Source organism: Camelus dromedarius, chromosome 3, assembly GCF_036321535.1.
Source record: "Camelus dromedarius isolate mCamDro1 chromosome 3, mCamDro1.pat, whole genome shotgun sequence".
NCBI lineage: Eukaryota > Metazoa > Chordata > Mammalia > Artiodactyla > Camelidae > Camelus > Camelus dromedarius.
The window spans coordinates 98749338-98982495 of NC_087438.1; the positions used below are offsets into that span (position 1 = coordinate 98749338).

The window sequence follows — 233158 nt, forward strand, 5'->3', positions numbered from 1 at the left end:
AACAAAACAGCACATGTGATAGAATAGAAAGCACACTGAATCTCCAGTGAAGTATTCCTGCCAAAAATGTTTAAACTCAAACAAGCCTTTAGACTTTCAAGGAGTGGAAGTCCTGAAACCCAGGAGCCTTCCTACCTAGTTCTTGGTGGTAAGAGAGCAGAATCAACCCGGAGGAAAAACGCCTGCATATAGAGCAAGGCTCTTATCATCGTGCATCAGCTTTGACTCCAAACGGCAAAGTGAAGTGGAAAGGCAAGTGTAAAAGAGAAGGAGAGAATAGAAAAATAAAGAGCAGTGTGCTAAAATCCTTAAATCCATTACAGAAGACAGTCATGGCACCACAACAGCCTCTGAGCCCAGAACTGAAGACTAACCCTGCTGTGAGGCCTCTTCACGACTAAATGAGCACCTGAGTCCGAGAAGATTCCCATGACTGGTGCCAAGGAGATAGGGGAGGACTTTTGTGGGCAATATCTCCAAAAACCTAGATCAGGAACGCAGAGTGTGGAGAAGAGTTTTCCATTCTTCTAAAGGCAGAAGGGACCCTTTGCTCCCAATGCACACCCAAAAAGCCATTTGTAAATCAATCAGCAAAGAAGTTAAATGGAAGGATGCCCTGATTAATGTCTGCTGAGAGTCCAGGTTGCTGAGGAGGACCCAGTGAAACTGATTTAGGCTGGTGCAGAAATTCTCACTATATAGACAGTTAATCTGGCTTCCCTGTAGCAGAAATAATACTCTTTCTGGGGACAATTTTTTCCCTTACAGAATGTGCAGGATTGTTAACAGATCTCAATTTTCTACAAAACTACTTACCCACCTGTGAAATTTTTCATCTCAAGGTGCAGACTAAAGCCAGCAATGCCCAATGTTGTGAACTAGTTTTGAAAAAGCCATGATATCTGCTGCAACAAACAGAACATCAGAACAATGACCTCCACCAACCTTAAAGAGGTAGGGACACCAGAAGAGTCTAGTCTGCCTTTTAAACATCACGGACATCATTCACAAGGGGCCTGTATTTAAGTGCTGGTATTAGGAGGGAGCTAAAAACACCATGGATGGTGGAGTTCAAAAGGCAGGCCGCAGATTTGGATGATAATTCCAACACTAAAATAATTTGCTTTCTAAAAAGATTCTCAGAGAAGATGTCTCGACCATTCCATATGAACCTGGAGAGATCAGACACCAGAGAGTCACAGACTTTGAAAACAGGGATTTTCAAAGCTCAGATTTAGGCATCAGAAATATGGATTTGATCAATTTAAATCTTAGAAATAAATACCATCTGCATTCTGCTTTAATCCAGGCCTGCTTGAATGAAGCCCCACTAAGTAGCTGCTGACTGTTTATGTATGTAATATATAACTTAAATGTATAAATAAAGTAAAGTAGAAAATTGTTTTCTTTTAAAGAAAAAATAAATGGAAGACCAGGTATTGCTCTGGAGCTTACCTGGCATAAGACTGAGCATCCTTTCCCACAAATGTCTGCCGCAGCCCCCATTTGTCAACATCTCATTACCCTGACCCTCTTGCCTCTGGCAACATGGCTAGAGTTACCACAAAGGCATCACAAATAGCAAAAAGATGAAGGAATTAGAGATTCCATGTCAGTTTTACATTCTGCCAGCAATGATAGACACACTTGCTATGGAATATTAAGATTGGGAGCCAGCCTGTTTTCAGCTTTACAGGCTGCTTAAGAACACTTCTTAATGAGAGAAGCTCTACTGGTCTGGATCAGCAAGGAATGATGAGGCTTACTTTAATGATGACAAGAATGACCATGGGGTCAAAGAACAGGTGCTCATCACAGGTCTGTGGGGATCAGATGAACTGCGGTTTTTTGGTTTTGGTTTTTGTCAGTGCCTATATACATACATATAGCATAGTTTAATAAAATGGCTTTTCTTATGTTTGATTTATAAAGTCATATCCTATATGTAGTCATCAATAAAATTCACTGATGGCCAGTACCAAAGTTAGAGGGTTCCAACTCTGTAAAAAAAAAAAAAAATGACAAGGAGTTATGGACCCTGTGGTAAACTTCAGGATGGATCAGCCCTAACATTAATCACTGTGGACTGCAAGCAGTAAGTTCTGTCTAGTTCTGTCTGAGAGGAGAGGGTTTCATCCACTAGTAATGTCACTTGATCATCACCAGCGAACAAAACATTCTCTTGGCTTTGGCACCCTCTGTTCCCTGGGTTTCTGACTGGTGAAGACAGGGAGGACAGTGAATGATCTAAAGTGGGTCAACATCCCCTAAATGGGCCAACAGTACATCACAGAATCCAACCCGGGGCCAGGACCCAGAGACTGGAAGCTAAGAACTGTTGTGAGCTACATGGGTCTTCATCAAAGCATAGCACAGCCCCATCCCTCACTTCTTCCTCAGTCTAAACTTCAGCAGAGAGGAAGCTCTTTGGGAGAGGAGAGGAAGGAAACTTGGTACAATAAGGGCCAGGATACGTCCCAAAGGCTTAATGCTCTAGGCCACACTAAACTAAGAGTGTGGAATATGAGCCCACTTTGAAAATGAACAGCATAATTTTAAGAATAGAGGATCCTGGAGAAATTCAGGATGCCTCATCTGAAACTTTAACTCAAGAATGTGGAAGCAACACCAGTATGCAGGTATATTCTCTTTAAAATCTAGATGGGAAAAAAGATGAAATCTTGCCATTTGCAACATCACGGATGGACCTTGAGGGTATTATGGTAAGTGAAGTAAGTCAGATGGAGAAAGACAAATACCGTATTATTTCACTCATCTGGAATATGAAAAACAAACAAAAACCAAAATAAATGAACAAACCCAACCCAAACAAAACAAGCATGTAGTTACAGAGAACAGAGTTGTGGCTATCAGAGGAGAGGGATGGGAAGAGGGCAAAGTGGATGAAGGGGCTCAACTCTATGGTGATGGATGAAAAATATATTTTTGGTGGTGAGCACATTATAGGGTATACAGTAGAAAAATAATGTATAGATGAAACAATGTTACATCAATAAAAAATAAACACTGTAGATGCAAAAAAAATCAAGATGGGTATTTTGGTTTTCACACACACAAAAACTTTTTAAAAACTTTTAATTGGCTAGTATAGTGCACATGTTAAGCAGAGTTTTAAAGAGACCCTACATCTTGAATGGATTAAGCAATCATTTATAACCATCTTCATGAATCATAGTTAATTGTTTTCACGGGGACATGAGATTAAATATGGAACCAAACTGTGATTTACTCACAACACATAATCAACCAAACTGCAGGCACATGTGCAGATTTATGCAAAAGTCCCGGTACAACTATATTTACCCTTTGAGATTAAGTACATAGTACCCACTCACTCTGATATCCCACTAAACATAAGAGCAACTTTTCTATTTCAATACAATTATAGGCAGAAACTATATGACATAAAATAGAAGTGTTTCCATAAAGTTTAAGATTTAGAGTATAAGAAGAGAAGACAAAAACAAAATTTCCATGAAGTCAAAAATAATTCCGCATTGGTCCGGTGCTCCATGAAACCCTGAGATAAACTATAGTCCTCAAAGATGTGTACTTGGATCAGAGTTCACCAAGACACTTCAGTATGCTTCACAGTGGCTCATCATCATCTTCCTGCTGTATTCATAAGCCAAAAACAGTGACCCATTGGCAGGGAACGCTCGAACCAAAGTAGCTTTCAGTCCAGAATATAAGGCTGCTACTCCTTCATTTTTCACAACACTTACAAGAGTTCTGATAAATCCTGCCTGTTTTCCAAACATGGAAAGAACCTGAATTCTGGATTTGATACAATCCACGGGGTATATGACAAGCCAAAGACAAATTCCAGCAATACCACCACTTAACATCAAGGGAACAGGGCCAAGTTCATCTTTGGATCCTCCTGAAGCAAAAAATGATCGGCTCAGTTCATACCCACCGAAGAAGAAGAAGTAGCCCGGTACTTCTTGAAGTAGAGTGCTCGAAAGTCCACGGTAGAAGCCCAAGGGTCCATCCTTTCTAAGGATACTCTTCACGACGGACCAGACTGTATTATGGCTTTTTGCTATCCTCCCTGACATCTCCATCTCGTGCATGGTCTGCAGCCGGCACTTCACAAGCTCAGTGGGGCACAGGGCCAGCGCGGCAAACGCGGAGGCGAAGGAACCCGCGGCCGCAGTCTGCAGATCACTCAGCTTTGCCTGCTTGTCCAATCCAACCACTTTACTCACAAACTGCTGGCAGAAGCCGTAGCACATAAAGAGGACGGAGTTCTCTGCGACGTAGGCCATCAGCGCTGGGCCCGTCCCCTTGTAGAAGCCCCGCAAGCCCACTTGGGAGTACGTCTTCAAGCAGCAGTCGATGAGGCCCTTGTACAGGCCAGGGAACGTCTGCATCTTCACTTTCATGGTGTCGAAGGGCTGCCCGGTCAGGACGCAGGCTGTGCCCCCGAGGGCCCCCGCGGTGAGGTCGATGGCGGCTTGGATGGCAGGATTGGACTCCATGTTCGCCCACTGATCTGCTGGTCCCCGGGAAAGGCCACTCTCTGCAGCCTAACACGGGCGTCTTATGTCCCGACGCCCACTCTGGACTCTCTCCCCCGCGGGAGAAGCCGCTTAACCCCAGACTAGGCCGCCCTCCGCGCGCCCTGAAATAACCCCCTGCGGACCGCCTTGCGCGCGCCTTTCCACGCGCCCCGCGGCCCCCGCCCCGCCCCGCCCGCCGCCTGCCGGGCGCCGCCCGCCATCCCCGCGCCCCCGGCCGGGGCGCAGACTAGGTAAACATTTTTAATGGACTACAATCCAGCGATTGAAAGCTGTTCGATAAATTCTTGCGATTTCGGCGGGAACCGCTAGGCGCCGCTACTCACCGGCTTTCCTATTCGGCCTGCCCCTCCACCGCCCGCATTTCCTACTCGGTAAATCAAACTGGGCGGGGGCTGGGGGGAGGGGTGCTCCCGTTTGACCGTGACTGGGGTCAAAGGGTCAACCTCAGAAACAGGTTTTAAATAGGGAAAACAAACAAACTACTGGGGGGAGAGGGGAGCGGTTTACATGAGAATACGTGGCTCCTTTGAATCAGAAAACCCTTAATCCTTTCCCGAGAGGAATGGCGGCTCAGCAAAGGTGCCGGCCCGCCGCGCCCCTCTGGGTCTCGCCCTTTGCTCGCCTAGCGACGCTGGCTGAGGCCCGAGGCCGGCAGATCCGCTACTCGGTGCCTACGGAGCTAGAGAAAGGCTGTTTCGTGGCAACGCGCCTAGGATCTGAGCCTAGATCCTGCGAGCTGGTGGGACGCAGAGTCCCCATCATTTCCAGAGGTAGGACAAGGCCTTGTACCATCGGGTTGGAAAACGTATCTATATAGAGCTAAGAAACTTGATAGAAGAGAGCTGTGTGGCTCCAGAGCTGTTCGCGCCGCTTCATGGTTCTTGTTGAGGAGCCATACAGCTTTATGCAGCAGCAATTCTGGAAAGCAATGACCATAGGCCTAGTAGGCAAGATGTGGTTTGGGGCATCATTGTGGGTACCGCTGTAGCCTACCTCCACCTTTTTCTCCCAGATCCTTATAATTCCAGCTTTGGAACGAATTTTCTTAAGGTTTACATTCTAAGCTCTAGGCGGTATTTTACCTTGGGGGTAAAAACAAAATGGGGAAGTTGTCAGGTGTGCTGAAATGATTCTTCCATTCAGGAAGCTTTCCTTGTCTGATTCTTTGGCTCCCAGTTAACATTTTAAAGTGTGGCACCCAAAAGCAGATTGTGCATGGATAGTTTGTCAATAGGTAGACTTTAGTGTAGTGGTAGACAGTGACCAGGCCTTTGTTTAGAGAATACCCGAATGTCAGTATTTGGATTTCTTTTCTCTGGGCTCACATGGTTTCTTCAGAGAATAATCTTACAGTCTTGACTCTGTTTGTGTGTGTTTGGGGGTGATGTATGCCTTGGGTACTGATTTAATGAGACCAAAATAGGGTAAGAGGGGTGACATCCTGCAGTAAAGAAAACATATTTTCACATAACCCCCTTGTTTAATGTTATACATCCCAGCCTTCATCTGGACCTGCTTTCTCTGAGTTTGAGCCTTTGGTTCAATTTATCCAGAAAATAAACTTTCCATCTGTGGGATGGGTAAGTAAGAGTTACCTGGCTTCCTCGAGTGACATAGGGATCCTGCACATCCAGCTGTGAACACACTTTAATGAATCCTGTTTCCAGCCCCACTTCCGTCTTCCTTGGAAACTTTGCCTACAAAAATTGTCTCACAGTTTCTATATCAAGTGGGTGTGTCTCTCTCTCTCTTTCATATACCCCCTTACAGACATTTAGCATGTAACTTTCTGTGATTTCTCAATTATCATTTCTTCATCTGCTTTGCCCTTCTGAAAACAGGTTGACATTTCTCATTCACTGTTGTCTCATTTCCTATTCTTTGTCCTTGGGGCTTACTATGTTATATTGGCAGGCTTTTTGATAGAGAAAAGAGATATGTGAGAACAATGCACCATTTTAAACTAGAAAAAAAATGTTAAATTCTTCGTATCATATTTGAGGGATTTTTTAAAATGTTTTGGTATCACCCTCAGGAAAGTCAATAAGGGAAAATCATATTTTAATACTTACTATGGAGGTCCTATCAAGTTTTCTAGAGGAGCATTCAGTTTTAACTACTGTCAATTAATTACATATGGTTCATTGTTAATTTTTTAAAAACACACACAAGAGATACTTTTGTATTAAGTTCATATATGTATGTTTTGGAGAAACCAAACTAATAATCAAGGCCAGGTAGGGCATTAATAGGGAAATGGTCTTTACCTTCATTGAATTGTCGGACATAGTTGCACAAATAGTGACAGAAAGAGATTGAGTTCCGTAAAGTGTATTTAAACAGCTGGACTTGGAGAGAACACACTTCAGCAAATACTGTAACACTGCCCAAGACACTGGGCAGTCATAAGCATCTGAAACCATTTTTTCCCGATTCTAACTAACCAAAATTATGCTTCTGTTTTGAATTTAAGCACATGTCCTCCCAAGCATACGTGGAAAATAATGGCAAAGAAACTTTCAACTTTTCAGTGAAGACCACCACCCTTGACTAGATGTGAACACCCACATCACATGTTCCCTAGCAATTAGATTGAGTGGCCAGGTAGGATTACCAGAGAAAGTGAGGTTTGAGCTGAGGCCTGAATAACAAAAAGCTAGCCATGAGAGGATATAGAGACTGTTCAGGAAAAGGGAACTGTAAATGCTAAATAAAGCTCTGTAGTGAGAAAGAACTGGGCATTTGAAGTACAGAAAGGCCAGTATAGCTGATGTTTGGTGGGCAGTCTTCCTAGTCTGTTTTCACACAGAATTCTTACTGGATAATAAGATAAGCAAGAGGTCAAGACACAGTCCTTCAAAGACATGAATTGTCACTATTTGTCCAAATTTCTCATCTCAAATAAACATTTGCTCTCCAAATTCAAAATGTCAGGCTTTATGACATTTCGAACTGAACACAAAGATCCCACTTACCTAATCTATGGATATAATGCAAAATGGAAGCCAGACTGATGTGCTTATTGCAGCATTCTGTGTAATAGCAAATTTAAAATGGAACAATGTAAGTGACCAGCAATAGGGGAGTGGATAAAATCAAGGGAAAAAAAAATCTGTATCACGAAAAATAGCAGGAAGTCTCTATGTGCTGATATGGAAGGATACTCGTAATAAATTTTTGAGTGATAAAAGTTTTAGAATAGTATCTATAACAATATATATTTTTTGCTTTACAAGACTATATATATGTATACAATTAATTGTACACCAAGTAAAGGCCTGGACCAATACATCTCAAAAAGTTACCCTGGAAAGTTGGTGTGAAAGGGACAACTTTACTTTGTATTTTTTGCAAAATTTTTGCATTACTTAAAATTTTTCAGTTACTCTTCTAATTCCTGTATGTTAAAACACTAATTAAAGAAAATTCAGCTGTTCATCAACTCAAAAATACTGAAAACTGCAGCCCAACTGAACATCATACTCATCAGGCAAGGGAGCTGGGAAAAGTCTTTTTTGCTAACTCTGGATTTACCTAAAGAGAAATGAATCCCAATCTTCTTCAGTTAACCTTTTCTCTTTTGAAGTTTATTGTAACAGATATTTACTCTTCATTATGGAGGTTTTAATATTAGTGCAAAGCCAAGCCATAAATAAATCAAAAGCAATAAAGCTACAGTAGTAAACCAACTCAATTTACTTATTCTGCAGATGAATTTGAAGCAAACTCTGCTTCTGTCATTTATAAACTCTGATTTAGAATAATTAATCTGAAATCAACCACATGTAAAACACAGTTATTTATACACTTTTCTACCACTTTGATCACTCTTTAATTCAAGTAATTATTTAACCCCTATTATGTAAAGACTCTAGTATAATAGTTTACTTTTATTCCAGGAATTGTTCTAAGACCTTTATATGTTATCAACTCAATAGCCAACAACTCAAGAGCCCTCAGGTAGGTAATACTATCACCTCCATTTTAGAGATGAGCAAATTGAGGCAGATTAATTTACTTGCCCAAGATCACTCATCTAATAGGTCACTAAACTAGGATGGAAACCCAGGCAATACATCTCTTGACCTTGTGATTTTAATCTCTTTACCATTCTTTAGTAAGTTTAGTGACTAACGAGGTAAAGTGCCTAATCTCAGTGAATTTACAGCCTAGTGAGGACATGAACAACAGGTAATTTACAGTCTAGTAAGATAGGTGCATTACAGAGTTTTTAATCCCAGTACACTATTATAGAGGAAGAGGAGTAATTAAATTCCTTGAAAAATGTAAATAAGCTTAGTGTGTAATGAAAATAGTGAAAGGATGTGGTGAGATCAGGCTGAAACAAAATTTAGGATAGGTTAAGAGGTTCTGTATTTCCTAACCTCCAAATGGAGCAGGTGGATTGGAAACATAATGCAAGATGACATCTCTCAATTTCTTTGCCCCTGCTGTGTTCCTCTTCTTAAAACCTAGCGTAACAGCTTCTTTTCCTACAAAACAGAATCCAACTGGTCAGTCCATTAAACCCCACCAAGAAACCACCTCAGAAGAGGATCTGATACCCACTACCCTTAAAAGAACAAGACTCATTATGAGGTGAAAATTACTTGCTTTTATTTATTGTGTTAAACAACCTTATAAATGATTTGCAATGCTAAATGTAGAAAATTGCTTTGAATAGCTGGGAAAATAGCTACAGCATGGGAAAGCATATGCAAACAAGCTCCCCCGCCCCCAGACTAGGCTCTTACTCATCTCAAATGGCATCACACAGGAACAACAGCAGCTTCTGGTAAATGGACAAACAGTAACAAAGTCCTCTAGTGAAGCTGCGATTAATTACTAAGTTGAACTGTTCACTCCGCTAATTCTACAACTTTCCTACATTTGTCTATACATTCCTACTTTCTACAGGGCAAACACCTAGCAAAGTGGTTCTGAAAGACAAATGAGATAGAAATTCACATTTGTCTACTATACAAATAGAACAGAATGCAATGAAGGAAATGCGAACTACTGCAGAGATATACTATCTAGTCCAGGCAATGAAACAAAAATTTTTCTTTCAAGGCTGACCCCTCTCAGGAATGAAATTAAGTATCAAAGCTCTCCTCACTTCTCTAGGAGTGATTCTAGCTCTTCTTGCAGAGAGCTGAGCTGCTCCTTTTCTCGGTCTTCCTTTTGTTTCAGTTCATCTAGCACAGCCTGAAATCTGTTCTTGAGAGCCAGGTTTTCCACTTTCATGATGAGATCCTCCTGTCGCTTTGCCCTGTCCTGGGTCTCCTGGAGCTTGCCTTTCATGTTATCAATCTGTTTCTGGATTCCCATAACCAGCTGATTGGTTCCCTCGTTTTCTTGGTGCTGTTCATCTGATTCATTTAGCTTGTCCTGTAGCTGTCTTTCCAGATCTTCCTCAGTGTCGATGATGTTTATATCTTCTTCATCTTGATGCTGCGTCTCATCTTCATCTTCGCTGCTGCTGCTGAGGTCATTGAATATCTCCCGAAGCTCATCATGTTCTAATGAGTCATGGCCCTGCCTGTGGCCAGACATTCCTGGAGAAGCGATATCAAGGCCCTGATTTTCTGTTTCTTTTGTTTCATCTTCAGCAATTATTTCCCAACGAGTACTGACAGCTTCAGCATCTGTGCTCAGCAACCGCTTCACTTCTTTTTCCACATCTGGAGATTCAATATACTTCTTCTTTGCTGTCTTCCGGAACCTTCTCTTTCGGACATTTTTTAGAGGCAGAGTAATTCCATGGTTCCATACAAATTTTTTCTCTTTGTCCTTATCCTTTTTCTTGCTTGCTTTGGGATCAGCAGTAGCAACTGGTTCCTCCACAGGAGGATAGAGATCACCATCAACTGTAGAGACAAGCATCTGACAGATATCAGCTGTCTTGTAAAAGGTTTTCTTATCAATGGTTTTCAAACTTTCCATAACACACGGCAGATCCACCAGTTTTGAGGCCAGTGGGACCCGATCCACTCTGACGATTCCATGACGCCCATCAGGGTGTAATTCAATTGTCAGTCTGTCCTTCAGGTTGACATGGCCAGACTGTACTGCTCGCCTCACAGTAGAGGCATACTCTGGAGGAAGGCGTAAGATAAACTGGCTCTCCAGTTCATGAGGAGCATCATCTTTGCTCTTACTCATCTTTATTTCTTGGTGACTCACTTCTCTAATAACCACTTGTTGCACTAAAAAGTTCCACCTATTTCAACAGAAAGACCAGTTCGCTATGAATTGAAATTTTAATTACAAACAGTTCTAAGTACAACAGCAGCTAAGCGTCTATTTTAAATTAAGCCCCAAGTCTTTCTAAGTATGCTGTGGCTGAATAGCAGTCGTTACTGACACGTTGCCTTACTCAATTAAGTCCATTTAAATCTTAGCTGCAATGCCAAGTTCCAACCTCTAGATGCCGCTGCAGGACAACGCAGAGAGCTAGCCAGCAGGAAAGCAAATGGCGGCTGCTACGGAATGATTTTCGGCACACAAAGCTAAGGCCCAGCAGACACTCCCAATCCACAACTCTCCCGGAACAAAGATATTCAAAAAGCGGGGCGTAGTGAGCTCTCTTCGCCTCGGGTACTTACAATCCAGTGACGATTATAAATCCAGTTTCTCCGGACAGGAGCGAGCAGAAGCCACTCCGGAGCAAGGCGGCCCGTGGCCGAGCGTCTCCTTCTTGATTCCTTTGTTCTTTCCGGCTCGCGGCAATCAGGAGCGATTCGCTACTAATTATTAGTGAAACAGCTCAGGACAGGCAACACGAAATCTCGCTGATATCCGCAGCTTCGAGAGCCAGATTCTGCAGCTCCTCAGCTGCGCAGCTCGGCAGCTCAGCAGACCTCCGTCCGGAGCTGCAGACCCAGCGGAGAATAAAACGCTACGCAACCGGAGGCGGCTATGAGTGACAGCACAACTCGGGCGGAAGTGCGCACTGCCCCGGCGCGCGCAGGCGCAACGCACAATTACGCTATCCAGCGTGACTTGTCTCGCGAGAAGTTGGCTTTACGCGATGAAGATGATACTCTCGTGAAGAACGTTGGTTTGGAAATATTTAGAGAAAACAATACCAAGAAAGACATAGATTCTCCGGCCCGCCCCCGCTAAGCCAGAACTTTTAGCGGATCGCCATGAAGCCGGATAGCTCCTTGGCTTCCGGGTGATTGCCGGAGATAGGGAGTCCGTGAGGAAAGCGTCCTTTTCCTGGAAACATCTGGATGCTCCCCGGGCTGTATCCAATTTGGAGCCGAACTAAGAATTTATAACTAACCATGCTGTGGATTTTAAAACACCCAAATCAGTGGAGTGAGGACTTGCTGTCCACTATGTAGTTCTAAGTCTGTGTGTGCTGGTTATGGAAATGTTCGTAGGAGGCCTATGACTAGGGGTCTGTTTCTGTTTTGAAGGCCCTCAGAAGGAACAAGGATGATTCCTCTTTTTAATGTATTCGACGTAGATGTAAATGGTAACAGAGAAGTAAGTGTTCTTCTGGAGGCCCATGTTCGTTTAGGACAGTTATCTGAAAGACGAATGGTCTGATTAGAGTATAATTCAAATATTACTCCCTGTCAGTCATTTGCCAGTAATTTTTAAATTAGTTTGGAATTTTTAAAATTCCACCTCTACTGTTTTGAGAACTGTTTTCTGCTTGCCTCTTGTATGGGTGGTCAGTTATTCATCAACATGTATTTATAGCATTTTAGCCTAACTATGTAACAGTTTCCACTTCTTCCTATTCATTTCCATTTATTTTTTAATAGGATCAGTTTGGTAGAGCATCAAGGTCATTTAAAATTTAATTTCTGTCCTCTAAAATATTAACACCTGCATCTAAGTTTAAGAGAACTCACTAAAAATGTGATTAACATCTACAAAATTAACTGTATTTCTTTATGTACTTGTCTCCCTTGCTCTAGGTTGGAAGCTCCATGATAATCAGGAATGTAATATTTTGTTCATCTGGTCCTGGTGCCTAGTATCAAAACATGGGAGATAAAAAAAATAGTTGCTAATTGAATGAAAGAATTGATCCATCCAGAAAAAATATATATAAATATAGCCCAAATTCTTTAATAATTTGTGAGAGAAAATATATTCCAAGTCACATTAAAATGAGATACAGCAACTTTATATACATTTCCTCTCCAGTCAGGGACAGTGCCAATTATCATGAGGGGAGAAGTTTGCAAAAAGTGTGTGTGTGAATGTGTTGCCTTTGCTTTTAGTAGACTGTGAGACTATGTATGATGGGGGGGATTTAAATGGCTTGGCACCAGTCTGATTTTTTTTTTATGTTAAGTCTGAGGAAAAATTAAGCTCTTCCACATAATTGTACTTTAGTTCTTTGTTCTGTAATGTGTTGAAGAATGTTAGCTGATGTATTTCCAGGATTCTCTCTTTCCTCTTTTTGAAGATGAAATTTTCCCCCTGTACTTATCCCTTCATTGTACCAGATTTTACGCATTTCATAGATATGAGTTTAACATGCTAGCCTCTGCATAATCCTTTTTTGTGATTATAAAATTTGAGGCCCAGCTTATACAAGAAGGTTATCCATATATTGCTTTGCATTTTAATTGCCTATGAGTTTTATGATGTTCAAATATCTTTGTCACAGAAAATAACCTGAGATAAATTCTATGCAATTCTGATTTGCCAAAATTATGATATATTTTAGTTAGTAAGCCTTTAAGTAGAAGATTGTCAGGAATAATTAAAAGGATCAACTGTAGTTTCCCCTGAAGTATCTACCTCCTTCAATCCTGAAACATATTTTCTCCTTTTGAGTTTGACACGTTTTCTGAAGGCTATTTTTTTGCAGGGTAATTACATTGATCCTAAAGCTAAGAGCTCTGCCAGGTCACCATTACCTTAATGTCTGTTGATACATGCACTTGTGTGTGTGTGTGTGTGTGTGTGTGTGTGTGTGTGTGTGTTTATGTTTATCAAATCCATTTGACATACAGAAACACTTTGAGTTGATGAAAGAATTACACTCCTGTGATTGTTCCATGGAATATCTGTGATACTAGTGAACCAAAGATTTGGGGGTAGCAGTAAATTCTCCAGAGTAGTAACAAGGCTCAGAAGGCTTCCTACCTATGATAAAGGAGTAGCACTATCAAGCTAATGCTATATGATTGAAAATTCCCTTTAATAAACTTCCAAGTTCCTTATACTGTGGGTGTTAAAAAATTATGGGTTATGGGAGAAGCCTTGCTTGTATCTTGGAGATAGAAAATTAAATTATAGGAGTGAGGAAATAGCAAATACCCTTATATATTGCTCTAGTAGTATATAAACAGTGAAAAGCACGTTAGCCAAAATGTTGCAGTCTCTTGTATTAAGTGTGATGCTTTCTATAGAAAAAAGACCAACCTGATTTACACTGGTTTAAACAATAAGAAAATGTTTTTGAAAACCAGGTAGTCTTGAGCAACTCTGTTCAACAGAGATATAATATGACCCATAGATGAAAGCCACATTATTAAATTATTTAATATTAAATTATCTAGTAGCTGCATTAAAATGGCAAAAGGAAACACATGAAATTAATTTCGGTAGCATTTTATTTAGCCTAATTATCAAAAATATTTCAACATAGAATCAATGTAGAAATTGTTAATGGTATGTTTTACATTCTAATTTTGTACTAAATCTTCAAAATCTGGTGTGTATTTTACACTGAAACACATTTCATTTTGGACTAGTCACATTTCACGTTCTCAGTGGCCATGTGTGGCTGGCTGATGGTTACTGTATTGAACAGTGCAGTTCTAGAAACATGGCTGCCTCTAGGCATGATAGAATCATGGCCTGGCACAAATTGTTTTAACTTCCTGATTTTAGAGAATGAACATTTATTTATACTTGTTATTCTTTCAGCTTTTCCCTCATCTTGTAAACTTCGAGAGTCTATGGTCATAAGAAATCTGACAGAAGTAACTGGGGAACTTCCTTTCTTGGCCGTGGTAAGTTCAGAGAGTGTCTCTCCCTAACCAGAATCTGTCTTTCAACTTGATTGGTCTAACTAAGACTATACACCTATCCCTGGCTCAATAGTAGTCACCAGGGGAATACCCTAAGCCTATGATTTTCAAAATGGTGGGGAGGAGAAGACATTTGATGATGCCTGGAGACATTTTGATTGTCGCAACTGTGGGGGTGGTATCTACTGGCATCTAGTGGGTAGAGGCCAGGGATGCTGCCAGATATCCTATAATGCACAGAGCATCCCCTCCACAACTAAGTTATCGGGCTCAAAATATTACCAGGGTTGAGAAACCTTGCCCTAAGCTCAGTTTTTAAATTATTAATTGTTTTAAGCCAGTATTCCTCACTAAACACTGACAAGAGGAGTGAGATCACCACTATTGGTTTAGTATCAGACCCTACTACAGCTATGAATGGGTTCACCTTCCCCTTAGGTATGTGGAGAGTGGACCCACTACACTAAAAAGAAAGTGTTAGAAGAGATGAAAGGGCATGGGCAACTGTCTTAGTCTTTTTGGGCTGCTGTAACAGTACCATAAACTGAGTGGCTTATAAACAACAGAAATTAATTTTTCAGCTCTGGAGGCTGAGAAGTCTGAGATAAAGGCACTGACAGCTGTGGCGTCTGGTGAGCGCAGGCTTCCTGGTTCGTAGATGGTAGTCTTTTTTGCTGTAATCTCACGTGGTGGAAGGGATGAGGGAGCTCTCTGCAGCCCCTTTTACGTGATGACTCCACCTTGATGACCTAATCACTTCTCACGAGCCCTACCTTTAAATACCATCACATTGATTAAGTTTCAACATGTGAATTTTGGGGGACATAAATAGTCAGTCTGTAGAGGTAACCGATGGTATACAAGAAATAGCTGATTATTGGGGGGATTTTAATAGTATGTATGTAACTCCAAAAAAGATACAAATGGCCAGTAAGCCCATGAAAAGATGTTCAACATTATTAATCATTGGGGAAATGCAAATGAAAGCAACAATGAGTTGCCACCTTACACCCATTAGGATGACTACTCTCCAAAAAAAGGAAAGTGACAAATATTGGTGTTATATGGAATAATGAAACCCTTGTGCACTGTTGGTGGGAGTGTAAAACGGTTCAGCCACTGTGAAAAACAGTCAGTGTTTCCTCAGAAAAATTAAAGAGAATTACCATGTGATCCAGCAATTCCACTTCTGGGTATATTTCCCAAAGAATTAAAAGCAGTGTCTCAAGGAGATTCTTGTATACCCATGTTTAGCAGCGTTGTTCACAGTAGCTAAAAGTTAGATGCACCCCAAGTGTGCATCAACCAGTGAAGGCATAAGCAAAATGTGGCATGTGTACATATGATGAACTAATTCCTCAGCCTTAAAAAGGAAGGAAATTCCTTTTTTTCTTTTGAGATATGATTGACCTACAACACTATGTTAGTTACAGGTATACACATAGTCTTTTTCTATACATTAGAAAATGATCACCACAGTATCTCTAGTTACCATCTGTCACCATTCAAAGTTACTACAATATTGTTGACTATATTCCCCATGCTATACACCCTTGTGACTCGTTTATTTTGTAATTGGAAATTTTTAATATCCCTCACCTTTTTCACTCATCCTCTCACCCCTCTCCCTTCTGGCACCCACTTGTTTGGTCTCTGTATCTGTGAATCTGTTTTTGTTTCGTTATATTTGTTCATTTGTTTTGCTTTTGTAGATTCCATATGTAAGTGAAATCATACAGTGTTCGTCTTTTTCTGTTAGACTTATTTCACTTAGCATAATAATACCCTCTAGGTCCATTCATATTGTGGCAAATGGCAAGATTTCATTCTCTTTCATGGCTGTGTAAATGTACAATACATCTTATCCATTCATTTATTGATGGACACTTAGGTTGCTTCTGTATCTTGGCTATTGTAAATAATGTTGCAGTGGACATAGGGGTGCACATATCTTTTTGAATTAGTGTTTTCATTTTCTTCAGAAACATACCCAGAAGTGAAATTGCTGGATCTTGTGGTAGTTCTATTTTTAATTTTTTGAGGAACCTCCATACTATTTTAAAAAGGAAGAAAATTATGACATATGCTGCAATATAGATGAACCTTGAGGATATTATGTTATGTAAAATAAGCCAACTACAAAAAAGGCAAATACTGTATGACTCTGCTTACATGAGGTATTTAGAGTGGTCAGAATCATAGAGACAGCTAGTAGACAGTGTTTGCCAAGGGCTGGAGAGAGGGGAGAATGAGGAGTAACCATTTTATGGGTATACATTTCAGTTTTACAAGATAAAAAGAGTTCTGGTGATGGATGATTGAGATAGTTGCACAATGTTATAAATGTGTTTAATACCACTTAACTGTACACTTAAAAATGGCTAAGTTGGTAAATTTTATGTTATGTGTATTTTATCACAATAAAAACAGAAAAAAAGTATATTTGTCTTTTAACAGTATGGATAGGTGGGTAGGAGTGGGTTGGAGGTGGCAATAGTTCAGTGGTAGAGCTCGTGTTTAGCATGCACGAGGTCCTGTGTTCAAAAAAAATTTTTTTTAAGAAAAGGAAGCTTCAGTAGTATTCTTCAAAAGGAAATGTCAAGAGGGAAATTCTGTCAGAATGTTTAAGTGGATGTCAATTTTAATAAATTAAAATTTTGATTTAAATTTTGTAGAAAGAGCATTTTATTCATATTTTGTCAAAAAGAAATAGAGACTTGTAGCCTTTGTACTAAACCAACCAGTATTGTAAAGGAAGTCCAAGGAATAAAGCAAATCCAGTCTCCTGTGAGGACCTTCAGAAATAACAGGCGGTAGATATTGCCCTGGACCTCTGGGTGCCGCTGTCGGCCAGTCCGTGGCTAGAGTGAAACAAAGGAATCCACTGGCGTTTCTGACGCAGCGATCCCTGATCCCCGCAGACTTTTGAGAAACCCATCAGGAAGGGACTCTGCACACCGTCTCTCCCGGAATCTTTTCCAAATATATAGGTCTGGCAACTCAGGGTGAGCCGCTGCCTTGTCTTTCCAGTGCACTTTGGTATCCCGGCAGCAACCGCAGCGAGATGTATTCAGACCTACGAAGCAGCATCAAGAAGACACAGAAAGAGGTCCTCCCACTGGGAAGGGCGCGAGAGTGCAGGAAGCACTGTTTTCCTTCCTGCTGTCAGTGTTCACTCGAGTGAACTGCGAAGTAGATGCGCTGCAAGATTCCCGATTCTGGAAGAGGTAACCAAGGACTTAAAAGTGGGCAATTTTGCTAAAGATCTACATCTCGGTGACCAGAACCATGGGTGAGTGCTGAGAAGCCTGTCTTTACCGCCAGCAAAGAGAGCAGGGAGGAACAAGACAATGACAGGATAGATCTAGCTGGTAGGCCAAAGGAAGTCCCTAGACTCCCTGAACCTGAAAACTTTACTGGAAATCCTATAAATGCCTTTCATATAAATGTATTTTTATCCTGGATATAAATAACATAAGGCTTTTAGTGCGGCCATTTTGTTTTGAAAATTCTGGGGAAACATCTTAATAGGAGCAAAGTTTACTCCTAAACTGCAGTAGATATGGATGGTGCAAATAATTCTCTACAAATTTATGAGATTAGTTTCAATTAACCATTTCCCCCACTGCCAGAAGTAGAAGAGAGCACAAGGGCAGTAAATATCCTGGTTATTAGAGAAATTGGGACTGGAGGAGCAGAGCTGCCACCACTTAGTGGTGGGAAGGAAGCAGAACAGCTCAGAGAATGAAACGGATCTTGGATGCCAGAGCCAACCCTCCCATACTGAACCACAAAGAGTACAGCAGAGTCTGCCTTCTGGAGGACGTGCCTTCCACCTCCTTGTCTACATTCTTCAGGTGATCCCTTCTGACGTAGATGATACCCCTAAGGTAGAGTTCTCCTGTACTTCCCACACAGTCCCACAGGATATACAGAATATATCCTATAATAGCAAGCACCATCTTTGATTTTGAAGAGTGACAGTTACATCGTAGCCTCTTCTACGGTGTAGAAGAGGACAGGAGACAGTTAAGGGCCCAATCCTGGTTGAAATGGAGGTTGGGAACCATAATGCAGTGCAGGTGACTTTCAACTGAGTGTCTAGTCCTATTAGAGATCAGAACTGTGGTTGCACTTACCAGAACAACAGGACTCAAGAGACTTGCTTAAAGGGATAAGTGAAAGATATTGTAAAGAGTAACAAACACACAGCCAACAATTCATCTCTAACAATTACTGTGGAATTCTTTGTAAGCTACTGACAGATGGAATTCTAAACTGGAAGCAGAATCAGAATTTCCATGTCACCGACAAGAACAAGCTGTCCCTCTCCTCTGATGCATCATGCATCGGCCTGCATACAACCCAGATTAACAAAAATGCTCTAGTTTTCCAACAGGCCTACTATAGTCCTGGAGACCAGGAACACTCACCAAGAGCCTCCGTTGCACATGTTAGTGCTTCCACCTTGAACTTGGAGCCCTGAGTGCCTCTTCTTTCTTCCTGACCAGCAACCTGGGTGCTGTTGTCCAACGTGTCACTGAGTGCAGAGCACAACAGTGCTTACCGCAGCCTACCTTTGAGCAGACTCTGCAACCATGACCAGGGTTCGACTGGGCTTGGTGTCATCCTGAGCCTGCCTGTAATGGTGGACTACCACTGTGAAAATGGCGCAGAAGATGCTATGCTGGCAGTTGCACCTGGAAGTTGTGTCGCTCTTCCATGGGCACCATATACTGTGCAGCCTGGTCGCCAAGGTGGGTACTGAGTGGGGTGCAATGCCTGACTGTCCTATCAGGTGCTTCAGACCACCTGCTCTGATTCTTCAACCTGAGGATACACAAGAATGGGATGCACGCTGTGGCACTGCAGGTGACAGACGCAGCTCTCTGGGGCTTGCTGGTTACCATGCTCAGTGACGACAGTCATCACGCTGCAGCTGGTCTTTGCCTGTGGTTTGCAGGAGTTGCAGTCTTACCTCAGCAACCATCTGGCACCTGCCACCAGAGCTACAGTTTTACTTGGTCTCTGTGCTCTTCCTCCTGGCAGTGATTCTGGTCATCACCTGGTCGGTGCCTGTGATGTTCCTCCAGCCCTGCTTTCAGCCTGGTCCGTGGACCAAGGCTGGATTTGTAGTTGCTTCCATTTCAGGAAGAGATTTCCCTATTCCTACAGTCTATATGTGGCTTCAGATATTGCAGTCTTTAATTTCTTCATGGTAACTCAGAAACATCTTTCAACTGGATGTTTTCTGTAGTGCCAACAGTGAAGCCGTAAATATTACATTGGGTTCAAATGTATATGTGTGAGTTTTAACACTTTATTTCATAAATATCCTGATGTAAGCAGTCATGATCGGTTTTGGTTGGATTTGGGGGTGCAGGGGGAGCTCTACAAGTTTACTTGCTAGTTTCTATGTGTATTTTGATTTGTTTCATTGGCCCAGAAAATTCCTTTGGGCCAAACTTTGTGCCTATTAATGCATGTTCTGAAAAGTTATGTTTCCTACTAAAGAATTCTTTCCTTGCAACATTGAGGGAGGTTCACTGCATCTTTAAGTGTCTGCTCTTTGGCTCCATTATACTTGTCTTTGAGAAGCTGAGAAAATATAGATTTGGTTATACAGGAACACATATTCTCTTTCCAAAAACTGTTCTCTGGCCTTCAATTGTTTCCTTTCTTTCTTTCATCATTTTCCAGACCCTTCTCACTCACGTGCCCATGGGTTGGCTGCCAATATCTCGTTCAGTTTGTTCCTGAAAAATGTCAGCCTCTGGAATGCAAAGATCATTCTTCCCTAACTTTTGGGTTAAGATAAATAAATCACACTAGGCTGAGACATGTTAGTAACTGTTTACTAATTTTGCAATGCGTAAAAGAAGGAAAGCAATCTAGTTTTTACATCTTGATTTTTTTAAACTTTTAAAATATCTTTTGGGGGGAGGTAATTGTGTTCATTTATATATGTGTGTGTGTGTGTGTGTGTGTATTTAATGGAGGTGCTGGGGATTGAACCCAGGACCCTGTGCATGCTAAGCATGCACTTTATCACTAAGCTATACCCTCCCCTCCTCAAAATCTTCCTACTTTAGAAAACCAATTTATCTTGGAGAAAATATTAAGTGTGAATGTAGGAGAATACATATATTATCCTAATATAGGCTGGCTAAAAATAAAGATGTGGCCTTTTTCTTGTCAGTTTTGAAAAATAATATCACCACCTCTTGTGTCTCTTAAATATAAAATCTAAATTAGATATTCATGTCACATTTTCCTAAGGAAATTCCAAGAGCTCAGTGTTATTTTATGCAAAATATATTACTTTCAGCTGAATTAAAGGTCTTTTAAAAGTCCATATTAAAGACATTTTAAGCTCCATATTACAGAGATACTTCAGTAAAAGGATGGGGTAAAACATGTCTTTCAGAATTCCAAGGTTTCTGATAAATATTCGAAGCACTGTGGATAGGAAATGGGACAGTCCAATTTTTAAAAAATCTTTCTTGGACTCTAAAAGTTTATTTTTCCCTTCAGTTTTTTTCATCATCCTGTCAGAGGGCAGTTGCTCATCTATATGGCCTGGGAAATTATCAAGTGGTCAAGATACATTACAGAGGAAGGGAGAGATGATTTTGTCCCCTTTGTGATGTTTCCTGAAAAGCAAACAGGGAAAGCAGATAGTTTGGGAATATTGGGATTCTACTGTGTGTTGCAATTTAGCAATATGTAGATATAATTAATTAATTGAACGTACTAATTTTTCTTTTTCGTAGTTACATTGTGTAATGCTTAACTATTTCCTTGATAATAAATTAAGACCCTGTTAATGAGAAAGGAAAGTTCAAGTATTATCTAGGAGTGCAGTAAAAGGTTAGGACTCTGGGTGTCGCTGTTCACCAGTCTGGAAGAGAAAGGCAGCGCACACCCACCCCGCGAGGCGGAAAAACTTAGAACCTCCATCACCGCCAGATTGAAAACAGCCTCCCTTAGGCTGCCCAGATTCTACTTCTGGACCACTTCCTGCTCTGAATTGTCCTGAAAATTAGGTCAATTTAGGTTTAGAAGAGCAGAGAAACAGTACCCTTTGCGCTGGCCTGGAAGAAAACTATGAAGCAAAGAGCAATGGCGATTCGAGTGAAGCTGCTCGGCTGCAGCAGGCTGATTCTGCTGTTCCTTTTTCGGGGGCTGTTTCTGGAAGCCTATGCTGGAAAGGTCTGCTACTCGGTGCCAGAAGAGACAGAAAAAGGTTTCTTCGTGGGCAACATCTCCAAAGACCTGGAGCTGGAGCCCCGGGAGCTGGCGGAGCGGGGAGCCCGCATCATCTCCAGAGGTAGGACGCAGCTCTTTGCTCTGAATCCGCAAAGCGGCAGCTTGGTCACTGTGGGCAGGATAGACCGAGAGGAGCTCTGCGCGCAGAGCGCACGGTGTCTGGTGAGTTTTAACATCTTGGTAGAGGATAAAATGAAGCTTTTCCCTGTTGAAGTGGAAATAATTGATATTAATGACAACACTCCCCAATTTCAGTTAGAGGAAGTGGAATTTAAAATGAATGAAATAACCACTCCAGGTACCAGGATCCCTCTGCCTTTTGGGCAAGACCTTGATGTGGATATGAATTCACTCCAGAGCTACGAGCTCAGCTCCAACCCTCATTTCTCCCTGGATGTACAACAAGGACCTGATGGGTCCCAGCAGCCAGAGATGGTGCTGCAGAGTCCCCTAGATAGAGAAAAAGAAGCTGTCCACCACCTCCTTCTCACTGCTTTCGATGGGGGCAACCCAGTCCGTTCAGGAACCCTCCGAATTCGAGTTCAAGTAGTGGATGCAAATGACAACCCTCCAGCGTTCACTCAAGCACAGTACCACACAAGTGTCCCTGAGAATGTGTCGCTGGGCACTCCGCTGGTCACAGTAAAAGCTACCGACCCAGATGAAGGAGCCAATGGGGAAGTAACATATTCATTTCACAACATAGACCACAAAGTGGCGCAAATATTTCACTTGGATTCTTACACAGGAGAAATATCAAATAAAACACCTCTGGATTTCGAAGAATACATGATTTATCCAATGGAAATTCAAGCTCAGGATGGTGCAGGCCTCATGGCCAGAACTAAGGTGCTGATCAAAGTTCTGGACATAAATGATAATGCTCCAGAGGTGACCATCACCTCTGTTATCACTGCACTCCCAGAAAACTTTCCTCCTGGGGCCATAATTGCTCTTATCAGTGTGCATGATCAGGACTCCGGAGACAATGGTCACACTACCTGTTCCATTCCTGAAAATCTACCCTTTAAACTAGAAAAGTTAGATGATAGTTATTATCGTTTAGTGACAGAAAGAACAATGGATAGAGAACTTACCTCCAGGTACAACATCACAGTAACAGCAACAGATCAGGGAATCCCGACTTTATCTACTGAAACACACATTTCACTGGAAGTGACAGATATCAACGACAATGCCCCTGTCTTCCTCCAGGACTCCTACTCCACCTACATTCCAGAAAACAACCCCAGAGGTGCTTCCATCTTCTCTGTGACAGCCCATGATGCTGACAGCAATGAGAATGCAATAATCACTTATTCCTTGGCGGAGGACACCATCCAGGGGGTGCCTCTATCCTCCTATGTCTCCATCAGCTCAGACACCGGCGTCCTTTATGCATTGCGATCCTTCGACTATGAGCGGTTCCGGGACCTGAAACTGAAAGTGATGGCGCGTGACAGCGGGGACCCGCCACTCAGCAGCAACGTGTCACTGGGCATATTCGTGCTGGACCAGAATGACAATGCCCCTGAAATTCTGTATCCCGCCCTGCCTACGGACGGTTCCACGGGCGTGGAGCTGGCTCCCCGCTCCGCAGAGCCCGGCTACCTGGTGACCAAGGTGGTAGCGGTGGACAGAGACTCAGGCCAGAACGCCTGGCTGTCCTACCGCCTGCTCAAGGCCAGCGAGCCAGGGCTCTTCGCGGTGGGGCTGCACACGGGCGAGGTGCGCACAGCGCGGGCCCTGCTGGACAGAGATGCGCTCAAGCAGAGCCTGGTGGTGGCGGTGCAGGACCATGGGCAGCCCCCTCTCTCTGCCACTGTCACGCTCACAGTAGCTGTAGCTGACAGCATCCCAGACGTCCTGGCCGACCTGGGCAGCATCAAGCCCTCCACCGACCCTGACAACTCAAGTCTCACGCTGTACCTGGTGGTGGCGGTCGCCACGGTCTCCTGCATCTTTCTCGCCTTTGTCATCGTGCTGCTGGCTCTCAGGCTGAGGCGCTGGCACACGTCGCGCGTGCTGCAGGCTTCAGGAGGCGGACTGGCGAGCGTACCCGCCTCTCAGTTCGTGGGCGTGGACGGGGTGCGGGCTTTCCTGCAGACCTACTCCCACGAGGTGTCGCTCACCGCGGACTCGCGGAAGAGTCACGTGATCTTCCCGCAGCCCAACTACCCGGACACGCTCATCAGCCAGGAGAGCTGTGAGAAAAAGGATTTTCTATCAGCACCCCAATGTTTACTTGAAGACAAAAAGGAAACATTTTCTCAGGTAAACTTTTTGTAGTAAGTTTATCTAGATAAAAATAATTTCTGCGTTTACTTACTTGCTTTCACTCTTTACTGCTAATAGTTCTCTACATCCCGTATGTCTTTGTAGACGTCGATTTACAAATCTTGGGAAATCACTATCAAGTGTTTATATCCAAGTATATTAATAGTTGTTCTTTCATTGAAAAGGAGATTGTAATTAATCATAATGTAGGTGTAATGTGGCATGAAGAGTTGTGGGAAAAGCACCACATCAGAAACAAGGAGATTTGGCTTTTAACATTTTCTTGCTTACCACTGGCCAAATAATTTTATTTTTCTGGGTTTACCATTCTCTTATCTGGCAAGGATTGAGTTTGACTAGAAAAAGTCCACCAGTATTTATGTGACTAATACTGTTCTCAAATATCCGTAAGTTATAAAGATCGCCTAATTAGTTCCTAACTTTAATGTAGATGTCATCTGTTGGAGTGCTGTTTTATTTGGGGCATTTGAAGAGGTAAAGACTGTGTAAGGTAGTATTTTAAGTTGTGTTAATATAAATTATGGGAATCTAGGTAATCTACAGATTTAAGCCATTGTTGAGTATCTAAGCCCTTTGTTTAGTCATTTATTTTGATATATTTTATGCATGCTCAAGAAGACATCAAATGTTTAAGTAACTTATGAAATGAAGTAATAAAATGAGTGACAGAAAATCTACCATGCAACTTGAGAAAAAGTTTGAAGCCTCCTGACTTGTATATTGTGCCTGTAATGTTGATGACTAACAAAATCAAGTACATATTACGTTTTAATGTGTGTTAGCTCTTTGTAAGAAATGCATCATAGGGGAATCCTTGCTTTGATATACTTACTCTCCTCCAGTAAATTAAAGAGATATATAAAATATAAAAAGAAGAAAGCAGAAGCATAGTAAGGTACAAATAAAAAATAAATATCTAAATGGACTGAAGATGGGACAAAGTGGTGAGCCAGGCTAAAGCTAAAGTAGGAATTCTAGTCTTGAACTTAGATGAAGGCATTGTAGGTCACAAGATTGTTCCAGCAGTGTAATAGGGACAAAGGTCTGCAGGCTAAACAAGGGACCTGAGCCAGGCTTACTCCTAGGATCCAAAATAAGCAATTAAGGCCCCTCACCTGGTAAAAGAAAAAAGGCGGTGGAGGGGGGAGAGGAATCAAAAAATGTTGCCTACCTGTTCCTATGATAACTTTTTGCAAGCTACAAACCAAGGGAGTGAGGTGAACACCATACTGTCTTCAGAAAATGCACACTAAGTCTCTCAGACTTGAGTTGTGATATTCCAAATACCACTCTTGCATACCATTAAGTGCCATTAGAAGTCCTAGTTATGGCCTGGGACCTGGGGATTTCTGGAACTTACTGTTACTAATGAGAATTTTCTGTCAACAAATTGTCATTATTTTTTAGGTAATCTTTGTTTTCTCTGATGGCTTTTTAAAAATTTCCCTCATTCTTGCTGTATGTCTAAGTTCGGGTTTTTATTTTTACTTTTATTTTCTGTTTAGTAGCAAGAGTATACTCTTAATAACATGGTGTTATAATTTAAAATCTTCTCAGCTCTTATAATTTAAAACTTTACTTCTGTGGATGTATTAATGAACTTTTTACCTATTAAACACTGAGATTACTAACTTGGATGATTTTTAAAATCCGTCTATTCTGCTGACAAGATACATGCTTAAAACACAATTATACTGGAAAATTGAAAGTAAAGTTATAGATGGATAGATGTACACACACACAACCCACACACAAGAAAGCAGTCATGTCAATATTACTATAACACCAAAGTAGTGTTTAAGGCAACAGCATTAATGGTCATTTTTTTTTAACGAACTGATTATAGTTGTAATTGAACAGACAACCAAAAAGATATAAAAATTATGAACTTCTATCACCAAACAATATACTTTGAAAATAATACCAGGACATTTTAACACAGTTCTGTAAGAAATAACACACCCCACAGGCAGAAGATTACTAGGTACCCAGAAGACTTGAACAGCAGAATCTATAAGCTTGATCTGATAGATCTGTATAGAATCCTATACACAACAAATATATAGAAGAGCCATTTTATATGAAAATATGGGAAATCTACAGTAGTTTACTGCATAGTCATCACACACAAAAAAAGGCAGAGCTAGTTTCAAAGTACCAATAATATACATGCCATATAACATGTACTTAAATCACAAAGCTGGCTAGCGGGGAAAATAGGGATTAGTAAAAGGGTACAAACTTTCAGCTGTAAGAGGAATAAGAGTAAAGCCTGAGGACCTCATGTATAATGTAGAGACTATGGTTGATAACACTGTGCTGTATAAAAGAAATTTGCTTAGAGTTTTAATGCTCTCTCACACACACACAAAGGTAAATATGTGAGGTGATGGATATATTAATTAGCTCAGTAGGAGGAATCCTTTCACAATGTGTACACATCAAATCATCATGTTGTGTACTTCAAATATTTTACAATTTTATTTTTCAATTATACTTCAGTAAAGCTGGAAAAATCACAAAGGAAACATTTAAAAATAATAAAAAGAAACAAAAAGGTTTAGACATTTAAATCTACACCCCTAAATTACTCTTAGTTCTTAGTTCTTCTTTTTCGACAGCTCTTAAAAAATCACAATGAAATAAAAATATATTAAAATTAATCAATTAAAAATAAAAATCATAATGGAAATAAAAACTACAAAAATTATTTATGAAAATTGTGGAATGGAGCTAAAAGAGTATTTAAGGGTAAATTTATAGACAGCTGTAATAATTTCAAAAAACAAATGATTAAAAATAAGTGAGTTTAACTTCCCACTCAAGAAACAAGGCAAAAATATATATCAGCATAAACTTAAACAAAATAATAGGAAAAGTAATGAAGAATATAAATTATTGAAATGCAAACAAGGAAGAATTTGATGGTGAAACAGCGGAAGCTGACACCAGTGGAAGAAAATGAAAATTCTGTCCAGTCCAGTGCTGGGACTAATACAGGCTAGGCAGATGGCATAAAATTCATTTTAAAGATCCTAAAAGAAAACCCAGAATTCTGATTAAAGACAAAGACCTAGGGGCAGGAGTAGAGGGGAGACAAAGACCTGGAAAAGGGGAAAGAGAAGGAAAAGCAAGTGGCAAGTAAGACTGGGAAAAACTGAAACAACTTAATATGAGTAAAGAAGCATGAGTGGGAAATAATATACAGAATAAAACCAGATGTCAAAGAAAAAGAAACAGAAATCTTCACAGAGCTGCAGTAAAGGCTACCAAGAAGTTATTTGATGAGACTCAAAAGCATCAAAACAATGTTGATGAAAGGTTTTTAAAAAACAGACTAGAAGCTCTACTAGAAAACAGGGTGCATTGATACCAGTTGTTGCCAATAAATATTCCATCATTGTTCTCAGAGGAGTGGATTAAAGTTAGAAAAAGTTCAATGGGGAAGAAGCCAAAAGGTTAAAAAAAAAAAACTGAAATAAGACTGGAAGTGTGCAATGTCACTCAAGAATGTTGATTCAAAATCTAAAGATATTATCAAATCCTATCTACTATATATTTAATATTTATCATTTATAGCTTATGACTAAGTAGAGTTTATTACAGGGATGCAAGGATATTTCATTATAAGAAAATCTAATAATGTAAAACTCCATTTTGAGAGAGTAAAGATAAAAGGCCATATATTCATCTCAACAGAAACATAATAAAGCTCTTGAGAACATTCAACCCATGATTAAAACCTTTTAGCAAACTGGGAATTGAAGGAAACCTTAACCGGATAAAGAGTATCTATCAAAAACTCATAGAACTACCCAAAGCAATCTACCAACTCAGTGCAATCCTTGTCAAAATCCCAGTGCCCTTTTTTTTTTGTAGAAATAGAAAAAAGTCCATCCTAAAATTCATAGTATCAAAGGACCTCAAATAGCCAAAACAATCTTGAAAAAGAAGAACAAAGAACAAACCACCTTCTGTTTCCTAGATGTTCCATGCTGCCTCTCACCTCCAAGCACTTGTACTGAGGTTCTAGAACACTACTCCAGCCTCTTTCTTGATCCAGTCATACATACCCTTTAGGATCCAGTTTCAATCTTGTCCTGGAAAAGGCTTTCCTGACCCCTAATTCTAGGCTGGATAACCTTCCTATGTATTCTCCCATTACCCATGTTTGCAACAACCCTAACAGTTATGATGCTCTGTTGAAGTACTCTATTTACTTTCCTGTGTCCTCTCCTATCCTGTAAGCTTCCTGAGAACAGGGACTGTGTTCATCAGGCTCACCATTTCTATCTCCAGCATCAGTCAGGCAAAGTGTCAGGCACATGATAGTTACCCAATTAAGTGATAATTCAATAATTTATATACAGGTTGTGAAGTTTAACGCTAAGCCATCAAGCACTGAAATTCAAAATATGTAACATTAGAAGATAATATGGCTAATGTTTTAAAATTGGCCTTATTGTCTCTGAGTATAAAATAAGAGACTGAAGACGTTTGGAGTAAGGGTAGAGGCTGCCTTGATTAATGCCTCCAGCGTTCAATAATACTTTCCTAGCAACTACTATCAAAGTTGCATTCATTTACACCATTCTTGTTCATTCTGAGAAAAAGACTCCTGGCTTGAAAGAGTTGCTTCTAAGGTACCATAGAACTGTAAGATTCTTCAAAGCAGCTTGAAAGTCACAGCGGGTAACAAGAAATAACTTGGGTTTGCCTGAGAGCGTGCAGAAATTATTTAGGCCTCTGAGCGTCGCTGTTGACCACCTAAGAAGTAAGCCTGCGAGCCATCCAATCCAAACATTACGGCCCCCAAAACACAAAGGGCTGGGCATTTGGCCGGCAAGCTTCCGGGAGGCAAAGAAATTCAGTCCAGCAGCCCATTAGTTCTCTCCACAGTGACCTGGGTCTCGTCAATGCTAGTCACCTCAGACCCTGAAGAATAAAGATTGGAATCCTGCACTGGGTGCTGGAAGTTGCCTGGGAGAAAAGATTGCAGCTGAAGAAATGGCGGCTCTGCTCAAGTTGCCAAACCGCGGAAGGCTTGTCCTGCTGTGCCTTCTTTTGGCGGCCCTGTGGGAGGCTGGAGATGGGCAGATGCGCTATTCTGTGCCAGAAGAGCTCGAAAAAGACTCTTTCGTGGGAAATATCGCTAAAGACTTGGGTTTGGATCCCCAGGACTTGACGGAGCGCGGAGTCCGCATCGTCTCCAGAGGTAGGACGCAGCTCTTTGCTCTGAACCCGCGAAGCGGCAGCTTGGTTACCGCGGGGAGGATAGACCGGGAGGAGCTCTGTGCGCAGAGCGCTCGGTGTTTGGTGAACTTTAACATACTCCTGGAAGATAAACTGAGTATTTATTCAGTAGAGGTGGAAATAACAGATATTAACGATAATGCCCCTCGCTTTGGAGTAGAGGAACTGGAGCTAAAAATCAGTGAAACGACTACGCCAGGATTCCGCATCCCTCTTAAGAGCGCTCACGATGCGGATGTAGGAGAGAACACCCTCCAAAAGTACGAACTTAATTCAAATGACCACTTCTCCCTGGACGTGCGAAGAGGAATGGATGGGAACAAGTACCCGGAGCTGGTGCTGGAACGCTCCCTTGACCGTGAGGAAGAGGCCGTACACCACCTCATTCTTGTGGCTTTGGACGGGGGCGACCCTATCAGATCTGGCACCTCCCGCATCCGCGTGGTGGTCCAGGATGTAAACGACAATGCGCCTGTCTTTACACAGCCAGAGTACCGTGTAAGTGTTCCAGAGAATATGCCTGTAGGCACCCAGATACTCAAAGTGACCGCCACTGATGCAGATGAGGGGTACAACGCCCAAGTGGCATATTTTCTGGAGAAAAACCCTGAAGAAACCTCAGAGATATTTGAGCTTAAATCAACATCTGGAGGAATAACAATCACAAAAAGTCTAGATTATGAGGATGCCAAATTCCATGAAATTGATATTGAAGCTCAGGATGGCCCAGGCCTTTTGAGCAGAACGAAGGTCATTGTTACAGTTCTGGATGTGAATGACAATGCCCCAGAATTTTACATGACCTCTGCTACCAGCTCAGTTCCTGAAGACTCTCCTCCAGGAACCATAATTGCACTTTTCAATGTACATGACAGAGACTCTGGGCAGAATGCTTTTATCACATGTTCACTCCCAGAGAACCTTCCTTTCAAGTTAGAAAGGTCAGTGGACAATTACCACCGACTGGTTACAACCAGAGTCCTTGACAGGGAACAATTTTCCTCTTATAACATCACTGTGACTGCTAAAGATGGAGGGAACCCATCTCTGTCCACAGATGCTCACATTTTGCTGCAGGTGGCAGACATCAACGATAACCCGCCCACCTTTCCCCACACATCCTATTCTGCCTACATTCCTGAAAACAACCTCAGAGGCGCCTCCATCTTTTCCATGATGGCCTATGATCCAGACAGCGATGACAATGCCCATGTAACTTATAACTTGGCTGAGGACACCCTTCAGGGGGCACCTCTCTCCTCCTACATCTCCATCAACTCTGACACCGGTGTCCTCTATGCTCTGCGTTCCTTTGACTATGAGCAGTTCCGTGAACTGCAGCTGTATGTGACAGCACGGGACAGCGGGAACCCACCACTGAGCAGTAATGTGTCTCTGAGCCTATTCGTGCTGGACCAGAATGACAATGCACCAGAAATTCTGTACCCCGCCCTCCCTACAGATGGTTCCACTGGCGTGGAGCTGGCACCCCGCTCTGCAGAGCCTGGCTATCTGGTGACCAAGGTGGTGGCAGTGGACAGAGACTCAGGCCAGAATGCCTGGCTCTCCTACCACCTACTCAAGGCCAGCGAGCCAGGGCTCTTCGCGGTGGGGCTGCACACGGGCGAGGTGCGCACAGCACGGGCCCTGCTGGACAGAGATGCGCTCAAGCAGAGCCTGGTGGTGGCGGTCCAGGATCATGGGCAGCCCCCTCTCTCTGCCACTGTCACGCTCACAGTAGCTGTAGCTGACAGCATCCCAGATGTCCTGGCCGACCTGGGCAGTCTCGAGGTCCCCGCACACCCAGAGGCTTCGGACGTCACGTTGTACCTGGTGGTGGCGGTGGCGTCAGTCTCCTGCATCTTCCTGGCCTTTGTCATCGTGCTGCTGGCTCTCAGGCTGAGGCGCTGGCAAACATCGCGTCTGCTTCAGGCTTCAGGAGGCAGACTGGCAGGCGTACCCGCCTCTCAGTTCGTGGGCGTGGACGGGGTGCGGGCTTTCCTGCAGACCTATTCCCACGAGGTGTCGCTCACCGCGGACTCGCGAAAGAGTCACGTGATCTTCCCGCAGCCCAACTATGCGGACACGCTCATCAGCCAGGAGAGCTGTGGGAAAAAGGATTTTCTTTCAGACCCTCAAGTTCTACCTGAAGATAAAGAAGAAACACTTTCTCAGGTAAATTCTCATCGCAATATACCTGTGAGCTGTTTTTCTAAAATAAATACATTTGCTTAATCATTTAGCTGTCTCCACAATTTACCAGATCTCTTCTATTTCTCATATTTCTTTATGGATATATTCAATTTTTAGGAAATTATTTCCGATGAATTATCTCTCAGTGGTTCTAAGTGTTCACACCCTGTAACAAGGAAGGGGGGCCTAGAATCATTGTGTAATGAGTATAAATGAGGAGTTAGTAGGCAAAGTTGATATATGGGTTATGGAAAGAGCACTACCTTAGGAACTGGGGTATCTGGTTCTCATGCTTTCTTTCTCATCCCTGAGCAAATCGTCGCATCCACCAGGATCAACAGTTCTTTTTTTCTTAGAAATATGAAGGTTGAATTTTATGTTTACTCAAATGCCTTCCTTCTTTAAAATTTAAGGCTGTTATGTTTTATATTTAAATTTGTTAATGAATAATGAAATACTTTAGTTGGTTATTTTCTTCTAACTCATTCTTAATAGTTTTCTTTCAGTTTGGCAGTGAGATTCTTTATTTTTCTCAATTTGTATGATCTTCCCTATTAAAAGATGCGAATTTAGAAATACGTATGCTTCACCATGTTTCAGGAAGGTATGTCATGTAATGTCTTTTTAGTTAAAAATCTCTTTAACCTCTAAAGTAGCTCTGTGTTCCTTTAAGAAGTGATTGAGTTCTCATTTGCTCTATAATAAATGGGTAGTATAATAGTAAACATGTTTCTCTTTGCTGTTACTTTTTACTTTTCTCATACGTGGAAACCATGTTGCCGTTTTATCTTTAAAAATAATACATATCCTTAAGGGATTCAGAAGCCACATCAAATAATTGCCCATGAAGATCCTTCTTATACATCTCTCTTAAATTTTCCTACTCACAGCAGCTGTTAAATATATTTCCAGTTTCTCAACCAACATCAGTCCCCCTCATAACTGCAGTTTTCCTTCCCCATTCCTTTTCTCATGTTGGGTTTTAGTGTGTTAGTTATATATTTAATAACAGAGAACAAGGAATACACTAATATTCTATGTAACTGGGATCATTTTTAATTTTTGATTTGCAAATAATCATGTACTGACTCAGTTGTGTTTATAATGATATTATGATCACTTAAAGTGCTGTGATTCTTTATTGTTTAAGGGCGTCTGGGGGGAAATTGATCTGAGACAATGTATTCCATTGTGTTATTACTATTACATAATTTTATTTGAGATGAAGTTGGAACTCACTGAGAATAATACATCATAAATCTTTATGTGTAAATAAATAAAAAAGGGTAAGTTGAGGGAAACTGAAGACAGAGTTCCTTCTAGTGTGTAAGTAACTTCACAAGAATAAATGCCTTATGCATAGGTATATAATGCATCATGATTGAAATGACATATATTTCTATTTCTGTGCTTGAAGAGGAAAATGAATACAGGAAAAGGGTTTCTGGAATATAAAACATTTATCTCTACTACTTTCAGTTTTGGTCCTTAAAAACATCTTCACAGTCTAGATTTAGGCCAAGTGGACTACTTTCAGTAACCTGAAGTTCTGTGATTTCTCTCTCACAGCCAGGCCTTATCCCTGACCCACTCCTCTCATGTTTCTTGGGAAAGCCTTTGCTAACCTCCAAGGCCAGGTTGGAGGCCTTCTCATTTCCCTTGGCTTCTCCCATTATCGTGGTTATCTCAATGCACTATAATACCTTGTTTGCTTTTATATCCTTATAATTCTGTGAAGGAAGTGGCTGTGTTCATATCATTCACCTTAAATCCCCAGGTATTGTCAGACACTCAATTGCATGTTTGTTTAATGGTTAAATAGAAAATATTGAAACTAAGATGTCAGGCTATCAAAGACAGACTTCAAGAGGCATTACATATAAATATGACTTACACTTCTGTGCGGTTCTTCAACTTTGAATATTTCAAAACAGCAACTTTAGCATGTTTGAAACAATATTGGTGGCGTTAATGTTAGTGCATGGCTTCCCAAGGAAGATATCTTGAAGTCACATCGTTTAACACATAGCGATTCAATTATGTGAAATAAACACCGATCCCATTACCTCTGATAAAAAGGATTTCAGGAGCGGGTAAACTTAAAAAGTACTGACTTGGGTTTGTCTGAGAGGGTGCAGTAAACGGTTAGGCCTCTGAGCGTCGCTGTTCACCACTCAAGGAGGAAAACGCCGCTTAAGACCCAGTCCATTTTCTTGTTTCCAAAGAGCAAAGAACCAGGAAAATACATTCAGAAGATCCGGGGCTGCTCCAGAGCTCACCCTCTTAGTCCGCCAGCTCTGTGACCTATAAATTAGGCCCATGAAAGGCTTAGGGCCTTGAGAAAATAAGATTGGAGTCCGTCGTGGAAAATTGGAACCCAATTCAGAGAAAATAATTCACCAAAAGGGAAATGACCAGTCATCCGAGATTCAGAAACGGCAGAGGACTGGCCCTGCTGTGCGCGCTTCTGGGGACGCTGTGCAAGACCGGATGCGGGCAGATCCGCTACTCGGTGCTAGAGGAGCTGGACAAAGGCTCCTTCGTGGGCAACATCGCCAAGGACCTGGGGCTGGAGCCCAGGGAGCTGGTGGAGCGCGGAGTCCGCATCGTCTCCAGAGGTAGGACGCAGCTCTTTACTCTGAATCCGCGAAGCGGCAGCTTGGTCACCGCGGGCAGGATAGACCGGGAGGAGCTCTGCGCTCAGAGCGCGCGGTGTGTAGTAAAATTTAATATCCTGGTTGAAGACAAACTGAAAATTTTTGAAATAGAAATAGAAATTGAAGACATTAATGACAATGCTCCTGATTTTCTAACAGAGGAATTAGAAATAAAAATTCCTGAACTAACGGCTCCTGGAACTCGATTTTCACTTAAGACTGCATTTGACCCAGATGTGGGCATGAACTCTCTGCAGAACTATCAGCTCAGCCCCAGTGACTACTTTTCCCTGGTTGTGAAGAGTGTCTCTGATGGAGCCAAGTACCCAGAGCTAGTGCTGGAGCAGGCTCTGGACCGAGAGGAAAAGAAAGTTCACCAGCTTGTCCTTATTGCTTCTGATGGTGGTGATCCTGTCCACTCTAGCAATTTGTGCATTCAGGTGGTAGTTCTGGATGCAAATGACAATCCACCAGTATTTACTCAGCCTGAGTATCAAGTAAGTGTTCAGGAGAACTTGCCGGTGGGCACCCGGCTGCTCACAGTGAATGCCACCGACCCTGATGAGGGATTCAATGCTCAAGTGTCCTATATACTAGATAAAATGCCTGGGAAAATCGCTCAAATTTTTGATCTCAACTCAGTGACTGGAGATTTATCAATATTAAAAAGTCTTGATTATGAGGATGCCATGTCCTATGAAATTAAAATTGAAGCACAAGATGGACCAGGTCTCCTTTCAAGAGCTAAGATTCTGGTCACAGTTCTGGATGTGAATGACAATGCTCCAGAAGTTACAATCACTTCTCTCACAGGATCAGTCCCAGAAGAGGCTACCGCTGGATGGGAAATTGCCCTTATCAATGTGCATGACCGGGATTCTGAGCAAAATGGCCAAGTCACCATTTTTGTTTTGGGAAATATGCCATTTCATTTAGAAAAATCAGTAAACCAGTATTACCGCTTAGTGACAGCAAGACCCCTGGACCGTGAACAGGTGTCTGAATATAACATCACTCTGAGAGCTACAGATGGGGGAAGTCCGCCACTGTCCACGGACACTCACATTACCTTGCATGTGGCAGACATCAATGACAATCCACCTACCTTCACTCATGCCTCCTATTCTGCCTACATTCCTGAAAACAATCAGAGGGGAGCCTCTATCTTCTCTGTGACCGCCCACGACCCTGACAGCATTGAGAATGCCCAAATCACCTACACTCTGACTGAGGATACCATCCAGGGGGTGCCTGTCTCCACCTATGTCTCTATCAACTCCGACACTGGAGTCCTGTATGCCTTGCATTCCTTTGACTATGAGCAGGTTAGAGACCTGCAGCTACTGGTGACAGCCAGTGACAGTGGGAACCCTCCACTCAGCAGCAATGTGTCTCTGACTCTCTTTGTGATGGACCAGAATGACAATGCACCTGAAATCCTGTACCCTGCTCTCCCTACTGACGGTTCCACGGGTGTGGAGCTGGCACCCCGTTCCGCAGAGCCTGGCTACCTGGTGACCAAGGTGGTGGCGGTGGACAGAGATTCAGGCCAGAATGCCTGGCTGTCCTACCGTCTACTCAAGGCCAGCGAGCCAGGGCTCTTCGCGGTGGGGCTGCACACGGGCGAGGTGCGCACAGCGCGGGCCCTGCTGGACAGAGATGCGCTCAAGCAGAGCCTGGTGGTGGCGGTCCAGGACCATGGGCAGCCCCCTCTCTCTGCCACCGTCACGCTCACGGTGGCCGTGGCTGACAGCATCCCAGATGTCCTGGCCGACCTGGGCAGCCTGGAAGTCCCGCGGGACTCTGATGCTTCAGATCTCACGCTGTACCTGGTGGTGGCGGTGGCTTCGGTCTCTTGTGTCTTCCTGGCCTTTGTCATCGTGCTGCTGGCGCTCAGGCTGAGGCGCTGGCACACGTCGCGCGTGCTGCAGGCTTCAGGAGGCGGACTGGCGGGCGTACCCGCCTCTCAGTTTGTGGGCGTGGACGGGGTGCGGGCTTTCCTGCAGACCTATTCCCACGAGGTGTCGCTCACCGCGGACTCGCGGAAGAGTCACGTGATCTTCCCACAGCCCAACTATGCGGACACGCTCATCAGCCAGGAGAGCTGCGAGAAAAGCGAGCCTCTCTTGATATCTCAAGATTTACTTGAAATGAAAGGAGACCCGAAGCAACTTCAGGTGAGTTTGTTTCTTTCTTTGAATATCATGAAAAACAATTATGCCAGTGTGGTTATTATAAAGCTTTAATGCTCGTTTATTTGAAAAAAAAAAAAAGCAATGTGGTAGTCATTAGTTCTGTTTAAGTATGTGTTCCTTTTATCTTCTGGAATTATGGTGGGGCTGCACCTCCTGGCCTGGTAAGGCTGATGGGCCTATTAAATAGTTCTGACCTATACATTGTGAATGAAAATGTATGAGTCTCTTCCTGGAGGAAGCTCTAGTTGCCACTGTGAGAATTGTCAGACCCCTGACTGACTCTTTGAAATTGTGACTGAGCCTTCTACTTGGGTCCTTGAATAACTGCCATGAGAAAAGAGTCTTGGTTGACCCAGCATTGATCTGTATACCTGCCATGCGTAGGCCTTTTTCATTTTAAGTTCCTGTAATGAAGTTTATCACTTCAGCCTACCTAGCCTATCCTGATATACATATATGGTATCTTAGGCTCTTATAATGTGATTCTTAACTCCTTATAAGCCAGACTGAATTCTCTTCAACCTGATGACATAAAAATGATAGGGTAAAAAAACATAGAGGTTGGTCAAATTCTTTTATCTAGCATGTAGTCTCTATTATGTATACTTAAAGTGTGTGTGTGTGTGTGTGTGTGTATTCATATGGATTTCAGCCTTTTGTCTGAACATGGGAAGCTCAATTGCCTAAACTGTTCTGAGCCTTGGAGTGGCATTCCTTCTTCTTTGAGAAGGATTTTGAAATGTAAGGAGATATGTCTCAGCCTCTGTTAGAGATTTCCAGGCCAGCCACTTCAACAATACTTTCTTGGGCTGGAAATTGTTGGCCCATTTTGAAATTTATGAAATTACATTCACCCATAAAGATGCAACAGAGAGTCATCCAAAATTAAGCAAAAATATATTTCATTAGATCTCAAACAGAGGAACACATCTCTCCCTCAATATATTAGGAAGAGGTACATTCAAAAATGTGGGACAACAGGGCCTGAGCAAAATAACTGAAAGCAGAGAAGTGTGTATTCTCATTCAAACATGCAAATGCATCACAGAAAAAAAGCATGTTACCATTGGAATAATTTTTAAGGAAAAATCTTTACAATATTAATATAAATTTCCTTGTAATGAGAAAAAATTTTAAATGGCTAGTGCCAGGGGAACTTTAGACATTCAAAGATAATTTTCTAAGGATTCCATATAAAACGTAGCTACATATCTATACATTGTGAAAATGCACAGAGTACAATGGCATCTAGATGGATATAGAATACGGATAATAAGGAGTCTCAGACATCCCATTTTTGCTAAAAAGATTTTTTTAAATGATGGGCAAAAATTCATTACAATAGAAAGGAAGGAGGGTTTTTAGTAAAAGGAACAGAAAGTATAAAGTTATGAAGTTGGGACAACAAGGGAAGGATGTCGTAGGAAAACATAATAGTCTGTCTTGACTGGAGTATAAGATGAGTATGGATTAGCACTGCAAAATAATAGACTAAATTGTTGAGTTGGTGTCTAATTTGGTAGTGCATTTGAAATAAAAGTATTTGTTTTAGTTACCCAAGATCAGTTCAGGGATTACAGGTAAGTTTCAAAATGAAGTGTCTAAGAAGTCTCAATGCCTCTCCAGGATTTACCAGTGATCAACTCAAACTCACTTTGTCTAATAATGGTATAAACAGACTGGAGCTCAGAATTGGCACTAAGGAATATTGTGTATACATTCATATAGTAAAGCACTGGTTTCATAAAAGTAAATATAGCTTACACAAGATTCAGTTTTATAAAAGCATGTGTGTGTGTCCAAATACTAGACTGGTGTCTCTAACAAAATATAAGTTTCCTTTATACTTAGTGGGAAGATTATCTATGTTTTAAAATAATAAGCAATACATTAAAATAAGTCTAGGGCTTGGACTAACTCTTTTTTTGCAAAGATTAGATCTAATCTAATTGGTTACATCTGCGCTAGTCATGCCAGTGTTTATACATTGAAATCACTGAAGATACTTTTGCCCCCAAAACTGAAAAAAAAAATTGTATGACTTACAAAAAATCTTTAATGAAAAGAGAAGAATATAAAATAATGGCAACACCTATAAGATGATAAAAAAAACTAGAAAATATCAAACTAAATGGTAAGTTTGAATAGTTTGTTCTTTCCAACAAGTAAAAAGACAAGATATATAGATTCAAGAGCTTATACTTTGAGAAATTGTTGGGCTATATGCAGTTTTCCCAGAAAACCTCTGGGCGCCGCTGTTGACCAGAGGGAAGATAAGGGTTCTCAGTTCTGCAGAAGAAACGGGCAGTGTTTTTCTGCCTTGTCCTGTCCTGTGCATATCAGAACGCAGACTCGGCTCCTGTGCACCCTAAAGCGCCTAACAGTCAAGTCCTACCCTCAAATCACAGAAGTCCAGGGTGCTGTCATTGATTTTTTAAACATCCCAGAGACATCTTGAAGATCAGCTTTCCAGAGAATTCAAGAAATGCTAAGGAGCTTCAGAAAAGCTGAAACAATGAAAACTCAGGTACTCTTTCTCTTCGTGCTGTCTTTGTTGTGTGGGGCCATCTCTCAGCAGATCCAGTACTCTATTCCAGAGGAGCTGGCCAAGGGCTCAAGGGTGGGGAACCTGGCCAAGGATCTGAGGCTTAGCGTCAAGGAGTTGCCAGCTCGAAAACTGCGGATTAGTGCAGAGGATTTTTTCAACGTGAGTACAGAGAGTGGGGATTTGTTAGTGAATGGTAGGATAGATCGAGAGAAGATTTGTGGGAGGAAATCAGAGTGTGCACTAGAATTTGAAATGGTCACTGAAAACCCAATGAATATTTTCCATGTGATTGTTGCAATTCAAGACATTAACGACAATGCACCATGGTTCATTGCAAAAGGCATTGACTTGGAAATCTGTGAGTCAGCCTTACCAGGGGTAAAATTCCCTCTGGATTCTGCACAAGATGCAGATGTAAAAAGTAACTCACTGAAGATATATACCATCAACCCCAATGATTACTTCTCTCTGTCAACGAAGGAAAGTCCCGATGGAAGTAAATACCCAGAATTACTGCTGGAAAAACCTCTGGACAGAGAACAGCAGAACTATCACCACTTAACCCTAACTGCTGTGGATGGTGGGGACCCTCCTCTAAGCGGCACTACCCAGATCCGGATACAGGTTACCGATGCCAATGATAATGCTCCAGTGTTCAGTCAGGACACATACAGGGTTAGCCTCCAAGAAAATGTGTCCCGGGGAACTTCCGTGCTGCAGGTAATGGCCACTGACCAGGATGAGGGCATTAATGCAGAAATCACCTATGCCTTCCTCAATGCCCCAACAAGTACCAGCCTCCTCTTCATTCTCAATCCAAATACTGGTGAAATCACAACCAATGGTACCTTGGACTTTGAAGAGACAAGCATATATACGTTGGGTATAGAAGCCAAGGATGGAGGGGTACACACAGCTCACTGTAATGTTCACATTGAAATTGTTGATGAGAATGACAATGCCCCAGAGGTGACATTCGTGTCCCTCTCTAGCCAGATTCCTGAGGACTCAGACCTTGGAACCGTAATAGCACTCATTAAAGTGCGAGACCAGGATTCTGGGCAAAATGGCCTGGTGACATGCTATATTCAAGAAGAAGTCCCCTTCAAATTAGAATCCACCTCCAAGAATTATTACAAGCTGGTGATTGACGGTGCCCTAGACCGGGAGCACAGAGCAGAGTACAATGTCACCATCACAGCCACCGACAAGGGCAAACCTCCCCTATCATCTAGTACGAGCGTCACCCTACACATTGGCGACGTCAATGACAACGCTCCGGTTTTCCACCAGGCCTCCTACGTCGTCCACGTGGCAGAAAACAACCCTCCTGGAGCCTCCATCGCCCAAGTCAGCGCCTCTGACCCTGACCTGGGGCCCAACGGCCACGTCTCCTACTCCATCGTGGCCAGCGACCTGGAGCCGCGCGCGCTGTCGTCCTACGTGTCCGTGAGCGCGCAGAGCGGCGTGCTGTTCGCGCAGCGCGCCTTCGACCACGAGCAGCTGCGCGCCTTCGAGCTGACGCTGCAGGCCCGCGACCACGGCTCGCCCGCGCTCAGCGCCAACGTGAGCCTGCGCGTGCTGGTGGGCGACCGCAACGACAACGCGCCGCGGGTGCTGTACCCGGCGCTGGGGCCCGACGGCTCTGCGCTCTTCGACACGGTGCCGCGCGCCGCGCAGCCCGGCTACCTGGTCACCAAGGTGGTGGCGGTGGACGCCGACTCTGGGCACAACGCCTGGCTGTCCTACCACGTGCTGCAGGCCAGCGAGCCCGGGCTCTTCAGCCTGGGGCTGCGCACGGGCGAGGTGCGCACGGCGCGGGCCTTGGGCGACAGGGACGCGGCCCGCCAGCACCTGCTGGTCGCAGTGCGCGATGGGGGACAGCCGCCCCTCTCGGCCACCGCCACGCTGCTCCTGGTGTTCGCGGACAGCCTGCAGGAGGCGCTGCCTGACCTCAGTGACCGCCCAGAGCCCTCTGACCCCCAGGCTGAGCTGCAATTCTACCTGGTAGTGGCCTTGGCCTTGATGTCCGTGCTCTTCCTCCTCGCGGTGATTCTGATGATCGCACTGCGCCTGCGACGCTCCTTCCCTGCTGTCTGGAGCTGCTTTAAGCCTGGTCTCGGTTCCAAGTCTGGACCGAGAGTTTCCTGCAACTATGAGGGAACATTGCCCTATTCCTACAATCTGTGCGTTGCCTCACATTCAGCAAATACCAAATTTAATTTTCACAACGTGGCCCCGGAAACGGGTCCTCCAAAGGATCTCCTAGATGAAGATCCTTCTATGGATGTATGTGCCAGTAATGAAGACTCCCAAATCGCTTATGATTCCTCTTTTCCTTATCACGTGAGTTTTTGCAGACTTACTTAAATTTTATACTACTGTGTTTTATTCTCAATAGTGCATGATTAGTTTTGGTCCTTGTTCGTTTTTCTAGTGATGGTAGTGGGAGAGGGAGGTGTATTGGATTGTTGGGGATTGGTTCCTTGATTGCTCAGTAGTCTTGGCAGTTATCTAATTACTATTTCATAGTTGGTACTGTTGGCATTTCTGTATGGTTAACCAATCTTGCTAAAAAAAGCATTTTCTTTTATGTCACCACCCTTAGTTATAGGGCAATATTACTTAGTTGATGTGTAATACTCTTTTTTTTCAAGTTTTACTCTTTATAACTGTATTGAGTTGTTTCTGCCTAAGTTAAAGTTTCTGTTCATCTTCATCAAATACATTCTAGTTGTTTATCTTTTTCCGTGATGTGCATTTTAAATATAGCTTTCCAATGATTAAGTCTCTTCATTCTGTTTTGCCTTATCACATGTAGCAAAGACTGCCAGGTTTTACATTTGAATGACTAATTTTGGGTCTTTATTACCACTTCATAATCTGTCAAGAATAGTTTTCTTCAACCTCAATGGCTGTCAATGAATGGATGGATAAACAAAATTTGGTGTGTCCATATAATGGACTATTGTTCATCCAAAAAAAGGCATGAAGGTCTGATACATGCAACAACATTGATGGAAACATTATGAAGGCAGACACAAAATGCTTCATATTATGTGACTGCATTTGTGTGAAACACCCAGAATACATACATCCTATTACAGATGCATAGTGACAGAATAAAGGTTAGTGTTTGCCAAGGGCTGAGGGGAGAGGAGAAAGAAAAAAAAAAGACTAGTTTTCTTGACCATTTTAAAATAATTGATTTTATACCCTTTCTACTTTGTCACTATTATAATAAGGAATGTAATGAATGTTTTTTGGGAAAATATAATGAACATTTTTGTATATGGAACCTTTTCCATATTTCTTGGGACTAGATTTCTGAGAAGTGAGTCAGTTTTTTCAAAACATTTTATTTTACTTCCCAATTCCCAGCAGTTTGTGAGTCCTTTAAGGATTGTGAAAAATACCTCTAATCTACTCTTCAAAGTCTGAGAATTTAAAAACTGAATGGTTAATGGATTCTTTTTTGTCTGGTCAAACTTTATGAGTGATTTCTAGAAACTAATTATATGAGTAATAATATAGAGAACGGGTACTTGCTGCTTTATCTCAAGTTTTCTCAGATTAGTAAATTACTCTAGTCATGAATAAGAAAACTTTGAAAAATGCAATGATAATATACAGATAGTTACTGAAATAATTCCTTGTACTGGTTATTTCTAACATTGCAACTAAGGCAAACTTATAAATAGTAGTAAAACAATACTTTATGGATGTGTCCTAATGTGGAAAGGATCACTGAAACCTTGTCTGCTCTTTGCAGTGCTTCAGTTTACCTTTTCTGTCTTCTCAACTTTTTTATTTTTAGGATCAGTTATTCACCCATTGTTTTAGGCTTTGCTGCTGCATTCATTAAACACTGAAAATTATTTCAGTGGATACTCTATGAAAGGTGCTGTTCTAGAGTTTGAGGACTCACTGTGAACATGATAATCACAGATATAACTTGTGGCCTAAAATCTTCTTAAATAAGATTAATGAGCAAATGGCCTTCCCAAACCTATTACCACATTTTGCCAAGTCCATCTGCACAGGAGACTAACTCTCAAACAGTAGATATTTTCTTACAAGGGAATTGAAAAGTTGCCACAGATTCTAAAGGGCCAATCCATGTGAGAAAACTTTTTTCTGCATAGGTTGTGACGGGACTCCCGACCTCTAACTTCCTGGACATTGTCTTTCATCTATTCTTTCATTCTTCAAGTATAGCCTTGCTCCTGGGAGGGATAAATATGTCCGTTATACAATACACTGTATTGAAATTGGGCTATGAGAAAAAAATAATGCAAAAACTTAAAAGAGGTAGGAAAAATTCTTACCAAAAAACACTTGTCTCTGAAAAAAAATTATAAGGCTCATTGTACAGGAAGCTTTAGATAATTTCTGGATTTTCATTGCAAATAAAACATCAGGTTTGGACCTCTATTATTTGGGGAAAACAGAATAGGGAAAAGAAATGTGTATACAAGTGATGGTTTATTTACCAAGAATAGATTGCAATAACAGGTTAGGACTCTGAGTGTCGCTGTTCACCAATCGGGGGAAAAAAAGAATCAGGAATTTAATCCGAACCACAAGATTTCTGCATAACAAAGCACTGGCTCTGAGGCTTTAGAAAGCTTCAGACTGGACCCCGAGAACTCCAACATCCAACGGTGAAAGACGTTATCTTTGACCCCGAAGATCCTGGAGATCCTCAGGCCTCCACCAAGGGAACACCGGAGCGCAAGCTATTCCGCCGCGGGGCTATAATGGCGGCTCCTCCTCATCGCGCAGACTGCAGCCGGCTGATCGGGATCTGCGTTCTCTTGGGGGTCCTGTGGACAATCCGGGCCGAACAGATCCGCTACTCGGTGCTTGAGGAGCTGGAGAAAGGCTCCTTCGTGGGCAACATCGCCAAAGACCTAGGGCTGCAACCCTGGGAGCTGGCGGAGCGCGGAGTCCGCATCGTCTCCAGAGGTAGGACGCAGCTCTTTGCTCTGCACCCGCGAAGCGGTAGCTTGGTCACCGAGGGCAGGATAGACCGAGAGGAGCTCTGTGACAGATCTCCAAAGTGTGTAGTAAACCTGGAGATTCTCCTAGAGGACAAAGTGAAGATTTTTGGAGTAGAAGTGGAAATAATCGATGTTAATGATAACGCGCCCAACTTTGGGATGGAACAAAGGGAAATAAAAGTCGCTGAAAGTGAAAATCCTGGGACAAGATTTCCCCTTCCTGAAGCTTTTGACCCGGATATAGGGATAAACTCCCTTCAGGGTTACCAGCTCAGCTCGAATGTTCACTTCTCCTTGGATGTGCAAAGCGGAGTAGACGGAATTAAGTACCCTGAGCTGGTGTTGGAGCGCACCCTGGACCGCGAGGAAGAGGCCGTTCACCACCTCGTTCTCACCGCCTTCGACGGAGGCGACCAGGCTCACTCTGGCACTGCCAGAATTCAAGTAACACTTGTGGACACTAACGACAATGCTCCCGTATTCACTCAGCCCGAGTACCACGTGAGTGTGCGGGAGAACGTGCCAGTGGGCTCCTGGCTACTCACCGTAAAAGCCACTGATCCAGATGAAGGAGCCAATGGAGAAGTGACATATTCTTTCCGGAAAGTAAGAGATAAAATATCCCAGCTGTTCCAGTTGAATTCTCTGACTGGGGATATAACAATACTGGGGGATTTGGATTATGAGGACTCTGGATTCTATGATATAGATGTAGAAGCCCACGATGGGCCTGGTCTCCGAGCCAGAAGTAAGGTACTGGTGACAATTCTGGATGTAAATGACAATGCTCCAGAAGTCACAGTTACATCTCTGATCAGCTCTATCCAAGAAACTTCTTCCCCAGGCACGGTAATTGCACTTTTCAATGTGCTTGACAGTGATTCAGGAGAGAATGGCCTTGTCACATGTTCTATTCCAGATAATCTGCCATTCACACTTGAAAAGACCTTTGGAAATTATCATCGGTTGTTGACACACAGAACTCTGGATAGGGAAGAGGTCTCAGAATATAACATCACAATAACTGCCACTGACCATGGAACTCCACCATTGTCTACAGAAACGCGTATCTCCCTGAAAGTGACAGACATCAATGACAACCCGCCTGTCTTCCCGCATGCTTCCTACTCTGCCTACATTCTGGAAAACAACCCCACGGGAGCCTCCATCTTCTCTGTGATTGCCCACGATCCTGACAGTAATGAGAATTCAAGGGTCACCTACTCTCTGGCTGAGGACACACTGCAGGGGGCACCTCTCTCCTCCTATGTCTCCATCAACTCTGATACCGGTGTATTGTATGCCCTGCGCTCCTTTGACTATGAGCAGGTTAGAGACCTGCAGCTACTGGTGACAGCCAGTGACAGTGGGAACCCTCCACTCAGCAGCAACGTGTCTCTGACCCTCTTTGTGATGGACCAGAATGACAACACACCTGAGATTCTTTACCCTGCCCTCCCCACTGACGGGTCCACCGGTGTGGAGTTGGCACCCCGCTCCGCAGAGCCCGGCTACCTGGTGACCAAGGTGGTGGCGGTGGACAGAGACTCAGGCCAGAACGCCTGGCTGTCCTACCGCCTGCTCAAGGCCAGCGAGCCAGGGCTCTTCACGGTGGGGCTGCACACGGGCGAGGTGCGCACAGCGCGGGCCCTGCTGGACAGAGATGCGCTCAAGCAGAGCTTGGTGGTGGCGGTCCAAGACCACGGCCAGCCCCCTCTCTCTGCCACTGTCACACTCACGGTGGCCGTGGCTGACAGCATCCCTGATGTACTGACTGATCTGGGCAGCCTCAAGCCCTCAGGGGACCCTGACACCTCGGACCTGACGCTGTACCTGGTGGTGGCGGTGGCTGCAGTCTCCTGCGTCTTCCTTGCTTTTGTCATCGTTCTACTAGCTCTCAGACTGCGTCGCTGGCACTCGTCACGTATGCTCCAGGCTTTGGGCAGGGGGTTGGCCGACGTGCCGGGTTCTCAGTTTGTGGGCGTGGACGGGGTGCGGGCTTTCCTGCAGACCTATTCCCACGAGGTGTCGCTCACCGCGGATTCGCGGAAGAGTCACGTGATCTTCCCGCAGCCCAACTATGCGGACACGCTCATCAGCCAGGAGAGCTGTGAGAAAAGTGAGCCTCTTCTGATACCCCAAGATTTACTTGAAACAAAAGGAGGCCCCAGTCTTCATCAGGTGAGTCAAAACTTGACACACTGAAACGTAGGCAGAGAGCTGCATAAATGTCTCCAATTATATGATACATAATAAGTCAAATAAAGGCACTTCTATTTTTAGTGTTGTGTTGCTTTAAAGTGGAGAGGCAGACGATAATGATCAATAATGACCAATAACCGTTACTACACCTAAAAGTTATTTGTTTATTAGTTATCCTTTGTAATCCTCATTCAGTTATAGTTTCAGTAGCAATGTCTTAATTTTATACTTCTAGCCATCTTCTTTAAAGCCATTTCCTTTAGGCATTACTGAAAGAATAGAGTTAGAACTATGAAATAGGAGGCAATTGTATAAATTCATATTAACACATTCTCCGTTATGAAGTTTTTGTTGGATCTGGATTGGGTATGTTGAAATTCTTTTTACACCCTAATTTACTTTACCTGAAGTTCTCTTTCCTTTGGAACAAGTATTTTCCATTATGACCAAGTAGCAATTTATAAATATTGGGGAATATGTTTAACTTTTAGACACAACTTTAACAGAGATAGTATCTCAATTGGATTGGTATATTTCAAATATTGTGTTGTTGGAGTTTGTAAGATGCACCAGCAGTGACTATGTGTGATCCCTTTGGTGTGCTTCTGAGATTACCAAAAATATTGCCCATTTTTTTCATTTATATTTAGTAGGTTGCAGGAGTAATTTTAATAATTTCTAAATTACCTATGATGGAACCACTGTAAGACCCTTTTAGATTTCTAAGGAAAACGTAACTTTAAAAAATCTCTCCTTTTTCATCATGGGAGCCTCTAATAAAGGTTGGGTGACTGTGATTCCCAACTAATATGATTTATGCTACTTAGTAGGTCTCATCCCTGTTCCCTCAAATTGCTCTCAGGTATCTCTGTCACTGTTTGACTCTGGGATGATCTGATTTGGGGAAAATATTTATGACTGTCTAGGACTATGCAAGTTGGTGACCTTTGGATATCTGGAAACCATAGCAATAAATTGTGGACTATGCCTCAGTTCAACTTAAGGAGTTTGAGTTTGTAAATGCTTTTACCTTCATAAGAAATTTTGGTGCAATACATAGAATAAGACAAGAATGTGGTATGATACAACTAGCTGGCAATGGGAGAGGTAAGAGGAAATAATAAATGACTATTGGGAGACAAATCATATCTGAGATTATCTAAAATATAATTTGGGAATATCAATTGTCCTGAAACTGTGATGGACATATTTGGATGCTGGCATTAGGTATACATTCCAGAATCAGAGTGATACATCTATTTTAAATTCCTAGGACAGCAGTAGATAATTTATAACCAAATATCACATGGAAATATATTTTTGTTAGAGTAGGCACTGGGTTTCTTTAAAAAATAATATTTCTGGTTAAATAAATTATTATGCAATCATACACAGGGCTGCTGCATAGCTATAAGAAATAAGTGGGAAATCTCTTTATGTACTGATAGAAAATTATCTTCAAGATATAATGAGTGAAAAAAGCAAGATGCAGAACATGGTATATCGTATGCTTCCAGTTATGTGTAAAACTGGGGGAGAACATTTATAAAAACCTGCTGAACCATACAAAACATACCCACAGTAAATGTAACACTAATTTCTCCTGGGAGAAATGTGTTGTTGAAAGCAGAGAGGGAGAACCTATAGAATACACAATATGTACCTTTTCAATTTGAAACTGTATAAATGTATACCTACTTAAAAACAAATAAATACTCTTTATAAATCAAAAAAAAGAAGGAAAAAACAGTCCTTTGCAAAACATTTAGAAGACATTACTGCAGTTTCCCGAAAAAACCTCTGGGCGTCGCTGTAGGTCAAAAGAAGGGAGAGAAGATAATGAGAGGCACATTGGAGGGTAACTTCCTGCTTAAACAAGCCACTCAGAAGAGGCCAGTACAGGTTTGGATACAGAAAACAAAATCAGGAAAAGTGATCTGACCCCGGATTTTGCCATCCACGGACAGCTTATTTCTCCTCCCGTCCAAGGAGCAGAGCAGCAATGAAGGGAGACCAAGAACAGAGGATGAAGCCAAGCGCGGAGAGGAACAGCCCAGCACTGTGGCCGCAGGTATTGTTGCCCTTCCTACTGTCTTTGTTCCGCGGGGCTCTCCCGGAGGAAATTCGCTATTCAATTCCCGAGGAGCTGGCCAAGAATTCGGTGGTAGGACACCTCGCCAAGGATCTGGGGCTTAGTATTAGGGACTTGCCGGCTCGGAGGCTAAGGATTAGCGCGGAGAAGGAATATTTCACTGTAAATCCTGAGAGTGGTGACTTACTTGTGAGTGAGAGGATAGACCGAGAGCAAATTTGTGGGAAGAAGCTTCTGTGCATTTTGGATTTTGATACTGTTGCTGAAAACCCACTAAGTATTTTCCATGTAGCAGTAATAGTGCAAGATATAAATGACAACACTCCACTATTCAAACAGAGTAAGATTAATTTAAAAATTGTAGAATCTACTAAGCCAGGTAAAACATTTCCGCTAGATCCGGCGCTGGATTCGGATGCTGGTCCTAATTCACTACAAAGATATCACCTTAATGACAATGAGTACTTTGATCTCACAGAGAAACAGACTCCAGATGGACGTAAATATCCCGAGTTGATTTTAAAACATTCCCTGGACAGAGAAGAGCAGAATTTTCATCAGCTGGTCCTGACAGCTGTGGACGGTGGGGACCCACCCCAAAGTGGCACCACTCAGATCCAAATCCAAGTCACAGATGCGAACGATAATCCCCCAGTGTTCACCCAGGATGTGTACAGGGTCAGCCTGCGGGAGGGCGTGCCCCGGGGCTTTTCAGTACTTCGAGTGACAGCCACTGACCAGGATGAGGGCGGAAATGCTGAGATCACCTACTCCTTTCATAATGTGGATGAACAAGTGGAACAATTTTTTAACTTAGACAAAAGAACAGGAGAAATCACGACAAAGGATGATTTTGATTTTGAAATTGCTAATAGTTACACTCTCGGTATAGAAGCAAAAGATTCTGGAGACCTAGCAGCCCATTGCAGTGTCCAAGTCGAAATTCTCGATGAGAACGATTGTACACCTGAAGTTATTGTGACTTCAGTATTTACTCCCCTACCAGAGAATTCACCACCAGGAACAGTGATCGCCTTGATAAAAACGAGAGATAGAGACTCTGGAGAAAATGGAGAAGTTTACTGCCAAATATTGGGAAAGACCGAGTTTATGCTGAAATCTTACTCGAAGAACTATTACAAGCTAGTGACAGACAGGGCGCTGGACCGAGAGGAGATTTCAGAATACAACGTCACTATAATGGCCACCGACAGAGGTAGGCCGCCCCTCTCATCTAATAAAAGCATCACGCTGCACATCGCAGATGTAAACGACAACGCTCCGGTTTTCCACCAGGCCTCCTACGTCGTCCACGTGGCAGAAAACAACCCGCCTGGCGCCTCCATCGCCCAAGTCAGCGCCTCAGATCCCGACCTGGGGCCCAACGGCCACGTCTCCTACTCCATCGTGGCCAGCGACCTGGAGCCGCGCGCGCTGTCGTCCTACGTGTCCGTGAGCGCGCAGAGCGGCGTGCTGTTCGCGCAGCGCGCCTTCGACCACGAGCAGCTGCGCGCCTTCGAGCTGACGCTGCAGGCCCGCGACCACGGCTCGCCCGCGCTCAGCGCCAACGTGAGCCTGCGCGTGCTGGTGGGCGACCGCAACGACAACGCGCCGCGGGTGCTGTACCCGGCGCTGGGGCCCGACGGCTCTGCGCTCTTCGACACGGTGCCGCGCGCCGCGCAGCCCGGCTACCTGGTCACCAAGGTGGTGGCGGTGGACGCCGACTCTGGGCACAACGCCTGGCTGTCCTACCACGTGCTGCAGGCCAGCGAGCCCGGGCTCTTCAGCCTGGGGCTGCGCACGGGCGAGGTGCGCACGGCGCGGGCCTTGGGCGACAGGGACGCGGCCCGCCAGCGCCTGCTGGTCGCAGTGCGCGATGGGGGACAGCCGCCCCTCTCGGCCACCGCCACGCTGCTCCTGGTGTTCGCGGACAGCCTGCAGGAGGCGCTGCCTGACCTCAGTGACCGCCCAGAGCCCTCTGACCCCCAAGGTGAGCTGCAGTTTTACCTGGTAGTGGCCTTGGCCTTAATCTCCGTGCTCTTCCTCCTTGCGGTGATTCTAGCGGTCGCCCTACACCTGCGGCGCTCCTCCAGCTCCACTGCCTGGGGCTGCTTTAAGCCTGGTCTCGGTTCCAAGTCTGGACCTGGGGTTCTGCCCAGTTACAGTGAGGGAACATTGCCCTATTCTTACAATCTGTGCGTTGCCTCACAATCAGCTAAGACAGAATTTAATTTTCTCAACGTGACCCCAGAAGTGGTTCCCCCTCGGGATCTCCTCTGCGAAGATACCTCTTGGGTGCCAAGTACTAATCATGGAGACGCTGGGGTCACATTTACCTCAGATACTATTTTAAAGGTGAGCTTTAATTGAATTCACTTATTTTACCTTGGGTTTCAATGTTTCTTAACAAATCACTTTGGTAGAGGTCTCCAATTCATGTTTTATTGTCTTGTGGGTAGAATTTAGGCAGTTTTCTGTGTTAAGCATCTTAATTTTATCTAACCAAATCTTTGACATAGGTTTTCTATCTGATAGTGAGATTTATTTATCCATAAGTACAAGCGTTTTTACATAAGATATTTCTTCTTCCTTATCTTTTCACATTCCTTCCTCTGGAAGTTTATTACTGTTGAGACCATAAGCTATTCCTTTCTCCTTCAGGGTCTTTATATTAGTTTTATTAATTTTACTTTCAGTTTCTCTTAGAATTGTCGTACTTAAGAGTGAAAGAGATCTCCTCATCTCATTAGTTTGGGGTAACTAGGAACCAAAGAAAGGAAGGATTTTACCCAGTGTCATGGCCTGTCAACAGCAGAGTACATGTAGGACTGACATCAAAACCAGAACTCTAAAGTGTCTTTACAGGCTAAGTGTCTTGGGATCCCAGATCTATTATAAAAGGTTGTGCACAGTTTGAGGTCTGCAGTGTCTGCTATTAGAAGTATGTTTAATAAATGGGAGAAATTTTTCTCTCATTCACAATAACAAATTGTTCTTGTGAAAAATTGTACATTGAGGAAACTTATGCAAATTATTCTCACCTTGTTTACTTAAAACTATTTTTTGAATTTTCTAAAAATAGGTTAAAATAGCTTCATTTTCTTTCTCTTCCTGTTGAGGTATCATTAAGTAAAAATTGCTTCTCTCATGTAATGGATGCTCTGAAATGTCCATTTTTCAGTCATGAGGTATTTCTTTTTCTGTTGCTATATAAAGGTGATAACATTAAATATCTGTCAACATAGAAAGGTCACTCACTGCCTGCTGGTTGATAAGTATCTGGACTTGTTTTTCTGCATGGGTGATGAACTAAAGCCCTTTCTGCCACAGTCACTATGCTGATTTCCCCCAGGTGGCTGTAAGTGTAAAACATCTAACTCTAATTTATACATGGTAATAGGAAAATATAACTAATGCATGATTGATCCAACTCAAACTCTCAGTCTCATATGATGTAGCTGCCATATTCTTAGTGTGAAAATCTTGAAACTTTCTTGAAGATCTCACAAGTAACAAAAAGTTTTTTAAAAGTCCCCTTTATTTTTCTGCATATGATAGCTAATACAATTTGCATAATTCAACAGTCCTTTTTGCAAAGGTCTATTGAAAGCTAGGCTTGTTTCCTTGGCATTTTTTATGTACAAAAGGGCATGTTTTCATAAATATATCCTAATAAAAAGATGAAATCTTAAAACCTACAAAAGAATTTTAATGTCCTGATTAAATGGACTCAATATAGATAAGAGGTAAATAAAGGACAGGCTCAATGGCACATTAAATAAAACTTTTCTGAAGACGTAAAAAAGAATCTAATAATTATATTAATCTCAAAAGCTTACAGAAGTCTTCTACTATTTGAAAATTAAATCTTAATTAAATATAAACAATGTCACATGGTAATATATTAAAGATACAGTTATTAGAAATAAAATATAGTTAAACATTTATGAAATGGAAACAGAATTGGTGTAGTAACTGGTTAGGACTCTGAGCGTCGCTGTTCACTAAAGTGGAAAAGAAGCTGCCGCTGATGCGACCAGACTCTCAGCTCCTTCCGCACTAAACAAGCTCCGCGGACCAGATAAGCTCCTGGGAAAAGCCGCCCACCCGCGCCCCTTTCCCATTTCCACAAGGGACTGTGTTTCCTTTGACTTTAGAGAAATAAGGAAACAGCAGACTGGAACCAGGGCGAAGAGAAAACTGGTCGGAGCGAGGCAATGGCGGATCCACTGAGGGGTTGGGGCTGCAGAGAGCAGTTCCTGCTCTTCATGCTTCTGGGGACGCTGTCGGAGGCCGGGGCCGGGCAGATCCGCTACTCGGTGCCAGAGGAGCTGGACAAAGGCTCTTTCGTAGGCAACATCGCCAAGGATCTCGGGCTGGAGTCCCGCGAGCTGACGAATCGGGGAGTCCGCATCGTCTCCAGAGGTAGGACGCAGCTCTTTGCTCTGAACCCGCGAAGCGGCAGCTTGGTCACCGCGGGGAGGATAGACCGGGAGGAACTCTGCGCGCAAAGCGTGCAGTGTCTGGTGAGTTTTAATATCTTGGTTGAGAATAAAATGAAAATCTATGGAGTAGAAGTAGAAATAATCGATATTAATGATAACTTCCCTCGTTTCCGAGATGAGGAAGTAAAAGTAAAGGTTAATGAAAATGCGGCTATGGGAACGCGGTTAGTACTTCCCTTCGCTCGAGATGCGGATGTGGGTGTGAACTCCCTCCAGAATTACCAGCTCAGCTCCAATATGCACTTCTCTCTGGATGAGAAAAGCGCAACAGATGGACAAAAATTTCCAGAGCTAGTGCTGGAACAGCCCTTGGACCGCGAGAAAGTAGCTGTTCACGACCTTCTACTCACAGCTTTAGACGGCGGAGACCCTGTACTCTCTGGTACCACGCGCATCCGCGTGATGGTCCTCGACGCAAACGATAATGCTCCTCTGTTCACTCAATCCGAATACAGAGTGAGTGTTCCAGAGAATACACCTGTCGGTACTCGGCTGCTCACACTAACCGCCACGGATCCAGATGAAGGAATAAATGGGAAATTGACCTACTCTTTTCGCAATGAAGAAGACAAAATTTCAGAGACTTTCCAACTTGATTCCAACCTCGGTGAAATCTCAACTGTGCAATCACTGGATTATGAAGAATCCAGATTCTATCTCATAGAAGTGGAAGCTCAGGATGGAGGTGCTCTTCTTGCCAGCGCTAAGGTACTGATCACAGTACAGGATGTGAATGACAATGTGCCTGAAGTGATCCTCACCTCTCTTGCCAGTTCTGTCTCTGAAGACTGTATTCCTGGAACCATAATTGCGCTGTTCAGTGTGCATGATGGTGATTCTGGAGAGAATGGAGAGATTGCATGTTCTATTCCCAAGAACTTGCCCTTTAAATTGGAAAAGTCAGTTGATAATTATTACCACTTACTGACAACGAGAGCCCTGGATAGAGAAGAGATCTCAGATTATAACATCACAGTAACTGTCACTGACTGTGGAAACCCACCTTTGTCTACAGAAAACCACATCTTCCTGAAAGTGGCAGACATCAATGACAACCCTCCCATTTTCCCTCACACTTCATACTACACCTACATCCCAGAAAACAACCCCAGAGGCATCTCGATCTTCTCTGTGAACGCGCACGACCCCGACAGTGGCAACAATGCCCAGGTCACTTACTCTCTGGCTGAGGACAAATTTCAGGGAACCCCTCTATCATCTTATGTTTCCATCAATTCCGACACCGGAGTCCTGTATGCCCTCCGCTCTTTTGACTATGAGCAGGTTAGAGAACTGCAGCTGTGGGTGATGGCCAGCGACAATGGAGACCCTCCACTTAGCAACAACGTGTCTCTGATCCTCTTCGTGATGGACCAGAATGACAATGCTCCCGAAATCCTGTATCCGGCCCTCCCCACTGACGGTTCCACGGGTGTGGAGTTGGCACCCCGCTCCGCAGAGCCTGGCTACCTGGTGACCAAGGTGGTGGCGGTGGACAGAGACTCAGGACAGAACGCCTGGCTGTCCTACCGCCTGCTCAAGGCCAGCGAGCCAGGGCTCTTCGCGGTGGGGCTGCACACGGGCGAGGTGCGCACAGCGCGGGCCCTGCTGGACAGAGATGCGCTCAAGCAGAGCCTGGTGGTGGCGGTGCAGGACCATGGGCAGCCCCCTCTCTCTGCCACTGTCACACTCACGGTGGCCGTGGCTGACAGCATCCCAGACGTCCTGGCTGACTTGGACAGCCTCGAACCCTCCGCCAACCGTGACGACTCGGGCCTGACGCTTTACCTGGTGGTGGCGGTGGCCGCGGTCTCCTGCGTCTTCCTGGCCTTTGTCATTGCGTTGCTGGCCCTCAGGCTGAGGCGCTGGCACACGTCTCGCGTGTTCCAGGCTTCGAAAGGCCGTTTGGCAGGCGTGGCTGCCTCTCAGTTTGTGGGCGTGGACGGGGTGCGGGCTTTCCTGCAGACCTATTCCCACGAGGTGTCGCTCACCGCGGACTCGCGGAAGAGTCACGTGATCTTCCCGCAGCCCAACTATGCGGACACGCTCATCAGCCAGGAGAGCTGCGAGAAAAGCGAGCCTCTCCTGATATCTGAGAAGATAAACGCAAAGGAAGAAGAGCTAGGAGTTGTTCAGGTGAGTTTTCTTTTTTCACTGCGGATGTTTGGAGCATTTTTTTCACTTGTTTCCATCATTTTTCTGCCACATTCAAAATCGGTCAATTGCTTGAACGGTGAATCGTTATTTGCTTTATTTACAGATAAACTTGATTTAATATGATAATTGTTACTTTCTCCATTTGTTTTCAAATTATCTTTTGGGCTTAATGCCTTTTTTTCTATAATACGTGGTTATTTTAGAAACTCTAGCTGATATCCATAGACTTAAGTGAAAGAAGTATTTTAAAGGAAGGTGATTATACATAATCACTTTACCCAAAGACTTTCTTATACTAGAACTGTTACGTTAATAGAAGAGTTGTTTGACTAGTCCAAATTATTAGATGTAATGTTCTCTTTTGACTACTTGCTTGAACACCAATAGCAAATATGTTTCAGAAAAAATATTGTGCAGCATTGGTATTTTAGTAAACCTGCTGTTTAGAAAACCTGCTGTTTTCATAAAGATAGTAAATAATTTACAGCACTTGCATAAATCAGTGGAAGAGTATAGAAAACTTCTGCGTGATCAATATCAGGAGAACAGATTAAATTTATAGTAATGATAATGTCTGTGGCATTCTGTAGTCTGGAAAGTTTGGGTTCAACCATCTAATTATTGTACATGCGTATTTGTTTAGAGAAGAAATCAGTGAGATGTAGCCTTAGAATAAATTCTGTGATGCAATTTAAAATCTTCAAATAATTAGATACTGCTTCACTCATTAACTACGAATATGCCATACACTTGTCATCTTCTGGTTACACATAACTCCTTAACTTTTCAGAATCAGTATCTTCTTGAATGCTTGCATTTCTGCAAGTGTAGGTACAATTCTGCTTTATTGCAAGAGTTAAAAATTTGTATTTGGAAAATCAATTGGTGAAATGAAATTTATATTTAAGGCAGGACAAGAAAAATTAAAGATAAAACTATCTTTCTGTTTGTTTGGGTCTCCTCCCTCCCTCCCTAATGTGCAGTGCACATCTGCATTACACATTAACCAGAGCTCCTCAAAGATGGGAATTCCCTCTGGACTGTTTACAGCTAAACTGTTACCTATCTTTGAATCAATATCTTTTCTTTCTTCTGATGCTAGCAATGTAACTTCTTAAAAGAATAGTGTTCTTTCCCAACTAGGTAGGGGGTCATGGTGACTTGCTGCTCATTTTCTATGTGCTTACTTGGACTATATATCCATGGTGAACTTTATGCAAAATATCAATATATCATTTTGATGTACAACCTTTTGTCTCAAAATGTACGTGACTGTGCCTTCAACTTCTAACAGGCAGAACAGTTCTCAGAGCTTTCTGAAGCTGCCTCCCAGGTTATAATCCTGTTTGGCTCAAATAAAATTCCCCTTTGTCTTCTTAACTTGATAGTTAATTGAATTTTCACTGACACAACTTAAAAATGGTTTTGAAATTCTATGTTATTTCTCAAATTATTTAAAAAATTATGCTCATCTTAAATTAATAGATTTTTCTTATTAAATGCTGGTCTGTGGGTCTCAAATTTCATGAATATGTGTTGTGTAATGTAATAACCATGTACCCTATTCATTTTTACATATAATTTACTAAAGATGATTTTCAGATCCTTCTTTTAAAAAGATTTTTCAGTCTTTCAAATTTTGTACTTTCAACAACTTGAGCATCAGCTGCGAAGTATGAATAAGTGGGGAAATGGCAATAAAATATTTTTAATGGGATAGTAGGCTGCATTTCTCAACCACATGAAAGGGTTATTGATACATTTGGGAACCTAGGACCACTTGATGTTTTAGAAATTTATTTGAAAGGGATCTAATTATATTTATATATGGGCAACTCTGACCTCAACATAAAGTTTGCAGACTCACTGAATAGTGAATTCATCCAAAGAGTAACAGGAGAATCTGTATGATAGATACTGATATCATTCACTCCTATGTGAAAACTCACTTTTCCATTATTTTTTAAAGAAAAGATTAATGTGTAGTTTTGGGTATGCGTTCTGGGTTAACTTTTTCATGCAATAGGAAAAATACCTTCTATACCTCTATAGACTTCAATAAACTTTACGTAATAAACTTTATGTAATAAAATGCTTGATATATGCACTGTAAATATATATGCTATATATGATATACTCTTAAATATTTGAATCTTTTGTTTCATATATGTTGTGAAAAGATAGCTTTCCTTTACCAATAACTGAAGTGTTCACACAGTGGTTTAAAAAAAGGCACTTAGTAATATTTTGGAGCAAAGTGTTAAGTCAGTAGTGTTTTTTACATTTGTATAAAGTAGAAAGGCCAATGAGTTTCTGTCTAGAATCCTGGATAAATGAGCAGTTTAAGATGCTCTAGTGTTATTCTACTATAAGATGAATTCAGCATTGTTCCACAGCTTCCAAGTTTTTGAATGACAATATATTATGCAGGTTAAGAAACAATTTCTCAATGAAGATTTCTAGTTTGAAAATGGAGTTAAAACTCTAAGAGGCAGGGGGTGGAGGGTAGCTAAGTGGTAGAGCACATGCTTAGCATGCACAAGATCCTGGGTTCAATCCCCAGTACCTCCATTAAAAAAAAAACTCTTTGATGTCTATCAGAAACAGAAATTGGCATGCATATTGGCAAGGGAAGAGTGTCAATAATAGACTCAAGAGGATCAGATGTAAGCAGGGGATCAAGGAAAAGTGGAAAACATAGATGACTTTCTTTGAGATGTATCTTTATGAGGATTCATACTTCACCACCAAAATCCAAGTAACTCACCATTGCTAAGCTACTTGATAAGAAACAGTACAATTAAAGACAATGGTAATGTAGCATGGAAAAATTAAATTAGTGGAATAGTTTTAAAATTATAGTCATGTAATTAAAACTAGACAATTGGATCAAGACTACAATGAAGTATCACCTCACACCAGTCAGAATGGACATCATTTAAAAGTCCACAAATGATAAATGCTGGAGACATTTGGAGAAAAGGAAAACCTCTTACACTGTTGGCGGAAATGTAGTTTGGTGTAGCGCTTATGGAAAACAGTATGGAGAGTCCTCAAGAGAGTAAAAACAGACTTGCCATACGATCCAGCAACCCCACTCCTGGGTGTGTATCTGGAGGAAACTCTAATTCAAAAAGATACATGCACCCAATGTTCATAGCAGCGCTATTTACAATAGACAAGACCTGGAAGCAACCTAAATGTTCATTGACAGATGACTGAATAAAGAAGTTGTGGTATATATATTTACAATGGAATACTACTCAGCCATAAAAGAGAATAAAATAATGCCATTTGCAGCAACATGGATGGACCTGAAGATCATCATACTAAGTGAAGTAAGCAAGAAAGAGAAAAAAAATACCATATGATATTACTTATATGTGGCATCTTTAAAAAAGAACAAATGAACTTATTTACAAAACAGGAACACACTCACAGATACAGAAAATAAACATATGTTTATCAGGGGGGAAGGGTGGGTGCAGGGATAAATTGAGAGTTTGGGATTTGCAGATACTAACTACTATATATAAAATATATAAACAACAAGGTCCTACTGTATAGCATAGGAAACTATACTCAATATCTTGTAGTAGCCTATAATGAAAAAGAATATGAAAAGGAATATATATGTGTATAAGTGAATCACTATGCTGTACACCAGAAACTAACACAGCATTGTAAACCGACTATATCTCAGAAAAAAAAATTGACACTTGGAAACTAAGGAAAAGAGAATGTCTTGCTTCTTACCATACTTTTATCTTATAAGGATAACCAATCTCCTTGCCATCAATAAATTATTTGGAGGAGATTATAAAAATAAGATAGAAGAAAGTGACACGTAGGATAAAACTAAAAGCTATGAAATTGATCACTTTTATAAGTTAGAATAAAAGCAAATAGAGTGAAATAACAATATACATCAAGCAGATATTTCAAGAATCTTCATATTACACTTTCTGCCACTCGCAATACTATCTTTCATTTGTATCACTTTCTATATATTATTTTATTTGGTCCTCAATTCTACTAACGCACGCAGGGAGAATGTTATTATGACCACTGGCTGAAAATGGAAACTAAAAGCACAATGCCAATAAACATCTTCAGCAAGATACCTCTGGCTTTGAGGAGTAAAAATCACTTTATTTAGATGGATAAAGTTCAAGTTCAAAGAAGTGGCAGCGAGAACGAAGATATAGAAAGTATTTAAAATATAAAAATCCTTGTAAAATGGGAAGAATGAGTATCTGTACCAGGACAGTAGAATTGTCTTCTAGCTGGCTCTATATTTGAAGCTGATTTAGTAATCACTAATGCAGTTCTGCAGCCGAGGCGCGGGGTGCCGCTGTTGGCTAGTACTGGAGCTCCTCCTGACGCAAAGGAATCGCCCAAGGTCCGCGAAATCTCGAGAACTACGCACTTTCCCTCAGGCTTTCTGCCGTGGAAATATCTATCGGAGAAATCTGCCCGCCAGGATTTATCAAGGAGTCGCTCCTGCTCAGAAGTTCCTGAGATCATTTAGCGACCGCAGCTCTTCGGAATCAGAAAGGTAAAGGCACAGAGAGCGGGATGGGAAACCGCTTGGGGCCGAAGCGCCTGGCTGGGCGGAGGCGAATGCTGTTTCTCTTCCTGCTGTCTTTGTTCTCCCCGGCGCTTTCGGAGCAGATCCGCTACACTATTCCAGAGGAGCTGGCCAGCGGGTCAGTGGTAGGGAACCTCGCCAAGGATCTGGGGCTTGGCGTGCGAGATTTACCTACTCGGAACCTGCGGGTTAGTGCTGAGAAGAAATTCTTTACAGTGAGCACCGAGAACGGAGACTTACTTGTGAGCGACCGTATAGACCGAGAGCAGATTTGTGGCAAGAAGTCTATATGTGTTCTGGAATTCGAAATGGTCGCAGAAAAGCCTTTGAACTTTTTTCATATAACCGTGGTGATTCAGGATGTCAATGACAACTCACCGATCTTTAGCCGAAATATCACTGAACTGGAAATCAGTGAACTGGCCCTAACTGGAGCCACCTTTGCCCTGGAATCTGCACAAGATTCAGATGTAGGTGTTAATTCCCTGCAGCAGTACTACCTCAGCCCTGACCCACACTTCTCTTTGATTCAGAAGGAGAACCCAGATGGCAGTAGATACCCAGAACTGGTAGTGAGGGCTCCCTTGGACAGGGAAGAACAGTCCTGCCACCTCCTGGTCCTCACGGCTGTGGATGGGGGAGAGCCAGCCAGAAGCTGCACTACCCAGATCAGGGTAGTTGTGGCAGATGCAAATGATAACCCACCAGTGTTCACCCAGGACATGTACAGAGTCAGTGTTCAAGAAAACCTACCCCTGGGATCCTCTGTGCTAAGAGTGATGGCCACTGATTTGGATGAGGGTATCAATGCTGAGATCACCTACACTTTTATCAACATTGGTAAGGCAGTGAGACAACTGTTCAAGCTGGACAGTAAAACAGGGGAACTCACCACTGGTGGAGAACTGGACTTTGAGGAGAGAGAGAGCTACACACTTGGGGTGGAAGCAAAGGATGGTGGACATCACACTGCACACTGTAAAATACAAATAGATATTTTGGATGAAAACGACAATGCTCCTGAGATAACTGTGGATTCTGAATCTAAACATATACAAGAAGATGCTGAGCTGGGAACTGTTGTTGCCTTGATCAAAACACATGATCTAGATTCTGGATTTAATGGGGAAATCTTATGCCAACTAAAAGGAAATTTTCCATTTAAAATAGTCCAAGATACAAAAAACACATACAAGCTAGTGACAGATGGAACCTTAGATCGAGAGAAGACTCCAGAATACAATGTCACTATCACAGCCACTGACAAGGGCAAGCCTCCCCTCTCCTCTAACAGAAGTGTCACCTTGAAAGTCACTGATGTCAATGACAACCCTCCTGCTTTCCATCAGGCCTCCTACGTGGTCCACGTGGCAGAAAATAACCCGCCCGGAGCTCCCATCATGCAAATCAGCGCCTCAGATCCCGACCTGGGGCCCAACGGCCACGTCTCCTACTCCATCGTGGCCAGCGACCTGGAGCCGCGCGCGCTGTCGTCCTACGTGTCCGTGAGCGCGCAGAGCGGCGTGCTGTTCGCGCAGCGCGCCTTCGACCACGAGCAGCTGCGCGCCTTCGAGCTGACGCTGCAGGCCCGCGACCACGGCTCGCCCGCGCTCAGCGCCAACGTGAGCCTGCGCGTGCTGGTGGGCGACCGCAACGACAACGCGCCGCGGGTGCTGTACCCGGCGCTGGGGCCCGACGGCTCTGCGCTCTTCGACACGGTGCCGCGCGCCGCGCAGCCCGGCTACCTGGTCACCAAGGTGGTGGCGGTGGACGCCGACTCTGGGCACAACGCCTGGCTGTCCTACCACGTGCTGCAGGCCAGCGAGCCCGGGCTCTTCAGCCTGGGGCTGCGCACGGGCGAGGTGCGCACGGCGCGGGCTTTGGGCGACAGGGACGCGGCCCGCCAGCGCCTGCTGGTCGCAGTGCGCGATGGGGGACAGCCGCCCCTCTCGGCCACCGCCACGCTGCTCCTGGTGTTCGCGGACAGCCTGCAGGAGGCGCTGCCTGACCTCAGTGACCGCCCAGAGCCCTCTGACCCCCAGGCTGAGCTTCAGTTTTACTTGGTGGTGGCCTTGGCCTTGATCTCAGTGCTCTTCCTCTTGGTAGTGATTCTGGCAGTCGCCCTGAGCTTGCGACGCTCCTCCAGCCCCACTGCTTGGAGATGCTTTCAGACTGGTCTCTGCTCCAAGGCTGGACCTGGAGTTCTCCCCAACTATGAGGAAGGGACTTTGCCTTATTCCTACAATCTGTGTGCTGCCACCCATTCCTCAAAAACTGAGTTTAAGTTTCTCAATATAAAGCCTGAAAATACTCCACCACAAGATCTTCTATGTAATGAAGCCTCTTGGCTTGAAAGTACCAGTGATGACAATGCCCAAATGACTTCTAATTCAGTCAATTTGCATCAGGTGAGTTACTTCAAAACCCTTTCTTCCCATAAGTATAATTAGGTTTCAATTCATTATTTTTGAGACCAAAAAGTATACAGGCTAGCTATGGCCTAATTTTTGTGTTTCCTTAATTTTTCTGGGCATAAAATGGGTTGGGGGTGTTAGAAATTGGTTGCTTATGTGTATTGCATTTGTTCTTTCACGGAATGTTGCTTAGTATGGTCTTGAAATTTTTGTTAATTCTGAACAATATATCCTGAAATGTTTAAATACATTAATATCTCACATTATCATTGTAAGATATATTATCTGTATATACTTAAGCACAAATCCAGACAATTAAGTGGTTAAACTATAACATAATTTTAACTATGTTTTATATATAATATAAATACAAAAATTCTTTTCACTGTAGCCTAAATATTTTCACTTACTTTGCATCTTTTTAAAAGTATACACAAATATTGGCTAAATTAGGGCAGTTACTAATCCATATGTTAATAAAAATAGGTAATGAGCTCAAGTGGTAGAGCACATGCTTAGCATACAGTAGATCCTGGGTTCAATCCCCAGTACCTCCTTTAAAAAAATAAATAACTAAACCTAATTAACTCCCCTTAAAAATAAATAAAAGTGCAATACATAAAAAATAATAAAATAAAAATATAATAAAAATAGGTAATGAGGTCTAAAAATGACAGCTGTTGTAACCTAGTGGTAAATTGGTTCCAAATAGGCTTGTGGTTGTTGATGCCCTTATTTAAAATGAGACAAATATAAATGATGGTGTAGTGTGGATTTCAAGATTGGCAGAAAAGTGTAAAATTATTTGTGTTCTCTTAAGGCCTTAAGAGATGTCACAAAAATAAGTGACATTCCATGTAACATATAAAAATTTTCAGAATAAGCTATTTTATTCTTCCAAATGCTTCTCATTCTTGGGGAGAGAAATATTGAGTGTTATCTATGCATATTTAGCAGAAATAAGATCCTATGTATGATGATTTACATAGGATGGTGCAGTATTAAGTTAGGACTCTAAGCGTCGCTGTTCACTAACCCCGGGTAAGGAAAGCAATGAGAACTCAAGTTATATCCTCCAAGCACAAAGCAAATCAGACAGGACAGCTCTGCAGCTGCGCAGAAATTCTGCCCTAGAGCGTTTCGCGTCTGGTCTCTGCTTGTTTATGGACCTTGACCTCCAATTCTGAGAAGCCCCAAATTGATGCGAACCTGTTCCACCTTACTCATAATCTCAGGGAAGTCCGGAACGAGCCAGCAATGGCGGCTCTGCAAAGGCACCGGCACCACGGCGGGTTAGTCCTCCTCTTCCTGCTCCTGAGGACCCTATGGGGGGCCGGGGCCGGGCCGATCCGTTACTCCATTCCTGAGGAGCTGGACAAAGGCTCCTTCGTGGGCAACATCGCCAAGGATCTCGGGCTGGAGCTCCGGGAACTGGCAGGGCGCGGAGTCCGCGTCGTCTCCAGAGGTAGGACACAGCTTTTCGCTCTGAACATGCAAAGCGGCAACTTGATCACCGCGGGCAGGATAGACCGGGAGGAGCTCTGCGCGCAGAGCGTGCCCTGTATGGTGAGTTTTAACATCCTCGTTGAGGATAAATTGAATCTTTATCCCGTAGAAGTGGAAATAGTGGACATTAATGACAATGCACCCCGATTCTTACGGGAAGAATTGGAAGTGAAAATTATCGAAAACGCAGCCCTATCCTCTCGGTTTCCACTAATGGAGGTCTTTGACCCGGATGTGGGAGTGAACTCTCTCCAGGGCTTCAAGCTTAGCGGGAACAGTCATTTCTCAGTGGATGTGCGAAGCAAAGCCGATGGGCTCAAATACCCTGAGCTGGTGCTGGAGGGGGCCCTGGATCGGGAGGGAGAGGCCATTCACCACCTGGTCCTTACTGCCATCGATGGTGGTGACCCTGTCCTCTCAGGTGTGGCTCGAATTCTGGTAACTGTCCTAGATGCAAATGACAATGCTCCGGTGTTTACTCAGCCTGTGTACCGTGTGAGTGTTCCTGAAAACCTGCCAGTAGGTACAACAGTGTTATCGGTAAATGCCACGGACCAGGATGAAGGAGTCCATGCAGAAGTAACATATTCTTTTGTGAGGATAGCAGAAAAGATCTCAAAGACTTTCTGCTTGAATGTTTTCACTGGAGAAATATCAACTTCTGCAAATCTAGACTATGAGGACTCTAGCTTTTATGAGCTGGATGTTGAAGCCCGGGATCGGCCAGGTCTACTAGACAGAGCAAAAGTTTTAGTAACTATCTTGGATGTGAATGACAATGTGCCAGAAGTGGTAGTTACATCTGGAAGCAGATCAGTTGCTGAAAATACACCTCCAGGAACAGTGATTGCTCTTTTTCAAGTATACGATCGAGACTCTGGGCTGAATGGCCTGGTAACATGTTCTATCCCAAGAAGTCTGCCATTTGAACTGGAAAAATCCATAGACAATTATTATCAATTAGTGACCAATACAGCTCTAGATCGAGAGCAAGTGTCCTTGTACAACATCACTGTGACAGCCACAGACAAAGGAATGCCGCCCCTGTCTACAGAAACTCTCATCTCCCTAAACGTGGCAGACACCAATGACAACCCACCTGCCTTCCCCCACTCCTCCTACTCTGTCTACATCCCTGAAAACAACCCCAGAGGGGCCTCCATCTTCTCCATAACTGCACATGACCCTGACAGCCATGAGAATGCCCAGATCACATACTCTTTTTCTGAAGGCACCATCCAGGGGGTACCTATCTCTTCATACATCTCCATCAACTCTGACACCGGCATCCTATATGCATTGCACTCCTTCGACTATGAGCAGTTCCGTGACCTGCAATTGAGAGTGACTGCAAGTGACAGTGGGGACCCACCACTCAGCAGTAATGTGTCACTGAGCATATTCGTGCTGGACCAGAATGACAACACACCTGAGATTCTGTATCCCACCTTCCCCACTGACGGTTCCACGGGGGTGGAGCTGGCACCTCGCTCTGCAGAGCCCGGCTACCTGGTGACCAAGGTGGTGGCAGTGGACAGAGATTCAGGCCAGAACGCCTGGCTGTCCTACCGCCTGCTCAAGGCCAGCGAGCCAGGGCTCTTCGCGGTGGGGCTGCACACGGGCGAGGTGCGCACAGCGCGGGCCCTGCTGGACAGAGATGCGCTCAAGCAGAGCCTGGTGGTGGCAGTGCAGGACCATGGGCAGCCCCCTCTCTCTGCCACTGTCACGCTCACGGTGGCCGTGGCTGACAGCATCCCAGACGTCCTGGCTGACTTGGGCAGCCTGGAAGTCCCACAGGACTCTGATGCTTCAGGCCTCACGCTGTACCTGGTGGTGGCGGTGGCCGCGGTCTCCTGTGTCTTCCTGGCCTTTGTCATCATGCTGCTGGCGCTCAGGCTGAGGCGCTGGCACACGTCGCGCGTGCTGCAGGCTTCAGGAGGCGGACTGGCGAGCGTACCCGCCTCTCAGTTCGTGGGCGTGGACGGGGTGCGGGCTTTCCTGCAGACCTACTCCCACGAGGTGTCGCTCACCGCGGATTCGCGGAAGAGTCACGTGATCTTCCCGCAGCCCAACTATGCGGACACGCTCATCAGCCAGGAGAGCTGTGGGAAAAGCGAGCCTCTTTTGATTCAGGAAGATTCAGATTTTTATAAAGAGCAAGATTCCCTTGTTCAGGTGAGGTTATTACTTTTTATTTATTTTATTTGAACGGGAAAAATTAAATTTATCTTTGATCAGTCCTTAGTTTTATTAGTCTTTCAGTTAATCATATAGTTTGGGGGAGGTTTTTCTTTTACATCAGTAGAAGTCTATTAAATCTTAGTTTTCTCGAATTTCTCTCTCTCACACACACACAAACACAGAGACACAAATCTTAATAAGGTATGCCCTGAATTTCCTTTGCTTTTCTTCTCTTAGCAAAGTTCTTTGTGCCTTTGGCTATGTACATCTCACTTCTTGGGGTTTTTTTTTTCTCTATTATGTGACATAGAGATTCTTTATTTTTCTAATGTGAAAAAATGGATCACAGCCTGTGTTTAAAAAAAAATAATCAAGATCTTGGTTTTTTCCCAGTGTTAACTTATAGCAAATGTTTTCTAAAACGATGGAATCTAGGGGAGATATTCCCTCTTCACTACTTAGGAATCAAAAATTGTTTTTATAGAAGATAAGAGTAACTGATGTGTGTACTAGGAAACAACTGATCTTTGATTTTAGAAGGCTTCAGTAATATTCCTGGAACTATCTTTTTGGACCAGTCGCAATATCTATAGTTTTCAATTTAAATTTAAGTTAAAACAACTTGTCTTATCTACCTCACACAAACTCTGGGAAAATAAAATAATTCCATTAAAAAATTTTTTTTCAAACTATAAAGCAGTATAGTGAGCAAGTATTTGCTGACATCACCATTATAATTTTGGATTGTTAATAAATATATGTAAGCACCTGGTGCTGTATGCCTACTACAGTATTTTCTGCAATCTCTGTGTTTGATAGGATTTTTAAATGCGCTAATTAGGGTCCACTTACAAGATATATCTATAAAAATAGAGAACTAGTGAATGGGAGAATGAAGGATTAATAGTGTTCAAATAAGAATTTAAATAACTCAGTGTATTTAACCTAGATAAAATAGAGCCTTTGTCATGTAGGAATTCTATTCAAATATTCAACAAAAGGAGGGTTGTCATTTAAAAGCATGATTACTCATTTCATCATGGCCCAAAGATGTGAATGAACCTATGGCTTCATGTATAGGAAAAAAACAAAGTTTTGAGTCGTTAAAGTTGTTCTAACAGAAAATGGATTGTCTAGGAGCTGGGAGATTCTATTACTGGTGCTTTGCAAAAGTAAGTGGATGGCCCTGGGATTAACGGAATAAAGGAGATAATATAATTTGATGAGTTGTTGAACTTCATGATACCCAAAGTATTTTCCAATCCTGAGTTTAGGATTCTGTTATTGGTAATACAATGGACTTGCCACTTGTTCATCTAAATTTGGTATGCATGTGTAAAATAGACAATTCAGGAGATACCTTGAAAATGAATGAGAACCTCCTTCGTAATTTGAATTTGTCAGTATGGGTAAACAAGTATAATATTGAGTAGATGTCTTTAAGTTAACTGCTAATGGTAATTAATGTGTGTTTTTCCTAAATCAATATTGTGGTATTTACATTTCAGCAATTATTTTAGAATTATTTATTTCAAAATTCCAAATGTATATGACTAGCCAAGAGATTCCAATCATACACATTTCGAATATAATTTGTTTGGACATTTGTGATATAATTCTTTGATGGTTTAATCAGAATTTAATAGTAAATATTTTAAAGAACTTGAATCTTGAGTATTAGTTGTGGGAGTTAGATGGTCTCATATGCAAATATTAAGATTTGTTTCATACACTCTTAAGAGTATAAATGTTATTTCAGTATATATCCCATACTGGATGATTTAAACTAATCTTGTACCTCCATTGCTAAAAGCAAAACTCATTAACTGGTTTTCATGGATGGTAGATTGGTTTATATTATTTCTTTTTCTGCTCACTAACTGGGATACTAGGCTGGCTTATTTTATTCTCTTATCTGAGTTACCCATGAGCATTTCATTTAAACAAATAAAATATTTTACTGACAGAAAAACTGTTAGATTCTACTCTCACAATAGTCATTCATTCATGTGGACTGACCAAGTGTTAACTCTGGCAGTCATGGAACTTGCTAAGTTGTAACTGAGGCTTATTCACTTACATGCCCTACAGATCATTGTTAATAAAACAGGCAGTCTGAGATTTTGAGCATATACTAATTTGAAAGCACTGGGAAAAAATCTACCAAATTATTGAGGCTATTTTATCAACTGTGAAAACCACCCATTCTGATCAAACATTTGGGTTGGGGGTCAGAGGGCAAGGCGTAAATCTCAGAGAGAATCACTGGGGAAAAAACCTACATCTTTGCCTGGGAATGAAAACCTAAACAGAACTCCAAACAAGTGGTTCTTCAATAGAAAAAAGGTTCCATACAGAAAGGAGAGAAGATAAATAACTCACTGATGGGAAGTCTAATAGATTTTCCATATACTTTTTTATACAAGTAAACAAATCAAAGTCAAGATTCTTCCTAATAACTCAATCAATAATAACATACTCACTTTAAACATACAACATTATTTCAATTTTATACAGTAGTTTTGTATTATATTTAAACATATCTGTTGGTCTAGTAGAGATCTTTAGTATTTAACTTTGTGTTGTAGAGTAACTTAGAAAACTTGATTATCTCCTTTATCTAGATCTTACTTATTTAACTCCAAAGAAGGTACCCAGAAGTACTAAGTTAATTAAGACTTTTTAAAAACAGTAGAATAAGAGACAAATGTGAGATGACACTATGAAGTATAAGGTAGAAAAAAAATCATGACATTGGGAGCCATAACATATGGACGTGAAAGTGTTATTTGAAAATGTCTGCAAATACTTATGATCTTTAATGACCATGTACTTTGCTTATATTAACAAGAAATTCAAGGTTGCTACTAAACAAATAGTTTTAAATTCCTGTTTATGTAATTAATCTGCAATACTCATATTGGTTCCTTTGAACCAAAAAAAGTTCTTTTATCTACTTGGTGAAAGCATATATGACATGAATTATTTTGATAGATTGAAACGGCATTTCATTCAAAGTATTTCCTATGTTTTGAAGTAATGCCATCAGAGAGCGGAAATAGATTACTTAGAAATTTCTCACCAACTAAGCTAAACATTTTCAGTATTACTTCTAATTCTTCCTCTTGGTGCTGCTAGCTACTCCCCGGGCTTAAAACAATTTACAAAGCAAGGCTATTTCTTGCCAGGTCTTCATTTCAGAACAGGTCACTCTCTTCTGCAGCTATGTGGAAGGAACTTTGTTTTCTTTCTACCAGTTGAAGGTAACCTCAGATCCATCAACAACTGAGTTTTGCTTCATTAAAATCAGTGGAGCAGTGAGTACCTCTAAGGATCTTCTCAGGACAGTCCTGCATGTATGCTCAAAGGCTGTTTAGAGACCTATCTTTTCTCAGTTATTCTGGAATAGGGTAGGACGATTATTCAAATTGCATAATGAAAAGATGCCATCAAGCCAACACCTATTTCCTTATGAATCCACAGCCAGTAGAATCTCTGCAAATTTCTGCCATCTGTACAAAATGAGTTGCTTCTGTAGCTGATTGCTGCTGCTTGGCTTCTCATTTCATTTCTAATGGCACTTTTGGAGCGTAGAGCATCAGTGAAGGCAAATAATGATTCCCTGGTTTCTTCTTAGAAGACTGGGAGTGAGGGTGTTTGTATTCCTACATCGATTCTACTATTATATAGTCAAGGTTAAAGCAATTCTCTCTCATTTTAAAAATCATTCAAATGAAGGCATTGGACTAAACAATCTGTAAGGTTCCTTTCAATAAAAAGCTTTATTAAATTACCTTTCTATATATTAAAGAAATTTTTGACTCTCCGCCTTACCTTGTGGTGTCTAGAACATAGTATATGTTCAATATTATTGAAGTAATTTAAATTTATTATATACTGATATAAACAGCTTCTATATAACATCTTATGTATACACACATCTTTTAAAAATAAATCATACTTCACTGATGAGCAATGTGGAGGGTAGGGGAGTATATATGTGTGGGTGGGGAGGGCTATGTGTGAACCTCTGTGTTTTCTGATCAATTCTTCCGTGAACCTGAAACCACTCTAAAAAAATCAAGTCTACTAATTAAAAAAAGAAAGAAGAAATCATATTGTTATTTACCTGCAATAACTGATTTTTATCTATGTGCAATAAAGTGTGAGGCAATGTCTAAGAATCATTTCAAAGTTGCAATGCAAAGCAGATAATTTTTTAAAATTATCTGGGATTAATAAACACCCATCCATGAATGTTGTTGCATTAATTCACACTTTATTAAAATTCATTTTTAAATAATATCAGAGATGTATGAATTGAAGAAATATAAATGGGAGAACTTTGAAGGATAAAACAACTTTCTGGAGAATCAATTATTTTGATTCAATGTGGTGCAGTAGCTTAGTAAGGACTCTGAGCGCCGCTGTTCACCAACCGGGGGAAAAGTGGTTCCAAGATCCGCTGAGCTTGTACAGCACAAAGAAACGCCAGATTGAGACAAACTCTGTTTCAAGCTGCACTAAGCTCGGGCCTCTATAGTATTGGATTCTGGGTTCCTTTTCCAAACACAGAGCGCTCCACGCAGATATACCGGCATCCAGAAGCACAACAAGAGCTGGTCCAGTGTCTAAAGATCAGCAGGGCAAGAATGGCGGCTCGGCAGAGGGGCGGAGATTACAGAGGATTCATCCTTCTCTCCATCCTCCTGGGGACCCAGAGGGAAGTCTTTGCAGGACGTATTCTCTACTCCGTGCTGGAGGAGACAGACACGGGTTCTTTTGTGGGTAATATCGCCAAGGATCTGGGACTGGAGCCCCAGGAGCTGACGGAGCGCGGAGTCCGTATCGTCTCCAGAGGTAGGACGCAGCTCTTTGCTCTGAGCCCGAGAAGCGGCAGCTTAGTCACCGCGGGCAGGATAGACCGGGAGGAGCTCTGCGCACAGACTGCGCAGTGTCTGGTGAACTTTAACATCCTGATGGAAGATAAAATGAATCTTTACCCTATAGAAGTGGAAATAATGGATGTTAATGACAACACTCCTACATTCTTGACAGAAGAAATGAATGTAAAAATAATGGAGAATACAGCTCCTGGGGTGCGGTTTCCCTTAATAGAGGCTAGGGATCTGGATGTGGGCACAAACTCCCTCCAGAGCTACCATCTCAACCCCAGTCATCACTTCTCTCTTGTTGTGCAAACTGGAGACGATGGAACTAAATATCCGGAATTAGTGCTGGAGCGTGTGCTGGACCGGGAGGAAGTGGCAGCTCACCACCTCCTCCTCACAGCCACAGACGGCGGTGACCCACCACGATCTGGAACTGCCCGCGTCCAAGTAACAGTGGTAGATGTAAATGATCATGCGCCAGTCTTCTCTTTGCCCCAGTATGAAGTAACTGTCCCTGAGAACGTGCCAGTGGGCACAAAATTACTCACGGTAAACGCTATAGACCTGGATGAGGGAGTCAATGGGGAAGTGACATATTCTTTTAGGAAAATAACTCCAAAAATTCTACAGATATTCCAGCTGAATTCCCACACAGGAGAATTGTCAACTGCAGAAGGCCTAGATTATGAAGAATCCGGCTACTATGAAATGGAAGTTCAAGCTCAGGACGGTCCTGGTAGTACGACAAGGGCTAAAGTATTGATCACAGTTTTAGATGTGAATGACAATGCCCCAGAAGTGACTGTAACATCTGTAAGTAGCCCAATCCCTGAAGACACTCCTCCTGGAACAGTAGTTGCTCTTTTCTACCTTCAAGACAGAGATTCTGGGAGGAATGGCCAAGTGACCTGCACTATTTCAGAAAATCTACCTTTTAAATTAGAAAGATCAATAGACAATTATTACAGATTGGTGACAGCAAAAAAACTAGACTGGGAAAAATTCTCTGTGTATAACATCACACTGAAAGCCACAGATAGTGGAACACCACCCTTATCCATGGAAATTCACATCTCCATGAGTGTGGCAGATACCAATGACAACCCACCTGCCTTCCTCCACTCCTCCTACTCTGTCTACATCCCTGAAAACAACGCCAGAGGGGCCTCCATCTTCTCTGTGACTGCACACGACCCTGACAGCGATGAGAATGCCCGTGTCACGTACTCCCTGTCTGAGGACACCATCCAGGAGGTACCTATCTCTTCATACATCTCCATCAACTCTGACACCGGCATCCTATATGCATTGCACTCCTTCGACTATGAGCAGTTCCGTGACCTGCAATTGAGAGTGACTGCAAGTGACAGTGGGGACCCACCACTCAGCAGTAATGTGTCACTGAGCATATTCGTGCTGGACCAGAATGACAACACACCTGAGATTCTGTATCCCACCTTCCCCACTGACGGTTCCACGGGGGTGGAGCTGGCACCTCGCTCTGCAGAGCCCGGCTACCTGGTGACCAAGGTGGTGGCGGTGGACAGAGACTCAGGCCAGAACGCCTGGCTGTCCTACCGCCTGCTCAAGGCCAGCGAGCCAGGGCTCTTCGCGGTGGGGCTGCACACGGGCGAGGTGCGCACAGCGCGGGCCCTGCTGGACAGAGATGCGCTCAAGCAGAGCCTGGTGGTGGCAGTGCAGGACCATGGGCAGCCCCCTCTCTCTGCCACTGTCACGCTCACGGTGGCCGTGGCTGACAGCATCCCAGACGTCCTGGCTGACTTGGGCAGCCTGGAAGTCCCACAGGACTCTGATGCTTCAGGCCTCACGCTGTACCTGGTGGTGGCGGTGGCCGCGGTCTCCTGTGTCTTCCTGGCCTTTGTCATCATGCTGCTGGCGCTCAGGCTGAGGCGCTGGCACACGTCGCGCGTGCTGCAGGCTTCAGGAGGCGGACTGGCGAGCGTACCCGCCTCTCAGTTCGTGGGCGTGGACGGGGTGCGGGCTTTCCTGCAGACCTATTCCCACGAGGTGTCACTCACCGCGGACTCGCGGAAGAGTCACGTGATCTTCCCGCAGCCCAACTACGCGGACACGCTCATCAGCCAGGAGAGCTGTGGGAAAAAGGATCCCTTGTTAACATCCATAGATTTTCAGGAATATAAGGATGGAACCCAAAATATTCAGGTGAGTTCAGGCATTCATTTATCTTTACATCCTCGAAGAATTATATTTTGTGCAAATGTCTTTGTTTTGCGAAATAAGTGATTTGAAAATGGGCTAAAAAAAAAACCTATCGCGTGGTAAGGCAAGATTAATGGTTTATTTCAGTGGTGATTCTTTAACATGGAACACTTATTGACATAGGTTTTGGTATCATATTCATTCATAGTGAAAGTGTATGGACAAGATCATGAATAGTGGATTATCCCATTTTTGTACCTTCTACTTATGTTCCACACAGTGTTCTTAATTCATATATTTTATAAATGAGAATGAATTGTTATGTGTTTTTCACTGCACGAGGTGAGCAAGAGGTGGCCTTCTCAGGATTCTCTTTAGATCAGATCTATAGAAGGTTCTTTAAGGTTTTTTTTTTTTTTTTTTTTTTTTGCTGTGCCCCTGCTTCTGATTCCATGTATGTTCACTTGGTGGCCTTGAAATTCTCAGTGGCTCTTGACCTATTTAAACCAAAATAATCTATTAACATCAGTTTCTGGTAGATTAGATTGATGCCTAAAGAATGAAATGTGTCGGTGTGTAGCTTCACTGAGATCTTTTATCAATGACAGACATGGAGTCTAATGCTGCACTAAAGGTCATTGTCCAAAACCAATAAAATATGACATCAAATACAATGTCATTTCTAGTGTTATAACTAACACTTATGAAATAGGCCATTGCATGTTTTTACCCCAAATTCCAATGTGCTGTTTTAGTGGGGCAGTCATATGAAGTGTGTATATTGGCTCTCCAAGTGGGAGATTTGGGATGCTGGCTTTGTGAAATAGCTATCTCATACACTACTAGTAGTGAAATTTACTTATTGGAGCTGCTGAATAATTCAGTTAGAAATAATCCAATCAGGAGTTAACTACTTCTATACTTCTTGTATAACATTTTGAGTAAAACTTGATACATCAGTTGATTAGTATCACGAAGTAGTTGATCACAAGGTAACCTTGTTTACTGGGATCTTTTAAGTATTAATTAAAAGCATACTTTTCTAGCATCATGTTGTGTTAGGTGGTATTTTGCATATAAAGGTCTGTGCAATCATGTGGGGGTACATGTCATACCTTCTGCAGTGTTCAGATGTATAATACTTGGGGAGAGGACAGTGCTACTTACACTTTGTGAGGCAGAAATGTGGCTATCAGTTATTTTGAAAAAGAACCCCCTAACCAAATTTATTAAGTGCTTAAAAATATTTTTAAATAAAGGGAATACATCACTAAGCTCAGTGAACTATTGCAAATAAACTTTCTAGGGGCTATGTCCTTCAGCTGAGGTCATTATGGGATGTGGTAAGTACAGAAGTGGGAACAAATGCCTCAGTGCAGTAGACCATGGTTAGTGACTTTGTATTGCAAGGCAAAATATTATCCCCCTGGTAGTCTTGAAGATTCATGTTATACTTCTTACCTGGGAAAATAATTATGCGGTGTGAAGGAGGAGGATAGCTTCTTTTCTAAAAGGCTACATCATTTCCTTAAGTGAGATCATGGAAATGAAAATCAACTAATGTTACTATAAAGAAATCACGAAAATTATTTTGGAAGAAGAGAAGTGTTTGGAGGTAAGTATAAATTGTGCCCTTTTAAAAGGTATAATTTCAGCATTCCTGATGCTCACTGAAAAACTGAAATGAATTAGCATGGAAGGGCAGAAAAGTAAAGAAAAATAAGGGAAAAGGGACAAGGAAAGATGGATAAAATTTTATCCATTATATTCCTTAGATCATTTAGGCTAAGTCTCTGTTATAGTTAACATTCCATTACGGTGCCGATTTTAAGATTGGGGAATAATTATATCAAGATATAGATGTTTATATATTAAGTCTACCTGATTTACCTAAAAACCTGGGAAGTTGGGGTAATGACTTTTCTAATAATACAAATTAAATATTATTAATTATACAGACATCTAAAAAAGTTTGTTCAGCGGGCATACGATAATAATTATGGTAGCTGGTTAAACTGAAGCAGCAGGGGCTGCAGTTTCCTAGTGCGGACTCTGGGCGCCGCTGTTGGCCAAAGTGGAGAGCTCGGTGCTGGCCTCCTCGCGCAGCCGCAGCGCACTTTCCCCAGCTCAGACTCGCTAACATTGAGCCATTCCACCGCTTCCTCCTCTGGAAAGGAAGAAACCCTGCCTGACCCCCACGCCAGAAATAAAGCTGTTCGGAGCTCCGGACGACTGCAACACAGAGATTATCTGTAACCCGGCGTCTCCAGGCCGGTGAGCAAACTGAGGGGAGCAAGAGGGATGGGGAGCGGCGCTGGGGAGAGAAGCTGGGCTGAGAGGCGGCCAGTGCTGTTTCCCTTCCTACTGTCTTTGTTCTGCCTGGCGCTCTCTGAGCAGATCCGCTACAGGATTCCCGAGGAGATGCCCGAGGGGTCGGTGGTGGGGAACCTCGCCAAGGACCTGAGACTCAGTGTCCATGAGTTACCGACTCGGAAATTGCGCGTCAGTTGGGAGAAGCCTTACTTCACTGTGAGCGCAGAGAGCGGGGAGTTACTTGTGAGCAGCAGGCTAGACCGGGAGCAGATCTGCGGGAAGAAGCCAGCTTGTGCTCTGGAATTTGAGGCTGTCGCTGAAAATCCATTGAACTTTTATCACGTGAATGTGGAGATTGAGGATGTTAATGACCACACGCCAAAATTCACGCAAAGTTCCTTCGAGCTACAAATAAGTGAGTCTACGCCGCCAGGCGCTCGATTTATATTAGAAGTCGCGGAAGATGCAGATATTGGCTTAAACTCTCTGCAGACTTATAAACTTTCTCATAGCCCTAGTTTCTCGTTGGTAAATAAGGAGAAACAAGATGGTAGTAAATACCCGGAACTGGCATTGGAGAAACCCTTAGACCGGGAACAACAGAGTTATCACCGTTTAGTCCTGACTGCCTCAGACGGTGGAGATCCACCCCTAAGCGGCACCACTGAGGTGCAGATCCAGGTCACTGATGCCAACGATAACCCCCCTGTATTCAGCCAGGAAGTATACCGAGTCAGCCTTGGAGAAAACGTGCCCCCAGGCACCACCGTGCTGCAGGTGTCAGCCACCGACCAAGATGAGGGCATCAACTCGGAAATCACTTATTCCTTCTATCGGACCGGGCAAGTCTTCGGTCTGAATTCAAAGACCGGGGAAATTACAACTCTAAACTCACTGGATTTCGAAGAAATCAAGCAGTATTCTATCGTGGTAGAAGGGAGGGATGGTGGAGGACTGGTTGCACAATGTACAGTTGAAATTAGCATTCAAGATGAAAATGACAACAGACCAGATGTTACATTTCATTCTCTAGTCGAAATGATTCTGGAAAACGCATTGCCAGGAACACTAATTGCGTTGATCAAAGTACATGACCGAGATTCCGGGGAGAACGGGGAGGTTAATTGTCGATTAGAGGGTGAAGTCCCTTTTCAGATAATCTCTTCGTCCAAAAATTCATATAAACTGGTAACCGATGGAACCCTGGACAGAGAGCAGACCCCGGAGTACAATGTCACCATCACAGCCACCGACAGGGGCAAATCGCCCCTCTTTACAAGCAGAACTGTCACCTTGCATATTACTGACGTCAACGACAACCCTCCGGTTTTCCACCAGGCCTCCTACGTGGTCCATGTAGCAGAGAACAACCCTCCTGGAGCCTCCATCGCCCAAGTCAGCGCCTCTGACCCTGACCTGGGGCCCAACGGCCACGTCTCCTACTCCATCGTGGCCAGCGACCTGGAGCCGCGCGCGCTGTCGTCCTACGTGTCCGTGAGCGCGCAGAGCGGCGTGCTGTTCGCGCAGCGCGCCTTCGACCACGAGCAGCTGCGCGCCTTCGAGCTGACGCTGCAGGCCCGCGACCACGGCTCGCCCGCGCTCAGCGCCAACGTGAGCCTGCGCGTGCTGGTGGGCGACCGCAACGACAACGCGCCGCGGGTGCTGTACCCGGCGCTGGGGCCCGACGGCTCTGCGCTCTTCGACACGGTGCCGCGCGCCGCGCAGCCCGGCTACCTGGTCACCAAGGTGGTGGCGGTGGACGCCGACTCTGGGCACAACGCCTGGCTGTCCTACCACGTGCTGCAGGCCAGCGAGCCCGGGCTCTTCAGCCTGGGGCTGCGCACGGGCGAGGTGCGCACGGCGCGGGCCTTGGGCGACAGGGACGCGGCCCGCCAGCGCCTGCTGGTCGCAGTGCGCGATGGGGGACAGCCGCCCCTCTCGGCCACCGCCACGCTGCTCCTGGTGTTCGCGGACAGCCTGCAGGAGGCGCTGCCAGATCTCAGCGACAATCCTACACCTTCTGACCCTCAAGGTGAACTGCAGTTTTACCTGGTGGTGGCCTTGGCCTTGATCTCAGTGTTGTTTCTCCTCGCGGTGATTCTGGCAGTTGCCTTACACCTGCGACGCTCCTCCAGCCCCGCTTCCTGGGGCTGCTTTCATCCTGGTCTCTGTGTCAAGTCTGGACCTGTGGTTCCCCCCAGCTACAGTGAAGGAACTTTACCTTATTCCTACAATCTGTGCGTTGCCCACACTGGAAAGACCGAGTTTAATTTTCTGAAATGCAAAGAGCAGTTGAGTTCAGGACAAGACATCCTTTGTGGTGATTCACCTGGGGCCTTATTTCCATTGTGTAATTCCAGTGAGTCGACTTCCCATCCTGAAACTCTAGTGGCGGTGAGTTCCATTTAAGTGTCTATTCCTTTTCATCATCTACAGAATTTTCCTTGTTCATATGAAAAAATATTAAATGTTCAAGTCTATTGAGTTGTCTTAGGGATATTATAGCTCATCAGAAAGCGGTATTTCCAATATTCAAGGGGAATGATGAATTGAGAATAGGTATGTAACATACAATAGAGTTATCTTACCCAATTCAGATTTAAGTATTGTACCAATTTCCTATCTCTTTTTTCTAATTTAATGAAATTTACCCAGTGATTGTCTCATTCATTATTTAACATATTTAAATATTTATTATATATAACTAAACCTAAAATTTAAAGTAGGCAATCATTTACTTCATTCTTCAAAGTAAATAAACTGCTACTAGGTATCTTCCTTCACTGATACCACTGGTACAGTTTCTATCCCTTTCTTATATTTATTCCTCATGTCTAGTTCCTTAAATCTACCTATTTGTGAGTCTTTGACTCCCTTAAAATTTTAAGAAAAAATCCTGTGTCTGTGGTGTGTGTGACAGAGGGAGACAGAGAGATTCAGTGATCTCATCAAAAAATCCAAGTCATTATCTAAGTTCCTTCTTGTTTTCTTGAACGCAAATCCTCTTCTTTTTTTATAGTTACTAGCAGGAGATACTTGATTTAAAAAAAAAAAAAAAGGAAATGCTATTGCCTCCATAACTTGCTCTCATTCTTGACCTATATATCTTGAAGAAGAGGGGAAAGTCACTGCATTGTCTTATTATTTGGAGCCCTAAACATTTCCTCCTATATGTATGAGGAAAGGAGAATTCTGAATTTTCCATTTTTAAGGCAAAAGCTATTAATTTCATGTACATACAAAGATGCCATTATGTAAGTATCAGTCTTTTGCTTGGCTTCTCTTAGGAACTGCTTCAGTAAATAGTTCCTTTACAAAGTGCTGAAAGAAATTTCTTATTGTGGTACTTTTTACTTTTTAGTGGTAATAATTTGCTATATATCTTGTGTTCTTTTCCCCAAATTATTACATAAGTTTAAGTGACTCATATAATAAGAAGTTTAAGATTACTCTAAAATTTCATACTTTCTTGATGGAAGAATTGAAATGGAAACTTTCTGTTCAGTATATGTTCATCTGAATCTTTCAAATGCCATGGCCTGTGTATGCACTTTGAATTCACATAAAAAACTAAATATAAAAAAACTGAATAGTATAAAAGTGTAACAGTGACAAGTAAGTAAATTAAGAAACACAATCTGTTTAAAACTTAGCAATATTAGGTAAGAAAGTATATTACTATTACCTAAATTTGTGTAAACAAAATCTTAAGGAAATCTTACTCCAGAACTTATACTATGGAATAAATTAACCTTATAAAATAGCTTCAAAGTGAATAATCTATTCATATATTCATTCAATATAGTTATGTAATATACATATATAAGCATATATATAAAATTAAGAAAAATATGAATGTATTTCCAAGGAGGATTGCATGTTCTAATTACTTTGGAGAATAGATAATAACGTATAGAAAATATTTGAGACATTATAAAAACGAAATTAGAATAATTTGCATATCTAGAGAGAGAGCAAAATTCTAGCAAGAATGAGAATAAGTTAGTTTGATTTTAAGAAAGTGATGATTTAATAATACACTTAATAGAAATTTCATTCCACTTCATTTCCAACTAAAATACCCATGCCCACAAATGGTAATTGCTTTTGAAATATGAATGCACGACAAAATTGGAGAAATCTAAAACCGTAATTGGAGGAGAGTAGTATTTTCTTTTTCAATCATGTATAACAAAAGTATTGCACATCTCAGTGGGTGTAGTAACGGCTTAGGACTCTGAGCGTCGCTGTTCACCAACTCTAAGGAAAGCTCAATCAGCTCTCCTTCCGGATATCAGGGTCTGCAACTACACAAAGCTGCTCCGATCCCACACATCAACTACGGGGCTGCAATGTAACTCGCCTCTTAACGTGGAGCATATGGGTTTCTCCTAAAGAAAGAAGATCACCATAATTTGCAGTAGGGAAGAAGAACCTAAGGAGTTAGCGTTCACAGAAAGTATTCTTGGGGGAAAAAAAAAAAAAAACCACAACAAAAACCTTAGTGAAGCAACAATGGCCGCTGCAACGAATCGCCTGTACCACAGGGGACTGGTCCTGCTGTGCCTTTTCCTGGGGAGGCTGTGGGAGACCGGCGCTAACCAGATCCGCTACTCGGTACCTGAAGAGACAGAAAAAGGCTCTATCGTGGGGAATATTTCCAAGGATCTGGGGCTGGAGCTCCGCGAGCTGGAGGAGCGCGGAGTCCGCATCGTCTCCAGAGGTAGGACGCAGCTCTTTGCTTTGAATGCGCGAAGCGGCAGCTTGGTCACCGCGGGCAGGATAGACCGGGAGGAGCTCTGCGCTCAGAGCGCGCGGTGTTTGGTGAATTTTAAAGTCCTGATTGAAGACAGAGTGCAGCTTTACGGAATAGAAATAGAAGTAACTGATATCAATGATAATAACCCGAAATTCCAGGTTGAAAATCTAGAAGTAAAAGTTAACGAAATCGCTGCTCCTGGAACACGTTATCCACTTCCAGAGGCTGTTGACCCAGATGTGGGCTTGAATTCCCTACAGAACTACCAGCTCAGCTCCAATCACCACTTCTCCCTGGACGTGCAAACTGGAGACGACGGAACTATAAACCCAGAACTGGTGCTGGAGCGCGCCCTGGACCGCGAGGAGGAGGCTGCTCACCACCTGGTCCTAATCGCCTCTGACGGCGGCAAACCGCCTCGCTCCAGCACAGTGCACATCCAAGTGACAGTGTTGGATACAAACGACAATGCCCCGGTTTTTGCTCAGCCGATCTACCGAGTGAAAGTCCCAGAGAACTTGCCACCGGGCACCCTGCTGCTTACTGTAAGTGCTAGCGACCCAGATGAGGGAACCAATGGAGAAGTGGCTTATAAATTCTGGAAAATTAGTGAAAAACAATCTCCATTATTCCAGCTTAATGAGGATACTGGTGAAATATCAACAGCAAAGAGTTTAGATTATGAAGAATGTGCATTTTATGAAATGGAAATACAGGCTGAAGATGGTGGAGGGTTGAAGGGGCGGGCCAAAGTGTGCATTTCAGTGGATGATGTCAATGACAATAGGCCCGAAGTTATCATTACATCTCTGTTTAGCCCAGTGAGGGAAGATACTCCTCAAGGAACAGTAATCGTTCTTTTCAATGCTCATGACCGAGACTCCGGGAAGAATGGCCAAGTTGTCTGTTCCATCGAGGAGATTCTACCTTTTCAATTAGAAAAGTCAGTAGAAGATTATTATAGATTGTTGACAGTCCAAAATCTCGATCGAGAAAAAACCTCTGAATATAATATCACAGTGACCGCCACAGACAAAGGAATGCCACCTCTGTCCACAGAAATTCACATCACCCTGCACGTGGTTGACATCAATGACAATCCACCCTCCTTCTCTCAAACCTCCTACTCAGTCTACCTCCCGGAGAACAACCTTAGAGGCACCTCCATCTTCTCAGTAACAGCCCATGACCCCGACTGTAACGAGAATGCCCGAGTTATTTACTCCTTAGAGGAAGACACTATCCAAGGGGCACCTCTCTCCTCTTATGTCTCCATCAACTCAGACACTGGCGCGCTATATGCATTGCGCTCCTTCGACTATGAGCAGTTTCGTGATCTTCAAATGCAGGTGAGGGCAAGCGATAGCGGAGACCCGCCACTTAGCAGCAACGTGTCATTGAGCTTGTTTGTGCTGGACCAGAACGATAACGTGCCAGAAATCTTGTACCCTGCCCTCCCTACGGATGGCTCCACGGGCGTGGAGCTGGCACCCCGCTCTGCACAGCCCGGCTACCTGGTGACTAAGGTGGTGGCGGTGGACAGAGACTCAGGACAGAACGCCTGGCTGTCCTACCGCCTGCTCAAGGCCAGCGAGCCAGGGCTCTTCGCGGTGGGGCTGCACACGGGCGAGGTGCGCACAGCGCGGGCCCTGCTGGACAGAGATGCGCTCAAGCAGAGCCTGGTGGTGGCGGTGCAGGACCATGGGCAGCCCCCTCTCTCTGCCACTGTCACGCTCACGGTGGCTGTAGCTGACAGCATCCCAGACGTCCTGGCCGACCTGGGCAGTCTCGAGGTCCCCACACACCCAGAGGCTTCGGACCTCACGTTGTATCTGGTGGTGGCGGTGGCTGCGGTCTCCTGCATCTTCCTGGCCTTTGTCATCGTGCTGCTGGCTCTCAGGCTGAGGCGCTGGCACATGTCGCGTCTGCTTCAGGCTTCAGGAAGCGGACTGGTGGGCGTACCCGCCTCTCAGTTTGTGGGCGTGGACGGGGTGCGGGCTTTCCTGCAGACCTATTCCCACGAGGTGTCGCTCACCGCGGACTCGCGGAAGAGTCACGTGATCTTCCCGCAGCCCAACTATGCGGACACGCTCATCAGCCAGGAGAGCTGTGAGAAAAGCGAGCCTTTGTGCATTTCAGATGATTCCAGATTTCCTATAGAGGACACCCCTTTGGTTCCAGTGAGTTCAATTTTTCTTTTACTTTCTATTACAATTGATTTTCTAAGTGTTTACACTTAAGGTAGGATAAACTGATATTAACATATTTCTCACCAAACATTTAAATGCTCACTCGGCATATTTTTTGCTGCAACATCTATAGGAGGCATTTATTGTTTTCATCGTTGATATAATTTTCGCTTTCTCATAATATTTAACCTAGAGTCAGTGGAAACCTTCCTCTTGGGCTTGCTCTCATTATCAGGCATTGGGCATGGGTCTTTGGGTGAGATTGCTTGAGTGGTTACTACCAACTCTTAGGGCTGGTTTCCACTCCTGAAATTTATTATCATTGTTATCTCCAGTGGCCACATTATGAAATTCTTACTCTAAAAACATTTCTACAGTCACTGCTATTTTTGTAAGGGGAAATTAATAAGAAATCAAACTCACTCTTCTTGGAGAAACAACAGAAAGCCCAGATTCACTGTTTCTCTTCTGTTTCTATGACAAAACAACACCCCTTAGAGGTGATGCATTACATGTATGTAGAGGTTGTTTGCATTTAAAGATCATTTCTGAGGACAATTCAAACTTCAGTTATTATCCATTTCCAAATCCTAGTAAAGCATGTTTTACTCCTTTAATGGTGAAATTTTATACATCATTTGTTCTCATCCTCAAAGATTTTGATTCCTAATACTGTAGTGTCAGATTGTTAATAGTTTGAAATTCTCCTATAGTTTGTTTTCTTAAGAAAGGTTTCTGAGACTGGACCCTGTGAGAAGACACAACATGGGGAATAAAAATTATTCCTCAAATATCTGTTATTTATGGTTCAATTCTCTAATTTTTAAGGCTAGAAATACATTTGGATATGGGAGATGATTTAGGAAAGTATTCTGAGGAACTACTAGGGAGGTTCTAAGAATATTTTACTGGCTTTTAGACATAAGGAAAAGAATATTATATAATGTGACTTTAAATATAATATCACTTCAAGTAATAAATGGCATTGTAGGAGACTTTGAATATGAGCTTTGAAATAGACTCAAAACTCTATTCTAAACATGCTGAAAATAAGGGCCAACATGTGGAAATCCATTTTGACATACAGAGATTAAAATTATTTAAAATACTCTTTATTCCTAAGTTAATAGGAAACAAATTTTTCTTTCTAATGGAGGTACTGGGGATTGAATCCAGGACCTCATGCATGCTAATAATGCACTCTACCACTGAGCTACCCCTTCCAAAGGTCATTTGTTAACATGCAATAGGAAAAATATTTAAAGTTTCTGTCCTGAGGAGTAACCTTTAGTATTTGGTGTTCATAAATATTAAAGTATGTGTTAATTTTGAAAAAAATGTAATAACAGATATTGAAGAAGGTTTGTATGTCATGGTAGGTAACTACTATTCTATGCCATAAAAATGTCACTTGCCTTTAAAAACAGAACACAAGACTCATTGGATGGACAACTGGTCAGAGTGGAAAATGCTGAATTCTAGTTTTCTTATGAGGCAGGATTTTTGCACTGGTAACAAATTATATAACAGGCTTAAAGAAAAAATTCTTCTCCATCTTAATGTCTTTAAAGAAGAGTAAATTAAAATATCTTGGATTTGCTTCAAAATGATGAGGGAATAAAACATAGTAAACACAGATGACCATATGTTGATCATCATTGCAGTTGGATGTTGGATATATGAAGGTTCAAAGATAATGCTCCCTACTTTTGTATCAGTTTGAAATTTTCCGTAACAAATTTCTTGAAAAACTAAGTAGACATACATCCGCCGTATACCATGGTAAAACTAAAATTTGGGTTTATTGCATAACTATATGTATATATACACACACACAAAATTCTAGAGATAAATTGGATTCACTACGGAAATGTCGGACTGCGGTTCCTCATGACGCCTCTGGGCGCCGCTGTCGGCCAGTGCAGAACAAGCGCGGACGCCTGGGATTCCTCAGCCTCCAATCTGGGATTTCCTGCGCAGCCAACAACACAGGGAGAAGGAAACCCGCTTACACACTGGGGTTCCTGGCCGCGCAGGCTCTGCCCAGCACACACGGATTCGCAGCTCCGCCTGTCCTGGGCCGAATACTCTTCCAGTGACGGCGTGGATTTCAGTTTCTTTGGCTTTCCAGAAAGACTGGGACGCAGCGAGAACTGGAGCGCACAATGGGAGGAAGCTGCACGCAGAAACGCCCAGCCCGCCGGCGGCAGGTACTGTTCCCCTTCCTGCTGCCTTTGTTCTACCCCGCGCTGTGCGAGCCGATCCGCTACTCGATTCCCGAGGAGCTGGCCAAGGACTCGGTGGTGGGAAACCTCGCCAAGGATCTAGGGCTCAGTGTCGTGGATGTGGCGGCTCGAAAGCTGCGAGTTAGCGCGGAGAAGCTGCTTTTCAGCGTAGACGCGGAGAGCGGGGACTTACTTGTGAAAGACCGATTAGACCGTGAGCAGATATGCAAAGAGAGAAGAAGCTGTGAATTGCAGTTGGAGGCTGTAGTGGAAAATCCTTTAAATATTTTTCATATCATTGTGGTTATTGAGGATATTAATGACCATGCTCCTCAATTCGATAAAAAGGAAATACATTTAGAAATTTTTGAATCTGTGTCCGTAGGTACACGAATATCCCTTGACCCGGCGACTGACCGCGATATAAATATGAACTCAGTTAAAGATTATCAGATAAATCCTAATCCTTATTTCTCATTAATGGTTAGAGTTAATTCCGATGGTGGCAAATACCCAGAGTTATCTTTGGAGAAACCCCTAGACCGGGAAGAGCAGCGGTCACATCGCTTGATATTGACTGCCTTGGATGGAGGGGACCCACCACGAAGTGCCACCGCTCAAATAGAAATCTTTGTCAAGGACACCAATGATAATCTCCCGGTGTTCAGCAAAGACGAATATAGAATCAGTGTTAGTGAAAATCTACCCCCCGGGTCCTCGGTGTTGCTGGTGACAGCCACTGACAAGGATGAGGGGGTAAATGCCGAAATAAGCTACTATTTCAGGAGCACTGCTCAGAGTACAAGACACATATTCTCACTAGATGAGAAAACAGGTATGATTAAAAATAACCAATCATTGGATTTTGAGGATATAGAAAGATACACCATGGAGGTGGAAGCAAAGGACGGAGGTGGTCTCTTTACCCAAAGTAAAGTAATCATAGATATCCTAGATGAAAATGACAACAGTCCAGAAGTAATCATCACTTCCCTCTCTGATGAGATTTTGGAGGATTCCCTTCCAGGAATGGTGGTTGCCCTCTTCAAAACACGGGACCGGGATTCCGGAGAAAATGGAGAAGTCACCTGTCATATAGGAAGAGATGTTCCTTTCAAGATTTATTCTTCTTCCAATAATTACTACAAGCTGGTGACAGATGGGGCCCTAGACCGAGAGCAGACTGCGGAATACAATGTCACCATCACAGCCACTGACAAGGGCAAACCTTCCCTCTCCTCCAGTGCTACCATTACCCTGCACATCAGCGACGTCAACGACAACGCTCCGGCTTTCCACCAGGCCTCCTATGTCGTCCACGTGGCAGAAAACAACCCGCCTGGCGCCTCCATCGCCCAAGTCAGCGCCTCAGATCCCGACCTGGGGCCCAACGGCCACGTCTCCTACTCCATCGTGGCCAGCGACCTGGAGCCGCGCGCGCTGTCGTCCTACGTGTCCGTGAGCGCGCAGAGCGGCGTGCTGTTCGCGCAGCGCGCCTTCGACCACGAGCAGCTGCGCGCCTTCGAGCTGACGCTGCAGGCCCGCGACCACGGCTCGCCCGCGCTCAGCGCCAACGTGAGCCTGCGCGTGCTGGTGGGCGACCGCAACGACAACGCGCCGCGGGTGCTGTACCCGGCGCTGGGGCCCGACGGCTCTGCGCTCTTCGACACGGTGCCGCGCGCCGCGCAGCCCGGCTACCTGGTCACCAAGGTGGTGGCGGTGGACGCCGACTCTGGGCACAACGCCTGGCTGTCCTACCACGTGCTGCAGGCCAGCGAGCCCGGACTCTTCAGCCTGGGGCTGCGCACGGGCGAGGTGCGCACGGCGCGGGCCTTGGGCGACAGGGACGCGGCCCGCCAGCGCCTGCTGGTCGCAGTGCGCGATGGGGGACAGCCGCCCCTCTCGGCCACCGCCACGCTGCTCCTGGTGTTCGCGGACAGCCTGCAGGAGGCGCTGCCTGACCTCAGTGACCGCCCAGAGCCCTCTGACCCCCAAGATGAGCTGCAGTTTTACCTGGTAGTGGCCTTGGCCTTGATCTCGGTACTCTTCCTCCTCGCTGTGATTCTGGCCGTCGCCTTGCGCCTACGCCGCCCTTCCAGCCCCGCTTCCTGGGGCTGCTTTCATCCTGGTCTCTGTGTCAAGTCTGGACCTGTGGTTCCCCCCAACTACAGTGAAGGAACTTTACCTTATTCCTACAATCTGTGCGTTGCCCACACTGGAAAGACCGAGTTTAATTTTCTAAAATGTAGTGAGCCTTTGCAAACCACTCAAGACATCCTTTGTGGTGATTCTCCTGGGGCCTTAATTCCATTTCAGAGTGGGAGTGATTTGACTTCACATCCTGAGACCCTAACACCGGTGAGTTTTATTTTTGTGTCTTCTGTAATATTCTACTAGTTTTTCATATTTCAGACATACTACTTCACTTTCATGTTCAGAATCTTATTTAGAAAATCCATAACTAGTCACCATTTTGTCTTCTCAATGTTCACTTTTTGCAGATTATATTTTTCAAGGCTTACTTGGTTCATAAGTTGCTCTATAATTTATAAAGAATGTCACTAAACTGGAGATACCTTGTCAAGCTTAAATTAGGAAAACAGAGGCCATAGGCTTGGCTTCTTACCAAATAAATAAAAATAAATAACTAATAAATACATACATACATAAATACATAATTAATACCCTATTCAAATCTGCTCTAAGTTGGATTTTCCATATCCTATTTACATGTGTAAGTTTATTAATATCCAGATACTCATTAAATATTAAAGTAGATGCTCATTCCAAAGAACATCTATTGCAAATAATCTAGGATGTGTGTTTGGGTATCTTTATTTATTTTAACAATTTTTAAACTGTAAGCATTTGAAGGGGGCTGGTGAGAGTTTCATGAAACCCTGAAGTTGCAAGCAAAGTTACAGATGTATGCGTTTTTCTTGGGAAAGGAGTCAAAAATTTGATTCCATTGCCAAATTTTCTATGGTCCCCAAAACTTAATACTGTCTAGAGGAATTTTTCTCTTAAATTGTTAGTCCTTCTAGCCTCTTATATCTACTTTTCTTTGTGGTCAAATTGTACTCTTCCCTAATCTTTTTTTCTCTGCATTGCAAGACAAGGAATTTATAAGAAAGCAAATGAAATGCTATTTTCTGGGTGCAATCTCTGTCTGATATAAAATCTTTGAAGACAACAGATAAAATCTTTGAAGAGTTCTATACTTGGGGGCATAGTGACGTAAACATTTCTGAACATCCTGTTTTCTGTGTATGAAAGAAGTGAACCTCTAAACTCCTCACCTTTGAGGAGCGAACTACTGCTGGGTTGATGGGAATATACAACTCTAGATGTGTGGGCCACTTTGAGCTTCCATACAAAATGCAAAGAAGAGATTACTTATACTGGTGTCAAGGCCCTGGTAAAAATAGGTCACTTGTCATAAATACTTATTTTTCAAAAGCCTGCATCAATATTTCTAACTTCAGTTTTTAAAAAATTGTAGCACTTGTATATATTCTCTTCCCACTGCAATACAATCCCTTTAATTTGTGATTACTAGCTTAACTCATTTTAATAGGTCAAATTAACTTATAATATGTGCCTGTAATAAAACATTTTAAAAAATTCATTGAAGCTCAATAAAACCATTTTAGAAAAATATTTTGAAAACCTTTTACACAATCTTAATGTTAAACAAATTCAATTAATTAGTTGGTTGCTCATATCAAAAGTTTAAAAGAGTCTAAGTGAATTATAAGGGGTATATCTCATATAGTTTCCATATGAATGTCTACTAAACACAGCTTGACCATTTAAATCAGAATTTCAAATAAAATTGTAAGGCTTTTCTGAATATAGCAGTAAGCATTACTAACCTGGATCTATTTCTATTGGGAAAATGAGTGTTGCAAATATATATTTAATCAACTATTATCATTTAATGCTTTGTAGTCCTTTCATTCCATTTTATTTCAGCAAGTAAGAAACCCACAGATAGTAGTTGGTTTAAGGCTATCAGTTGAGAAACCAAAGAAATAATGTAAAATAAATTTAAATATACAACAAAATAGAGTAGCGTTTGCTTTCTGTTGCATACATAGTGGGTGCAGTAACTTCTGAGGACTCTGAGCGCCGCTGTTCACCTACCAGGAGAGAACCGCAGCCAGCGCTCAATCCGGATTCTCAGGGCTTCAAATACAAAAAGCTCCACGATTCCTACAAACCGGCTCCAGGACTGCAGCGAAATTCACTCCAGAATTTAAGGTGTGCAGGTTGCAGAGACTCCCTGCAGCCAGGGAAAGAAAAAGGAACCGGCCAAAACAACAGTGTGTGCTCAGTGAGGACTCAGCGAGAATCCCGTCACCAGAAAACAATGGCCGCTCTAAGGAATCGCTCCGACCGCTGCGCGCTGATCCTGCTCTGCCTTTTCCTCCGTATGCCGTGGGAAGCCAAAGCTCGGCAGATCCGCTACTCTGTTCCCGAGGAGCTAGAGAAAGGCTCTTTTGTGGGCAACATCTCCAAAGACCTGGGGCTGGAGCCCCGGAAGCTGGCAGAGCGCGGAGTCCGCATCGTCTCCAGAGGTAGGACACAGCTCTTTGCTTTGAATGCGCGAAGCGGCAGCTTGGTCACCGCGGGCAGGGTAGACCGGGAGGAACTCTGCGCGCAGAATCTGCAGTGTCTGGTGAGTTTTAACATTCTTGTGGAAGATAGGGTGAAACTTTTCGGAGTAGAAATAGAAGTTACTGATATCAACGATAATGCACCAAAATTCCGAGCAGAAAACGTAGATGTAAAAATTAATGAAAACGTTGCTCCAGGAATGCGTTTTCCTCTTCCGGAAGCTGTTGATCTGGATGTGGGCGTGAACTCCCTACAGAACTACCAGCTCAGCTCCAATAAGCACTTCTCCCTAGCAGTTCAAAGCCGTGCCAGTGGCGTTAAGTACCCGGAGCTGGTGCTGGAGCGCGCCCTGGATCGGGAGGAAGAGGCAATGCACCATCTGGTCCTCACTGCCGTCGATGGGGGTGACCCTCTTCGATCTGGCACTGTCCTCATTAGTGTGACTGTCTTCGATGCAAACGACAATGCACCAGTTTTCAGTTTGCCCGAATACCGAGTGAATGTTCCAGAGAACTTGCCTGTGGGCGCGCAGCTGCTGACAGTCACCGCCACTGACAGGGATGAAGGTGCCAATGGAGAAGTGACATATTCATTTCGAAAATTACCTGACACACAATTGTTGAAATTCCAACTAAACAAAAATACTGGGGAAATAAAGCTATCAGAAAATCTAGACTATGAAGAAACAGGTTTCTATGAAATAGAAATACAAGCGGAAGATGGAGGAGCATATCTTGCAACTGCAAAAGTGTTGATTACAGTAGAAGATGTAAATGACAACAGTCCGGAGGTGACCATCACATCTCTGTTTAGTCCGCTGAGGGAAGATTCACCTTTGGGGACTGTTATAGCCCTTTTAAATGTGCATGATCTGGACTCTGGGCAGAATGGACAGGTCACTTGCTCCATACCAGGGAATTTACCATTTAAGTTAGAAAAGTCCATTGACAGTTATTATAGATTGGTGACACACAAAGCCCTTGACAGGGAACAGGTATCCTCTTACAATATCACGGTAACAGCCACAGATGGAGGAACTCCACCCCTATCAACAGAAACTCACTTCACCTTGCAAGTGGCAGATATCAATGACAATCCACCCACCTTTTCTCACATCTCCTACTTTACCTATATCCCAGAGAACAACCCCAGAGGTGCCTCCATCTTCTCAGTGACTGCACTGGACCCAGACAGCAAAGAAAATGCTCAGGTTATTTACTCCCTGGCTGAAGACACTATCCAGGGGGCACCTCTATCCTCCTATGTCTCCATCAATTCCGATACAGGAGTCCTGTATGCACTGCGATCCTTTGACTATGAGCAGTTTCGTGATCTGCAGATACAGGTGACAGCCACTGACAGCGGGGACCCTCCACTCAGCAGCAGTGTGTCACTGAGCATATTCGTGCTGGACCAGAATGACAACACACCTGAGATTCTGTATCCCACCTTCCCCACTGACGGTTCCACGGGGGTGGAGCTGGCACCCCGCTCCGCAGAGCCTGGCTACCTGGTGACCAAGGTGGTGGCGGTGGACAGAGACTCAGGCCAGAACGCCTGGCTGTCCTACCGCCTGCTCAAGGCCAGTGAGCCAGGGCTCTTCGCGGTGGGGCTGCACACGGGCGAGGTGCGCACAGCGCGGGCCCTGCTGGACAGAGATGCGCTCAAGCAGAGCCTGGTGGTGGCGGTCCAGGACCATGGGCAGCCCCCTCTCTCGGCCACCGTCACGCTCACGGTGGCTGTAGCTGACAGCATCCCAGATGTCTTGGCCGACTTGGGAAGCTTGGAGGTCCCGCAAGACTCTGATGCTTCAGGCCTCACGTTGTATCTGGTGATGGCAGTGGCCGCGGTCTCCTGCATCTTCCTGGCCTTTGTCATTGTGCTGCTGGCTCTCAGGCTGAGGCGCTGGCACACGTCGCATCTGCTTCAGGCTTCAGGAGATGATTTAGCGCGTGTGGCCACATCTCAGTTTGTGGGCGTGGACGGGGTGCGGGCTTTCCTGCAGACCTACTCCCACGAGGTGTCGCTCACCGCGGACTCGCGGAAGAGTCACGTGATCTTCCCGCAGCCCAACTACGCGGACACGCTCATCAGCCAGGAGAGCTGTGAAAAAAAGGATCCTCTGTCTTTGTTAGATGATTCCAGGCTTCCTATAGAAGATACCCCTTTGGTGCCAGTGAGTTCTATTTTTACTGCTTTTCTCTCCTTTAAAAATTAAAATCGGTTTTACATTTCAGTTTGCAGCATGATGATGGAAACTTAATCATAATTTTTTCACTTTTCCCTCCATTTCAAGGGCATTTGCTGCTTGCTAAAACATTGAAATGTAGAACTTGATGGTTGTTAAAGGTGATATGGTTTTACTTTCTGGTAAATATTCCAAACCTAGTCCGAATGAAGGCCTATTGTCATAGCCTGTTATGAGTAGCTTCATAGAATCTTGCATTTTATCATTTTGTTGAGTATAATATTGACACTTCCTAAGAGAGGACTGCCACAGAAGTGTCTTGTCAATTCGTGTGCTCTCCTGTTGGCTACATGCTGAAACCCTAGCCCCTTAGATCACCCTGGCTCTTATTTTGAAGGCAGGCTTGGTGAGAATGGGTAAATGTCAGAAACAAATGCATTCGCCTCACTGGAAATACTACCCATTTTCATTACTGTTCTATAGAGGATTTACTGATCTATACGTGTCCTTAAATTTTTCCAAGTGTAGTTATACTTGGTAACACTGAAGCATCCGTTTTGCCCATGATTCTAATTTCCTTCTGTATGTGGAAGACATTCCATTTTAATTTTACTTTCCTTGCTCAATAGGGATTCCAGAGAGCCTATAGAAAGTTAAGTTAAGCAAATTCGAGGTTCTGCTTTCTCTGTACTTTTTGTTAAATTCTCCAATCTCTAATGCTGATATATATAAAATTGGGGGAGATAGACTTGTACATGTTCCAAGTACAGGAGCAAGACGTGTGTCAAAGGCATTTCAGTGACTCTGCCTGAAACTCTGAAAACTCTGAAATTTAGAGTCAAAACAAACTTAAAGCCAAGAAAGTAATGTTATTTTTGCATGAGATCTGAATACAAGCAGAGAAGTACACAGAATTCTAAATCGGTGGTCAGTGGAGTTACTGATGAGCCCATTTAGTTTAGTGAAGATACTGATGTATTGATCTCTACTTTTATTACTAATATGGTAGCATAAAGTCAAAGAGTGTCCTAATGTGTTTCAAAATATTTATGAAACCATGGCTTTTTTTCACATCATTCAATATTTGTTCAAGGATAGGTCTATGGAAGGTGAGCAGAGTTACTATCTTTTGGGTCATAGTTATTAACTTTTAAATCCTTGAAACTGTCATTTTAATTGTCTGTTCATGAAAGTCAAAATTATTATGCACCTATTTCAAATAATTATATTATTTAGAAGAATTCAGGTTTTAAAAAACCCTACTTTCTTGCATGGTTGCTATTGCAAGCAAATTTTTAAAATATAATTATTTAAAAGCAATATAGGACACCTTGGATGACTGTCATGAACATCACAATAGTTGCGTTCTAGTTCCTAAGTATGGGACAGGGTGGGTTAGTAATTTCTAGCCAAATATAAGCCTGGATGGAAGACCGAAAAAGAAAGAAAGAAAGAAAAAGTATTTAACTTCAGTACTTCCCTTTGTGGATAATTACTCTTAAAAGGAACAACAGTGATTGCCTCTGGGTGGAAGAACTGAATAGCAGTGGGACATGTAATAGGAGACCTACTTTGCACTCTACGTTATTTCGTGCCTTTTTGATTTTGAAAGAAATACTTCTACCTAGTCAAAAATCTATGTAAGATATTAGCATATAAAAACATAATAGTTTTTTATGTGAAAAATATGCTTCGTGCTGAAAATGGAATCACCAAGGAATACGATTCAAATATTTCCGCTGCTGTCATCTTCCCTTTAAAGGAAAAGATTTCTTGAAATACAAAAACTAAGCTGCGGTTCCACTTGGAGCCTCTGGGCGCCGCTGTCGGCCAGTGCAGAGCAAGCGCTGATGCCCGGGATTCCTCAGCCTCCAATCTGGGATTTCCTGCGCAGCCAACAACACAGGGAGAAGGAAACCCGCTTACACACTGGGGTTCCTGGCCGCGCTGGCTCTGCCCAGCACACACGGATTCCCAGCCCAGAGACTAGGGGTTCCCCCTGTCCTGGGCCGAATGCTCTATCAGTGCGCTAGTGTGCACTTTCTCCAACTAGAAAGACTGGGACGCAGCGAGAACTAGAGCGCACGATGGGAGGAAGCTGCGCGCAGAAACGCCCAGCCCGCCGGCGGCAGGTACTGTTCCCCTTCCTGCTGCCTTTGTTCTACCCCGCGCTGTGCGAGCCGATCCGCTACTCGATTCCCGAGGAGCTGGCCAAGGGCTCGGTGGTGGGAAACCTCGCCAAGGATCTAGGGCTCAGTGTCGTGGATGTGGCGGCTCGAAAGCTGCGAGTTAGCGCGGAGAAGCTGCTTTTCAGCGTAGACGCGGAGAGCGGGGACTTACTTGTGAAAGACCGATTAGACCGTGAGCAGATATGCAAAGAGAGAAGAAGCTGTGAATTGCAGTTGGAGGCTGTAGTGGAAAATCCTTTAAATATTTTTCATATCATTGTGGTTATTGAGGATATTAATGACCATGCTCCTCAATTCCATAAAGATGAAATAAACTTAGAAATCAGTGAATCTGTCAGCCCAGGAATGGGAACAATTCTTGAGTCTGCAAAAGATCCCGATATTAGTATGAATTCACTGAGCAAATACCAACTAAGTCCTAACGAGTATTTCTCGTTAGTGGTAAAAGACAATCCTGACGGTGGCAAATATCCAGAACTGGTATTAAAGAAGACCCTGGACCGAGAAACTCAGAGCACTCACCACTTGGTGTTGACAGCCTTAGACAGCGGGGATCCGCCTCGAAGTGGGACCGCTCAGATCCGAATCCGGGTGGTGGATGCCAACGATAACCACCCCGTGTTCAGTCAAGACTTGTACAAGGTCAGTCTTCGAGAAGACGTGCCCCCAGGCACCTTTGTGCTGAGGGTGAGTGCTACTGACCAAGATGAAGGCAACAACGCAGTTATCACCTACTCATTCCTTGGTGTGGCTGAAACAGCCCAGCATGTGTTCTCTCTGGATTCTGCTACAGGAAACATTATAACTAGTCAGCCCCTGGATTTTGAAGATGTGAAAAGATATACTATAGATGTAGAAGCAAAGGACCGAGGATCCCTCTCTACACAGTGTAAAGTAATTATAGAAGTGTTAGACGAAAATGACAACAGGCCAGAAATAATCATCACTTCCCTTTCTGATGAGATTTTGGAGGGTTCCCTTCCAGGAATGGTGGTTGCCCTCTTCAAAACACGGGACCGGGATTCCGGAGAAAATGGAGAAGTCACCTGTCATATAGGAAGAGATGTTCCTTTCAAGATTTATTCTTCTTCCAATAATTACTACAAGCTGGTGACAGATGGAGCCCTAGACCGAGAGCAGACTGCGGAATACAACGTCACCATCACAGCCACGGACAAAGGCAAACCTCCCCTCTCCTCTAGTACGAGCGTCACCCTACACATTGGCGATGTAAACGACAACGCTCCGGTTTTCCACCAGGCCTCCTACGTCGTCCACGTGGCAGAAAACAACCCTCCTGGAGCCTCCATCGCCCAAGTCAGCGCCTCAGATCCCGACCTGGGGCCCAACGGCCACGTCTCCTACTCCATCGTGGCCAGCGACCTGGAGCCGCGCGCGCTGTCGTCCTACGTGTCCGTGAGCGCGCAGAGCGGCGTGCTGTTCGCGCAGCGCGCCTTCGACCACGAGCAGCTGCGCGCCTTCGAGCTGACGCTGCAGGCCCGCGACCACGGCTCGCCCGCGCTCAGCGCCAACGTGAGCCTGCGCGTGCTGGTGGGCGACCGCAACGACAACGCGCCGCGGGTGCTGTACCCGGCGCTGGGGCCCGACGGCTCTGCGCTCTTCGACACGGTGCCGCGCGCCGCGCAGCCCGGCTACCTGGTCACCAAGGTGGTGGCGGTGGACGCCGACTCTGGGCACAACGCCTGGCTGTCCTACCACGTGCTGCAGGCCAGCGAGCCCGGGCTCTTCAGCCTGGGGCTGCGCACGGGCGAGGTGCGCACGGCGCGGGCCTTGGGCGACAGGGACGCGGCCCGCCAGCGCCTGCTGGTCGCAGTGCGCGATGGGGGACAGCCGCCCCTCTCGGCCACCGCCACGCTGCACCTGGTGTTCACGGACAGCCTGCAGGAGGCGCTGCCTGACCTCAGTGACCGCCCAGAGCCCTCTGACCCCCAGGCTGAGCTTCAGTTTTACTTGGTGGTGGCCTTGGCCTTGATCTCGGTACTCTTCCTCCTCGCGGTGATTCTGGCAATCGCTCTGCGCCTGCGACGCTCTTCCAGCCCCAGCGCCGGGGCCTGCTTTGGATCTGTTCTCTGCTCCAAGTCTGGTTCCGAGATTCCTCCCAACTACAGTGAGGGAACGTTGCCCTATGCCTATGATTTATGTGTGCCTGGGAGTGAAACTAATCCGGAATTTAATTTTCTTGCATCTGTTGAACATTATCCAGCCACACAAGATATTCTCATCAAAGATAGCTCTTCAGTGCTATTGGCTAGCATTTTGACTCCTAGTGTTGAAGACGATAAGAATAGTTTTAAACAGGTAAGTATTTAAAATAATGTTTATATATTACAATATGCCAACATATTCTAATATAGTACTGTTATTTCCAGATTCTAGGTTTCATCTCTTGTTAAAGTTCTTAAAATAAATCTAGCTCAAACCTGTAGCTATTACTGTTAAAACTAAAGTTTACAATGCTGCAATCTTTCTACTATTCAAATGCATTTAAGGTAAAATATATAGAGAACTCTCAGGTCAATTTTTCATGAAATAGAATATATTTTAATTAAGGATATGGAATACAGTTATATTTTTATACTGTGGTATTTTAAATGACAATTCTAATGCCATGCAAATTTTCTCAAAATTTTGCCCTTATTTTACTTAATAAACATTGGTAAGAATTATAATCATAATCCTAATTGATGATTTTTTTGGAACCATGCTAGTTCCACAACCACAAATGCTGTTCCCTTCAGTCAGTAAAAATCGTTAGGAATCAAATGTAACCTGCAAGTGTTCAGTTCCAGTAGTGTTTGGAAACTCAAAAAAGAATTTAGCAAGCTCTTTAAATAATTACCCTTTTCATAAGTGCTCTTGGTATACTTTTAAAATCACATTATATAATTCTTTATTGTCTGCAATTTTAAGCTTTACCAATGCTTGTGATTCTCGAAGAGGTGAGTGTAGTAACTTCGGAAACAGGTATATTAGTTGGGTTTTTCTTTCTTGTTGCAATAATAAGATTGGGCTCTAGGCGCCGCTGTTCACCAATTAGGGAATGGGAAGCAGCGCGCTACAGATTCCCTCCCTCCCCTACCTCTACAACGTAAAGCCGAGTGAGGTTGGATTCTCACAGACCCTGATGCTGGAAACTTAAAAGTACTTCTCTTCACTAATATATTTCGGATGCAGTCGGCCAGAGACCTTGTGGATACGTGCTGATTCAGAACCAAAAGGCTCAAGAAACCGCGGAATATAGGCTCAGCCACTGCCATGGCGAATCTGCAGCTGCGCCTGGACCGCAGAGGGCTGGTCGTACTGTGTATCTTCCTGGGGACGCTGCGGGAGTCTGAGGCCGGGCAGATCCGATACTTGGTGCCGGAAGAGGCAGACAAAGGCTTCTTCGTGGGCAATATTTCCAAGGACCTGGGGCTGGAGCCTTGGGAGCTGGCGGAGCGCGGAGTCCGCATCGTCTCCAGAGGAAAGACGCAGCTTTTCGCTCTGAATCCGCGAAGTGGCAGCTTGATCACGGCGAGTAGGATAGACCGAGAGGAGCTCTGTGAGGCGGTTTCCTCCTGTTTTTTAAACATAGAGGTACTTGTGGAAGATACCCTGAAGATTTACGGAGTGGAGGTGGAAATAATGGATATTAATGATAACGCCCCCAGCTTCCGGGAGGAAGAAGTAGAGATAAAAGTCAGTGAGCATGCAACTCCGGGATCGCGATTTCCTCTTCCTAACGCTAGAGATCCAGATGTGGGAATGAATTCCCTCCAGCGCTACCAGCTCAGTCCTAATAGTTACTTTTCCTTGCAAGTGCGAGGCGTAACAGATGGGGCCAAGAATCCTGAGCTAGTGCTGGAGGGGAGCCTGGACAGGGAGAAAGAGGCTGCTCACCACCTACTCCTCACAGCCTTAGATGGAGGAGATCCCATCCGCCAGGGCACTGTTCCCATTCGTGTGGTGGTTCTCGATGTAAATGACAATGTCCCAAAGTTTACTCAGCCTGTCTATAGAGTGAGTGTTCCTGAGAACCTCAGCGCTGGATCTCGGGTTCTCATGGTAAATGCAACTGATCCAGATGAAGGAATCAACGGGGAAGTGGTATATTCATTCCGGAATATGGAAAGCAAAGCTACTGAAATATTCCAGTTGGATTCTCGATCTGGAGAAGTCTTAATACAAGGTCTTCTGGATTTTGAGAAATATAGATTCTATGAGATGGAAATTCAAGGCCAAGATGGTGGAGGTCTCTTCACCACTGCTAAGATGCTGGTCACAGTTGTGGATGTGAATGATAATACTCCGGAAATAACTATCACATCTTCTACTAATTCAGTGCTAGAAAACTCTCCTCCAGGTACAGTGGTTGCTCTTCTAAATGTGCAAGATCAAGACTCCGGAGAAAATGGTCAAGTCTCCTGTTTTATTCCTAACAATCTGCCTTTTAAATTAGAAAAGACTTATGGAAATTATTACAAGTTGGTAACAAACAGAGCATTGGATAGGGAGCAGGTTCAGAGCTACAATATAACTTTGACAGCAACAGATCAGGGAAGTCCGCCCTTGTCTACAGAAACTCACATTTCACTGAATGTAGCAGATGACAACGATAATCCACCCACTTTTGCTCACTCCTCTTATTCTGCCTACATTCCTGAAAACAACCCCAGAGGAGCTTCTTTCTTCTCAGTGACTGCACTTGACCAGGACAGCACAGAGAATGCCCAGGTCACTTATTCTCTGGCAGAGGATACCCTCCAGGGAGCACCGCTATCCTCCTTTGTCTCCATAAACTCAGACACCGGCATTCTGTATGCGCTGCACTCCTTTGACTATGAACAGTTTCATGAACTGCAGTTGTGGGTGACGGCATGTGACAGTGGGGACCCACCGCTCAGCAGCAATGTGTCACTGAGCATATTTATACTAGACCAGAACGACAACATACCTGAGATCCTGTACCCTGCTGTCCCCACAGATGGCTCCACAGGCGTGGAGTTAGCACCCCGCTCCGCAGAGCCTGGCTACCTGGTGACCAAGGTGGTGGCGGTGGACAGAGACTCAGGCCAGAACGCCTGGCTGTCCTACCGCCTGCTCAAGGCCAGCGAGCCAGGGCTCTTCGCGGTGGGGCTGCACACGGGCGAGGTGCGCACAGCGCGGGCCCTGCTGGACAGAGATGCGCTCAAGCAGAGCCTGGTGGTGGCAGTGCAGGACCATGGGCAGCCCCCTCTCTCTGCCACTGTCACGCTCACGGTGGCCGTGGCTGACAGCATCCCAGACGTCCTGGCTGACTTGGGCAGCCTGGAAGTCCCACAGGACTCTGATGCTTCAGGCCTCACGCTGTACCTGGTGGTGGCGGTGGCCGCGGTCTCCTGTGTCTTCCTGGCCTTTGTCATCATGCTGCTGGCGCTCAGGCTGAGGCGCTGGCACACGTCGCGCGTGCTGCAGGCTTCAGGAGGCGGACTGGCGGGCGTACCCGCCTCTCAGTTCGTGGGCGTGGACGGGGTGCGGGCTTTCCTGCAGACCTATTCCCACGAGGTGTCGCTCACCGCGGACTCGCGGAAGAGTCACGTGATCTTCCCGCAGCCCAACTATGCGGACACGCTCATCAGCCAGGAGAGCTGTGGGAAAAGCGAGCCTCTCTTGATAGCTGACGATTCAGCTACCGGTTTAGGCAAATGTGATCCTACCAGTAATCAGGTGAGATTTATTTCCTGCCTCCCAGTTGCTGGTGTCCCTGTATAGGTCTTCTAAGTGACTTTTTTTCTGAGCCTGTTATAAAACCTGTTTTTTTGTTTGTTTTTTTAGAGGTGGGGCTTATATTCTTACATATTTAAAGCAAAACGTATGAGTTTCTGTACTTTACCTTTCATCAAATTAACATTTTCTAGAGAGGTTTTGTAAAAGTCATTTTTTTAGTCCTGGTGTTTTGTTTTGTTTTGTTTTAATTTCAAAGGTCCAGTTCAGTTATAGATTGCTTTATTGTAAGTTGATTTTTAGTAATTTTTTTTATCATCAGTGTCTACGGCTATCAGTGTAAACTGGTTATGATTCAAATTAATGATTCACAATTTTTTTATTTCATTTCAACTTCCTATCACCTCAACTGATTTATGATTGTATTCTACCGTTGCTCGCTTTATTTCTAATGTTCATATTTGACACTTGATTCAATAGCATACTTGCTCTAGCTCTGTTTCTTATCCACAGTACATATGTACACACACACACACGTACACTTGCACACGTCTAAGCTTTTCTCTGAGCATGAAACAATTCTGTTTTTATTTTTTGTGGCTGGTAATATGTTTCAATCATGTTGATTATTTCACCTTTGTCTCACTTATTTATCCCATCAAAACAAGATATAGTGACTATCTTTTAAATACTAGACTGTCTTGGGAGAGGAAATGTAGAACACACTTTTTTTGTTAAGTTCTAGACATCTTTTCTGTTTCTACAGTGAAGAAATACTGATATTATTTCCTTTTATTCCTTTACCTGTAATTTAATGTCTGTGTGTGTATTATTGACTTTTTTTTTTTAGCGTAGTAAATTCCCTTAGGGAAATAACTTAATGTTGATCCAGTGCGTCTCAAAAAGTTGTTTTCAAATCTGCTAAAAATGCTCACATTTTTCAGATTTATTCATATGGAATAGTTTGTGAATGTAAGAAACAGAGTGGGTATTTAGACTTTCTGAGATTCCTTCTTTATGTCATTTGTAAATTCATTTTTGTATTAACTATAAGTATACTCAATTCTTATATTCAGAACCAACTTGTTATTGAAGCCCTGATAATTACCTACTAACATAAGTGTTATGTGACGCAGTGTCTAGGAAAGTTAAGGAGGGAAAGGAAACTGATTTAGGGCATTTGGTCACAGGAATTATCTCCATAGTCAATTCAGCTCAGCACTTTCACACCACTTTGAGGTATTTGGCCCAAATTACTTGCATATTTATGTTCCCTTTCAAGTTTTCCTTTCTCATTTTGGAATTGACCTTATTATAATTAACTATAAATTGAGTATCTAGTGCTTGGGTGAAAAGAATTTCAACTGTGGGAAAGGGGAGTCCTGCAACAGATGCCTAAATTTGTATTGAAGTCAAGAAACGTGTGAGATTGTTTTGAGCATCTAGGGCTAGAATTTATGCTTGTGGAATTCCAAACTGAGAAAAAAAAGATTTAAGGCATGTTACTTGAACTGAAATTAGATGAATAAAAAGAATATGAGGTGTTTGTTGGAAGAGAGAGGCTGTTCCATATTTTTTTAACATAGTTTGAACTAGTTAGGAGTTGTCAACCATGATCTTAGAGAATAAAAAGGAAAGGTTGGTTTTGACACTTGAGATTAAGAAGGTTATTTTGATTAGAGGTAGCGGGAAAGGTATGTTGAGATGCAACATATGGGGCAGTTAAATAAAAGGATAAAATTAAAACACTTACATTTCATGTCATTAAATGTCTATGGTAACCTACTAGGGTATACTCTATGATTAAAGTGTAAAACACTTAATAATCCTTTTCATAAATGTCATTTATAATTAACAAGGGAAACTGTATGGTATTGGTCATCTTTATCTTGAGTAAAACCCTACCTTTGATCTCGCCTCCAGTTTCCTCTGATGAAAGGAGGAGGAAAATTATATGCATAGCAGATTGAAGATAATACTGGGTGTCACTTCATGGCTGTCACAATTTCCCCATACCACTTGGTGGGGCTATTTTTCCACATGGTCTTTGCTTTAAGTCTGGAGAAAAGACTTTGTTCTTCGAATATGTGTATTGCCTCTGATTAGAAAAAGACAAACTTTTCTCATTACTGAGTTAATGGCTCTTCTATAGGGTTTCATCTCTAGGGATACTTATTTGGTAGTAAACAGTGGAAAATAGATCTGTCCAAAACTCCTAAACTGACTCATTTCCTATACATCAGTACAATATATCTATCGGAATACCGAATCCTATTATTAAAAGGCTTCTGACTGCAGTTTTCTAAATAGACTCCAAGCGCCGCTGTTGGCCAATGCGCTGCCAGAGCTGGAGTCCAATATCTACCCATGTGATTTTCTGCACGATCACAGAAGCAAGTCGGCAAGGAGAGTAGCGGGAACTCAGGCTCTCTGCTCGGCATATCTGATTACGGGTTACGGACTGGGATGTCTTCAAACTGGGAGCGTTGAGTTTTCTCCGTGGTCGACGTAGACATTTTAAACGCAATTTGTAAATCATCTTCTCTTAACGTCTGAGGCTGTAGCAGAGCAGAGAAGGATGGGAAATAGGGCGGAGCAGAGGAGCAGTACCTGGCGGCGGCGGCGGCAAGTACTCTTTTCTTTCTTGCTGCCTTTGTTACGCGGAGCGCTCTCCGAGCAGATCCGCTACTCTATTCCAGAAGAAATGGCCAGAGGCTCAGTGGTGGGGAATGTCGCTGAGGACCTGGGGTTGCCTGTACGGGATTTATTGACCCGCAACCTCAGAGTTAGCGCAGAGAAACAATACTTTACTGTGAACACGGAGAATGGAAATTTACTTGTGAGTGACAGAATAGATCGGGAGTCACTCTGTCCGCAAAACCCTCAATGTGTCGTGCCTTTAGAGATTGTAGCAGAGAATCCTCTAAATGTTTTTCACATAAACGTGATGATAAAAGATATAAATGACAACCCACCTCATTTCCCCCAAAATAGCATTGTTTTACAAATCAACGAATTTGCAACTCCAGGAACTCGGTTTGGCCTGGAATCAGCTATAGATGCAGATGTAGGGCCTAACTCTCTCCAGACTTACCAGCTCAGCTACAGTGAGCTTTTCTCTCTGATGGTTGAGGATAAGACTGAAGGCAAGAATGTCCCAGAATTAGTGTTGGAGAAGCCGCTGGACCGGGAACAACAGAGCTCCCATCTTCTGGTCCTGACAGCAGTGGACGGGGGTGATCCCATCCAAACTGGCACCACTCAAATCAGGATCAAGGTCACTGATGCCAATGATAACCCCCCAGTGTTCAGTCAAGATGTGTACAAAGTTAGCCTGCGTGAGAACTCGCCCCCAGGCACCTCTGTTGTAAAGGTGAAAGCCACCGACCAAGACGAGGGCATAAATTCAGAGATAACCTACTCCTTCAAAACACCGCGAGATATTGGAAAAATGCTTGTGCTAGATCATAAAAGTGGAGAAATTAAATCCAAAGACCCTATAGACTTTGAAATCAGTAGCAGTTATACCATAAGCATAGAGGCCAAGGACGGCGGAGGCATGGCCACCGAGTGTAAAATTATACTGGAAATTTTAGATGAGAACGACAGTGCCCCAGAGGTGATTTTCACATCGGTGTCTAGTTCCATAACTGAGGATGCCAAACCTGGAACCGTGATCGCTCTGTTCAAAACACATGATAAAGATTCGGGAGAAAACGGTGAGGTCACATGTCTCATAAAAGAAATAGTTCCTTTTAGAATTGAATCTTCCGCCAATAATTACTACAAGCTTGTAACAGATGGAGCCTTGGACCGGGAGCAGATCCCGGAGTACAATGTCACCATCACAGCCACTGACAGAGGCAAGCCCTCTCTCTCATCCAGCAGAAGCGTCACCCTGCACATCAGCGACGTCAACGACAACGCTCCGGTTTTCCACCAGGCCTCCTATGTCGTCCACGTGGCAGAAAACAACCCGCCTGGCGCCTCCATCGCCCAAGTCAGCGCCTCAGATCCCGACCTGGGGCCCAACGGCCACGTCTCCTACTCCATCGTGGCCAGCGACCTGGAGCCGCGCGCGCTGTCGTCCTACGTGTCCGTGAGCGCGCAGAGCGGCGTGCTGTTCGCGCAGCGCGCCTTCGACCACGAGCAGCTGCGCGCCTTCGAGCTGACGCTGCAGGCCCGCGACCACGGCTCGCCCGCGCTCAGCGCCAACGTGAGCCTGCGCGTGCTGGTGGGCGACCGCAACGACAACGCGCCGCGGGTGCTGTACCCGGCGCTGGGGCCCGACGGCTCTGCGCTCTTCGACACGGTGCCGCGCGCCGCGCAGCCCGGCTACCTGGTCACCAAGGTGGTGGCGGTGGACGCCGACTCTGGGCACAACGCCTGGCTGTCCTACCACGTGCTGCAGGCCAGCGAGCCCGGGCTCTTCAGCCTGGGGCTGCGCACGGGCGAGGTGCGCACGGCGCGGGCCTTGGGCGACAGGGACGCGGCCCGCCAGCGCCTGCTGGTCGCAGTGCGCGATGGGGGACAGCCGCCCCTCTCGGCCACCGCCACGCTGCTCCTGGTTTTCGCGGACAGCCTGCAGGAGGCTCTGCCTGACCTCAGTGACCGCCCAGAGCCCTCTGACCCCCAAGATGAGCTGCAATTCTACCTGGTAGTGGCCTTGGCCTTGATCTCCGTGCTCTTCCTCTTGGTAGTGATTCTGGCCATTGCCCTGCGCCTGCGACGCTCCTCTAGTCTGGCCACCTGGGGCTGCTTTCAGCCTAGTCTCTGTTCTAAGACTGGACCAGAGGGGTTTTCCAACTACAACGAGGGAACTTTGCCTTATTCGTACAATCTGTACGTGGCCAATTCTCGGGAAACAGGGTTTAATATTCTCACCATGACGCCAGAAATGGTCCCTCCAGAAGATCTTTCCAATGAAGCTCCTTTGGGAGTAAGTGTCACTGAGGAGAATAACAAGTTGAACTCTAACTCTGTTGCTTCTACTCACGTGAGTTTCAGCCTTTCATCTGCATATGGGTTTGGTTTAATTCCTAATATTTAGGAAAGGAAATCTTAAACAGATTATACCTACTGTCAGTTCAAGTTTTTGCCCACTTTCAATATTTTCTGTTCCTTTCTGTGTGGGTCAGTAACTTCATTATTAGCTGTCAAGTATTTTAAGTATTTTGACAATTTCACCTGAGTTATTCTTTACCCCCCCCACACAATAAAATCTCTCTTACTGTGAGAAGTAGATATTATGATGCTGCTGCCACTCCATTATTTTTTTAATTGCATTATAGTCAGTTTACAATGTTGTGTCAATTTCTGGTGTACAGCACAATTTTCCGGTCATACATGAATATACATATATTTGTTTTCATATTTTTCACCATAAGCTACTACAAGATCTTGAATATATTTCCCTGTGGTATACAGTATAAACTTGTTTATCTATTGTATATATACCTCTCAGTATCTACCAATGTCAAACTCCTAGTCTGTCCCTTCCCACCTCCCTACCCCCGGGCAACCACAAGTTTGTATTCTGTGAGTCTGTTTCTGTTTCATATTCAAGTTCATTTGTCTTGTTTTTTTTTTTTTTTAGATTCCATGTATGAATGATATCACATGGTATTTTTCTTTCTCTTTCTGGCTTACTTCACTTAGAATGACATTCTCTAGGAACAGCCATGTTGCTGCAAATGGCATTATTTCATTCTTTTTATGGCTGAGTAGTATTCCATTGTATAAATATACCACCTCTTCTTTATCCAGTCATCTGTCGATGGACATTTAGGTTATTTCCATGTCTTGACAATTGTAAATAGTGCTGCTATAAACACTGGGGTGCAGGTGTCTTTTTGAATTAGAGTTCCTTCTGAATACATGCCCAGGAGTGGGATTGCTGGGTCATATGGTAAGTCTATTTTTGGTGTTTTGAGGAATCTCCATAGTGTTTTCCACAGTGGCTGCACCAAATTGCCTTCCCACCAGCAGTGTAGGAGGGTTTCCTTTTCTCCATACCCTCTCCAGCATTTATCATTTGTGGACTTTTGAATGATGGCCATTCTGACTGGTGTGATGTGATACCTCATTGTAGTTTTGATTTGCATTTCTGTGATAATTAGTGATATTGAGCATTTTTTCGTGTGTGTCATTCATATGTCTTCATTGGAGAATTGCTTGTTTAGGTCTTCTGCCCATTTTGGATTGGGTTGTTTGTCTTTTTCTTATTAAGTCATATGAGCTATTTATATATTCTGGAGATCAAGCCTTTGTCAGTTTCATCTTTTGCAAATATTTTTCCCATTCTGTAGATTGCCGTTTTGTTTTGCTTATGGTTTCCTTTGCTATGCTCCAGTATTTCTAATAGGAGCATAATTTTTTCCCTGTAAGTGTTTCTCTTTTTCAGAACATCAGTATCTTGGTATATAAGACTTTCTTTGCTCTATCAACTACAAAGTGAGAGGGAAATGCATGAAAAAAAAAGGCTTTAAAATTAAGTAATGATTTGATAATATTTAGGTATATCTGCTAGGGATTCTTTTGCATCCCATTGAACAAGTCAGTTATATGCCCTGCCTTTTCTCAGAGCTACTTATAGATTTCATCCCACAGTTAAATGTATTATTTCATGGCATGCCTGCCAAACATGCTTATCCTCAGAATCTAAGTATGTACATTCATGAAAGCACAATAGTGAGAATTTTTCCTATATTTTGATGGGTTTTCAAGTGTATTACCAGTAAATCTCAGTAACTGGAATTACATTTGTTACCCAGAAAAAGGTAAGTTAGTAATACTCTTTGGGTTTTTTATTTTCCTAAACATTCTTTTGAAATGTAATATGTTAGTATACTACTTCCGTTATTTCCAGTTAAATGCTAGTTGTTCTAAAAAATCTTAATTTTGTTCTAAAAATATTACTGTGTCTTCTTCACTTGACTTCCTGTTGAGTGTGATTCTGATAATGCGTACAATCACGTTTCTTAATTTTAGGTTTCCATATAATTGTGAAAAATTTATTTTTAAATAGTAAGTGTCAACAGCTTGTTAAGGTAGTTCTTTCATTTAGGCAAGACTCTATCAAAAATTTGCCCTAGATTTTAGCTGGGTAAGAAATTCTAAATTACTCTATTATACAGTGTCTTAAAACATGAAACTTCTAAGGAGATTCCCATAATAAGTGCCTTTGTGCTGTGGAGTGATATCAAAGTAAGTGCTCTAAAATAATAAGGTTAAATTTACTGTTTAGAGAAACTTCAAATTCATTTAAAACCTCGTTGGAAAAAGAGAATATGCCTCCAGCTACAGAAAATAATCTCAAAGTGGCTCTGTATGAAAAATTTAGGGAAATAAAAAGAAGCTCACTGAAATTTCAAGTAAAATGAATACTGTAGTTTTAGTTGGCTCCATCCCTATTTGAAGAACAGTAGGTGGAGCTATTTAAGGTCTTAAAACCAAAATCCTTCCCCGGAGTTGAAGATTGTGCAGTAATTGGTTAGGACTCTGAGCGCCGCTGTTCACCAATCAGGGAGAGAAAAGCAGAGTGATCTCGCTAGCCCTGCACGCTCCTGAAGCACAAAGCACAGATAGAAACTAACCATCTTCCGGACTAAGGGGCTCTGGTCTCCCAACTGTCGGATTTTAAGGACGGAAGAGCTAATCCTGATTTAGGTGGTCAAGAGAAGAATTGGAAGTAATCCTTGAGGAAACTGACAATGATTCTTGCGCTACTACACCGGGACTGCACAAAGCTGGTCATGCTGGGAGTTCTCCTGGGGACTCTGTGGGAAACTGGATGCACCCAAATCCACTATTCAGTTCCCGAGGAACTGGAGGAAGGCTCTAGGGTGGGTAACATCGCTAAGGATCTGGGGTTGGAACCCCAGGAACTGGAGGAGCGCGGAGTCCGCATCGTCTCCAGAGGTAGGACACTTTTCGCTCTGAATCCGCGAAGCGGCAGCTTGATCACCGCGGGTAGGTTAGACCGGGAGGAGCTCTGTATGGGATCCCTCAAGTGTCAACTAAATCTGGAGATTCTGATGGAGGATACCGTGAAAATATACGGTGTAGTGGTAGAAGTGAGGGATATTAATGATAATGCCCCCTATTTCCAGGAGGGTGAATTAGAAATAAAAATGAGTGAAAATGCAGCCACTGGGATGCGATTCCCCCTTCCGCACGCTTGGGATCCGGATATAGGGAAGAATTCACTCCAGAGCTACAAGCTCAGTAGTAATACTCACTTCTCCTTGGACGTGCAAAGCGGAGCGGATGGTAACAAGTACCCGGAACTGGTGCTGGAGCGCTCCCTGGACCGCGAGGAAAAAGCTGTTCACCACCTGGTTCTCACGGCCTCTGACGCTGGCGACCCAGTCCGCACTGGCACCGCGCGCATCCGTGTGATGGTCGTTGATGTGAACGACAACGCACCAGCGTTTGCTCAGTCTGAGTACCGTGTGAGCGTTCCGGAGAACGTGGAGGTGGGGACTAAGCTGCTTCTGGTAAACGCCACCGACGCTGACGAAGGAGCCAATGCGGAAGTGATGTATTCCTTCCGGTATGTGGACAATAAAGCGGCTCAAGTTTTCAAGCTAGATTGTCATTTAGGGACAATTTCAACAATAGGGGAGCTGAATCACGAGGAATCTGGATTCTATGAGATGGAAGTGCAAGCAATGGATAACGCAGGATATTCTGCACGAGCCAAAGTCCTGATCACAGTTTTGGACGTGAATGATAACGCCCCTGAAGTAGTAGTCACCTCTGTCTCCAATTCCATTCCGGAAAACTCTCCCAGAGGGACGTTAATTGCCCTTTTAAATGTAAATGACCAAGACTCCGGCGAAAATGGACAAGTGATCTGTTTCATCCAAGGGAATCTGCCCTTTAAATTAGAAAAGTCTTATGGAAGTTACTATAGTTTAGTGACAGACACACTCCTAGACCGAGAACTGGTTCCTAGCTACAACATCACGGTGACTGCCAGTGACCTAGGAAGTCCACCTCTGTCCACGGAAACTCACATCTTCCTGAACGTGGCAGACACCAACGACAACCCTCCTGCCTTCTCTCATGCCTCATACTCCGCCTATATCCTAGAGAACAACCCCAGAGGAGCTTCCATCATCTCTGTGACCGCCTATGACCCTGACTATGGAAAGAATGCCCAGGTCACTTATTCCCTGGCAGAGGGCACCCTCCGGGAAGCTCCTCTGTCCTCCTACGTCTCCATCAACTCCGACACTGGTGTCCTGTATGCACTGTGCTCCTTTGACTATGAACAGTTCCGAGACTTGCAGCTACAAGTGATGGCACATGACAGCGGGGACCCTCCACTCAGCAGCAACGTATCGCTGAGACTATTTGTGCTAGACCAGAACGACAACGTACCTGAGATCCTGTACCCTGCTGTCCCCACAGATGGCTCCACAGGCGTGGAGTTAGCACCCCGCTCCGCAGAGCCTGGCTACCTGGTGACCAAGGTGGTGGCGGTGGACAGAGACTCAGGCCAGAACGCCTGGCTGTCCTACCGCCTGCTCAAGGCCAGCGAGCCAGGGCTCTTCGCGGTGGGGCTGCACACGGGCGAGGTGCGCACAGCGCGGGCCCTGCTGGACAGAGATGCGCTCAAGCAGAGCCTGGTGGTGGCGGTCCAGGACCATGGGCAGCCCCCTCTCTCGGCCACCGTCACGCTCACGGTGGCCGTGGCTGACAGCATCCCAGATGTCCTGGCCGACCTGGGCAGCCTGGAAGTCCCGCGGGACTCTGATGCTTCAGATCTCACACTGTACCTCGTGGTGGCGGTGGCTGCGGTCTCTTGTGTCTTCCTGGCCTTTGTCATCGTGCTGCTGGCTCTCAGGCTGAGGCGCTGGCACACGTCGCGCGTGCTGCAGGCTTCGAAAGGCCGTTTGGCGGGCGTACCCGCCTCTCAGTTCGTGGGCGTGGACGGGGTGCGGGCTTTCCTGCAGACCTACTCCCACGAGGTGTCGCTCACCGCGGACTCGCGGAAGAGTCACGTGATCTTCCCGCAGCCCAACTATGCGGACACGCTCATCAGCCAGGAGAGCTGTGAGAAAAGCGAGCCTCTCTTGCTGTCAGGCGATTCGGTGTTTTCTAAAGATAATCATGCATTAATTCAGGTGAGTTTATATAAAATATTCTCCTCTGAGCAAAATATCTTATTATAAGTAAGTAACATATATTCGGAGTTTATAAAGCAGACACCAATACATTTATATAAATATGGCAGGCACCAGTGACAACCGGGCCGCCTTCCCTCAGGCCTCTTTTCAGGTCTTCCTTCATGCCTTGTTTATAACAGTTTTTAAAATATATTTGTATATGGCATATATAAATTTTTATATCCAGTTTGTAAAGTACTTGTTAAAACTCTATAATTTTTCTAATTTAATTTACAACTCTACAACTCTTCCTGTTTTTGATTGCTTTTATTTCCTATTGGCCATGCAACAGTTTTATGTTGAACATCTCTAGCCAATTTATCTGTCAAGAATACAAATTCTTCTAGAGGGGATAAGTCTAATTCAATGAAAAGTATTCGATGATATTTTAAATAAACTTTCATAAATAGAGCAACTTCTAACTACACATGATATTGCTAACAAAATCACAAATTGCATTTAGTTTCTTTTAAAGTGTGGTACTTCTTTCTGGTCATTAGGGATGCATACATTATACTTTGTCAGTGTCCTAAGTCATTTCATGGTTTCATATCATTCATGAACTTCCAAATATTGAGAATTTATTTCTTACACTTTTAAAAGTTTCTCACTGAAATATGCAGTGTAAGTGTTGTCATGAGGAAAAATGGAAGAAATTGTTTATTTTTCATCCCCATCATAGAGTTCAGGAATACCATGTCTAAAGGTAATTTCCAGGTTAAATATTTCTTTCGCCCATTTTGCCCACACTGATGATTTTAATGGTGACTTTGTGGGATATTCAGAGTTAACAAATTGTGTTTTGTGTGCATTTTGATACTGTGGTAAATTTGTAGGAATTCTCTCTTATGTAAAATTTCCCATAATTCTCACAGTGGAAAATTTTCTGGAAAGTGCATAGATTCTGTTTCCTGAGAACCTTATGCTTATTGTAGAATGTCGAACAGAAATCAAATGCTAAAATATATTATTCCTGGAAAAGCATTGCTGGAACCTGTAAGAAGCCTGGTTTCTTTTGGTGAATTCTGTGAAAGGGTAGGAAACCATAATATCCTGATTATTTTCTCCTGATTTGTTTTCTATCTATTTTCAAAATACGGTAGTTAATTAAAATCTAGACTTATAAAAGAGATTGAAAACCATTTGGAGAATGAAAGATAATCAAATGGCCCTAAAATGAAAGAGTTGCTGCTACTGAGATTCGCGTCACTTTATGTTTCTTGACAACCAAGACCAAAAAGGGAAATACAGTATGGTTCTACTTGTCTAGTTTTTTTAAAGGAAGTTTTTGACCTTATCTAAAATGGCAAACTTTGTATCGACATTGAGTTCCAAATGGAATTTACTAAGTAGAGGTTCCTAAATAATATCAAGAAGAATAGAGGGCAATGTAGTTTCTGGGGTTTTTTGTGAAAGCTATCAAAATGTTTATCACATGGCCAGTTTTCATATGACGGTCGATTCAAAATGAAAGATGTAACACACAGCAGAAATTATTTGGGAAGCTAAACTAGTATGGTCCAATTATGCTGGTTTCTGTTCACGTAACTCAGTTTAGGGGCAAATCGTCAAGAGCTGGGGCAATGAATAGTGATGACCCTTAGGCTGTATCTCAAATACCAGTGAGCTCAACTATGCTTCCAGTATGAGCTAAATAGGCTTCAGTAAATAGTTGCTGAGTGAATGAATGAACAAATGTACGTGCTCTGGGGATTACCTAATATCCATATTCTAAGATGTAGTATGATAGAGAAACAGCAGCTTTGTAATGAGGTAACTCCTAACCATGTGACTTTGACGTTATTTAATCTCTTTCAGCTTCAGCAAAATAGAGATTGTAATGTGTAATTCGAAAGACTGGGGTGAAGACTACTGATAACATATAAACCATCTAGTTCATAATATGTACGTAATTAACAGTAGCCTTTTTTTTTTTGAGATTGTTGATAGAAAAAGGAGTCATGCTTTCCATATCACTACACTTGACATTCTGTTGGGAAAAGTAATAATGATTTGTGTGCTTCTCCAGGAGGTACAAGAGGCAGACGTAAAACTGTTCTAAAGTTTTTATGAAAGCCAATATAGAAATCTTAAGTGCTTAGGCACATTCTTGATTGAGAAGTCCTTGTTTGGGGTCATGATAGATGGGGGAAGATTTATTTTTAATAAGACAATTTTATGAGTGTTAATTTTTCTCTGCCTGAACCATGGTGTAACTTAAACAAGGATCCCATGAAACTTCTTATTTAAGGGCCAATTTACTCCAGTAAAACTGCTAGGATGATTTAAATGGAAAATGGATCACCAAAACCTGAAAGCTGGAGTAATTTTGCTTGGGCCACATGAGAATTTAAGCTAATAGCTGTACAAAATATCAATCTTAACTTTAGGATATTGGTTGATAACTTAGGATTGATAATTAGGATATTTGTTGATTGCTTTTGTAGAGTACTTGGCAGTGGGTTTGGATGTTGATATTTCTTCTGGTTCTAGTAATGAAATTATGTCAGGGGCTTTGCTTATCTTCCTTTTTCTGTGGAAGAGGAAGGAACTCACTTTATCTAGTAAGTTAATCAAGATGATAAGCTAAAATTGGAATGTAATTTATTAGTAGACATTCTTCCCTGACTTCCATTCTTTTTTAAAATATATATATATATGTTTATCTATCTATCTATCTATATATATATCTACTTGTTTATTTATTTAGGTTAGGGAGGTAATTAGATATATTTATTTAACGGCCTTACTGGGAATTGAACCCAGGACCTCATGCGTGCCAAGCATGCACTCTACCACTGAGCTGTACCCTCTGCACCACTTCATTCTATGAGAGCTGTTATGCTACTTGAAGCAGCAATGGCCTAGGATGCTTGCTGAGTCTGTACAGCTTGTTGCAACTACTCAACCCATGGAATATTTTAAACTGAGCTAGAAGGCTAATGATGAATGAGCAGATTGTATCACAATTTTTCAGTTATGTATAACAGAATATCGCTGTGATCATGAATTGAATAGTTTTCTGGTGAAAAATCTGATTTTTTCTCATGCAGGATATCAAGTTCAAAAAAGCAAACACCTTCATATTAACTATGTGCCACTCTTTGTATATCAATTATATTTCGATAAAGCTATTTTTTAAAATTTTAAGCAAACGCATAGTTGGGAAGGGATGTTGATCAAACTAATGACTGTGTATATTAGGAAAGAGAAAGATTTACTCTCTAATGTTACACTTGGAGTTCATTTTTAGGAAACCATACCTAATGCAAAGTTACCAATAACAGAGCATACTTTTTGGGACACACTCTTAAAGCACTGATAGGAAAAGAGCCTATGGCAAAGGTAATTGAAAAAAAATCTTTGAGAGAGGATATGTTTTCTGTATACCAAATTGGAAGAGCTCTGGTTCAGGAAAATGTGATGAAACTGCCATCAGATGGACCATAGAGTCAGATGAAATTATTGACCTGTGTATAAAAGGGATCAGTACCTCCACAATTTCTCTTAGAGAAGCCATAAAAAGACCTACAATGTTTAATATCATTGAGGACAAGTGTAATTTCATAGTTCATCTTTAAGTCTCTGAAGAATTTTATACAGTGGTATATTATATACCTTCTAGATACTCAGTTAACAGGCTTGCATTCAATGATTAAAAAATAATGTCTCAGGGGCAAAAAATCATAGTGCAAAATCCATTTTACTTGTGCTTTTTCTCTACATCAAACTCCTAATAAGAGCCAACTCTCTGATCTATCTATACAAAGCTAGGTAGCTGGAGATTTATCAAATTTTTAAAGCAGATGCTACAATCTGCAAGGTTTCTGTATTGTGAAACCTCCTAGAAGCTTTTAAACATTTGTAGCTAAAGATCCAGCCAGTAGTTCATCCTGAGACTGTGCATATGAGAAAAGTAAATCCTTGCCCCCACCACCACCAAAAAAGTAAATAAAAAGAGGGACTCAAACTAAAAATACTCTTAAGAGTCAAGAAGAAGTAAAAAGAAGTCATCACTTTGACTTCATATGCTGGAGTCACTGAGGATATACATTTCCAAGAATATTTAATTGCCTGAAAAAGACTGTACTGCTGCCTTTCAGCTTGGAGGTTCCAATAAGAAACATCTCTCTCTTTGCTCTCAACTCTTCGGAACCTCAGCCTCTAGTTTCTTCAGATTGCAGCGCTTGAGTAGGGACTCAGAGCACTGCTATCAGCCCGTGTGGAAACAGAGATCCCATAAGCTTTCCACTGGGTGACTTTCCTAACTGGACCTTGCCAAAGACGTGGAGCCAGGAGTCCGGGACTTACTGCCTCAGAAGCTGTGGGTTAATGTGGAAAAAATATCTCGCTCCAAGTGAAGAAAGTGGGGACTTACTTGTGAGTAACAGGATGGACCTGGAGCAGATATGTTCACATACTATATTTTGTATCATACGTTTAGAAACAGTAGTTGAAAATACTTTAAATGTCTTGCATAGTAATACAGATATTCAAGATGTAAATGATAATACCCCTAAGTTCAGCAGGAGTACTACTGAGTTAAATATCTGAGTTGACCCAGCTTGGAGCAAGATTTGCAATAGTTCCTGCAAAATATCCTGAAGTTGGAAACAATTCCTTTGCAAAATTACCACCTGAGCAGAAACCATATTTGTCTTTGAAGTAAATGAAGCCAACAGCGGAAACAAATAGGTTGAACTCATGTTAGAGAAGCCACTATAATGGGAAAAGCAAAGCTCGAATCACTTAGTCCTGAGGGCCTTGGATGGCAAGGCGCGCTAGAAGCAGAACTGCTGAGACCCCAACCCTGGTGGTCAACGTCAACCATAACCTCCCACCCCCAGTGTCAGCCAGAATGTGTACAGGGTCAGCCTTCAAGAAGATATGCCCCTGGGCACCTCCATGGTGAGGGTGAGGGCCACTGACCTGGACAAGGGTATCAAAGTGGAGATCAAGTATGCCTTTGCAGCCCACAGTATCAGTATCCAGTCCGGCCTTGATCACAGTAGTGGAGAAAATGAAAACTTTAATTACATCAGAATATGAAGAGATGTAAAAGTGTTCCACGGTTTGGAAGGAAGGAATGGAGGCAGAGGGAAATGGTTTCTGAGTGTAGTTAAGACCAAAATTCTAGATGATAATGACAGAGTCCCAGAGGTGATTTTTACTTTTATTTCCATAAAAATTCCTGAAGATTCTGTACCTCAGATAATAATTGCTCTGTTTAAAACACAGGATCCAGATTCACTAGAAAACAGGGAAGGTCACATGTTTGGTACAAGAAAATGCATCTTTCAGAATTGAGTTTTCCATCAGTAATTACTACAAGCTTGTGATAGATTGGGCCCTAGAGTGGAAGCAAACCCCAGAGTACAATGTCGCAATCACGGCTGCTGATAGGAGGAAGCCACCATTCTCCTCCAGAAGCATCACGCAACACAGAGGCAATGTCCGCAAGGGCCAGTTTTCTGCCAAGCCTCCTACATGGTCCACATGCATGAGAACAACCCTCCTGGAACCTCCACTGCCCAAGCCTGCACTGCAGATCCCAATCTGGGACCCAATGGCCATATCTCCTACTCCGTTGTGGCCAATTCAAATACTTTAAATGAATCTGAGCTAGCACAGAGCGCTGGATAAGGACTGTTCCTTGTAATCAGGTGATTTTACAAATGGATCCCAATACTGTTAGCATAGAATTTCACTGAACTTGCAGTTTACAAACACTTCAAAAATTATATGTATAATAACATCTGCATATAAAATTCCCCATTATATATCATTGTCATTTTTGGAAGCTTGCACTCTAAAATATAACAGCAACAATCACAAAAAAAATAGGAAAAGAAAACAGTTACCTTTGGAAACTGAAATTAGGTAAAATGGATAATACGAAATCTGAAAAGAGTGGAAGGAGAATTACTGGTAAGTCAAGAGAAAGAGAATATTAGGAGGAAGATGCATTAGAGTGTGTCTAATTGGTTAGTCACAGTAGGTTCCTTGTTGGCATGGATTTTTCTGTCTAAGATGTTAATTTTATTATGAGTTCTACTTGGCTGTTGGTCTCTAAAAGGAATTCAGCAAATCAGATAATTTGGCATCTTCATCCTGGATTCTGATGCTCACCTGAAAAGTTTGCTAAAGCTTGGAAACCAAGAAAAGGCAAGCACCTAAACAAATATGTGTCATTTGCATATACTGGCTTTATCTAATTTAATACTTCTCTAGCAGTATATGGGGGGGGGGGAGCAGTGAATATTCCTGGTGAACAAAGCGCACTTATTTGACTGCTATGATGCTTATTTACCTTATTTAAAATAGATTTTTGCATGTGGTATGAGGTAGAAATTCACTGAGGTAGGGGTCAAGATTCTTTTCTCCCATATGGATGAATGCTCAGTTTTTCCAGCATCATTTGTCAAAAAGATTTTCCTTTTCCTATTGAATTGCTTTGGCCCCTGTTGAAAATCATATAATCTATATATGTGGGTCTATTTCTAGACTGTCCATGATATGCCATTGATCTCTCTATCTCTTTGCCAATACCACTCTGTCTTGATTATTGAGTCTTGAAGCCACGTAAGTCTTCCAAGTATTTTCTTCTTTTTCAACACTGTTTCGACTATTTTTAGTCCTTTGCCTATCCAATAAATTAAAACCATCTTGTCACTTTCCAGAGGGGGAAAGCCTGCAGGGATTTTGAATGGGGTTGACTGCCTTGCATCTAAATATCTACTGCAGGAGGGGTCATCTTAACAATATTGACATTTCCAATCCGTGCGAATGGTTTATATTTCCATTTATTTAGGACTTTAACTTCTCTCAGCAATATTTTATAATTTTCAGTGTAGAGATCTTGTATATCTTTTTTTAGATTATTCCCACATATTTGATGGTTTGGGATGTTATTGTAAAATGTATTTTCTTATTTCATTTTCTGATTGTTCATTGCTAGTTTACAGAAACACTGTTGACTTTCACATATTCCATATGCTTTTGAAAAACAAGAAATACAAGATGCTCTATTCTTATATTGTATGATACTATAAAGTATAAGCTTAAACTACCTCTACATAAATTCAGGCTTCCATTCTCTGCAGGAATAGGTTGGAAGCGTCTACCCCAAAACAGAGTATAAACACTGGTGTCTGCCCCAAGTCTAAAAGTGGGTGGATCATTCATTCATTTCTATAACAAATTTTTGATTGCTTATGTAGTTAATACGCAAGTTCTAGGTGCTATGCATGCAGCAATGAACAGGGCAGATACAATTTCTGCATTAATGGCCCCCCGTTCTAAGATACGATCTTTTAAAAGCCTGATAAATGCCACCAAGGAGAAAAACAAGGGTGCTAAGAGAGCTTGTAATAGAGAGGCCTACTCTAGTCTGAAGGGTCAGGAAAGGCTTCTTTTAGAAAGTGATACTTAGGGTGCAATCTGAAGGATGAATAGAAGTTAGCTAGGTAGTGAGGATATTAAAGAAGAAATTGTCAGGCAGAAGCAATAGCATGTGTAAAGGACTCCACCCCCCACCTCCAAAAAAAAGTAAGTGATTAAAAAGGGCTAGGGAGGCTAGAAATGAAAAATAAGTAAATGAGGTACATTTGTTACAAGGCAGAGCCTTGTAAACCATATTAAAGATTCTAGATTCTCTTCTAAGTAACCTTGTACTTAGGAGCTATTGTAAGGTTTTAAACAAGGCAGTGACAAGACATGATCTGAATTTTTAAAAGAGTAATCTGTCTGCTCTGTGGTGAACTGATTTATGAGGTTATAAACGGAAGTAGGGAGAACAGATGGGAAACTGTGGCAAAGTTTCTGGTAAGAAATGGTGCTGGACTGGATTCAAAGGAACACACTGGACATAGAAATAAACGGATATTGGAGATGTATTTAGGAAATAGATCCAACAAGACAGTAATGGAGTGGGTAGAATGTAAACTCCACGAGGACAGGGACTATTTTGTTTATTATTATATTCTTCGGATTGTTCCCTTGCAAGTGATAAATTCTCAATAAAATATTGTTGACTGAATAAAGGATGAAAGGGAGGGGAATAAGCGTCATTTGCAGGTTTCTGAATTAAGGGACTGGATGGACAAAGGTACCATTTAGTGAGATGTGGGAGACCAGAGAAGGGTAGATTTCAGAAAAATCAAGAGTTGAGTTGCAACCATGTTAAGTTTGAGATTCTGAGAAACATCCAAGTGCAGATATTAAGAGTGTGGTTGGATGGATGGTCACCATTCTTTCCCTCTGATTTCTTCCATTGTGAAAATCTCCTCAGATGTGTGGATCCGTACCAGGCTGAGCATCATCAGTTTCCAGATAGCTCTTCACTGGTGTGTTTTGGGGCTCATGGCAGAGCTAATCTTGTGGGAGTTTTTTCCTGATCTTTTTTTCATTGTTAGAAACATCTAGCACCCAGAGAACCTCACTGTCTCTGATCCATACTCACCCTACTCTTTTTTTTTTTTCAAAACTCACCCCACTCTTGAGACTCGTCCTGGTGCCCAGTTCTTTTCTGCCTCTGGAATTCTGTTTGGGTTATAACTTATCAGCCTTATAAATTTTGTTGTTGTTGTTGTTGTTTAATTTTCTTTCACTTGAATGTTTTCTATGGACTTTTAAAAATTGAAGTATAGTCTATTTAAAATGTTGCGTTTGTTTCTGGCTTTCAGCACAGTGATTCAATTATACATATATATTCTTTATCATGTTTCCATGGACATTTTTAGGTTCAGCTTTTCTTCACTATCTGTTTTTGGTTTACAAACAGTAAAATTTCAGATAAGGAATGTTTAGGATACAAGATGAAGAACAGTAGTAATAAAATTGTTGGATTTTAATATTATGAATATACTTGGAAGATCGTATACCACACTTACCTTAAACATCCTAGAGAGTCCTCAGTGACTTCGTAAAAAGTGATACTACTTTTTGTTCTATGACTTTCATCTAATACATACTTGCTTCCTCATCAGTGTGTTGTTAGCTTTCTCCTCAACAAAAGTATAAGCTCCTTGATGACAAGAATTTATTTATTTTTTCATGCTCTTTTTAAGGCCTGTAACAGTGCTTGACATTGTTAAGCTCTAAATAAGTATTTCTTAAATGAATTAACAGTAATTAAGCATCTTAAGTTGAACCCAACAGCAATAATGATCGTAGATCTTTCCCCCTTGAGGGGATAGAAATTTTCCATATTTTGAGAGAGGGGTAGATTACATGGGTGTATACATTTGCTTAAACACATTGAACTTAAGACCCTTGCAATTCACTGTATATAAAGAATACTTCTATTTAAAAGGAGATTTAAGAAAATAAAACATCAGATTCCACCCCTCCAGCCTCACCTTGCCTAGAGACTTACCTACAAGAGATTACTACTGTTAATATCTGATGTTATATACTTCCAAGCATTTTTTGTGTATGTAAATATGTGTGCTGTTTGTTTACACAATAGGGATCACTTTACAGTATATATACTGTTCTGCAACTTGCTTTTCCTAGTTAATAATATCTCAGGGACACCTTTTCGTCTGAGTCCTTATAGGTGTGCTATCTACCTCAGTCTTAGTAATTTTCTTTTATTTATTTTATTTGGGGATAGGAAACATATTTACATGATTCAAAAACCAAAACAGTGTAATAGGCATATTGTTTCATTCCCATTCCTGCCCAACTTCTATTGCACTTGTTTCCTCCTGCGCCCTTTGATGGTCATGCCTCTCAAGATGACTGTTTATCCCCTGCTCGACCAATCTCTGCTTCACCTATGCCCTACTCACATGACTAGCCAATACGCTTAATCAGAGGGCTATGATTAAGCCCTGGGGTAGTCAGTAACTACCTGCATGCTTGCCCCCTGCCCCAACCACTGGTTTCCCTGGTAACTGATGAGCTGGCGTCAATTCTCCCTGTAAATGGCAGCCTCTTCTTCCCAGAAGCAATCATCCCCCTGCTTAAGACTTGTTAACCCAGAGGCAATTATTTAAACCATCTGCATCCAACTGTTGACAACTGAAGGGCCATTGCCAACTATCAGTCAAGACAATAACTCACTTTTACCCTTGCCACAGGATCTACTCCTAGAGGAATACATTACAAAGTGGCCCTGGGACTGGCATTTCAGTCCCCAGTTGTTTGGGTTTGCGTACCCCACGGGGCATGTGGGGAACAGGATTAGAAAGGGGCTTACAGATTTCACCTGTCTTCTACCTGGCCCCACCTAAGAGTATTAAGGTACTAATCACTCCTACTGAAGAAAGGCACCATCATATTAACTCTGTGGTCTGTTGTTCTATCGCCTCTTCAGAATCGGCACCAGCTGTGGGGACTGAGGGTGTTCACCACTGAGGGTGAACTACAGGCCGAGACAAAAAACACAGGCAGGTTTGGTATTATCTCAAAATGCTGTTACTGCGTGTATTTTGATCAATGATCCTGATCTTTCCGGAACAGTGCCTGTTAAACATCTTACATTTCTTCTGCCTGAGCAGAGGGAATCTGTTCTCAGACTGGGCGACGGCAGTGGCCTTACTGTGAAATGAATCTGATCGCTGGGTCTGCAGTGAAATGCCTCTATTGATATAGAAAGGCAAGTAGAAGCGCTGGCTAAACATACAACTGCTGCCTTAAATAATACTAGATATGCAGTTACCCTTCTGTCGGAGGGGACCTCCAAAACAGGATGGCTCCGGATATGCTAACAACAGCACAAGGTGGGACCTGTGCGCTCTCAAACCCAGTGCTATGTATATACAGTCACTAACTCCTCAATGTTTCCTCTGCTATGAAAGCTTTAGACCAGCACATCACCTGCCATAGATTCTCTCTCCATCTACCCAGTAAGCGCCTGGCTCCAAAATTTGCCCTCATCCTGGCAAATGACTATTTTTAGCGTACTCATTTACCCTTGATACTCTTCAGCTGCTGTTTTCAGTACTGCTTTTGTGGTATTTGGTTGCAGCCCACCTCTATGTATCTGACCCCAGGGATATCATGGAAGAGGGGTGGACCAGGATTGTAAGGGTCGATCTGGGTAGGTAGGGGTGGAGTGTATGGTCAGGCCACTGAAGATGGGTGTTCTTTTGCTCTCTACATCCTCTGCTCGACCAGTTCCTACGTCACTTACATCCTGCTTACCTGACTATCCAAGCCTCTGATCACAGGGTTTAATTAGTAGCTGCCCATGTGTTTGCCCCCTGCCCCAGCTGCTGGTTTCCCTGGTAACTGATGAGCCAACTTGACGTCACTTCCCCCTATAAATGTTAGCCTCCTCCCCTTAGTAGCGAGGTTTATTGCAGAGCCCTGCTAATTGTCTGCGTTTCACAGTGAGGTGTTGCTCCAGGACCTTTCGCTTCTGACTGGTAAGATTCCCTATGCAGCAAATTATCGGTCTCTGTCACTGTCTCTGGGCTCTTTCTTCAGTCTCACGGCTGGGCAAGTACAAAGCTTGCAGGCCTGTGGGATGCAGCCTAATACCCCTAAAGGTAAACTTTTTACTAGTTTCTTAAGTATCCTTTCAGCATTTCTTTATGCAAATATGGGCAAATTATGGATATATGCTTTTATTTTCCCATTTTTCTTACAAAAGATAGAACATACTATATACACTGTTCTATATCTTGCTTTCTTCACAGTGTATCCTTTAAAAATATTTTCCTTTTAATACATGAGAAAGCTGGGTATTTTTAACAGCTGCTTTGTATTTTATCATGCTATTATCAGTCTCCTGATTAGTAAATTGATACTTAGGTTGTTCCAATCTTTGAGTATTATAAACAACTGCATTGAATAACCTTCTACTTACGATACTTTGCACATATGCTGTATATGTGTGGGATAAATTTTCAGAAGTGGAATTGCTGGGTCAAATAATAAATAGGTTTGTAATTTTGACAGCAAGTTTTTCTTAACTTTCTATTTTGAAATGATTTCAAATTTACAGAAGAGTTGCAAGAATTGTACAAATAACTATACGCCCTTTACCCACCTATCGTTAAACTCTATCATTCGTATGTGTGCACACGTGTGTATATGTATGTATGTATATACACAAAAATGATTGTTTTTACAAACCATTTGAGAATATGTTGTAGATATCATGTCTCATTCCTGAACACTTCATTGTGTATTTTCTAAAAGCATGGACATTCTTTAATAACTGAATTTCAGTAATGAAAATTGGAAAGTTTAACACTGATACAGTATGATTATCTGTAGTCTATTACTGTAAACTTTACCCGTACTTTAATGCAATTTTTTAAAGTCCAGCCTCCCACATTGCATTTAGTTGTCACGTCTCTTTAGTTTACTTTAATCTGAAACAGTTCCTCAGACTTGCTTTGTCTTTTAAAACACTGCCGTTTTGAAAAGATTATAAGCCATTTATTTTGTAGAATGCCCTTAAATTTGGTTTGCTTTATGCTTCCTAGTGATTATATTTAAACCAGGAACTTCTTAAATTTCTTTTTTAATTAAAGCATAATTGAGTTACAATGTTGTGTTAGTTTCTGGTGTACAGCATAGTGATTCAGTTATATATACATATATATATATTCTTTTTCATTATAGGTTATTAGAAGGTATTAAATATAGTTTGCTGTGCTGTACAGTAGGACCTTGTTGTGTGTCTACTTTATATGTAGTAGTTTGTACCTGCTAATCCCAGTTCCTAATTTGTCCTCTCCCCCCTCTTTCTCTTGATAACCGTAAGTTTGTTTTCTGTGTCTGTGAGTCTAAACTAGGCCCTTTTTTTTTTTGTAGTATATTATCCATTGCTGTGTAACCAATTGTCCCAAAACTTAGTGGCTTAAAATAACAAACATTTACTATCTTAAAAATGTGTGGATCAGGAATCTCTGTATGGCTTTGTTGGGTGCCTGTGCGTCAGTATTTCTCACAAGGCTGCAACCAAGGCGTTAGCTTATCTCACCTGAAGGCTTAACTGAGGGAGGAACCACTTCTTATTTCACATAGTTATAGGTGAGATTCAGTTCCTCGTGGATTGTTGGAGTGAGGCCCTCAGTTCCTTTCTGGCTGTTAGCTAGAGTTATTTGCCATGTGGACTTCCCCCGTAGGGCAGCTCAAACTGAAACACCTGGCTTCAATCAGTCAAGGTACTTTGCTGAAAGCTGCATATAGGATGGTTATGTTATCCATTTGAAATAAAGGGAAGTTTATTTCTATTGTATGTAATTTTGGAGTTTTTCCATACTCTAAAATTGATTAGTGTTGATTAGTATTTTTTAAGTATGTAAAACATTCACATAATTAAAGTCAAAAGTATTTTAAAGTGTAGTCAGGAAATTCTCTCCTCCCCTATCTCTTCTGCCTTGTTCTTACCCTTACTGTAGATAATCTGTTTCATTAGTTTCTGGTTATCCTCCTTGTATATCTTTTTGTGGAAAAAAAAAAACCACACAAAACCCCCCCACATATTTGTATTTTCTTATTTCTTCTTTCTTACACAAGCAGTAACATACTATGCAGTCATTCATGGCTTGAACAATTGGAATATATACAAATTTCAGTTACCACACAGACAAGTCTCCTAAAAACAGTCCAAACTGCAGTAACCATGGTATAGGAACTGAGTAGTTGCATAAAGTACAAATTTTGCTGTTGGCCTTTCAGTCCACAAGTTTCTTTGCAAATAACAGGTGTGCACCATGATCAGGTGACAAATCACGTGGCTTCTTTCAGTCTGTTGGTGACTGGTTACTATGCACCTGCTGTTGAGTTCATGAGCAGACAGCAGAGCATGTAGTTGCATTGGCTTCTTACCTCCCAGTGATAAACCCACATGACATTTTACAAAAATGTATAGAGAGAATTGACCAGCAAACATGAAACTGCAGCCAAGAAACCAAAGTGACAAGGCTGTCAGTAAAAATTCAAATTGACCATAGATGGAGTTACAGAAGAAGTAGCTGACCATGGAAAGGTTGACACTGCTGCCTTCAAGAGTCTCTAGACATGCAGCCGAAGGAATTTAGTGAAGGTGAACTTAATGACACGAGTGAGGAGAGTGGTTGTGATGAAAAGCATAAATATGTCCCAGGAAAAAATGACACCAGCAAAAAACTTCACATTACAGGAAGTCTCAGAGATACTTCATGGCATTGAAAGCTCAAAGAATACATAAAATGTTGGATGTTGATCCAAACATAGAAAGGTGTATGACATTTTGCCAAGGCATAGAAAAGATGCTTGCTCTATATTGTAAGTTACAGGATAAGAAGAAGCAAAACCCTCTTAAATCTTGTTGATAAGTTTTTCATTAAGAAACAAAACCCTTTAATTCTCAGTGGCTCTAATGTTTTAGATTACAATGTACTAAATAAATATTCGTTTTACTATTTTACTTCCCTAAAAGAGAATTTTTAATGTTTTTATTTAAAAATTTTAAAAGCCATGGAACAACCATACTTTCCTGCATTGATAATTAAACAATTTCAGCTTGCATGTCATTTTTACAGTCCTGCACTACCACGCAGAGTGAGAACTGACTGCATATACATTTTTGCAACTTGCTTTAGAAATTTTAAAAATCAGTTTTATTGCAGTGTAATTTACATGTAATAAAACGTACCTTTAAAAATTATACATCTTAATGAATTTTGACAAATATTTACAACTATGTAACCACTGCTATAATCAAAATATAGAACATTTCTATTATAATCCTAAAAAGTTCCTTCATGCCCCTTCAAAATCAATTCCTCACATCCCTGGCTCCAGGCAGCCACTGATCTGCTTCCTGTCACTATAAATTAGTTTTGCCTCTTCCAGAATTTGACCTAAACGGAATCCTACATCATGTACTCTTTTGTATATGCATTCTTTTGCTTAACATATTTTTGGAATTCATTCACATTGTTGCATATACCAGTAGCTTTCTCCTTTTTTACTGCTGAGCAGTATTGCATTGTATAGATACATCACAATTTGTTTATCCACCCACCTGTTGATGGACATACGTGTTGTTCCAAGTTTGGTGTTACTCTGAATTAAGGTGATACAGAACATTTATGTACAAGTCTTTTTGTGGGCTTACGTTTTAAAGTTCTTGAATAAATACCTAAAAGCACAATTGCTGGGTCATATTATATGGGAGGTCTATATTTAGCTTTGTAAGAAGCTGCAGAACTATTTTTCAAAGTGGTGCTATTAGTTTACGTTCACATCAGCAGTATATGAGAGTTCCACATGCTCCACATCCCGTACAATGCTTTCTGTTGTCAGACCTTTAAATTTTAGCCATTCTGGTGGGTGCATAGTACTGTGTCATTGTGGTTTTAATATGTTTTCCTTCTGACGAAAGATACTGAACATCTTTTCAAGTGCTTATTGGCTTTTGTGTTCTTTTTGAAGTCTGTTCAAATCTCTAGTTTGTCTTTAACTGAGTTATTTGTCTTAAAATTAAGTTAGTTTTTAAAAAATATATTCTAGATGTGAGTTCTTTGTCATATACATATTTTGTGGATATTGTGACTTAAAGACTGACTTGACTTTTCAATTTCTTAGTCTTTTGAAGAGCCGAAGTTGTAATTTTGATAAAGTCCAGTTTATTAATTTCTTTTATAATTTGTATTTCCTAGGCCCTTTGAAAGATGTCTTTGCCTATTGTAAAGTTCTGATGATTTCTTCTGTACTGTATTCTAGAAGGTTTACAGATCTGTCATTTAAAGTTTGGTATATGATTCCTTTTGAGTAGATGTTTGTATATGGTATGAGGTAAGGGTGAAGGTTCATATTTTTCCTAAGGAATATTCAGTTGTCCCTTTGAAAAAATTTGCTGAGAACACTATCCTTTCCCCATTAAATAATCTTGGCACCTTCCTTAAAAATCATTTGACCGTATATAGTCTTTTTCTGGAATCTTTGTTCTAGTACATATGTTTATAGTACTGTAATAAAGTCTTAAAATCAGGTAGTGTTAGTTCTCCAACTTTGCTTTCCTTTTCAAAATTGTTTTTGCTATTCTAGATCTTTTGATTTTTATATAAATTTTTACATCATCCTGTCACTTTCTTGAAAAACTAAAAAGGTCTCAGGATATTGATTAGGGCTGCATTGAATCTGTAGCTTCAGTTTGGGAAAAATTAACATCATTGAATTTTTCAATCTATGAACATGGCTTCTCTCTGAAGTATTTTAACTTCTCTAAGCACTGTTTCATGTTTCTCAGTGTGCAGATGATCTTTATGTTTTGATATATTTATTGCTTAGTATTTAATGTTTCCTGCAATTCTAAATGGCATTTTAAAAATGTCATTCTCTAATTGATCATTGCCAGTATATAGAATTATAAGTAATTTTTTAATTGAAGCACAGTCAGTTACGATGTGTCAGTTTCTGGCGTACCACACAATGTTCTAGTCATGCATATGCATACATATATTCGTTTTCATATAGAATTACAATTTTTGTATATTGACCTTCTACTCCGGGCGCTTAATAAATTGCCTATTTAGGTCTAGAAGGTTTTTTTTTGTGGTAGATTCCTTAGGATTCTCTAAATATACAAACATGTCTGCAAATATAGTTTTATTTCTTCCTTTTCAATCTGTATGCCTTTTTATTTTGTTATTTGCCCTATTGCATTGGTTACAACTTCCAGGGCAAAATTGAATAGAAATGATAGGAGTGGAAATTCTTGCCTTGTTTCTTCTTTTTTTTTTAAAACATACCTATTTTTTTTTTAAGATCTGTTTATTCTTTTTTTTTAATCTTTTTTTGGGGGGGTGATTAGTTTTATTTATTTATTTTTAATGCTTACCTTGTTTCTGATCTTTTCTTATGGAAAGCATTTAGTCTTTACCGTAAGATTCCATAAACATAGATTGAGAAAGTTCTAATCCTAGTTTGTTGAGAGCTTATCATTAATGAGGGTTACATTTGTCAAAAAAAATTTGCATCTATTGAAATGATTATAGAGCTTTTCTGTTTTACTCTGTTAATATGGTAAATTAAAGATGGATTTTTTAATTGACATACTTGATTTACAATGTCGTGTTTCTGGTGTACATCATAGTGATTCAGTCATATATATATTCTTTTTCATATTCTTTTGTATTAGAGGTTATTATAAGATATTAACTATAGTTCCTTGTGCTATACCATAGGACTTTGTTATTTATCTATTTTGTATATAATAATTTCTGTCTGCTAATCCCTAACTTCTAATTTATCCCTCCTCCACTCTTTCCACTTTGGTAACCATAGGTTTGTTTTCTATGTCTGTGAGTTTGTGTCATTTTTTAGATTCTACATAAAAGTGACATGTGACATTTGTCTTTCTCTGATTTACTTCACATAGTATGATAGTGTCTAGGTCCGTCTATGTTGCTTCAAATGGCTTTATTTCGTTCTATTTTATGGCTGAATAGTAGTCCATTTACATATATACTACAACTTCTCTATCCAGTCATCTGTTGATGGACATTTAAGTTGTTTCTGTGTCTTGACTGTTGGAAATAGTGCTGTTGTAAACGTTGGGGTGCATGTATCTTTTTGAATTGGAGTTTCCTCTGGATATAGGACCAGGCATGGGATTGCTGGGTCATATGGTAAGTCTATTTTTAGTTTTTTAAGAAATCTCCATACAGTTTTCCATAGTGACTTCACCAAAATACATTCCCACCAACAGTGTAGGAGGATTGCCTTTTCTCCACACTGTCTCCAACATTTATCATTTTGTGGACTTCTTAAAGATAGCCATTCTGATCAGTGTGATACTTCACTGTAGTTTTGATTTGCATTTTTCTGATAAGAAGTGGTATTGAGGATCTTTTGATACGCCTCTTTGCCATCTTTATATCTTTAGAGAAATGTCTGTTTAGGTCTTCTGTCCTTTTCTTTATTGTTGTTTTTTGGGTTTTTTGGTTTTTGGTTTTTTTGGCTATTGAGTTGTATGAGCTGTTTGTATATTCTGGAAGTTAAGCCCTTGTTAGTCATATTGTTTGCAAAAATTTTGTCCATTCCATAGGCTGTCTTTTTGTTTATGGTTTCCTTTGCTGTGCAAAAGCATATAAATTTAAGTAGGTCCCATTTATTTATTTTTGCTTTTATTTCCATTGCCTGGGTAGACTAACTTAGGAAAACTTTGCAACTATATGTGTCAGAGAATAGTTTGCCTGTATTTTCTTCTAGGAGGTTTATGGCGTCCTGTCTTATGTTTAGGTCTTTAAGCCATTTTGAGTTTATTTTTGTGTGTGGTGTGAGGGGGTGTTCCAACTTCACTGATTTACATGCAGCTGTCCACCTTTCCCAACATCACTTGGCAAAGAGATTGTCTTTTCTCCATCTTGCCTTCTTTGTTGAAGATTAATGACTGTAAGTGTGTGGGTTTATTTTGGGGCTCTCTATTCTGTCCCATTGATCCTTATGTCTGGTTCTGTGCCAGTCCCAAACTGTTTTAATTGCTGTAGCTTTGTAATACTGTCGGAAGTCTGGAAGGGTTATGCCTCCAGCTTCATTCTTTTTCTTCAGTATTTCTTTGGCAATTCTGGGTCTTCTGTGAGTCCATATAAATTTTAGGATTAGTTAAATTCTAGTTCTGTGAAAAATGTCCTGTATAATCTGATAGGGAACATATTAAATTTGGAAATTGCTTTGGGTAATACAGCTATTCAACAATATTAATTTTTCTCACCCAAGAACATGAGATGTATTTCCGTTTCTTTAAATCATTTTTAATTTCCTTTTATCAGTGGTTTATAGTTCTCAGTGTATAAGTCTTTCACCTCCCTGGGCAGGTTTATTCCTAAGTATTCTATTTTTTTGATGTGATTTTTAAAGGGATTGTTCTTTTACTTTCCTTTTCTGATACGTCATTGTTAGTGTAAAGAAATGCAACAGATTTCTGTATGTTACTCTTACAACCTGCTACCTTGCTGAATTTGTTTATGAGCTCTAGTAGTTTTTGTGCGGAGTTTTTAGGGTTTTCTGTATGTAGTATTGTATCATCTGCATATAGTGACAGTTTTACCTCTTCTCTTCCAATTTGAATCCTTTTTATTTTTTTGTCTGATTGGTATGACTAAGTCTTACAATACTATGTTGAATAGAAGTGGTGAGAGTGAGCACCCTTGTCCTGTTCCAGATTTTAGTGGGAAGTCTTTAACTTTTCACTGTTGAGAATTACATTGGTGTGGGTTTGCCATAAATAGCTTTTATTATGTTGAGATATGTTCTGTCTCTGCCCACTTTAGTAAGAGTTCTTTTTACCATGAATGGATATTGAATTTTATCAATGCATTTTTGCATCTATTGAGATGATCATGTGGCTTTTGTCCTTTTGTTTCTGTGATGTATCAAATTGATTGATTTGCGTATGCTGAACCATCGTTGTGACCCTGGGATGAATCTGACTTGATCATAGTGTATGATCTTTTTTATGTTGTTGGATTTGGTTTGCTAGTATTTTGTTGAGATTTTTTGCATCTGTATTCATGAAAGATATTAACCTATAATTTTCTTTGCTGGTAGTATCTTTGTCTGATTTTGGTATCAGAGTAATGTTTGCTTCATAGAATGGCTTTGGGAATGTTTCCTCCTCTTTAATCTTTGAAGAGTTTCAGAAGAATCAGTGTAAGTTCTTTGTATGTTGGGTAGAATTCCCCAGTGAAGCCATCCAGTCCTGGACTTTTGTTTGCAGGGAATTTTTCTGTTTGTTTGTTTTTTTAATTACAGATTCTATTTTACTTTTAGTAATTGGTCTGTTCAAATTACCTATTTTTTTCTTGATTCAGTTTTGATGGACTGTACGTTTCTAGAAACTTGTCCATTTCTTCTAGGTTATCCAATTTGTTGGCATATAATTGTTCACTGTATTTTCTTAAGTTTTTGGTATTTTTGTGGTATGGTTATTTCTCCTGTTTTGTTTCTTATTTATTTGGGTTCTCTTTTCTTGGTGAGCATAGCCAGAGGTTTGTTGATTTTTGTTTACTCTATCAAAAAAAAAAAAAACAGGTCTTCATTTTACTGATTTTTTTTTTTAGTCTCTATTTATTTCCTCCCTTTTCTTTATTATTCCTTGTGCTAACTTTAAGTTTGTTCTTCTTTTTCTAATTTTATTAGGTGGTAGGTTAGGTTGTTTATTAGAGATTTTTCTTATTTTTTTGAGGAAGGCTTATACTTCTATGAACTTACCTCTTAAGAGGACTGCTTTTGCTGCATACTATAGATTTTGTGTGGTTGTATTTTCACTGTCATTTGTCTCAAGATATTTTTTAATTTCCTCTTTGATTTCATCCTTGACCCATTGGTTTCTTAGTATCATGTTTAATCTCCATGCAATCTTTTTTGTTTTTCATTTCTCTTTCTGTGCCTGATTTCTAGTTTCATTCCATTGTGGTCACAAAAGATGCTTTGAAATAATTTCTATCCTCTTAAATTTTTTGAGGCTTGTTTTGTGTTTGAGTATGTGATCTATTCTAGAGAATGTTCCACGTGCACTTGAAAAGAATATATATTCTGGTTTTTTGGATGTAATGTCCTGAAAATACTAATTTAAATATAACTGTTCTATTGTATCACTTAGTATTTCTGTTGCCTTGCTAATTTTCTGTCTGGAAGATCTGTCCAGTGATGTTAGTGGAGTGTTAAAGTCTCCTACTATTATTGTATTCCCATTAATTTCTCCCTGTGTCTGTTAGTATTTGTTGTATGTATTTAGGTGCAATTACAGATTGATTTTTGAATGTTTAATCAAGTTTGCATTTTTAGACTATATCCAAGTTGGTTATAATATTCTAGTCTTTTCTATATTGCTGGACTCAGTATGCTAATATTATGCAAAAATTTTTTTGCATATAAGTTTATGAAGTAGATTGGTCTGTAGTAAACTTTCTTACAATTTCTTTGCTTCATTTTGTTATTAAGGTGATAGTTTTTGATTTCACTGATTTTTCTGTTTGCCTATTTCATTAATTTCCACTCTATTTTTCCTTCCTTCTACCAGTTTTAGGTTTAATATACCCTTTTCTTCTAACTGCTTAAGATTGTAGGTATGATCATTGACTTTACATATTTTTCTAATGAGTATTTAAATTTTCTCTGACCTTTAGCTGCATCCAACTAATTTTGGATGTTATGTTTCCACTAAAGTTCAAAATGTTTTCTAATACACCTTATAATTTCTTCTTTGACCCATAGTTTACATAATAGAATGTTATTTAATTTCCAAATATTTGAGGATTACCCAAATATGTTTTGTCAGCAATTTCTAATTTAATTTATTATGACCCAATAACATTGCGTGATTTCTACTCTTTTAAATTTGTTAAAATTTGTTTTATGGCACAGGCTGTAGTCTATCTTGGTTAATGGTTCTTGCACACCTAAACATATATTCTGCTATTAGTGATTTTTGTGTTTTACAATTGTGTCAACTAGATCAAGTTGGTTGATAGTGTTGTTCAGCCTTCTGTATTCTTACTCATTCTGTGTCTACTCATTCTATCAATCATTGACAGAGGAGAGTTGAAATCTTCAACTACAAGTATAGGTTTTTCCTTCTCCTTTCAGGTATATCAGTTTTTGTATCATACATTGTTTCATATATTAAGTTGTATTATTAAGTACATACAGTTTTTTAAACTTTTATTGAACTTTCATTTAAATTTATATTCACAGGAAGTTGCAAAAATAGTACAGAGAGGTCCCAGGTATCCATCACTTGACTTCCCCTAACAGTAATATCTTACTTTACTGTAGTTTATCAAAATCTGTAGCAATGTTAATTTCCTATCTACAGACCTTATTCAAATTTCAACGGTTTTACATGCACCCATTTTTGTGTCTCTATGAATAGTTCTCTAACTTTATAACGTGCATAGATTGGTATAACCACCACCAGCACCACAGTCAAATACAGAACTGTTCCATCACCACAAAGAACTGTCTCATATTGCCCTAATCCATGGTGACCACTAATCTGTTTACCATTCCTACAATTTTGTCATTTGTAAAATGTTATATAAATGGTAGGATACAGTATATAACATTTTTGAGTTTTGTTTTTTTTTTTACCTAGCATAATGCCCTTGAGAGCCACCAAAATTATTGCAGGTATTGTTTGTTTCTTTTTATCATGTAGTAGTGTACCATTTTATGGACATACCATAGTTTAGCCATTTACCTCTTGGAAGACATTTGGGTTGCTTCCAGTTTGGAGCTATTACAAACAAAGCTGCTATGAACATTGTATATAAGTTTTTGTGCCTTAAGTTTACATTTCTCTGGCATATATGCCCAGGATTGCAATGGCTGTATCAGATGGTAAATGTATGTTTAGTTTTATAACAAACTACCAAACTGTTTTCCAGAGGATTGCACCATTTTACATTCCAGACAGCAATTTATGAGATATGCCTTTTCTCATATTCTTATCAGCATTTGGTATGGTCACTATTTTCTGTTTTAACTGTGCTAATAGGTGTAAGATTTCTCTTGGTAGTTTTAGTTTGCATTTATCTGATGGGTAATAATATTGAATCTTGTTATATGCTTATTTACCATCACTTCTTCAGTGAGAAGTCTGTTTATGTGTTTTGCCCATCTTCTGTTGTTTTTTTTGTTGTTGAATTTTGAGAGTTCTTTATATATTCTAGATATGAGTCCTTTGTCAGACATTGGTTTGGAAATACTGTCTTCTAGTCTATTGCTTGCCTTTTCATCCTCTTAATAGGATCTTCCTAAAGCAAAACATTTAAATTTCAATGAAGTGCAATTTATTAATTTATCTTATGGATCATACTTTTGGTGTCATATCTAAGAACTGTTCACATACCCTAAATCCTGAAGATTTTTCTCCTTTGTTTTCTTAAAGTTCTATAGTTTTAATTTTTATGTTGGCACATATGATCCATTTTGAGTTAATTTTTGGATAAGGTATGATGCTTAGGTTGAGAGTAAATTTTTAATCTATGAGTGACCAATGGTTTCATTACTGTTTGTTGAAAAGACTACCCTTCCTACATTAAATCACTTTTGCACCTTTGTCAAAAAATCAGTTGGCCTAACAAAGTTGAAGAGAAGAGTATGGTGGGGATTTAAGAAAGATACTTTTTATTCCTCAGGAAATGGAAGTATGCAGGAGTTGACAGCAGCCATGTTAAGATCACAGGAGGAGGCAGGCAGCCTTAGTGTGAAGCTATACTATGAAGAATACTATTATATGTTAAATAGAAAGAAGGAAAGAAATCAATTCCTTGGTGACATATTAATGGTGCTGGATCACACTAAGCACATCTTCTGGATTTCAGTTATGTTAGCCAATAAATCTTTTTGGCTTAAAAAAAACAACTAGTTGGCCTTACTTGTGTGGGGCTATTTCTTGGTTATTGAACTACGTATGTGTTTCTCTTCCAGTACCACACTGTCTTGATTACTGTAACTATTTTGTAAGTCTTAAAATTGATTAGAATAATTCATCTCACTTTTTCTTCTTTTTCAGGATTGTTTTAGCTATTCTAGGGCTGTGCCTTTACATACAACTTTTAGAATAAGATTGTCTGTATTAGAAAAAACACCTTGCTCATATTTTATAGGAATCACATCAAACCTAGAGATTGAAGTGGGGGGAACTGATATTGACTATGCTGAGTTTTCAATCCATGAATATTATATTTCCTTCTCTCCATTTATTTAGATATTCTTAGATCACTGTCCTCAGCGTTTTGTAAGTTTCAGCCTATTGGTTCTGTGCATATTTCGTTAGTTTTACCTAAGAATTTTACTTTTTAAGCAATTGTAAGTGATGTTAGGTTTTAATTTCAATTCCATATGCTCATTGATAGTGTATAAAAATACAGTTGACTTTTACATGTTGATCTATTCCATGACCTTGCTGAAGTCACTTAATGTTTATACGAGTTTTTTGTAGACTCTGGGATTGTCTATGTAGACAGTCATGTCATCTGCAAATAAAACAGTATCACGTTGTTTCAATCCGTGTCTTTTTGGTCTTTTTCTAGCCTATTGCACTGGCTACAACTTCTAGTATTATGCTGAAAAAGAATAGTGATAGTGGACATCTTAGGTTTGTTCGCAGTCTTAGGGAGGGAGATTTAGTCTTTTACTATTGAGTGTAATGTTTGTAGGTTTCTGTGGGTGCTCTTCATTAAAGTGAGAAAGTGTCCCTTATTCTCTGTTTTCTGAGGGTGGTGGGTTTTTTCATAAATGGGTTTTTTTTCCATAAATTGTCACGTGCTTTTTCTGCACCAGTGTATACAATCATGTGATATTTCTCTTTGAGCTTGTTACTATGGTGAATTACATTAACTAATTTTAAAATATTGAACAGCCTTGCATCTCTGGAATAAATTCCAGTTGGTCATGATGTGTAATTCTTTTTGCATATTCTGAATTCTGTTTGCTAATATTTTGTTAAGGGTTTTTGTGTCTATATTCATGAGGAATGTTGGTTTATAGTTTTCTTTTTTGTGTGCTGTCTTTGTTTGGCTTTAATATCAGGGTAATACTTGATTCATAAAGTGAAATGGAAAGTGTTTTCTTCTATTTGGGGGAAGAAATTGCAGAATTGGCGTTAAATCTTTACAATTTTGGAATTCTCAAGTGCAACTATCTGGACTTAGATTTCTTTTGGGGAATTTTTTAAACTATAAATTCAACTTTTCTCCTAGCTATAGGACAATTTATCCATTTTACATTGGTAAGTTGTGGTAGCTTTTATTTTTGAGCAGTTGGTCCATTGCATTTAAATTAAGTTAATGTGCAAACAGTTGTTAATAATATTCCCTTATATTCTTTTTAATATTGCTGAGGTCTGAAGTGATATTCCCCATTTCAGTGTGGATATTGTTTTGTCAATCTTGATAGAATTTGTCAGTTTATTTACCAATTTTACTAGTTTTCAAAGAACCAGCTTTTTGTGCCATTGGTTTTTTTCTGTTTCTTTTAAAGCAGTTTCACTGAGGTCTAATTTACATATAATAATCTTCACCCATTTTGAGGGCGACAAGTTATACAAGTTTTAGTACTTTGTATGTTTATGCTACCATCCCCACTATCCAGTTTTAGAACATTTCTTTTATTGCAAAGACTTCCTTTGTGCTCTCTTGCAGTAATTTCCCACTACCAGCCTGAGTCCCAGTAAATCACTGATTTGATTTCAGTCTCTATAGTTCTTCCTTTTGTAGAAATTTCATATAAAATGTGTAGTTTTTTTGCATTGGCTTCTTTCAGTTGGTATAATGTTTTTGAGGTTTGTCCACATTGTAGCTTTTATCAGCACTTCATTCCTTTCATTGTCAAATAGTATTTCATTGTAAATATATATTACATTTTGTTTATCCATTCATCCATTGATGGACATTTGGGTTGATTCTAGTTTTGGTCTATTGTGAAAAATGTTGCTATGAACATTTGCTACAAGTCTTTGTACGAATATATGTTATAATTTATCTTAGATATGTACCTAGAAGTTCAGTTTCATTGATCTACAATCTTGCATTTATTTCTTTGCTTCTGCTTGCTCGGTGTTTATTTAGCTCTTTTTCTAGTTTATTGAGGTAAGATTATAGTTTGATTTGAGAATTTTATCTTTAGTGCTACACATTTCCTTCTCAGGAATGCTTTAGTTGCAGCCCATAAATTTTGATATGTTGTATTTTAATTTTCATTCAGTTCAATGTATTTTAAAATTTCCTTTGAGACTTACTCTTTAACCTATGGATTATTTAGAACTGTGTTTTATTTCCAAGTGTTTGGAGATTTTCCTGCTATCATACTGGATGGTGTTCCCACCCAGTATGTTGTTTGGCCTGAGGCTTCCCAGCTCTTAAGCCTACAGGCTGTTAGGTGGGGTTAGGCTTGGTGCTAATGATCCAATCAAGTTGTCAGCCTCCAGGAAAGCTCATGTAGATAAACACTAGGAATGTCTGTCCCCTGAGTGAGCTGCAGCCATTCCCTACCTCCCTAGGAGCCCCTCCAAAACCAGCGGGTAGGTGTGGACCAGTTTCCCACAAAACCAGTGCCTCTGCCCTTGGACCTGGCACATGTGAGATTCTGCATAAGCTTCTCAAGAGAGCGAAGTCTCTAATTCCCCCAGTTCTGTGGGGTTCCTGGAGCCAAGCCCCACTGGCCTTCAAAACCAGATGTCCTGGGGTCTCCTCCCCTCAATGCCAGAACCCTGGGCTGGGGAGCCTGATGTGGGGCTTAGAATTCTCACTCCTATGAGAGATCCTCTGTGACTTAATCAGACCCCATACAAACTGAAGAATAATTATATTGCAAGCAAACCCCTCCTACACATCCTGCTGTGGTTCCCTCTTTGTTTCCAGTTGAAGATCTTTTTTGCTAGGTTCCAGTCTTTTTTTTTCCCCCACAGTTGTTTAGAGGTCAATTGTGGTTTTGTTGTAATTGCAAGGATAGGGGAGCTCATGGTCCTACTACTCCACCATCTTGACCAGAGAGCCTCCTGCATTCTTTTAGATTGAGTATTGTTCAGTATTCCATTTTGTCTCTGATAATAGTTTATTAGATATCCTCTTTAAGTGGTGGTTTTACAGCTTATACTATGCATCTTTAACTTATAACCATAAAGGTAATAAAACTCAAATAATATTACACTACTTCACATATAATGTAAGTTCCCTATAATAGTATACTTCAATTTCTCTCCTTTGTTTTTTTGTGCCATTGTTGCCACACATTTTACTTCTGCAATATTTTAAGCTCCACAATATGTTGTTACTATTTTTGCTTTGAATAATCAGTTATCTTTTAAAGAAATTAGAAAGTGAGAAGAGAAGTCTTTAATATCATTTTTATCATTTCTGTCACTGATTCTTTACATAGACACAAGTTTCCGATCTGGTATCACTTTTCCTTTAGACTAAAGAGCTTCCTTTAATGTTTCTGGCAGCATAGATCTACTGGTTGCAAATTTTCTTGGTTTTTTGTCTGAAAAAAAACCTTGATTTCACCTTCATTTCTGAAAGTTACCTTTGATAGATATAGAATTCTAGGTTGCCAGTTTTTTTGTTTTTTGTTTTTGCTTTTGGCACTTTAAAGATACTGTTCCTCTCTTCTGCCTTGCATTATTTCTGAGAAGTGTAGAATGTTTCTTCTCTTTGTTCCCCTCTATTTAATATTTTCCTCTTACTGCTTCTAAATTTTTCTGTTTATCAATGGTTTTCAGAAATGATGATGATGGACCTTGGTGTGTTTCTCTTTCCTGTGTGTTTCCTTACGGTGCATTTTCTTTATGGTGTGTTTAATCCTACTTGGGGTATAGGATGCTTCAGCTTCTTGATTGTGTGGGTCTATAATTTTCTTTAAATTTAGAAAGTTTTGGATTTTACTTATTCAGATACCATTTCTCTCCCTCTGTCCCGCTCTCTGTCTCTCTCTCACACACACATGCACGCACGCTCTCTTTCTCTCACACACATATAGAACTCCAATTTCACTTATGTTAGACCGCTTGATATTTTTCCCCACAGAGTTGTTGAAACTCTGTTTATTTTTTTTCAACCTTTTTTTCTTTGAAAATTGCCTCTAGGGAAAAAAACCCCAGAGATCCTAGGGCTCATCTCATTGCTTCCCTTCTCTATCTTGTACTTCTTTTGAGCCAATGTTTAAAAAATATTTTTTCCATATATTTTCATCAATGGTTAGTTCCACATTGTCAGGAAAAAAATTTTAACTTTGCCTTTTGCGCTAACAATATATCTTCAAAATCATTCTGTATCAATTTACAAAGATCTTTTCTTTTTATAGTTTCATAAAACTTCATTGTATGTGTACATATTATAGTCTGTTTAACCAACTATAGTTTTCCATTGAGGTAGTTTCCAATACTTTTGCTGTTACCAATAATGCTGTAATGAATAACCTAGTGCATATGTATTTTCATAATTTTAGAGGTGTCTATTTAGGGTACATTTCCAAAAGCGAGATATATAAGTCATTGGGTAAATGCCTATGTAGTTCTGTTAGATAGAACTAATTCCCTCCATATAGGCTGTACTATTTTGCATTCCAATAGGTGAGAATGCTTATTTTCTTATAGCCTCATCTGCAGGGTATGTTGTCAAGCTTTTTAATTTTTGCCAATCTGATCAGTTTTTTTAAATCTCAAAGTAGTTTTATTAGAATTTCTCTCATTACTATTGAAGTTAAATACCTCTTCAAATGTTTAAGAGTCAGTCTATCTCTTTTAAAAAGTTTGTTCATGTTTTATATTTATTTTTCTGTTAGGACAAAACACTCAGAAAATCATCTGCACACTGAGAAACACGAAACAGTGCTTAGAGAAATTAAAATACTTCAGAGAGAAACTATGTTCATAGATTGAAAAATTCAATAATGTTAATTTTTCCCAAACTGAAGCTACAGATTCAATGCAACCCTAATCAATATCCTGAAGCCTTTTTAGTTTTTCAAGAAAGTGACAGAATGATGTAAAAATTTATATAAGAGATATTAGCCTTTTTTCCAAGATAAAAGTTGCAAGTATTTTCTCCCAGTACGTTATTTGCTTTCAACTTTTTTTGGTATGCTTGCAATGCAGTCTTTTTTCCCCTTCATTTTTCTCTTCATATAATCAAATGATCCAGTCTTTTCTTGTATTACATTTAGGTTTTGAGTAATAGAAAGCCTTGCCCTACACTCAGGTATAGAAACAATTATCATAGTTTTCTTCTAGTACTTGTGTGGTGTTTCAGTCTTTAGATTTAGATCCCTGACCTATATGAACTTTATTCATGTGTGTGCTGACATATGGAATTAATTTTACCACTTTTCCTAAGTGGCTATCCAGTTGTCCCAGTATCATTTATTAAAAACTTCATCTTTGTCTCAGTGATTTGAGATCCCATCTTTATCATGTACAAAACTCCTACATTGGAGCCTCCAGGAGAGCTCACGTGGATGGACACTCCTGGAGTGTCTGCCACCAGCTTTTGTGTCCCCTGGGCTGGCCACACTGCCCCTGCCCCCCAAGGAGAACTTTGGGGATCACTGGGTGGGTCTGGCCCAGGTTCCTGTGGGGTGGCTGCCTCTGCCCTTGGGCCTGGTGTGTGGGAGATTCTGTGTGAGCTTCCCGGGAGAATGGGGTCTCTGTTTCCCCCAGTCCCGCAGAGCTCCTGGAGTTGAGCCCGCTGGCCTTCAGGGCCAGATGTCCTTGTTTCTCATCCTCCCAGTGCTGGAACCCCGAGCTGGGGAGCGTGGCGTGGAACTTGGGGCCCCCACTCCTGCAGGAGGGCCTCTGCGACTTAGTTGTTCTTCAGCTTGTGGGTTGCCAACCCCAGGGTTGTGGAGCCTGATTATGTCACAAGTGCACCCATCCTGCCATCCCACTGTGGTTCCTTCTTTGTGTTTCCATTTGGGGAGGATGTTTTTTGCTAGGTTCCAGTCTTTTTCTTTTTTCTTTTTTTCCAATGGTTGTTTGGCAGTCAGTTGTGGTTTTGTTGTGGTGGTGAGTACAGGCGAGTTCATGGTCCTACTACTCTGCCATCTTCAACACCCCCTCCTTTGGTTTATTTAAAAATTATTTTTCTCGCTTTTTGCGCCAGCTGAGAATTTTTTCTTTTTTCTCTTTTTTTTTTTTTTTTTTTTTTTTTGGTGGAGGAGAGGTAATCAGGTTTGTTTATTTTAATTTTTTTTTTATGGAGGTACTGGGGATCGAACCCAGGACCTCATGTGTGCTAAGCACACATTCCACCACTGAGCTGTACTCTAACCCCTCCAGCACTACCCCAGCCAGCTGTTTACTTCACTTATTGTTCTTTCATTTATGTTGATGTAGTTGTTTAAGAGATAAATTTTCCTTTGAGTACTACTTTAGCTATACCCATAGGTTCTTCTGTAATATGTTAATTATTATTGTTTTCTAGAAATTGTGCAGTTTTGAATTTCTATTTTCCCTTTGATCATGGAATTATTTAATACAGACCTCCCACACACACCCATATAGAAAGACTTTTTTTGTTTTCTGAATGTGTTATAAATATCAGTGTTTATTGTGTTATTGTACAATGCTATCTATATTATTTTTACTGTGGGAATTTAATGAGGTTTGGTTTGTGGTCTAATTTATAATCTTGTGTGTATGCGGGAATTTCTCAGAGCACACCTGAGAAGAAAGTATGTTCTCTATTCTCGTGTTATCTGATATATAACAGTGACATCTACCTTTTTGATTGTATTGTTGGGACTTCTGGATCCTCATTAATTTGACCACTTGATCTGTTTTGGATTGGGAAAGGTGAAATCAAATCCTTTTATTATTAGTGTGTGTTATGATGTGGTGTCTTTTGTGTTGTGATTCCTACTCACTGTGTTAGAAACTCATAGCTTAAATTCTATGTTTAGCAGTTCAAAATGGAGTCACAGTGGCCAGTGTGAGCTTCCACATTAGTTGTTTTGAATATCTGTTGTAGATGTGTGAATATCTTAATGTAAAAAATTAAGTGTTACTTTAGGTGAGGAATTTGTTTGGTAACATCTATCGAAAGACTTCACTGGAACAACCAGTAGAGACAAGACCCCCCTGGGGTGTAACCATTATGCCCTATATTGGTGGAGTCCTTAAAATAAGACCATTGAGTTGGGCGACTTGAAGACTTCTTGCTGGAGCAGCCAACTCCACACTGCTGAGAGCTGTTCCAGACTGACACTGCTGGAGACTGTCTGAGTAGAGACCACTCGAGGGGACTGGAGGGCACTGCTGAGATGCCTCCTGGGACTTCCCCTTGAGGTGGTTCGCTACCCCTTTTCTATTTTTACGTCTTTGACTAACCTGTGCTGTATGCTAATTGTGTGCAGTAAACCAAGTGATTGGTGAATTGAGTATTGGCTACATTTAGTGTATTTCCAATCCTGTGTTCTTGCGTGGCCTTACAGCTGGGCCTTGCCATGGGGTGTCTTTGTCTAAATCTCCTTGTATCTCTATAGTTCTAGTATGTGAACTGTTATATTTTTTGGCACATAGATATTCATAACTTAAATTTTCATGGTGAATTGTAGCCTTTGGCATTAATAAGTACTCCGTATCTTGTTTGAAGCTTTTTGTCGCGAATTCCATGTTGTCAGATATTAAGATTTTTAATATTTATATTTTTCTTGTGTGCTTTTCTTCGCCCATCCTTTCACTATTAATCTTTCTGCATTATTTTATCTTAGGTGTATACAGCCTAGAGTTGGACTGGGCTTTGCAACCTATTTTGAAAACCATTTTAAAAATAGATGAGTTAAACCCACTTACATATATTGAGATGACAGATATATTTGATTTCAATTCTGTCATGTTATTTTATGTTGCGTTTTCATATGTATTTTTGTATTTGCCCTTTCTCTTTTTAAAATTTTTATTTTATTTTTAAAACTAAAGTATAGTTGATGCACAATATTATATAATGTATAACATATAAGTTATAATGTACAAGTTACAGATGTACAGTATAGTGATTCACAATTTAAAAAAAAAAAACTCCTGTATCATGCCAGAAGATTTTAAAGATCAAAAAGTCACACTTTTTTCTCAAAGTTACCATTATATATTGAAAGGAATCGATTTTTTTTTTAGAAAAAATAAACAACCCAGCCATATAAGGCTACCTATTTGGTAAGAACTGATAATAATTTAGATACCAGTATAATAACAGCATGATGGGTAAAAATTAAACAAATTCCATCTCTCTAAGGAGACTTTAGGTCTTTAAGGGAATTTTCATGTGGACAAATTTAGCACTTTTTATGGATAGTTTTCTGGTATATTTAAGTTTGTGGTATAATAAACAAGAGAGTACTAGTGTGATAAAGACTAGAATAGAATGGCATGTTTAAATCACTGATGGTAGTTCTAAAATATTTTAATGAGATAATTTCATAATTCACAGAATATCTTTTTAAATCGAAGTATGCAAAGTATTTTTCACATAAACTTCAGGTAAATTACACATAATATTAAGGATAAACCTTTCAGCTTTCACCAAATTCTGTCTGAATTGTGATACGTGTTTGGTTGATCTATTGATATGTTTTTATGCCATTTCTCCTTGAATGATCCCTTAATTTGACCTTAGGATGTTCCTCAAATAAGCAAATTAGATTGAATTCAAAGATTATTAGAGAATATTTCGATTTTTAGGGGATGATACATATAAGTTTTGCCTTGAATTCAGTAATTTAATAGTATCATGAGTAAGATTTTCTGATATTAATGACTCTAATAAATAATATTAGATAATTACCTAATATTTTAAAAATAATAGGTAATACTTATGGAGAGCCTCTCTGTGCCAAGGAAAGCTGGCTTCATGAGCATGTGACCTGTGCCATCATACTGACTCCCATTTTTAGAGGGGCCCTGCATTTGGGTTAAAGTTCTGCTGTCATCATCTTAAAATTCTAGGTATTTTTAAACAAGGAGCTCCCTGTTCTCATTTTGCACTGGTCCCGCAAATTGTGTAGCCAGTCCTGGTACTAAGCACTGTATTTCACAAAGAGAGCATATAATTTAATTTACTTTTTTAAGGATTATTTGGTTTCTACATGTGAAACAGGGTTTACAGAAAGCAAAAGAGGAAGTAAGAAGATCAGATAGGATGCTATAACAGTATTTAATGTGGCTTTGTCTCAGGTGGTGGCAATAGGAAAGTAATTGATAGATTCAAAAATAAATTTTGGAGGTAGTAGCATTGACATGAACTGATAGTGAATTCAGTGTGGGGATGTAGAAAAAGATGTTAAGAATGACCTGAGAATTTTTTACTGGACTTAGAAGTGCCCATTGTTAGATGAAGAATGTTGGAGAAAGAACAGATTGGAAGGTGTGGTTAAGAGCTGGGTTTGACATGCTAAGTGAAAGAAGCCAGATGGAAAAGGCTATGTATTTTAAAATTCCCTTTTTGTGAAATTTCTAGAAAAGGCAAAATTATAGAGAAAGTGCATCAGTGGTTGCCTGAAGCTGGGGGTAGGAGCAAGAATTGACTGCAGACAGGCAGGAAGGAATTCTGCAGGGGTGATAGGAATATTCTAAAACTGGATTGTGGTATTGGTTGTGTAACTGCATAAAATTGCTCCAAGTCTTTGATTGTCTAGGTGAACTGTATGGTAAATACAAAGATATGAAAAGATTAAAACAAAAGATTAAGATGCTCGTGATTATGTTAAGGAGTACTATTATTATTCCCATTTTACAGATAAAGAAAATAAGTTAAAAATAAAAGCTTCATGGTTATATAGCTACTAAGTGTAATATCCAGTATTGGAACTCAAGTCTTTTTTACCTTAAGACCTCACTCTTGACCACTGTAATATATTCACTTACTATTTTAAAATTATGTGTGCTGCATCTCACTGATCAGAGGCTCTCTTGGAATTATAAAACAGAGGAAAGGAAAAAGAGACTGGAAAATTGTATTGCTCCTGTGCACTGGTGCTTCCATTTCCCCTGGATATAGGTGACAGCAAGTTATACCACTTGGTTTTTTTGTTTGTTTTTTTAAATGTGTGTGTCCAATGTGAGTTATACTATCACACCTTACTTGGCTCTTGGGCAAACTGTATTTTCTCTTTCAAATCATTAGGTTAAGGAATAGTTTCATTAGACCCATTGGTAGCTTAAAAGAGTGAATGTATCTTCTAAAAATGCTTTCTCTTAGGCAAAATGGATGCACACAAATGAATACATATAGTCCTTAGTGCATTTTATGCTTACGACGCCATTAGCGTAGAGATTGCTATGTTAATAAGCATTAAGTATGGGGAGATGCTGGCCAAAGGATATCAACTTTCAGTTATAAAATGAATAAGTTCTGGAATGTGCTGTACACCAAGGTGACTATAGTTACTAAGACTGTAGTGTAACTTAATTTGTTAAGAGGGTAGATCTTAAGTGTTCTTACCACATACATTAAGAAATGGCAATTAGGTGAGGTGATGGATGTTAACCATATTGCATTGATCATCTCACAGTATATACATGCATTAAATCATCATGTTGTATATGTTAAATTATATAATTTTATTTATCAATTATACTTCCATAAAGCTGGGAAAAAAGTAAGTATTAAGTACCTACTGTGCTAGACACTGAAGATACAAGTGATCATCAGAACAGGCGTGGCCTGTCTTCCTGCAGCTTTTTTTTCAGTGGGAGAGTCGGGCATTATGCTTAAACAAAATGTAACTATAAAATTTTAAGTTGTGCTAAGTTCAACAAAGGAAAATATAAGGTTCTCTGACGGAGCATAACAAAGGATCCTGGTTTTCACTGGGGCCAAAAAGAAGACCTCTGTTAGGAAATAACATTTAAACTGAGACCTGAAATATTTGTAGAAATTAACAGAGCAAAGGGAAGGGGGAGGGAAAGAAGCTCTCCTAGAGGAGGAACAGAACAGCCTCTGAAGGCCCTGGGGCACAAAAGAGCTTGATTGATGACCATACTGAAAGCTGTGTAATGGAATACATGAGAACTTGAATACTATGCAAGGATTTGGTATTTTATTTCAAGGGTGGTGAGATGCTACTGAGGAGTTGTGTTTTTTTTTTTTAACATTTTTTATTGATTTATAATCATTTTACAATGTTGTGTCAAATTCCAGTGTTCAGCACAATTTTTCAGTCATACATGGACATATACACACTCATTGTCACATTTTTTTCTCTGTGAGCTACCGTAACGTTTTGTGTATATTTCCCTGTGCTATACAGTATAATCTTGTTTATCTATTCTACAATTTTGAAATCCCAGTCTATCTGTTCCCACCCTCCGCCCCCCTGGCTACTGAGGAGTTTTGAGCTGAAGATCCAATTAAAATTAAGAAGATCACTCTAGCTACTGTAGACAGTGGCTCCAAGGGTTTTGCTGGCTTATGAAGCCGTCTTAGGAAAACTATGGGCCTTACTGTTGGTTTGTTTTTTATTGAGGTATGGTCAGTTTACAATGTTGTGTTAATTTTTGGTGTACAGCATAGTGATTCAATTATACATAAATGTCTACATATTCCTTTTTCATATTCTTTCTCATTATAGGCTATTACAAGGTATTGAATATAGTTCCCTGTGCTGTACAGTAGGAACTTGCTGTTTATCTATCTTATGCATAGTAGTTAGTATCTGCAAATCCCAAACTCCCACTTTATCCCTACCCCAATCCTTTTCCTCTGGTGCATCTGTTTGTTAGCTGTTACCCTCATCTCATCACAGAAAACTTTCTCACATCCTCATAGCTGACTCCAATTTTGCCATTCCTCAATTCCTTTTTTAAGTCCACATATAAGGGATATCATATGGCATTTTTCTTTATTTTTCTGGCCCACTTCACTTAGAATGATGATCTCTGGGTCTATCCATGTTGCTGCAAATGGCATTATTTTATTCTTTTTATGGCTGAGTAGTATTCCATTGTATGTATGTGTGTATGTATGTATGTATATGTGTGTATATATACACACATATACATACATACATACACATACCACATCTTGTTTATCCAGTTATCTGTTGATGGACATGTGGGTTGTTTCCATGTCTTGGCTATTTTAAATAGTACTGCTATGAACATTGGGGTGCATGTATCTTTTTGAATTATATTTTTCTTCAGGTATATGCCCAGGAGTGGGATTGCTGGATTACATTGTAAATCTATTTTTAGTTTTTTAAGAAACCTCCATACTATCCTCCATAGTGGTTGTACCAATTTGCAGTCCCACCAACAGTGTAGGAGGATTCTCTTCTCCACACCTTCTCCAGCATTTACTGTTTGTAGACTTTTTAATGATGGCCATTCTGGCTTGTGTGAGGTGATATCTCATTGTGGTTTTGATTTGCGTTTCTCTGACAATTAGTGATGCTAAGCATTTTTTCATGTGCCTATTGGCCATATGTATGTCTTCATTGGGGAATTGCTTGTTTAGGTCTTCTGCCCATTTTTGGATTGGGTTGCTTGTCTTTTTGATGAGTAAGGTGTATGAGCTGTTTGTATATTTTGGAGATTAGTCTCTTGTCAATTGTGTCATTTGCAAATATTTTCTCCCAATCTGTAGGTTGTCTTTTTGTTTTGTTGATGGTATCCTTAGCTGTGCAAAAGCTTTTAAGTTTAATTAGGTCCCATTTGTTTGTTTTTGCTTTTATTTCCATTACTGCAGGATCTGATGCAAAAAATATATTGCTGTGATTTATGTCCAGGAATGTTTTGCATGTTTTCCTCTAGGAGTTTTATAGTATCTGGTCTTACATTTAGGTCTTTAATCTATTTTGAGTTTATTTTTGTATATGGTGTTAGAGAATGTTCTAATTTCAGTCTTTTATAGGTAGCTGTCCAGTTTTCCCAGCACCATTTATTGAAGAGACTGTCTTTTCTCCATTGTATATTCTTGTCTCTGTTGTCATAGATTAATTGGCCATAAATGTGTGGGTTTATTTCTGGATTTTCTATTCTGTTCCATTGATCTGTGTGTCTGTTTTTGTGCCAGGACCATATTGTTTTAATTACTGTAGCTTTGTCATATAGTCTGAAGTCAGGGAGCATGAATGCCCCAGCTCCATTCTTCTTTTTCAAGATTGTTTTGGCTATTTGGGGTCTTACGTGGTTCCATACAAATTTTAACATTTTTTGTTGCACCTCTGTAAAGAATGTCATTGGTAATTTGAGAGGGACTGCATTGAATCTGTAAATTGCCTTGGGCATATTGGCCTTATTGTTAAAGGGAAAACTACTTCAGCTTTTAAAAGCTAGTTTTTGGAAACTACAATGTCAATTAAGTGGTGGTGACTGTGGAAAAAATGATGGATAAGTCAGTATATCTGAAAAGCCCAGTAGTCAGTGTATTTCAAACTTTAATGTACATTCAAATCATCCCCATATTTCCAATTCTGTTTCAGTAAGTCCAGAGTGGGGCATTTCTGCATTTCTAACAAGCTCCCAGGTAATGCCCATGCCACTGGTCCTTGGCTTACATTTTGAGTACCAAGTGACTGGGCTATATATAGTCTGTATGCTAAATTCTAAATATATTCTATAGAATGTATTTAATTCTATAGAATGTATTTAATTCTATAGAATGTATTCTATGTTATGATACCTATCACCCTTCTTGGTGGTTTGGACAATTGTTAAATTTGAGTATTTCAAACTAGAGGTTTTAAGAGATAAAAGTATTGAGGATATGGAGAGACAGGTCAAATGTGGCTTTTTTAAATTATTTTTTTCTTTTTTCTTTATGGGGGTAGGTAATTGGGTTTATTTATTTATATTTGGAGGAGGTACTGGCGATTGAATACAGGACCTCATGCATTCTAAGTATGCACTCTACCACTTGAGATATACCCTGCCCCTCAAATGTGGCTTTTTATCTCTTCAATAAATACTTTATATATACTTAATTCCTATGTACCTATCTAACCTGTCTGCCTGCCTCAGGATTCTGTTACACTTCAGAAAGGACTGTATGCAGTCAAAGTGATGTTCAAGATCAGTGTGCAGAAATAGTATAAGGTTCTTTATTCTTTACATCCAGTATCTAATGGGTTGATGTACATCATTAATTGAGGCTTACTCTGCCAGGTATTTTATCTGCTTTTTTCATTTAATAAGATAGGAACCCAGGAACCCTCAGAGGATGGTTTGTTGTCCAAAGATGTACACCTCAGTTCTAACTTATTTCATAGATGACTCTCTTATACATTATCCTAATCATTGTTTCGTAACTACAATCCTATGTGCAGAAAACTTGAGGCTCTTTATTCTGTGGCTAAAGTCTTCGTATTTCTGATACCTCAGTCATTTTATAAATGTCCCATGTGGTAAACCTGGCCTTTTTTCTTTTCTGTTTTTTTTGGGGGGTGGGGTGGGGTGCGGTGGGGTTATACTTTGTTAGCAATGCAACTTCTCTTTGTGGCATATGATCTTGAGAAACGGATTGATCAAGCAAGGGGAAGAAACAGTAGAGATTATGCTCACTGGGAAAGACACAATAGGAAAATTTCACATTGCTCCCTGGTTCTTAAGAAGTAAGAGTGAAGCAACAACATCTACTTTAAAAAGAAATCTGAACTGTATTTTAAAATTTCATGAAACCAAGTTAAACCCAATAGATGGCAGCTCTGTAGATTTTCTCTACTTAGGACGTGACCTGGAATTCTACAGTGTCATTTCATAAGAGATTAAAAAAAACTGAAATTAACACGTCCACAGAAATGCTAAATGCCTTCGTTACAGGTAGAGTCTGGCTAGATGAGTTTTACCCAGGCCTCCAACAAACCAGATAACGTTGCGTCGTTTTTGGTTTGGCTTGATCCCCCTTAAAGACAGCGGTTGAAGTGTTTAATAGGCCTTGGTTCGGCTTGAAGACTTGCAGAAACAGCAGCTTCCATCACCCTGTAGTTGGCTTTCCAGCTAAGGTGGGTTTCCGATGTACAGATACTGCCAAGGAACTCTGGCTTTAAACTCTGGAAGAAAGCCAGAAGAAAGAAGTTCCTGGCGCTAGCACTTGTCCCGCTCAAAGAGCCGGGCGCTAGCGCATTCTTCGTGCAGTTATTGGCTGGGACTCTGCGTGCCGCTGTCGGCCAATGAAGACGCTGGATATCTGGCCCCGGCCCGTCCCCTCTCGGCGCCGCGGGATGAGGCAGAGACTGAACAGCCTGCGAGCAAATCAAAGGCATCCAGAAAGCCATGTCCGACTCGGAGCCCAGCGCCCAAGCGCTAACCCGCTGAAAGTTTTTCATCAAAAGAGCCGGGACGATCTGGACCCCGCTAAGAGGAACTGCCTTTGAGTGAGATGGTCCCGGAGGCCTGGAGGGGCGGACTGGTAAGCACCGGGAGAGTGGTGGGAGTTTTGCTTCTTCTCGGTGCCTTGCACAAGGCTTCCGCCGCCGTCATTCGCTATGAGATCCTGGAGGAAAGAGAGAAGGGTTTTGTGGTGGGCAACGTGGTTAGGGACCTTGGTTTGGATCTCGGCAGCCTGTCAGCCCGCAAGCTCCGGGTGCTGTCCCGAGCTAGCCGAAGATTCTTTGAGGTGAATCGGGAGACGGGAGAGATGTTCGTGAATGACCGCCTGGATCGAGAGGAGCTCTGCGGGACACTACCCTCCTGCACCGTAACTCTGGAGTTGGTAATGGAGAGGCCGCTAGAGCTGTTCAGCGCGGAAGTGGTGATCCAAGATATTAACGACAACAATCCTTCTTTTCCTACCCGGGAAATGAAATTGGAGATTAGTGAGGCTGTAGCGCCGGGGACGCGCTTTCCGCTCGAGAGCGCGCACGATCCCGACGTGGGTAGCAACTCTTTACAAACCTATGAGCTGAGCCGAAACGAGTACTTTGCGCTTCGAGTGCAGACGCGGGAAGACAGCACCAAGTATGCGGAACTGGTGCTGGAGCGCGCTCTGGACCAGGAGCGAGAGGCAAGTCTCCAGTTAGTGCTGACAGCGTTGGACGGAGGAACTCCGGCTCGCTCCGCCAGCCTTCCTATTCGAATCATAGTGCTGGACGCAAATGACAATGCGCCCACCTTCAACCAGTCCTTGTACAGGGCGCGCGTCCTGGAGGATGCACCCCCTGGCACTCGCGTGGTGCAAGTCCGTGCAACGGATCTGGATGAAGGCCCCAATGGCGAAATCATTTACTCCTTCGGTAGTCACAACCGTGCTGGCGTTCGGGAACTATTCTCCTTAGACCTCGTAACTGGGGTGCTGACAGTCAAGGGTCGACTGGACTTTGAAGACACGAAACTCCATGAGATTTACATACAGGCGAAAGACAAGGGCGCCAATCCCGAGGGAGCACATTGTAAAGTTTTGGTGGAGGTTGTGGACGTGAATGACAATGCCCCGGAGATCACAGTTACCTCTGTGTACAGCCCAGTCCCCGAGGATGCCCCTTTAGGAACTGTCATCGCTTTGCTCAGTGTGAGCGATCTGGATTCTGGGGAGAATGGGCTGGTGACTTGCGAGGTTCCACCAGGTCTCCCCTTCAGCCTTACATCTTCCCTCAAGAATTACTTTACTTTGAAAACCAGCTCAGCCCTGGATCGGGAGACTGTGCCAGAATACAACCTTAGCATCACGGCTCGAGATGCGGGAACCCCTTCCCTCTCAGCCCTCACGACAGTGCGGGTACAAGTGTCCGACATCAATGACAACCCTCCACAATCTTCCCAATCTTCCTACGATGTTTATGTTGAGGAAAATAACCTCCCTGGTGTTCCAATACTAAACCTAAGTGTCTGGGACCCCGATGCCCCGCAGAATGCTCGCCTTTCCTTCTTTCTATTGGAGCAAGGAGCTGAAATCGGGCTAGTGGGACGCTATTTCACAATAAATCGTGACAGTGGCGTCGTGTCATCGTTAGTGCCCTTGGACTATGAGGATCGGCGGGAGTTCGAATTAACAGCTCACATCAGCGATGGAGGCACTCCTGTCTTGGCCACCAACATCAGCCTGAACATATTTGTCACTGATCGCAATGATAACGCCCCCCAGGTCATATACCCTCGACCTGGCCAGAGCTCGGTGGAGATACTGCCTCGAGGTGCTGCAACGGGTCACGTGGTCACGCGGGTGGTAGGCTGGGATCCTGATGCAGGGCACAATGCCTGGCTTTCCTACAGCCTCTTGGGAGCCCCCAACCAGAGCCTTTTTGCTGTGGGACTTCATACTGGTCAAGTCAGCACTGCCCGCCCAGTGCAGGACACAGATTCGCCCAGGCAGACTCTCACGGTCTTGATCAAAGACAATGGGGAACCATCACTGTCCACCACAGCGACCCTGACTGTGTCAGTAACCGAAGAATCTCCTGAAGCCCGGGCTGAGTTCCCTTCCAGCTCTGCTCCCGGGGAGCAGAATAAAAATCTCACCTTCTATCTACTTCTCTCTCTAATCCTGGTCTCCGTGGGGTTCGCAATCACTGTATTGGGAGTGATCATATTCAAAGTTTACAAGTGGAAGCAGTCCAGGGACCTCTACCGAGCCCCCGTGAGCTCCCTGTACCGAACACCAGGGCCCTCTCTGCACGCAGACGCTGTGCGGGGAGGTCTCATGCCCCCACACCTTTACCATCAGGTGTACCTTACCACTGACTCGCGCCGTAGTGACCCGCTACTGAAGAAACCTGGTGCCGCCAGCCCGCTGGCCAGCCGCCAGAACACGCTGCGAAGCTGCGATCCGGTATTCTATAGGCAAGTGTTGGGTGCAGAGAGCTCCCCTCCGGGACAGGTAAGGGTTAGCAGGTCATCCTGGAATGACATTAATGCTTTTTATACCTGCATAACATTCAGGGAGGTATGGAGCTTTGTTTTTGGTTTTTTTCCTCAGTGATGAAATTGTTTTCTTAATTAGACATCCACATTTTCTTCCCAGGTCCATTGTAGTGCCTTTGTGGGGGAGGGGGCTGACCCATTTAGGACTGTGGTTTGTGGTTCCACACAATGTGGAGTTAATTGACTCATCTGTGGGCCCAGTTCACACCTTAAGCACTCACTTGCTGTCACAACTAACCAAGCCTGTTAAAGGGCCATTAAGCTATAATTCAAGATCTCAGCACTCAGAGCTTAGCTTGGTGTCATTGCATTGGAACAAGCTGCTGGAAAACTAACCAGTGGCAGCTGCTAGGAATATAAAAACTACCTCATCCGTCCATCTTTCAAATGGTTGCCACATCTGCGTTAAAACTAATGGTTTGCTTATGATTTGCCTTTGCCTACACAGATCCTGTACCTCATTCTCTGATGATTTTCTATGAGAAATATAAAATTCTAGGGTCTTTTAAATTTTATTTCAAGCACAGTACTGAAAATGATGTGGGTATTACTTACAAAATATTTTTATGTTACAATAGTAAGGCAGGCTTATTATAGAAAATTTGGAAAGTACAGAAAAGTATAAAGAAAATATTAAAATTAACTATATTCCCCAAATCCAAAGGTAACCACCATTAATTACAGAATTAAAGTGATCAGTTATTTTGAAAATCCAGATAATCTAGAAAAACAAAGTACAAACGGAAAGTTCTTTTGTAACCAGCTTTATTCCCTATCCTTTCAGCATAATTTTTTGTAGGTATACACAGAGTGTGAAATGTAAGTAAATTCATAGCCTGAGAAAAAGATAAAACTTTCATTTATTTGGGATAGTGTTCAGGTGACTGCAAGGCCTTTGTCTTGGAGTGAAACTTAAGGTACTTCCAATTGTGGGAGAACTGCAGTTCCCACAAACTGTTACTTAGTAATAACAAAGTGTATTACTGCCATCAACCATCGGATTTGCCAGTTAGACATAGGAAGCTCCACCACTTACCAACTATGAGTCCTTGGCCAAGTTAATCTCTTATCTCAGCCTTTTCCAAGAGTAACAAGGGTTTTATAAGATTAGTGCATAATATAATGTATGTACAATGCCTGCTGTTTCACAAGTTAAAAAATTCGTAGCTGCTGTTGTTGTTATTATTATTATTAGTTTTTTATCCACCCCAAATCTTAAATACATTTTGGAAATGAGCAAATCTGGAGACAGCCAAAGATGAGAAAGTAGAGACATATATGGAAAGACTAAAGAAGGATGAAAGCCAGAGAGAAGCAGCTTCTGCTTTTCTGGTCAGACTGGAAAACAACTGGCATTTTTGCTAGAATGATGTTCTCAAACTTGGTTGCACACCAGAATTACCTAGGGACCTTTTATTCTCATTCTTTTTTAAATGGAAGTGTAATCAGTTTACAATGTTGTGTAAGTTTCTGATGTACAGCGTAATGTTTCAGTCATACATGTACATGCATATATTCCTTTTCATATTCTTTTTCATTACATGTTCCTATAAGATTGACTATAGTTCTCTGAACTATACAGTAGAAACTTGTTGTTTATCTATTTTATATATAGTAGTCAGTATCTGCAAATTTCGAACTCTGAGTTTACCCCTTCCTACCCTATTTCCCCTCACCCTGGTAAGCGTAAGTTTATTCTGAGTCTGCTGTTTTGTAAATAAGTTCATTTGTGTCACCTAGGGACCTTTTAAAAATTCTGAAGCCCAGGCCACATCCCAGATGGATGAGAGCTCAATCCCTGGGGGTGGGACACAGACATGAGCATTTTTGAAGGTCCCAGGTGATTCCAATGTACAGACAAATTTGAAAATGATTGCCCTAGGACCTGCTGGTCTATCAGTTAGCATATTTTTGAGGCAGTGTTATTCTGGTGTTCACAGTACCAGGAGCCAGCCTCTTTGGGCCAGGGTGAACTTAAAAAAAAAAAAAGATCCATGATGTTATTTTCCAACTTTAAAATGTTACATAGTATAGCTCTAGGAGAGCACTGAAGGGAAGAGATAAGATATTTCAGTCATCTAAAGAGATCTTCCTAAACCACTAGCACCTGAGCAACTATTTCTTTGAAAATCTAGAGCTGGGTAATGGGTATAGGGTTTCTTTTGGGGGTGACAGATTTTTCTGTCATTATTACTATGGTGTTGGTTGCATCATTTTAGTGTGTGTGACTATACTAAAAACCACTGATTTGTACATTTTAAATGGTTGAATTATATGAATGAAAACTCAAAAAGCTGCTTTTAAAATCTAGGGTTAGGAGACTGACATACCTGGCATAAAAAGGTCAAGCCTAGGATAGGTAGGATTCAGGATTTATGAAGCTCCAGTCCTAGTAATACAGACTGTATGCCTGTTTGTTTCGGTGTAAACTTAGAGATATAAGGACCTGAGACCTAAAAGAGGTCTAGCAGTTGGATATTAAATGCCATCAGTAAAGAGCTAGTTAATGGTCACAGGGACGATTGACTGGTAGAAAAATCATTTAAGATGTTACAGAAATAGGCTTTATTTCTTTCCAGACAGACCAGGGTGGAAATGAAGGGATTGTAGTATTCCACATACTAGTTTAGCTTTAGACAATTCTCCTAACTTTTCTGAACTCCAGGGTTCTCATTATAAAATCTTTCCAAATTGTGTGACAGTGAAACATAATGCATATAAAATGTCTGTCCTCAATATAAAGTACTGATAAAGTGCAAGTATTCAATAAATATTTGCTGAACTAATAAATGATAAGATCACTAATTCACTAGTTATTGAGCATCCCTATGTTCTACACACTTTATAAGATGAGAAGACACAGTCCCTGCCATTATGGTACACAGAGTACCATAGGAGATAGACATACACAAAAAAAATGATAATGGATATCTGTGTAGTACAAGAATCAATGGAAGCAGAGGAAAGGAGACATCTAAGGCAGCTTGGAGAAATCAGGAAGACTTCATAGAGGTGATGCTTGATCTGAGAACTAAAGGTTGAGTAGTAGATTGTCAATAAAGGGGAAAAGGTGATAGGGAGGGACTCTTGCAACAAATTCCATGCAGAGGGATAATGGTATTTCATTATTGCTGAACCTTAAAGTGTGTTTGTAGAACAGTCTTTCAGGAGATAAAGTGAAGCAAGTAGACAGGAATTAAAGCTTGAGTTATCTTTAGGCCATGCGAAAGAGTTAATTTTATTCTGTATCCATGATAGTCATTGCAGAATTCTGTACTGACACACATATGCTATCAGGGGTTTTTGCTAGTTTGTTTTGGAGGGATTATTCTGGCAGCCATAAGTGAAATGGATTGAGGACAATTGGGACTGGAGACAAAAAGAATAGTTAGAAGGCTATTGAAATATTTGAGGAGAAGACTGATAAATGCTTGATGCAGCACAGTGACAGTATAGATGTAGGGAGTTGACTGTAGTGAAATCATCAGGACTTGCTCAGTGACATGACATAGGGAATGAGGGAGAGGAATGAGTCAAGGATGGCCCTCCTTACTCCTCCCTATTGTGACTGAGGCAGCTGGGTGGACGATGGTGTCATTCTACTGAGATAGTGAATCCTGGCATAAACACCTGATAGGTCAGACGGATTCACACCTCTGGCATTCCATGGGAGAAAGTTCGGGGGTTTGGGGGTAAAAGAATACAGGATGCCAGATACCTCCCTTTGAGACCAGAATGCTGGTTGCTGGCCTCACCATCAAAAAGTGTGGGGAGGAAAAGAACCAGGTTTTGCCGCTGGTTTTGGGAGCCAGTGGTAACTTATGTGAGGATTTGGATGAGTTAAAGAAAAAAAACTCAAGTCCAGGTCAGACTGGATTTTTCTCTCTATACTGTGGTGTGTTTGCCTCTCAAATTACAGTTTGCAGGTAACTACAGTGTGAATTGAGCTGTGTTTCTGCATTTGTGTAAGGTGGTAGCCAGGCACCGTGGGGTGGGGGGTGGTTCTGGATCGGGTAGGTGTGGGGTAAGATCAAATCTCCGCTTCCAAAAGGCCCTCCAGGGATCAGTGAAAAACTTGCTCTTTGGAAACAGTCTTTGTTGGTAATTAACAACATATCAAGCAGACCGTGGTGTCAAAGGAGATTTGTAGGCACAATGCTGTTGGTAGCTGATCTCAGTCATTCAGGGAAGCTATTAAATCTGTGAACATTAGCATTCTGCCAGCTAATGAGATCCAGTCCTTAGTGTCTCAGACATGCTGATTCCTTACTGATTTGGAAAATCTCCCTCTCCTGGCTTCCTCCACCCTGCTTCATCCCCTTCCATACTGTCCTTGAAATCAATGAATGGTAATTTAATATATCACCAGCAAGTGTCTGAATAAGAGAGGTTTGGTTTCTGCTGTGCCTTCTATTATGACAAAAACGTGTACTGCATAGATTTAATTGGCTACATTAATGTGTAAGCCTTTTCTGCAAAGAGGTGGATATGTTTCTGAATAATCTGCAGAGGGGCAGAGTTTTTAGTATGTGGCAGTGCTTCTAATTAGCTGTTGCTCTAATACAATCAGATTGAGGCAGAAGCTACTCATTTAGAATATTGGTAGATGACAACACTGGCTTGAACAAAGTGACCAGTCTCAAATGGCTACTCACTCTCTGGGCTGCAGGTTGCTAGGGCTCATGCTGTCGCTGTTTTCCCCACCGAAAAGGGGCGGGGCGGGGGGGAGGGTTGGTGTGTTAAGAAAAAAAATACATATATGTTGTCTGCCTTAACACAGAGGTAATAACCCGTGGGGAAAAAAATGCTGTTGAACAGGAGGAAGGCAAAAAGATAGGTGGTTTTGTTTTTTGGTTTTGGGGTTTTTTTTTTTTTTTCCTCCAATTCTGCGACGCATTAACCCTGCTGCTATTGGGACGTTCTCTGCTTAGCCTATTGGCTGAGCCCAGGAGCCGCTGTCTACCAATCGGGTGGTGGAAGGCAGACAAATCTACCCCGCCACCAGCAAAAAACGGCGCGTAACCCTTGCGGCGCCGGCCCAGCCGCGCCAGAACTGGCGCGGGGAAAGGGAGATAGGTGTCTCCAGCTGCTGTGGCCGTTCTGGGGCGGGTCGGCTTATTCCGCTTCTCAGGACCAGATAGTGAACTAGCTGGCGGCAGCAATGCTCCGCAAGGTGAGAAGCTGGGTAGAAATCTGCCGGGGGGCTACCCTTTTGTTCCTTTTTTGCCACCTGGGTTACGTTTGTGGGCAGATCCGCTACCCGGTCCCAGAGGAGTCACAGGAAGGGACTTTTGTAGGGAATGTCGCCCAAGATTTCCTGCTGGATACAGAGAGTCTGTCAGCTCGCAGGCTGCAGGTCGCTGGAGAGGTGAACCAAAGACACTTCCGTGTGGATTTGGACAGCGGAGCCCTGCTCATCAAGAATCCAATCGATCGAGAGGCACTGTGTGGGCTCAGTGCCAGCTGCATCGTGCCCCTGGAGTTTGTAACGGAAGGGCCTTTGGAAATGTACAGAGCGGAGGTAGAAATCGTGGATGTGAATGATCACGCCCCCCGATTTCCTCGGCAGCAGCTGGACTTGGAAATTGGGGAGGCAGCTCCTCCAGGACAGCGTTTCCCCTTGGAAAAGGCTCAGGATGCAGATGTTGGGAGCAACTCCATCAGCAGCTATAGACTAAGCTCCAATGAACACTTCGCACTGGATGTCAAGAAGCGCAGCGACGGCAGCCTGGTCCCAGAGCTGCTCCTAGAGAAGCCTTTGGATCGGGAAAAGCAATCAGACTACCGCCTGGTCCTGACTGCTGTGGATGGAGGGAACCCCCCGAGATCGGGCACCGCGGAGCTCCGGGTGTCAGTGCTGGACGTGAATGACAACGCCCCAGCCTTCCAGCAATCCAGCTACAGGATTAGTGTGTTGGAGAGCGCGCCAGCCGGCATGCTGCTCATCCAGCTCAACGCCTCTGACCCGGACCTGGGTCCCAGTGGTAATGTCACCTTTTCTTTCAGTGGTCACACCCCTGATCGTGTGAGAAATCTCTTTAGCCTACATCCCACTACTGGAAAGCTTACCCTACAGGGGCCCCTAGACTTCGAGAGTGAGAATTACTACGAATTTGATGTTCGGGCTCGTGATGGGGGTTCTCCAGCCATGGAGCAACATTGCAGCCTTCGGGTGGATCTCCTGGATGTAAATGACAATGCCCCCCACATCACAGTGACCTCAGAGCTTGGGACTCTCCCTGAGAGTGCAGAACCTGGCACTGTGGTGGCGCTCATCAGCGTGCAGGACCCGGATTCAGGGTCAAATGGAGATGTGAGCCTCCGTATTCCTGACCACTTGCCCTTTGCCCTCAAGTCTGCCTTCAGGAACCAGTTCTCCCTGGTGACTGCTGGCCCCTTGGACCGAGAGGCCAAATCCAGCTATGACATCATGGTCACTGCTTCTGATGCTGGGAACCCTCCTCTGAGTACCCACAGGACTATTTTCCTCAATATTTCAGATGTGAACGATAACCCACCCTCTTTCTTCCAGAGGTCACATGAGGTGTTTGTTCCAGAAAATAATCGCCCAGGGGACCTGCTCTGCTCCCTTGCAGCCTCTGATCCAGACTCTGGCTTGAATGCGCTTATCTCCTACTCTCTCCTAGAGCCCAGAAATCGAGATGTGTCAGCTTCTTCCTTCATCTCTCTGAACCCCCAGACAGGAGCTGTTCATGCTACTCGATCCTTTGACTATGAGCAAACACAGACACTACAGTTTGAGGTGCAGGCCCGGGATCGGGGCAACCCACCCCTTAGTAGCACCGTGACAGTTCGTCTATTCGTGCTGGACCTCAATGACAATGCCCCAGCTGTGCTGCGCCCTAGGGCCCGGCCTGGTTCCTTATGTCCCCAAGCACTGCCTCCATCAGTTGGTGCTGGCCACCTAGTCACAAAGGTGACCGCTGTGGACTTGGACTCAGGTTATAATGCTTGGGTTTCATATCAGCTCCTGGAGGCCCCAGATCCCAGCCTGTTTGCGGTCTCCCGCTATGCTGGGGAGGTGCGGACGGCCGTTCCCATCCCAGCTGATCTCCCGCCACAGAAGCTGGTCATTGTGGTAAAGGATAGTGGTAGCCCACCGCTCTCTACCTCTGTTACTCTCCTAGTGTCCTTGGAAGAAGACACTCATCCAGTTGTCCCCGATCTTCGAGAATCTTCAGCTCCAAGGGAAGGAGAATCCCGCTTGACCCTCTACTTGGCTGTATCGCTAGTGGCAATTTGCTTTGTCTCCTTTGGCTCATTCGTGGCACTAATCTCGAAGTGCCTGCGTGGGGCTGCCTGTGGAGTGACCTGCTTTCCCGCTGGCACCTGTGCCTGTCTCACCCGCTCTCGAAGGAGGGAGGGGCTTCCTCCTTCCAATGGGATCCTCCGAATCCAGCTAGGGTCAGATGATCCTATCAAGTTTGTTGATGTGGGCGGCCACTCTCATGGCTGTACACCCTTGGCTTCTGCACCCACTCGGAGCGATAGCTTCATGATGGTGAAGTCACCCAGTGCACCTATGGCAGGGGAACCTGTTCGCCCAAGCTGCCCACCCTCTGATCTTCTCTATGGGCTAGAGGTGAGACCTTTGCAGGCTCAGCCAATGCTTGAGGGTTATTCTGATGCAGACGTATGGCTGGGCCATGTCCCAGAGAGTACTGGTCTCTCTGTAAGAGCCCGTAGTGATGTCACCGTTTTTGTGAGTGGTAACTATGTGGTAGATGCTGTGCTTTCAGAAGTGTTTTGTGAATTAACCAGGGTGTTGTCAGATGAGTACTTGGACTGGGTTATGCCCTTATCTGAGAGTAAGAAGTGGAAATACATGATGAAGAGCCAGGGTTTTGTGGAACCATGCTGTTGGAATGAGGGAGCGTAGACGGCTCTGGTGAACAAGGGTAGGATGTACCAGGCAGGATGTGCCTAAACCCTGGGGGCTGCCTTCTCTACTCCTTCTGAATGAGGGGGTCAAGGTCTGTACTACCTTAACTCTAGGTTACACTTCCCAATGGATTGAAGGGAACTAATACCTTTGCCCCACAGTATCAACTACTCCATAACCCACTGTGAAATGCACTCTCTGCTTGAAATGTAGCAGAGAACAAAAATAGGAAAGAGCCAAGGGAGTAGAGAGGCATCAGGTGGAAGCAAGGAACTTGTTGTCCATGTCTTCAGGACCCCCAATCAAGTCCCCACTGGGATTTGAGCTAGATGCAGTAGATTGGGGCAGGGAAACATCACCTCTTCGAGGGGGAAAAAGCTGTTAAGTGAAATCACTTAATATCAAAGAAGTGTTCTACTGCTAGGCATTCATAGAGACAGCCACTCTTGTAGTCTGTAAGTACAGGTCATCTGAACTGATGAAACCATGAAGCCTGGAGGCCATGCCTAGCCTCTCACCAACTTCCTTGGGTGACCTGGATCAGTTTCAGGAATGTTGTCCCCGCCACAAGCTGTGATTCCCATTCCACAGCTCAATTCTGGGACCTCAGAAACACTGACTCCTTATATATAGCCATCAGCTGACATAGAGATTCCTCGAAGTACTGCTGGAGAGTCAGAGCAAGACTCTAAAGGGTCCTAACACCTCTTTTCTCTCACTTTAGCAGCGTGTGGCAAGATGGGGGGAGTAGGGAGGGGGTAACAAATGGGCTTTGCCTCCATGAGGACAAGATTTTGTTGGTTCAAGCAAAGTAGTGGGAGCTTCTGAAGTCATGCAGGAAGTTACTGGGATAGAACACTGAGAAGTTTTGTACCACTTTGTCTTCCCTGGTGAGCACCATCTGAGCTGTCAAACTTTGCTGCCAAGGGGGCTAAATCAACCTGCGGCATGAAATAAATGGGGAGGTAGGAGGCTTCTGTGACAGATTTACAGCGCCTGTTCCTAAGGTTTCCAGGACCGTGGAGACTTTATAATTGGCTGAGAGCAGACAGACTTTTGGGCCAATCAGACTCAGAGCAGAGGTGGGGGATCTGCTCTTCATGCCCGCCTCTCCTCCCCCAGCTCCCCAGCTCCACTCAGATTCAATTCCCCTCCCCCCCCACCCCCGCCATTTGGTGACTAAGAAGAACTGCTGTGGGCAGACAAACCTCGGAGCAGTTTTTAAGAGGCTGGAAGGAGACATAAGAGATTTCAGCTGCTACATTCCAAGCCCTGGGTCTACCTTGGAGACAGGACAGCACAGAGTCAGTGTCCAGGAATGGACTTCTGGGTCATGGGGCCCAAGACAGCCCCACAGCTCGCTGGGAAATGGCAAGTGCTGTGCATGTTGTCCTTGTGCTGCTGGGGCTGGGTGTCTGGGCAGCTGCGTTACTCAGTGGTGGAGGAGTCTGAACCGGGGACGCTGGTGGGGAATGTTGCTCAGGATCTCGGCTTAAAGGTGACAGATCTGTTGAGCCGCCGACTGCGGTTGGGCTCTGAGGAGAATGGGCACTATTTTTCCCTGAGCTTGAGGAGCGGTGCTCTGGCAGTGAATCAGAAAATTGACCGAGAGAGACTGTGTGGAGCCAGCACCAGCTGCCTGCTGCCAGTACAGGTGGTGACTGAACACCCCCTGGAATTAATCCGTGTAGAGGTAGAAATCCTGGATCTCAATGACAATTCTCCTAGCTTTGCCACTCCTGAGCGAGAGATACGCATCTCAGAATCAGCTGCACTTGGGGCACGATTCCCACTGGATAGTGCCCAGGATCCAGACGTGGGCACCAATACTGTGAGCTTCTATACTCTAAGCCCCAGCAGCCACTTCTCTCTGAATGTGAAGACCCTAAAAGATGGGAAGCTGTTCCCAGAGCTGGTGCTTGAGCAGCAGCTGGACCGTGAAGCCCAGGCAAGACATCAGCTGGTGCTCACTGCTGTGGACGGGGGTGTCCCAGCCCGCTCAGGGACCACCCTTATCTCTGTCACTGTGCTGGACATCAATGATAATGCTCCAGCCTTCCAGTCCTCAGTTCTCCGTGTAGCACTCCCAGAGAATACACCCATGGGTACACTGCTGCTCCGCCTCAATGCCACTGACCCGGACGAGGGCACCAATGGCCAACTAGACTATTCTTTTGGAGACCATACATCTGAGGCAGTGCGGAATCTCTTTGGCCTAGACCCTAGCAGTGGAGCAATCCATGTGTTGGGTCCCATAGACTTTGAGGAGTCAAGTTTCTATGAAATTCATGCAAGAGCCCGTGACCAGGGACAGCCAGCCATGGAAGGCCACTGTGTGATTCAAGTGGATGTGGGGGATGCCAATGACAATGCCCCTGCGGTACTCCTGGCCTCTTTGGTCAACCCTGTCCTGGAGAGCACACCAGTGGGCACAGTGGTGGGATTGTTTAACGTGCGGGACCGAGACTCAGGGAGAAATGGTGAAGTGAGCCTGGATATCTCTCCGGACCTGCCATTTCAGATTAAGCCTTCTGAGAACCACTACTCACTGCTAACCAGCCAGCCTTTGGACCGTGAGGCCACATCCCACTATATCATTGAGCTGCAAGCCCACGATGCGGGCTCACCTCCCTTGCACGCACATCTCACCATCAGACTCAACATTTCAGATGTTAACGACAATGCACCCTACTTCACCCAGCAGCTCTATACTGCTTACATCCCAGAAAACCGACCTCCAGGCTCCCTTCTCTGCACCGTGGCTGCCTCTGATCCAGACACTGGGGATAATGCCCGCCTCACCTACTCCATTGTAGGGAACCAGATTCAGGGAGCCCCAGCCTCCTCCTTTGTATATGTCAACCCTGAGGACGGGCGGGTCTTTGCCCAGCGTACCTTTGACTATGAGTTACTGCAGATGCTGCAGATCATGGTGGGCGTTCGAGACTCTGGTTCTCCCCCACTGCACGCTAACACATCTCTCCATGTGTTTGTCCTGGACCAGAATGATAATGCCCCAGCCGTGCTGCACCCCAGACCCGGCCGGGAACTCTCAATCCCCCAGCGTCTTCCTCGCTCAGCCCCTCCTGGCTCCTTGGTCACCAAGGTGACAGCCGTAGATGCTGATGCAGGCCACAATGCATGGCTCTCCTATTCACTGTTGCCGCAGTCCACAGCCCCGGGACTGTTCCTGGTGTCTGCACACACTGGTGAGGTTCGAACAGCCCGGGCTTTACTGGAGGATGACGCTGACACACAGCAGGTGGTGGTCCTAGTGAGGGACAATGGTGACCCTTCGCTCTCCTCTACAGCCACAGTGCTGCTGATTCTGGAGGATGAGGACCCTGAGGAAATGCCCAAATCCAGGGACTTCCTCATTCACCCTCCTGAGCGTTCAGACCTTACGCTTTACCTCATTGTGGCTCTTGCAGCCATCAGCCTCTTGTCCTTAGTCACTTTCACCTTTCTGTCAGCTAAGTGCCTTCGGGGGCGTGGGGGTGGGGGTGGGGGCCCGTGCTGCATGCGCCGGGACTCGCCCTCTCGCGAGTTCTACGCGCAGTCCAGCCCCAACCTACAAGTGAGCTCAGACGGCACACTCAAGTACATGGAGGTGACGCTGCGGCCCACGGACTCCCACAGCCATTGCTACCGGACGTGCTTTTCACCGGCCTCGGATGGCAGTGACTTCACTTTTCTAAGGCCCCTCAGCATCCAGCAGCCGTCAGCTCTGGCGCCGGAGCCTGACGCCTTCCGGTCCCGCTCTAACACGCTGCTCGAGCGGAGCCAGGTGAGGGGCTCGGCGTGACCCCTGGGGGCGGCAACCGAGAAGCCGCCCATCCACATCAGGGCCTTTGAACTTGCAGCCACCGCTCTGCTGCGGGCTCTACCCGAATGTCGGGACTGTTTGGACTGATTGCGCAATACCAGAGGTGTGGGCGAGGCAGGGATGGAGCTCTGAGCCCCGGGAGGTGACGGTGACTGTGGGCCTGGGGGTGAGGATAAGACCGACCCTGCCCCCACACGCCAGAAAAGGCTGGGGTTGGGCGATCATTTCGGCGACTTCCGCTGGGGTGGGAGTCCGGGTGCCGGTAGAGGTGCACACCTGCAGCTGGCCCACTCCATGGGTCTTCAGGTTTCTTTTTAGGTTTCTTCCCACTCCCTCGACGTGTGACTGCTCTGTTATTCTCAACCCTCCTTATTCCTACAGGAAACCAACGTATTCGTTGGCAGGACAGAGGTGCACCCGCGGGGCCCTCCGCGCAGAACACACTCACGAGCCGCGCACAGCGCACGGGCTCCCCACGCCTCACCTGCGCGCGCGCACGCTCGTCGCACTTGGCCTTCCACGCACGCCGCGTTTACTGCCAGGTGCACACGCACGGGCTGTCCTAGCCCCCTTACCGCTTCCCTCCCACGCCGCTGCCGGCCCCAGAGGTCCTCACTGCTGACTCCGGGGAGGCGACATCCCAGGTGGTCTCCGCCTCAGGGTCCCAAAAGGAGCTCCTCCCATCCCCGCCCCGAAATGCCTCAGGGCTGGCTTGAGCCCACTGCGGGGAGCATGGGGGCTGCTCTAGGGGCGGGCGGGACTCTGTGACCCGCGGGCTGGCCGGTCCGTTAGGCTAAGGGCTCCGTGCAGACGGCGTCGGCACCTCCAGCCCAGAAGCCTAGCTGGAGCTGGCCGAACCCCGTTGTGGCCCGCGGCGCGGCGGGGCCCAGCCTGGGACCTGAGCAGTACCACCATCCTGTCCTCTCTCAGAAAGTGGGAGCCTGGAGTGCAAGGGCTCTGGGCGCTCAGAGATAGGCTTTTGGCTCCGTCGTAACCACAATGTTCCCAGAGATCTAGGATCGGGGCTTTAGGGGTGCCCAAAGCATCTGAGACTCTGGCAAGTCCTTTTTTCCCTGGCTGATGGAAAGCCACAGCCTCTGTCAGATGCCAAGGTGCCCTGATAAGTGGGGAAACTATAATAGTAAAAAGCACATGTTTCCACAACTGGGGAGCTTTATACAAAAAAATATCTATACACCACTCTGTTGCTACTGAGTCAGAATTATATTTTGAAACAACACCCCCATGTGATTATGATAGCTGATTGACTCTTACTACACACTTACCACAACATCTCATTTGTTCTTCGCAATGCTTTTGTTTAGCTAGTAGCATCCCTCCCTTGTAACTGAGTTTCACAGAGATCAAGTGACTTGCTCAAGTTCACAGGGTGAGTGACAGAGAAAGATCTAACCCAAGACCAACTCCTGAATTCGTGCTTTCAGTCATTTGGTACTTGTAAAGCTGGCGGGTAGGAGGGATGGTTTGCATCTGCTGGGTTGGAGCAGAGGTGTGATTCTTTCCCTTTTATGACCTTACATGTGGAGGAAAGTCCTTTGGGGTTCTTTATCCCTGAGCAGACTTAACTCAACAAACTTAGACCCGCCGTCCTTAGGTAGGTTGTGAGTTTGCCCAGCTTTTCTCCTCCAATCTGTCAGAGTTACTGCAGCTCAGTGTAGATTCTACTGTTCCTAAGAATACAGTGACCAGACATCCCTGTGCCCTTTCCCACCTCAGCCCAGGAATGGTGCTAGTGACTCCTGTTGCACCTGGGATGCTAAGTTTCTGGGTTCTGCTCACATCACTGCCACCTGTGAACCTTAGAGTGAGTCATTTGGCAGCCCTGAGTCTTCCTTCTCCCCAGTGTAATCGGAGATGCTCACACCTCCCGCTCTGCTCCTGGGAGTTGAGTGTGAGAATCAATTACCAGCACACCCCAGAACAGAGAGGAGATGGCTCTAGGAATGTTCCATGAGAGTGTGTGATGGGATAACACACCCTCTGGGAAAGCTGGGAGGGGCTTGGGAGTGAAGTGACCGATTAGAGCCCCACACCTTCATCCAGGTGGGAGGTGGCTAGAGATCTGCCTCTTGGGAGCCCTGTAGATTGAGTTGGCTCTGCTTGAAGGCTGTGGGAGCTTGATCTTTGCTGGGCTCCATCCCAGCAGTTCTCTCTGTCCCAGACAGAGCAGCCTTGTTCTCTCCTCCTGGGTCACAGCCATTGTCTGGCACAGAGTTCTGGGGGTGAGAGGTGACGTGGGGTTTGGATGCCCTGCAAAGGCTCAGTCTGGCATAATTCCTAAATTAATAGTGTATTTAGCTGTGGGAAGGGATCCTTGAGAGCCAAGGGTCTGAAGGAGCTGTCCCTCTGAATGTGATAGGCACAACCTGGCATGAAAAGGGTTACCCCGAGCAGCAGCCATCTTGCTGCAGAAGATGCTTTGTTCACAGCTGAGGAGCTGAATGAAATTCTTTCCAGGGCTGCTGGAATTCTCATCTAAAAGCCTCCTCTGCCACTTTTAGGGTCCTCTGTAACCCCCTCCCAGTTCCACAGAAGACACTTCCAGCCCTTGAATCTTGGCTCCAGAGTTCTGAGACTGAGGGCAGGGAGGAAGGGGCCATTGCTTTAGCAAAGGAATCTGGTTTGCTCACTATAGTCTGATAAATGTGATTTTGTCTCTGTCTCTGGTGCCTCAGACCTCTGAGACCTGAGGTATACTTCGTATTTGAAGAAGAGCCTACCCTCCCCTTACCTTAGCCGACTTGGGTACTCAGCCCCTTTCCCTCTGTTTTCTCCACAGCAAGCCCCGCCCAACACGGACTGGCGTTTCTCTCAGGCCCAGAGACCCGGCACCAGCGGGTAGGTGACTGTCTCTCCAGCCCACCCTCTTCTCTGCGGCATTTTTCTCAGTGATGGGTGTGGGAGGAGATGGGGGAGGGCTCAGCATTCGCTACGAATGGCTTTCTCACTCTGTTCCAGATTTCAGGGAGGTTTTGGTATATTGGGGGCTGGTACACAAACCCCAGAAGGAAGAGGCTCCTACTCTGGCTATTTTGGAAACTCAATTCACACACTCTTCCCCTTCCTTCTCTCTACCACTCAAACATTTTCCTGTCTACCGGGGGTGGGGGAGCTCTGTGGGAAAAAAAAATGGTCTTAAGGTGGTCTCTGGGTGAAGAGGAGGCTTCTTGGGTCTATCTACTGGCTATGGCCCCCTGCTCCGGGTTTGGCCGGGCCCCATCCTGACTGGGGTTCGGGCAGAGAAATCTGGGACAGGAGACCGAGAGGAGGTGCTGTCAGCAGTCAGAGCCTCCTCCAGAGCCGGCAGGAAAGAGCCCAGGCTGAGGGGAGGGAGGTCAGGCAGCTGTGGGGAAGTGGAGACGGTACAGCTGGAGGTGGGGCACGTTCTCCCCCAGCCTGCGCCTCCTCCAGGATGCCCGCTGGGCCCCCTTGGTCCTGCCTTCTCAGCCTGCTGGCCTTTAGTCTCTGACACTCTTATCTCTGCATCCTTGCCTCAGTCTCATCTCAGTTTGCAATCTCTGCCTCACCCCCTCTTGCTCCGTCTCTATCTCAGTTTCTGTCTTTATTGCTGTATCTCTACCCTCTGTGTCTTGTCACACTGATCTGTGCCTCACGCCATGCCTGCTGTGGCTAGGTGCTCAATAAATGTGGAATCAATGAATAAATGTGGCTCCTCCTTAGTCTCAGTCTGTTTCTCCTTTCCTCTCTGTCTCCCTGTCTCTGTCCTTGATCTCTTTCTCTCCTTTCATCATTCCCTAGTGTCCTTGTGTTCTGCTGTCTCCAGTCTCTTTGTTTCTGTCTCTCACTATGTCTTTCTCCTCTGTTCTCAGCCTCTCTGTGTCTCCTTGTCTCTAAGTCTCTTGTCTGTCCCTTTCTGCCTCGCTGGGTTTCTTTCTCTGTTGCCCTCTCTTTCTCTCCTGTCTCTCTTTTATCCTGTCTTTTACTCTGTGTTCCTGTCTCTTGTCTCTCATTTCTTTATACTTGTGGGCAAGCCAGCACACACATGCCTGCCCCCCCGCCCCCCCCCCCACATGCAAACACACACAGCCTTTGATCTCTGCTCTCTACCATACACCCTCCTATCCAGGCTGCCCCAGCTGCTTACTTCAATCTGGTATGAATTCCTGCTAAGACAGGAAACCCCCCCCCCCGCCAGGGGTGGAGGGTGGGGGAAGGACTTCAGCAGAAGGACCTGTGGTGGGTCTGGGGAGAGTGGGCTGGGCTCTGGGCCAGGCCTCCCTGTGAGAAGTCAGGAGCCTGGGGGAGTGCAGGGAGCCCAGGAGAGGGAGGGAGAGCAGAGCCCGGGCTGTCTTCCCTCCTCCTCACTCCTTAGACCCTTGCTGCCACCATTTCCCCAGATGCTAGAGATGCCCTCACTGCCCCAAAAACCTGGGACACCTGGGTGTCGGATGGAGACTCCAGCCCCCAGGCATGTGCAGTCCTGCCTCTGGTGTTGAGATCTCCAGGCAGTTCCCAGAAGGTAGCATGCCAGATGGCATGCACTGCCCTGGCCCCTCCTTTGATGCGAGGTGTCTCCTTTCTCCCCACTTCCCATACATTAGGTCACTCATGTATTTGTTCATGTATTTATTCATTCAACAAATATTTATTCAGCATCTACTATGTGCCAGGCCCTGGGCTAAACCCTGGCCTGCAGAGTGAACCAGCAGACATGATTGCTGAACTCATGGGCTTCCACACCAGCAGGGAAGACAGAAAATTGACAGCAAATCACACTTAAAAAAAAATTATATATATATATAGTTACAAATCATAACAAGTTCTGAGAAGAGGGTCACGTGAGTGTAAAGGGGGAGGAGGATGGCGAAGGCGTCCAGGGGGAAGTGACATGTGAGCTGAGGTGATGAGAAGCACGGGGCAACTTGTGTTCCCTTTACCCACCTCCTCCCCAGGCCCTGAGGCAGAGCGCCCTGCTGAACTTGCGGGAGCCCCACCAGTTGCCTCTGATGTGCCTTCTGGATTGGGTGCCTTACCTCTGCCTTTAGTCCCTTTCATCAGTGGAGAGACTTGGCCTGAAAAACATGGGGGAGCTCTTGGGGAGATGGGAGAGCAGGCTCAGGAGTTCTCCCTTCCTTAGTTACCCTGAGGGGGATGGAGCAGACATTTCTGGTTCAGTTCCAAAGTGGCCCAGATGAAATCAGTGTTAGGGGCCCAGTCCAGCAACTACCACTTCCCTCTTTCATTCATTCAGTAAATAATTAGGAAGCACTTACTATAGGTGTAGGAGATATAAAATAAATGTAATCCCTGCCCTCAGGGAGTTGACAGTGTATTAAGGGAGACAAATGGTAACCAAATAATCACTGAAAAATGTCCGATTACAGCTACTGTAAATGCTTGGAAGAGCAGAGCCTGGTGGTGAGAGCATAGAATAGGGATTTGCCCTGGTCAGGGAGCAGGAGGACATCCAGGAAGAAATGAGGCTGTGGATTAACTAGCTGAAGAAAAAAGAGGGAAGAGCATTCCAGGTGGAGGAAGAGCACTTGCAAAGGCCCTGTGGTGAGGCCTCACAGGATGACAGGGAAATTTCCTTTGCTGCTGTTCTGATGAGTCCGTGGGAGGGAGAAGATGGAGAGGGGAAATTCCTCTTACTCAATCAAACCCTGGCCCTCAACTGCTTTTCTGGCCCATCTTGGCTACTGGCACACCAGGTTCAGAGCAGGCTTAGTGTTGAGTTCTTCAGTAAACCAGGTTCAAGTTCAAGCCAGCACTGTCACCTTACTTACACAAAAGAAGTCTTCTGGAAATCCCCGCCCCCCAGGTGTACCTCCTCTCCACCACTACCCCTTCTCAGGTCTTCCTTTTGGTTTCTGATCCCAACAGCTGTTGCTCAAACTCTCCTTTCTCAGCTGGCTGTACCCCATAGGCCTTGCCCTGCAGCTGTTCCCAATCTCTGCCTTGAGAAGTGTCTCCATTTGATCTCCCCTGGTCTCCACACTGTTCTATTTTGGTGGCTTCATACTGTCCTTCCCCTTCTATTCTGTAACCCACCCTCCTCCAGGGAGACTATCCCTGCCCTCCCTCAGTTTGGGCAGTCATTCAACAAACAAATAGTAACTTATTTCTTTCTGCTTATAAAATAACCTATGCTCATTATAGAAACATAAGAAATAGTTAAAACCATTTAAAAGAAGAAGACCCCATAATTTTACAACCTAGGGAAACCACCACTCACTTTTTTTTAATATGGAAAATTTCAAACCTATACAAAAATAGAAAGATCCGTGTCATGAGCCTCTCTGGCCCCACTATCCAGCTTCGACTGACATGTTTCACTTCCATCTCCTCTCATTGATTTATTTTAAAACAAATCTCAGCCATCGCATGATATCATCTGAGTCTTCACTATCTTTAACAGATGATTCATTTTTTAAAACACATAAGTCCCAGAAATAATCTTAAGAAACTAACAATCTGTTAGTTTATTAATATGATATTATTACAAACATCAGATATTTAGTGTATATTTACACTTCCCCAATTATGTATCTCCCTCTGTTACCTGGTTTGCACGCTTACTCAAATTAAGGGCCATATTTTATATTTGGCTGAATGTCTCACATGTCTTAGGCTCTCTTAAAATTTTTATATGTGTATTTCAAGTCTGTTCCTTTGTGCAGTTAAACACACACGGGCTGCGGCTGCTCCTGCTTCCCCTTCTCTTCCTTCTGTTGCTTCTGCTGCTGCCTCTTTTTATTCTTCTTTTAAAAATCTGATTCACCTACGTAAATTGTTCACAGAATATCAAGAACTCTCATTCCCAGTCAAGTGATATTTCTCAGTGGTTTCTTTCCTTTTTTTTTTTTTTTTTGTAGTCATTGAGGTCATACCGTGTCCATCAGTATTTTAGCCTTATTTTTTTTCCCTCTTTGTATGACATCGTGAGAATTTCCTCGTGTCAGTAAACAATTCTTGAAAATTGTTTTTTTTTGAAGCAAGATTATTTATTAAATTGACACTTAATTGTTGCATAATAGCCCCTTATATGGACAAAATGTATATTTTAAAATGCTGGTAGACTTTTACTACATAAACACTTCACATGTGTTTAGATTTAATACAGTGAAACCCAGGCTCCTGTCAGGGATGACTTTCCCAGATTTTTCCCTTTTTCTGAGCATGATCAGGGAGCATTTTACCACAGCCCAGCCTCTGGGCTAGTCCCTCACACATCTGCCCAGAGTACAAGAATACAAACGCCTTAGGGTGAGAACTGTATCTGTCATCTCTTAAAAATCCTAGGGCCTGTCACAGGCACTGACACATGGTGCTTGGAAAATGGCCAGTTAGATGTAGTCCATCTCTTTCACTTTCATTTTTTCACTGTTCCCCAAATCCTAGAAGAGTCTCCTGTCGCTGCTGCCAGGGCTCCGGGGCCTCCAGGCTGAAGCCCAGCGTGTTGTCCTGTGTAAGAGCACAGGCTCGGGAGTGACATTAGCCCTGTTTCAGGTTGCAGCTCTGCCTGTTGCCAGCTGTGTGGTTTGGGGAAAGTCTCTCCACCTCTCTGAGCCCCAGTTTCGTCTGCTGGGAAATAGGGACACTTCTAACACTTAGCTGCAGGTGGTTCCGAGGCTGGAATAGACAACATGTATATAATTTAGCCAGCCCAGGACCCAGGGAATAGGAAGCTCTCAGTAAATGGTTCAAAAAAAAGTCTCTCTCCGTTCATCTCCTGCCCAGCTTCAAAGAGCTGGCAGCCTGCCTGGGTGGTTGGCCTCCAGCCTTGAGCCATTTCCCTAGAATCCTCCTTTCAGCCCAGGCCCATGGTTCCAGGCCCACCCTTCCACTGAGTTTTATTCCCCAGGCCACGTGATCCCCCCTCCGCCCCGCGATGGTGTCCTCCTAACCAGGTGTCTGACCCTGTTGTCTTCCCCACAGCCCCAGAGCTCCCCTCCCTGCTCCCAACTGCCCTGCTCTCAACTGCCCTGCTCTCCCCACTCTGTCCCCATGCGGCCCTTCGCCTCCACCTGAGCCCCCTTGCCTCAGCCCCGGGGAGAGCAGAGCCTGGCTGCAAGTCAAGACTCCTGGATTTTCATGGAGACAGAGGTGGCTGGGGCCCCATCCCTGGGTTCCTGTCCTCCCAGAGGTGTCCCCCCAGCCCTCGGTCTTCTCATAGGAGCAAAAATGATCTTTAAATACTTAAATCCGATGGCCTCAGTGGCTTTTTGGTGGTCTCATCTTAGGATGAGACCAAAATCTTTGGTGTCCACTCTGCAGCCCTCAACCCTGACCCGCCCTCTCTCCGTGTTTCTTTTACTCTTTGAACGTACACGCTCCACTCAGTATTTACTCCCTCTGCTTGGAAAGCTCTCTCCCAACACTACCTTTCTCCTAGATAACTTAATTTTACCCCTCAGTTTGTTACTTTGAAATGTTTCAAACCTCTCAAATTGAAAGAATAGTGTATGGAACATCCAAATACTTTTTACCTAGATTCATCAATCATTAATATTTTACACATTTTGCTTTCTCTCTCCCTACTCAAAACACCCCCCCCATTTTTCCTTTCTGAACCAATTGAGAGTTGTAGACATCGTAACATTTGAAATACTTCAGAATCTATCTCCTAATAACAATATTCTCATTCATAACCACAAAAGAATGATCGCATTTGAGGAATTTAACATTAGTGGAATAATACACAGTCCGCTAGCAGATTTTCGTAAACGTTCTCCTAATGTCCTTTTAACCTGTTTTGTTTTTTTTTTAAACTCCAGGATTCAGTGAAGGAGCATGAATTGCATTTGCTTGCGTTGTCTCTTTCATCTCCTTTAATCTAAAGCAGTCTCCTTACCTTTGGAGGGGTTGGTTTTTTTAATGACATGGGCATGTTTTAAAGAGTCCAGGCCAGTCATCTTAAAATGTCCCACAGTCGGGGTTTGCTGATCATTCTCTCTTGGTAAGATCAGGTTATGCAGTCTGGTTTTTTTTTTTTTTTTTGAAACATTTTTTATTGAGTTATAGTCATTTTACAGTGTAGAACACAATTTTTCAGTTATACATGAACATACATATATTTATTGTCCCATTTTTCTTCGCTGTGAGCTACTACAGGATCTTGTATATATTTCCCTGTGCTGTGCGGTATAATCTTGTTTATCTATTCTACATATGCCTGTCAGTATCTACAGATTTTGAACTCCCAGTCTGTCCCCTCCCACCCCCCTCCCCTGGTTACACAGTCTTGTTAAGAAGACTGTGGGTGCAGTTGTGCACTTTCTGCTGGGAATCATTTTGTGTCAGTTTGTCCTGTTGTCAGTGATGCTCATTTTGTTCACTGATAAGGTGGTATCCCCAGATCTCCCCGTGACAAAGATGCTTATAAATATTGGTGATTAATACATAACTTGTGGGTGACATTTGAGACTTTGCAATCACCTTTCACTGCTTTTAGTATTTTAGTATTCACCCATGAGCCTTGTCTCAGACTGTTTCTTATATCAGTGGTTCTATCAACCCTCCTGCATTTGTTTAGCTGGCTTTCTCCTGCAAGTCAGTGGGATAGTTTCTTGAGGTTTAAATTCCTTGTCTTTTCCTCAGGGAAGCCTGGATGGGCTGACTCCCTAATCCCGACTAGGTGAGGGCTTTCCTTTGCCTCCTGCTCTTTGCCTCCATGTCACTTGTCGTAACTGCAATGAAACCATTACATAATTATTTAATATCAGTTTCTCAGTGGAGATTGTGAGCACTGTAAAGTCAGACTATTTCAGTCACGTTCACAGCTCTGACCCCAGCTCCTAGCCCAGTGGCTGGTATGCAGTAATTGCTCAATAAATACTGGTTGAATAAATGAATCCAGATCTGATTCCAGCTCTTCCCACCCCGTGGAGGGAGAAATGACATTCCTGCTTTCTCCTCCATCCCTAACTCTTTGTTTGCTGTGATGGCGTAGAGGACACCACGCAGCAGCTGTGTGCTCTGATCTGAGCCTTTGGCTGAATCCACCTAGTTGGGGATAGGGAAGTCCAGACCAGGGGAAACTAAGCTGGGACAGACCTTGGAAAAAATGTAAAGCAGTTCTTGACTGCTCATCCACCATGACAAAATACACGCGCACTCACACGCTTGCACTCACTCACTCACACTCACTCACTCTTTAAAGCCTCTAAGGTGTTCCCTGCAGCCGCTGCCCTGGTGCCACATCTTACCCCGTAGTAACGTAACTCCACAGGTCTCCCACTCATTCAGGCTCCAAGTATGTATTGATGAACTTAGGTGTTGCAGACCATGCAAGGGTCACCTAATAGACTGGGTGTCTGTCAGGCTGCTTCCCCCTCCCCTCAAAAATGGAAATCATTTAATCCTTGAAAATTCCCCCCCAAAGCACAGAAATAGTCACTATGGGAAAAATCCAAGTTGAGTTGGCATTCCTTAGAGTTCTTTTACAGGTTAACAATTTAACAATTGAGAATCACTTCACGTTTCTCTCAATGCTTGGAGCACCTAAAGGTCTTAACAAGGTGCTTCAGTAGGAAAGGGCAGGGGCCTGGTTCCAGAGCTCACGGAGCTGGATCTGGGGCGGAGCAGATGGTACAGCAGCCGTGCCCCCGGGGCAGCCGTGGGGTTGGAAGAACAGTGGAGGCACCTAGTCTAGCCTGGGTGGGTTTAGGGATTCCCTCTGGCAAATCATATTCATGTTACCGAGGCAGAGGTAGGCAATTTGCATTTATCTGCCCAGGATGCGCTGCAAGAGAGAGTCTGAGGAATTAGGGGAAGTACCTCAGAAAAGGTTTGATGATAGAATGCTAGGGAGTGGGGTTGAGAGTGTTCTTATAACACAGGCAGGGCTGGTTCTTATGTGACCGTGGGTTTGATTCTGGTGACTCAGCAAGCCACTGAAGTGATCAGATTTGAGTTTTAAAAACCTCTGTCTCCCTGCTCCCAGGCCTTGTGGGGCCTCCCACCTCTCCCCCTGAGTTTTCATGCTTTTCTCCAGCTCTGACACATCTTCTCTCATTTCCCACCTCCACCGTCCTGCCCTCCCTCAATGGGAGCCTCTGCTTCCTCAGGGAGGACAAGCTGCAGTGTGTCCTGCTGCGCCCCCCCACCCCCCTCCAAGGGCCATGGTGTCTGAAACCGGAGAAAGCTGGTTTGGGGAAGTGGCAAATGGGGATCTGGCTTCCGGGTTGTATAAGCTGCCTCCTAACTTGCTGAAAGGGAGCAGGGCTTGGGTGCTGGCTGGGGATTGGGATAGATCTGGGAGCCCTGGGAGAGGACGGGAGGAATGTGAGCTGGGCTGGCCCGGGAGACCAAACTCACCATCCCACTCTCTCCCCAGCTCCCAAAATGGCGATGAAACCGGCACCTGGCCCAACAACCAGTTTGACACAGAGATGCTGCAAGCCATGATCTTGGCCTCCGCCAGTGGTGAGTTGTGCCAGTATGCGCAGGATGGGAGCCCCGGGCTTCTGGGGTGCATCCCACAGCACCGTGCCCTGAGACCGGCTTTCCGCCTGTGTGGTTCCTCCGGACCTATCGGCAGGTCTGAGAGGGCTGATAGCTGCAGGTTATAAAGCCACATGAGGGAATAGCTGAGGGGGGAGGTGTCCTGGGATGCACAGAGGGAAGTGAACAAGGGAAGATCTTTGCAGGACAAGTGGGGAGTAGTGGCTAAAAGTCCAGCCCCTAGAAGGGGACCGCTATCAGTCAGGTCCTAACTCTACCCCTCACTATCTTTGTGACTCTGATCAATGTGCTTTCTCTCTCTAAACCTCAGTTTCCTCAGCCAACAAAATAGGGGCAGAGACTTCAAAGAGTTGCTCTGCGGATCAGTGAGATGATACCACAAAGCAGGACCTGCTGGGCCTGGCACACACAGGCCCTCAGTCCCTCCCCAGCAGGGAGAGCACACTCTGGGCACATGAGATCCCTTCTCTCTTTTGTTGCCCCCACCTCCAGAGCAGGATTTTGGTTTTCCCACAAGGCTAACGAAGAGCTTGAACAGGCACTAGAGATTCAGATGATGGCTGTCATCCCTGAGGAGTAACAGGAGTCCTGAGCGGGCAAGCAGAATAACATCACTGGTACCGAAAAGTGCTGCAGGCTTTGGAGGCAGGCTGGCCTGGATTGAATCCTAGTGCCACCCCTTGGCTGAGCGTCCTCGGGCAAGTTACTCGGCCCCTCTGGGCTGCAGTTTCACTGACTCTAAAGTCAGTATAACAGTAACAGATCTGCTTGTGGGGTCGTGAGGGCAGAATGTAAGGCCTCAGCACAAGGGCTGGCAGAGAGTAAGGGCACTCTATGCAGGGGCTAAAACTGAATAACTATTATCTCACGTGACCCACGGTGGCGTAGAAGCCAGGATTAGAAGAATGCCCGTTAATAAGGACTAGCTCCGGAGCAGCACATCCTGGGCTTGTATGGAGACTGGCAGAGGAGGAAGGCACTGGCCTTACAGAGCGAGCTGAGGGCCGGTGGGTAGAGCCGGGGAGAGGCAGAACCATGATCACCAGAGTCATGCCCGTGTCCTGAGGAAATTGAGACATCACTTGCTCCAAGGCACCCACTTTGAGCTGCAGACTAGTGATTCCAAGCCAGCCCGACTCCCAAGTTCGTGCTCTTTCTCCTCCAGTGACCATGTCTGGCTTTCAATCCAGCCTCAGTTTCCCTTTTCGCTGAACACTTTTAGAGGCTGAACTTCTCTCGATGCCCTCCCTGCATTATTCTCTCAGATTAGAGTTCCAGATAAAATACAGGATGGCCACTTGATTTTTAAATTCAGATAAACAACAAATCATATTTTAGCATAAGTAGGTCCCAAATGTTAGAACTGGGACATGCTAACACACACAAAAAATTGCTCACTGTTTACCTGAAATTCAGAGTTAACTGGCCACCCTTGGCTTTTATTTGCTGAATCTGACAAGCCTTCCCCAGATGTCTGAGGCTGAGTGGGGCCAGGCCCTGGGTAGAGAAGAGTGAGGGGGAAGTGGCAGGGGTGGGGGGCCAGCCTTCTGGGACAGAGCTGGCCCAGGTCTGGGGCTGTAATTCTAAGAGAGGCCAGATGCTGAGGATGAAAAAGGCAAGTGGCTAGGTCTGAGAAGATGCCAAAAGTTGGGTTCTTGAGAGAAGTAAACAGACAGTAAGGTATATTTAGCTAGTGTGGCTTTGAACCCTAAGGCCAGGAAGCAGGCTTTTTAGCCTAAAATCCAGATTTTGAAAACAGAAACGGAGTCAGTATTTATAGTCCCAAACCCTCCCAGAAGGTCCCCTGAGTCACGGCAGGCTGGCCGCCCGGGCTTCACCCCTCTGGCCACACAGGGCCTGACCCAAGTGTAAGCCGGGGCCTTGGGGGGGGGGGTGGGCCTTGCAGGCGGAGGTGGTGGGGTCAGGCCCTCTTCTCACTCTCACACCCGCTCCCTGGCCCTGGAGTCCGGCCCAGCCAGGCCTGCGGGGCTGCCACAGGGGAGTAAGTCAGCCGGAGAGTCAGTGTACTTGGGAGGCTTTTTAAATAAACACTTCAGGGAAGGTGTGCTCTCAAGGAGGCTGCGGTTTGCAGCTCAGCTGGCTCTGGTCTGGCTTGACCAGACCTCTGGGCTGCTCTGGAGTGGCTGCCCTCAGCCCCGGGGCAGGAGGAGAGGGGAGGTTAGGGCTGGAAGCTGCTTCCTCAGGAGAGGCTGGCACAGGAGAGGAGGCTGGCCCTGCTCCCACCTCCTCCAGGCTGGAGGATGCCCGGGTGTTTTTTCCTTGCTGCTCTTCAAAGTCTGTTTCTCCTTGGACTAAGGGAGCATCCTGGTTCCTGCCCAGTATGGGTCTTGCAGGGGTAGAAGGAGGGGCCGTTGGAGACTTGATGCTACAGAAGGTCAGAGCTTGCTATCCAACTGCTCCCCCTCAGATTTATAGATGGGTAAACAGTGGCCTGAGTCAGGCAGGGCCTCGGCCAAGGTCACGGAGCTCATCATGGCAGAGGTGACCAGACGCAACTCCAGCGTCAGTCTCTTTCTGTTACACTCTAGGTCTCCCCATCTTCTTTCCTCCCGGTCCAGCCCAGCTTCACTGCATCGATAGGGCCCAGGCCAACATCAGGTCTGTGCTTTAGGGGAGGAGGTGGCAGGGGCTGGTTTTGTGATTTGCGTACACTCAGATGCTCCTTAGAGATCTTGGGTGCCTATAGGATGTGGGTGGGCTTGGCTTCCAGTTACCCAGTCAAGCCCTTCCTATCTATCTATTTCTGCCTCCCTTCTCCTTGTTTCTCCCCATTTCTTCCTCTTTTTCTTTGTGTGCATGTGTCTTTCTGTCTCTCTCGAGTGCATGCTCTCTCTGGCGCCTCTGAGGTCCTCCCCTCAAGCCCCTAAATCATTCTGGAATCCTGGCTCTTGAAGCCGGATCTGGGCCCCCTCCCCCCAGCACTTGAAGTCCTAGGCTGGAGGAGGGGCTGTGGGAGGGGAGGGGGAGGGGGCAGGGCAATGGAGGATGGGGCCCCCTTCTGGAGTTAATTAGGGAAAACAGGGAATTGGGGAATTGTCAGTGGAGTGAAAGGGCTCGGGGAGGGCCTGGCCTGGGGAAAGAGAAGAGGAAGTGGGCAGCTGCTCCCTCCCACCCAACCCACTCCCCCCCCCACAAGGCCACGGGATCCTGGGATTTGGGACTTGAAATGGAGGCTGTAGAAACCTGAGCACTGGAGTGAGGAGGCGGCGAGGCCCAGGCTCATCTTTCCTCTGCCTTCTCTTACACCCCTCCCACTCGGGTTTGTTCCCTGAAAATATTTCCTGTCTCTTATTTCTCAATCCCTGGTTGGTGTCCCAGGATTACTCAGCCTCTCCAGCTTTAGTCATCCAGGGTCTGGGGCAGGGGTAGTGGGAGGCCAGTGTCGGGGGTGGGGGGGGAGCCCTTCTGCCTGAGGGGCTGGGCTGGGCATTCTTGGGCTTTTAACCCTTCCACCACCTGAAGACTCCAACAGGAGCCTCCTGAGACATCAGCCAGAGTCATCAAAACTCTTGGTTTTTTAATCCCCCTGGAGGCAGTCAGGGAGCATGCAGGGGGAAGCAGTGACCTTGTGTGATGGGGATGGTCAGATGGCAGCAGCTAAGATCTAGTGAGCACTTACCATGCGCCTGCGCACCGTCTCCTTGAGTCCTCAGGAAACCCCAATGGGGAGGGTACGTCTTTGTTTCTCTTCTTTTAACGTGCAGACAGATTACCTGGAGATCTTGTTAAAATGCAGATTCTGAGTGTCTGTGATTCTAACAAGCTCCCAGGCAACGCAGAGCCAGGGCCAGAATTTGTACTTCTCTGGGCCCCAGTTTTTGTTGTGACCAGCGGGAAGTTGGGCTGGAGGCTCTTTGATGTCACCTATAGCTCTGTCACTGAGCGTGTGCCTACACTGTACTCAGGACATCTGGTCTGGGATCTTCATCATCTCAGCCTCATAGAACACAGCTCATCACTGTCCTCTCTCCCCTCCTTTACCCTCAGAGGAGTAAGGAGGTCCAGGCCATTGGTGGTGGCGACAACCACACTCTACAGCATATGCTTAAGATACACTTAGACTTAGCGCTGCCCTCACCTGTCCTGGCCGGTATGGCCTCGGGCTAGTCTTTTAGCTTCTCTGAGCCTTGCTCCCCTCAGCTAGAAAGCGGGAATAATAGCACACACCTCCCTGGGTTGTTGTGTTGAGGTTAAAAGCCGTCCTGCATGTGCAGCATCTAGCAAGGTGCTTGGCACCGGGTTGGCATCAACTGCTGTCATGAGATGAATGCCTGGAAGAGCACCCCTCCTAACTAATGATGGAACAACGAACTGCCCTCTGTGCCCAGCACTCGGGGAGAAGGATAGGAGCTGCACGAGCACGAGCTCCCTTGTCACGGCCCTCCGGGAGCCCATGGTCTAGTGTGGAGACCAGAGAGGCTGCCTTGGGCAGGGCAGGGACTTGAGTCAGTGTCTCAGACCTGAGAGAAATAACAGCCAGCATGTTTGAAGACCTTGCCGTGTAGCTGTACGTATATCATCTTGGTTAGCCTTCACCACAACCAGAAGAGGTAAGTACTATTATTATCCCCATTTTGCAGATCAGCAAACTGAGGAGACATGGGGAGTTTAGGTAGATTTGACCAGGATCACAGGTAGTAGGTAAAAGAGTTAGGATCAAACCTAGGCTATCACTCCTGAGCCTCTTACGTCTACCCCTTGGGGATAGAGACGGCATTTCCAGTGCTCAGTGAGGTTGGGGCTGGGAACTTTGCAGGTATTCATTAACTACTTGTGCTATAAGAGAGTGACTGTTGGGGACCCTGAAGTTCAGCCCCTCACCTTCCCTTGTCTCTGCAGAAGCTGCTGATGGAAGCTCCACCCTGGGAGGGGGCGCCGGCACCATGGGCCTCAGTGCCCGCTATGGGCCCCAGTTCACCCTGCAGCACGTGCCCGACTACCGCCAGAATGTCTACATCCCCGGCAGCAATGCCACTCTGACCAACGCAGCTGGCAAGCGAGATGGCAAGACCCCGGCAAGTGGCAACGGGAACAAGAAGAAGTCAGGCAAGAAGGAGAAGAAGTAATTCGGAGGCCAGGCCTGGAGCCACAGGGCAGCCTCCCTCCCCAACCAGCCCAGCCTCTCCCTACCTGTACCCAGGCCTCGGATTTTCAGGGCTCACCCCCAGGATCCTGGTAGGGGCCCAGGCCATGCTCCCCTTGGGAAACAGAAACAAGTGCCCTGTCAACACCCCCCTCTCTGCCCCCAGGGGATTGAATATGCAAAGGGAGTTCTGCTGGGGACCCCCATCCAATCAATTGCTGTGCCCGTGGGGGTAGTGGGGTTAGTGTAGACACCATTTGTCACCCCCCTTTAGTTACAGCTGAACTCTTCCATCTTCCAATTCCAATCAGGCCCATCCATCCCCTGCCTCCCTCCTACCCACCCCACCCCACCCTTCTCAACAGCTCCTCTTTCTTGAGTAAGTGGTTGGGGTGTTGAGGTACCTGGTGACCTAAAAAGGATGATAGTTTTGAAGTACTGGAAGGGCATCATGACCTCTTGGCCTCTCCTTCAATCCTCAAACTTCCCCCAGAGCATGGTTTGGTGCCAGTCCCTTCACCTCCTTCCAGAACCTGAGACCAAGCTCAAGTTTTGGGAGACCTGGTCACCATTGCCGTGGTACTGACGCTTGCTGGATTTGGGGAGGGCATTTTGCTACCATGCCTCTTCCCGACACCCTGGGGACCAGTCTTTTGTTTCATTTTTTATTGTTTGATGTTCCCACTGCATGCTGTGACTTCCCTCTTCCCAAACAAGAGATTCCATTGCATGTTCTCAGACAGTATGGGGTGGTAAGATACAGAAGGGAAAGGTAGGTATGTTGATGGGGGGATGGACAAAGCTCGACCCATCAGTTAACAGGGCTTGCGGGAGGCTCTGTATGCCACCAGGATACTGACCAGATCCCCAAATTCCAGCCATAAATCAAGCACCAGGCTGGACCCTCATCTGTCGTATACAGGGCAGCCCAGGCAGCCAGCTTTGGGCTGAGCTACCAGCACCAGTGGATTTAAACTGGCATTACAGTCCAGGGAAATTCTGAGCAGGTTTGGGACCAGGTCCCCTGGAGAGTTCAGTGGGGCCTCTGTGGGTGCTGGGTACTCCAGAGGTGCTGCTGGTTGAAGGATCACTGTGGCCCCAGCAGGAAGGATGGGCCAGCTAGGCCATTTTTGGTCCCTGGGTTGAGGAGGCAAGGAGCTAGAGCAGGGACCAAGTAGATAGAAAGTGTCAGCCCAGGATTAGGGCCCCTGCATTCCCGAATCCCCAGTCCTTCAACTTGCCAGGTGCCATGTCTTCTCTGTGAAGCCCGCTGCCCAGGCCCCCAGTCCGCCCCCTAGTGGCCAGAGCCTGGTTAAAGTCCCCCAGTGCCTCCTTGTGCATAGACCTTCCTGTGCCCACCCCCTTCTGCCCGGGGGTCCCGTTCATCCAGCGGGGCTTCGCGAGAACCCCACCCCCGCCCTTACAGTAGAGTGTAGAGCCCCCTCCCTCTTTTGGCTGGTGTAGAATAGCCAATAGTGTATGTAGTGCTGCGTGCTTTTCCGTGATGGCGAGTGGGCAGGGGGCGGCGGGCTTCGCGCAGCCGTCTGTCCCCAAATCTGCCTGCGGCGGCCCGTGCTGTGTTTTGTGCTGTGTCACGCGCTGCGGCGACCCCCTCCCGCGTACTGACTCCTATAAGCGCTTCTCTTCGCATAGTCACGTAGCTCCCCACCCCCCTTCCTGTGTCTCACGCAAGTTTTATACTCTAATATTTATATGGCTTTTTTTCTTTGACAAAAAAAAAATTAAAGGGTTTCTTCTGAAAGGTTGAACGTTTCTGTGTAAGAGATGGGGGCTCCTGGCATGTGTGGCTGAAATGATAAGAGGTATATGCTGGAAGAAGAGCAGGTTCCGGAGGCGATTATTGTGTTCGCATCTTGGTTTTGTTTGTCATGGCCCGAGAGTCTGTGTATTTGTTAAATGCGGCTGTGTATGCGTGCAACACCACGTGCATGTGTAATAGTGCACGACGGTAGTGGTGCTTGTGGATCTGTACAATGCGTGTGTCATGGGCTTGCGGGTCCGCCGTGGGGGAGGGGCCCTCCGCGCGCGGCGTGGCGGTGTGCGTGCGCAGCTGTCTCCAGGCAGAAGAGGAGACCCTTGCGCGGAGGCGGGCGCGGGTTGGCAAATAGAGCTAAAGAGGGGGCGGTGGATTTTCCTGAGTTCCGCCCCTTCTCTGCTAAAATTACCACCCCGGAGCGCCCTCGCAGGCTTCGCCGGAAGAGGGTGGGTTCTCCTTTGCCTGCCTTCCTCCACGCCCCCCAACTCCCTAAACCCCACTGCCCAGGGGGTTGGGAACCGAGAAAGGGTGGGAAGGAATGCTGGAGGCGATTCTCCGAAAGCCGAGTCTATAGGTTGCCTCTGTTTTCCCATCTGGAATTCACGTTTTAGGTTGCCTCCCTGCAGCAACGCCATGGAAACGGTGGGATCCCCGCTTTCTTGCGTGTGTGCGGGAGAGAGGGGGTGTCAAGGGGACAGAAAGGGTATGCAGGACGTGAGATTGCCCGCAGACCCAGATGCCCTGCCTCCTTCCGTGCTTTCCCTCGTCGCCTAGCCCATCTCCCGCCTCCTCCACCAACCTCTTGGAAGCTCAGAGGGATTTGAGGTTGCTGCCACCAAAGAAGCTGCAGGAAACAGCGTGGGGGGCGGGAAAGCCAGAAGGGGCAGGACAGAAAGACCCAATGGTGTTATCAAGGGGGTCGGCGAGGGCATGCCCAAGCGCGGGGCGCGGGGTTGGGGGGGTGGGGAGGCCGCCTCTGAGCATCCTCTGCGCTGAGTCTCTCAGAGCTGACACGGAGCCGGTTCAAGGGTTCTGCCAGCTCCAGAAGTCTGTTGTCATGGAAACCAAGCCTACCAACTAAGCATCTGGTGGCGACTTTTCTTGCGTCGGAGGAGGGGTGGTTTGCGTGGTTGCTGAGATGGAAGCAGGGTTTTGTTTCTGAGAGCCAGGCTGCAGAGGGCGGGGTGCTGGGCGCCCGGGTTCTATTCCAGGCACGGCAGGAAACTGGCAGAGCGCGTGAGCAGCTGTGGTTGGTACCCTAATTGGTATGTGTGCCTGTACAGCTCTGAGCCAGAAACATGTGGCCTCTGGGGGCAGGGAAGGAGGAGGCAGGCAGCCCACCTCCACATCTCCAGCCATACTTGGGAGGCAGCTGCCTAGGCTCCAAGGCTATTTAAGAGGCTTTTAATTCCAGTTCCAGAGCCTGCCCAAATGGGTTTGTGGTCCTCACAAGGCCCCTCCCTGTCTATTCTGGGCCTGGTCATAGTTTGTAAGGTTTCTTTGTGCAGGTCACCACGTGCTCAAACAAGTATGGCTCTGAGTGGCAAGTCATCTGGCTCATGACCTCTCTCTTCTGACCTCAGCTGGGCAGGCTCAGGTTCCACCCCAGTGTAAGCTCTGGTCTGGAATGTGGTCTGGGGACACTTAAAGTATGTTGGGGGAGGGGAATATGGGAAAGTGGCAGTTAAATGGTTCCCTCAGCACAAGAGGCACAGATACTGCCAGGAAGCTGCCTGTGAAGTCTGGGGTCATGGGGACCCAGAACTGAATTGAAGAAAAGGTTTCCAAGCCAAGAGGCTGCAATTGGGAAGGGCAGGGGGGCTGAACTGAGACCCTACAAATGGCAGGGCAGAAGCCACTATGTATTGATCAGTTCTAGCCCTGCACCCAACTATGGTGTCTGGCATGTGAAGGTGCCAGAACCTGATGATTTGTCAAGTGAGTCAGGGACCTGAGGCAGGACAAGAGTGGAGGAGCCTGGATGAGAGTGAAAAGAAAGTAGCTGAGAAATTCACAAAGGAAGCTGTAAGGCAGTACTGTTTCAATGCTTTATTAACAGTTGGAAACAAACCCTACAAAACCGGAGGTGATGACATCCACATCCCAGAAGCCCAGGAGGCGAGGGAAATAGGTTTGCATTTTGTCCCTTTTTTTTTTTAATTAAATGCATCTTAGCAAAAGTAGATTAAAAAAGAAAGGGTCAAAGCCCTAGATGTTGGCAGGGAGGAGGGGACCTAAGGGAGCAGTAGCCCCCTGCATCACAGTCCTCCCAGAAATAGTTCCAAGGAGCTGCTGTTGCCCCTTCCCACACAGGCTCTGGGAACCAGAACCCTCTTTACTGGCCTCACGGCCTCCCTGCAGGTGCCCTCAGCTCTCCTGAGTTCCCCTCCTTACTCTAACAACTGCGATTCAGGGCCAAGCCCTACCCATGCCATTCCTGCTCCCTACCTGGAGGTGGGGAGCTGAAAGGAGCACAGGGAGGGCTAAGTGTCACCTCGAGCTAGAGAATCTGAGCTTCTTGTGACTGGGGCCGCCAAAGAGTTTGGCCTGCCCACTGCTGAGAAGAGGGCAGGGTAGAGGCACGTCCTGGGCCCACTGTTAAGAGTGTCCAGTTAGCATTTGCACATTTGGCTTGATAAATATATTAAATTTATAGAAACTCTGTGGTCTCAGGGTTCCCACTACTCTTAGGCCTGGTCCAGCTCAACCAGGAGAGCTTCCTCCTCCCCAGAATCAGATGCTGGGAGAGAATCTGCACTGGCCACAAGGGCCCAGAGGCTTGAGAGCTGAGGTGGAGGTCGGTCCAGGGGCTTGTTCAGGATGGAGGCTTGTGAGGAGAAATCCCAGGGACTCTGGAACCTGCCATCGAAGCCTCTTACATTATGGAGGAGAAGGGGGTAAGGAAGAGTTAGTTTTGCTTAAAAAAAAATTCATATAAAAATAGATCGATTTGCAAAACAATTTCTCAGCCAGGAGGCTCCACCTCCCATTTCCTTGGAGACAGAAGGTGAGGTGTTGGGGTGGTGACAGTACAGCGCATCCTCCAGATGAACTCTGGGGAGGGCGTGGGGAGGGCCAGGGTAGCCTGGGGCTGGTGCAGAGGGTCCCAAGAGGCGAGGGCATGAAGGGCGGGCAGCAGGCGCGGGTGAGTTTCCCCGTCTCTGCCCACGCACAGGCTCTGGCCTCGGCCACAGGGGGACAGATAAAGGGATACGGGTCTTTTTGTTTTGGGAGGTGTTTCCCAAAAGCTGGGGTAAGAGGGGGGCTTGCTCCCTACTTCCTTGGAAGCAGCTCCCTATGCCACACCACTAGTAATGAACAAGAGCCAGGGAGGGAAGAGCAGAGCAGGGTGACAGCGATGAAAAGAGGGACGGAGCCCAAAGGTTCACAAGCCCATGCTGTTCCTTCTCAGGGTCAGAGGACACATAAAAGAAAAGCACAGATCCAGCAAGACTGACCTAGGGAGAAGCCCCCTCGAAAGGCAGGGACTGAGAATCAGGCAGGGCCTTGTCTGAGACGAGGCCACAGAGCAGAGGAGACACTTGGGGTTAAGGCAGCAAACACGGAGCCTGCTTTGGTAACACGAGAGCCAGGGCTGGCCAGGCTGGCTCAGGCCCGCACGCTGCCCTTCCTTCCGGCCCCAGGCAGCTGAAGCTGTGTGTGATGTACAGAGAGCAGCAGGCTGGAGAGAGAGACAGGGCCGGGGTGGTGGGGGCGGCCACCACAGGAGTGTCTCCGGACCGTCAGGCACGTGCTCAGGGCGGGACAGCCTGGGCTCCACTGCAGCGCTGCCGTGGCCGCAGGACCCAGCTCAGCTTGCGCGGCCGAGCAGCTCCTTGGTTTCCTCAAGGATGGTGGGGACTTCCTCCCTCTTCCTGGGCACCTTGGCAGGAACAGGATCAGAGATGACGGTGTCCTCACTGAGCACATCCGAGGCTACCAGGGACCTGACGGCACAGCCGGGCCGCCTGTTGGCTGCAAGAGAAGACGCGAGAGATGCATCCACGGAAGGTCGGTTTCGCATCCCTCTCAGACTGAGGCAGGGACTCAGCCAGAAGCCATGCACATGTGGCAGCCCCGTCCTGCTCACAGAGGCCCTCATGTCTGAAGGAGGGGAAGAGATCCAAAAGCAGGTGGATTGCTTGGGCGGGTTGGGGTAGGGGGAGTGTGAGAGAACGTGGTGCAGGCAGGAGACCAAGCCTCACACTTAGTTTCCTGTGTGAAAATAGTACAAAAAAGTGTGACTACAGCTAGACAGACAGAACGGGGTTCAAGTATTAGCAATGTAAGTTAAAGGGAGACAAGGTACTCAAAACCTCTTCTCTCATCAAAGGGCTGTTGGAATTAAACAGACTTGAGCTTAGTAAACAGGGATCATTTTTGTTTTCTTGGCCATTCCCAGGAAGCTCCTAGGCCAAATCCACTCAGTCAGCCCTGGGTCGGACTGTCCCAAGCAGAGGAGGGCCTTCAGCAGCTGCCTGGAGGACTTCTGCAAGGAGGGGCAGCGGCCCCGCCCACCTGCCCAGCTCCTTCCCGCCTCTGCAGGCAGCAGCTGTGAGCCAGTGCCAAGAGCCCTACAAGGTGTGCAGTGTGTGTGTGTGTGTGTGGGTGTGTGTAGGGGGAGGGGTAATGAAAGGTGTGTCCGGGCAGAGCTGGGGTCAAGGACTGCGAGGAGGGCCCCTACAAAGAAATCTTAGCCTGGTGGGCTAAGGGATTATGAAGCCCCAGTTGTCATCCTAAATAGGAAGAGAAGAACCAATCAATCCCCGAGTTTCTGTCCTAAGTGCTGGGAGTTGTCCCCAAGACCCTTGTATTCATTTATGGAATCCAGATTTACGACCCCAGCGTCCACAACAAGGAGGCGGTTCCTCAGGACCTTATGCACCTCACGTTGTCCGCCTCTTCCCACGCTCTATGAGCGGCCTGGGAGATGGCAGATACACAGAGAGCCACCTGCCTGGGGTGAAGGAAGCTGGACACAAAGGCCATAGGTGCTGTAATTCCATTTCTGTGAAATGTCTAGAATGGGCAAATCCATACAGACAGCAAGTAGATGAGTGGCTGCCAGGGGCTGGGGGAGGGGAGATGGAGTGACTGCTAGTGGGTGTGGGGTTTCTGTTTGGGGGTGATGAAATGTTCTGGAATTAGGCAGTGGTGATGGATGCACAACTTGTGAATATACTAAAAAAAAATACGAAATTGTGTACTTTAAAAGGGTGAATTTTAGGCATGTGATTTATATCTCAGCTTAAAAAGAAAAACCCAGCTTGCTGGGTCATAGGAGAGCTGCATGGAGAAAGCAATCCCTGAGCCGGACAGCGGCGGGGACAGAGGCAGCGGGGACAGCGGCGGGAAGGCCAGCACTGTGACCGCAGGGCAGCGCCCCCGGGGGACACGAGCAGGATGGAAGAGGTCCAGGGGAGCCAGTGAACAAAGCGCCCAGGACACCTTCGCTGTTTGGAGACCAGCAAAAAGCTTTAGATGGGGCAGAAGCCAAACAGGGTCAGAGGGCCCAGGTCTTCACCAGGGCTGCCAGCCTCTCTGCAGAAATGTGACCCAGAGCTACTGTGTGCACACGGTAGAGGCTACCCACGGGTCAGCAGGGAGCACACGGCATGCCCACAGGTTACCAATTTATAGGTCTCCTCCTCCTCCTCCTCCTCCTCCTCCTCCTCCCAGGGACACAAGGGATTGTCTAATAAGGGGAGAAAGAACAGTGAAGGCCTGGCTGGCAGGCACAGGGCTCATCTGGTTACCAGTAGAAGGTGTGTGACCGAGACTCCGGTGTTATGCAAACCGCTCCCTGGATGAGAAACGTAATGCTGCCTCGGTGACCGACGAGGGAGGAAAAGGGGCCCCTCGGAGTGTGACCAGGATAGTCTCCTGTTTGCCCTCCTAGTCCCTCCAGCAAAACCTTCTTAGTTTCTGCTCTTTTTTTTGAAATACTCCCTTTGCTAGGGCCCTACTTCTCATGTCCAGAAAGGCAGTGGATTGATTATAATTTTGCTGCTCCTTTGAATTCAGGCACCAGCAGCTGAGAAAATATTACAACTGTGTGTGTGTGACAGAGAGACTCACTCAAGGGGTAAGTACGTGTTGAAACAATTTCTGCTTCTGGACCCCAGGAAAAAGAACCCTGGGTCTTGAACACGTAGACAACATGGGAAAAGTCAGGGTTCAAGTGTGAAGTGTCTGCAGCTGCTTCTCTCTGGTTTCTTCTAAATGAAGACGCCAGTTGCACCTAATCAACTATGTCTCTACAGTTTCCTAGATTTCAAACGTTTCTGATCGTTATACTTCATGAAAACTAAGACTGGGGGAAAAAGAAAGAGTGGATTGTAAGTGGGAAAAGATTATAATTTTTCTTTTAAGCCTAGAAAGTAGGTATACGAGGGCTGGACCTGATGTGGTCCTCAGGTCAGAATCAGAAGCGAGAAAGCTCTTGCTGGAAGTGGGAACAGAACCCACAGAATCAAGGAATGCTGCTCTGCCTTCAGCGCCACAGTGGCAGTACTTGTGAAGCCTACTGCCAAGCAGCCACAGAAGGTACGGAGTCTGACAGTACGGGACCAAGGAGGGTCACCAACTCTTGAGAGAGTAACAGCCCCACAAACTGGAGAAAAGGGAGTGTCTTGAGACACTGGTCAAAGCTCTCTTGAGGGCAGATTCATGGGGCTGGATAAAAGCACCAGGCAAATCAGGCCTCTAACAGTCATGGAGAATTAGACAATGGGTAATGATTTCAGAAAATACAGCTATAAAACAGCAGGGAGTAGTAATGAAGTGCTCTTTGAGGGGAGAGAGGAGAGGGGCCCCACCTGCCTTAAACCTTCATTTTCCTGCCCAGGCCAGAAAGTATGCGTTTCATGTCATGAATCATAGCCTTAAAACCCCAACCAGAACTTTATTTAAAACTGCTGAGAATAATTTTTTCGTTGTTGCATTATCAGTTTTCTCACATTCTTTATGGAAACAGTGATTAGTTACCCAGGTTTCTCGTTTTCATTTCTTTCATCATAAGAATCTGTATTAATCACTTCCAAACCCAGACGAGCTTTTAGATCATATTTTGCTCCCACCCTCTGAGAGTGGAGACGAGGGCTTTCGTTACTTTGGGGAGCGACATTCAAAACAACTTAGAATTTAAATTCTAAACCAATTTAGAAAAAACTAGTGGGAGGGGTTGTAGAGTTCGTGGTGCTTTGGTCAATTAAAGTGGCTGCTTTTAGGCAGTTCTTGGATTGGCTGAGGTCAGGGGCTAGGAAATTTCAATTTGGTCAGAAGCACATGGGGAGCTTTCAGAGCTTGAGTCACTATCCAATCAGACTAAGCCAGAATGCTGAGGCATCTGTTTGGCAGTGGTTGAAAACCACTGACTTAGTAGATCTCTGAGTTGTAGACAGACCAGCTGTACTAGGGAGCCCTGGCACCCCCCTGGTGGGGACAGGATGGTTATGATGTTGGTTATGATGTTGTTTCTGAGGGAAAAGTAACTCAGCTTGTGACCAGAGCAGCTAAGCTGATAAATGAAAACTACAGTGCCTACTTCAGGGGTCCATTGTACTTACCTGGGAGGGGAGAGGAGCCCAGACTTGGATTCACAAAAAAGAGCCAGAACTGTAGCCCAAGCACTGGCTAGCTCTGAGCAAGACCTTATCTGGGTCTTAAGTCCTGTTACCTGCAGGTGAGGTGCCAATCACGTGGGGTGTCGGGAGTCCTTCCCAGCTGTAAGGCTCTGTTACTGAAGGTGGGGCTTAGAGGCGGGGAGAGGGCGAGGGCGAGAGAGGAATTTCTTTCTTCCCTTGACTTTTATCTCAGGGAGCAGATGGCCTTGTGTATCAGAAGCCACAATTCAGATATGGACATAAAGTTGAGTCATTAAAACCACAAGCTGACTCAATCAACAGCCTGAAATAGTAGCTGTGACACAATCACATGGATTCTTCCCCTGGACACTCGAAGCACTGTTCTCCCCAACCCGGCAGACCACAGCGCTCTGTCACTTTTAATGAACCCGCCCTGATAGGAACTCCTCTTCCAACTCCTCAATGGGTCTTTGTATAACTCGTCACTCCCTCAGGTCTCCAGAGACCAGAAGGATTTTTTTTTTTTTTTAACATTCCTTTAAATCCTAGGGAAAAGGCTAGTGTCTTTGGCTGTGGACAACTGCCTCTCTGGGGCCGAGGAGGGCTGTGAGGCACCCGGCGCTGCAGTTCCTTGGCTCAAAGCAGGAACAGAGACAGCCCAGCCAGGGGTGGCCCAGATCCGTCCAGCGGCCACTGAAGGAAACCCACGCACGGCCACCAGGGCCTTCAAAGTTTAACACTCTCAGAGGCCTTTTAGGTCTAGTCTCTTTCTTTTCTTCTCAATTGTACTGTCGCTGTACCAAAAAAAAAAAAAAAAAAATCTAGCCGTAAGGGATCCTTGAGCCCATTCTAGCTCAACTCTCATTTTAGACGAGAGGACACTGAGCCTCAGAAACCTGTCTAAGGTCCTCTAGACAGCGGCAGTGAGATCTGACTTCAGGGCTTTTGATCCCTACCTAGTCCTATGCGTTTTACACCGAACGTGATGCCTGGCCTTCTGTCTAAGTTTAGAGTAAGGCCGCGTCACCTTCTAGGAAGTGAGTATACATGGGAATTACCAGAGTAACTAGAAATATCTCCCGCGAGACCTTCCCAGATGCTTAGGTGTGTTCTGTGAACCCAGAAAGATAAGGTTACAGGATGGAGCCAATTTTAAAAGTATGCAGTTGTCATTTTTACCTTCTTTTTGCTTCAGTATCTCCTAGGCAAAGTCTCGTCCTAGTCCCTCTTGCACTGGGCAACAGTACTTTGACCAATTCAAGTCCTCTGCTGGAAGCTTTGGGTCTACCACAACCCCTGCTTTCCCTGCTGTCAGTCCTGGTTTCCCACTAGGGAAGAAGTAGAGAATGGGGCCTCCCCGGCAGAGGGAAGCCACTGAAGTCTGGCTGCCTGTGTCCAGGAAGCATCTGGGATTCTGGTTTAGTTCCAAAGGAAAAAGCTTGGAAGGGAATTCCCCACCAAAAGTCTGATGCTGGCTGGCACTGAGCTGAGAGGATAGAGGAAAACGGGGAGAGGCAATGTACTTTTGTTTGTCTAGAAATGCTTAATGTCAGGCCACTGACATCACCTTATATGGTGGGGAGGAACAATGTCGCAAGAATCACTACAGCCTAAACACAAAAATACTACCAGCCTCATACTCTAGCCAAACCTGGGTCTATAAGACCAAGTACTCCATCCCAGAAAGATCCAAGTCCAGCAAACCCACCTCCTCCCTTCTAGAAAGCCTGCACTCAGACTGTGCAAGAAAATAGGTTAAGAGTTCTAACTGGGGGCTCTGCTGTTTAGGGAAGGTTCTGAAGTCATACAGAAGAGCCCTTAGACGGGAACTTCCCTCTGGGGAGAAACAGGCAGCTAGCCATTCAGTACGAACCGCAGAGTGATCTACCTTGGGGCCAGGACACCAGGTGTGTGTGGGTTGGCGTAATCTCTACCTTTGGTCATAAAGCCCCCCTTCCGGGCTGTGACAGGTACCAGAGGCCCTGCAGGTATCACTGTACTGCGAGCTGAGCACTGCTCACAGCAAACTGCATCGGCCCACAGACTACACGAGCCAGGGACCAGGGAATGTAGCTTTACCTCAGGAGCAGAACCTTTTAACGCTGCCTTTTCTGTAGTTCTCACCCTTCAGCCTAGGAAAGAAGCCACCATTCCTAGCCCCACTGCACTCAGTGGTGCAGGCCAGGAGGGGCAGCTCTGGCCATACCTTCTGCTGGACCAGTCACTCGGCCACTACACACTTCCCTCAAAGGCAATTTATCTGTTGATCCTTCCCCATACTAATGCCTGGATCATCTGTCCTCCTCTCCCCGTAATTCTTCTTAGAGGCTCTGGCTCAACAAAATCCACTTAAATCTTCTGAAGGCCGAGAGAGGAGGTGGTGGGGGAGCCAATGGGGAAGGCACGGACCGTGGAGGCTGAGTGCACGGGAGAGGAAGGCCATCCTCAGTCACGGCCTGTCCGCTGAGACGCCTACCTGAGGGTAAGGACGCCTGGCCTTCTCTCCAGGGTTCTGCCCTTTCTACCATACTCTCTCCTGCTTGTGAAGTTGAGAGGAAGGACTTTCGACTTACTTTTCCTTTGTATTTCCTACATCTGATGTACAGTTTTGAGTTTACATCAGTTTTTGTTCACGCCTGCAAACACCTACCAGATCTGTGTCCCGCATACTAATTTGCTTATTCTACATTTTGGCTTCAAGACTGGGGGGACATGCAGGAATAACCACATGTAATGCCTATTGTCAGTCCCTCAGGCCCTAGTTCTCCAAGTCAGTACTTTCTAACATCGGGGGAAGAGGGCTAGGTTATCCATTCTACATGTGGGGAGAACTGTGGGGAGGTTTCTAACCCCTCAGAACATCACTGCCTGCCCTTTAGCCCAAGACAAGCAGGACCGAGAGCAGAGAGGCCTCACGGCCTTGGGCACTCAGGCCCGGCTCCATCTGCTTACCTCCCTGACGGGGTCCTCTCTTCCGCCGGAACGCTGCGCCTGACTGCAGGGCTTCCAGGAGACTGTCCATCACGCCCGTCTCATCGCCCTCTGCCGTGGACAGAGATGGAGAGGTAAGCTCTTCAGCCCCAGCAGCATTTGTGAGTTGACCCCCACACAAAATGCATGGCTACTGCACGGCCTGCCCTCGTCCCCAGTGTCTGGGGGGCTCGACCTCAAGCCTCACAGCCCACGTTTACTTGTTTGTTTGAAAATAGTTAAAACAAAAGGCTTCATTACCCACTAGCCACTGCAGACTGTCAAGTATTTTCCTGCAGTGCCCTCCCTTCCCATCCCCACCAGGACAAGCACAAAGAATTGCAGAACTGCCCAACTCCAAGACCGGGATAAGCAGAGACTGAGATTATGACATTAATGAGGAACTATACCACTCTCTCTTTATCCTAAACTGTTTCACACCAATTTACATAAAGCTCTGGAGGTGAGCCTGGTTCCAGTACCAGAGGAGGGCTGAGGAAAGAGTAAGAGACCACTATTCTAGAATGCATTTCACTTAAGTACTGCCCCCAGTGGCTGCATCTTCCTGACCTTAGCTCTGCATCTAACAGGAGCTTCCTGGCTGGAATACAAACAGTTAATGTAGAATCCCTATTCCAGCCTGGCTCCGTTTCTATGGCAACAGCTCAGGGTGGTGAAATCTGAAACTGTGAAATCCCAAGGAGGAAGCAGGCTGCTGGCCAGGGGGCTGGGCTCACTGCTCCCAGCGCCATCTGCTGGCTGAGCGTTACCGGTGCAGCTGACCTACATTCCAACCTCATTTGCTTGCCCTGGGGACATGGACCACGCTCCCCCTACACCACCTGATGTCTGTGTGCTGCCCTTGTCCCACAAATCAGTTGGCCTCCTCCTTTCCCTATTATGTCCTAGACAGTAATTGAGGACAAACCCTAGAGGCCTGGAGAAAATACGGAAAGGTAAGGGACACTTGGTGTGGGCTTCAATAGCATTACTAGAGCAAAGTTTGTGGCTCATATACAACTGGAGTAAGAGCAGGGGAAATGCTTCCCAGAAAAGTGTAAAGGAAAACGCAGGCTGTCCTGCTGCTTCAGGTCCCTGATCGTACCACAGCAGAAGCTGCCAAAAACAAGTCCCCGGGAAGAACAGTGTTAGAGCAGCTCTGGCCTCTGGTGCTCACCAAAGCCAGACCCGGCAGCCCTGAGAACCTCTTTACTTAGATGGCTCATAGCCCCTCAGGTTCCAGAAGGGTGGCATCAGCTTAGGGCCGTGCAGAACGTACGCTGGATTTCCACTGCCCCCAGAGACAGCAGCCAGAGGGGGGCAGGGAATCGGCAGCAGGAAAGAAGCAGAAACAGAAAACAGAGGGCCAGTAATTGAGGCCATATGTTTCAACAAAGACATGCTTCTGGGAGTGAAACAGAGATTCTGCCGAAGAAAGAGAAGGGTGGCCAGCTCCCTTGCCCTCTTTCCAGAAATTCAATCTGATAGATGCACAACTGTGCTGAGGCACTGGGGACACAATTCTTAGTGAAACAAGCAGAAAGAGAAGGCAAGCCACCATTAAAAGACAGGAGCAGGGCCAGGAAAACATTTTGGGGAGAAGAACAAATGATACAGCAGAGGGTACGCAAACCGGCCAGGGGAACTACTGGACAGGAAGGGAAGAGTGCGCGTTACAGCACCAGCGCATCACCGGGGAGACGAGACACAGTGCAGGAACCGGCACGGAGACGGAAGGACTGAGAGTGGAGCGCTGGAATGTGCACGAAACGGAGCTGGAGGTAAAGTCCAGCCTCAGGATCTTGACGGAGGAGGTTGCCAACAATCATTTGCCAGGAGCTGAGCTCAGACATGAGCTGTTCTCTGGCCTCTAGACAGAGAAGCCTTCCAGATGTTTATGTCTCAACCCCTCGGCCCTTCGCCTTCACTCCTTACCAGCATTCATGTCTATGAGCTGCTCTCTCTTCTGCTGCTTCTCCAGCCGCTCCTTCTCTGCCTTCTCCTTGGCTAGTTTTGCTCGCCGCATCTTTTCTTCTGTCTCCCGCCGCTTCTGGTTCTCCTTGACTGCTTGCTGCGGGGGGAGACATGAACACGTGGGTACATAAGCACTCACACATGTGCACACCCGCCACCCACCACCATGAACCCAGAGGAAAGTGAGGAATGTCCAAGAGAGCTTCAGTGGGCAGGTATCCCTTGCTTACCACAAACATATTCTTAAAGTTGTGCAGATCCATGAAGAATTCTTCCACAGACACCTTCTTGGGGTCAAAGAGGAAGTAGTCGCCCAGCTCCCTGTAGAGGGTCTCCATGTTGGAGTGCATCAGCCGCAGCTTGTTATACTGCTCCTGGGCGTCCTTCACAAAGCTGTGTGGCCAAGGAGTAAAGAAACAACACCAAGAAGCAGACCCCTTCTCTAGCCCAGAGGAGCACTCAGAGATGTGCGCTGGCATGCACAAGGATGCTCAACACAGCACTGTGTATATTAGCAAAAATCAGAAGCGATCTAAATAGCTGAAACAGGGGCAGGGTAAACCATGAACTATGGTATGCCTACAGAGTAGGAGGTGGCAATTTAAAGAGAGACTATTCTGCATATACTGCTACGGAAACAGGGCCAAGAAGTATTATGTGCTAAAACAATACAATGCAATTTTTAAAACTCATTAGGGTGCAAATTTAGAAAGAAGTCTGTGGCAGTGGTTACCTTTGGGAAGGGAAGGGGGAAAAGGGACTGTGTGTGTGTAGATTGGGCACAGGGCAGGGTCTCAAGGGAGACTTTTAGTTTATATACATGGTTTGTAATGCAAACCACAACAATGAGAATGTTTTCAACAACTATGCATTTAGTGAAATTTTTTTAAAGAGGGAAAAATTATACATCCTCAGATCTATCCTGCCTTCTCCCCACGGGAAGTTCTTTCCTTTCCTAGGGGCAATTCCCTCCCTTTAAGAAAGGATATGGTCATTTTTTCAACAAACTTGTCTCTCTCATCTGTGGCAGCTGGGAAATTCTGAATGTCACGTTCCACATCAGAAATTTGTTTCTTCATCTGATCTAGGTTCTTTTGCAAGTTTTCGGCAGAAACTAGACACAAAAACAGACAGCCAGAGCTCATGACCTCCAATCTCCAGACCCTTACTCTGTCCTCAGGGCACAGCTCCAGTCTGTACGGCTGATACGTAACTCTTCCGGTTCTCCTACGTACTAATTGTTTCACACATCCTTCCAGTGAAACGGTAAATCACCTGACGTTTAAACCTCCAGCCCCCACAAGCTGTACGGTTCTAAGATGAGAAGAGAGGCTTCATTTATTTTAATAAGAATCTGAAATCCCCTGGGATCTTGGTCTTACTGATTTTTGAGAACAGGGTTTGGGAGGAAGGAGACATACACAGAAATATAGAGGCAGGGCAGAAATCTGTTCCCATTTGTACCGAATGCTGCTTTTTCTTTGCCTCGTTCCAGGACGGTGAGGTCTGGTTTTTGTTAATCCTTCCTATGCTTTCTGAATGAGAAAAACCATTGACAAACTAAATATACCTGCCTTTGCTCCAGATGTTTTCTGGCGTTTGGAGTTTCCCTAGGAAGGGAAAGAGTGCTTCCCGCTTCTGTACACGGAGAACCCTCTTCTGCCTGACACTCCTCCTCCCTGGGGCTTGGACATCATGCCTATACTGTCTCCCATTCCCACTTAAAATTGTCTGAACTGGAAATAATCTACAACTTGGACTATGTCTTCTTTCCCTACCCCACGCAGGGATTTCTGGGGCTTGGAACCACCTTCTAGCTGCACCCCAATCTGCCTCACCTCGGCTGGCTTTCTCCACGTGGGCAAGCTCATCGGGAAACTTGAGGACATCGGGGTAGTCATTCTCACACAACTCAGCCAAGAAATGCAGTAACGTCATCTTCTGATCTGTGGACTTGGTGTCTCGAAGCTGGTGGGGAAGAGGAGAAAGGACGAGTCCTGACACGCCAAGGTTGACACGTCAGGCCGATAGAGGGTTCCCACGCTGGGCTCCTAGAGGCCACAGCCTTCCCTTCTGTGGTCCCGCTCTAACCCCCGCTCACCTTACAGAGGAAGCTGATGTTGAAGCCGAAAGCACCAGCATTCCTGGAGCCAGCATTCATATAGTTTCCGACAAGCAAGGTAATCTCCAGGAGGCTAGAGAAGTTCTCGCTCTTCCGCAACTCCTCACACGCGGCAGTCACAGAGACAATCTCTGGCTTGATGTTCTCCACTTGCTCGCTGAACTGCAGCCTGAAGAGGATGGCGTTGAGGCGAGGCTGCAGGCGGGGCACAGCGCCCATCTGGGGGAGACCAGCAGTTCCATTACAGTCAACAGAGAGAGAGGAAAGGCAGAAAAAGGTACAGGCTTGAGCTGCACGGCATTGTACAGGATCTGAGTTCCCAAGCAGGGAGGAGAAAGAAAGAAAGATGGGTTCAAAATAGGTAAGAGGCCAGGAGCAAGTGCCCCGGAGGGAGGAGGGGAGCAAGGGGTCACAGAAGAGCCTGTGTCACAGGCCTCACTCACCACCACACCGAACTGCTCCGACTCAGCCAGATCATCATATTCGTCCTTCAGTTCAGAAAGCATTTTTAACTGCTCTGGCTCTGGCATCTGCTTAATGAGGTTCTGAAAGGGAGAAGGGACTGTCTCAGTTTGAGGGGGATGAGCTGACAGCTCGAGCCTCCAGTCAAGTCCCTCACTCTGCCCAAGGACCACTCGGAAGGAAACATGGGCTAGGGGTGGGGGGCCGTGGCAGGACTTCTGAAAAATATACCAGAAATAACCTGATCCTCAGAGAGATGGAAGCTTATCCAAAGCCAGCATTCTTTAAGCCAACAATGCTTAAAGCATCCTTATCGTGTAAGCACAGAGGAGACAAAGCTAGTGTACAACGATGCAAAGGGCCAGCTCCATAATGACCTTGCTTCTTACCTGGATCATAGACTCTGTCAGAACAGCCTCATTCACCTCCAGGATGACATTCTTAATCTCTTGATAGGGCATGCGGAAGGAACCCAAAAAGATGGCTGCCAGGAGAGGAGATAAAAAGACATGTCCTTTTGAGTCTCTTCCCCTTTCCAGCCCATCCTACAAACCTACGCTGGACAATCTTCCTAGGAGTGATCTTTGAAAGTCGGTCAGAAACCTCCACTAACTCTGCATTGCCTATATAGTTAGGATGCATGTTCCTGAGCCCAGTGTTTTAAGGTTCCCACCCCCCAGCTTTCTCTCCCATCAATCCCCACACTGATGTCACACACCAGCCACAGTTCCACGCCTCACATTCTGCAAACACCATGACTCCTTGCCTCTGCTGACAGGAAGTCTTTGATCTGTCTATATACATCAAAGATGTTCAGCCAGCTCTATTTCAGTTCCTCACTCTCATGACTCCATCCTCAGAGCTGCCCCTGTCCTGAAATGCTCTGATCCTAACTACCAAATCCCATTCCCTACCCAGCACTTCCTGTCCTTCCAGCTCCCTCATTAATCTCTACACTGACTCTTCAACCTCATCGGAGCGCACGCACTCTCCCTCGTGCGAGAGAGATGACAAGTCCGTTTTCTCTGAATGTCTCAGTTCTACTCTGCCTTCTCCATTTCACTGCCTCTCTATTATTACTACTGTCCCTACTCTCTTGTTTCCTTCACCTTCTAGTCCCTGGTTAATCCAGCCATCTCACCTCTCCTCTCACACCCGGGCTGGTGAACAGTGCTAGTGAAAACCCTGCAGGTCACATTCTATGAATCTGTAGTGGCACCAGGGATTGGGGGGGGGGGGCGGGGGGGGGGAGGCTCATTGTGCCTAGTAATCCTTCTGTGTGTCCCTGGGCCACGCTCTCCTGGCAGCTCCACCACATAAAATACCCCTTTCTCTCAATGGTCCCACCCCTTCCCCATTTGTTTTAATTAAGGAAAACTGAAGCCACTGGTCAAGTTACTTGCTAAGCTCTCTCTTATGCCACTTATAAACTGAGCACTGAGGGCTCTCAGTTGGCCTCAGACCACAAAAGGCTTGAGTCTAGACTATATTGGAATTATTTAGAGGAAAACTTGTGCCAGCACTTCTGTAAGCTTATCAGAGCTGTGTCCACATAACATTTCTTTTCCATGTTTCAGTAGAACAGTTGCCCTAACGTCCTCTTCCTCCAGCATATCCAGTTAGCGCTCCGCACCATGGATACAGAGGGCCGACTGTCTACACCATTGTACATAAGGAACTCACGTACCGGTAGATTCGGGTGTCCACAGAGGTCTTAGAACCAATCCCCCAAAGGTACCAAGGGTAAGTATATATACAATCAACTTCTTCCTGTCTTTAAAAAAAAAACCCTCCCTGACCCAATTTCCTTCTTTCTTTCACTTTATAACATTCTAAAAATAAAATGTAATTGTCTATTCTCACTTCCACAGTTCTCATTAATTCTTCTGTCCCCACAAAGTCAATGAACACATCACAATCATTTGTTGAGTAAGACCTAGCACTCCATGTAAGACTTAGTATCTTAAAACCGTCTACATACCTGATCTCATTTAACCCTGTTTATAATATCCATGTAAGTTTGTATTATCAGCCACATTTGACAGAAACAAACTAACATTCTTTAAAAGCAGTTAAGCTACCCATCCAAGGCCGCACTGTGAGTAACGTCTGGAGCCAGGATTTAAATACAAATGGATTCCAGAGCCTCTGTTCTTAACCCCAATGCTATACTGAAATTATTCTTGCCAAGGCCACCGACTTTCCTAACGCCAGATCCGAAAGATACTTGTCCTGTCCTGATTTTACCTTACTGCTCCCACTTCTTAGGGCTATGTCAGACTACTTTTCTTGCTGCTCCTCTCCAGCTTCCTTTGAGGTCTCCCCTTTTTATTACCTGCCCCCTAAATATTAATAGCCTTCAAAGCAAATTCATGGCTTCAGCTCAGACTCATATGGTATCTCTTAAATTCTTATCTCCAGCCAGACATTCCTCCTGATTTCTATACCCAAATACCTAATGCACCATCCTTTTGGAGGAATTCCACAAGAACCTTAAATTCTATCCTAAAATTAAGGCAGTCATTTCTGCCCTCCATCCTATCACCTCTCACTCATGTCTACCACCCACCACTTCTCTCACAGAAGACAGACAGAATCTGTTCCTGCTGGATTTTCCTATTTCAGTAAATGGTACCACTCTCTATAGACAACATCTCCTTTATCCCCTCAGTCAATCACTAAGTTCCATTAATTCCATCTTCTAAATATCTTCTATCTTCCTATTCATTCTTACAATTTTAGTTTCAGGCCCTGATCACTTGTTTGAAGCAAAAATGTAACACATCTTTCTGACTAGTCTTCCCTTACCTGAGCAATCCAGCCTCAAAATCACTGCCAAAGTCGCCAAATTACAGGCTTTTTTCACTCACCTGCCTGATTGAAATCCCTTCAATAACTTCCACAGCTTTCAGGATAAAATATATATTTCCTAGCCTAAGCCTACCTGAGTTCTTTATGATCTAGCCTCTATTTCTTGCAAGTTTCTTCAACCACCCCTGCCCCGCACATGGCCTTTACTCAGCTGTACGCAACCACCTGCAGTTCCTGAACCGCACAGTCTTACCTCATGGCCTCGTGCCTTCATCCGTGCTGGTCCCTCTGCTGGAAGCAAGCAAGCCCTCACCCTTCACTTAATTCCTTGTCAACAGTTTGTTCAGCTCAGTTGACGCAGTGCTTCCTTTAGAATGACCTCTGGGATGCACTTCCTCTGATACTCTCCCCACTTGATTTAGATGCCCCTTTCCTAGCGCTCTCATGAGCATCCTAGCACACCCCCATCGCAGCACTTGTCAGTCTGTGCTATTTACCACTTCGCACTTTTCTGTCTCCACCAGACATGGTTCATGAGGATAGTGACTATGCCTTAGTCAGCTTTGTGGCCCCACCACAAAAGGGGCACTTAATAATTTCTCAATCACTAAATTACATCTCCTAGACCATCCTAGTCTCAATTCCTTTCCTGAATTCTGTTTCCCATACTGATATCACTCAACTGTAAATAACCAATATACTACCCCTCAGTCTTGTAGCATTTTCTAACATAACAACTGCTCATTTTTAGGTACCTGGAGAGGATCCTGCGAAGTGGAACTGTCTCACATCACTTTAGTTTCCATAAACGGACTTACCTACACACACTATTTAGTACTATTTGTTGTCAATGATCTAAGATTGTACAGTCAAGAATAATGTAAAGGCTTACTGCTCTTATTTGTATGACTGACTTTACCTGTGGGTATGTGTGCTCCTTACTTGTGACCTTGGCCAAGTCAAAACATCTGAACTTTTTCATTTGGAAAAATGGGGACAACAGCCATGTCACTGAATTGTGAGTGGGTTTTATGGAATATATACCCTTTCATCTCTGAACACGTGTCGAGTATGTGCCTAATAGAGCCTGAAACCTGGCAGATGCTCAAATGTTTGATGAACAACTATTTAAATCAGCATAAAGTAGGGAGATCAACAGTTGAACAAAAAAATGAACATTCATCCTGATCATTAAATACTACCTATATCAGCTCTGCAGAGGAGTTTCTGATCCGAGATTTACCGCCAGTTATCAGTATAGGCAGCGAGTTCCGAACAGAACTCTTTGAAGTTACTGATCCTACTCTGAGAAGTACAGGATTTACATTATTTATACTAAACCACAAAATTACTTTAGATTTAACTGAAGTCAAGCCAGTGCCTGCCTTTAAAGGAAATACTTAAAAGAAAGTGAGAAAGAAGGAAATGTGCAGTGGCTATAACTGTGTGACATTTTCTGTGGATGCAATGGAAATAGTAAGGGCTCTGAAATAAGAAAATCTGAGGTTCAACTCCCAGACCTGTCTTACCCGCTACATGACTACGCAAATTCCAGAAAGCCCCAGCCTTTATCTCCTTGCCATAAAACTAGATACTAACAATCCTGCAGCGCTATTTAAGGGACTGGACAAGATACCAGAAATTCACTATGCAAAGCCAGGCCTATAGGAGGAACTCGACAAATAAAAGTTTCACGTCAAGGACCCTGGATCCACTAGAATTAAGCTCTTAGAAGAAGTCCTTCATATTTCAGATCACTGGTGTTGCCGAGCTACTCACAGAGATTCTGGGCCGTCTTTGAATCCAACACTTTCAACTCTTTCACTTTTTTCTTTTGCACAGATTTCTTTTCTTCTCCACCTTCCTGATCCTTCTTGGCTACAGTGGGGAAAAGATTAAAAAAGTATGATTAAGGGCAAGCCACATCTGCACCTAACTGAACTACTGTCCCAGCCTACAGAGGCCCTTCACTTCTTCTTTATTAATAATGGTCTCCCTATTAAATTCCTTTAAGGCTAACCTCCTCTGTAACCACCCACCCTTCTATTACCGACTCCCTCCTCCAGCTATAATAACTATATCATTTTCATTTCTTTAATAGTTATCAGTAATGCTTTCCCATCTATAGACTATCTACTTGGAAGGAGCAGCACACGTTCTGTAAAGGACCAGACGATAAATATTTTAGGCTCTGCAGAACATGTGGTCTGTTTCAACTGCTCAACTCTGCCACTACAGTCTGAAAGTGGTCATAGACAATGCATAAATGAGTGGGTATAGCTATGTTCCAATAAAATTTTATTCACAAAAATAGGTGGTCAGCCTGAGGGCTGCAGTTTGCCAACGCCTGTGCTAGAGTATTCCACTGTGTTAACCTTTTATGCTTTTTATTATTTATCTTTCAAGCTCCATCGTGATGAGTTCCCTGTAAACATTTTCTTGATTTCTCCAAATGCCTATGATCTCTCTCCAAATCCCTACTGCGTCTGATACTTCTTCACAGCAAGTCCTCTCACTGCCTTTACCATAAGCATATATAGTCTCTCCTGCGCAAGATAAGGCTTTGTTATTCCTCTTTGCAAATCTCCTGGCACTAAAATATATTCCTAGTAGGACTTTAAATATCACATTGGTACACACACAGAGGTATAATATACCCCTTTACCTCTACACTCTTCTTAGATTGTCCAAAGCCAATGTAGTCTTTCCTGATAAATGTACTCTCTGCTTTGGTGAACTAATTTTCATTTCTGTCACTTAGACTTCATTCAGCAATTAATTATTCAATGTTCATGACATTTCACACGTATCATCTTGATCTTTTTAAATCCTGTGTTACTTTACAAGTGTAGACACTTTCCCACCCCAGTTAGATTCTGAACTTCAAGAGTATGGGCAAAATAATATTTCATTTTATCACTCCCTTAGCGGCTAGCATAAAACTAACATTCACTCAAAAATGGTAGACACTGCCTGCTGAGAAGCATTAAGCAGTAGATGCAAACAGGAACTGTTCTGGACACGCAATTATAAAATATTTTGTCAACTTTTTAGAAAGCCTTATGGGAGTATCTCTGTAAGGACTGTCAGGAAGGTGACAAAGCTAATGGCTTTTGAGGAGAGGAATGTGTGGCTGAGTATAGAAGTGGGAGGAATACTTTTCAACACAAATTCTTTTATCCTGCTTGAATGTTAAACCATATGCAAAGTATTACCTGGTGTAAATAAATAAAAAAGCAAATAAAGTTGCACGGCAAAAAGTACAAAGAACTATTTTTAAAAAAAGGCATCCTTTGGCCTGATAGTTCCAACCTGAAGAAAGAAAATGCTAAATAGATGAAGGTTACTTATTTAAATTAACACTTACTGAATACCTAACTATGCCAGGCTCTGTTCTGAGCACCAGGAATAAAACAGTAAACAAAATACAGAAAAACTCTTACCTCCATGCAATTTATATTCTAATAAAGAGAAACAGACCATAAACCAGTGAATAGATGAAATAGTACATTAGATGGTCATAAGTGCTGTAAGAAAATCAAGCAGGGAAGATGATGGGAAGACCTGATGAGGGGATGGATTATAACTTTAAAGGGGTGGTCAGGGAAGGTCTTAGTGAGAATGTGACCTTTCAGAAGGTGAGACAGCAAAGCATTTCAGGCAGAGGAACAACAAATGCAAAGGCCTGGGACAGAAGCAGGCCTGATGTGCTGAAGGACAAGCAAAAAGGTCACTATGGCCAGAGCAGGTGGAGTGAGGGGGGAGAGCCGGAGCTGCAGTCAGACAGGACCTAAAGACAGATCATATAAAAAAGTGAAAATCATGGGTGGTCAGATAAAAATTTAGACTTCAAATACTCAGACTGCATCACAAAAGCTTAGAGGCAGAGGAGAAGGGTAAAGCTCTTATTTTACACGGGCGAAATGAAAAGGTACAGAATCACTGCTGATGCTGAAAAACAGGAAAAATGGACTCAACTTTTTGCCTGGCAATAAGATAAAAACAAATAAAAGGTATATATACAAGAAAGAAAGGGAAGAAAGAGTCACTTCTGTGGAAGATATAAACTCTATGAAGAATATAAGACAACCATTAGAAGTTATGAAGAACTATTAGAACTCATAATTCAGTAAGTATGACAGATAAAAGACAAGCATACGGACTCCCAGTTTTACTAAAATAGGGCAGCCCCATTTAGAGGAAATATATTTAAAAACCGGGGAAGGAAAAGGGACCTAAATGGAAATAAAGTTTCTATACTTCACTTGACCTGGTAACACAGTTAACATTAGGCTGGGATAATTTATATGTGTACAAGGTAACACCCAGAGCAGCACCTAAGCAAACTGTATAAAGCAATATACTCAGGCATTGTGAGTAAATCAAAATGGAATTAAAAATATTCAAAGAAATCACAGGGAATTAAGAAAAGAGAAATGGAAGAAATATACAGAAAACAACACAATGGCAGACCTAAGCCCAACATATTAATAATTACCTTTAATATAAATGCTCTAAATCCACCAGTTAACAGAGAGTGGCTGTAGCGGTAAGTACCTGACAATTGAGTCTTTTTTCATTTTAATGTAAGCGCCTGACGTTAAGCTTTTGATTGCTGAGGCATCCATTTCAAAGACATCAATCTTGAATAAACACATTGCCAGCCACACAACTAAAGAGCCAGGCCACCCCTCCGTAAAGTTCCCCTCTTAGAAAGCCCTGGATGACCTAGGTCATTCGAGTGACCCTGCTTTTCCCTTAGTGCACTTTCACTCCTGCTCTTGTGTTTTAAATTCACCAATAAGGAGTGAACCCACGAAACCCTAGGCAGCTCACCCTCAACCCCAATAAAGGCCCAGGGCTAACCGACGGCCCCCCCATCTATCTCCCCGTGACCTCGATGTGTGGCCCAAGGCACGCTGTGCCAGGACCTGCAAGCAGTAAAAAACCTTGTTTTTTCAAGGTTCTCTGATGCTTCTTGCTGAGGTTCATCTTGCAATCATAGTAAGAATCCCAAGGGCTGGTCCGTCCAGCCACAACAATAGCCAGGTGAGTGCCCCCAGGCATTCCTAGGACAGCATCACTAGGCTGAGATGGGCACAAAAAACTGGCAGAGTGGATTAACAAAAGACCCAACAATATGCTGTCAATAAGAAATTGTCTTCAAATACAAAGACACAAGTAGGCTAAATGTAAAAGGCTGAAAAAAGATAGGTTGTGCAAATATTAATTAAAAAATAAACTGGGAGATTTACAAATGTTAGCCACTATATATAAAAATAGATTTTTTAAAAAGTCTCTTTTGTATAGCACAGGGAACTATGTTCAATATCTTGTAATAACCTTTCATGGAAAAAATATGAAAATGAATATATGTATGTATATGCATGACTGGGACATTGTGCTGTACACCAGAGACTGACACATTGTAATTGACTATACTTCAATTAAAAAAAGAAAAAAAAGGAGTGTGGCTATATTACTATCCAGTAAATAGACTTCAGAGCAAAGAAAATAGCTAGAGATAAAGACAGTCATTACATAATGATTAAAGGATCAATCCACCAGGAAGACATAACAATTCTACATGTGTGTTCACCAAACAACAGAGCCTTGAATGTAAGAAACAAAAACTGATAGAGATGAAATGAGAAAACTGAAATAGCCAAGCCACAATAATACTTCAAGACATTAATGCCCTATCCCTGCAATGAGTAAAACTCTATATGGAAAATCAGCAAGGATACAGAAAAAGTGAACAGTAAGATCAATCAACAGGGTCTAACTGATATACATATAGAGAGAGACAGAGACAGAGAGAAAACACTACACTCAAAAACAGCAGAATAATTTTTTTTTTCAAGTGCTCACTGAACACCCATCAAGAAAGACCATATCCTGGGCCATAAAATAAACCTCAACAAATTTAAAGGATTAAAATTATAGAGCATGTTCTTTAACGATAGTGGAATCAAACTACAAATCAACAACAGAAAGATAACAGGAAAATATCCAGACACTTGGAAACTAAAGAACCACTTCTAAATAATGTGTGGGTCAAACAGGAAGTCTCAAGAGAAAATTTAAAAATACATAGAAATGAATTAAACTGTAAATACAACACATCAAGATTTATGGGGCACAGATGCCGAGAGGGAAATTTACACTGCTAAGTTTACATTAGAAAAGAAGAAAGAACTCAAATCAGTAATCTAATTTCCTACTTCAAGAAACTAGAAAAAGAAGAAAAAAACCCCAAAGCAAGCAGAAGGTAGGAAATAAAGAACAGAAATCAATAAAAATGAAAACAGAAAAAAAAAAAGACACAAAAAGCTGGTTTTAAAAATAAATCAATAAAATAGATAAAGCTCTAGAGACTGACCGAGATAAAAAGAGAAAAGACATGTGTCAGCGGGATCAGGAAGGAAAGGGATACCGCTGCAGGCCCTGCAGACAGTGAGAGCATACTAAGGGAACACTACAAACAACTTCGTCCTCACAAACTGGACAACTTACAAAAAACGGACCAATTCCTCAAAAACCATAAACTACCAAAACCCAACCAAGATGAAACAGATAACTTGAGTACTACTGAAATCATTTAAAAAACTGAATCCATAATTAAAAGGTTTCTGAACAGAAAATCTCCTGGCCAGAAGGTTTCACTAGAGAATCCCACCAGGCATTTAAAGAAAAATTAATGCCAATCTCTTCCACAATAGAAGAGGAGAAAACACTTTCTACTTAATTTTATGAATGCCAACAAATTATCCACATTAAATGGTTAATTTTATGTTAAATGAATTTCACCTCAATAAAAAAATTTAAGTGTTTAAAATGTTTAAAACCACTAATTAAATCAGCAAAATTTGAATACAGATTGTATATTAGATAACAATATTAAAACAATGAGTAAGTTCTTAAATGTGATAATTACACTGTGGTATTGGAAAAGGATGTCCTTGTACTTGGAAGAGGCACACTGAAGAACTTAGGGGTAAAGGGCCATGATGTTAGGACTTTATTTCAAACAGGTCAGTTAAAAAAAAGTTCACAGCAGCATTATTTATAATAGTCAAAAAGTAGAAAACCCCAATGTCCATCAACTGATGAAAGGAAAAATAAATGTGGTCTATGTATACAATGGGGTATTATTCAGCTATAAAAAGGAACTGAAGCACTGGTACATGCTACAACACGGGTGAATTGTGCAAACATCACGATTAGTGAAAAAGTCAGACACAAAAGTGCATATATTGCATGACTCCACTGATACAAAACATCTAGGATAGGCAAATCCATAGAGTCAGAAATTAGATTAGTGGTTGCCAAGTCGGGGGGAAAGGAAGTGGAGTGACTGCTAATGGATTCAGGGTTTTTTTTGTGTGTAACGAAAAAGTTCTAGAATTAAAGTAAAGTGGTTGTGCCATTTTGCAATATACAAAAAATCATGGATATGTACATTTCAAGGGTGAACTTTATGGTACATGAATTATATCTTACCACAGTAAATAAATAAATGCATTTGTACATGCAATGGACCACAGGTCTAAAACTATTAACCTTCTAAAAGAAATCAGAAAAATCTTCACAACTTTGGAGTGAGCAAAGATCTCTCAGAAAACAAAAAAGTACAATGTGGTAGGAAGAATCCTGTCAGCCTCCTAGGATTTTCTTGGAGTTTCCCTCCTAGTGCACACACCCTGACCTATTCTGGTAAGCCCTCTGAAACAAGGCTTCAGAGCTCAGAGATGAGACAAGTCAGAGAGATCTGAAACCGCAGCAGATACTCTCTTGTTCTTTAAGAGGCGAACTGCCATGCTGTGGAGAAGGCCATGTGGCAGGAAATGGTGGGCAGCCTCTAGGAGCTGAAAACAGCCATTAGCTGATGACCAACCTATGTCCTACAATTATAAGAAACTGGATTCAACCAAACACCACATGAGCTGGGAAGAGGACACTGAGCTGCAGAAAGCAGCACGGCCTAGCCAGAACCTTGATTTCAGTTTGGCGTGACCCTGGGCAGAGGATCTAGCTAACTTGGATTCCAGCCCCACAGAAAGTGTGAGATAATAACTTTATGTTGTCTTACATATGTTGTCTTAAGCTTGTGGTAATTGGTTACACAGCAAAAACCACAAAATAATACAAAACATAAAAAGAAAAAACTGGTAAAAGAGGACTTCACCAAAATTAAAAACTTTTGTTCTTTTCAAGACACTGTTAAGAAATAAAAAGATAAGTCACACACTGGGAGAATATGCCTGCAATAGCATATGTGATAAAGCACTAAGCATCCAGAACATACAAAAAAGTCTCATGAGTCAACCATAAGAAAACAAACAATCCAATTTTTTAAAACAGGCAAAAGATTTGGACACTTCACCAAATATACAGATATACAGATGGTAAGTAGCACAGAGAAGGATGTTCAACATCATGAAGTCATTAAGAATATGTACTAAGAAGTAAATTAACTAGGAATTAAAACCATAATGCCAAATCCATTAGAATCACTAAAATTAAAAAACACAACTGGAGATAACTAAGTGCTCGTGTGGATGCAAAGCACCTGCAACTCTCACACACTGATGGTGGGAACAAACAAAAATAGGTACAGCCACACTGGAAAGCGAAGTGAAAACAATTTGCAGTTTCTTATACAGTTAAACACACATTTATTTCAACATATGACCCAACAATCCTGTTCCTAGATATCTGCCCCCCAAAATAAAAACAGGTATGTCCAGATAATATCTTGTATGCAAGTGTTCCTACTGTCTTTATTCATAATTGCCAAAAACAGGATTCAACCCAAATGTCCATCAACCAGTGAATGGACATAAGGAAATCCTACTTAGCAATAAAGAGGAATGACCACACATGCAAATAACATGGACACATCTCAAATATATTACACTAAGTTTAAGAATCCAGGCTTCAAAGACTACTTAGTGGGTGATTCCATTTATATGACATTCTGGAAGAGACAAAAACTGTACAGGGACAGAAAACAGATGAGCAGTTGCCAGGGCTTAATGGTGAGGAGAAGAGATGGACAAATGGGCAGGAAGAAACTTTTTAAGAGTGATGAAAATGCCCTCTATCTTGACTATGAAAGTTACATGGCTGTATACATTTGTCAAAGTTCATAAAAGTGTAAATCTTACTGTATGCAAATTATACCTCATTATACCTGACTAAACAAATTGTATCTTCAAGGCCAACAAAATACATTAGTAAAAAGCTACAAGTGACAATGAAAGAATATAAGAAGTTCTTAGTAATAAATAACAATAAAGAAATAGAAAAGAATCTAGAAATAGTTAAGAAATACTTAGTACATGCTAACATAAAAATTCAGACCAATTAAAAAAGTATGGTCTAACACACGGGTTGATAAACTTTTTCTTAAATGACCAGGAAGTATTTTAGGCTTTGTGGGCCATATAGTTTCTGTTGCAACCACTCAACAATGCTGATGTAACACTAAAGAAGTCATAGGCAATATGGAATCAAATGGGCATGGCCATGTTCCAATTTTTTTTAACAAAATTATTAACAAAAATGGATTGGCTACAGTTTGCTGACTCCTTGCCTAATCAGTAATATTCGAACAACTGGCTCCCCATTTTAAAGGAAAATAGTTAAATCCTAACTTTACACTATTTACAAAAATAAATTCTGACACATTAAATAGCTAAATGTTAAAAACAGAAATACAATATAATTTTGAAAAGCTGAAAACTTTCCTAAGAATAGCACAAAATCAAGCTGGTATAATGTAAAAGACAGACTGATCTGAGCACATTAAATTTTAGTTTTCCAACGCAGTGAAAATAATCACATAACATATGATGAGAAACAAAAATTTCCATTTCCAGTAATCGGGCCAAGTCTCCAATGAAAAAAAATATCTAAAAATGCTGGTATAGAATTTTAAAAATCACCCTGAAGCATAGAAAGAGCTCACAAGATGGTGATGAAATGCTCCAGAGAATTAAGCAAAACACTGGAGCACTGTTCCAGTACCAGTTTGATGGCTTTGTGCAGCAAAGGTGCACAGGTGTCGATATCCAGCTTCTGCTTAACGTGGGGAGTTTCATACAAGACTGTACCCTCATCAGCTGGGAACACAAAAGGCTACATCCTCAGAGTAAAGGTGAGCCCAACAGGCTTACAGTCAGAAGCCCTAGAAAGCCTATACTTTAGGAATAGGGTGAACCAGATACAGATCAAGCCTTTTCAAAACCACAACTAAGCCTCAGCCTGGCTCACTCTTCGGATTAAGGTGATAAACCCTCACTCTTATCTGTCTAGAGAGGAAAACACAACAGAAACAGATTTATGCATAATCTAGACATTGGAGCTAGCCAATAAGGACTTTAAAGTAATGATAGTTAACATGTTCAAGAATGTGGAGTGAAAAATAAAAATTAAGATGGAGCAGTTTACTACAGAATTAGAATTTATTTTTTAAAAATCAATGAATATTCTAGAACTAAAAATTATTTTAATTGAAATTAACAGCTCAACAGATGGGTTTAACTGAAGAAACAGTAGAAAGAGTGAGTGAATTGGAAGACAGGTCAATAAAAAAGATACAAACTAAAGCGGAGAGATAAGTGATGGAAAGTAACAAAAAGAGTGTAAGGGACATGTGAAAAGATCCCACATTAGTGTAACTGGAGGCCCAGAAAGAGAAGAAAGAATTGGACAGAATCAGTCAACAACATGGTGCTGTGCATGTAAAATCTTGTTAAGAGGATAGATCTCATGTTAATTGTTCTTACCACAAAAAATGAAAATGAAAACAAGGGGATATAAGAAATCTTTTGGAGTTGATGGGTATGTTTACAACCTTAATTTTGGTGATATCACAGGTATATGCATATGTCCAAACTCATCAAAATGTATACATTAATTACGTGCAATTTTTTGGTCTATTAAATCCTACTTCAATAAAGCTGGAGGTGGGGGAGGGGGGAGAAACACTAACTATTAAGTGTGACTTGGAGCATGGGAGGACTCCAAGGATTTTGGTCTCAAACAGAAGCCTTAGACATGTAGGCGCAGAAAGTAAAATATTAAAAATAGCAGAACCAAAACAAAGAAGCCCCCTAACACACACACACACACACACACACACACACACACACACACACACACAATGGAACGCTAAATGTGATTATCACTGGCACTGAACTTGAAAGCAAAATAAAAAGCCAACAATTAAAACAAAACAAAAACTGGGCAGAAGCAATATTTGAAGAGAAAATAGCTGTGAACTTTCTAAAAGTGATAAAAGATGTCAATACACAGAATCAGAAGCTCAGAGAACCCCAAGTATAAACACAGAGAAAACCACACCATGGCACATCCTAACAGTCAAACTGCTAAAAACTGGAGTAAAAAAAAATTCTTGAAGTAGTAGGAGGTGGACCATATTACCTTCAAATGAAAAACAAAAACCCTGACACAGTGTAGTTTTTTTTTAAGGGAAAACAAAAAAAGTCCTTCAAAAATATAGGTGAAATAAAGATATATCTAGACAAAAAGGCAGAACTTATTACCAGTAGACTTGAACTAAAATAAATAGTAAAGGGAATATTCATTCAGGTAAAAGAAAAGTTATCCCAAAAGGAAATACCGAAATGCAGGTACTGATATTATAAAATAAAAGTAAAAATGTTTGTGGGATTTAAAAGATATGCAGAATCAAAACAAATGACATCAATAATTCAAAAAAAGATATATAGTGAACAGTGTTTAAATGTTGTTTGTTTTAGTATCTGGAAGGTGGTAAAAGTTATAATTTGTATTAGATTGTAGTAAGTTGAGCACGTATGCTGTAATTTTCAAGGTACCCACTAAAAGGACAGTTAAAAAAAAAGTATAACTAAGAATAGGGGAAATGTGAAATAATGAAGTTTTAAATGAATCAGAGAAAAGGATGTAAATTGGAAAAATCAAACAAAACAAATAGCAATATGGTATATATCAATTCAAGTGGATTAAATACTTTGCACTGAAAAGACTAAGATCAGACTGGACTTACAAAAACACACACGCTAAAAATGTACTGCTTACAAATAACACACCTTAAAGACACAGAAATGTTTGGCTACAATAGTGGAAGACGACATACTAACCAAAAGAGAGCTGCTGTAGCTATTACCAGTATCAGATAAAGATTTTATCTCTAATAATGCTACTATCTCGAACAGACATTTTCATAGTGATAAAGGGTCAATCCACAAGGAAGAGATGACAATTATAAATGCAAATACATCCAACAATTTAGTTTCAAAATATACAAAGTAAAATAGACCAAACTAAAAGAAGAAAAGGGCAAATCCATAACTACAGTGGAAGAATTAACACCCTTGTATAGTAACTAATAAAACAAGCAGACAAAAACTTGGAAAGGATATGGAAAAATCTGAACACATCCAACAAACTAGACCTAATTGATATATTAGAACAATGCAGCCAGCAATGACAATTGCACCTTTTCTTCATATGTACATAGCACATTTACCAAAAATTACCACATGCTGGGCAAACCAACAAATTTCAAAGGACAGAAATCACTCTAAATATGTTCTCTGACCACAACAGTATTAAGTTGGAAATCAGTAAAAAGATAAAGTTCCCAATTATTTAGATATTGAATAATATCCAAGTAACCCTGGAGCCATATAAGAAATCACAAAAGAAATTAGAAAATATTTTGAACAGAATGAGATCAGCATATTACATACAACAGAGGGGTCAAACAGAAAACACAAAATAAGATGGTAAATTTAAATTCAAATATTTCAGTAATTATTTTAAATGCAGACTGACTATATATTCCACTTAAGATCAATATTGTCAACTGGATTTTTAAAAAAAGAGTCTAAGTATACACTATATTTATAAGAGATAAATATCTAGAATAAGTACAGAGAAAGGGTGAAAAGTATGAACTTTCATCAGGCAAATTCTAACCAAAAGAAAGTTGATTTAGTTACATTAATATAGACGAAATATTCTTTCAGGCAACAAAAAGCATTAAGAAGATAAACAGGGACACATTGTAATAAAAAATTCAGTTCATCAGGAAAATATAAGAATTTTGAACTTGTATGCACCTAATAACAATGTATATTTATATATTAAGACACATGAATGTCCCAAAGTGATCATCTAATCATGAGAACACAATAGACAAACACAAGTTGGGAGACATTCTACAAGTTAACTCGTCTATATGCTTCAAAAATGTCAAGGTCACGAAATGAGGAGTCTGATTCCATTTTTTGTCCAACTGTTGACAGCTGTTAAGCCTCACCTCTCCCACTTCCCCTTGTGCCCCTCATCTGGGCAAACACAGACGCCTCAGTGCTTCCTCCATGGTGCGAGTGGAGTTTCCAACTACACAAGGTTCTTGTGCAGGAATCCCAGTCTGGCCCTAGCCCGAAGCACAGTAAAAACCCAGGCCAGGCTCCTTTCCTTGCCCTTTCAAGTCATTTCAAACCTGCTTGAGAGGACTGTCCTGTTCTTCCCAGAGACCTCAATTATGTAAGTTAATAAAACTTTTCATACTCTCCTGGTATGTGTAGTGGGGGTCATCATTCTTGAAATCCAACTCAAATTTTACACAGAGGTCCATCTGTCTTTGCAGGTGACCATAAAAGGAATTATTCCCAATTAGCGAAGATTAAAGGACAATTAAATGCAATGCATGATCCAGTATTTTTTCTGTAAAGGGTATCACTGTGACAACGGGAAAATTTAAACATCAGATTAAATAACAGTATTACATTAATGTTAATTTCCTATTTTTGTTATTTCATTATGGACCTATTAGGAAATGCAAACTGAAGGATAAAGAGGCATCAGGTGTGCATGCTTCAGAAAAAACTGATAAACACACGGAGACAGAAGGATAAGGCAAATATGGTAAAACGTTAACATCTCAGGAACATAGTGAACTATGTGCAGGAAATTTTTTGTATTATTCTAGCAACTTTTCTGTAAGTCTGAAATGTTGATATAAAAAATTAAAAGAAAAAATATAAAGCAAAAGCTGACAGAATTATAATGCTAAATCTACAAAGTGAGATGTTTTAACCATTTCTCTCAGTAAGTGATAAAATAAGCAAACAAAAAGTAAAGATACAGAAAATTTAAGCAACACAACAAACAGGAACTAATGGAGATACACAGAACACTTCATGCAACTGATGACCACATACATGCATTCAAGTCCATAAAGCACATTTACAATAGTTAACAATATTCAGGGTCATAAAGGAAAACTCTACAAATCTCTTAAGACTGAAATCACAAGAGCACTGACCAAAATGCAAACAGCTAGAAATTAGTAAGGTATTTTTTTAAAAACCCGAGAACTTACTGTGGTAGACAGAATAATGGTTCCCCAAAGATATTCACGTCCTAATTCTCAGCAACTATTAAGATCAACCTTACATACAAAAAGCACACTGCACACAAAACTGTATGATAAAGTTGAAGATCTTGATTATTCTGGATTACCTGGTTGGCCCCTTTATAAATATCCTTATAAGAGGGAGGTGGGAGGGTCACAGCCAGAGAAGAGACATGATGACAGAAACAGAGGAGAGAAAGAGAGAGAGAGATGAAGATGCTATGCTGCTAACTTTGAAGATGGAGAAGAGGCCCTAATTCAAGGAATGCAGGCAGCCTTTAAAAGCTGGAAAATGCAAGGAAATGGATTCTTTCCTAGAGCCTCCAGAGGAAACACAGAGTTCTGTCAAAACCTTGATATTAGGACTGTGGCCTCCAAATAAATTTGTATTCTTTCAAGTCACTAAATCTGTGGTAATTTGTTATAGCAGCAATAGGAAATTAATACATTCTATTTGGAAATAAAGCATTTCTAAAAGCCCACAAAAAGAAATCATAATGAAAATCTAAGTTTATTGGACTGAATAATAAAAATGCTTCCTTGTAATGGACTGACTTATGTTCCTCCCAAATTAATATGTTGAAGCCCTAACCCTCACCATGCTTCAGAATATGACTCTATTTGGGACAGGGTCTTTAAAGAGGTGACCAAGTAAAAAGGAGGCTCTCAGGGTGGGCCCTGATCAGTCTGACTGGCATCCTGACACACAAGGAGACACCAGGAACGCACGCAAGTAGGAAAAGACCACGCGAGGACACAGTGAGAAGGCAGCATGAGCAACCCAAGAGAAAATACCTCGGAGGGAACCAGACCTGCTGACACCTCAATCTACGGCTTCTAGCCTCCAGACCTGTGAGAAATAAATTTCTGCTGCTTAAGCCACCCAGTCTGAGGTGCATTCTGGCAGCCCTAATAAGCCAGTGCACTTCCTTCAGAACTTAAGGGCTGCACCTAAAACAGTAATTTAAACAGAAACTTACAGTCTCAAATGCATACGTGAAAAAAAAAAGCCTGAAAACGAATGTGGTAACTACCCATTTCAAGAAATTAGAATAAGAACAATAAAATAAACCGTAAAGAAAAATTTTAAAAGAAAATACAGATAAAAGAAATGAACGATCTATAACAGATTAACAAAGCCAATAGTTTTTTTTTTTTTTAAGACTAGTAAATTAAAAAAACCTCTGGTGAGACTGATCAGTATTTAAAAATGAGAAAGATAAGGCATAAGAACATTGTAGGGAACAAAAAACAGGACTGAACTAAATATGATTCACGCATTAAAATGAATAATTTCATACAAAATATGCGAGAACTTAGATGAAATGGAAAACGTTCTAGAAAAAGGTAATTTACCAAAACTAACTCAACAAGAGAAAACCTGAACAGGCCCTGTAACTATGAAAGACATTAAACCAGTAGTCAGTATTTCCTAGGAGAGACCCATATGACTTTGCCAGCCAATTACTTCAAACAGTCAAGGAATAAATAATTCCTCTAATCTTATGCAAAAATTCTTCCATAGTATAGAAAAAGGAAATATTCACACTATGAAGCTAGCATAATCTTAATGGCAAAATGTGAAAGAACAAAAAAAAAATCATAGGTTACTTTTTCTTTTTTTAATTCTCTTCTCTTCTGCTTTTTTTGGTTTTATTTTTTGAGGGTAGGTAATTAGATTTATTTATTTTATTGGAGGTATTGGGGATTGAACCCAGGACCTTGTGCATCCTAGGCAGGCACTCAACCACTGAGCTATACTCTCCCCCTAATCATAGGTTACTTTTATTCATAAACATAGGCACAAAATTCTTAAAATACTAGCAAACTGAATTAAGCAATATGAAGTAAAAAGGATAATAAAACATGCCAAAATTGGATTTATATTAGGAATGCAAGATTAGTGTAACAATAGCCAATTATTATGCTTCACCACAATTAGACTGAAGGAGAAAAATTATACGATAATCTTAATAGTACAAAAAAAGCATTTGATCAAATTCAGTACCCATTCACGATAAACACTCTTAGCAAAGTAGGAATAGAAGAGAACTTCCTTAATTTGACAAAGGGTGTTTACCAAAAGCTGAAGGCAAAAACCACACTTAAAAGGTAAATGTTCAAAACTTTCCCTTTAAGATTAGGAGCAAGAGAAGAATATTCATCATTACCACTTCATTCAACAACAGTGGCTGGAGGTCAGACAAGAAAAAAAAAATTCTAAGGATTAGAAAGGAAGAAATAACACTTTCACTTGAAGATGATGATTATCAATATAAAAAAATCAAAAAGAATCTATAAATAAAGAACTTTAAAATTAATAAAAATATGAAGTATCTAGGAATAAATTTAATAAAATTGTGTAAGACCTCTATGGAGAAACAATAGGTTTACTGAAAAACATTAAAAATGACAAGTAAGTGAATATAGATTTAAAGATTAAAGAATTTAAAGATTAAAAAACTTGGTAACAAGATGTCAATTCTTCCCAGATTGTCAGTCAGTCATATAGGGTCAGTAGAACAAAAATTCCAAAAAGTTTCTTTTTTTACACTGACAAACTGATTCTAAAATTTCTGTGGAAATTCAAAGAAGAAGGGCTAGGACATTCTTGGAAAAGCAGCAAAAGATAGGAGATCAATACATTTTATAAAACTGTAATAATCCTGACCGTGTGGTTCTGGCATTGGGATAGACAAAATGAGCAACAAGGAGAGCAAAGTCCAGAAAACAGACCCAGGCATAAAAGAGTAACAGACTGGGCGTGTCCGACTCCCCAGTAAATGGGACTGGAACTACACGTCCATATGATAAAAAGAAATCATATCCATATGCAAATAAATCAACTACACGTCAATGAAAAACCTTAATGTGAAAGGAAAAATTATACAATTAATTTTCTTGATGACCAAAGGATTTCTTAAAGAAGACCCAACATGCATTAGCCATAAAGGAAAAGACTGGTAAACTATGCACTTTACATAAAGAACTTCTGTTCATTAAGATACTGTAAAAACAAACAAAAAAACATGAAAAGCCACAGAGTCAGAGAAGGTGTTTGTGATACACATAACAGACAAAAGATTAATACCTAGAATACAGAGTGGGGAGGGCACAGCTCAGTGGTAGAGTGCATGCTTAGATTGCATGAGGTTCTGGGTTCAGTCTCCAGTACCTCCATTTAAATAAATTATTTAATTAACTAATAAATAAATAAACCTAATTACCTCCCTCCCCCAAAATAAAAATACATAAAAATTTTAAAATATCTTATTAAAAAATATCTAGAATATATAAGAAATTCCTTTTGTTTGGAATTGTACCATTTTGCAACCCTAATTAGAACTAACAGATTTATGCACTAAGAATCAATAGTGGCTAACATCACAGAAAGGACAGCCACATATTATCCATCTTCTGAAAAGGAATCTAATACCTATTTATGAAGAAGTCTTGGTGAAAGACAAATGTAGCCTGGTTCTGATTAAACCTCTAGATCCAAATACCAATTTACAGCAAATACAGAGGACAGAAAACTCCACAGTACACTATGGGAATGCAATCACAAAATTGATATTATGGGAAACTCCAGAGAACAAATGATACAGTTATCACAAGAAATGAATTTCAAGGAAAAAAAAAGAGAAAGAAGAAAAACCAATGGATTTAAGAGACAAAGAAGACACTTAAAAACACAGGTAAAACTAAACTATAGTATTTAGGAATATAAAACTTAAAAAAAATGAAATTACCAAAACCTTAAGTCAGGATTATGGTTTCTTTTAGAGGGGAAGAGGCACATGGATGTTCCTAGGGGCCTCCTGGGAAGTTTCTGTCTCCTGACACAGAGAGTTTCAAGGGTACTGGCCTTATAATTCACTAACTTGCACGTCTGTTTTATGTAGCTTTCTATGTTTTTGTTATATTTAACAATAAAAGTTTAAACATGGAAAGAAGATCTAAAAATTAGACAATGATAGTTTGGAGGAGAGAAAAGAATAGAAATCAAATTCTCATTTTCATAGTAGGGAGGCAACAGATAAAATCTTCAATTTATTTTTTAAAAAAGGCAAAAGCATAGTATTTTATTACCATACAATACAGAATGATAAATTCTTTTTTTAAAGAGAAGTTTAATACTCAGGGAAGAAATAAGGCATGGCCTAAGGTTATAGTAGAGATGGAGACAGAAATAGATGAATTTAAGAATTATTTAATAAAAAGAATCAAGTAGGCTTGGTATAAACAAATACTGAACTCTGGTTAGATTTGTGTTTCAAAATGGTGTGAGTTAGCAATTCTGAAGTCACTTAATGAATACTGTAGGAGTGAGCAAACAAGTAAATAGGTTGTGGATAACAAGAGCCAGGTAAAAGGAATCTATGCTGTATAAAATCAGGACAGTGGTTATTCTGAGTCAGGGTGGGATGAGTAAGGGATCAGTTGTAACTGGAAGTGGGTATGAGGACTTTCCAGGTCTTAGTAATGTGCTGTTTTTTTATCTGGGTGTTGATTACATGGATGTAAATTTCATTTTTTAATTTTTGTGAAAATTCATTGACCCAAATACATACGACTTGTACACTTCAACTCGAAATAAAGAAGATACACACACACTTCTGATTACAATATAAACGTGTGTGTGTGTGTATATACATATATATATAGCATAAGCAAAGACTACAAGGGAACATGGATAAATTAAGATAGTTTGATTTGTTAACATAGTGAGATAATGTAACTATGTGTCTATGTTTAAAACTATCATTCATCAGGGAACTATGAGAAAGGCAAGACAGGCATAGGTCTGAACACCACCTATAATGTTTTCACATCCTTGGACAGCTGGCCCTGGTTCAGCTTTAATACTGGCGGAGGTAGGGATCCCACTGACAATCAGCAGTAAAGATAAAGAGTCAAAATGTAGACCCCTTAGGATACTCCAGTTAGCATCCTTCCCAGCCTCGTTATAGGAATGATGCGTTAATTTAGCATACAAGTATTAAAGTACTTCACATATACCCTTATCAATGATTCCAGCCCCCACTTTTACCAGAGCAAGGATGGGAGCCTAGAACAAAGGCCTCATACCACATCTGAACTAAAAGTGACATCAAGGGCTGAGTAATTTCAGTTTAAAGAATTGTGTGAAATTCATAAGGGTCAAAAACAGAAGTGAATACAGACAGCACTTGAGCAGTGAGGGAAGGAGAGTCTTATTTGCAAATAGCTGTGATTCTTTGCTGACAAGAGGAGAAAAGAGACCCTTATCACTCAACTGACTCTGGCTTAAAAAAAAAAACAAAACTATGTCAGTACCAGGGTATGTTTCTAGCTGCTGCAACCTTGACCTCTTTAGAAGATTCTAAGCACTTCAGCTAATGGGAACTACGGCTTCCAAACTAGGCACACGGCCAACCTAGTCTCCAAGGACCCAACTTTATGACTGTCCTGCCAGCCTTGCCAAGAAGTCAGCCCCTACAACTTCCCTTCTGTAACCTGTGCTCTCCCCCAGAACAAGGGAATAGACTACCTGCTGTGGCTGCTAAAAGTCAGAGTCACTGACCCATTTCCGAAAGGGGAGAAAGAGCATCGACAGTTTTCATCTCATCATCTGTATCTGAGTCTGTCTCTAGGGTTATCGCCAGCAAGGTCATGGAGAAGAGTGGAGATGTTAAAATCCTGAAGCCATGAAAGAATTTTCACATGTGCCCATCCCCAACACAACATATTTTTCCTTTCTGTAAAACGGTGTATGAAGTGTTACTAACTAATTAAATCTAATCAGGGAAAAAGGCTGCCACTGAAGTAAAAAAAAGTGTCTGGGAGATAAAGCTGAGGATCTAGAATTACCCTGGGGATGCAGCTATTACAGAGCAGGTAAATTCGGTATCCCAAAGCTTAAAACCTCTCCTTTAGTTCCCAGGAAAGAGCACTGTCCACTTTGACCATGACCTCTGCTGAGAGCAAGCTGCAAACTTTTCTAAAGACTTAAGGTAGATAACAGGCTATCACGTTAGGATAAACAAGCCACTCTCCTAGTAAAAGACTCCAGCTTCTACTCCCTCTGAAGGTTGCAGAGCATTGCCCCTTCACTTCTTCTCCCATCACCTCGGAGGAAATCTCAAAGGTGGGAGGCTCTGCTGTGTGAAGAAGAGAAGTCTGACTCTGAATCTTCTCAGTCCCAATCTGAGAGATTCTCCCTCTTTTCTAAAGAAATTAAGTCTATACACAAAATGCAAGATAAAGAAATGAGAGAGAAACAGGGCAAGCTGGAGAGGGAACTTACAGAGACATCAACCCATTGCAATGTATAGACTTTAGCTCTGATTCAGATGAACAAACTTAAAAAAATTATCTTAAGATAATTTGAGAAACAAACACTGACTGGATATGTGATGATACTAAACAATTTTTTAGATGTGATAATACAATTCCTTTTTTAAAAAATGTTCTTATTTTTTGATACACATTCTGAACAATTTAAGGATTAAATGATATGACTAATGAGCATATACTTTAACTGGGGTGGCCAGGAGGAGGCTGATACATGTAGATGAAACAAACTGGCTATGGGTTAAGTTTTTAAACTGCGTGATGCAGACATAGGTATCCATACTATTCTCTTTGCGTGCGTGCGTGCGTGTGTGTGTGTGTGTGTGTATTATATAACTCTGTGGATTTTTTTTTCACATTTTCAAAAATAATTTTTTTAAAGTCAGGTTGTTTCCCTAGCATCAATAGGGCATCTGATTCCTCTCAGACAACTGAGTGAAAAAGATATCATTTCTTCTTAGCTGATTCTTTGAGAAAACCAACCTAAACATCTCTGCAGTAAAAACCACTTAAACCCAGGCTTAGATTCTTGATGAGACACAGGGAATGTACTGCCTGTTGTCTCAAAACCAGAACCCCGTCAAGGTTAGCAGGTATTCCGTATTAGCCAGGCATCACTTTGCTCTTCGCTCGGCTGGCAGGGACTTGCTGCATCTATTGCTCAGGATGCAGGCAGCCTGCAGCAAGGTGAGTCCCTGATGAACAAGTGCTGAGTAAAGATCTGTAGCCCTGCCTCAGCCTGTCTCACTCCCTCCCCCAGTCAGACTCCTCCCTTGCTGAATTTTCTTTTTTTTCCTGCGTCACAAACACAAAATGGAGTTAGCTGGGAGCAAAAACAATCTGTCTAAAATGGCTGAATGCAGCAGGGAGTGCCAGGCACTAAAGCAAAGGGAAAGGGCGCCCCCTGCTGTCCAACAGAGGGACCCTATTTTTCTTTCCTCACTATTTTTGCATATGTCAAAAGAATCAATTCTACAGAGTCCAAGCTAATTTTGCCATGAATCTTGATACCTAGGCTGAATTCTAAAATTCAGAGAATAAAAACTGAGGCATAAGAATGGAAAATAATTCTCAGTTTCTAAAGGCAGAGCAGAGTCAAAGCACAAAATCAGCAGTCTGAGTCCCAGTTATGTTTTGGTTATGATTAGTAACAGTTTCCAAGGAAGGGAGGTCTGTTTCAGCACAGTATTCCCCAACTTCAGAATGAGCTAATGGACCCCAGACCCCACAGCTATAGCCATCACTTCCCCAGGAATTCCTGTTGCAGGCTTCTCTCAATGAAGACCACAAACAGGAAACAGAGGAGTGGGGAGTTGCCAGACATCCTGGCAACCAAGTTCCTTAGAATCGCAGGTGGGAGTGACCAAGTAGGGTAGGAAAAAAAGACTTTGGGAAAATACCGCTGAGAACACAGCTCTAAAGCCAGTTATACCTGAAGGGCTGAAAGATTCAGGCTGAGCTATAAAGCAACTCCACCTATCCCTAATTCTTGCTCACTGACTCAGGACCACGCACCACCTGCACTGCCCAAGACGCAGCCTGCGGCGTTTGTTCCTGTGCTAAATGCAACACCCTCCATAATCTAATGCTACAGCTTCCTTAAGTAAGCCAAGTACTTGATGACTAAAAGAGAACATGTGAGAAAGGTGGAAAAAGCAGAAACATGTTGAAAAACCTGCAGATGCAAGGCATCAGTGGTTTCCCCTTCTTAAATGAGGCAGCACAAATGTGCGAGTTTATCCAATGTCCATAAAGTGAGATAATGGCAGCACATACAACACATGTGGGCACAGAATCATAATAGGAAGCTTTAAAAAAAAAAAGTGGACTCTGGTACCACTATAGTTTTCTCTAAAGAAACAGGGTCTTTGTGGAAGAATCCTAGATCTCCTCAGCATATCCAAAAGTTTGGAGTACTTAGTAAGATCTCTAGGAAATAAACTTTCTGTGAGGATAAGGTAGCTATGGAATCACCAGCACACAATAAGCCACATCTATTAAGCTCTACACAAACTCTTTGATTCTGGGAAGAGGACAGAGCAAGAGGGCCCTTTCATGCGCTAATGTAAGAAGCTGCCCGTGTGGCGGATTTCTACTTTATATTCCTCATAGCTGTGATATACATGGGGAAGAATTCAGCACCTCAAAGTCATTCATAGGTACACACCACCGTGGGGAAAAAATAGGTTTACAACATGCCAGGTAAACAGCTGTTATTCCTGCCCATAGGTAACCAGATTCTTACTACTGACCTCCTGGCCAAAACAAATACCCACGTGCTAAATCCCACAGAACTGCACTGTCACGGATGCGCAGGCTGTAAGGAAGGATGGAGTGAGTTGGCAGAAATGGAGAAACCTGATGTACAAGAACAAAGCCAGACAGAAATCCAAATGTATAATAACCAAGTGCCGAGAGTTAAGAAGAAGGGGGCAAACAGAAGTGTGAAAGGGTGGCAGAAAGGCAGTATTTGGAGTCTGGGCACTTCACAAGCATTTGATCATTCAGACACAATACACTCATTGAGCTTCTCACAGACGCTTTCCCAGCACACCCAGGATGCTGACTCAATAAGGGAGTGCTAACAACGAGATCAGCCTCAGAGACGTGGGTGGGTAGGGGCTAGAAGGACAGACACTGCCCCAAGCAAGTCAGCAAAAAGGGAGGACAGGTTTACACAAGGGAACAGGAGGGCGAGAGGGCAGGAGAAAGGCATCAAAGTAAAGTGCTGGGAATAAAGTCTTTTTCTTTCTTAAAAAAATGAATCAGCAACCAAATACGGGATTAACATATTTTTAGATCCTCTTTTAACCTATATGTTCCCTTCCATCTCATTTTATCCCTTGAGATTTATTTGTCGAAGAAATCAGGACACTGGTGGAAAGCAAAGGGCACGGGCACAGTGCCAGGACAGTCCTCAGCAGTGGGCATCTCAGGTTTTTCTGAACATGGCTGCCTTCTTGCCACTCCCTTCAGCAATGCTGGATTCTGAGCCCAACGGACCCGGCGTCAAACCCTGGCTTGGTATTTACTTACTATGAGATCTTAATAAGCAAAGAACGTATTAATTCTGTACTTCATATCTGTTGGATATAAAATGAAGATAATGCCTATTAGGCAGCATTGTTTTAATAATTAGAAAGAAGAGATGATAAGCCTCTGTCACAGCGTTTGACATAAAATAGGTATTCACGGATAAAATGGAATGAGAAGGCAAAATATCTTCATCTTTTTCTAGGCTCTGGGAGCAATTTTAATCTCTGCAGGGCCTCATCCCCGCACACCTAAATATGGAGTAAACTGCAGATTTCTAAGCTGTTCTCTGTAACAAAGGATCCCAGAAATACCCTTCATTTTATTCTGGGTACTGGGAGGGGAAGTAACAGGGTAAAAGCATAAACAGAGAGAACAGATGGAATAAACACCCAGCCCCCAGCCTGAGTCTGCAGATGCAGCTGCTGGCTTTTGTCACAGTGCTGTTTTTTTCCCTTCTTTGTTCCTAAGGTGGAAGCCAGGAAAGGGTGGGGAAGAAGGGGGGAGAAGGGGTGGGGATGAGGGCAGGACCGTCATCACTGTTACAGAAAGTCACCTGATGGTCTCCTCCAATCCCTAGTCTCTGACCTCACAATCTGGAACCCGAGCCAAAACAGCTCAACTGCGCTCACCCCGTGGCTGGAAAGAAAAATGCAGGCAGAGTGGCAAGACAAGCAGAAAATGAAAAGGGGGACATTCTTCTTGGAAGGATTTTAGCAGTTTTTCTTGAAAGAAACACATACAGACAGAAAGGCAGGAGACTGTCTTATCATGTAATCTAACAGATCCCAAAGAAAAAAATCACTGACTTATAAAACAGAGTAGGGATTCCTTTGGATCAGGGGGAAAAAGGATCCATCCCACCTTGCAGACATGGGGTTCCTGTACCCTTTTGCTGTATAACTGGGGTTCCCTCACCCAGGGGAGCTGAAAGAAGAACAAATGGCTTTTTAAGTTGTAATCTGACTTTTCAAAGAGAAGCAAGCTAGGATCATTCTGGAGAGTGAAGTAAGAGGTGCCGTTACCTGCTCTATACAACTGGATATTAGCACTCTGCTCTGAAGAGATTATGTTATTAGTTCCAAATACTTCTAGAAACCCCCTTGAGAGCACCCTGGACACTAGCAAATTTCCTTAACCCTTTTGTCTTTCCTATTATAAAAATGAGATGACCACAATATAGAAAAGTTGAAGGAAAAAAAAATCTAGCACCCTAACAAAATCTGTTACAGTATTCTGGTATATTCCCTTTCAGCCTTTTACTTGCATTTTTTTCTGCAGAACACAAATGCAATATGGATTGTATATAATTTTCCTTTGCTTTCCCCACCTCACACTGTATCATGTGCATTCTCCCACATTGTCCCAAAGGTGATGGGCCAGAATCATAAAATGAGACAGTTATAGGATACTAAGTCCTATAGCAATTATCTCCAGAACAAAAACTGTGTAGGAAGCAAGAAAAAAAATGGGGTAGGTCACCCCTTTCCTTTGCAGACCATACCCTTTTATGGGTAGTGCCCTGTGCTAGTGACAAAGAGCTCTGCTCCTGCTTCAGTGAAGTAGCTGGAGGTCTGGAAGGCCCCCTGAAACATTCAAGTCTCTCCCCACCATACCACGTCGGCTGGAAGGCTCCAGTGCATGTTGCTGTCCATCTGGAGTTGGTGTGGGTGGGTGACTGTTCTGTCGTTACAGGGGAGAGTTTGCAAGGAAAGCAGGGAGAACAAAAGGACAGGTGCAGCCTACGATGCAGCCAGATCAAATGGTTACTGTGGGGACGATTCCAAAACGGGACAGATCACCTCAGTACTATGTGTACTTCTGTTTTCATTTCATTTCATCCTAGTTTTCATTATAAAAGTGAAAACTTCAAAACTTGAAAAGCTTTCTATTTAGAGGGTTTTTTAAATGAGAAAGATCTCTATGTACTAATAAAAGTCTCCAGGACATAGAAGTATGGTACAGAACAGTTTAGTACGTCACCTTTTGTGAGGGGAGGATCAGAATCTGCATTAGTGTTTGCTATCACTGCGTTATCAAAAACACTGAAAGAAATTAATAAAAATGGTTACCTCTAGAAGGTGGGGCAGGGGGAAGTTTGGGATGGATGAATCCTAGGAAAGGAATATCATCTTTTAATATCATCTTGACTTCTGAACTACTTATACCACCTACACAGAAAAAACAGATAATAGAGAAGCAGAAAGAAAAGTCCCAGAGGAAACATTCTGTGGTGGAGACACCCTCTGTACTCCCTGAAAATTAGCTGGTCTATAACCTCATGTTTGGAGGGAGGTTTGCCCCACATGAGCAGAAAAGCAAGCTCAGATCCAATGATTCCCCAAAAGTATCAGGGATCCTCAAAACACTGCTTTTCCCTTGAGGCAGCAGTGCTGGGCTCCATATGGAGCCCAAGAGCAGTGGATCACTCTCCTGCAAAGCCCACCCAAAGCCTAGCTCTGCTCTGACATTTCCCTGAGGTCCCCATCCTCTTCCTAAACACATCACATCTCTGATCCCCACCAACTCCACGTCTCCAAGGTGAGAAAATAGCAAAACTTGAACAAGAATTACAGCTGCACAGCTGCAAAGCTCTTCGTCGTGATCTGGACTTCCTCCAACTCCTCACAACTCCATCCTTGTGCTGTGGGCCTGTGAGACCGCTCATCACCTGCCCTCCATCCATCCCCTCCAGCCTCATCAGTCTCTAAGTGCTTTCCAGCTACTTCACTGACTCCAGAGAACTTCCTCAGAATGTCCTTCTAAGATGCCTGTTGAGACCTGGCTGGCTGGGAAGATGGAAAGAAAAGAATTTTTTAAAAACAAGTGCTCCTGAAATAGAGCTTCAGTTAATAGAAAATGTCAAATTGTTTCTTAATTGATCTTGCATGACCTCCATAAAAACAAGGATAATTGCACAACACCCACTCTGACAGAGACATCAAAATATTATTATGAAAAGAAGTAGAAAGTAGCTTCTAGATATGGCAGAGAGTGGGAAGGCAGTGAGAAGAAATCAGAAAAAGAAACACTGAAGCAATGGTTCCAGCTAGACTGGTATATCTATAACAAAATCACATGAGGAGCTTGTTAAAAACGTACCCTTTTACAGTCCTTGTAACTTCACCTCTCTGGAGATACGGCCCAGGAATTTACATATTAACAATCTCCTCATGTAATCCTTATGCACATTAAAGTTTGGGAATTACTGGTAGAAACAGACATTTAAGTATGGGGACTAACTGCACCAAGATGAGAGAAATTTAGGCAATGCTGATCCCCTCCTAGATGGCCTAAGTCTCAGACAATGCCTTATAAAAGGACATTTAGTCAGAAATGAAATCCAGAATCTGTAGGTAACGGGAGATGGGACCTTAGGTTTAAAAGATACAGTTTCAGTCTGTGCCTGTCAGGCACAAACTAATGTCTGAATAGCTAGAAAGAGGCTCTATAACTGGGATTATTTTAAGATAATCAAGAGTTAACAAATGACAGAAGGATTAACTGTAAAAACCTCTCTGCACTAGCAATCTATTCAAGGTAGGCTAGGGGAAATTCCCTGAAGGAAATTAATTCAGTATAACATCTCTGGGAAATTATGAGTATATAATCAGTAGATAGTTCTATTACATGCTTGAAGTAGCTATTCAGTAGAAACTGAGACAGAGATGGTATTATGAACTTGTATATAATGGGATTATAAATATATATATAATGAACAACCAAGCTGTTAAAACATAATCCTCTCTTTAAGTCCTATGCTTTCACGAAGCTATCAGACTAAAACAAAAACAAAACCAGAAACATTCTCCCCAAAAGAGCACACTGCTCCTGTAAAAATACAAGCTGCAACGGGAAAACATCCTTTCCTTAAAGGGCAAGCTACAGCTTCCTGTCTTCATTTACTGATCAGTCCTCCAAGTGAATTTCCTGACAGGTAGAGGGCAGCACACTAGGCAGCGTGTATGTGAAAACACCAGAGGCTGCCTCTCTCTAACGTGACTGCGTCACTACCAGACGTGACTGCGTCACTACCAGACGTAACAATGACACATCTAAACTAGAAGAGATCCATGTGCCATCTGGTGGCGAAAGAGGAGAAGAGCACACTGCAGATACAATATATCGGCGAAAGAGGAGAAGAGCACACTGCAGATACAATATATCAAATTCCTCTAGTTTAGAAGGAATTAAAGTTTAATTATCTTTATCTGATAACACCCTCTCTTAAATCTCCACCAGTAAGTCTTCCATGGACTCTACATCAGCAGCCTTCATGCAAAAGTTTTTAAGTTTTGCACCAGTTTAGCTCCATATCCCCAAACGCTGGCTGTAAGCAAGCAGCAACTCCCAATGCCTGGCCCCAGTGAGGAGCATGAAACTCAGACCCAAACAAACCAACCAACGTAAGAACTTAGAAAGCTGTCAAAACAAGAGTTTGAGATGAAGGCAGACAACATCAGACAGCTTATGCAAGGAAAAAAAAACATAGCAATAAAACCAGAAGTTTAGAACTGAAAGGTATCTTTAGGTTTATCTGTCTCATTTTACAAATGAGGCAAGAGTCAAGGTATGAAGAATAACCTTTGGTTCAAACTCATTAGTGGTCAGAGTAAAACAAAGTAACACTTGCCCTGTCAAAAATTTTGACAGATTCTTATTTTTGGTGGAAGTGTAAAGTTGTACAATTCTACACCTAGTAATTTGGGCCCAGAAATTTTATTTTTAAGTATTTACTGTGCACAAACACAAGTATGGAGGGGTAAATATAAAATGTTTCTGGCAGCATTGCTTATAATATAAAAAAATAGTATAAGTTAAATTCTCAATAAGGGATCAGTTGTAAACCTTTGCATTATTCATCTGAAAGAATTCAACTACCCACCAGAAATAAGAGGTACATCTATATCTACTGATATCGAGAGATGCTGAAACCTGTCAAGCAAAAAGCAGAACAGTGCACACCACACAGGATCACATACATTACACTAAACATGTATATACCCTCACATTTCTGTAGTTTTATCTTTTAATTCTCCTGCTCCTTAATTTTCCAGTAAGGTTTTATTTGAAAATTTCCACATTTCCCCCCCGAAATAAAGGAGAAAAGGATTTTGCCCCTTCCTTTATGAGGACAGCAGATGCATATGAAAGGTGTGAGAAGAGAGGGAGATTTTATATTATCAGTGTACTGTATACATCTGGTGAAATGAAGGTATCACATTAGCCCAGAAACTGGCTCTAGACAGGGACACGGTCACAGAGAGGAAGACACAGAAAGTGGGTAAAGTCACGGTGGGAGTCTGTGCAAGTTCTGCTTCTGATTGTTTCAGTTTTCTCAGTGAAGCAGAAAGAAAACGTCCTTAACTGAGAAAGAAGATGAGGGAGGTTCTGGGTCTCTGAGGAGAGAAAAGGTATGAAGTAATCATTTAGGAGAGTAGGAAACCGAATGGACTAGAAATGTTTAATATCTGACTACCTGGCAGGGCCAAGCAACACTACAAACTGAGCAGAGGAGAGACAGGAGAAAGACCAGTGAGGAAGGAGAAGAAGTAAGAGACTCTGCTGTCCTGAAAGCCACATGAAGACGGTGTATCAAGCAGAGCCAGTTGTATCTTCTGCTCCAGCGTGTTCACTTGCACAACTACAGGTGCAGGACAGACAGAGATAGAATTAACCAGGATTGTGGTCTTGTGAATCAAATACAATAAAATGAGAGAGAAGTGATGGGGGAAAGCTCCTACGGAAGGATTATTATAGTGATTAATGATAATTTTACCTGAGGAGTGAAGTCTTCAAGAGGGTGAAGGGCAGTGAGAAAATGAAAGGATAAGTGGGGTGGCATCCCGGTGGGGCTGGAGGACTGCTGGGGTCGGAGTACTAAAGAGAGAGAGGTAAAAAGACAGAAGGTGGGTGGAATTGAGATCACGGAAGGGCAGCTCTGGTGATGACCATTACATAGGTGGTGAGATGGAAAACAGATCACTGGAAAAGAAGAGGACAAGGAATTGTGAGGCCAGAATATTGGCAGGGTCATGACCCTTCTGTATAGAAATTGCTAAAAATTTAGGCAGAAGAACTCAAGTACTGCAGAGAGTGGTCAGGATCCAACAACTAAACTTGCTGAGAGGGAGGAGTAACTTGAGGTGTTAGCAGATGACAGCACAAAGAGAGGGACTGGGTGACATGGTTTGATGCCATGAGATTCAAAATTAGGACATCGACCCCATCTCCAAGTCTAACGGGGTGAGGTTTATGGGAGAAAAACAACACATGAGAGGGCAGGAGGGAAAGCCGTGTTGAGGTTACTGTTAGAGCAACAAGGTGATATTGATGACAGAGTAGATTTTGTTAGTAATGGACCATGAATTTCAGACTGCACAGTGCAAGGGTTTCAAGAGCTCAGAAGGGATGGGAGGAGGAGGAAGAACAGGAGACACACAGAACCTTACGGGGATTCGAGTATGGGAGATGAGACTGACCTGAGAGTTTGGGGCTTCCTGTGGTGAGTGACAGAAACCAAGAAAAATGGCACAAGATTAGATCCAGTGGATTCAAGGCAAATAGTGATGGTAAGGTTTGGAGTACAGAGGCATTCGTGAGGGGGTACCTGTGGTTCTTCTTTTACACCACTGATGATGGGCCATCACAGCCCAGAGGAGGTGTAGTAATTATTCCATGCACAGGATTCCTCATAACCCCAGGCAATATAGGTAGATTTATGTTTTTAAATCAAAAGGGAGTACTATCTGGTATTACAGAACTTCCCAACTGCTTTGTGCTAACAGCCTGACCCTACTCAAAGCCCAAGAGCAGTCAGTAATTAAAAGACAAATGCTCACTTGAATAGCACTTCTGGCCCTAGTCCTGTGCACTTGAGAAGAGTAGGGAACGGATGAAACAGACACCCTTTCTGCCAAAGACTCACTGAATAAGATGGGGCATGTTGAGCGCTTACAAAATCTTGTTTTTAGAGGTTAAAGTTGCAGGAGCTGTAAAGATTCACTAGAATTTCCTGATAGAGATCCAACTGGGTGGGTGCTTCCTAGCAGACAGAATAGGGTCACAGGGAGAAGGAAGAAGACCCTTAGATCCCTTTTGGGAAAGAAGGGATTGCTTCTCCAACACAGGCTCCTATTGCAGCCTGAAGCCTTAAGCAAGAATGTTCTGGGAGAGCAGCAGAAAAGCAAACCTACCTATTGTCACCAACAGTTCTGACCTGACAACAGTATAAACCTTGGGATCTGGACCCACAAAGTCAAATCCTAATCAAAATATTGTTATTGTTTGTAAAATTCTCAGCTTTTGGTCTGGATCTTACTTTTTAGCCAGAGTTCTATAATTACTGACATTAACCACTTGGAGAACTGCTCTGATGCTCCAAGTTCCTGTAATATACCCCCTATTTTAACAGGGAGAGGGTCTAATGCTACATATCCTCCACTGCACACCTAAGAATGATTAGCTTGTGGATCTTATGAGTCCAAAAGTTCTTTGGAAAGAAGGAATAAACCTAAAAAGAAAAACATCACTGTATTTAGGACATCACTTATCTCTTACCATGATATGTTTTAAGAGGTGATATTTTTAATGGGATCATGTTATTAACAAGAGTGTACGAGTTAGAAGGAAAGCAGAATGAGAAACTAGTAATCTTGTACATGCAAATAATGACCTGAGGTCACCACAGTGATGAAAATGGTCTCTGGTAGAAAATGAAAAAAAAAAAAAAATTTAACTACTGAGTATGTTCCTGAGGAATTCAAGAAGCAGAAAGTGAGAGTGGAAAAAGGACTAGAAGTTTCTGACAGCAACTGCCTATCAACTCTGAACTCAAAATATTCTCTGCCAAGGAATAAATCAACAAAGTAAATTCCTGATTTATAGGAAGTCAAGAGTTCAGAAACAAGAGAACGATCCTTAAGAGAGAAAAATGTGTAAAAGAACCTGTAGTATAAATTAGAAGACCAGCTCCTCTCTCTTAGCTCTTCTCTTAGTGAAAGGCACACACTTTCCTGAACTTTAATGAAGCAGTCGCTGGAGACCTTTGACTATAGGGGGCAGATGCCAAGGTGGATGTTTTATCAAACGTCCATTCTGGGAGGATCCAGTCAGTACATGGGAGGTTTCAAGAGTCACTAAAGCATAATGGAGATACAGCAATGTTCAACAAACAGCTGAGAGTTGTTTTTAGCAAGCAAGAGAGGAAATAATGCAATATTATGAAAACCGAGTGTCCAAATAATTTCATCAAGACGGGCAACTACTGGGCTAAGATTATCTAAGCAAGACTTCTACTGTACTAGATGTGCATGTCCTGTTTCTGCAGCTGGATTAGTTTTGCTGCAGGTGAATATACTGTCATCAGAACATGGCTCTTCTTTTTCAACCCTCAGTATCTGGTATCTTACTTTCTCTAATCTAATGTTGTCCCTTTTTTGTCCTCCTAAGAGTCACTGCCAATTCAAGAATACTTGTGCCTGAATGAATGAGGTGGTGGCAGAAGCCAGCATATCCCCTTCTTCCAGCTTCTGTCTGGATCTAACCTTTCAGAAACTCTGGGCAGGGACATACATACACTTCTGGGCAGCAGGGGGCTCGAGCAAGGACTTTGGAGGCACAAAGTCTGGAGTCTGAATCCTGCCTCTGGCACTTACTATAGGGCCTTGAAACAGTTATTTAACCCATGTCTCTGCTTCTTCATCTGGAAGATGAAATATTTATAGAGTGGTAATGAATATATTTCTATCATTTAATTATATCATTAAGACTATGAATGAGAGACTTGGTAATTGAAACTGGCTACCTACTTTAAAAAAGGTTTTAGAACGAAGGTTCTCTGAAATGTTTAACGAGAGATGTTTAAAGCACTAGAGGGAAGGTAGACCTTGCCTTCACACTGAGGAGCTCTGAGTCCTCACCTGTGAAATTTCTAGAGCTTAAAATTCCTTACCTGATAAAAACTAAACTCTAAGATGACGCCTAAAGTCTTTTTTACTGAAGTATTTTCTGGGGACCGTGTTGTAAAAGAGAAGCCACTTGGGAAGAGCCTGTATTAAATCTGCCAACCAGAGCACCAGGAGAGGGAGGCTCAAAATTGCATCAGGAAAGGCAGGGCAGGTGAGTACCCGATCACGGTGGTTGTTGTGGCACTGGGTCCACATACAGAACTTCTATCTGCTACTTGTTGCCCATGCAACTATTCTGTCTCCAAGAAACACAGATTAGAACAAGCCCTGACATTCAAAAACTGCCTGCATCACCAAAGATTTATGGAGTAATTCAAAGGGAAACATTGAAGAAAAAAATAAATCAAATAACATTAAAGTCAGTAAAACACTGAATATCCAAATAAATAATTTTTAAAGGGAGAGGTATTTGTTCCTTGGGAGAAAATGAAAACATACAGACGTAGCATGGTTGATGACAACCAGGAAAATTCTGTTGCATTTGAGTGTTGCAGGTAACTGTTAGAGTTGGGTAAACCATAAGTACTTAATCAATAGGGAAAAAAAAAAAAATCTCTCCCAGAAGTTTCTTAAAATGATTAGGATTTAAGATGTTTGGGAAATTGTTCATGATTTTTGAAATTTCAAATTTTCAAGAACACCTTCTCTAGTGCTTCCTGACACTAAACTAAACTAAATTGACTAATTCATACTTAACTCCTTTCAGACTAAAATACAGAGATTTCTAAGAGTAATTTAAGGGGGTGGGGGGTGGGAAGTCAAAGCTGTCAGGATGTTATTAGAATCTTTAATGAAAAGAAAGTCACTTCCAGGGCAGAACTTGAAGACTGAAGTAACATTAAAAAGTTTGGTTGAAAATAACACTGTTGAAAATAAGAGAAGTTGAGATAAGGTCTTGCTTGGGTATTTAAAGAATACTATATACCAGTTCACAGTGGGAAAATAATGCCAAGGAAAATTACTAAACCGCAGAAAGCCCACTACAATCAATAGCAATACGAACGCACAGGATAAAAGAAGGATGGTGACAGAGCAGAGAGAAAAAGGGACCTGGTTAGTGTACATTTGCAGCAGCACTCAGAGTACAGCCACAAGAAAGAGACTTACACCAGAGCCCAACACAGGGACAGATTCAGTGACCTTACAAATTAGCAAATCACTGGATCTTGATTTTCACTGTCAACTAGTCTTTGCTGATGTTCTAGGGTAGTATAAGCAGTCATCATCACAGCTTTTTAACTCAGAGTGTGGAAGTAATTCTCTGGCCTGGATTTAAGTTCAGAGGGTGACAGTTCTTTCAGAGGAAAGGGTGACTTTACCTTGAATGCTAGGGCACCAGGACAGGCCTGAGCACTGTGATCTCACACTCCTAGACACACACACACGTAACTAAGGGCTGCCAGAGGCACTCAGCCATCTGCTAGGCTCCCTATTAGAACAAAGCGCAGCCTAGGCCCACCAGATCACTTAAGGAAAAAAGTAGTAACTGTCTTTAAAAAATGCTTATTTACTTGGAGGAGGGAGGCAATGCTCTGAAGTTGCACTTAATTTTCATCACTAGGGTTATAATAAACCCCTAAATAAACAAAAAATCTGGAAGAAGATGGAAATACAAAATTATTAGGCTGTAACTATCATTAAGTCATGACAGTATCTTTCAAATATTGTACCCCTCCAGGGAGATAACCTCAAGTGCCCCATCATAAGACAGCACAAAACCACAAGAATTAGGAAGTGAAGAAAGAGGGCAAAATAGATCAGCTCTTCAAACATAAAGGGGAAGATATGAAAGTGAAGAAGAAAAGCAAGACTATACATGAAAAGACAGACCAGAAGTCAAGACCCCTGGATCTGGTCATATAACCCTGGGCCAGCTACCTAACTAATTAGTCAATGTATGCTATGGAATGGAAATAATATACATCCTGCCTATCTTATAAGGTCTCTCTGCAGGTCCAATAGGGTAAAATATGTTACAGCACCTTGAAAATTGTAAACCACAACACAAATGTAACGTAACAGTATTATTACTTAAGTTGTCCCTCATTTCCAAAGAAAGAACAAGAATACAGTAGCTTCAACTTAAAATATTTTTCTTTC

At 43.1% G+C, this 233158-nt stretch overlaps 4 protein-coding genes across 29 annotated transcripts; 1 reads left to right on the forward strand and 3 right to left on the reverse strand.

Moving 5' to 3' along the window:
- Window positions 1–1400: 1400 nt before the first annotated feature.
- Window positions 1401–4676, reverse strand: LOC105098084 (mitochondrial ornithine transporter 2). Its single transcript, XM_064484384.1, has one exon. The coding sequence runs from the start codon at window positions 4503–4505 to the stop codon at window positions 3600–3602; it is 906 nt and encodes a 301-aa protein (XP_064340454.1). The 5' UTR covers window positions 4506–4676; the 3' UTR covers window positions 1401–3599.
- Window positions 4677–9139: 4463 nt separating this feature from the next.
- On the reverse strand, window positions 9140–11469 carry TAF7 (TATA-box binding protein associated factor 7). Its single transcript, XM_010990697.3, has 2 exons — window positions 11156–11469; window positions 9140–10770 (listed from the first exon to the last, which is right to left on the reverse strand). The coding sequence occupies exon 2, from the start codon at window positions 10710–10712 to the stop codon at window positions 9663–9665; it is 1050 nt and encodes a 349-aa protein (XP_010988999.1). The 5' UTR covers window positions 10713–10770; window positions 11156–11469; the 3' UTR covers window positions 9140–9662.
- Window positions 11470–14453: 2984 nt separating this feature from the next.
- Window positions 14454–180343, forward strand: LOC105090796 (protocadherin gamma-C4). Of its 26 annotated transcripts, none has more exons than XM_031449217.2 (4): window positions 14454–14539; window positions 164830–164888; window positions 173350–173438; window positions 178338–178743. In XM_031449217.2, the coding sequence occupies exons 1-4, from the start codon at window positions 14486–14488 to the stop codon at window positions 178562–178564; spliced, it is 429 nt and encodes a 142-aa protein (XP_031305077.1). In that variant the 5' UTR covers window positions 14454–14485; the 3' UTR covers window positions 178565–178743. The 26 variants fall into 26 exon arrangements, with proteins under 26 accessions (XP_031305077.1, XP_064340456.1, XP_031305068.2 ...); XM_064484386.1 differs by lacking the exon at window positions 14454–14539 and adding an exon at window positions 21405–24100; XM_031449208.2 differs by lacking the exon at window positions 14454–14539 and adding an exon at window positions 28789–31552.
- Window positions 180344–182392: 2049 nt separating this feature from the next.
- Window positions 182393–200203, reverse strand: LOC135318495 (protein diaphanous homolog 1-like). The gene is made up of 10 exons (XM_064484394.1): window positions 200063–200203; window positions 195862–195956; window positions 195454–195555; window positions 194990–195229; window positions 194727–194856; window positions 193877–194002; window positions 193119–193282; window positions 192850–192985; window positions 190897–190986; window positions 182393–184333 (listed from the first exon to the last, which is right to left on the reverse strand). The coding sequence occupies exons 2-10, from the start codon at window positions 195931–195933 to the stop codon at window positions 184170–184172; spliced, it is 1224 nt and encodes a 407-aa protein (XP_064340464.1). The 5' UTR covers window positions 195934–195956; window positions 200063–200203; the 3' UTR covers window positions 182393–184169.
- Between the last annotated feature and the right edge of the window lie 32955 nt (window positions 200204–233158).

What these genes read in the sequence shown, in the direction of transcription:
- LOC105098084 (XM_064484384.1), bottom strand. Translation starts at nt 4,505, where the DNA reads ATGGAGTCCAATCCTGCCATCCAAGCCGCCATCGACCTCACCGCGGGG.
- LOC105090796 (XM_031449193.2), top strand. Translation starts at nt 159,522, where the DNA reads ATGGACTTCTGGGTCATGGGGCCCAAGACAGCCCCACAGCTCGCTGGG. An exon ending in CGCTGCTCGAGCGGAGCCAG is followed by an intron (nt 161,991 to 164,829) that starts GTGAGGGGCTCG and finishes TTTTCTCCACAG; the next exon opens with CAAGCCCCGCCCAACACGGA. An exon ending in GATCTTGGCCTCCGCCAGTG is followed by an intron (nt 173,439 to 178,337) that starts GTGAGTTGTGCC and finishes TTGTCTCTGCAG; the next exon opens with AAGCTGCTGATGGAAGCTCC.
- TAF7 (XM_010990697.3), bottom strand. Translation starts at nt 10,712, where the DNA reads ATGAGTAAGAGCAAAGATGATGCTCCTCATGAACTGGAGAGCCAGTTT.
- LOC135318495 (XM_064484394.1), bottom strand. Translation starts at nt 195,933, where the DNA reads ATGCCCTATCAAGAGATTAAGAATGTCATCCTGGAGGTGAATGAGGCT. An exon ending in CGGAGCAGTTCGGTGTGGTG is followed by an intron (nt 195,230 to 195,453) that starts GTGAGTGAGGCC and finishes GGTCTCCCCCAG; the next exon opens with ATGGGCGCTGTGCCCCGCCT. An exon ending in GCTCATAGACATGAATGCTG is followed by an intron (nt 190,987 to 192,849) that starts GTAAGGAGTGAA and finishes TGTCCACGGCAG; the next exon opens with AGGGCGATGAGACGGGCGTG.